Raw genomic sequence first — 288,358 nt, forward strand, 5'->3', positions numbered from 1 at the left:
CACCCTGCCGGGAGGGGGGGCCTCCTCCCCACCTGAGCGCTCAGTTCCCCCCCGCTGCCATCCACTGCCTGCTAACATGAAAACTCTGGGCATCGAGACGCAGAATCCTTCCAGAAGGGCGAGGCGCCTTCCCCACTCTAGGAGATTCAAGCTACAAAGCCTCGGGGTGGCCTCAAATGAGACCTGTCTCCTCAAAGTGAGGAGTTTCCCGGCCAGTGCACCAAATGTTGTAGCCATGCGTTCCGGGAAACAAGCTCACTCAGAAGGACAATGCAGATAGTGGAGTGCCGTTTATTACACCGGCGGGCCCAGGCAGAGTCTCCTCTTAGCCAAGGACCCCGACCAGCATTTGTGAAAATCTTTTATACCCCATGTGTACGTGTCTGAACCCACCACCCCAAATTCCTTGAGACTCACATAAACAAAGGAAGGGTAAATACAATCACAATTACCCCATCATTTATGTGTTAGGTGTTCAAACAGTTAATAATCAATAAGCCTGCGGTTACACTCCGATAGATACAGAAAGAATTTATGATCTGTCCGGAGGTTGGGGTGATTAGAGTATGTTTTCTCTTAGGTGCTGAGTGACCTGGATGTGATCTTCAAGATTCCCCTGTCCAGAAGGGGTCTTATCCTTCTATTGTAGTTTCCATAGGCACTAAGCACAGAGTTCAGAGTCTATTGGAGAGGTGGCCGAGCATGATCAGCATGAACAGGCCTAAGATGGAGTCCAGGCCCTATGAATTCCTTCTTCAAGAAGACATGGCTGCAGGCACAGAGCTGGTCCCAGAGCACAGCTGTGGGTCACAGGTGGCATCTACTCTGAGATGCTTAGCATTTAGGAGGCCCAGAAACTTCGATGGGAAAAAAATAACAGGTATATTTACCCCTAAGTGAATGGAGCCAATTAACTGGGCACTTTGTCACACATACACACACAAATCAGATATCTTCGCATCACATTAATTGTAGATTTTTCACACTACTGTTTATGCTCATCATGACTTTGAATTTACAGCAATTATCAGACATGAGGGTGCACTATTTAACACATTAAGAAACACGTACTATAAAAATATTTTGATAACCGTCTTAGTATCATTAGTTGCTTTGGTGATCTCAAGACATGAGTCTCACTCACTTGAAAACAAAAGGGCCCCGCGTTGCCAGCAGACAGCAGAGGACCAGGGTGAAGCCTCCTCTCATGAAGGATGCAGGAACCTGTGACTGTGTGGCCACCCTGCCCATCCAGCTGCTTCCAGAATTCTTTTAGGAATGCAAAGTGTGGTGGGCGCTGTGCTTGCCTGAGCGACTGCCCCTCCCTGTTCTGGCCAGCATATCTGCCCAGGAGTTAGGATGTTGGTGCTGGGAGGTGACCGCTGCCCACGGCCCAGGCACCTGACCACCCAGTTCTGGGCAATGGGGCCTGAGAGGTCTGTGAAGGGAGTGGGGCAGTCACTGGGAAAGGTGTGTCTGCCCTAGGAGGAGGAAGAAAGGAGAAAGATGCACGGTGGCAGCAGTAAACATTTCCTTTTCATGAGTGTCTTTCTGCATCCAGGTGGGAACAGGCAGGGGGTGGTCAGGCAGAAAGCAGTTTCTTCACAATGAAGTCAAGTCCCAGGATCAAGTTGGAACTCTGTCACCCTGGGCCTTCCTGTTTTACGAGATAATAAATGTTTCTTAATTTACATTGCATTTAGTTGGGATTTCTGACATTCTTAATGGAAAGTGCTTCAACAGAGAATTCTGTCCAATTCAAGAGCACCATGGACAGTTAATTTCTGGAAGTTCTTCAGCAACCCTGCACCACTCTGAGTCCCCATGTCTTGGCCCTCGATGGAGGACCCTCCCCCTAACCACCCCAAAGATGCTCTTCGTTACCTTCAGGAGGCCAGGGCCTCCTAAGACTGAATCTATTTCCCTAACTGTGTTCAGCGTGGTTCAAAATCTGACTCCCCTGGATGTAACCTGGGGCGGGGACCAGTGATGGTCTTTTCCGCGGCCTCTGCCCAGCATCCAGGCTGGGCCCACAGGCGCTCTTTTCTGACTACTTCTTTGGGTCCCCACAGATGCAATGACATTTGTAAATAGGATGTTTATCATATTCAGGTACACATCATACATAAATACATATATACTGTATCATCAGTAAGTTGCTCAGGAATATATAAGAACATCTATGAAGAGAATTTTCTTTTCTTCTTTTAGGAGAGTCCATGGAAAGAAAAGGGTATGTGAACATTTTATCTTTCTGGCTGAATGTTTTTCAGAATGTGAAATATACTGCAGAATCTAATTGCTGAGTTGGCATAAGTATTTTACTCTATTTTTGCAAATCTGATCCTCCCTGCTCCAGTCCATGGCTCATATAGCTCCCCTCTCCCCAGAAATGGCCTCCACCACTGACCAGACCTACCCAATCTTGTCTCTAAATACCCTACGTGGAGCCTGCTGGTCACTCTGCTCATTTTCTTTTTCTGGCATTTAACATTTCCTCCCCTCCTAGGTTTTCAGGATATTAGTGCAACATAGTTTCTCAGAAAATATTTACTGGGTGAATGAACTTTTCCCTACAGCCAAAGCAGGAAACACGCATACACACACAGACACACACACACACACAGGAAACACGCATACACACACACACACACACACAGGAAACACGCATACACACACACACACACAGGAAACACGCATACACACACACACACACACACAGGAAACACGCATACACACACACACACACACACATGATTCCTGCTGCTGCTGCGTCACTTCAGTCGTGTCCGACTGTGTGTGACCCCATAGACAGAAGCCCACCATGGTCCCCCGTCCCCGGGATTCTCCAGGCAAGAACATGGAGTGGATTCCTAAAGGCCCCTAATGTATACTGCATAATTATGCTAAGAGCTCTTTTTGTTTCTCAGATGGCAGGGGAGCAAATTTTGGTTGCCTCAATTAATGGAGAAAGACGATGCAGAACGGGGCCTTCAGAAAGTTCAAAACACTCACTGGTGAATCTTTTCAGCCTCCCCAATCTCACTGAAAATTGCTAAAGAACTGGCAATGTTGTGTTTCCCTGACACACCTGTGGGGCTGTGCAAAGGTTGAGGATGACAGGGAAGAACTCAGCCCGCCTGGGATGGAAGTGGAGAGCCTGGATAACTGGGGAATAGCATGAGGATTTAAAATACTCTAGAAGCTGTGATGACATCAGCCCCTTACCCTCCGCTGCCCCCAGGGAGAGGGCAGGCTCTGGGTCTCAGTGCCTGAGGCGGACCGGTGAGGACTTAGTGCTGTGACCATGAGCAGCCTAACAGCTTCAAGAATCAGCTTCCCAAACCAACTGTAAAATGCAGCCCATAATGCTATCCCCCCAGGTGACTGAAGAGACAATGAGGATGGATTTAAGTGCTCCGCAAGGGGCCTGGCACACAAATGGTAATGCTTATTATTACAAATAAGAATAAATGTCAAAAGGTGCATCAGTAAAAGGTGAATGCATTTTAAGAGTGTGATAAGAAATGGTAATTGAGCAGCCCCCCACCCCACCCAAGACAGACCATAATCACAGTCCCCAAGCATCAGTCACATCCATCCGATAAAGACCAAGAGTGACTGCAGCCGCCAGCAGGGCGTATCTATAAAGTATCTTCTCTTTATTTAAGTTAAACAATTTTCAAGGATGGTTTCCATCTATAAAATGGACAAAGTACAAGCTCTGTACAGCAGTTCTTTTTAAAAATCAACTGGAAAAAAAATTACCAAACTATATTTTGAATCTGCAAAACATACTCACAGATACCATCATTTTAGCTTTTATGAAGACATAACAAAGACCAGCACAGAGAAGACAACTAATTTTGCCACGCTTTGCTCAAAGGGCTCCGAGGAAAGAGACTTTACTTGTAAAAACAGGAGTGGGAGGGTGGGGCAGTCCCAATGACTGAGAAGCAATGCAGCCACAGTAAGTCACTTTGGCACACTGTGTCATGTAAACATAGCTCGCCTTAGAGAGCCCTCCCAGCCCACCTCTGCTTACAACGCCCACACCAGCCAATGTTCCCATCCCCACCAGCTCAGGGACGGCGAGTTGCCCCCACAGGGCCCAGGGGGACCCATCTTGATGTTACCAAGGTTGGTAAGACTTCTGGGTGGGGTGAAGGTGTGTGTGTGGGCGAAAGATTTGTCAAGAATCTGATGACAATTTGCTTCACTTGAAAGCCAAATTTAATTTTCACCCATGGGATTTTTTTTTTCCTAACAGTAGTAGTAGCCTGACCATGGATCCCAAGGGCTGGGTGACTGCTTCCTGGGCCACCTGCATTCAGCAGCCTTGCACAGGTATCCAGGACTCACCCCCAAGAGCTTACTGGTGGTCAGGATCAGCCTCTGAAGACAGAGGTGTGCAGAGTTAGTCCAACCATGGCCTCCCTGTCTGCTGAAAATACACCTGGTTGGCAGGGGGCAAACACGCACAGGACAAAGTCACCCAGCCAGGCCTCCAGGCCTGAGCACACTGTCATGAAGCAAACCCATGTGGGGCTTTTGCAATGGAGGAAGAAAGACCAACATCTCCTTTCCTAGAAGAAACAGGCAGGAAAAAGCTGCGCCTGGCAGACTGTCTACCTGGCAGAACCCTTCGGGGCCACTTCTCTGTGACCACCTAGTCCCTCCAGAGGGGCCAGGACATGAGTCCATGTGACGCCTCAACAGGTCCGGGCGTCTGTGCGCTGAAGCATTGGGCTCGGCGGCACAGGAGGACAGGAGGGCAGTAATCCTGGGAGTGACTGGGGCGCCCTCCTGTGGGTGCTGCAGCTGGGCCACCACTGTGTGTGAGCCCCTCAGAGGCCAGGAGGGCTCTGCGGGGCCAGGCCAGTGCTCAGGCCTCTTCCTGCTAGACTTTTAGTTTATAATGACACAAGCCTCCTTCCTAAGCCACAAAGCTCCTGTTTGTACCTGAATCCTCAGTGTCAACGAACAGGTGTTCACCTTCCCTAATTCTTGACCCAAAGCCCCTGAGGCAGCCGGGACAGGGCCCAGCGCGCCCGGGCCCTCACGCAGCGCCCCATGCTGCCCATGACAGCTGCCCACCACCACTGGGATCTGGGAGATTGTTTTTTACCCACTTTATCCTAGAGAAAAGAAATTTAATTTACAAACACCCAAAGCAATATCTGTCAAAATAAGTAACCCATCCAGGGTTCACAGACACCAAGGGGCACAAAAAGTGGGTTTCAACACACAGCATGACACCCAGCTGAAGCCAAACCGAGATGCCGGGGTCGGGGCCTCGGAGCGGCGCTAGCCTCCGGGGGCGGGGAGGGGCCGCGCAGCGGGCACAGCGGCACCAGCTCACCTATAAGGCTCCGGGGGCAGCGGGAGCCCCTTCCTCCCGCCGGGCCCTCCTCCTCACGGCTCTGATGGGCTCTGTGGAGAATTTACAAGATGAGGATGACTTACAGAAACCATAGGAACTGGCCGTACATTCTCTCCTCATATATATCTGGGTTTAGTGTCCCACCGTAGAAAAGTTCATATCCAAAGAGCAGGTACACCACGTGGAAGGGGTCTGCGCTGGTAAGACAGCTGGGAGGCAGGGCGGGGAAACGCCGTGGCCGTGACCGGGGTGGACCCCGCACAGGATGTCTGGACCCGGGGGGAGAGGCCCCCTCGCCGTGCGCAGGGCGCCCCTTCTCTCCGGGTCCGCCCTCCGGGGCGCGGGGCCGGGGAGGGCGCGGCAGCTCCTTCTCGCGGCTCGGTGCCGCCCGCACCGCGCTGAGGTCTCCCGACCTGCAGACCATGATGGAATACTGAGGTATATAGTTTCTCGTAAAGTTTAAGAAACAGACTGGATGACGTGCTCGTCGCTGGGTGGCCGGGCGCGGGCAGACGCGGGAGGCTCCACTACGGCTGCAGGTTGAGCGAGAACTTCCACTGCTGCGACAGCGCCGGGCCGCACACCTCCACGCTCAGGCCGCCTGTCTTGGCTGCGCGGCTGTCCAGGCACAGGTTGCTGCCCACATGCCGCAGCTTGGAATTGCCCTCGATCTGCTCCCATTTCTGCAAAAGACGGGAGGACACCTTACAACAGGGGTGCCGACAGGGGAGGAGGCAGGGGCTCCGCTCAAGACAAGGTCCCTGACTACAAGGGACAGGGGGTCACAGGCGCACTGGGACAAAACATGTCTCTGAGGGCCAAGAAGAGGCCAGCACGCTCGAATGGGTTTGCAGCTCCAAACCTCTTCTCTGGAGACCACTCTCCTGCCCCACCCTTCCCTCTCTTCCGGCGTCTCCTCATCCAAGCCCCGGGCTTGGGCTCGGGCTCCTTGTTCCTCCTCAGCCTTAACAAGGACCTGACACACAGGAGGGTTTCTGGGAGGGGCTTTGTGCTCATTCACAAGAAGGGCCTCATCTGAGGGTATTTCCCCCGAGGAAGGAGCCATAGGAACCGGGCTGGCTCCAGGAGGGCCCAGGCTGCCTCAGCTGTTGAAGGCAGCTCTGCCCAGCCTGGGGTCGCTCACCTCTGAGTGCCCACTTACACGCAGGGCCCTGTCCTGTACCAGAGAGATGGGGAGCGGCCATACGTGAGGGAAGGGGATGCCGGTACGGGCGGAGTGCTGTGCTGGGGAGCCCACTTCTCCACCACCTGTGGACTCACCCTTTCCACCTTGGTGGGCATGAGAAGCCCATCTCAGCCACCCTGAGTCCCCAGGTACAGCCTGCCAAGTTCCACATGTACTGTCCAGGTGTAACAGCATGCTCCTGTGTGTACACACCGTGCCCCACTAAACCCAGACCAGCCCACCAGGTAAACCAGAAAACAAGCCCACAGCCCAGCTGTGGGAAACCTGAGGGCCTGTCACCCTTGTTCATCCCCATGTAAAAATCTCTAATGTTTGTTCTTAAAAAAAATGTAACATGCTTTTTTCTTTCAAAACCTCTCCCTGCATTAATGCAGGTCGTGATTCTAATTAATTCTCTACACTGTGTGCACGGAGGCTCCTTTCTGTCGGTAGTGTTGCAAATCCTTTGGATACCATGGAATTCAGTTTTCTTATTCTTGCTCTCCTTTCTCCTTGCAGAGTCATAACACAGACACACAGATGTGCCTGGAAGCCAAATGTCTCAACTGGCCAGACAGTGCGGCTTCCAGACAGAACTCTCAGGAGCCTCCTCTCAAAGGGCAAGTGACTGCGGTGGGAAAGAGGTGAAGCACGGTGGGGAGGAGCTCTCCACTGGGACTGGCTACACAGGGCCCTGCACGGATGCGCTTGTGGGGACCTGGGATGCCTGCTGACCCAGCCTGCTGGTCGGGAGTTTTGCCAACAATGAGATGCAGTGCAATCTGATGAGCAGGGGGAGGCGACCGCTACCTGCCCACCACCTCCCTCTTCACTCCTCTCCCCTCCGCTGTCACTCCTCCTGCTATTTTCCTGCTGTCTTGTGAAGTGTGTTTGTACTGCCAACCTCCGTGTGTCACTCTGAGTGGCCAGGACCCGTTTGACAAAGAGTGTGGGATGGATGGACCATGACTATTCTCTCAGTGAGCTCTGCCTGTGTCACAGCGTCAGCCAGATGGAGGGCTTAAAAAATGCTGAAACCCCAGCTCCATCAGCAGAAGGCGGCCTCAAGCCCTGGACCCAGAGGGCTGTGGTGGGCGGGCAGACTTCTCAGATGCTGAGGGTCCATCGAAGGGCCACACCTTCTCTAACAGGCAAGCTCTCACTGAAGGAGACTCCTCCAGAGATGGAGCATCTGTGTGTCTGTAGCAAAGGCTTGGAGTTCAGATAAGGTCATCACTTCATCCCTCCTCGATGCACAGACGCCCCTGCCCTGACACCCAGGCAGCACATCTGGCCTGATTTGTGTTCTCTTGATGCTGACTGGCAGGTCCCAGGAGGTCGGGGCAGGAACAGGGACTCCTTTGTTTAACAGTCCCTCCTTCTCACTTGAGTGCCACAGACATCAAAACAGACAGGCATTTAAGGACCTGCTGGGGTTCCGCAGAGCAGGGTGGAGGGTACCCAGAACCAGGCGGGAGGGACAGAGGAGAGACTTTGCAAGTGTTTCCGGACACCTGGGATCCAAGCAAGGGGCCTGGTCTGGGCTGCGGTGTCCCGGGGACCCTTCAATGAAGTGAGTGGTGGGTAGGAAACCCGCATGGGGTCCTGGCTCCAGCAGGCCCCAGGCCTCAGTTTCCCTAGACCTGCCTGTCTCATGAGGAGGGATAGAAGAGAATAAGCCCAAGCTCCCTGTGGGCACATGGGAGAGTCATTTAGGGGCTGCACTAGCCACTTCCCCTGGGCTCAAAAAAGGCTTTGTCCCCAAGGCAGCACCAGGGCGCAGATCAGAGAACACCAGCTAAAAAACGTAAATGTACATTCTGAACACTTTGAAAAAGGTAACTTGAGTGTGTGTGTGTAACATATCTATTTGCACCTTAATAATTCACAATTTATAAATTTAAAAAGGAAAAATATTTAATGCATAAACAAAAACGTGGCATTTCTCTTCAAAATGTCCAGTGATGGGGGCCTTCCCTGTTGGTCCAGTGGTTAGGACTCTGTGCTTCCGCTGCAGGGGGCACGAGTCCATCCCTGGTCGGGGAGCTACGATCCCACGTGCAGAACAGTCAGTGCACCCCACCAGCAATGAGGCCGACTGAACCAGTGGAAGTTCAGCTTTGCTTTAAAAATGAGATTATGACTTTATTCACGAGTAGTTAGTGAAATACTCACCTATAAACCAGCCTAGAAAAGACAGCAAGGTTCACGATAATGTCTCCAAAGGAGTTGTGTGTGTGTTTAAATTGAATTTTTATTCCAAAGACTGTAATGGGTAGAAAGAAAATAGCCAAAACTAAAAACAACTGCCTTAACTGGAAATTAGAAGTAGTTGATTTGCAGGTAAGCAAACAGGAGGTGACAGTCTTGGCACTCTGATAACAGCTATAACCAAGAAGGCATAAAAATAAGCAATGTCCTGATACATAATATGGATGTGCGGCATTTACAGTAAATAACAAGAAGAAAGGAAGAAAGAACAGAAAATGAAAGGAAAAAAAAAGTCCATAAAACCCCCACACTCAGAAATTAACAGTAATTTAAGAACATACCATAGTGAAGACTTTTGGTAGCAAAATTTTCACAGTTCTTAAAATGGGAGTTTTCAAAAGTACTTAAGTTCAAAAGCTAAAAAAACTGAAGAGGGAATAGTTATACTGGCTTAGAAGAGTTGCCACCTGTCACAAGGATGACAGTCAGCCCTAGTTCCAAACACAATGCTAACCGGTGCAGCCAAAAACAAACAATGTCCAGGGGTGTGGGGTGGAGAGTAAGGGACATTAGGCCTCTGGCTTCAGAAATAAAGGGCTCTTTATAGACACTGTTTTATAAAATACAGGTCTCTCCTTTCAGGGTTAGGGGTTCATCAGCAAGCAAGAGAAGAGCCTCCTCTGAGGCGATGTTATCGTGAGCTTCACTGTCTTTTCTAGGCTGGTTTGTAGCTTACTGTCTCACTGACCTCTCATGAGTAAAGTCATGAGCTCTCATCTTTAAAGCAAAACTGAACTCCATTGGTTTGGCCACCCTGGTTTCTGGCAGGCTGCCCTGGGCCACTCCAGTGCTGCAGAGAAGCCAGCGCCCGGGACTCTGCCAGGTCACTCCCGGCTCTGAGGCCAGGGGTCTGTGCCTCCAGGCCGGGTCGGCAGCAGGGAGCTGCAATCCACGAACCCCGGCCACCAGCAACCCCGTGCCTCGGGTGCTCCCAGGCCCCGCCAGTCAGTCTTCCCTGACACAGGAGGCCTGTCTCAGGGAGGGCCCGGCCTGGCTCAACTGGCCCCCAGGGGAAGGGGGAACCACCTCTGGTGCTAGGACTCCCAACCCAGTGCCCAACCCTTGTTGACCTGCCCAGGAGTTGAACACGTAGCTGCCAAGCACAGCCCTGCCTCTGCAGCCTGTTAAAGGGGAGGCTCAGCATAAAGAGATGAATCCAGAGGTGATGGGAGAAATGCCTAGGATGGTGAACTCTGGCAGAAGCGGCCCCACAGATGGACTAGCCTGTGTGACACCCATCCCACGCGCCCCACAGTGACCTCAGTGCAGGGTTTGCTGGGTGTTCACAGCTTGTCAGGGGTTCCACATGGGGACACAAGACAGCACGAGTCACAGGTGCCCCCAGTGAACACCCAGCCCCTGGGGCCCCGACCCCAGGCAGGGGGATGCTGGCTCAGGCTCGTCCCTACTGGCACCTACCTGCCTGCTGTCATTCTCCCGGCAGCCCTGCAGCTTGATGAGGGAGCCAGGCGCCCGGTCCACCACGGTCAGGCACAAGTCCATGTGCTTCACCGACTTTTCCTTGGTAAGGGCCCATTCCTGCAACACAAACCCAAGGTCAGGGCTCGGCCCACGGGGCTGCGGGGTGAGGATGCAGCGAGGAAGGGCCCCAGAAGGGAGGCATGCAGGGAACAGGCTCCAGGAGCCCCAAGCAGCTCAGGGCCAGCAAGGGACTTTGTGCCCAAGAGCAAGTCTCCAGCAGGAGCGTCAGGAGCTTCACCTCTGAGCACGAGGCCAACGCCAGTAAGTACTTCAGCCCAAACACAGGCTAGCGCTCCACACCCCATCTTCCATCATTAACTGTGAGCTGTGAACACTGCAGCCCCAGTTTGTCACCCACGGTTGGATAGTTAGGGCCAACGTTTCCTTGGAATGACTCTGACCTGACACAGGTACAGTTTGGAAACAGCATCTGTGACTGTGGCTGTCCTCTGTGAAATTATAGACCGCATGTAGCACATTTAGCCTCACCACCAACCACTAAGCCAGGCTACTGATGCTTGTGAAGCTCTGTGAGCTCCCTACGAATGGATCTAAGTCTTTGCCCTCATATGGCACAGCCAGTCCTAGGTACCTAGAATGTGCCTGGCACCGTTCTAAGACCTTTATACAATAGTCCCACGAGAGGCTATTATTAACTCCATTTTACAGATGAGAAAACTGAGCCAGAAAGTGCTGAAATAACTTGCCTATGATCTTAAAGATCAGACATACACGTGTGCGCGCGCACACACACACACACCCCCTTAAGAGCTGAGAGCAGAACCCTTTATTCTGAACACTAATGTGATGGGTGAGTGTGACCAGGCAGGAGAGGAGGTGTGAAGCGTGCTCTGGGCAGGGCCACAGTGCAGGCAGGAGGACAGGCCTCTGGCCCTCACTCCAGGACTTGATGCTGGCGAGAGGGTAAAACCCACATGAGCCCCCAGGATGTAGAGCCTCTCCTAAGTCAGAATCCCTCAGGAGGTGCCCTCTCTGCTTCTTCTGTACCCCCAGGAAAGCTGCTGTAAGTCAGTCTGTCTATTCATCTGCCCACTCATCCACCCAGTGACTGTCCACTGAGTGCCCGCACACTTAAGGGCATTCTCTGAGGTCTGGACCCATGGCAGGGAACACGCAGGCCAGGTCCTGCTCCCCGAGGCTCTGTCCCTTGTGGGGAGAGTGGGTTTCACCCTAGTGCTTGTGTTGCGTAACATGAGGCACGATTAAGGACTGTGCGGAGATTGTTTTCCTGTTCTCTGCTCTCAGGGGACAGAGCTAAGGGAAGGATGCAGAATCTTTCAAAGAAGCCTCATTGCTCCTCACCCAAATCACCTCAGAGCAGATAGTCTGTTATCAGGACAGTGTTAACATCTGGGGCCACACATGTACCCCCAACCGACTCAGCAGGGAGATATGAGTCCAGCTCAGGGGGTGGGATTGGGGCAGAGGCTTGGGCCACATCCAGGAAAGGGAGGGAGAGTCCCTGGGCCATGGCGGGGCTTCCTTGTCCCCCGACAGGGGTTCAGACTAGGCAGCCCCGTCAGATCCCTCAGCTTCAAATTTCCCACCTTCTGATGAGTGTTTCTCAAAGCGAACTCCAGTAGGAATTCTATGAAAAGTTGCTTCCAGGTCAAGTAAATTTGGGAAACACTGAATTTGGACCATTTGTCACTCTTGCAAATTTACCAGTAGCCTATTTACCAGAGAGGCTCTGAAAAGTCCTAGAGAAGAACAACCTGCATGGCCTGTCTTCCATGGAAGCCCAGAGCCCCATGCCCACCTGTCCCCTGGGCTCTGAGCATGCAGCGCGTTCTCAGAAGGGCTGCGTGCTGGGCCATGAGAGTGGTTCCAGTCTTCCAGGAGGCTGTCCTTCCCAGGGAGGTGGGGGGAGTAGGGTGCCTCAAAGCAGCACCCAGCGCCACGGAGGTGCCAGGGGCAGGCAGAACCTGCACCTTCCGTTCTTCTGGGAGTCCGTGTGCAACAGGGACACGGAGCTCTGCCTCTCTGTTCAGTAAGAGGAGTGAGGGGGGAGCCCTCTGTATGGGGAGGGGTTTTCAATTGTTCTTGGAAGCTGTTGGGGGATTTGCTGATCTCCATGGAAAGCTCACATCCGAATGTTTCTACAATCGTCCCGCCACCATGTGCTTCATTATTTTAAAACAGACTTTACACTGAATCCCAGAAAAACTAATTCAGCTAGGCAAACAACAGAGATAGTTGCCATTTCCTTCTTCTGTTGCATGCTAGTGATCTGAATTTGCAAATAAAGTTCATGAATATTTAAGAAGTACTTTTCCAAGCTACCACTCTTAAATTTTCCCATTTCTTGTGTGTCTCTGCTGAGGTCCAGTCAAAAACCAGATGACACATCTTACCCTTTCAGAGCTGGGTCCAATTTTCCATAAGGACATGCTATTTAATTCACACATGGCTAGGTGAATTACAGAGAAATAAGGTGAGAACTTTACATCCTGTTGCCCTCACTGCGTTTCCAGTGCTGGGCATCCACATGTGGCCAGTGGCCGCTGTGCTTAGAGGTGCAGATCTAGTACCTTCTCTTTAGCACACAGAGGACTACAGGGCAGTCTGATCTGGAAAGGGGCTCACTGGGTCCAGGTTGGCCCACGGAGGATGGTGCTCCCTGACTGGGGGTGGAAGTGCCGTACCGCCTTGCTGTTACCTGCCCCTTTGCGTCCTTCCTGCTGGGAAACCCTCCCTGCCCAGCACTCATGGAGGGTCACCCAGCCTGGAGGGCTTCCAAATACCCTGATGCTCTAACCCCAGATTCATGAAATCAGGCTTTCTGTGTGTGGGACCCGGGATCCATGCTTCCCCCGAAGTTTCTGTGCTCTTCTGCTGACAGCCAGGGAGGTAGCCCGCCTTGGGATATGAGCTGGAGCCGGCTGGGGGCTGTCTGCTCCCCACGTCCTGCCTGTCACAGGTCTGGACAACCCCAGAGACGATACCAGCTGGAGCAGACAGGAGGCCAGGAACCGGAGGCTGCCATCTGTCTAGACGTTTCTCAAGAGGATGGGGCACAGCCAACTTCACAAAAAGGCAGGCACCCTCTTTTGAAAATAGTTCCATTGAAAGAAGACTCTGGGATACGCTGAGCTCAAGTGACTTTTTTTTCCCAATGGCAGTCCCCCTAAGAGAGATGACGGCACCCAGCACTGCCCAGCCATGTTTGTTCCAAAGCCCTAATTTTACCACATGCATGCTAAGTCGCTTCAGTTGTGTCCGACTCTGTGAGACCCCATGGACAGCGGCCCACCAGGCTCCTCCGTCCACAGGATTCTCTAGGCAAGAATGCTGGAGTGGGGCGCCATTTCCTTCTCCTTTTATCACATACCTGTTATCAACCCACAGGAAAACCACTTTCCAGAACACTGTCCTCTGGGAGACAGGCCACAGCTGGGCCTGTCACGTCACCTCCCTCCTTTCCCACGAGGACAGAACTGTGAGTGTTCGCATCTAAGCTGTTATCGAACGGGCAGCCCTAGCAGCCGTGGGTGAGCGCCTGTGTGCAGAGACCTGGGCAGGCGTAGATGCAGACAGGTGCCCTGGGATGAGCACATGGTCCGGGGGATCAGTGCGGAGAGGAGGACGGGGCAGCGGAGACCCAGGTCGCCTGCCCTGTGCACCAGAGCCCGCCTAAGGCTGACCACTGCTCCAGGAGGACATCCCCTCTGACCCCGAGGCCAGCTGTGAGCGGGTGGCCATCTCAGGAGGAGGGCGGTGGAAGGAAGTGTGGCCTCAGGCCCCTCACCTTCCCCGGTGCCCCCACGCACGTACCTGGTTGCCCCCAGCATTGTGACACTCGTAAACGCCAACAACACCATCAGCGAAGTGGCCCAAAGTGTCCAGGCAGTTGGTTCCCTGCTGCAAGGCCCCAAAAGCTATATCCTGATGGTCAGGAACCCTGGAATCAAGGGGACAGTCACTCGCTGCACTCATGGCTGCTGGCTCCCTGTCAGCCCCGCCCCCAACCTGTGCTCAGAGACCTCAGAAGGGAGCCAGGCAGTGAGACAGCAAGGGCACCCTCAGGTCAGGTGCCCCCAACACAGGCCCAGCTGTGCCCTGAGACGGCATGGCTTCAAGATTCTCAATCCCTGACCCTACAGGGAGACTTTTAGGTTGAAGCAGTCTGTTTGTTTTGTACTAGAGAGATTTTTCTGGAAAGAAAATGCTCCTTTTCTCTTTAGTGTTACTCACTGAAAGTCACTTAGAAAAGCAATTAATGTGGTCAGATCCTGCTGCTTGGAACTTTCCAGCAGACTGGAAAGGGAACACAGGTGGGTCAGCCACGTGTCTTGGTGCGAACAGAGCAGGAGAGCACAGTGGCGGGGCGGCCAGCTGCAGAGTCAGAGCTGCCCTGGGCCTGCCTTGGCTGCGTTCCAGCCTTGCGCGCTCCTGTGTGCCCTGCTCTCAGTGGGGTTGCTGCAGGCCACAGAGCAGCCCTCAGCATGGCTGCGCCCACAGGCTCACGCAGGGAAGGCACAGTGTCGCTGATGCAGCACAGATAACAGGCTGGCGTCCCCCTTGCTGGGCACGGTCGGGGTAGCCGATCTACCCACGGCTATGGTGTGAATGCTTTACACACGTGATCCCACGTGGCACAGGGCCCATTGTCGGCCCAAGTCACCGGGGATTTTGGGTCAAAACTGCTGTATGTCACTGCATCTGGTCACCAGGCACAGGCCACAGTGACACAAAAGCGCCAGGAGGGGCTATGAGCCACTGCTGTGAGCCCCTGGTGTGCTGAGGGAGAGGCAATGACTGGGACATTAAACTGCCAATGGCCTTCCCAGAGCGGGCAGGGAGAGGACTTCTGTTCTTCCCCTTCCCATGGAGTGTGGGAAACATGGCAGAAGGACCCCAAGAGTGAGGTAAGTGAACAGCAGCAGAGAGGCCGTGTGGCCTCAGATGAAGCTCTGTGGCCAGGGCTCTGAGAGCCCCTCAGCACGGAAGGGGATGGTGGTAACTCCTCAGTCACAGCCTCTGTGTGCAGACACATGACCTGCTGTGAAATGCACCGGGAAAAGTCAGAAAAAGGAATGTGCCCCACGGAGGCAAGATCTGTTTGCTGACTCCTTTAAGAAGATGAAGTCCAGAAGCAGCCTGAAGCCCACAGACCCACAGGTCTCCTGCTGTGCCTCAGGATGCGAGTGGGCAGGCATTAAAACAACAGGCCAGTGTGGTTATTTGAGCCTCTGCTGGGCATGCTCCCCTGCTGGCCAAGCTTTGGGTCTCAGTCCCTACACAACTGCAGGGGGCAAAGGAGCCTAGAGGGGGAGTCCCAGGCAGGGGGAGCCTGCAGGCTGGGGGGCAAGAGCGCCCCCTAGGGGAGCCTGAGGACAGCAGCGGGGCACAGCTCCTGGCCTCTCAGGGGAACACCTTCCTTCCACCTCCAGGCCCTGCACCCGATGGGCGCTGGCTGCCTCCGAGTCCCTCTGAAGCAGAACACGGCCCCGGGGCCTCACCTTAGCTCTGGGTAGACATTTTCCAGGTACCATTTGAAAGGCTTGCAGTTAAGTTTCTTCCTGAGCTCCAGTCGGCTCTGAATACTGGAGAAGGAGACAAGATTCTTTAAGATAAATTTAAAAAACAGGTGGGCTCTACATCAAACCTGGAAATCTGCCGATGAGAAAAGTGTTGGGGCAGACAGTGGGGACTGGATCATCCACACTGCTGTTTGGACTCCTGTCCCCCCACGCCTCCCGAGACGGCCCTCACTACCCTTGAGCAGAGTCCCCTCTTTGACACCTGATCTGCTTACAGTGTGGGCTGCCCCTGCCCTTGTTGCACACGCACGCGCGCACACACAGACACACACACACACACACGATCCCAAGAAGCAAAACAGCAAGAGGCCATGGGTCACACTTACTTCCCGTAAGGGACGTTCCTAGCAGAAGGCACTGCTGCGTAGTAAAAGTTCTTGTACTCGTCCATCCAGACCTCCGCTGCCCGGCGGGTGTTACTAGAAACAAAACAAGTCTCCTTGAGCTGTGAGCTGCCTTCTGTCCGTTGGTGGAGCTCTGTCTGCACTGAGCAAGTGCTGCGGAGGCTTCAGGGTCAGGCTTCTGGGGGGCTGGTGGCCTGACAGGTGCCCACATGGAGCAGAGAGCAGGCTGTCCCCCACCCCTAGGTGTCTGCAGGTGGCTGGCATTCAGCAGGTATCACTGAACAACAGAAAAAACCTCCTCATCTTTCTTTGAACACAAATTGTCAAAGAGCAAAAGTCAAAGTTAGAATGGCAGCACAGGGAGGTATTTTAAAACAGGGACTGTGGCTGTACCACCGAGAAGGACTAAAGAGAAACACTCTCTGGAACTCTTACTGTGTAGCCCAGAAGGCTGGTGTCAGGGAGCAAAGCCAATAATCCTTGACCTCTTCTCGCTGGCCTTTCTCATCATGCCTGTGATGGAGAGCTATGACTAAAACGGCTCTGGGAGAAGTTGAGAGCAAATCACAGTTACTATTAAATTACTTTGGGCAAACAATTTTGGAACAATTTTGTTCCCCTATTAGAAAGGTCTTTTTAAAATGGAAAGTGAAAGAAAAAGTGAAAGTTGCTCAGTCATGTCTGACTCTTAGGGACCCCATGGACTATACAGTCCATGGAATTCTCCAGGCAAGAATACTGGAGTGGGTAGCCTTTCCCTTCTCCAGGGGATATTCCCAACCCAGGGATTCAACTGAGGACTCCCGCATGACAGGCAGATTCTTTACCAGCTGAGCCACAAGGGAAGGCCATGAATACTGGAGTGGATAGCCTATCCCTTCTCCAGGGGATCTTCCAGACCCAGGAATCGAACTGGGGTCTCCTGCATGGCAGGTGCATTCTTTACCAACTGAGCTATAAGTGGGGAGCCTTTCAAATCATCTGAGTTACAATTACTAAAATACTTTGGGGCCTATATACTTCTTGGCACCTCTTCTTAATATCTTCTGCTTCTGTCAGGTCCACACCATTTCTGTCCTTTATTGTATGCATCTTTACATGAAATGTTCCCTTGTTATTTCTAATTGTCTTGAAGAGATCTCTAGTCTTTCCCATTCTATTGTTTTCCTCTATTTCTTTGCACTGATTTCGGAGGAAGGCTTTCTTCTCTCTCCATGCTATTCTTTGGAACTCTGCATTCAAATGGGTATATCTTTCCTTTTCTCCTTTGCTTTTCGTTTCTCTTCTTTTCACAGCTATTTGTAAGACCTCCTCAGGCAGCCATTTCGCCTTTTTGCATTTCTTTTTCTTGGGGATGGTCTTGATCCTTATCTCCTGAACAATGTCACAAACCTCTGTCCATAGTTCATCAGGCACTCTGTCTATCAGATCCAGTCCCTTAAATCTATTTCTCACTTCCACTGTATAATCATAAGGGATTTGATTTAGGTCATATCTGAATGGTCTAGTGGTTTTCCCCACTTTCTTTAAGTCTGAATTTGGCAATAAGGAGTTCATGATCACAGTCAGCTCCTGGTCGTGTTTTGCTGACTGTATAGCTTCTCCATCTTTGGCTGCAAAGAATATAATCAATCTGACTTTGGTGTTGACTGTCTGGAGATGTCCATGTGTAGAGTCTTCTCTTGTGTTGTTGGAAGAGGGTGTTTGCTATGACCAGTGCGTTCTCTTGACAAAACTCTATTAGCCTTTGCTTGCTTCATTCCGCACTCCAAGGCCAAATTTGCCTGTTACTCCAGGTGTTTCTTGACTTCCTATTTTTGCATTCCAGTCCCCTATAATGAAAAGGACATCTTTTTTGGGTATTAGATCTAGAAGGTCATGTAGGTCTTCATAGAACCGTTCAACCACGGCTTCTTCAACGTTACTGGTTGGGGCATAGGCTTGGATTATCGTGATATTGAATGGTTTCCCCTGGAAATGAACAGAGATCATTCTGTCGTTTTTGAGATTGTATCCAAGTACTGGATTTCGGACTCTTTTGTTGACTATAATGGCTACTCCATTTCTTCTAAGGGATTCCTGCCCACAGTAGTAGATATAATGGTCATCTGAGTTAAATTCACCCATTCCAGTCCATTTTAGTTCTCTGATTCCCAGAATGTTGATGATCACTCTTGCCATCTCCTGTTTGCAAAGAATACACAGAAGAACTGTACGAAAAAGTTCTTCATGACCCAGTGAATCACGATGGTGTGATTACTCACCTGGAACCAGACATCTTGGAATGTGAAGTCAAGTGGGCCTTAGAGAGCATCACTACGAACAAAGCTAGTGGAGGTGATGGAATCCCAGTTGAGCTATTTCAAATCCTGAAAGATGATGCTGTGAAAGTGCTGCACTCAACATGATGGCAAATTTGGAAAACTCAGCTGTGGCTACAGGACTAGAAAAGGTCATTTTTCATTCCAATCCCAAAGAAAGGGAATGCCAAAAAATGTTGAAACTACCACACAATTGCACTCATCTCACACACTAGTAAAGTAATACTCAAAATTCTCCAAGCCAGGCTTCAACAATATGTGAACTGTGAACTTCCAGATGTTCAAGCTGGTTTTAGAAAAGGCAGAGGAACCAGAGATCAAATAGTCAACATCTGCTGGATCATGGAAAAAGCAAGAGAGTTCCAGAAAAACATCTATTCCTGCTTTATTGACTACGCCAAAGCTTTTGACTGTGTGAATCACAATAAACAGTGGAAAATTCTGAAAGAGATGGGAATACCAGACCACCTGACCTGCCTCTTGAGAAACCCATATGCAGATCAGAAAGTAACAGTTAGAACTGGACATAGAACAACAGACTGGTCCCAAATAGGAAAAGGAGTACATCAAGGCTGTATATTGTCACCCTGCTTGTTTAACTTATATGCAGAGTACATCATGAGAAACGCTGGCTGGATGAAGCATAAGCTGGAATCAAGATGGCTGGGAGAAATATCAATAACCTCAGATATGCAGATGACACCACCCTAATGGCAGAAAGTGAAGAAGAACTAAAGAGCCCCTTGATGCAAGTTAAAGAGGAGAGTGAAAAAGTTGGCTTAAAGCTCAACATTCAGAAAACTAAGATCATGGCATCCAGTCCTATCACTTCATGGCAAATAGATGGGAAGACAATGGAAACAGTGACAGACTTTATTTTCTAGGGCTCCAAAACCACAGAAGATGGTGACTGCAGCCATGAAATTAAAAGACACTTACTCCTTCAGTTCAGTTCAGTCACTCAGTTGTGTCTGACTCTTTGCGACCCCATGAATCACAGCACGCCAGGCCTCCCTGTCCATCACCAACTCCCGGAGTTCACTCAAACTCATGTCCATCGAGTTGGTGATGCCATCCAGCCATGTCATTCTCTGTCATCCCCTTCTCCTCCCGCCCCCAATCCCTCCCAACATCAGAGTCTTTTCCAGTGAGTCAACTTGTCGCATGAGGTGGCCAAAGTATTGCAGTTTCAGCTTTAGCATCAGTCCTTCCAATGAACACCCAGGATTGATCTCTTTTAGAATGGACTGGTTGGATCTCCTTGCAGTCCAAGGGACTCTCAAGAGTCTTCTCCAGCACCACAGTTCAAAAGCATCAATTCTTCAGCCATCAGCTTTCTTCACAGTCCAACTCTCACATCCATACATGACCACGGGAAAAACCATAGCCTTGACTAGACGGACCTTGGTTGGCAAAGTAATGTCTCTGCTTTTCAATATGTCATCCAGGTTGGTCATAACTTTCCTTCCAAGGAGCAAGCGTCTTTTAATTTCATGGCTGCAATCATCATCTGCAGTGATTTTGGAGCCCAAAAAAATAAAGTCTGACACTGTTTCCACTGTTTCCCCATCTATTTCCCATGAAATGATGGGACCAGATGCCATGATCTTCGTTTTCTGAACGTTGAGCTTCAAGCCAAACTTTTCACTCTCCTCTTTCACTTTCATCAAGAGGCCTTTGAGTTCCTCTTCTCTTTCTGCCATAAGGGTGGTGTCATCTGCATATCTGAGGTTATTGATATTTCTCCCAGCAATCTTGATTCCAGCTTGTGCTTCTTCCAGCCCAGTGTTCCTCATGATGTACTCTGCATATAAGTTAAATAAGCAGGGTAACAATATACAACCTTGACGTACTCCTTTTCCTATTTGGAACCAGTCTGTTGTTCCATGTCCAGTTCTGACTGTTGCTTCCTGACCTGCATACAGGTTTCTCAAGAGGCAGGTCAGGTGGTCTGGGATTCCCATCTCTTTCAGAATGTTCCACAGTTTATTGTGATCCACACAGTCAAATGCTTTGGCATAGTCAATGAAGCAGAAATAGATGTTTTTCTGGAACTCTCTTGCTTTCTCCATGATCCAGCGGATGTTGGCAATTTGATCTCTGGTGCCTCTAGAAGGAAAGTTATGACCAACCTAGACAGCATATTCAAAAGCAGAGGCATTACTTTGCCAACAAAGGTCTGTCTAGTCAAGGCTATGGTTTTTCCAGTAGTCATGTATGGATGTGAGAGTTGGACTATGAAGAGAGCTGAGCACCAGAGAATTGATGCTTTTGAAATATGGTGTTGGAAAAGACTCTTGAGAGTCCCTTGGACTGCAAGGAGATCCAACCAGTCCATCCTAAAGGAGATCAGTCCTGGGTGTTCATTGGAGGGACTGATACTGAAGCTGAAACTCCAATACTTTGGCCAACTGATGTGAACAGCTGACTCATTTGAAAAGACCCTGATGCTGGGAAAGACTGAGGGCAGGAGGAGAAGGGGACGACAGAGGATGAGAGTGTGGGATGGCATCACCGACTCAATGGACATGAGTTTGGGTGGGCTGTGGGATTTGGGGATCGATAGAGAGGCCTGGCGTGTTGCAGTTCATGGAGTCACAAAGAGTTGGACACGACTGAGTGACTGAACTGAACTGATCCTTCTTATCAAGTGACATATATGTTTAGATAGATCATTGTTTAGAAGACCCTGTAAGAGGCAGACAAGATAATTCGAATGTACCTGTCTTCTGATCTAGCAGTTCCCACATCTAGAAATTTACCTGAGGAAAATAATCAACCAGGAATGAAAACATGCTCAATTTAGCACTGCTTATGATGGCAGAAGAAACAGAAACTATACAACCGTCAGCAGTAATGTGGTCAAACACATGGGCTCCTCTGAGGCCATCAAAGATACAGGTGTACGTTTCACATGTTGCCATGGGAAGATGTCCCTGACTTGATGGATGAAAATACAGTAGAAGCAGAACAGCACATGGCAGATACATGTGTGGTGGGAGAAGAGGAGTGGCGAGGAGGGGAATGGGGGAGAGGGAGATTGAAGGATGTTTCCACCATACTAAAAGGTCTCAGGAAGTGCAATCACACAGCAGTTTTAAATCACCTAAAAATCATTAAGTGATTAAGTCATTTCTCAACTCCTAAATGCAAAGCCCCCTTTTCTGCCGACTTAATAAAAAAAGATACATAGGTAGCCTCAAAGAATGAGCTTCACGTGCTGCTCAGCACTAGTTTAAATTTACTGATGCAAATATTTCTCAGGCGCCTGTTCGGCGAGCAGTCTTCTAGGAGCGGTAGGCACAGGGCACCGTGGCGTTGCTCCCCTCCCCGCCCGGCCTTGGTGCAGGGAAAGTTCTTCTGCCAGGAAGCAGGCGGGAGAGAGAGGGTGGGACTGGCCAGTCACACACACTAAACAGGAAAAAGTCTGGTAAGAGAGTAAGTTTAAACTGCTGCTTTCTGTATTTAACTTAATCGTAGTTACCCTCACCATGAATAAGTCTCACCATTAACTACTAAATGTAAACCCAACTATCTTCTGATGCGCCTGCCCCGCTGTCCCACGGCTGTTCTGGCTGGGAGCTCCCTGGGCTGTTTGGTAAACTCTAATCCACATCCACAGGCAAGCACATCAGCAACACTCTCCACTCTCTTAAGAGGCTTGTAAGAGGCTAACTGGAAACAAAGCTGTAAGAAAAAGAGAAGGAACTGCCCAAGGGATCTCACTCAACGGGTATCCAGGGATGTGATACGATGTAAGAGCTTGCAGCTGTGTCATCACCTTGCTCTCTCTAAAGCAACAGGGCACGCACGTGGCAGAATAAGGCAGGAACCCAGGAGCCGCTTCTCCCTTCATTCCTGCGATCATCCCTGCCTGTGCCTCCTTCCCCACCTCACACAGTGACCCGCACAAATGAGGTGGTCCTCGACCTGCCACCCTAGAGCCCACTTTAGAGTCTGTATCTCCGTGCTGAAATCTAGCAGCCTCAAGCACTAACTGTACTTAGAGATTTGGATTAAAAGTAACAAGGACTTCAGAGCCAAGTGGCCAAGATTGAATCCCACTTTCCAGTTGCATGAACTCAGACAAAGGAGCTGAACCTTTCTGTACATCAGCTTCTCTGACCCCTGAAGTGGAAACGGTGCTGATGGTTCAGGTCGCCAAGTGGTGTCTGACTTATGACCCCATAGACTGCAGCCCACCAGGCTACCCTGTCCACAGGGTTTTCCCATGCAAGAATATTAGAGTGGGTTGCCATTTCCTTTTTCAGGGGATCTTCCCAACCCAGGGATCGAACCTGTTTCTCCTGCATAGCAGGCAGTCTCCAACATGATAAGCAGATTCTTTACCACTGGGCCACCAGGGAAGCCCAGGAATAATAATACTTAATTTATAAGGCTTTATGAGGAGTATGAGATTGGAATGAAATAGTAAAGTAATGCTTAAAATTCTCCAAGCCAGACTTCAACAATACATGAACCGTGAACTTCCAGATGTTCAAGCTGGTTTTAGAAAAGGCAGAGAAACCAGAGATCCAATTGCCAACATCCGCTGGATCATCAAAAATGCAAGAAAGTTCCAGAAAAACATCTATTTCTACTTTATTGACTACGCCAAAGTCTTTGACTGTGTGGATCCCAATAAACAGTGGAAAATTCTGAAAGAGATGGGAATACCAGACCACCTGACCTGCCTCTTGAGAAACCTGTAGGCAGGTCAAGAAGCAACAGTTAGAACTGGTCATGGAACAACAGACTGGCTCCAAACAGGAAAAGGAGTACATCAAGGCTATCTATTGTCACCCTACTTATTTAACTTATATGCAGAGTACATCACGAGAAACGCTGGGCTGGAGGAAGCACAAGCTGGAATCAAGATTGCCGGGAGAAATATCAATAACCTCAGATATGCAGATGACACCACCCTTATGGCAGAAAGTGAAGAAGAACTAAAGCGCCTGTTGATGAAAGTGAAAGAAGAGAGTGAAAAAGTTGGCTTAAAGCTCAACATTCAGAAAACTAAGATCATGGCATCCGGTCCCATCACTTCATGGCAGATAGATGGGGAAACAATGGAAACAGTGGCTGACTTTATTTTTGGGGGGCTCCAAATCACTGCAGATGGCGATTGCAGTCATGAAATGAAAAGACGCTTACTCCTTGGAAGGGAAGTTATGACCAACCTAGACAGCATATTAAAAAGCAGAGACATTACTTTGCCAACAAAGGTCTGTCTAGTCAAGGTTACAGTTTTCCCAGTGGTCATGTATGGATGTGAGAGTTGGAATATGAAGAAAGCTGAGCTTTCAAAGAATTGATGCTTTTGAACTGTGGTGCTGGAGAAGACTCTTGAGAGTCCCTTGGACTGCAAGGAGATCCAACCAGTCCATCCTAAAAGAGATCAGTCCTGGGTGTTCATTGGAGGGACTGATGTTGAAGCTGAAACTCCAATACTTTGGCCACTGATGCGGAGAGCTGACTCATTTGAAAAGACCCTGATTCTGGGAGGGATTGAGGGCAGGAGGAGAAGGGGACGACAGAGAATGAGATGGCTGGATGGCATCACCGACTCAATAGAGATGGGTCTGGGTGAACTCCGGGAGTTGGTGATGGACAGGGAGGCCTGGTGTACTGCGGTTCATGGGGTCGCAAAGAGTCGGACACGACTGAGCAGCTGGACTGAACTTAGAAGGCGTATGTACTCCTCATACTCATACATGTGGAGAGTATGTGAATATTTATAAAGCATCCAACAGCCTAGCACATATCAAACACTTTATAAATATTAGCTATTTTTGTCAAGTTCCCACTCTTAGATGATGAAATACTTATACTCTGAATGTGACATACGGAAGAAAAAAAAGAGAAGAAATTAAAGAGAACTGGACTTCAAAACTAACACATGCCACCTCCTTATCTTTTAGGTGAGTCAGCCAAGAGAGGGCAGCAAGGGCCTTGCTGAGGGCCTGACGATCCATGCTGCCCCTAGTTCTGAACCACATTCCGTTTCCTCCTCATATCTACAGCGTTAAGGACTCCCGGGCTGTAAAATACACTGGAAAACCTTCCCTTCTGAAAAACAGTGGGGTTTTTCCCTTTAAAAAAGCATATAAAGCAATGTCTTGTGTATTTTAAAAGACTGTTTTCTGAAACCCCAAGTTTTGCTGGTAGCTATCAGGCTTTGATTTGAAGTGTTTGATCTGTCTCTACAAGAGGTTTCTGAGAAGAGTCTCACAGTGCCCTAGAGGAAAATGTACATATCACTGTTTGATTTTGTAGAGGTTGTCATGTAAGAACATATTTTTGTTTCTAACAAAGAGAAATGAAGTTTAGACAACATCCAGGAAATGATATACTTTTTGGGAGAAGGCAATTTGGTCAGAAGCCTTATATAATATTTAGCTTCTGTTAAAGTTTCCCTGAACGTAGATTCTCTATGCTAAGAAATTCAGTTTCTGCACGATACAGGAATACTGTGCAATCTGAACTTAATACATGTTTCAAAATGCCACATGAAACATAAACTTGTCATCCCCCACCTTACGCATGCCCACCCTGCTCTTAGACTTCCTGTGTCTGCAGGGGCACCGCATCAGCCAAGTGTGTGATCGCCAGCGTGGGTATCACTAAGGAGTCCCTGCTCGCTCCTGTTCGTCAGTGAACAGGCCTGCCTGGCCCCCGCCCTCTGCCACACACACCATCATTTCCTCTTGGTGTCATCCTTGCCATCCTCTGGTCAGTGGCCAGAAGAACCCTTCTAAAGTCCCAAACAAAGGAGTCTAGTAGCTGCTTAAAACCCACAGGAGCTCCCTGCTCCCTAACCCTAACCCAAATCAGCGCATCCTGCTGTCCTCAGTCCCTACAGCTCCCCTGTCATTGCTGAGGGGCGGTCTCTTGCAGGACATGTTTCCACAGAGCCCACAGTCAGGCCTGTGCGGGGCCGGTCAGCAGTGCTTGGGGCGCTGCTGGGCCTCTCAGCCACTTACCGGGCGAAGACAGTGCCGCTGCCTCCCGGGAATGTGTAGGGGTGCTGCTTCCTGAATACGTGTCCCACGCGGCTGCAGGGGATGATCTCCAGGCTGCCACCACACTGCCACACGCGGAACGAGATCTCTGATGTGGGGAAGACACAGGTCACTGAGGGCCTGGGCTGCCCACGGGTGCAGATACCCACCCCACCTCCAGGGCCTGAGGCAATGCCAACAGGGAGGACACTTTTCCCAGTGGGTCCTTGAATGTCCCCCAGGGGGACATCTGACACTGGTCTCTAGACTCCAGGGCACAATCAAGGAAGTGTGTGTATGGCGGGAATGCAAGTGCATAGCAAATCATCCTGCTGTATACCTTAAATATATACAATTTTAAATTGTCAGTGAAACCTCAATAAAGATGGAGAAAAAAAAGATTGAATGAAATATCATAAAGATTGAATGAGGGTGTCTGCACAGCAGTGTTATTATACAGACAATATAAAGTACTGTAGATAAAGTGAACAATTTGTGCCCAACAAACTACCCAACTGGGATATTACTATCTTAGATTTTACCACTGAGCAGAGTTACAGATGCCAGCTCTATGTGTGTCACCAAGTTCCTTGTTTTCATGAAAGAAGTCTATTCCAAAGTTTAAAGAAAGGAAGAGCACACTTGAAATATCTTTCAGATTCAGACGAGAAGCCCCAGGACGAGAGCAAGTGCCTGACCCGCTGTGAACAGAAGACTCCTGGCAGCAGACCAGGCACCCCTGTAGCATCAGCAACACTGTGCATGAGACTTGGCCCAGAGCTCCTCTCTGACTGCTTCTCCACAGTGGAGTATTCCTATGCCTCCTAAGGATCCAAGTTAGAAAAGGCAACCAACAGTGCACGAATGTCCATGATCAAAAGGCATGAAATCAGCCCTAATGGAGATGTAAGAGGCAAGTGTGTGCAGCACCTTCCTCTAAAACTTAAGTGCCCAGAGCATCCGCATGCACCTGAGCTTCCTCCATCCGGGACAAAACAATGTCTCCCCTTAAATCGCAAAACTTATCTCATCCCTGTGCCAGCAGGTGTCCAGTCAGACGGCCAAGTCCAGTGACCAATGACGCCCGAAGAACAACCAGACCTGGCAGCCACCCCGGCTTTCAGCAGCCAGTAGCCACCAGGCCAGCAAAGGCCGCTCTTCACCCGAGTCAACACAGCGTCTACCCGAGGACTCAGCACCTGGGCAAGGAGGCATGGGTCATGACACGTGCACACACATGCAGCCCAGAGCACCACGCTTGGAAGCAGCCTGGACACAGGGAGCCGGCCGGGCTCCCATCCCGATCGCCACCCACTCTGAGCAGGGGCATGACTGAACTCGAGAAATAGGTTACACAGGAAAATCAAGATATGATGGAGTTTTTCTGAAAGACTTCCTGAGGTTGGAATAAAAGGGTCTTTCCTCAGCATCACTCTGCACATGGGGACATCACTCTGCACACTGACAACACGCGGGGGAGTGAGGAACGGCACACGCGCAGTCACCGCTGCCAGCGCGGATGGTTCAGAGCCAGGTGGGCTCCCGCGGAACACAAGGCCTCGTGTGGCAGCAGGTGCCCAGGCTGTGGCCAAAGGCATGTGACACCCATGCGAGAGCAGGGCAGCAGGAATCTCTACTGGGACCAGTGAGCAGAAGCCCCAGACACCTCCCTATGTAGCAGTTTGGGGATCTTAATGACCACCCTCATCATATTAGAAATGTGTGGTCATAACCACCAAGCCTACACAGAGTGTTGCACAAAACTTGACTAGGAGGCTCTCTGTATCTAAGGAAATAAAATTCAAAGATACAGTTGCCTGTCTGGAAAATTCAAAACTGGGGGCCACGAAGACTGCCTGGCTCCTTACTGTTAAACCAGTAAGGGAGCCACTCAGAGACCTGGTGGAAGAGTTTTAAGGCCACGAACAACTACAGTTATGTTCAACTGATTTCACTGGGCTCCAACGAGGGATGATTGATTACTCAAGAAAACATGGTGGTTTTTTAAATTAGGCAGTTTGTGTCTGTATCTTGGCTCTAGTAACAATAAACTCGAAACCTCAAGCAAGACCTCAGTCCCTTCCAGAAAGCATGAAATGAGATGATGCACTGGGGGTGGTCAGCATCCTTCCTAAGGCTGCGGGGATGGGCTGAAAAGGACAAATAACATTCCTAAGGAGTCTAAGCCCCATATCTCACAGGGGCCAGAGGTAGCGTTCTCTGTCCTTTTTATTTTTTCCCTTTTTGGCCACAATGCAAGGGTTGTGGGATCTTAGTTCCCCAACCAGGGATTGAACCTGGTGCCACAGCAATGAAAGTGCTGAGTCCTAACCACTGGACCACCAGGGAATTCCCTCTGTCTTTTTTAAGTGCTTTAATTAGATTTACACTGTAGGTCAGGAAATCTGGGAGCACTAGTAGATTTGGTGGGGCATCCCAAGAGGGGGTGTTTGGATTTGACTCAGACATCCCCACTCCCTGACTCCACACCAGCCCTCAGGCTGGCCAACCACTGTGGGTGTGCATGCAGCACCCAGAAAATCAAGTCTGAGCAGTGCCAAGATGAGAGAGACTCATTGCAAGCTCTTCCTGCTGAAGCCCTGTGCCTGTCTACTCCTGATGGGAGCAGGCCCTCCAGAGTGGCCACGTCAGAGCCCATCACGGGAGGGGGCGCCACAGTGCCAGCAGCACCCAGGCCACAGGACCCGAGACCCTCTTCCCCGCCCACCATGGCCACCCCACCTGAACCCCTCACAGGCACTGAAACATACAAACCAAACCAACAATAAACCAGGCAGTGGGAAAGATTATCTCCCCTCCCGCTGGTCTCCGGATGCAAAGTCTCCTGCGACATTTAAATCAGTATTCTTTCTACACTCTGATGCTTTAAAAGGCTGGCTGCCTCCATCCACCTTAACCCAATGGCACACAGCAAACCCCACTCCATTTTACTACCGAGTGGTGATCCTGGCTGGCTGGGCTGCCCCAGGGGTGCCAGCAGGGCAAGGGTGACTCAGAATTCCCTTCAGGAGATTAATAATCCTTCTGAAGCCTTCTGTGCTCAGAAGATTTCAATCAAGCCCTGCCTCCCCGTCAGTGTATCGTTAAAAAAATCCAAAAGGCATCTGACTCAGGTCCTTCCTCCAGGTATAGCTACTGAATCTAAAGAAGCTTTCAAAATCTACCAAGGTGATAACCTCTCTCCACAAATGAGACATTATCACTAACATTAATATCATAAAATGAGAGAAAAAATAACAGGCTTGTCTAACCTAGTCTTTTCTTTTAAACAAAAAAAAAAAAATCAAAGTCTCTGCTATAAGTAAACACTACTACAAGTGATAGCAGCATCCTGCTTCTCTCCTTCTACCCAGGGGAGAAAGTAATTTGAAGTAACTGAAGCAGCACTCAAAGGCGAGGAGACTCAGCTCAAAAACTTCAAGTGAAACAAACAAAACCCCCCAAACAAAAAAACGACATAAAACAAGAGTCCTTCTATATTTATGCAGTAAATACGATGCAACTACCAATAAAGGTCAAACTCTGTACAATTTAATTGTCCCTAATCATTGGTAAAAATGATCTGTATGCACCACAAACAAAAACAAAATAGAACCATCCCTGCCCCATGATTATAATTCAGCCAGTCTAACAGACTTCGCTGGGACTCATTTTCCATCCTATGTGTCTAAAAATGAGTCTTAGAGCCTGAAGTGTTCCCCCACTTTTTGTCAGTCTGTTTTCCAAACTCCTGAATTCAGATGACATTAAAAAGTATCCAGCTTCCTTCAAAGACTCTGTATCTAGCATCCTACATTCTTAAGGAAACACATCCTAATGCCCAACCCAAGACACTTTTAAGAGTAAAAAGGGTGCTATTTATACTTTATAAGGGGACTAATTATTAATTATGTCTGTTACATGGTTACTTTAATGTCTCTACAAACCTTTTCCAACTGGCACATGCATACTACAAACTCTCACTTAATAATTTCTCCAAAACCTCCACTTTTCATTTCTACCCCTTGGTTGGCAGGAAAAGACCACAGTTTCAGCAGAACTGGAAACAGTGTGGTGTCCAAAGACACAAGGCTCATACGTACCTAGGTTTTCTCCTCCCCACACATCCATCATCATGTCGTACTTCCCCAGCTCTTCAAAATAGAACTTATCCATCACGAACAACCCTCCAGCAATCATAGGGGTTCTACAGAGGCAGAGAGGGTAGAAGAGAAAAGAGGTTGAAGGTTAAGGTTAGATCACCAGCATTCTAATGCCAAGGTCAAGCCTGAAAACCAGACTTAAAAACAACAGCACCGCTTGGTCCTTAGCTCAGAGCTCTAGGGGCCCCTCTCAGCTTGACTCCTGCTGGCTTCAGTGCCCTGCTCAGATGCTCCCAAGTGCGAGGGGCTGCAGGGAGCCTCCCTAGGTGAGAGGAGCTGCTGGGCTGGGACGCTTGCTGGTGTGCCCCAAGCCAGCACTCAGCTTTTCTGTGCCAGGTTCCTTGGAGGATTACAAACAATAACAGGCTTAAAGCACCCAGCACACGCAGGAAAAGCTCGATGATACTAGCTACCCTTATTCTTATCCTCATCAAAGGACAGCTTCTTCCTGTGTTGGAGGAACCATCATCTTCTCGTTTCCCCTCAGTCTGGGGACAGGCCAACAGCAGAGCCCCAGCCCTGTCTCCATGGCGTCACCATGAGAAATCCAGGCCCCGTGCTGCTGGAGCTCCCTGCTGACGGAGACAAACGCTACAATGCAGACGGTCACAGTGTCCGCAGGGACCCCCCTGAATGAGGTGTTCCCGGACAGGCATTCCCACCACACCTGGCAGTGATACAGCAGCCTCCTCTGTCTGCACAGAGGAGGGCAGGATCCGGTGAATACGGGGGGCTGATGGGGGCAGCGGCGGGGCTCACCCTGGCTGCCCCCCTCTCTGCCCAGACCCTGAGGGCAGCCTGAGACCCCATCCTGTGCGGAAAATGCTCTATACTATCAGCGCAAAGGACGTGGAACTGGCAGATTCAATACATTTAAGTACAAGAAAATAAATCTCAAGCACTTTATTCCACAAGCTGTTGGCAGAGCCTCTCCTTTGAGTGAAGATGAAGGCACGTGAGGGTGTGGCTGGAGACAAGAGCGAGACTAGGTCCCGAGGGAACATGAGGCTGGGGCCTGACCTCTCACCTGTGACCTCAGAGAAGGGAGCCCGGAGGACACCTGGCACTTACTTTATGGGAGCGACGGGGTTCCCCTGCCGGGACCGTCTCTGCTCAGGGGTCATGTAATCCCATTTGAACACCAAGTTCCAGTCAAAACCTGCAGGTCACAGAAGAGAAAAGAAACACAGGATGCTGTAAGCACAGGCTGCCTGCTGCTGTACTTCCATCCCTGGTAGCTCAAAGACATCTGGTATTCCGATGACTCACTGAAAACCAAAGGGAAAACAAACAGAGAAGATGCAGAGGGAAGAGAGAGAGACTGCGGGGTGGAGTGGGGCAGGGCGGCCAGTGCGGTGGGCGCACTGAAATCCTCCCCAAGCAGCTTATCCAGCACAGAGACTGTGGGGCAGTTTTTCCTAAAACCATAAAGTCTACGTGTGAAATAAGGAGTCTGTGAGGTAACATCCAAGGGCTGTAAGGGGGTGAGAAAGAAGTGTGATGGACTAAAAAATCTGCCAGGCGCCCCCAACAAGGTCCGGGGTGGAGAGAGACAGCAGAGAGGGAGGAGAGTGCGGGTTCCTGGGCTGCAAACTCGGTCCCTTCAGTGTCTCCTGATTGCAGCTGATGCACCAAACCCTCTCGGAATGGACCCGGCCCAGCCCTGGGGCTGCACCCATGCAGGCCACCTCACCATCCGCACCTGCTCTACCATAAACAGCTGCTGCAGGAGAGCCTGTCACAGCTCAGCGCCTGCAAATTCTTGAGGGGTAAGACAAACTGGGCAGTCACACCAAGGGTGACAGTGACAGCCAAGGGCTTGAACTGGAAAGCCCCAAACATGCTCACCATTTACTAAGAATCTCCGCAATCTTGTCTCCCAACCTGAGTGCCTCCTCCCAGCATGACTGCCCCCAGTTGAGGCATTGGGTGGGAGCCACCCAATCACGGCCCTGGCCTCCTCCAGCCACCCCATGCGGCTGCACTATCGTCACCCCTTTTCTCAGGCAGGGATGCTGAGGGCAGAGGGGACATGGCCTGCCCATGACAACACGGCCTGAAAGCGGCACCAGAGCCCAGGGCTCCCTGGCGGGGCCCAGTATTCTGCTTTCTAAGGTTCCGTCCAATGTCTCAGTTTTACTGTCTTCTTTTTTTACTGTCAGTTGACCCTCAGTTGTGTGTCTGGAATAGTCCATCTTCTAATCAGTTCAAAAAGTTAGAGATGGAAAAGAAGCCCCTCAGCTTTCATAAAGAAACTGGGGTGCTGGGCCGTTGGAAGAAGAGTTCACTCATCTGAGCTGTAAAGAATCAAGAGTGAATACCGCACACACGGAAGGCAAAGGTTCTGACGTCTCTCTTGTTTCTCTCTTTATAGTAGGCTTTGCTGAGTTTTTGGCTCTTAGCTGAGTTCTGAGACGACAGGCTGCCAACCAGCTGAGTTTCAGAACTTGAAGCGTTTACCACGGGACTGTGCAGGACCCTGCATGCCCCAGGTCACCCCACAGACAGTCTTGGGGTCACAGGAGGGCCTGCAGGCATCAGCTCACCCCCACAGACACAGAGTCCTGGGTCACAGGAGAGCCTGCGAGCCCCAGCTCATCCCCACAGACACACAGTCCTGGGGTCACAGGAGAGCCTGCGGGCCCTAGGTCACCCCACAGACAGTCCTGGGTCATAGGAGAGCCTGCGGGCCCCAGGTCACCCCACAGACACACAGTCCTGGGTCACAGGAGAGCCTGCGGGCCCCAGCTCATCCCCACAGACACACAGTCCTGGGGTCACAGGAGAGCCTGCAGGCCCCAGGTCACCCCACAGACACACAGTCCTGGGGTCACAGGAGAGCCTGTGGGCCCCAGGTCACTGGACAGACCTGGGTCACAGGAGAGCCTGTGGGCCCCAGGTCACCCCCACAGACACACAGTTCTGGGGTCACAGGAGAGCCTGCGGGCCCCAGGTCACCCCACAGACAGTTTTGGTTCACAGGAGAGCCTGCGGGCCCCAGGTCACCCCCACAGACAGTCCTGGGGTCACAGGAGAGCCTGCGGGCCCCAGGTCACCCCACAGAGAGTTCTGGGTCACAGGAGAGCCTGTGGGCCCCAGGTCACCCCCACAGAGAGTCCTGGGGTCACAGGAGAGCCTGCGGGCCCCAGGTCACCCCCCCAGACAGTCCTGGGTCACAGGAGAGCCTGTGGGCCCCAGGTCACCCCACAGACAGTCCTGGGGTCACAGGAGAGCCTGCGGGCCCCAGGTCACCCCTATAGACAGTTCTGGGTCACAGGACAGCCTACGGGCCCTAGGTCACCTCCACAGACAGTCCTGGGTCACAGGAGAGCCTGCGGGCCCCAGGTCACCCCACAGACAGTCCTGGGTCACAGGAGAGCCTGTAGGCCCCAGGTCACCCATAGACACACAATCCTGGGGTCACAGGAGAGCCTGCGGGCCCCAGGTCACCCCACAGACACACAATCCTGAGGTCACAGGAGAGCCTGTGGGCCAGAGGTCACCCCCACAGACAGTCCTGGGGTCACAGGAGAGCCTGCGGGCCCCAGGTCACCCCACAGACAGTCCTGGGTCACAGGAGAGCCTGCGGGCCCCAGGTTACCCCACAGACAGTCCTGGGTCACAGGAGAGCCTGTAGGCCCCAGCTCACCCCATAGACACACAGTGCGGTCACAGGAGAGCCTGCGGGCCCCAGCTCACCCCCACTGACAGTCCTGGGGTCACAGGAGAGCCTGCATGCCCCAGGTAACCCCCACAGACACACAGTCCTGGGTCACGGGAGAGCCTGCGGGCCCCAGGTTACTCCAGACAGTCTTGAGGTCACAGGAGAGCCTGTGGGCCAGAGGTCACCCCCAAAGACAGTCCTGGGGTCACAGGAGAGCCTGCGGGCCAGAGGTCACCCCCACAGACACACAGTCCTAGGTCACAGGGACAACAGGGTCGGCTCCTCAGGGCCAGCTAGTATGAGTCCTGTGTAGCCATCAGCTTTGTGAAGCTCCTCATGAAAACAGCAGCTCTCCAGGCAGTCCAGGAGCCCCTGTGGTCCTCAGGTCCTTTTTGGAGGTGTGTGATACTGAAACTCCTTTTATATTTATATTAAGGCCTTACAGGCCCCTTTCGATCTCATTTTTCCAAAGTGCAGGAAGGAGTTTTCTGGAAGCTTCAGGACAGGAGGCATCAGTGCACACAGGCAGCACAAGTGTGCCTGCATCACTCCCTGTTTTAATCGTCAGCCTTACTTTCTAACACAGCAAATGCTCATCAGTACAGCCCACGTGAACAAAGCTCTTTGGGGCCTTCGATAATTTTCAAGATGGTAAGGACTGCCAATGCAGGAGCCACAGGAGACACGGGTTCGAGCCTTGGGTTGGGAATATCCTTTGGAGGAGGAAATGGCAACCCACTCCAGTATTCTTGCGAGGGTAATCCCACTGACAGAGGAGCCGAGAAGGTGGCAGTCCATGGGGTCTTGAAGAGATAGACACGACTGAGCACAAAAAAGACAAGATTAGACACCTCACTGTGGTGCTCTGTGGCGGGTGGGTTTTGCGGATCACACCCAAGACGCAAGGGCCTCTGGGAAACTAGCGGCATCATTCAGACAAAAGGGCCCCAGAAGCAGGCGGGACGGGGGTGGCTAGTGAGGAGGGGGTCTGACAGCCACAGAGGCGTGGACCATGTAGGCCTGGGGGCCCAGAAACCGTGGCAGCGCCAGGCGGACAGGTTTCCAGCAGGAGATGGCGGCTATGGCGGTGGGGTGGGGTGCAGAGGACAGACCCCGTCAGCCTGGCGCCTCTCCACTGGCTCCCATGGGGATGGCTCTGTACACCAAGCCACTCATCCCTGCGGCCATGTAAGTCCAGCAGATAAGGATGGGAACCGTGCAGGCAGTCTCAGGGAGGCCAGCCTGCTTCTGTCCCCTTATGAGCCCTGTGGCTTGAGCACAGGCGCGTTCTTGGTGGGGACCTGCAGGGCCGCATGCAGGCACTATCACTGCCCCTGACCCGAGACGGAGCAGTGCTGAACTGCACACAGGCTGGGCCCCAAGCAGCACCTACCGCCTTTTAAGTCCGCAGACGCGCCCACGTACTGAAAGTTGTCCATGTTGATGACATCAATGATGGGGGACACGACGCGCGTCCTGTCCTGAAATGCAGGGGAGGCAAGAGCAGGTGTCAGGACCAACCAGGACCTGCATGGGGGAGGCCCGAGTGTCAGTGCCCAGAGGGAAACCCGCCCCCAACGCCTGCCGCCCCATGCCTGGGGTTTGCCCACCCACAGCCCTGTGCTGTGTCAGGGGCACAGAGCACGCGGCCCCAGAGGAGGTTCCAGGGGGCGTGGGGCAGCCCCTCACATGCTCACTGGTGGAGAGCAACGACCTCCTGGGACTGTTCCTGGTTTGGTTTAGCTTTATTTCCATAACAGCCAAGAACAAATGTCAATTTCTATTAATCCCAAAGAAGAAATTAAGAGTGGCTGATAGCAACTCAGCAAGCATTAGCATGAAACTATGTAGTGAGTATTACAACACATCATTTGAGTAACTTCATGTTTCATGATTTGCTGCTATCCGCATTCCTGGCTATGGTACAAAAAGAATGACTTGTTCCTTTAATATTTCTCTAGCACTTTCATTATATTTGCTTTATTGTCCCAAGGAAGCTCTTTCTTAGAAGGAAGAAAAGAAAGTCAATAAAACAAGCAGATGGCAACAGAGATATCACAAGAGGCCGAACGTAACACTAGAGATAGCGTTTCTAGGAGACAAAGGTGCACAGCCCCCACCTGACGGCCACATGCGTCCCTGTGTGGCTAGGGCTGCCCCTGCCCACCAGCTGCAGCCCGGGTCTCAGGGTGGCAAGGCCAGGCTGGGGGCCCTGTGGTCTATGTCCTCAGTGCTCTACCTGCTCTAAGCTCAGAATCGGTGCAAAGCTTCAGGCAGGAAAGGAAGACCCTCCGAGGGGGAGGGCTGTCTTAGACGACCCAGGCTCTCAGCAGCCTCTGCTCACCCTCCCTGTACCTGCCAAGCGGTTTTCCCTACTGACAGAATCCCACAGTGGACAAAATCGCCCCAGAGGCCCGTCCCAGCCCGCACCCTCACCTCAGCCACCCTCTCCAGGAGGGGCTCCAGCCAGCGCTCATTGCACTCGCAGTGGCTGTCCAGGAAGGTCAGGACCTTGGCCTGCGCCGCATCAGCTCCCCGCACCCGCGACCTCATCAGGCCTGTGGAGTGACAGCAAAAGCACGTCAGGGGAGAAATCGATGGTACCCAGCACCTGCATCTCCTCAAGCAGCCCTCTCTCTGGCACAGACTTTATCACCAGCATTTGTGAGGGATCAATACTGCCCTGAGGTTACCCAGATAAAGACATTTTTTTTTTTTTAAAGCTCACTGGATGACTGAGAAAACAACTTGAAAACTGCCTTCGGAGGAAGGCTTTTACATAATTGAAGTCTTTACCAAGCAACTGAAATGTGTAACTTCTGAAACTACTTTCATGGCAACAGAGTTTTCTAATTAACTAGGGTAAGGAATGTGTCACCCAGACACTTCAAGTGCTAATGGGGCCAATTTTAATGGCAATAATTTAATGATAATGGTGTTGTGAATGTCTTTGTCTTTGAAGACTTATCACAAGCCAAATTAACATAAATGATAAAGCCCAGTTGTTTGACTTTTACACAAAATTAGCTATACTATTTGGTCACATTAAAAAATTTATATACTTGTGATCGGCTAATAATATACACCTTTCATTATCACACAAAATCTTCTCATACACAGTATATTCATCACCAGATGGTGTGGTCATAACTGGCTTATGCTGGGCTTTACAGATGGAGACGATGACAATATTCACAACCAGTGAGGACAGTACAGTGTTGTATGTTCTTTATACAGTACAGTAGTCAAAAAGGGTTTTCAATGACTCTTAAAAGAGCTGCATGCTAGAGCAGGAAGAACAGGCAAACAATTTTTGGGTCTGGTATTACGAAATAGCTTATAATAGGCAAACCATGTTCCAGAGAACAAGTATAAACTCTGAGCAAAATGGAAAATCCAATTTGGGAAAGGGCTCGAGTAGCCAAGGGCAGGCAGAAACTAGAGGGCATTCAACCCCTAAATGAAGAAAATTAGGGATTTCCCTGGTGGTCTAATGGTTAAGAATCCACCTTCCAGTGCAGGGGATCTGGGTTTGATCCCTGACTGGGGAAGTAGGGACAACCAAGTCCATGTACACAGCAGAAGTGCATGTGCTGAGACTAGAGAGAAGCCCCTGCGAGCTGTAACTAGAGAAAGCCTGAGGACCACAGTGAAGACCAGTACAGCCAAACAATAATAATAAAATCACCCAGAGTGAAAGCTCTCTTTACATGGGATTTCCCCCAATGTTCCTCTCCAATCCACTGCAATACAGATGTTTGTGGCTGCAGTATCAGAGGGTAGAGTCTGGGGTTTCTAGAGCAGCTGAAACAGAAGGAGGAGATCCTGGGAGGGATCTGGTGTATCCCAAATCTGGTGATAACTGCCCTGAAATCCTTGGCTGACTCCTGACCTGCAGGCACAGAGGAGACCCTGAAAAGCCCATGAAGATAAACAATTAGAAGACAGAAAGAACGAAGATTTCTGCTGGAATCAAGTTTTGGCACTCAAGTTCTGCCAAGTTAGAAGGGTTTGGTAAACACCTCAGTTCTACAGAAACTCCAGCGGGGACACATAAGGAATATAGACTAAGTCTCAGGTATAAGGGTTTCACCTGATATACTCATCCTAGTGAAGTATAATGACAAACCACACAAGTTCAAGGTCATAAGCTAGTCATTTAATTAACCATATATAACAAAGATCAACACTTTATAGAAAGATAACAGAATCTAGTGTCTCTACAACATACCATTCACCATTTGCAACATAAAATAAAAAAATTAGCAGACATGAGAAGAGAAAAATGTATTCCATATCCAAGAGAAAAAAAGTCAATAGAAACTCATCCTGAGATGATTCAGATGTTGAAATCAACAGATGAGGATTTTAAAGATGCTATTATAATAACTATATCCAAGAACTCCAAGGAAATGATGATTGGAATGAGCAAACATGGGGAATCTCAGCAGAGAAATGAAAACTACAAGAATTAAATGGATATTCCTGAACTGAAAACTGCAATTATCTGAAATAAAAAATTGACTGACTGGGCTGAATAGTAGATTAACGATATCTGTGAATTTGAAAATGGACCAGTAAAAACTGATCTATCTGGTGAATACAGAAAATACTAAAAGAGAAAAGAAGCTGAAGCAACCTATGGACAATATCACGTGGTGTAACACATATGTGTACCCAGAGGCCAAGAGTGAGGCATGAAGCAACATGTGAAGAAACATAAGGCCAGAGATCTCCCAAATTCAGTGAAAACTTCAACGTACAAATTCATAGGGATCAGCAAAGCTGGAGCAGGATAAATGAAAGGCAAATCAAACATAACCAGGTCACAGTCAAACTGCTACAAACCAAAGATAAAGAGACAGTCTGGAAATCAGCAAGAAGAGATAGCCTGCAGCAGACAAGGAGTCAGCAACACGGATGCCTGCACGGGAGCAGAGGCCAGAGGCAGTGGGCAGCGTGTTCACAGTGCCAGAAGACAGACGAGCGGCCAGCTCAGAATTCTACTCAGAGAACACACTCTCCACTTACAAAGGAAAAAGAAAGACTTTTCAGACAAAGAGAAAGTGAGAGAGTTTATGGCCTACAAGAGAAATGACGTTTTAAAGGTTCTCTAGGCTGAAGGGAAATGACATTAGACAGAAAGCTGAATCTATGGAAAAAAATGAAGATACTAGAAACAAAAAATATAAGGATAAATTTCACAGTCCATTTATATATTCTAATCTCTTTATAAGATAACATTATTTAAAGCAAGTGTTTTAACACTGTATTTTGGGGTTCAAACCATATCATAACAACAAATGAAGGAAAATAGACGACAACAACAATATACAGGACAAGGGGTAGAAATGGAATTAATTGCTGCAAGGCTTTACATAAAGCTGTAATTGACTCCAAACAGACTGTTACAAGTTAAAAATGTATGTTGCAACACTCAGAGCAACCAGTATAAGAAGTGTATAGCTAAAAAGCTCCAAAAAAAATGAAAATGGAACACTAAAATAAACAAAAATTACTTCAAACTACATTACCAAGCTACAGTAATCAAAACAGTATGGCCTTGGCATAAAAATAGGTATATAGGTCAATGAGACAGAATGGAGAGCCCAGAAATAAACATACACACACAGATAGCTATTAATTTACAACAAAGCAACTAAGAATACATATGGGGAAAGGATAATCTCTTTAATAAATGATGTTGGGAAACTGGACAGCCACGTGCAAAAGAAAGAAACTGGACCCCTATCTTACATCATACACAAAAGTCAACTCAAAATGGATTAAAGGTCTGAAAATTAAGACTTGAAACCATAAAACTTCTAGAAGAAAATATAGGTAAGTTTCTTAACATTCAGTTCAGTTCAGTCGCTCAGTCGTGTCCGACTCTTTGTGACCCCATGAATCACAGCACACCAGGCCTCCCTGTCCGTCACCAACTCCCGGAGTTCACTCAAACTCATGTCCATCGAGTCGGTGATGCCATCCAGCCATGTCATTCTCTGTCGTCCCCTTTTCCTCCCGCCCCCAATCTTTCCTAGCATCAGAGTCTTTTCCAGTGAGTCAACTTGTCGCATGAGGTGGCCAAAGTATTGCAGTTTCAGCTTTAGCATCAGTCCTTCCAATGAACACCCAGGATTGATCTCCTTTAGAATGGACTGGTTGGATCTCCTTGCAGTGCAAGGGACTCTCAAGAGTCTTCTCCAGCACCACAGTTCAAAAGCATCAATTCTTCGGTGATCAGCTTTCTTCACAGTCCAACTCTCACATCCATACATGACCATGGGAAAAACCATAGCCTTGACTAGACAGACCTTTGTTGACAAAGTAATGTCTCTGCTTTTTAATATACTATCTAGGTTGGTCATAACTTTCCTTAGTGGTGGCAATAATCTTTTTTTAAATTTGACACCAAAGCAAAGGCAGCAAAAGCAAAAATAAACAATGGGATTACATCAAACTAAAAAGCTTCTGCAGAGCGCGCGCGCACACATACACACACACACACACACACACACAATTCATAAAATGAGAAGGCAACCTATAGAACAAGAAAAACTACTTGGAAATCACATAACTGATAAGAGATTAGTGTCCAAAATATATAAAGAATTCATACAACTCAATAGCAAAAACAAAGTAATCTGATTAAAAATGGGCAGAGAAATTGAAAAGACATTTTTCCAATGAAGACATATAAATGGACAACAGGTACAGGAAAAGGTGCTCAACATAAAGGGGATTATAATCATAATTGTGATTATATAATTATCACATTTTTATCCTATAATTATATAATCATATAACTCATATCATATAATTATATGATATGTATTATGATATTCATATCATATAATCATATAATTTTATATATAATCATAATTATAATCATAATCATCAGGGGATTCAAACCAAAACACCTCACACTTCACAGAATGTCTGTCATCAAAAAGATAAGAGATATCAAGTGTTGGTAAGGACATGGAGAAAAGGGAACCCTTGTGCACTGTTTGCAGGAATGTAAATATGTGTACTCATTGTGGAAAACAGTATGGACAGTCTTCAAAAATTAAAAGTAGAACTACTGTATGATCTAGCAATTCCAAGGAAATAAAAATCACTATATGCATCCCCATGTTTACTGCAGCATTATTTACAATAGCCAAGACACTGAAGCAAAGTAAATGTCCACTGATAGATGAATGGTTAAAGAAAATGTCACATACACACACACAGCCATTTGCAGCAACAACATGGATGGATCTTGAGGGCATAATCCTACATGACATAAGTCAAACAGAGAAAAAGACAAATACTCTGTGAGCTCACTAATATGGGAATCTAAAAAATTAACTCAAAGAGAACAGATTGATGGTTGCTAGAGAGAGGGGTATGGATGAATGTGGTCAAAAAGTACAAATTCCCAGTTAATGAGATAAAAGTTCTGGGCGTGTGATGTACAGTGTGGTGACTAAAGTTAATAATACTGCACTGTATATTTGAAAGTTGCTTTGAGAGTAGATCCTGAAAGTTCTCATCATAAGAAAAAGAACTTGTAGCTGTGTGGGGTGATAGGTGTTAACTAAGCTTACTGTGGTGATCACCTCACAATATATACATGTATCAAATCACTACATTGTATACCTCAAATGAATACAATACTTTATGTCAATTATATATATCAATAACCTGGAAAAAAATCAATTAATCAGGCAGGACAGCAGGAACAAAGGAATAAAAAGCACATGGGACAAATTGAGAACTTGGCTTATGAACATGGTTTTGGCCCCACTACTGTCATTAAATCGGAGAAGGCAATGGCACCCCACTCCAGTACTCTTGCCTGGAAAATCCCATGGATAGAGGAGCCTGGTGGGCTGCCATCTATAGGGTCACACAGAGTCGGACATGACTGAAGCGACTTAGAAGCAGCAGCAGCTGTCATTAAATAGCTGGATGATCTTGAAAAAGCCACTTAACTTCTTTCAACTTAAATGTTTCCACCTGTACAACAACAACTAGGTTTTCAAACTTTCAAAGTACATCAGTATTATCAAAATGCAGATGTCTAGGCTCCACCCCTAGACATCTAAAAATTCTAATTCAATTGTGGGTAGCATCAAGCAATGGTCTTCGTTTAGGTTCCCTGCTGCTGCTGCTGCTGCTGAGTCGCTTCAGTCGTGTCCGACTCTGTGCGACCCCATAGACGGCAGCCCACCAGGCTCCCCTGTCCCTGGGATTCTCCAGGCAAGAACGCTGGAGTGGGCTGCCATTTCCTGCTCCATTAGGTTCCCTAGGTGATCATAATCAATAGCCAGGTAAGGAACCCTGGCACAATTAACTCCCAGCACTAAATGACCCCAAGGCTGCTCCTCCACTATCAGATTTCAAGCACTCGGCTTGCTCTGTCATCTAGCAGCATTGCCATGAGCACGTTTGTATCTGTTTTACTGTACGGGATACACACACACATTTGTGTGTGTATTTTTTAACTCAAGTATCTCATTCCTCATGTGTTCCACATAGGTCCATCACAATGTGGCTTCCCACAGCTGCTCCTCTTCATTCCTTCCCAAAACAATGTGGGTTCTCCTCCACATGAACAGCCTAACTTGAACAAATGGCAAGTTTCTTTTAGAAACACTGCTTTTGATTTCTAAGCAGGTTAAAGGCACTCTCTGATAAGGCTAGCATGCGGTTTGCCAGTTACAACGGCCAACACGAAAGATAATTTCTTTTCTCTTTTTTCACTCCTCATCTTTTTTCCCCCATACCAGAGGACACTTTCGTTTTGAATTCAACAAGTTATTATGTAACTTCTTTGGGGGCAAGTACAGTGCAAGATTTTGGTTTAATCTAAGCTTGGGGGACAGATGTAAGTCCAGCAAACAGTTTGCTAAGGGGCAAGGCTGACCCCATTGTTTATGCATCTTGAACATCTGGGTTGGTGATCTTTGTTGGTTAAAATATGATGTTGATGACATCGCCCTAACAGACTCACCCACTTTATTGGCTGATTAGGTTCTTGCTAAGCAAAACTGACTCCAGCCGGAGCACACAGGGGACCAGATGAAAGGCAACGCTCACTGATCAGAGGGCACAGCCACCACTCCAGGATCAAGTCATCCTCAAACAGCAAAAACGGCACACAGTTTACAGCTCTGCCGTTTTCCCTACAGAAAGATTCTCAGGACCCTGGAAGAGCCAAGAATCCAGCCACCAGCTCTCTGATGCACTGGATGTTAATTACACTGTGATTTCAGTTTCCTTTCCAGACACTTCAAAGTAATGCTTTCCCCTCTGGAGTCTCTCTTACAACTGCCAATAAAGTGGACTCGATGAGCCCAGCTCCAGCAAAGACAAGACTGACAGCAGGTTTCAAGGCTGGCATTTGCAAATCTAATAAGCATGTAATTACAGTGCTCTTTCCCCTTTTCAGATGGTTCACCTTGGGCAAGCTGTCAAACTTGAATCCCAGTTATTTTATCAGATGCCTGAAGCATGGAGTCATTAAAGTTCTCATTACTAAATCTCTGTTTTTCTTCTTAATTCTAGTACTCAAGGGACTTGATAAGCTTTCCTAGGCTGTGAAAGAGAGAAGCCAGTTTTCTAAATATATAAATAACAATGTAATTTGAACTCTAGCCCTAGTGCACAATTTCAATTAGGTAAGCTTTTAATGTCCTTCTTATGTTTGCTGGGAGAGGTTCCCAAGAGGCTGTGCTGGAGGGAGGCAGACAAAAGACGAGACAGTTAATTGTTCCTGTAGCTGAAACGTTTCTTCACATTATTACTGGGTTCAGGAAAAATCAGAATTCAACTGTTTTGGTATTGAATTAAGAGAAGTCTTACCTTCTCGCCGATCATTTCGGAGTACACGTACTTTCTCAATTTTCCCCAAGAGAGCCCCGTCTTCAGCTGGGAAAAGAAAAGAAGCAAAGCTTTTGAACCTCAAGTTTACAAAGGTCTTGAGGGGCAGGGATGGTGATTCTCTATCACCTACAGGCTGATGAGCCACTTGGGGCATCAGAGAGGCCCTCTTTTTGCTGCTCCCACTTCTTGAGGCCTTTTCTTGAAACTTGTCCTTAGCACCCACAGCCCAGAAAGGCTGAGGCCCAGGAGAAGGGCCAGAAGGAGGGAGTGGGGGTTGGGGGTTGGTCTCTACTTACGGTCATTGCTGTAGTCATCCACCAAGATGATTTCTTTTATCAGGTGGGGCGGGCTTTTCTTAAGGACACTGAGGAAAGGCAGAAAGATAAAGTTGCAGGCCTTTCAGGGGTGTGATGGGGGTGGGAAACTCTCATCCCCTGGCCCCAGCCCCTCCTGTGCTGCACAGTCAGGGGACCTGTCTGCTCCCCCAGACAACCCTTGCCTGGCTGTGCCGGGCACTTGGCCCTTGTTCTGCATCCCTGCCGGGGATGCCCCTCTAAGTTGCAGTGGGTGGGAATGGGTGGCAGCTGTGGGCCTCACCTGACCACTGTCCTCAGCAAAGCTGACCTGGCTTCATTGTGAAATGTGATGACCACGCTGGTGGCTGGCAGATCTACCCGCCACTGCTTCCGCTGACACCTGCAGGGAAAGAAAGAGTGGCCTGAACCATGAGCTGGGACCAACCCCAGCGAGTCCCCTGACAGCGCAGGCAGCTGGCCCTGCAGGACAGCACTTGGGGCGAGCCTGCCGTTTGTAGGAGGCACTGGCCTATTCGGAGATTCAGTGACAATGGTACATCAGGAAACAGAAAAACACAGTCAGAGCAACAACTTAAAAGATGAAAGATTTCGGCAAAAAGTAACATACTGAGAACATCTTTCTAATGTGTTAAAAAAAAGTGTTTCGAAACAGTGAATTCCCGTTGAGTCGCACATGCTGATACACCTATATAGATGTGCTTTTCACAGTTCACAGTGGTTACTGCTGAGGGGTGGAATCAACTGTGTGATGCTGCTCTTTTCTCCTCTCCTACGTTGCCTGCAGCAAGCATGTGGATTGCTGGGATTCTTAGCCGAGATGTATTTGGTATCTGGCTCTACCCTGGTCCTGGATCAGAGGACACATGCCCCTCACCTTGCCAGACTGTGTCATCCTAGCTGCCAGTGCTGCAGGCGGCTGTGGGCGAGGGAAGGATGGCTGGGCCTTTGAGTCCATCAGCTCGCCGTCTACTTCCAGCAGCACTGAAAGAACCTGGGACCAAGCTGAATAAAGTCCCTGCAAATTGTGGGCAGATTGCAATAGGCACTTTTCAAGTCTGCTCCCTGCAGACAGACACAAGGCTGTGAGGGCCCAGAACAGCTGTTTCAGAACACAGGACTCTAGAGCCCTGGGCTGAAGATGCTGAGCCATCACCCACTAGGCAACAGAAAGAACCAACAAAAGGAGATCGGTACAGCAGGTACAACATAAGGGTCACTGCAAGTCCCTCGAAAGCTCTATGACCTTGAAGAACATGCCAGCAGAGAGGTGATGCTCCAGAGAATCCTGAGAGAACAAGACTCCTGGGCAGGCTTATAGCTCTTGAGGACTGCTGCGAACAAACTGTGGCATGAGGGCATTCAGGGAGTTATCAGGCTGGTGGTACCACTGATGCTAGCCGGGAGAAGGGGTGAGGACAGACAGCTAAAGCCTCTTGGGCCTCTGGAAGCAGCTCTTGGCCCAACGTGGAGACAGCGATGATCTTGCCTGCAGCAGGGTGGGGACCAGCAGTCAGCCACCAGGGACGTGGTCCCTCCACACTGTGCTCACCATCTGGGATCCCTGCACTGGTATCAAAGAAGGAGGAACACTTTCCATTGGGCCAATATATTTTCAAGAGTTTGTTTTACTCTCGGAACTTTCCTGGTGGTGCAGTGGCTAAGTGGTTAAGTTCTCTCAATGCAGGGAGTCTGGATTCAACCCTGGGTCAGGGCACTAGATCCTGCACGCCGCAACTAAGAGTTCTCTTGCCACAATAAAGACCCCAGCGCAGCCAAACAAGTCTTTTTTGAAGAACTTGTTTTACTCTTTAGCTCTTAATGTAACTGACCACAGCTGCAAGTGATCTGCTCCCAGAATTAAAACTACTCATCTTAATGATGAGAAATGAGTAGGAAAAGGAGAAAGATTAATATATTTGGAGCTCAGCAGCACCTTAAAGGAAAATGGTTGACACAGATTTTCCCTCAGGACTGGGAAAACTATTTCAGACAGCAAATTCTGAAAATGAGCAAAAAAAGCAGTACAATTAAAAAGCAATTAGGTCAGATCACAAAATGGGCTTCTTCTGTTTATTTAAGTTATATGGATAGCTAGATTTTAATTAAGTATGACAAAATGACATAATATAGCAGTCGCTGGTGGGGAAAAGAATGCATTCTGGAATTAATGTCAAGCATTTAATGACAAGTAGATTGATAGGCTAGGGTGCTTTCCCTTTTTTTTCAGTTTTAAGAATTTGTCGTTTGTTATATTAAGGAAGCAAGAATCTGCAAGGTTCAACTGTAAACAAATGACCAACAAATGTCATCCCCAAGAACCCAATCTGCAACACTCATGAAACAAGAACCCCAGGACAGGAGCCAATACTCTCTGCAATCAGACCCCGCTCCACAGTTGAGGGGGTTGCTTTGCTGAATTGAGCAGATTTGCTGAACTTTGTCGGGTGCAGCCACGTGAAAAATCAGAAGGAGAGACGGGAGCATTCTTCAGGCTCAAATCATAGTAAACTCAGCCGATGCAATCACGTCCTATTCCCTTGTTTTCTGTCTCTCTGCAGGAAGCCTCGTCTTCCACGAGCATTTGGAATTCTCAAGGGACTTTGGACACATTTTTCAGAACGCAGCATTCACACCATTTTATTAAAATTCTTCTCCAGTCATAAGGCACCAAGTTTTGCTAGGAATTGGCAATTAGGAAATTTAAGAGGTATATCCTATTTCTAAGATAAAGAGGGATAAAAGTAAAAACTGAGAAATAACTCTTATCTTGTGAGTTTAAGAGTGTTATATGTATGTATATGAATTCAGATCCTAAGTCTTCACACTGAGCCAAGAAAAAGGAGGGGTTGTTTGAAGAATTTATTTAAAAAGAAACAGAATAAATCTTGCACGTAAAGAGCTCAGTTGCTGCGAAGCAGTCTTCTCTGCTTCAGAGCTGGTGAAAGAACACCTGCCTGATATAGAAACCCACTAGGGGGGCTAGCTGTTGGGGGCACCTTCATCTTGGAGCTTCTCTGAAAACTGAGCAGAAGCCAGGGCTTATTTGGCATCAGCAGCATGGAGAGTCTGCAGTCAATTCTGTTCTCCCTCCCAGACGACGCAGCTGAGGCAGTGTGATGTGGAGGATAGCTTTGGGTCAAGTTCACTTGAGTTTCCATGGGTCATTCTGGTAATTTCCTGTCCTGCTAAATGGGGACTTTAAAAAACTGGACACACAATGATTTCTAAAAATATCTTCAGTTCAGTCGCTCAGTCGTGTCCGACTCTTTGCGACCCCATGAATCACAGTACGCCAAGCCTCCCTGTCCATCACCAACTCCCGGAGTTCACTCAAACTCATGTCCATCGAGTTGGCAATGCCATCCAGCCATCTCACTCTCTGTCGTCCCCGTCTCCTCCCGCCCCCAATCCCTCCCAGCATCAGAGTCTTTTCCAGTGAGTCAACTTGTCGCATGAGGTGGCCAAAGTATTGCAGTTTCAGCTTTAGCATCAGTCCTTCCAATGAACACCCAGGACTGATCTCCTTTAGAATGGACTGGTTGGATCTCCTTGCAGTCCAAGGGACTCTCAAGAGTCTTCTCCAACACCATCATCAATTATTCGACGCTCAGCGTTCTTCATATTCTAATTCTCACATCCATAGCTGACTACTGGAAAAAACCATAGCCTTGACTAGATGGACCTTTGTTTGCAAAGTAATGTCTCTGTTTTTTAATATGCTGTCTAGGTAGGTCATAGCTTTTCTTCCAAGGAGCAAGTATTTTTAATTCCATGGCTGCAGTCACTATCTGCAGTGATTTTGGAGCCCCCCAAAATAAAACCAGCCACTATTTCCGCTGTTTCCCCATTTATTTGCTATGAAGTGATGGAACCGGATGCCATGATCTTAGTTTTCTGAATGTTGAGCTAAAGCTTAAAAGCCAACTTTTCCACTCTCCTCTTTCACTTTCATCAGAGGCTCTTTAGTTCTTCTTCACTTTCTTCCATAAGGGTGGTGTCACCTGCATATCTAAAGTTATTGATATTTCTCCCAGCAATCTTGATTCCAGCTTGTGCTTCTTCCAGCCCAGCGTTCCTCGTGATGTACTCTGCATATAAGTTAAATAAGCAGGGTGACAATATACAGCCTTGACGTACTCCTTTTCCTATTTGGAACCAGTCTGCTGTTCCATGTCCAGTTCTAACTGTTGCTTCCTGACTTGCATACAGATTTCTCAGGAGGCACATCAGGTGGTCTGGTATTCCCATCTCTTTAAGAATTTTCTTTAAGAATTTTCCACAGTTTGTTGTGGAAAACAAATTAGCAAAGCTAAGGATCAAGTCTTGGACCATGATCAACTCAGGCGTGGTAATGAGTATCCTGTGGCCTATTGGGGAGAGAGGCCGCAGGCCTGCTTTTTCCAAGGTCGTCACCACCACCACCATCATAGTTATGTCTGCAAGATATCGCAAACATAAAATCTAGAAGATGTTATACAAGCACCTAAGCACCCTCCACTCCACTTTTTCAAATCTTAATACTTTGCAACACTGGTACCTGATTAAGACTTTTTTAATGAAATAAAACTCGACATATAATAAAGTCCTGGTACATCTTTCCTACCTCAAATCCCATCTTCACCAATGGTAACACTACCCTAAGTTTGGTTCATCAGTATTCCTCAGTACATCTTCAACAAACCACATGTGTGTGTGTGCGTGTGTGTGTTAGTGGCTAAGTTGTGTCCAAATCTTTGTGACTCCATGGACTGTAGCCCACCAGGCTCCCCTGTGCATGGGATTCTCCAGGCAGGAATACCGGAGTATGTTGCCATTTCCTTCTCCAGCGGATCTTTCCGACCCAGGGATCAAACCCAGCTCTCCCACACTGCAGGCAGACTCTTTACAGTCTGAGCCCCTTCATAACTAGAATGGGGTATTGTTTTGTGTATGGCTGACGCTGCACTGTGGCTTGCTTTCTCCACTTTTGGGAATGCATCTGCTTTGACACACATGGCTCTGTTTTATTCATACCCACAGATGCACAGCTGTCCCTTGTAGGAACACACCATACCCAATCCCTTTCTGCTGACAGTCAATCTCTCTGTTAGGAACAATGCAGTTGTGGATACTGTCTTTTTGCATATGTGAGAAAGTTTCTCTGCATCATTTGCCTGCAGAGGACTCCTAGTCACAGATTTATGCTATTCAGCAAGCTGATCTTCGAAGGCTGTTCCCAGCTTCACCCCACCCACAAGGGCAGCATTCACAGTGCTCCAAATTCTCACCATCCCCTGATAGCATGAAATTTTGACATTTGCCCACCAGACAGATATGAAATAGCCTCTTAGTATTCTAATTTTCTTTTCCCTGTTTACTAGAGAGGGCACACATCTTTTCATATGTTTATGAGCTGATTATTAAAGACCCCTTTCTGAAATATTATCCCAGGGCCACAGTTCGAAAAATCAAAATTAAAAAATATGTTTGATGGAATACATCTTAAACAAAATAACAGGATCTGCCACAGACTTGGAGAAGATTTTTGCAGTACTTATGGCTGACAGCGGATACTATCCAGAATACACATATTCCTATCATCGAATAACAATGAGGTAAAAACAAAACAAATAGTGGACAAAGAATATGAGTAGCCATTTAACAGAGGAAACAATCTAATCAGCTCACAGGCCACTGCTGGCCATGGCTGGAGTCCATGGACTGTGCACTCCACAACCTCACTGAGCTCTCTTAGTCCTGAGAACCTTGGTATGTTCTCCTGGAGTTTCCACCCATTGATTCATCCACACTGTGTCCTTTTCTTTACACCACTTCTACATTTACAGTGCTTGTCTCAATAAGGCACTGTTTATGGCCTGCAATGCAATATGCAATAAAGAAGGTAGTAGAGAACATCTCATCTTCAAAGTGAATGCAATTCAATTCTCATAAAGCATCATGTTTGCCATAGATGTTTTACAGATACCTTTAATCTAGTAAAGTAATGCTCAAAATTCTCCAAGCCAGGCTTCAGCAATATGTGAACCGTGAACTTCCAGATGTTCAAGCTGGTTTCAGAAAAAGCAGAGGAATCAGAGATCAAATTGCTAACATCCCCTGGATCATGGATAAAGCAAGAGAGTTCCAGAAAAACATCTATTTCTGCTTTATTGACTATGCCAAAGCCTTTGACTGTGTGGATCAGAATAAACCGCGGAAAATTCTAAAGAGATGGGAATACCAGACCACCTGACCTGCCTCTTGAGAAATCTGTATGCAGGTCAGGAAGCAACAGTTAGAACAGACTTTCCAAATAGGGAAAGGAGTACGTCAAGGCTGTCTATTGTCACCCTGCTTACTTAACTTATATGCAGAGTACATCACGAGAAATGCTGGGCTGGATGAAGCACAAGCTGGAATCAAGATTGCTGGGAGAAACATCAACAACTTCACATATGCAGATGACACCACCCTTACGACAAAAAGTGAAAAAGAACTAAAGAGCCTCTTGATGAAAGTGAAAGAGGAGAGTGGAAAAGTTGACTTAAAGCTCAACATTCAGAAAACTAAGATCATGGCATCCGGTCCTATCACTTCATGGCAAATAGATGGGGAAACAGTGGCTAACTTTATTTTCTTGGGCTCCAAAATCACTGCAGACAGTGACTGCAGCTATGAAATTAAAAGATGCTTACTTCTTGGAAGAAAAGTTATAACCAACCTAGATAGCATATTAAAAAGCAGACATTACTTTGCCAACAAAGGTCCATCTAGTCAAGGCTATGGTTTTTCCAGTAGTCAGGTATGGATGTGAGAGTTGGACTGTGAAGAAAGCCGAACACTGAAGAATTAAAGCTTTTGAACTGGAGTGCTGGAAAAGACTCCTGAGAGTCCCTTGGAGTGCAAGGAGATCCAATCAGTCCATTCTAAAGGAGATCAGTCCTGAGTGTTCATTTGAAGGACTGATGCTGAAGCTGAAACTCCAATACTTTGGGCACCTGATGCAAAGAACTGACTCATTGGAAAAGGTCCTGATTCTGGGAAAGATTGAAGGCAGGAGAAGAAGGGGATGACAGAGGATGAGATGATTAGATGGCATCACCGACTCAATGGACATGAGTTTTGGTAAACTCTGGGAGTTGGTGATGCACAGGGAGACCTGGAGTGCTTGCAGTCCATGGGGTCGCAAAGAGTTGGACACGACTGAGCAACTGAACTAAATTTAATCAGATTAAGGAAATTCCAAGTGCCAAATACAATTTATGATTTTTTTCCCTTGCATCTATTGAGAAGATCATATAGCTTTCCTCCTTTACTCCTTTGAGAAGGAATATTATATTAATATAGCTCATGTTGTTCTATCATTTTTGTATTCCTAAATGAAACTCCACTTGGCTATGAGTCTTTTTAAATAGAGCAATATTAGACACACTAGTACTTGGTTTCCAGTTTTTTGACTCTAAAATCATAATAGTAGCTGGTCTACAATGTTCTGTTCTTCTACTTTCTTTTTCTAGTTTCACAGGAAGGGATTTGTACCCTCAAGAAACAAACAAGGCAGCTTTCTCTCTTTTTCTAGAAATTCTCTAAAATTTCTATGCAAACCCACTAGAGCCCTGTGGTTCTAGTGGGAAGAATTTAGGGAAGATAAACTTCTTACTATTGAAAAGATCTTTCATGGCTTGTATTCATATTTTTCTATTTATTGAATGACAATGGTAATTTCCACGTTCCTAGAAAACTAATTATTCCATTAAATTTTCAAATTTGCATAAAAGTGTACCCACAGTTTTCTTATAATCTTTACAAACTCTATTCTGTCTATAGTTATATCTGCTCTGTTCTTTTATTCCTAACATTATTTAATCATGGTTTTAACATTTATCAGTATTCTTAGAGATTTCTAGTTTTTGAAAATCAAATTTTATATAATCCTGTTTCTTATTTTTCCAGTTTATTAAATTTTTCTTTCTCCTTCATTATTTCCTTTCTCCTATTTTGAGGTTTACCGCTTTGGTGTGTGTGTGTTTGCCTTTTTGAGTCACAGATCTGTCTTACAGTTTAAAAGTCCAACCAGACTGTCACTGGAGAAACAAAGGCGGTTCTGTCCATGACGGAGAGGAGGGTGGGGTGAAAGAGGAAGAGATGCCTGTAGGTGTAATGACTAGCTTTAACGCTGCAATAGTGATGTGGCACCTGCCTTGGTCCTGTGCCAAGGTATACACACGTAGGGTGGTGCCTGGGGAGACGGCCAGCAAACAGAGCACTGGGCTGCTCTGGGTGTGGTCTCTCCAGCAGACAGAGCTCCTGAGAAGGTGCCAGTCTCCACGGGCACCCTTGGTCCAGGTGAGACGAGCCAGGAGAGGCTGTGTCGGGGTCAAACTCAGGGGGCAGGGCCAGGGGTTGTCAGCTCCCAGGCCCTCTGCCTCTGCTTGTATGTGGATGTGTGTGTGTATAGGGTCCTGCCACACAGAGCCTGGGATGCGGGCTCTGAACAGCAGGTGACCCACCTGAGGCCCGAATGTATCTTTTGTCTTTTGCCCTAGCCCACAGGAAACCCATTTTCTGTTCAAAGGAAGAAAGAGGCAGGTCTGCTGTTTGAGTTGATGGTGTGCTGGTAGTGGACACAGCTGTCCCCACAGAAGCTGGAACTTTCAGTGCAAGCTGTGCAGCTGAAGCCACTTGCCCACCCCATCTGGAGCCAGCCATGGGCTGGGCATGCTCCTCATCAGGGACCCACTGTGCTCTGGGGCTGGGGAGCTGTCCTGGCATGGTCTCACGGGCATCACTCACAGAAAGTAAGTGCCAGACTCTCCCAGAAGCAGGTCATCAACACGCAGACGCCTTCGCTCTGCCCATAAGTAGGTCTGGGTGATGCCTAGGAATCTGAGCTTTAGAAGCTCCCTCCTGGCCGTGAAGCAGCGCACCAAGAGAGCCAGGCCTAAGCCCTCATGGCCCTTGGCCCTTGGAAGACACAGCTGGAACCTGGATTCACAGCAGGGCACCCTGAACTCAGACCGGCCCTCCCTCCAGCCCCAGGGCAGGGAGAGGCCTTAGAGCCTCAATCCAAGGGATTTTGACTTCAACACAACCTGAACATGGGGTCAGCCTCACACTGCCATTTCGGCGATGCATTTGTTCTGAGGGGCTAGGGAGGCCAGCGAGTAAAATGGGAATTGGAAATGGGATTTACAAAAGCAGGAAGGTAAAAAAGAGGTCTAACAGCTGTTGCATAATGTTCATTTAATTAAAATACACTCTTAATAATTCTTCAAGCAGTGATAATGATATGATATTCCACCCAATCAACTAATTTCTGATCAGTCCTAATAGCTAGAGAGCTTATTCTATAGAGGTTTTTTAAAATGGAAAAGGATCAAATCCAAAGATATTTTAAAACCTCTGCAGGACCCATCTGAAATTAAGCTTCTTAAAAATCCAGTTGGCAGGGGATCTGAATTAGTCCCGGATTGTGGCAGGTCTGTGTCAATCTGAAGTTTTCAGTCCGAAGCACCCCAGCGCTTCACCTGAGTGTTTTTGTACCTCGCGCTGCGTCTGACCACAGGCGTGTGTTCTTATACCAAGAATGAGAAGGTGTCTGCAACCCTTCTCAGGATACCAGAAACTGGAGTCTGTTGTGTTTACCACTCTCCCTTTGAAGTCCTCTGATCCCCTGGAAAAGCCAAGCACTCCAGAGGTGAAAGGGTAGCAGACGGTCCACGAGTACAGGCTCCTCACTCTGAAGACGCTGCAGCAGAGCCACGGAGAATACACGCTGCCCAGAACACACCGGGTCCTCTCCCGGCCCCGAGGGAGTGGATGTCAGGTTTCGACTTGCTGCTTTCAGCCAGTGCCTTTTGGTGAAAGCAAACTACTTTCTCATTCAAAGAGTATCACCTGCCCTTTACTGCCTCCAGTTTTACAGATACTAAATTTTAACTGAGAACTTTTTCAAGAGTGAAGAGCTACTGAATGTTGAGAAAAAAGTAGCCCTGGATGAAGCCCTTTGAGGTTCTTATACTTCCAAGTGCACTTCAGGCAGGACCTCCTGTTCATGGCTGGGGAAGTCAGAGCAGAGAGAAAGCAGAGCTTGAACTTCTTACCCCTTCCGATGCAGGGAGCCACCCTCTCGGGATGAGGGTGCACACTGTTTATCAGAGAGTGACAGCCACCGACACCTTCCTCCCGGACTCCAGTTTCCAAGTTTCTCTTTGCACTGCTCTGTGAAGAGACCTGCTCCCTGCGGCCTTGGGGCTGATCATGCAAGCCCCTCTTGGCTTTAGTCAGACAACCGGCTTTCTTCTCTGTCCTGCATCCTTCTCTTTCAATCCTCCCCCCAAATTCGGGTCAAATAATTCCTGGGACTGGAGGGATGGCAGGTTCAAGTGCACAGACCTTGCTGTGGTTCTGACTTTTAAGGACACTGACATTGCCAAGGAAGATGCTTCTGGGTACTTTTCAAAGACAGTTAACTATGTTTTTGCTTGTTGTACAAAGATAAAATTTTTACCCACTTCCTCACAAGGATGAAAGGCAAACAGAAGAGTTTTGTCACTGGTTAAGGACAAGGATGTAAACTGGAAGCAGAACCCTCCTTGGCCCCAGCCCATTAGGGTTTCACACAAATAACCAAATGAATACCCAGCACTTGGCTTGAGATGACCTGTTCCCACCCTCTCCAACCAAAGCTAGGGTGATATCTTGTTCCCCTAGACCTTGCTCATGTCAAGTGTAACAGCACCTTGGAATCTTGGTGGGGGGGAAATTAACTTATAATTAGCGGCAGGATGATGGTATGTTGTGGTAAAGGATGATGGAGTTATCTGATTCATGCTTCCTGACACTGGCAGGTGCTGCGTTTATGCTCAGTCCTTCTGACCGCAATGTTGCGGAGTCTCTCTTGGGCACACCTGAAAAAGGGCACAGCCATCTTGGTAACACAAAAGTCACACCCCTCTTGCTCCCTTCTTACAGAGCTTGTTTTGGGCAAACTGCCAAGCCCGAGAGATGAGTTTGCCAAGGACAAACTCCTTTCCCTAGCCTTCACCAAAGTCACCAATAACCATGACTTAGTTCTGGCTAACGAATAGTAATAGAAAGTCTGCTGGGGGGATTCCAGAAAAGGTGTACTTTGCTGATAAAAGCAGACAGTCCCTACAGAAAAGACTATTTCAGACCCCTCTGCTTCCTGCTTTGAAAGTAATTATGATGCATGGAGCTATGGCAGCTTTCCTAAAACCATACAAGGCAAAAAAGATGAGGCAGAAAAACCAAAAAAAAAAAAAAAAAGCAGAGAGACAAATCACTGGTGTTTCTAAACAAGAAAGAGGATTTAAGTGCATATGAATATGATAATACCAATATACTTGAAAACCAAGTGGCATTTATAATAAGCTATAAATTATCAAAATTAATTCAAGTGAAGCACAGGAAAATTTACCGTGTGTCAATATCCATATAGGAATTTTAAGTTATCCAAGGATTTCACTGATTCAAACAAAAACAGCTCTAGGTTTAGATAACTTTTACAGTGAATTTCAAGAAACTGTTCCTTTATAAATAAGTTTTTCTCAAGCATCTTTTTTTTTTACACACTTGTTCTAAATTCATTTTATGAAGTTAGCATTAGTGTACAGCCAAAGCCAGACGAACGGAGGAAGAGGGAAGGGAAGGGAGGAGATCGCGGGTAATTTCAGTTAGGGTCTTAAGTCAAGACCCCAAATAAAAGACTGACCAAACTCAGCAATTCACTGAAAAATGCTGGGAGACTCTCAGAACTAAACAATGTACTGACTTTTAAAAATATCCTTCCTTTCAAATGAATGGGCAAAGAGGTTATAAAAAACTACTCACCCCAATACTGTTAGCATTAAAGAAGTAAAGAAACAAACTCCACTCCCATCACCAGAGAACTAGATAAACAGAAAATGAAATATATAAAGCCATTTAAAATGAACGCTAGATTTAAAATGTTTTCTATGTATCACTGAGTGAAAGGGTAGACTGGCCAATAGCAACTGCAGTGTGCATAGTTTACACAAGATGGTATGCATCTAAGTAGTGGGAGATACAGGAGACATGTCAGGAAGGATCTCTTAGCAGCTTTCAAATACACCACCTGGCAGTGTTAACTATGGTCACCATGCTGTACATCGCATCCCCAGAACTTATTTATCCTGTAACTGGAAGTCTGCAACTTACCTTTACCCAGTTCCTCCACCTTCTACCTCTGCCTCTGGTAGCCAAATCTGAAGAGTTTTTTTAGTTCACATGTAAGTGAGATCATATAGTATTTATTTCTCTTCGTCTGAATTATCTCATTTAGCAAAATGCCTTCAAGATCCATTCATGTAGTCACAAATGGCAGGATTTCCTTCTTTTTTATGGCTAGATAACTTTCCATTGTACATGTATGTGTGTGCAAGTATGTAACATCCATTCATCCCTCAGGTTGCTTACATGTCTTAGAAAGAGTTAGTCACTCAGTCGTGTCCAATTCTTTGAGACCCCATGGACTGTAGTCTGCCAGGCTCCTCTGTCCATGGAATCCTCTAGGTAAGAATACTGAAAGTGAAGTGAAGTGAAAAATACTGGAGTGGTCGCCATTTCCTTCTCCAGGGGATCCTCCCAATCCAGGGATCAAACCCAAGTCTCTTGCATTGCAGGCAGATTATTTACTATCTGAGCCAGCCGGGGGCTTTCCATGTCTTGGCTATTATAAATAACACTGCAGTGAACATGGAAGTGCAGATTATCTCTGAGACAGTGATTTCATTTCCTTTGGAGATACGCCCAGGAGTGAAATCGCTGGGTGGCGTGGTATCAGTAGTTTCATTTTTCCTTTTCTGAGGAACCTCCACAGATTTTCCACAGTGGCTACACCAGTTTACTTTCCCACCAACAGAGCACAAGGGTTCCCTCTTCTCCACATGCTCACCAACACTTGTTATCTGTTATCTTTTTCATGACAGCCAGTCTAACAGGTGTGAAGTGATTATCTCACTGGGGTTTGACCAGCATTTCCCTGATGATTAATGATGCTGAGCACATTTTCATGTACCCGTTGGCCATTTTACCAACAGGAACATGAAACAGGTACATTTACCTTCTTTGGAAAAATGTCTATTCCTACTCTGGTCCTTTGCTCGCCTTTGACAGGATTATCATTATTATTTTTGCTATTTGTATGAGTTCTTTGTATCTGCTGGGTATTAGTTCCTTATCAAATATGATTTGCTAATACGACCTCCCTTCCATTCTGTAGGCCGTCCTTTCACTTTACTGGTTGTTCCTTCTGCTGTGTTAACCACCCATTCATTACTGAACCCTCAACCTTGACCCCTATACATCTGATCCCCATACTTATTTTCTCACTATTGCATTTAACATTGTCTTATTCCACATTATCTGATCATTTATTTTACTCTCTTCTATTTTCACTCCCTTGACATAAGCTCTAAGAAGGCAAAATTTTTTTTATCAGTTTTGTTCATTGCTCTTTCCCTGGTGGCCTGTCACACGGCAAGCACTCAAATCCTTACTGAATGAATGCAGAAACACAAGAGTCAAAATAAATCACCAATGAATAGCATAAAAATTTGAATCTAACTACAATATTCCTACTGGAATATTTTCTTCTTTTAAAAGGCTTGAATTTTCACAGACATGAATTTTTCTCCTTTTATCTCATCATTGTCAGATGGGGGAAATCATGGTTGATCCAATATACTTAAGATGAATATTATTCTAAGTCTGTCCTTTTAATTTTACAGATTGAAAGGGGATCTGGGTTCTCGCAGATTCCATCACTAGCGCTTAACAGCCAGAGTATGTGTGGATGGGTCAATTCCAAGAGCAAGCAGGCAGATGTTTGGGGGTAAGTGTGTGGGTACATCCACTGACAACACTGCTGCTTTCAAGCTCATCACAAAAGTTAAAAGAATCCCTGAAATCTGCAGCCTAAATGACTGACAAAGTTATAACACATTTTATAATATTTGGGCTATTTCCTAAAATATTCAGAAGAATTCCACTGAAAAGGAGTTTTCTTTTCAATTGTTTCACGGTTCCACGGTGATGGTGAAGCAACTCATTTAAAACTGTGGCTGAAACAGGATGGTTTGTTCAGACCCACCGATTCATCTTGTTTACAAAGCAACACTCTGCTGACTCCATTTTAATTGCCCTGATTTCTTCTGAAACAGGTGGGATTGCTGTTTCAAAGTGGCTTCTCCAACTGCTTTTGGTCAATAATGAGACACTCACGTCTTGCTGCAGTGAGGTGACCCAGGCGCCCCTCAGTGCCACACGGGGGAAGCTGAACATCTGCCCTCCATGCCACACTCACGCCGGGAGCACTCGAAGCCAGCTTCACACACTCACACGCCACTAGGCACAAACAACAACATAATACCCTGTATTTGTACTGCTGTTTGCAGTTTATGAAGTCCTTTCATAAACATCTGAGCCTAAGAAAAATGTGCACGATGGGCAGGGCAGGTGTTATGGTTTTGTAGCTAAGAAATCCAGGGTTTAAAGAGATTATTCCAACCTTCGTCTGAGAGCAAGTGGTACAGCCATTAACAGAAGCTACACCTCCCAACTTCAAGTCCGCTCTATTTTTATGTACTCTCTTTTGGGACAGACATTGCGGCTTAAAACAAAATTTATGAACTGTGAAGTTCCCACTGAATTTAGTTCCAAATACAACACTCAGCTTTTTCTTGCTCTCAGCGATAGTAAAATGCTGCTTGTTGCAGATCAACCTACCCACTGAAAGCAACTAGAAATTCTGGATGAAACACATCAAAAACATTTGAAGGTACTGGAGATCGAAAAGGCATCTGGGTTCTTGATCTAGCCAGGTGCTGTAGGGCCAGGTTCTCAGAAGGAAGAGGAGTCCTGGGAGTAAGTCCAACACCCTCTGATCCTCCTCCCCCAGGCAGTGTGGAGCCAAGAGGCTGCACGAGCCAGGAGGAGCGGTGGTGCTGCAGGTGGCATGGGGCTGGGGGGCCAGACTGGGAGTCAAGTCAACAAGGAGGAGGGCCTCTGATACACAGCCCGGACTCCCAGGGAGAATCCCAGTGAGCTGCTGCCCAGGAGCACAGGGATCTGGATGCTCACCAGCTCTCTCACAAAAGACCAAACCCCAGCTCTGTTTCTGCTCAATTCCAGACTCAAGGCAATCTGCCCTATTCTAAGTGCCTGCCAGAGAGCAAAGCTAGATCCTCTTCAGAGGAAGAAGACATCAGCTACAGACTGTAAATATCTCCATATCTGTTCATACACAGCAAAATATAATAACTGAAATTAAAATTAAATAGGTGGGTTTGAAAGCAGAATAGATTTCCAAAGCAGGGGAAAAAATTAGGGGGCTGGAAGGGAGGCCAATAGAATTATGTCCACACTGAAGCTCAAGGAATGAAAAAGAATAAAAAATATGGAAAATAGCATAAGAGGGACACAGGACATGCGGAAACACCTAACCAAGATGTAATCAGGGCCCAGAGGGAGTGGGGAGAGACGTGGCACAAGAAAAACTGACGCAGTACAAAGCTGTAAGATTCAGGGATGAGCGAAACTCCAGCCGTGTTCAACGCGACGACAGCGTCAGGCGCAATCTAACGAGACCGCTGAAGTCAAAGATAAATATCCTCAAGGCAGCTAGAGAACACAGTCAAGATGCCTCAGAAAGCAACAATACGACTAACAGCTGATACTCCACCAGGAAGAATGGAGGCCAGAAGACAAGTAAATGGTGATGTAAAAGTTCAGAAAGTAACTGTCAACCTGGGCATCTCTATTCAGTGAAAACACTCTTCAAAAATGAAAATGAAATAAAGATTTTTTCAGATAAAATGAAAGGATATATTTCATTGCCAGCAAATTGGCACAGAAAGAAATATTCATAGAAGCTATGAGAACTGAGGAAACCGTACCAGGTGGGAAAATGAAAAGATACGAAAGGAGGGAAAATGGAAATATCAATATGCAGATAAATCTAAAGGATACTTACTGTAGAAAACCAATATAAGATATCCAGTGGGGTTTGCACGTAAACAAGGAATTAAACCAAAAGACAATAATGCATAAAAGGGAGTGGAGGGGAAGTGGTCTGTGCCCTATCCAGGAGGAAATGAGAGTATTCATTTATATTAGATTCTAATTGCCAGGTTAACGGTGCAGGAGATACTTAGTCCAAAGGTAGCATGAAAGGAGAGAAGAAACACGAAACGGGTGGGAAGAACAGAACCCACCAGAAGAATAGAACCAGACGGTGAGATGACAGTGTCTTTTTCCCTTTCTTTAAGTTATAGTTTTGTCCAGATATATGCCCATGAGTGGGACTGCTGGATCATATGGCAACTGTATTCTAGTTTTTTGAGAAAATTCTGTACTATTTTCCATAGGGGCCACACAAACTTACACTCCCACCAACAGTGTAGGAGGGTTCCCTTTTCTCCACACCCTCTGCAGCATTTGTTATTTGTAGACTTTTTATGATGGCCAATTTGACCATTGTGAGGTGGTACTTCAATGCAGTTTTGATTTGCATTTCTCTAATAATTAGTGATACTGAGTTTATTTTCATGTATCTGTTGGCCATCTGTATGTCTTTTCTGAAGAAATGGTCTATTCAGGTTTTCTGCCCATTTTTTGATTGGGTCCTTTGTTTTTTTGTTGTTGAGTTGTATGAGCTGTCTGTCTATACAAAAATGCCTTAAAACCCTTCATTTTAAATTTAATGATAAAAGGGAAAGGTGTCGACACAGAAGGAAGTCTCTAATGATTTAAACTTTTGAAACCTGAAGGAATCTATTCCTCGACTAAGCAGTTCTCCCTTTTAAGAGACTTACTACATAAATAAATAAAAGGCACGGTACTGGCTGATGCGGGAGAGAAGAAAACAAAATAATGTTTCTCCCCAAAGGGTTTATTTGATTTCACTTAGATAAACAATTTTAAAGTGAGCCATCTAGAGCTCTCCCCAGCAGACAGAACGATGTTCCAGACGTGTCCCAGGCTCCAGTCCACATCTATACCTCACTTCCCCACCACATGCAGCTCTGGACAAACACCAGAAAACAGAACACAACACAAAGCCTTTCTGAGCCAGATTCTGGAAAGGCTTTCGCAGGGACAACCCTCTCCTCACAGTAGCTCTGTTCTGAAGAAAGTAGCAGAGCATCTCCGCTGGGGTCTTGGCACTGTGTGAGGACTGAGCCCCTACAGCGCTTGGACTGGACTCCTGTTAGCCTGGGTTTTTAAAATTTGCTCTCAGTGTTAGATCATCCGGAGAGGGTCCTGGGCCTCTCTCTTCCTTGTGCATGTTCCTTGTCTGGGGCACGACGCCCCAGCTCATGGTTTAAAACATCATCTGTGCACTCAACATTCCCAAACTGACATTCCCGCTAAGACCTTTCTCCTACACATTTCCAAACACCGACAGAACAAGTCTGTGTACCTTAGATGCTCAATGCATCTTGGACTTAACCTGTCTGAATCTGACCCTCTGACGTGTCCCCGAGACCTGTGCCACTAACAGTTCCTCCGTCTCATGAGGGGCTTCAGCCTGCGCCACCTTGCCCGTCCATCCACGAGCCCGTCCTGTTGACTGTACCTTCAGAATGTGCCCAGATCTGACCGACTCTCACCACCTTCAATGCTGCTTCCCATGATCTTTTGTCAGGAGAGGGAAAACCGCTTCCAAAGGTGAGGGGGGGGAGGGGAGAAACAAGTCATATGAAAAGGCTCTAAAAAATTCCCACTGGTTTAATTTGCTAAGTCTTCATAATTTATTTGAAATTTTAAATAACATTAATTGAGGTAGAAAATCTTTTTTTTTTTTTAACTGAGCAACTGTACTTTCAAGACTGAGATGGGCTACCACTTTTCTAATTTCTAAGTGAGTCTAAGAGTTCCAGTATGTTATATCCAGTATTTCACTCAGAGCAGGCTTTTCTACACGTCCTCCTTCATATAAATATTTTTTCTTGGCACAGTATTTGTTACACACTTAAAAAGGTAAATAAAACATAACCCCAAAATATAGGTTTTTTGTTTGTTTGCAAGGTTCTGAACTTGATTTCTTGGCTCTACCCCAGAACACAGTGAATAAGGGGTAGGTTGTAAGTGCATTCCTTTCCAGTCCTGTGAGAACCTAACACACAAGAGTCATCAGCAGTTCACCAGCTCTTCCTTACTGCTTAAAAAGCTCCCTGCCATCTACCTTTGTTCTTTCATGACTCTTCATGTCAAATTTACTGGGTACTCACCATATGCCTGCCACTGAGCCAGGGAATTCACTCACTCTACAAATACTAAGTTTAACGAGTGCCGTGAGATGTATGAATAATAACCCCAGACATAGTCAAGTGGGCCTTAGGAAGCACCACTATGAACAAAGCTAGTGGAGGTGATGGAACTCCAGTTGAGCTATTTCAAATCCTGAAAGATGATGCTGTGAAAGTGCTGCACTCAATATGCCAGCAAATTTGGAAAACTCAGCAGTGGCCACAGGACTGGAAAAGGTCAGTTTTCATTCCAATCCCAACGAAGATCAATGCCAAAGATTGTTCAGACTACTGCACAATTGCACTCATTTCGTACGCTAGCAAAGTAATGCTCAAAATTCTCCAAGCCAGGCTTTAACAGTACGTGAACTGTGAACTTCCAGATGTTCAAGCTGGTTTTAGAAAAGGCAGGGGAACCAGAGATCAAATTGCCAACATCTGTTGGATCATATAAAAAGCAAGAAAGTTCCAGAAAAACAGCTCCTTCTTCTTAAAGAGATGGGAATACCACACCACCTGATCTGCCTCCTGAGAAATCTGTGTACAGGTCAAGAAGCAACAGTTAGAACAGGACATGAAATAATGGACTGGTTCCAAATAGGGAAAGGAGTATGTCAAAGTTTTATATTGTCATCCTGCTTATTTAACTTATATGCCAGAGTACATCATGTGAAACGCCAGGCTGGATGAAGCGCAAGCTGGAATCAAGGTTGCTGGGAGAAATACCAATAACCTCAGATATGCAGATGACACCACCCTAATGGCAGAAAGCGAAGAAGACTAAAGAGCCTCTTGATGAAAGTGAAAGAGGAGAGTGAAAAAGTTGACTTAAAGCTCAACATTCAGAAAACTAAGATCATGGCATCCAGTCCCATCACTTCATGGGAAATAGATGGGGAAACAATGGAAACTTTATTTTCTTGGGTTCCCAAATCACTGCAGGTGGTGACTGCAGCCATGAAATTAAGATGCTTACTCCTTGGAAGAAAAGCTATGACCAACCTAGACAGCATATTAAAAAGCAGAGACATTACTTTGCCAGCAAAGATCCATCTAGTCAAAGCTATGGTTTTTCCAGTAGTGACGTATGGATGTGAGAGTAGGACTATAAACAAAGCTGAGCGATGAAGAACTGATGCTTTTGAACTGTGGTGTTGGAAAAGACTCTTGAGAGTCCCTTGGATTGCAAGGAGACCCAACCAGTCAAACCTAAAGGAAATCAGTACTGAATATTCACTGGAAGGACTGATGGTGAAGCTGAAACTCCAATACTTTGGCCACTTGATGTGAAGAACTGACTCATTTGAAAAGACCCTGATGCTGGGAAAGGTTGGGGGCGGAAGGAGAAGGGGACGACAGAGAATGAGATGGCTGGATGGCATCACCGACTCAAAGGACATGAGTCTGAGTGAACTCCGGGAGTTGGTGATGGACAGGGAGGCCTGGCGTGCTGCAGTCCATGGGGTCGCAAAGAGTCGGACACGACTGAGCAACTGAACTGAACTGAACTGCGTAGCCCACTGCCTTAACGAGCACATTCAGATCAACACAGAAATAGGTGAGACACATGGCGTGCAGGTGGTGATGAAGACCATGGAGAAGAATCAACCAGAGAAGTGAGTGGGGACGCTGCAGGGAGAGGCTGGGCCCTCACTCCCAGGGCAGGAGGTCAAAGGAGACAGGTCTGGAACAAAATCTTAGGGGAGGAAGAGCCAGCCTTTGGGAACATTTCCTTTAACCCTCACAGTAACCAGATCATAACGTCATAATGTCACAGTATTTCATAAATGACAGAGGCCACAGGATTAGGAACTGGAGAAATGGGATTTCAAACAAGGTCTCTGTGACTCCCAAACCTTTGTTCTTAACCTCTACTTGCACTGCTTTCAGATTTATCATAAGCAAAGACTGAATTCCACAGGGCAACCATTTCCATCAGTCTACACAAAGGGAGACAATGCAGAGTCAAAAATATGGTATTTATACAGGAAAGTCAAATGCTTTAACAGCCCTCTATTAGATATGGGTTAGGGGTGGGATTCAAATCAGTAACTTAATCTCCTTAGCCTGACATTCAATAATACTGGCTGTTCTAAAGCTGAGTCTTTGCAGACAGGACGTTGGCTCAATTCCAGGTATCAAATTGACTTTGGGGAGATTTTAATTTAGCCCAAATCCAACAAACGTGGCAGGCATCCCAGCTGCTCCTTTTGCACATACAGATGAACAAGACACAGTAGCTGGAACTAAAGTTAAAGCCACCTAAAACACAGCCCACTGCAGGATGAATATTCAAACATCTGTTTGGACAAACTCATATTTCAAAAACTGAAAAAAAAAATATATATATATAGTTTTGGGAATATTTAAGGGACTTGAGGTGGAGACAGAACTCCAGTCTGCGCACTGTTGAGCATCAGAAAGAACACCATTTTCTCTCAGCTGTGAGGAAAGGTCACACAAGAAAACAGCTCTTAAACCAAAAAATAAAGGAAAACTCATACCACCTCATGGAGATGTCATTCTAAGTGATGGATTCCAGTCACCAAGAACAATTTTTGAGCTAGATTCTGCTAGAACTTGAACCTCTCTCCTGAGTTTAGGCCAAATTCCAGACTGTCTCCTAAGTAAAAGCCATGCTAACTCCTTCTGGCCTCAGCCAATGCTCCCAGCATAGGGCATGTTATCAACACTGCTCTCTGTACAATGAGGACAACCTTCATGTCCCGAGCCATGAGCTATGGGAGCGACTGGCACAGGACGGGTCCAGAGGGCTCAGTGAGCCGAGGGGTGAGAGTGCTGGGGACGCAGGCCCCTGCAACCCTCCCCAGACATGCAGGCAGCACCACATATGGCTGCGCACCAGCTTCGGGGCCTTGCACCCAGAGACCATGGGTCTTTGAATCCCAGACAGGGTGCTTACCAGCTACCCATGCTGACTCCAACCAGCAGCCCATCACAGGGCTTAGTAAAGCTGCTGTAAACATAAATTAATAGGTTACAACAAATACTAAGCAAAGACAATCTTCTAGGCTAAATTTAGAAAAATGATGAGATTCTTAGCATCATGTACAATATGTATGTTTATACACTGATCATATGTTTCATATATTATCTCTCTCTCACACACACACACAACTTCCTGAGTCTGAAAGAACTGTAATTGTACACACTTGTGAGCTGTTCTGGGCATACAGAGTTGACTACAACCCCGCCCCGCACACGAGGCCAGCTCATAAGAGCAGGGAGAGTGCACCTGCGAGACTGACTGGGGTGCACACGGTTACAAAGCTCCCCTGAAACCAGGAGAGAAGAGGAAGAGCGTTAACATGTGTTCACGTGGAGCCTGGCGGCTCTTGCTTCTCTCCAGCTCACTGGCCCTTCAGCCCCCAGAACTGGCAGCCAGAGGCACGGAACCCCAGCCGGCACTCTGCAGGCCCAGAGCTGACTGTCAGAGCTGGCCACTGGCCTCCTGCCTGGATGCCCACAGTTCAAGACTCTCCTAGATAGTCATTGCCTGAGTGTCCTAAACGCACCGGTCTGGAGCAGATTGTCCAAGGGCACACCACCACGCACCTCCTCCTGCCCCCCACCTCCTGTCCTCTCCACGGGGCAGAGCAGAAGAGGTTTCTCTGCTGGAACCCCAGGATCCAAGCACAGCGTCTGCATCACAGTGGATGTGGCAACCACGTACCTTTACATAATGGATGGACGACTCTAAAAGAAGCCTGGTGAGCAGGAAGGCCTAGCAGCATCCAGGGAAACAGCTACCCTCCGAAAGCAGCTCCTTATTTCATAATAAAACCAGATTAACCATCTAAGGCCCCCAATGTGAACAGCGTTCCAATGAGAGACGGTTGCCAGCAAGGCTCAAAGGCACAGAGTAGCAGTGAGGGTCATGTTATCACCTCCGTGGTCAGTGTGACAATCGCACATTCAGAGATCGGAGGCCTCCCATGCTGTGCCTGAGAATCCCTCAGTCCTTGAGAACCAAGGGATGGATGCAGAGCACAACCTGTGCCCCGAGCACTCGGAGTGGGGAGACAGCCCCAGGGCGCTGCTCCAGGTTTACTCTCAATTTAACTTCAAACCTCAGCTGCTGTTTCGTTCTCTTCACTGGTCTCTAGAACATTCCCAACTTTAAGCTTCCCAGTAAGCAAGGCTGTTTTTTCCCAGTAAGGTTGTGAACAACAGAAAATTGTTTTGTGAATGGATTTTAAAAATGAGTGATCAGTGCACACGAGTGACACATTTCGCCTGGTGACTCTCATGCTCTGACCAGCAGCCTGGACACGCCAGGGGGGTCAGAAGGACTGGAACTTGACCTCAAGCAGTGCTTTCACTTCTTGCAGGTGAAGTGTCATTGCAACATGCCTCAAACTTTCCTAGTTTTCCAACCCTATGAAGACACGGCACACACTGTTTTGAAGAGTTAACAGAAGAAATATGCATCCCAGCGGAAGTTACTCACTGTCAGACAGGAAGTGGTCAAGGTGGTGCCCAGCCGTGGACTGACACTTACTGGTCATGCCTAGTGTCGGGAACTGCTCTGTCCATCCGCAGCTTATCGCTCTCCACTTGGTTGAACTTGTTGCGTGCATAGGGGTCCTGCCCGGAGCGGACCATTGTCCCACCAACGTAAGCCTCCTGGTTAAAGTCCCGCCATCGCACTTTCCCTGCAAGGAGCAGAGCAGAGAGTGTGGGATGCGGGCATGAGGGGCCAGAGAGCTTGGCACGTGGGCCGCACATCAGCGTGACTTCAAGGAGCAGTGCCAGGGCTGTAGCTGATGGCAATTTGAACCAATAGGCTACCCGGGAATGGCCCAAACAAGCAGCAGTAACTGAACTGTTACAGTTTGCAATGTGAAAGTTAAAACCCAGATTTCAAGCATTTGTCCAGTGAACAGAATTCTATGCCCAAATATCCAGGAGAATGGCACCACTTACACTTCATACAAAAAGAAATACCATGCTTGTCCCACCTTCCCAGGGATTACGGTAACACCAAAAGCACCTCAGACATGGAGACAGTTCCTGAACAAATGAAAGTAAGGTACCCCATCATGGGACATCAGGTGTCCTCCAAACACCATCAAAAGAATGCCGTGTTCCTTTCTCTATTGCAAAGATGAGCAAACTGAGATGCAGTTATATGTGATTTGTTCTAGGTCATAGAGTAAATATTCTATATAAAAGCCCATCCACTTCCTGTTACTATTGTTCTGCAAGGTCAAAAGCCCCATCTCATCTCAGCTGGTTGCCATGGAAATGATGCTGGGGGGTCACAGAGGTCTGGCCTCTCAAATGGGAAAGCAATTCCAAAACCCATGAGATCCCAGACCGTGAGCAATTCTCAGTCTCTGATAAACATCGGTTATGGGAGCCAGCCCACCTGCCCACATTCTCTTCAGCCTAAGATAAAATGTTTCTAGCACATGTTTTCCATGCTGACAGCCCTAGAAGTACCTATGGATCCTCCACTCTCCCCACTTCTGCCTTCACCCTGGGCTCCAGCACTCCAGCCCCTCCTCCTCACCAAGTGAGCTCACCCCTCCCCGGCTACATGAATCAGAAGCCCTGCCAAAATCTACCCCAGCAGCACTGACCCAGAATGCAAATAGGCTGGTTCCCATTAAACTAACTTGTTTAATGGCCTGAAAACTCTTCACTGCAACAAGGAACTTGGAAGTACAGTGCCCCATCCCAAGCCAGAGAAAGGACCATCACCCACGAGACGTTGTCTCTAGTTCTGCTTCTTGCCTGGAGAACTAGGCTCAGCAGGAAGTGGCCTGGTTGGTGGCGGGGTGGGAGGGTATCCTGTGTATAGGGGTTAGGATCAAGGCCCCTGCTGAGTTCCTGGTCCTTCAATCCCCCTGTGCCATGAGACCCCCGAACCCCTTCTGCAATAAGGCAGCAGAGGGCTTTATGGATGACTCACGTGGATCAGCTCTGGGGCTGGGGGTGTCCCTGTCTTGGCCGCACGCTATCGCTGTGAACCAGATGTTGACTATGTGCTGGGGATCTCATTGGCTCCTGCAGGTACATCAACAAAAACAGAGCTGATGCCTGCCTGTGAAAGTCATGCTCTGGGAGACTGGTGGCAGGGTGGTGGGTACAGACAAGAAGACCATGCTAGCAACTGCAGCATTGAAACCTGAGCGAAGCACTCAGATAGTGAGGACTGTAGTTCTGTGGAGGCATGTAACAGAGGAGCCTGGTCTAGATGTGAAGAGGGGCCAGGGGAGGCCCCCTGGGGAAGGAGCATCTGAGCTGAGATCTGAGGGACCACAGAGCAGTGGAAGAGAAGCTGTCACAAAATCATTAGCCTCCAAAGATAGTATGACCCGCTCAGACACTCTCCTCAGTGACCCCTGCCCTCTGACACAAAAGCCTTTACAGCACTCCTGGGGCCCTGCCTGGCCTGGTGACAGCTAATTTCCCAAGGCACACACCATTTTACTGGAGACAGATGATAAATGACCTTTCTTTCATAAAAGCTTGGCAATATATTAGAGTACTGCAGGGACTTTCAAACGTATTTGACTATGACACACAGCTCACACCACGGCCTAGACATCATGCTGTAAACACACAGAGGTGAAATGAAGGTTCCTTCCTTGCTACCTGTGAACACATACATTCTATTGTTTCATGTGGGTGTGACTCACAAAACTGGCTCCATACTCTTGCTATTGTTCAGTTGCTAAGTTATGTCTGACTCTTCACAACCACATAGATTGCAGCATGCCAGGCTTCCCTGTCCTTACTATCTTCCAGAATTTGCTGAGATTCATGTCCATTGAGTCGGTGATGCTATCTAATCATCTTATCCTCTGTCACCCCTTCTCCTTTTGCCTTCAATCTTTCCCAGCATCAGAGTTTGGGTAAAGAATCCACCTGCAACACAGGAGACACAGAAGATGTGGGTTTGATCCCAGAGCTGGGAAGATCCCCTGGAGAAGAGAATGGCAACCCATTCCAGTATCCTTGCCTGGAGAACCCCACAGTAGAGGAGCCTGGTGGGCACAGTCCAATGGGTCGCAAAGCAACTAAGCACACATGGTTCCACCCTCTAAGAACGTGGGATACAGGACCAGTGATTTCTGCATTACACAGAGTTGCCAGGGCTGGAGCAGGAAAAGGCAGAGAAAGCAGTGTTCTCAGAGGGAACATGTGGCCAGGTGCAACCCCAGGCAGTAAGGCAAGAAGCAGATGTGGAGGCAACCTGGGACGGGGCAGCTAAGGCAGAGGCTGGAGAGATTCAATACTACAGACACCGTGTCTGAATATACTGACATAAAAAACCACACTTATAAATCACCTTGTATTTTTATCACATTTTAAAATCTTAGAGCTTTAGAATAAGAGTTTCAAAAAATGACATGAAAATTTAGTGAAATGGACCTGGCTAAGCAGAAGCAGTGGATGAAAAATACCCGACAGATAGGAAACTTTTCATGAGAAAGCAGAAGACGCCAGCTTCATAACTGAGACAACAGGAAAACAGAACAGGCGCTGAAACAGCAGGAGGGGAGAGAAGGACCCTCGCCCTGGGAAGGGCTGTGCAAACTGCCCGCTTGTCACAGGGGTTCTCAAGATCTCAACGAGGAGATTCATTTCTAGCAGACAGACCTTCAGAGCTAACGGAGGAACGGTGTGGCCCTGAGAGTTGACCCCTCCGGTTCCACACAAGGTGAGGCTTCCTGACGGTCCCGCCAGGCTTCCCCACTCCCAGCCCTTGAGCAGCCCCCAGCCCCCTTTTGTGGACACACGCAGCCACTCAAGTCTTCCCCACCCTTCAAGGCCAAGCTCGTCTCCTGGGTCCCTGCTACACCATTTCTCCCTGGGTGAGGAACGGGCTCCTGGGGGCACAGACCAGCCCTCTACCTTGACCCCAGCCCAGGATGGCAGTGGGGAAGCGCCAAGCAAGGCCTGGGTCACTCAGAAGGCCTGGCCCCACAGGCGGTCTCCCGCTGACCCTGGGCCTGAGGACTGTTCTCACACACGCTGGACTGGACGCTGGCTTGAGACCTCCTTCCACTGGCTTGCAGGCATTTTCTAAATGGCGCCCTCTCAAGCCATCCTTCCATCCCCTCAACAAGGAGTCACAGAAGCCAGGCCTCAGGGGCAGCATCTCTGCCTCTGCCAACATTAATGACCAGATCCCCATTCTGGTCAGCCTTGTTCCGAGGCCCTCCATGGTGACCTGTAAACTCTCACTGAACCACAGACCACCCCCCACTGGCCACACAGAGCCCAAGCCGAGTATGCTCACACATGAGAAACTGTGATACTAGAAGGCAGGGCTGTTCTGTTCTAATTCATTTACTCCCGCCTGCCGGCTGCCTCGCGCCTCCCAGGGTAACCACCTCCTCTAGGAAGCCTCTCTGGTATCCTCAGCTGCAGCTCCTCCCCAGGGCCCTCCTCACTCACAGCTCCATCCGGAAAAGGGGTTTCTCACACACCTATTGTCAGAGGGTCTCACAGTTTTTACCACTCCATCTAATAACTAACTCAAAATTGTGCCAAGGCACAGCTCAAGTCTGCCCACCTCTAACTGCTGCTTGCCCTGCTCTGCTGGCACCTTGCTGGCTCAGAAATCCCCGGGAACCCTGTGCTCTGCCTCTATATGGTCTGGACTCAGAGACACACTCATTTAAAGCATTCAGTATCCTCCTAACAGCATCTTTGTACCTCTTTCCAGTCTGGACATCAAGGTCCAGATGGAGCAGACGGGAATAAGCGGTCCTAAGGTGAGGACCTTCTGCCGCTCCTACCATTGGGCCGCTCTGCAAGACACGCCATCCACTGGCCGCCCTGTCGCTACCACACACTGCTCCCTGGCCCAGCAATTCCTTCTCTTCTTCCTTTCGCATCTCTTACTTACTAGGCAAACCTGCCACTAACATTCTTCCTGTCACATCCACTGTCCCTCACAAGCCTTTGCAGTTGATACATCCTGGAATCGAGAGTTTCTTCTCTCTTCCCCTTATCCACCCATCAGGCCTTAAGTTACATTGTCTTTCCAGAAGCTTGTCTTCCTAGTTGAGTTTTGGGATTTGCCCTCCTACCCATCTTATCTAGAGTGGAGAACAGCACAGCATCTTTGGAGCAGAGGCTAGCTGGGGATCATAACATTTATGGTCCACAGTGCCTGCATGGGATGCGGAGGTCAGGGGGGTCCCAGGTCTGTGCCCTGTGGGGTCTGGGCAAGGCTGGCTCACACACGGTCCCAAGTGCCTCTCAGGACATCACTGTCATGGGAATGCACTTTCTAGGCTCCAAATAACCAATCCTCAAATTATCGTTTAGAAAAGACGCTTTTATATTCAGGAAATTGCTTGCCTTTGGATGATGTGTTTGATTAACTTTAAAATATTACTACACTTCCAAACACTGTCATTTTTTTCTCAAAATTTTTATTTTTACTAAACCTCATATTTAAAGAAACAATGATGTAAATCTATGAAAATGAGCGCTCAAAGGATTAACACCACAAAACATCTGGCAACACCAAAACATACATGGTGGTCAGATGAGGGCCCTCTCAGGTGTGACAGTCCTGCGGCAGATCAGGGCCCTCTGACACGCGCCCCACGGCAGCCCCATCATCTGCATCAGCAGATGTGAGGGGAGGCGACGGGCCCTGCCGGCCAGGGCGCGGGGGTGGCAGGAGACGTGTGGACTCTGCTCTGGGAACAGCCACAGAGCAAACCCTCAGTCAGTTCTCCCCAGGAAGGACAGCGTAAACAGACTGAAAGCCAGCCCGTGTGAAACAGCGAGCCTCTTCTGGGAAAGCAGCCAAGAAGTGAAACAGAATGAATTTTAAATCAAAGGACAAAGCTCTCCAATTCATTTTAACCTCTCAGTTGATCTCAGATTGAATGTAATTTTACTATGCTTAAAAGGAAAAAATTCCTCATATTCTTCCTCTAGAAGGTCATAATGTTGCGCCAGAAAAGAGAAGACCAGGGCAAGCCCAGAATTACAAACAAATGTGTCCATTTAAATGACAAAGATACGTAAATAATACTACTATTTATCTTTATTATTTGTGTGACAGGCTTTTCCACCTATGAGACACTGTCTCCTGAAATAAGGGATCCTACATAATTCATTTTAAGGACGAAAAAAGAGAAAATTCAAAGAGTGATTAAAAGCTAGTTAGAAGACAATATGAGAAAAAAAATCAGATGCTATAGGGTAAATACTCTAAATTTATTTACAAATCTTTGTACTGCCAAAATAACTAAAACCCACTGTGAAACACTGTGATTTTCATTATGAGGTCTATACCTGGCTTGAAATCAAGGAATCTTCATATACATATTTCTTTTCGAAACTGTAAATAGAAATTCCTCCTTCTCCCTCTATGAGTAATAGTGTCTAAACACAATAAATTTAGTTCGTTGTATGGTTTTTTACCCCGAATATTAGTAAAAGTATCAAAGCGAACCTCCTACTCACAATTGGGGCTGATACTTGAAAGACAGGAGGAGAGAAAGAAGGGCTCCCCACCCAGCAGCCAGGAGAGCAGCTCTACACAGACCCTGCCAGCATACGATAACCCTGCAGAGCATGTGCTGTCACTACAGTTTACAGTTTGTTTGTTGTTTAGTCGCTCAGTCGTGTCCAGCTCTTTGCAATCCCATGAACTGTAGACCACCAGGCTCCTCTGTCCACGGGGATTTCCAGGCAAGATTATTGGAGCAGGTTGCCATTTCCTCCTCCAGGGGATATTCTTAATCCAGGCATTGAACTCTGTCTCCTGCAAGTCTCCTGCATTGCAGGCATATTTTTTACCCCTGAGCCACGAGGGACACCACTACAGTTTCCATTGTGCTAACTGGGCAACTGAGATGCAGAAGTTAAACTATAAAATGGAACCACAACTCAAACCTGGGTCTCTCTCTTCTCAAACTTGTGTTCCTTCCACTGTGGCTGACAATTCACTTTGAAGTGGGTGGAATTGTAACCAAGCACGAAAAAGCATCCCTGCAACACAGGTCCCATTCCTTCCTTCCAGAGGGCGCCAGCCTCCCCTGCCTCATCCTGGCACACTGGAGTCTGAGTAGAGGAGGTGGAGCCTCTCCTGAAGGATGGCGTCATGTGTTGAAGTCAGAAAGCACCAGGGATGTGGATGTGAAGAGCTCTTCATTAAACCCCCAACATGCAGCCAGCCGGAGCTGCCAGCCTGCACTTCCTTCTACAACACTGCTTCCCTCCAACTTCCACTCTCTGGAGTTGCAAATAAAAAAAAAAAAAAAAAGCCTCAGCCTCTTCTCTGTGGCACCTTTTCAAATATTTGGCATCATGATCCCATTTTGCCCTTCTCACCCCTTTGTAAAAACATCCTTTTAAGGGCTCTTCATCAGATGTTGTTTCCAGCCTCCTCCCCATCTGAGTCATCATCATCTGGACCCACGTGAATTTATAAGCATCTCTGAACACCCTGTGCCCAGGACAGAATGAAATATTTGAGGGATGGGCAACAGCACGGAGGGCACTGGACACTATTGGAATTGTTTAGGGCGTTATGTTTCTACTAACGCAGCTCAGAGTCATGTTGCTTTAAGAGCACCACCCCTATTCTAGCTACTGACCTGACCCAAGTCCTTGGTTTTGCTTTCTTATTCATTGGAAGGGGGGACAATAGAAGAGTTGTTTTTAATGTTGGCTAGGGGGCAAGGTATAGGCACCCTCTAGAAGACAACTTGGCCATTAATGTTAAAAAAAAAAAAAATCCTTAAACGCATGTGTTGCTACTGATCCTACAATTTCACTTTAGGGAATTCATTTTAAGAAAATAATTAGGGACACACAGATTTATAAGACTTACATATAAAGATACTGGCTGGAAACCTTGTGTGTCCTATAATATAGGAAAAACTCAATAAGCTTATAGCAATGGATGCACGGTGTCATTTAAAATGCAGGTATTATTTAAGGACATGAGAAGGTATTTGTGATATAGTGATGCTAAAGCTGAAACTCCAATACTTTGGCCACCTCATGTGACGAGTTGACTCACTGGAAAAGAGTCTGATGCTAGGAGGGATTGGGGGTGGGAGGAGACGGGGACGACAGAGAATGAGATGACTGGATGGCATCACCGACTCGATGGACATGAGTTTGAGTGAACTCCGGGAGTTGGTGATGGACAGGGAGGCCTGGCGTGCTGTGATTCATGGGGTCGCAAAGAGTAGGACACGACTGTACTGAACTGAACCTTAGTAAGAAATAGGCAAGAACAGTGTAGTACCATATCTGTAAGAATCTGGATGTAAGCAGATAGTAGGGGCTGCCGATCACCCATCCTGAGCTATTTCAGGGGGAAGGTGGGGGAGGGGGCCCCTCTCGGAGACTTGGCGAGAACCTCAAGGTGCTGTTGCTGGGAGAGAGGGGTATGTGTGGGTAGACTGCCCAGTTAATCCCCAAGATCTCGGGCAGTGTTATCCATCTAGTAGATGACTTGGAACGTGGCACAATGGGGATGTGTGGACAGAGGGGCCCAAAGGCCCAGGAGACAGTGTCAGACTCAGAGACCGAGGCGTCTGGGCTCAGGCCTCTGTGCTGGGCTTGGCGCCTGAGAGGCCGCAGGGTGCTCACGGCAGCCACGGGGCCGAGCGCGCCCAGGTGTCTGCCCAGTGCGAGACTGCGCAACATGAGTGGGCGAGCCGCAGTCTAGGAGGTGGCAGAATCAGATGGAATACAGTGCTCTTGTTTTTGCTTCTCTGAGTTTCTTAAAAATTTCTAAAAGCAACAACATCATTGTTGTTTAGTTGCTAAGTCATGTCCAACTAATTCTGTGACCCCATGCTCCTGGCAGCCTGTCAGGCTCCTCTGCCCATGGAATTTTCCAGGCAAGAATATTGGAATGGGGTGGCATTTCCATCTCCACGGAATCTTCCTGACCCAGAGATCGAACTCTCATCTTCTGCGTTACAGGCAGATTCTTTACCGTTGAGCCACTGAGGTTATTTGCTTTTAAAATGTTTCTCTAGGGATTCTCAGAGCTGCTTCCTTTCCCGACGAGTACACTGGGCAGACCCTGGGGCCTCAGGCCTGGGTCGCAGGAGCCGCGGGGTGTTAGCTGTCCCCTGGCTGCTGCACATGCTACCAGAGGACGTGGCTCCCGGCGTCCAGGGGCAGAGAGGCAGAGGTGCAGAGGGGCAGAGGGGCAGAGGGTGGGTGGTGTCCAACCTTGAGAAGGAGGGAGACGCTGACACACACTATCTGCCACAGGGGTGCTGCAGCAAGGGAAACGAGCCTGTCACAGGAGAAAAGAATGCCACGTGACTCCACGTATGAGGCACCTGGGAGAGAGGGGTGGGTGCCAGGGGCTGGAGAGGGGATAGGGAGTCAGTGTTTAACAGGGGACAGAACCTCCGTTGGAGAAGATGAGAAAGCTCTGGAGGTGGATGGAGGTGACCGTGGCAGACAAGGTGAATGTAATTAATTGCCACTGACCTCTGTACTTCAAAATGGTTAAAATGGTAAATTTAATGTTATATATATTTTAACATGATTTTTTAAAAAAAGCACAATGTTGGAACCCATGAAATCCCTCAGGAGGGGAAGAGGTCAGGGGAGCAGTCCTCCTGACCCTGAAACACAGCGTTGTAAAAGCTGTTTGAGAAAATGTGCACAGGACATTCTGGCCAATTCTATTCAAGGTCATCTAACCAATGTGAAAAATCCCAGTTCAAGTTGAGTTTATTGCATGTGCCAAATACACACACAGTTGGTTCACCTCACTGCTCTTCCCTGAGAGGCAGACCTGCTAAACATTGTGAGCATCAGCGGCAACTCATGCCCAGGATTTAAGACCTGCTGCACACTTCGCCATTCCCATTTCATTCATCTTTACATGAACATAATTTCTGCTTTTTGACATCAAGTGTCTCCGGTGATGAACCAGCAGGGGGTGAGAGGGGTGGGGTGAAGACCCAGCCAAGGAAGGGAAGGACCTCCTAGATACCCCAAAACCTAACCAGGACTCCCCTTTCCTCACTCTCTCCATACCCACTCTCCACGGTTCACCCCTCACATGAGTAGCACTGAGGTCTTGTAAAAGCAGGAAGAAAACCTGCTCTCAGAGGGCACATCTTCTAAGGATGGGAGCTCCTGGGAAAGAACCTCCACCAACAGCCATCCTCAAAGCCAGATGTCGGCCCTTCAAACGCAACTGGCCTGTTCCTTCTGTGTCACCTGCTACCCTGCCAGCCTCACCAATCAGATCAGAGATGCTGAGGAGACAAGAGAAGGAGATACAGGAGGTAGAATTACAAAGAGAAACTGATTTTTCAAACCCAAAAGTTTTTTCTGCACCCAGGGAAAAGAGATAAAACTTATCTCCATTAGATTTTCAAAAAACAAAAAACTGATGAATACTCTATTTGAAACACTGAAAATCAGTATTTGAAAAAAAGAAATTCAGTGCTTCCAGCTGGAAAACACGGTGATGAAGTAGAAACAATGGTCACAGAATCTAAGGGCAAAAGTCCCCCATCCTGGACCTGAAACGCTGCTGCTTACGGGCTGTGTGGTTAAAGAACACTGGAGGCTGCTGCCTGAGGGCATCACTGCTGTCTTACATCTGGCTCCTGCATCTATCAGTGGGGTTTGTGGCCAGGCTGAGTCACCAGGTTGCGTGCCACCTCCTTTCTCCCAATCTGCCAGACATCCAACACCTAGAACACAGGAAGCCATGGCATTCCCAAACAACCTACTCACAGAGTGGACAGTGCTGTGACCAGTGGTTCCTTGCAGACCACAGAATTCTGTACATGCCCATCATTCTTGAACAAAATACACTTCTTAACCATAACAAAATAGTTTCTAAAGGAAAAAATCACGCATATAATGGATGAGTAAGAAAAAACGTTTTAAACAAGAAAAGAAGATAAAGTCCTTTAAAGGCAAAATAAAAGGATTTGGTGCATTCATCAAAAGTTATTAGTAATATTTCAAAAAAGAGGAAAATCGGAATATTCCTATCTCTTTAAAGATAAAGAAATCAACTGTATAACAGTTAAGAACATGAAAGCCCGGGTCACTGCCAAATTGATTTTAACTACTGGGTCTGACTGTAGCAAGCAGTTACATGTAGGACATGTCCTGAAGACAGCTTCTCCCTCTCTCTCCAATATGCGTTAAAGTCCAAGAGAACACTTGGTTTTATTAATATAAGACCACCCACAGGAAATCTCTCATTAATCCACACAGCAGAAGTACATCCTATTATTATAATAAAGAAACACTTACTAGCTAACTGTTCCATTCAGATGCTCCATACTACACTGGTAACGCCTGTTTCACATAAGAAGGAGCTGTGGTATGGGGCTTCCGAGTCAGTGGGGAGAGAGGAGGCAGGTCTAATGCAGATGTCTAACGCACACACACGCTCCCAAGTCGAGTGCGGCTGCACCCTGTGCTGGGTGTTACACAGGCCTGGACTCCCTGGACTGACCGTGTCCCAGAAAGAAACACTAATAATCAAACTCTCTGTCACCATTAAAGCAAAATTTCATAAACTAACATCCTGTTTTCAGGAGTTTGTAAGTTATTACTCCAACCCAACAGATAAACAAGCTGAAAAGCCAACAAGTCCTCTCAGATTGCTCAGAGAAGTAAGGTTACAGGGCAAACTGCTGCTCCCAAAGCTGGGGAGTCCAGGTGGTGAATACAGAGAATCATAAGTTCCCAGAACAGCAACCTGTGGGAGGCAGAGCCTGAGGAGGAAACCTGAGCTGAAGGACGAGCGACCAGAGGCTCGCTGTGGATGAGCCTGAGTGCTAAGCTCAGGGGCCCCCACACTTCCGTGAGTTTTACCTCCAGGAGCTTAACCAGGTTTCCCAGAGTGACTACTGGAGACAGAACCCCTCATGCCTCCAGTGGAGGAGGGGAAGGAGCTGTTCTGAAAGAGAAGGCACACTCTGGTGGCTCAGCAGTAAAGAATCCACTTGCAATGCAGGAGATGTGGGTTCATTCCCTGAGTCAGGAAGATCCCCTGGAGTGGGAAATGGCAACCCACTCCAGTATTCTTGCCAGGAAAATCCATGGACAGAGGAGCCAGATGGGCTTCAATCCATTTGGGCTGGAAGAGTTGGACATGACTTAACTAAACCACCATCTGTTGTTAGTAAGGCTTGCCCTCGAGACCCCGACCAACTGGTCTGTTATCAGAGCCTAATCAATCTGAAGGAAGCTGCTGCTGCTGCTGCTGCTAAGTCACTTCAGTCGTGTCCGACTCTGTGCGACCCCATAGACGGCAGCCCACCAGGCTCCCCCGTCCCTGGGATTCTCCAGGCAAGAACACTGGAGTGGGTTGCCATTTCCTTCTCCAATGTGTGAAAGTGAAAAGTGAAAGTGAAGTCGCTCAGTCATGTCTAACCCTTAGCGACCCCACGGACTGTGGCCTACCAGGCTCCTCCATCCATGGGATTTTCTAGGCAAGAGTACTGGAGTGGCTTGCCATTGCCTTCTCCGATCTGAAGGAAGGGAAATACCCAACTCCAGGGATTCTGACTATCCTGTCCCACCTGAGTGGGAGGAAAGCTGAGATGCGTTTGTAAAGTAGACGCCAGGGCCGCAGGCTCACTAGGAGACAGACCTGTCCAACATGGCACAAAAGGCTGGGTTATGGGAGTTCCTCTTACCCAGGACATCGTATCTGGCTTTTAGGAAAAAAATTATAAGACACACTGAAAAGGAAAAGGAATGCTTGAAGAGACAAAGCAAGGACCAAACTCAGACTCACATACGGCAGGATGTTGGAATCATCAGGCCAGTAGACTCCTGAGAGTCCCTTGGACTGCAAGGAGATCCAACCAGTCCATTCTAGAGGAGATCAGTACTGGGTGTTCATTGGAAGGACTGATGCTAAAGCTGAAACTCCAATACTTTGGCCACCTCATGCGACGAGTTGACTCACTGGAAAAGACTCTGATGCTGGGAAAGGTTGGGGGCGGGAGAAGAAGGGGACGACAGAGAATGAGATGGCTGGATGGCATCACAGACTCTGTGGACATGAGTTTGAGTGAACTCCGGGAGTTGGTGAGGGACAGGGAGGCCTGGCGTGCTGTGATTCATGGGGTCGCGGAGAGTCGGACACGACTGAGCGACTGAACTGAACTGAATAATCAATATGCTAAGAGCTCTAACAAAAAAAGTAGACAAAATGAAAGAAAAAATGAATACCACAGGAAAAGAGATAAAAATTCTAAGAAAGAATTGAAAATAATGGTAGAGACCAAAAATACTAACAGAAATGAAGAATGACTTTGAGGGGGCTGGACATGGCTGATAAGACAACCTCAGGGCTTGAGGATATGACAACAGAAACTTCCAAAATAAAAATCGAAGATAAAAAACAAGACTAGGAAAAAAAAACAAACTGAAAGCAAAACAGAATATCTAAGAACGGTTGGATAACTACAAAAAGTATAAGAGGTGTAAGTGGTTCCACTTACAGAAAAAAGAGAGAAAGGAATATAAGAAATATTTGAAGCAATAATGACTGAAAATTTCCTCATGTTAACTACAACAGCAAACCGCAGATTCAGCAAGCTCAGAGAACACCATGCAGGATAAATACAAAAACTACACCCAAGCACACTCAAACTGTAGAAAATTAATCATAAAGAAAAAACCTTGCAAGAAGAAAGAGGGGGAAAAATAGCTTTACAGAAACAAAGATATGAATTACATCCAACTTCTCCTCAGAAACCATGCAAGCAAGAAGAGAGTGCAACTATTTAAAGGGTTGAGAGAAAAAAAATCAACCTAGAATTGTGGACCCTGTGAAATTTCCAAAAGTGAAGGGGAAATAAAGACTTTCTCAACTCACAAAAAACAAGGGATTCTGTCGCCAGTAGACCTCCCTTGCATGAAGTGTTACAGGAAGCTCTTCAGAGGGAAGGAAAATGATTTATGTCAGAAATGCAGATCTCCATAAAGAAAGGAAGATCGTCAGAGAAGGAACAATTGAAGGTAAAATTACAACTTCAATTTTTCTTCTCTTCTTCTTAATTGATCTAACAGATACGTTTGCTCAAAAACAATAATAGCTACCATGTATTTGATTCTGTATGCTTATATATGCAGTGATGGATACGACTGACATGCGTGGAATGAATGACAGTAATGATACACAGAGCAGGGAGAGATTCATAGCACTGTGCTGTTGGATGCCTGTGCTGTGAAGCAGGGTACTATCGTCTGAAATTAAACTGGGATTACCTGTAATGAAACGTAAAAAAGGGAGAAAGTGGAATCATATAAAATGCTTAATTAAAACTACAAAAGGCAGACAAAGAGTGGAAGACAAAAGGACACGCGACAAAGAACAAGAGCAAGGAAGAGACAAGAATAACAAACATGGCAGACACTGATACAACCCTACAATGATTACACTGTCATGATCCAAATACACCAAGTAAAAGACAGACTGTCGGAATCGATAAAAAAACAAGCCCCAACTACCTACATGTTGTGTACAAGAAATCTACTTTAAATATAAAGACCCATATAGATGAAAAGCAAAGGGATGGAGAAAAAGATACCGTTCCAGTACTAATCAAAAGAGGGGAGGAGGAGCTCTATTAGCTCAAAAAGAACAAACTTCACACCAAGAAAAGTCACCAGGAATAAAGAAGGGCAATACATAATGATAAAGGCGTCAACCTGCCAAGATGACATAATAATCCTTAATGTGTATGTGCCCAACAAGAGCATTAAAACACATGATACAAAAACTAAGAAACCTGCAAGGAGGAACGGAATACATAGGTCAAAGAATAAATCTTAGTGAAATTAAAAAATATTCCAAACCAAATAAGAATGAAAATACAAGTTAGCAAAATTTGTGTAATGCAGTGAAATCAGTGCATGACAAGAAAATGACAGCATTGAATACAAAATGGAAAATAAGAAAGATCTGAAATTAATCATCTAAGCTTCTACCTCAGAAAACTAGAAAAGTAGAATAAATCCTAAGTAAACAAAAGAAAACAAATAATACAAATTACAAAGCTAAGAAATGGGAAAGAATTCTAAAAACTGGTTCTTTGAAAAGAGCAATAAAATCAATAATCCTCTAGTCAGGCTACCTATGAACAAATGAGAGAAGACACAAATTAGAATGTCAGAAATGAAAGAGGGTTCATCAGTATACAGATCCTGTGGACATTAAAAGGAGAATAAAGGAATACTATGAACACCTCTATGCCTGCAAATTTGATAACCTAGATGAATGCACCAGTTGCTTGAAAGACAAAAGACAAGAAAAAATAGGCAATTTCAACAGGCCTATATCTATTTTAAAAATTGAATCAATAGTTACTAACCTCCTATAACAAATGGCACTGGACCCAGTTGCATTCATTGGTGAATTCTGCCAAACATTTAAGGAAGAAATTATACTAATTCTCTATAATCTCTTCCAGAAGATAGAAACACGGTGAATACTTCCTACTTTATTTTATGAGGCCAGTGTTAATCCTAATAACAAATCCAGACAAAGACATTACAAGAAAAAAAAAAATTTAAACCAATACCTCTTGTAAATATAAATGCCAAAATCCTCAACAAAATACTGGCAAGTTGAAACCAACAATGTGTGAAAAAGAACTGTACACAATGACCAAATATGATTTATCCCAGGTATGCAAGTCTGGTTCAATATATGAAAATCAGTTAATGTAATCTACCACACTAGGAAGTTAAAGAAGGAAAATCCCATGATCATAGTTACAAATGCAGAAAAAGCATGTGATCAAATTCAACACTTGTTCATGATAAAAATTCTCAGCAAACTAGGAACAGAGGGGAAATTTACTCACCTTGATAAAGAACATCTAAAAAAACCTGAGAAGACTCTTGAGAGTCCCTTATACTGCAAGGAGATCCAACCAGTCCATTCTAAACGAGATCAATCCTGGATGTTCACTGGAGGGACTGATGCTAAAGCTGAAATTGCAATACTTTGGCCACCTCATGCGACGAGTTGACTCACTGGAAAAGACTCTGATGCTGGGAAAGGTTGGGGGCGGGAGGAGAAGGGGACGACGGAGAATGAGATGGCTGGATGGCATCACCGACTCTGTGGACATGAGTTTGAGTGAACTCCGGGAGTTGGTGATGGACAGGGAGGCCTGGCGTGCTGTGATTCATGGGGTCGCGGAGAGTCGTACATGACTGAGCGACTGAACTGAACTGAACTGAACAGTATATTTAATGGTGAGAAACTAAAAGCTTTCCTTCTAAGATCAGGAACAGGGCAAGAATGTCTTCTCTCATCACTCCCTTTTAATATCATACTAGAAGTCCCCGCTAATGCAGTAAGACAAGAAAATAGAACAAAAGGTATAATACAGCTTGAGAAGGAAGAAATAAAACTGTCTTTGTTTGCAGGTGACATGACTGTCTATGTAGAAAAACCAAAAGAATCAACAACAAAAAAATTCCTGGAACTGTTAAGTAATTGTAACAATCCTTGCTATAATTGCAGGATATATAATAAATACACAAAAGTCAATTGCTTTCCTATAGTAAATGAACAAGCAGAATTTAAAATTAAAAACACAATACCATTTACATTAGCACCCTCAAAATAGAGATACTTTGGTACAAGTTTAACAAAATAGACACAAAAATTGATATGACCCAAACCAAAAACTCTAAGGAAAAAAATTTAAAATAACTAAATAAATGGATAAATACTCCATGTTCATGGATTGGAAGACTCAATATTGTCAAAATGTCAATCCTTACTAATTTGATCTGTAGACTCAACACAAACCAAATCAAACTCCCAGCAAGTTATTTTGTGAGTACCAACACACTAATTCTAAACTTTATATGAAAAGGCAAAACAAAAAACCAGAAAGGCCAACACAAGATTAAAGGGAAAGAACAAAACTGGAAGACTAACATTACCCATCTTCAAAATTAAACCTAAAGAGAAAGTAGTATTGGAAAGAATAAATAGATAGATTTTTGGAACAGAGAAGACAGCCCAGAAACAGACCCACATAAATACAGTCAACTGACTTTTGACAAAGGAATAAAGGCAACAACAAAACAATGAAGGCCTATTCAATAACTAATGCTGGAACAACTGGATCTCCATATGAAAGGAATAAAAATCTAGGCACAGACCCTACAACCTTAAACTCTTCTCAAAAATTAACTCAAAATGGATCACAGGCCTAAATATGGAACACAAAATAATAAAAATCCTAGAATATAACATGGGGAAAAAAATCTAGGTAACCTTGAATATGGCAATGACTCTTTAGCTATATTGAAGATATACTCTATGAAGGAACTGATAAAGCTAAACTTCATTAACTCAAAACTTCCTGCTCTGAGAAAGACTGTCAAGAGAGTAAGAAGACAAGCCACAGACAGAGAAAGGGTTTGCATATTACATATCCAATAAAGGACAGTTATCCAAAATACACAGAGGACTCTTAGTTAAAAGTTGACAGTAAGAAAATGAACAACCCATCACAGTGTGGGCAGAAGACCTGAGCAGACATTTCCGCAATGAAGCTGTATGTGTGACGAACATACGGTGGCTCCAGTGGTAAAGAACCCACCTGCCAATAAGCTGTCACTTCCAACCTATTAGAAGGGCCAGACTGAAAACCGGGGCAATACCAATTGCTGGTGAGGATGTGAAGTAACAGGAACTCTCATTCACTGCTGGTGGGAGTGCAGAACGGCACCGACACTTTGGAAGATAGTTTGGCAGTTTCTTATAAGTGTATTCCTGCCATATGATCCTTGTATTTACCCAAAGGAATCGAAACTTATGTCCACACACAAAAAATTGAACACAGATGTTTACAGCAGCTTTATTCATAACTGCCAAACTTGGAAGCAACCACGATATCCTTCTGAATGTCCTTCCGAGCTGAATGGATAAATAAATGGATATATCCAGACAACAGAATACTATCCACAATAAAAACAAAAGGGTTATCAAGCCATGAAAAGACACAGATAAATGCTCAATGCATGTTACTAAGTGAAAGAAGTCAGTGTGAAAAGGCTACATACTATGTGATTCCAACTATGACATTCTGGAAAAGGCAAAAATCATGGAGACAGTAAAAGGATCAGCGGTTGCCATGGGCTGGGGGAAGGAAGGATGGCTAGGCAGAGCAGAGAGGATTGTTGGGGCAGTGAAACTACTCTATATGACCCTGTAGTGGTGCCTGCATGTCACTGGATAGGATACCATGAGCGAGTACCAACATAAACTATGGACTTTGGGTGATTCTGATGTATCAGTGTTGGTTCATTGACTGTAACACGTCCCATCTGGGGGGGATGTTGACAGTGGGAGTGCCTGTGTATGGGGGCGGGGAGCATATGGAAACCTCTGCACACTCTGCTCAGTTTTGCTGAGAACCTAAAACTGCTCTAAAAAAATAAAGTTTGTTAAAAAGAAAATCAGTGAACTGGTACATACCATCGTGTACTTTTTTTAATTCTATTTTCTCTTTCAAGAAATTTTGGTCACCTTCCAGTAAAGTCATTTCACAAGGCACTTAGGGCTTGAAGGAAGGCAGGAGGATGCTGCTCTAGGGCAGTGTCTCCACTGCCTTGTGAAATCCATTCTCTACCCTACAGGAGACTTGCTCCAGATGCCATATCCAGCTCATTCACAAGGGCAAGGCAGCCCCCCCCACCCTAACCAGCAGCCCAAGGCTGGCCTGGCCCCGGAGGCAGCTGCAGTACCTGGCGGGAGGGTCTCCATGCTGCGTGCTTTCTCGTCCCCGTTGCTGTGATGAAGGTCTTTCTTTTTAAGTGGGTCAATGTCATTCCAGTCCTCCTGGGGGAGAAAAGATACCAAATGAGTTGACAGGTTCCTGGAGCACCCTTCCATGCATCAGGTCAATAAACAGTGAGTCTGAGCAAGTGGATGCTGGGGGACACAGCATGGTGACACCTCCTATCTATAGGATCGCATCCCAGACCTGCTCAGTGGTGGAGACCCAAGGCCAGAAGTGTGGGACCTGCTTTTCTTTCTCCATTTTCTATGTATAACACTTATGTATGGAAAGAAATACTCTGGAGACTTGGGGAGGGTGGAGAAGGGAGACAGGGAAACTAGATTAAATAAGAGAATTCAATAGTGGCTAAATCAAAGCCATTAAAATCAGGGTAGCTCTTGGGATGCCTTCTACAGCTTAAGGGTACCATAGGACCACAGTCTCCCTTGGGGAACTGAACCAGGCTCAGATGTTGTTAAATGATTTCTGTAATTCTACTGAATAATAGTGGAGGGAGGGAAATGATGGCCGAGCTTTCCTTCCGGCTAATAGGGCAACAAATTAAGGGCTTAATGTAAAACCAGATGATAGAAGCTCTGGCAGAATTTATTCAACTCATCTGTGCAAACAATTTAATCTATCAACATTAATCAAACTAAATAACAACCTCATGACCACAGAGCTAAATATATTTTTCAACCACTTGGGACCTGATTTCTGTGAATACCATAAGAAAGGTTTCTGTATATACCCCCAAATCAGCAATACCCCATGCATGGCTTGTAATCCTCCCATACAGACAGACGTCTATGGGCCAAGCATCATCAACTGGCCATTTCCCCAGCAGACGTTATGAGGATGCCATCTCCCTCAGGGGAGACCCAGTCAGTCTTGCTTGGATTTGTTTAGCCAGTATTCCTCCAACCAGCAAGGGCTGTGTGACCGCTTTTAGACACATTTTGGCTCTAAACAACGTAAAGTGAGATCTGCAGAAAGAGTAATTCTCAGGGGCTGGGCCAAATCAGACATGGTTCCCTAAATGCAACTGGCTCTGCCAGTAAGCTACATTTTTACTCAAAAGGTAGAATAGTTACAGAGTAATTGGGCCTAAGCCGCCTCCTAGGAGGCCAGCTTGTCCTTCAGTTGCTTTTGAGGTGAAATGAAGCTGGTTTACCTCAGCAAGGGAGGGATTGTGGGAGGAACGTCCCACCCACTTATCACAAGGCCTTCTCAGGCCTCCAAGTGCTATGACTTTTGAAGATCCTAGCTTCCCTTGTGGCTCAGCTGGTAAAGAACCTGCCCGCAATGTGGGAAACCTGGGTTCGATCCCCGAGTTGGGAAGATCCCCTGGAGAAGGGAAAGGCTACCCACTCCAGTATTCTGGCCTGGAGAATTCCAAGGACTGTACAGTCCATGGGGTCACAAAGAGTCGGACACGACTGAGCGACTTTCACTTCACTTCACTTCAGCCCACACTGTAACGAATGAATTAAAATGCATCTGGACCCCTTCTGGGCTTCCCAGGTGGCGCTAGTGGTAAAGAACGCGCCTGCCAACGCAGGAGGCGTGAGAGACTAAGAGACTGGGGGACTGATCCCTAGGTCAGGAAGACCCCCTGGAGGAATCCCATGTGACAGAGGAGCCTGGCAGGCTACAGTCCATAGGGCTGCAAAGAGTTAGACACGACTGAAACAATTTAGCAAGCACAGCACGTACTCCATTTAAATACTTTTTGCCGCAGAAAATTTTTTGAAGTATATTTATAATTTGACTTTTGAGATTACTTGGTTATAAATAAACTTTCAATTTACTATTGGCAAAGATTTCAAGACAATCTTGGCAACTGCCAGGGAGAGAGAGAATCTGACCTCTCTCTGCCTTCACAATATAAGGAGACATGTGAATACTAAATCCAGCAAGTAATGAAGCTACCAGAATCATGCTGTGTAGACTTTTAATTAATTAAGCTTTATTAATTTTTGTTTTGTAGCATGCTGGTAACATTTTGTGGCTAATAACTTTTTCCCACAGGCATCTGGCCTACTACACACACTGGCTAACCAATCACACCATTTAACTTTGTACTTGAATAAAAGCAAAAGTAAACAACAACAAAAAGTGAATTGCTGCTGGTGGGGCCACCACACTGTAATGTTCACCAAATCAACATTTGTAAGTCAACCATCAATGTTTTCTTAGAAATTAAACGTCATCTCCTTCGCACAAACGAGAGTGACCGGTCTGTATGTAAAACTCCCTGACCTGTCTCTACACTTCCCCGCCTCACCCCAGCCATGTGGCAACGAACCGAGCCCACCGTAGAACTGAGGCCAAAGATGAGGGCGGACTCCATAAGGAGGGCACCGCAAAGCCCCAGCAGGTGACGGGATGCTAAGCACCACTGGAGGACACCTACGCACCAGGCACTGCACGAGGGTACTTCTTCATCCTGGCAACAAGCCTGTCATTTTATTAGCTCCTAGAGGGGGGTGAGGAGGGGGAGGAGGGGACCGAGAGGAGGGAGGGGGAAAGGAGGAGAAGCACTGAGGCCGCTAACACTCACAGGGCACTTGCTAGACCGCGCTCACGCGTCCATCCTCCTTACACTGTCCCAGTCTACTGACGAGGAAGAAGGCTGGGGCACCAATCAGAGTCAGAGCACACTGCAAGGCTGGAGTCCAGCCCAGAGCTCAGAGTCTCAAACCTCCCTGTGCCCTACCCTTAGAGAAGACAGCTCCCCTCCACCACCGCAGCAGTCAAAACTGGAGACGAACAGTGCATTTCCCATTCCCCTCAGGACAGACAGGGCGCTGTAAACTCCTCTGGGCCAGGCCGGCCCATCAGAGCCAGTGGCTGAGATGGTGCCCACACAACCGTCTACCGCAGGGCTGCCCACTCACGGCTTGCCACCACCCCATGTTGTTGCTGGACATTTGGGAAGGGCTGAGAGCAGCCCACTCCAGTGTTTTTGCCTGGGGAATCCCATGGACAGAGGAGCCTGGTGGGCTAAAGTCTACAGGCTCGCAAAGAGTCGGACACGACTGAAGCAACTCGGCACACACAGCACGAGGGTGCAGATGACACCCACCCTGGGGCATCAGGACCTGTGCCTGGGGCCGCTGCCCCTCAACGGAGTCCAGACCAGACCCCACGGGAAAAACAAGGGTGCAGGTGACACCCACCCTGGGCATCAGGACCTGTGCCTGGGGCTGCTGCCCCTCAGCGGAGTCCAGACCAGACCCCACAGGAAAAACGAGGAAACAGAATGACGGGGAGGAGATTGAGACCTGTGCTGTGGAAATGTCACTCTGGCTGTGGTGAGGGAGGAACTGGAGGGGGCAGGAGATGGGCCAGGAGGCCGGAAGGTGAGGCGGTGGGGTGGGGGCACTGCTGGGGGCCACAGGTGGGAGGGAAGTGGCACGGGGGACAGTCATCCACAAGACACGCGGGGAAGTCATGAGGGTAGGGCCGGGGTGGTGCTAGGAAGGAAGAGGAGTGTGTCCTGGAGATGCTGGGCTATCCGAGACACCACAAGCAGGAACAAAGGCGGGAGGAAGGCGGCCAGGGTGAGGACGCGGTCCAGGGCGGCAGGGAAGGCTGGCGTGCCAGGGACAGGCAAGACACACGGCGTGCTGACAGGAGGCCTGGCCTGGGAGCCAGAGCCCCGCATTCTGGCCACGGTTTTGCTTTGCTGGTGGTGGGGTCTGAGTAGGAGGCCTGCCTTCTTGAAGAAGGGGATGTGGGGCCAAGGCACTGGAGGGCCCCTGGGAGTCCCAGGGAACAGACCCTGGTGTGAGCACTTGATCACATGTCCTGCCTATAATCCACTAATGGTCAGCATCTAAAAGCAACACAGGTCCTTTCAAGGCAGAGGATGGGGGTGGTCTCCGGTACATTTCTTTTGTACCCATAGCACCCAGCATGGTGGTGGTCTTTGGGTAACTGCTCAATAATAAATGCAATCAAAAAAAATCCTCACTCTATTTACTCAGATTAATTTTACTGGCTTTGCTCAAAAGTTTGCAGAGAAAACTTTTCATTACAACCATCCCCCTCATAGATTTACACATTATCCTAAGACATACACACATCAGTGGAGGCTCCACTTAAAATGGAAACGCACTGACTATAATCATACAGAGTGACTCCTTCACCCAGTATCTGCTGGTATCCACGATGCGCCACCAGTGATCTGTTTTCTCTGTGCACGGACAGACAGATCCTCTTTTCAGTGACAAGCATAAACTGCTTAGCTTAGTGGAGTAATGATGTGGTTTGATGCTGGCTGGGTCAAAAGTTGCAGAGAATCCAAAGCCTGTGATCCGACCCATAAGTCTGCTTTTATTTCCGAGGATGCAGCTCCATCTTGGCTGTGCTCCTCCTGCCCAAAGCGGGATGCTGACGCTGACCACGCAATGATGCACCCACACACGGAATTTGCTGCAGATACCTGCACACCAGGCGGGCTTGGTGGCTCCAAAGGAAAGCTACATTCTGTCAGGAAATGTGGCCCAAGGACTAGGATTCTCTGCTGACCAGACTGAGGGGATGTCACTGGCCTCGCATGACTCATCGTTTGGATGAAGCCTTGGATACAGTCAAATGTAGCCCCAGAAAGATGCAGAAAGCATTGAGCAGGGCACTGAGATTCTCTCCCTTTTCAGATGGCATTTGGCCAGATACTGCATACACGAACTCCTCCCTCCTACTCACTGACTTACCTGGCAGGTAGTTATTACTATTAGATACTTGAATTTGGTTAGTTTTCAGTCCAAAAGCTCAAGGTACGCATTACTCTTACAAATGTATACAGCAGAAGCAGTCTATTGCCTGAAGCACAAGTGGAATTAAATCAGGCCATGTGTGAGATCAAATGAAAATAAACAACGGAAAAATGTCTATTTATCTACCATAATTAAAGAGTATGGCAGCCAACATCCATCCTATTTCTAAGTAGATAAAGGAGCAATGACTTTTAACAAAATGACATCAGTTTCAGAAACAGTAAATCCAATAGGTTGGTTTGTTGAATAGTTATGAAAATTAAGGGTAAATAGGCTTAGTTATTAAAATAACTTTCTGCACTATATTTCCAATGTGATCTGTCTCTGTTTCAAAATAAGAGGAAATATATAAAACGTGGGCTTGGTGTTTGCTTGAGACAAAGCGTCAGTCTTGGTGGTGGGGGGCTGGGCCAAGAGGGAGCGGGGAGGGGGGCTTGGACAGATGTGGGAAGCAACCGTCGGGGACGGGGCACAGCCAGTGTCAGGTGAGCCCTGAGGCTCAGCAGACAGCCAGCACCTTGCTGAGGGCACTAGGTTAGCCCTCATGTTCCAGGGGAGGGGACAGCCAGAAGGGTTGGGTGACTTCTTGTAGTTACCAGCCACTGCCAAACAGATCCTCTCAAAATTTAGTAACTTAGAAAAAAACCACCTAAGACCTCACACACCATCAGAAGGCGAAGAATCTGTCTGCTTCTGGTCCACGTCTCTCACGAACCAACACGGAAACCGGGGCTGTGGCCATCTGAAGGTCAGGAGGGGCCCAGGGCTGCTTCCTGTGAGTGAGCTGGGCGGGGAGGGGATCGGGCAGAGGGGGACCCCAGGCCCAGCCCGGGAACCGCATGCGGCCACAGCTCCTGGCCATCCAGGAGAGGTGAGTCAGCAGTTTAGTCCACACTCAAGACAGAGGCCCAGACCCCTTCTGCGTGGAGGCAGGCACAGACGAGGCCACATCCCACAGACTGACAGAACACTGCAGCGCCCCAGCGGCTACTCGCATGTGCAAGGCTATGCAGCGAACTGCCACTCCACCACATGCTGACCTCTTCACCACCACCCAACACAGAGACTACTCCCCCACGGCAACGTGTGAATTATGAACCACCACCAAAACAAGCATGCCTACACATATAAGACCAGGTAACACAGAATAAACGCATATGGCTAAACCATCAAATCTGCCTTCATACAGTTTAAATGCCTAATGCAGTATTTGTTAGCAAAGGTAAAAATATCACTGGGGAGGAAAAAAAGGGAATAAACAGGTTGTTTTCACTCCCTGCTTACTGAAATACATTTTGCCACCATTAAATTCCTTCAGCTGACTAGACCGTATGCTCAGAGCCAGACCAAGTTACAAGAAATACCATCTGAACGACTTCTTGAATCTTTTCTGATCAAATGTCTACTTTTCTCTGTTATTTAATGACTGTTCAGTAATTGCCACCACCAGGAACAACACTCTAGTTTGGGGGGGAAAAAAGCCAGGTTGCCAGATGTGTTAAAAAGATGTGATAATTTCTATTTCCGCAGCCCATTTCTTAAGAGCACATTGCCAAGCTAAGAACAGAAAAATGCTAAGCAGCTTGCTTGAAAGCAAATTTTAAAGGGTGGATGTAGTTTTCTGTTGAAGACCTAGAACCCTACCCCCAGAACTCTCCCTCCAATGTGATCACAGCCTAACTGCAGAGTCCTCTAACTGTTCAGGTGGCAGTCCACCAGGTGGTGCAGGGAACAGTGAGGCCTTCTCACCAGAGGATGAGGAAGCCGCCGATACAAGGAAATGCATCTATACTTTCTACCTAGGGCGTGTAACCCACTGACAAGGTGACAAAGGGAGTTTTAACTCATTGAGAAAGGGTCCTGAGCAAAGAAGGCAGGAACACTTGGGCAGGGCCCCTCAGCTGGGCTAGGCTGTGTTAAAACTAGAAACCTGTATTCAGACTGACACTGACATGTCTGCATTTATAAAAGAGAGTGGCTTCTGCTTCTAAATCAGAGTCCCCACTGGAATGGTTTAAGAGGAAGCATGTTCGCTTCCCTCCCAGTCATCACTGGAGGAGGAAGGGGGATACCAAGTCGTGTACAAACCAGAGCAGCGCTGGGCCCAGGCACCTGCCCCATCTGAACACGCATCCTGAGTGTAGCAGCGATGGGCCCTGCCCCAGGTCAGCCAGCTTCATCACTCAGGGACCTGCTAGTAGAACAAGCTGCTCCGCTGGAGGGAGAGCGCAGGTGAGCTTCCAACGGCAACCACCCAACCTTCACCCATCAGGGAGGGGTGAGAGGAAAAGAATCAGGACTTGCACGGCGAAAGAGATGGGGAGTGAGACAGCAAGGCCAGCCTCCCAGATGCCAGGCCTGCCCTTGCCTGCTTCATCGCAACCTCCAGGTGTGGGGTCTAGTCTTGGGTGTTTTCCAGGAGGTTCCCAGGCAGCTCTAGTGCACAGAGTGGAGAACCCCTGGCTTAACTGATGCACTTGAAGTTTCACACCCCTTATTCCAACCTGGCCTGTGAAACTCAATGGGAGAGGGGCAAGTTTCTGCCGTGGGTGCAGTCGCACGCTGCTTCATACAGAATCACTTGCTCATAAGTAAGCCATCTGTTACGATAAAGGTCACCCCTTCATTTTTTTTACTGTGTGTCCCTCAGAGAAACGTAGGCTGTGGCAGCTGGAACAACGGCTTGTACTAAAGTCATGAGCTGAGGTAACACGACGACTCATCCCCTGCTATCTAACCTCTCTAACAAGCAAAGCGCCTATTGCATCGCCCTGCACACTCACTCCACACAGAGTCCGTCAGTTGCCTTAATTTGGTGAAAATTTTCCTGTTTGAATCCCTGAGGTGAAACAGATGAACGTCTATCAGCGCTGCAGCCTGCTCAGCCTGGAAGCTTGGCACCTGAAGCACAAGAGGCAAGGTCTGGACATGTGCTAGCCTGGCGAGTCAGCCCCAGCCCAGTCCCATCACCTGATTCTGCCCAGGGTGCCTCTCTGGGACACAGACCCAGTACGCAACATGGAAACACCTCTATCCCAGCCCCTGAAATGACATAACTGGCAGGGCCCCCGTGAACTGTTACATCATTTAAACTCTGAGTCCATGTTCACTGACAATATTTAACCTCCTTCTTCCACTATGAAGACCCAGTCTTCACTCCTCTTTTAATTATCCTACTCCAACCACTAAACTTCCTCCTTTCTGCCCGTAACTAGCTCATTCTCGGACTTGTCAAAGTACATTCGTATATCATTCATATGTTATCTCGTATGTTATACTCCCAAACCTGTGGCTGATGTTGTTTAGTCACTAAGGCATGTCCGACTCTTTGCGACCCCACAAACTATATAGCCCACCAGGCTCCTCTATCTCATGGATTTCCCAGGCAAGAACACTGGAGTGTGTTGCCATTTCCTCCTCCAGGGGATCTTCCTGACCCAGGGAATGAACCCTGTTTCCTGCATTGGCAGGTGGATTCTTTACCACTGAGCCACCAGGGAACCCCCCTTAAACATCTAACTTCAGCTTAATCATGAGTAAAACATCAGACAAACCCCAAATGAGGGATATTCTACAAAATCTCTGGCCAGGCCTCCTCAGAACTATCAAAGTCATCAAAACAAGGAAGGCAGGAAACCATTACAGCCCAGAGGAGCCTAAGGAGATAATGAAATTAGTACCTGGACAGGCTGTTGAAACAGAAAAAGGACATTAAGGAGAAACTCAGGAAATCTGAATAAAGTGGTTAATAATAACATTATCAATATTGGTTTTTTAATAATAAGGGAAACTGGTTATAGCTGTCATGGGAAGTTTGTACTATGTTCCCATTTTTTCTGTAAATCTAAAATTGCTCTAAAAATAAAGTGTGTACATAAATCTTACACCTACATAAAAGCAAAATAATCACATTAAACACTCCTGTATTTATCAATGATGTATTTCTAGGGCATCTGTCCATTTTTAATGGCAATGTTAAGCCCTCCCCACATCCTTCAGGGAACTAAGGTGTGAATCAGCATTTCCTAATTTTAAAGCCAATTTTGTAATGAGACACACACCTAGGAGCAATCTATTTCACACCACAATCCTCTTCCAAGAGCAATCCACCCCCCCACCACACCCCCTGCCCAAAGCAGCGGGTGGCCCAGGGCAGAGGGGCACAAGTAGAACTGTTAACATTCCTCATTCCTGGAGGAGTTTATGATGCAAGACAGCTCCTGGGCCAGGTCCTAAACACCCATGGAGTGGATGATGGAGCACAGCCTACAGGTGAGCTGAGTGCCTGCTATTTACGGCCTCCTCTATCACGTGGGCTGATTCCACCTCTTTCTTCCTGTAAGCAGAGAAACAAACGGATTCTCCTGTTAGGAGTCTGCACACAGCCCCTTAACTGCTGCTTCTCTTCCTGTTCTGGGATTCTTAACATTAGCTGAAGCAGCAAACTTGACTCAAAAATGTCTTTCTACAAAAAAAAAAAAAAAAAACCAATGGGTTTTAGAAAGATTTTCCCCCATGACTTACGTAAAAGTCAGTTTTTTTAAAAATGTTAAAAAATAATTCCCAACAGATGAGGAAAAAAGTGGCAGGAGAGAAGTTACACAAGCAACTGCCCCGCCAGCACCGAGTGGCACTGCAGTGAGAAGCGGGGACATCCTCAGCGGCTTCCGATCCCTGCGCACTCCCCTCCACCTCCGGGAGCCGCACCAAGCCACCACCGCCGGTACGCTTACCGCCTCCAGGACACCGCCCCGCTGCGGCAGCCAACCTCAGGGTCAAGGCTCGGAGGCAAAGCTGCCTCCCCGCTCGCCTGGGCTCCCGGGTGGACGACAGCACGCAGAACTGGCTGCAACACCACCTTGTGACCAGTAGGCGTCGCCGGCGCGCACTTCATCCCCACCACCGGTCCTCACCCCAGGGGTCCCGGTCCGCGCAGTTCCAGGAAGCCACCTGAGTCAGAACTGGCTCCCGGGACGGATGGGTGAGACGCTCCACGGACTCCAAATCTTGGGTCTGTTTTGAAGAGTCTGCATGGGAAAGTGTTATGTGAAGGGCTCCAAAGGAACCCAGGGTTAGAAACGTAAATGGAAAATTTGTAATTAATTTTCCCTCTTCTATAATCACAAATCATCACGGAGTCAGAAATCCCTGGCAGTGAGCAGGCGGGCACCGACTCTCTGGGTATCATTCATGGACGACAACCCCACAGGAACACACAAATGCCCGCCGAGGTGGATTCAGGGACTTGGGGGAGAGTTCTAGTTCAAGGACAGTGTGGATGTTGATCCACTTCTCTTATGTGACAATGAGAATCAGAGACCTAGATGTGGGGAGAAGGGCAAGTGTGGGACAGTCAGGGGAGGGGAGGGAGCCTTCCCAGGCCTGCCTGGGAGAGGAAGGGAGGGAGGGACGCATGCCCATGGCCAGGCCAGGTCAAGCAGCCTGAAGGCGGGAGGAGCAGCTGTTTGAAGATTATTTGATAATTCATATCAAGGTCGGCAGGTAAAATGAAGGTGACCACATAGAGTTTTTAAAAAATAAAACTAGTGAATGTGGCTAGAGGACCAGAAGTACCATGTAGGAGGCACATCTCAAAAGATGTATGTCATATGCAACCAAGAAATAAACTCGTGAGCATCTCAGTGAGATGTGGGGAGACATTTGCAGAAGTTTCTTGCAAATGAGCAACAGTAAATGGGAACTGTACAGCATTATTATTCATTTAAAATTTACATGTTCTCATTAACCTTCTCTTGATTTATAGTTCAATGGCTAATTGCCATGTGAGTATTACCCAAAGAGTTGGACACAACTGAGCAACTGAACTGATTACCCAAAAACTCCAGAAAGGTTGTCCTAAATCTATTTTTCTCAAAAGGTTTTTATTCACTTCAAATTCCTCTGTTAGAATGAATCTGTTTATTTATGGCTGCACCATGTCTTAGCTGCCGCACACAGAATCTTTTTATTTATGGCATGTGGGATCTAGTTCCCTGATCAGGAGTTGAACCTGGGCCCCCTGCATTGGGAGCTCGGAGTCTTAGCCACCGGACTACCAGGGAAGTCTTGTTAGAATGAATCTGTACCAACAGCACACTCATGCCTCGTCAGCCCACTGCACAGACAAGTGACCCCTGGGAAATGGGGTTCATGCGGTACTCTAGAGTCTGGATTCCATTTGAACCCGTTGTAAAATGTTGGTTTTGCCACAGCCCCAAGTTCTTTTTCTACAAGATGATTTAGACCATGTTACAGAATCCAGATGGAGCACCCCTAATGTGAATAAGCTGTAGCAGGACTCTGCACAGAGAGACCCACCCCCAAGAGGAGCAGGGAAGCCAGCCTACTGGGCAAGTGCCAGGGGTGCTTGCTGTGTGCCTCTCCTGCTTATGTGCTGCATGGGGCAAGGTGCACAGCCTCTTCCAGGGACAGGGAGCTGGATTCTTTATCTCTGGCACACTTATTTACACATTCATTTTCTGCCTGGGATGTCTTCCGCACAATTCCAGTATGTGTTATTACAACATGGGCTACAAATGTCTCACTATCTTATTTAAAAGGAAAAGGACTGGGTGTAAATTAGTTGAACTTGACTGGAAAGTAATTTGGCGCCATATATTAAGAACTGGAAAGACAGAACCGTTAAGCTAAGAAATCTCGTTTCTGTGAATTTATCCTCATGAACTAACCCAAAATAAGGAACAAATTTTATGCATGGAGGTTGCAGCATTGTTCATAAAAGAAAAAAAGAAGAAACTTAAAATATTCACTGACAGGTTGGTTAAATTATGTCACAGCCCCTGAAAATAATATTAGGCAACCATTAAGAATTATAAAGACCACCCAGTTATATGCAAAATGCATATAATACATTAAATGCAGGAGACAAAATTTTATGTATACAATGAAACAAACTATAAAAAAAAGTATCCATATAGATAAGCCTGGAATGAAATGCACTAAAATAAACACGGTTGTGTTGAGAGTGGAGAATGATGAGTGTTGTCTCTATGTCTTAAACTTTCTGTCATATTTTTAAATTACTTTCATGAATAATAAATTTTAACGCAGGCATGTTTAGGTTGGAACTTGAAACCTACCCAATATTTCCTATCAATAACGCATCAGGGCCACACCTGGCCTGAGGCTACGAAAGCCGCCCAAGACGGCACAGGAGCCGCTTCCAGAAACAGGTGTGCGCCTGGCCCCGCGTTCCCAGTGCGCGGTTGAGCACTAATCCAGCCCACGCAGGCTGCCCCGGCCCTGGAGTCAGGCAGGGCTGAGAGGGCGCGCTGGCCCGGGCAGGGCTCGGCGCTGCCAGACTCTGCTCCTGCAGGCCTGCTGAGGGCCCAGCTCCCCTGGGTCCAGCCCTTTCCCTCTTGAGTGTTTTTTCCCAAGAAACTGGTCAACAAAAGATTGAACTGATCCGGTGTGCTTGCGGCCACAGCTGGCACTGATCTGTCAAACAAAGGGGTAGCTGGACCTTCTCATGAGTTCCCTGGCAACGACATGCAGGGACCACAGCCCATTGTTCTTCCAGGCCCGTCACTGACTGTCCTGACTCTGTCAGGACACGGGGGTGGGAATCACGATGACAGGGACGCCGCCCCACAGAGCTGATGCTCACTGAGATCCCAGTTCACGCGTCCCAGGGCGGCTGTGAGGATGTGTCCCGGCCACCCTTCACACGCCCTTGAGGAGCAGGGTTAGCGTCCACAGCGAAAAGCAAGAAACCTGAGAACCGAAGAGACTGGATCGAGAGCATGTAGCCAACGGGCAGTGAGGGCACCGGAATTCACACTCTGTCCACGAGGCCAGGCCGGCCCTGGGCGCTCTGACCGCCCCCTGCCCTTCTGGGAGGTCATAATGACCAAGCCTGGTTCAGCGGCCTGACTGACTGGTCTGGCCTGAGACGGGACCCACAATAACTCAGGGCAAGCCACCCTTGTCTTCCCTTATTCAACTTCAAAAAAATTATCATTTTACACTAATATTTTTTTTTCCAAGGCTGCTTTTCTTGCCCACACTTTTTATCTTGCTTAATTATAAGGAGAAAGATGGTGTGAAGGTGATTTGCTGCACGGAACTCAGGCTTCACAGGCAAATGCAGACTCCCGCTCTGGAGTTCACTCAGTAGGCATCATGCCTGCTACCCATGGGGACGCTGCAGGAATGCAGTGAGACAGCTGCGGTGGACGCTGAGCTCCCAACACGCGAGACCCCATCCCACAGCGCAGCCCTGGACGCTCACGGCACTTCACTTTACAGCAGAGAAAAGTGAGGTGCACACACACAAAAATTATCCAAGATCCTACAGTTAAAAAAGTCATGAGACTTCTATCCAGTGCAGACCCATAGAACCTACAGAATTCAAGAATCACCACCAGGATATGCCAACCGCATGGAATTTGTTTAAGCAGTGCTTGCCTCTCATCACTAATGCATGTTAAAGTCTGAGAATTTAACCACCTCTTTTGATATAGTTATTTCTAATTAAGATTTTAATTTAATGTTGAGTTTCAAAGAGCCAGTTTATCTATTAATTTACTCTCTACAGCCCAAAGATTCATGTATCCATTGGCTTTAAAACTAGATTCAAATCCATGTTCCAGAACTTTACAAATTATCAATCTTTCTAATTCTCAGTAGCCTATACCCAGAATGCTGGATGTTGAGAGGTTTAAAGAAAGTAAATGTGAAATACTTTGAATACAGTAGAGTTAACACCTTGAGGATGTGTTGCTGCTGCTGCTGCTGCTGCTGCCAAGTCGCTTCAGTCCTGTCCGACTCTGTGCGACCCCATAGACAGCAGCCCACCAGGCTCCCCCGTCCCTGGGATTCTCCAGGCAAGAACACTGGAGTCGGTTGCCATTTCCTTCTCCAATGCATGAAAGTGAAAAGTGAAAGTGAAGTTGCTCAGTCGTGTCCGACTCTTAGCGACCCCATGGACTGCAGCCCACCAGGCTCCTCCGTCTATGGGATTTTCCAGGCAAGAGTACTGGAGTGGGGTGCCATTGCCCTCTCCAATGAGGATGTGTTGGACCAGATTAATTAAGCGCCAGAAAGAACTCATCAGAAGTCAGTGGGCCTGACATGGGTGTGAAACACAAGAGTTTACTTGGAGCAAACCCAGCAGAACATGCAAACGCACTCTGACTCAGGAGCACAGAGGCAACAGCCCTATAATCCCGATCCTGCCAGCAAAACCTCGACTGGGGAGCGCCAGCGTGTGTTTTTAAAGAAATTCTGCTGGTGAGCATCTCCAAAAGTTTATACCCCCTATCTTACAAAAGGGAGTGGGTGGCTTAAAATAAAAAATCTAAATAGAAACACCAAGGAAATGGAACATCAAGACCCAGGAAATGAGGAAGCACATTTGAATTCTCACCTTGAGCTTTCCAAAGACAAAAGTAAACAAAGGAACAGAAAGAAGAGTTAAGCTGTGGTGAGACGCAGACAAAGGCAGGAATTGCCCGAGGTGGACAGGAAACCGTCGGCTGAGGGCCCACTCAGACCAGAGACGCCAATCCCTCATGAAGCCCCGGGCGCCTCAGATTGCATTTCTGGGGGCAGATCCTAAAATCTGTCATCAAAGGGATGGATCTGGAGTCACGGGTGGTGGATTAAAGTGTCCGCATTTCTTTGCTGCTCCTCTCCAGGGTGCTGGAGTGCATGGCCCCTGGCCCTGGGACTTACTGTAGTTCACTGGGCGGCACCAACCCAGAGTCAAAGATAGGCTCGAAGTCCTGTTCTCTGGCCGCCCCCGCCGATCTCGGCCCTAAGGCCCGCATGAGGAAGGAAGCAGGCCCGGGTCCTGGAAAGCCAAGGCACCCCAGAAAGCAGCCAGCCGGGCCTGGGGCGGGCAGGTGGGGCCAGTTTGGCCAGCTGGCAACCCAGCTGTCACTTGACCAAATGAATAAACACAACCTGCAGGGAGCCCAGTCGACCCGAAGGCTGCAGGAAGTGAGAAACCACCTGTTTCAGGATGGTGGGCTCGGCAGCAACAGATAAGGGAAACACGGATGTACAACGGACCCCCACAAGAAATTTCCAGAAACAGCTCCACGGCATCAGGAAGCTGCTGTTGTACAGCGGCTGCCCACAACAGCTTGGGGTAAGATATGCAAGGACAACGCAGGCAAAGGGTTCCAAAGGAAGCAAAACCAGTGTCAGCCACACAGCGGGAGCATTAGCCTGCAATGTGAACATTATATTCCCCTCAGAAAGTATAAAAGGATTGAGGGAGGCTGTACAAAAAAAAAAAAAGAGATAAGAGTGAGAGACCTTTTGAGTAGTAGAAGCCATTCCTGATAAAACCGATTTATTCATTTAACAGGTATGTGTTTGAATGCTTACTTTTAGGCCAGGTCCTTTCCCAGGAGGCAGAGGTGAAGAGGTACGTGTACACCATCAAGTCCTGCCCTCAAGAGTGCTGGACACATGCTGTGTGATCGCTGGCCCGTCTGTGCCCTCCCTGGGTCAGTGCTTAATGGGCACTGCACAGAATCTCTGTGGGCTCCCGGTACAGTGTCTGACTGTGCTACATGATCATCAACACTAGCACCGATCCTAAAGTAGGTACCACCATTAGTATCAAGTACAATCTCGACACGAGAGGTGTTATCACCGCGCTATGGCTCAAAGATGTGCTGGAGAAGTCGCAGGAGGGAGGAGATGGGGAGAGGGAGTGGGCGGCGGGGCTGTTAGGGAGGACTACGGTCCTCCTGGGGAGACAGAGGGAGGCCTGATGAGGGCGTAGAGACTAGAACCCTGGCCCGTGAACTAGACAGGGAGCAACTGGGTGGGGCCGCTCCTGGATTGAGAACACAGCCTCCTTGCCCCCTGTCCCTCAAAACTCCCAGCTTCATTTCAGGGCAAAAGGCAAGGATGGTGAGCCACCCACCAAGTCCTCCAGGCTGGGAGCACACTCTGGCAAGCAGGACCAGGGCCCTGGGAAAGCTGGTGGGGCCCCAGGACTGCAGGTCCCCCGTGAGAGAGGGACTGAGAACCAGCAGGGCCACTGTGGCTAGAGGAGGAGGCGGGGGGCTGTGTCCCTCTGCGCTGACCAGGGCTCAGCTGGCCCATCTGTGACAGGCAGCCTTCCCCACAGGTCAGGGCGGCCGCCCACCCAGTCACAACGAAGAGCGTCTGGGCGACCTGGCGCCCAGAGGCCAGATACACCCAAGGGTCCCTGCAGACTCCATGTGGGGTTCTGGGTGGTGTGCAGCCCTGGGGCCAAACATGAGCGAAGAACCCTTCCCTCCCGAGAAAAATCGAGCACACCTGCTCCCCAACGAGACTAGTTTTCAGTGTCTTCTTCAGACCAGGGCGAAATGCAAAGCAGGGATCCAAATAAAGACTGGGAATTAGCTGAAATTCTCTGGTTGACCTCACGTTGAGGGTTTTGAGACCCTGCTTAAAGTGCAGGGAACACTGAACATTTTGAGAGAAAAGCAATCAAGGGACTTAGCATCATGGGCACATTTAAGGAAACTTATGTGACATCACAGGCTTCCCTGGTAGCTCAGTTGGTAAAGAATCTGCCTGCAATGCTGGAGACCCGGGTTCGATCCCTGGGTTAGGAAGACCCCCTGGAGAAAGGAAAGGCTACCCACCCCAGTATTCTGACCTAGAGAATCCCGTGAACTACAGCTCGTGGGACTGCAAAGAGTCGGACACGACTAAGCAACTTTCACTCTGTGACACACGTTCCTGCGGAGGAAGGAAGAGAAAAGAAGGTTCCTGTGGTAAATAACAGAGCACATCCACAGCGGCCAAGTGCAGGGTGGGCGGTGCGCTGCCAGGGCTGGGCCACTGCAAACCAGAGGTGACCGACCGTGGGTCAGAAAGGGTGCTTCACGCGGAGCTCTATTTCAACTGCTCCTCCTCGGCTCCGCTAAAAGCAGTGTTGGAGCCTCACCAGATACAAAGGCTGCCCCTTCACCCACTTCAAACATCTGACGTCAGAGCAAACAAACCCCCTTCCGGCTGTGCAGTCGCGAACAGCTGGGCCTGGGATGCTGCTGAGAAACACTCTGTCACCAGAGGCTCCCAGCATTGAGCAGACATATGGACAAGCCCTCCAGACAGCATTTGTCCAACTAACTTGGAGGCTAATAGTCCAAGACCTTCACCTGCGAAGATGACAGAAAACAAAGAGCTCCTGAGGAAGAGAGGCAAATGGGCAGCACAAGTCTGTCCACCTGCAAAGGGAGGAGTGACAGGGGCCTCTGCAGGAGGCCAGGCTGCCCGCCCATAGGAGTTAAGGCTCTGCGGCCCCAGCTGACCACTTCTGCTCTTTGGTGTCTTTAAGGAGGGGAGGTTACATCAGCGACAGGGTCAAGCCTCCCTCTGGCTCCCTCCTATATACACTGGGTTCAGGCCTCGTCCACGTGCTGGCCCCAGGCTGGGCCTTATCTCACCCCTCTCACAACACAGAATGCCGCCCTATCCTGCCCGCACTGCCCAGGCGGTCCCGAGAGCTCACCATTCCCCAGTCCATCAGGCAGGCAACGACACTCCTTCAATGCCGCTGCAGCTAGACCCCAGCCCATACACTCAAGCTGACCTCTTCCTGAACCCTCAGCACTCATTCAGGTCTGCTCCCCCAGGTTCCCATACACACCATGATCATTCTCACCTCCTTGGCGGGGCTGAACTTTTTTTTTTTTTTTTTTTTCATTTTTAAAGTAAGGTATAAAATAGATAACAATAAAATTCACTCTAGTGCACAGCTCTGAGTCCTAACAATTGTTCACAGCCATGCAACCATCAACACAAGCAAGACACAGCAGCTCACCACCCAGAAGACTCCCCCATGCACCTTCACCCCCACCCCCAGGGAACCCTGATCTGTGTTCTGTCTGCAACGCTGCCTTTTCTAGAAGGTCACGTAGACTGAATCAGGCAGTATGTGACCTCTGACTCTGGCTTCCTCCTCTCACATGACAGCCTGGGATCCAGTGTCCACTGCTCCCTCATGACGGCGGGCTGTCTCCACTGCCAGCTGCCGCATCCCACATACAGGCGCCCACGGCTAGGTCATCCACTCCCCAGAGGAGGGCCAGTGAAGGAGGTTCCAGTTTGGGGCAAATACAAATAAAAGGTTCTGAATTCTGTGAGCACATAGATTTCCATTTCCCTCAGATGAATATCTACGGGGTTGCTGGGTGGCCTGGGAGCATGTCTAACTCTAAGAGCTGCCAGCTGTCCTCCCGACCCTGTGCTGGTCTGCGCTCCCGCAGCAGGCGTGAGCTCTGGTCACTCTGCGGCCTCACTGCAGTGCTGGTACCATGTGGGTTTTATTAAGTCACCCCAACAGGTGTGTGCGCCATAACACCGTTTCCTTATCTGCTGTGAATATGCTCAGTGCATACCAGGCATCATGCTTGACGGCTCACACACTCCTCAATTAAGGCTAACTTCAGCTCTGTACCATCAGTGCTTTCAAATGAGGACACCGAAGTGACCCTGATCCAGGGTCAAAAGACTACAAAATCCATGGCCTCCAATCAGATCTCTCCTACGAAGACTTTACTTACGCCTTCATGGAGTCTCCATGTTCCTTCAGGCCCTGGCTCATACTTGACCTCCTGTGTAATAGTTTCTTCAAATCATAACATAATACAGCCCAGCCTGGCCTTTCGTGCACTTCCTCAGTTCCTTAACTGTTTCACCGATCTCTATATAGAGAATCAAAGTATTCTCAAAACCGCTCGTGCTTCTTATCTCCCAAGCACGATGCTCCTTCTCGGGGCCAGAGCCTCTCTCTCCACCACTGCCTTTCCACCTTGTGCATTCCAGGCATGGACAGAAATACATCAGAATATGTCAGTGTGTGGAAACCACGGGCGGAGGTGTGCTCGAGAGAACACCACCAACTTGTGCCCCAGGGCCCCACAACCTACAGCTCATCCGCCCTGCCAGGGGCATCAGGCAGCTAGAGCAGTTGAGCTGCAGAAAAGGTGGTAGGATGGTAGGTAGTCAAGGTAAAGCCCTGCCCCACCCATTAGAAACCTCATAAACTGATCCATGACAAATGGTAATAAAACATCCAGTGTCTAGGAAGCAGGGTAAAACAGCTGTTGGCAACACATGGAAAGAATCAAGAGTTTTAGAAACTAATATTAAACTCAAAAGACACATAAGCCTCTTAGAGTTAATGAACCAATCACCATCTTCCCGGGGATGAGGAGACGTCCCAAGCTGACAGTGGAAAGCAAGGCTAAAGCCAGGACCAGTGCTGACCACACAGCTGACCTCGGCCTCGTCCCTGGAGATCTGGAACGCAGCCCCACTGGGAGCCCTGTCGTGCATGCAGTGACTCTGCACGTGCCGTCCCCACAGGTCACTCCTCCCCCAGGAGGCAGGACACAGGGCTGCGCTCCACATCCGCTTCTCTGGACTCTGCCCCTCACCTTCTCCAAGCCCAGCCCCATGCTGCCACCTCTCCTAAGCAAAGCCTACTCTTCCCATCGGCATTTGAGAGCAGGGACCCCAAACACATGCCCCCACCCCACAACTGAAAGAAACAAAAGCCTCATCCTTTCTGTCCATCATCTCCCATGGAAGCCCCTGTCTCCCTTACCTCCATCCTCCCCTCTTGTGTCACAGGGGCCACCATGGGTTCCCCCATGGCCCTCTGGCCACCCCCATAGGCCAATGCACCGCAGTCCTGACCGGTTCCCTCCTCTCTCTAGTGAGAAACTAGGGAACCCGACCCTTTGAAGGAACACTCTCTCCCCTGCTCGGACCCCACAACCAAACTTCCTCACACTGAGGCATCATTTCTCTGTAACCTTCGGGGCCTTCTCCTGACCAGGCCCCTTCTCTCATCTCTCTCCTCTGGTAAGGCTGGGGGATTCCTCATCTTTGAGTTCCTTTATCTGACTGCTCACTTGGGAAGCCCAGTTTGGGTTTATAACCATGCTCTCTCAGGAAGTCTTTAGATGCCGTGTGCTGTGGCCCCCACAGCCTGGCTCTGTGTGTGTGTGTGTGTTGGGGTGCTGTGTCCAGAGTCCTACGCTGCGCCCCCAGCCCCAGGGTTGAGATCCTATTTGGTCATCAGCCCCTTCACCCATCCTAAGGCTTGGAGGGAAGGGACTAAATGACCTCTCCCAACACATCCCAACTCCCGATCTGTTTTTGAAGGTCCCAGAATACATTAAATTTTATTTTAGATTTCTGAGTTAGTGGCCGCTCTAAACAAAGCTCCTGGTGGAGTTGTATCCAATTACTGGTCCATGAACAGCCTGGCCGCAGCACTGTTTGGGAGCCAGAGGTGAGCTGTGATGGGCACGGTGGCAGTGGCCGCTCTCCTGGAGGTCAGAGGCGGCAGGAGAGCCTGACTTCTCACCACAGCTCCCCCGAGCCTCAGGCTGAGCTCTAGGGGCACTGCCCTCTGCTTCCTGCTCTGTACATGTGGTGACACTCTTAGGCAGGAACTCAGGGAGAAGGGGAAATGTTTCTGCAGAAAACCAAATGGAGGACAGCAGAGGCTGCACACCTAAGCTGCAGTAGGTACTCAGAACAGAGAAGAGGGCCAGCCCTATCTGGGGGGCCCTGATGTGTGGGAAGCAAAGCCCCAAATCAAGGCCCTTCCTGGCAAAGACCCTGCGAGGTCACAGAAAGTCTTTTAAGTACTAGTGTTGAAATACTATAACTGCAGGAGGTCTTGGACTGGCAGCCCAATGGGAAAACCTTCTGTAAAGCTGACTTACATTTAATAAATGGGCAAACGCTACCTGAATGAGTTTGCTGGGGCTGCCGTAACAACGTACCACAGACTGGGGGGACTTAAACACAGACATTTACTATCTCAATTCTGGAAGTGACAAGTGCAAAGTCAAGGTGTGGGCAGTGCCCTGCTCCGTCTGAAGGCCACGGAGAGGGCTGCTGCAGGCCTCACCCCCTGGCGCGCCGATGGCCGTCCTCTCCCTGAGTCTTCACATGGTCCCCCCTCTGTGCTTCTGTATCTCAGTCTGAACGTCCCCTTTATGCCCCCCCCAGCCCTAATGGAGCAGGGTCCTCCCTAATGACCTCACTGTAGCTTGATTGTCTCTGTGAAGACCTCCCTACAAAGAAGTCACATTCTGAGGTCCTGGGGCTAGGACCCCATATCTTTGCTTTCGTTGGGGGACACATAATACTGTCTCCCAGACAGTTCACAGGAGCAGAGCATGTGAAAGGGCTATTCCCCTTGCACTCAAGCTTGGCTTCAGCACTGACCTGGGCTATTTGTTCAAGGATCATCTGACTCAAGACTGTTCCTTAAAAAGACAGGTGTCATGGGCTCTGAACCTCCCGGGGAACTGCGAGTGGCCAGTGTGTGCATGGGCTTGTGGTCCCTCTCTAGTAAGGAAGCATCCCATCTGGAGGAAAACTTCATTGCCTGCCTCTGTGACTTGGGCTGCAGCTTAGTACCCAGCACGGGATGTGCAGCTGCGTGATTTCTGATGGGAAGGAGAGTCAAAAACTTAAAACATGCAAAACATACATTCTCACTACACAACAGGGAGAGGCTCTGGGCAGCAGCTCAGCAGACACTGATTATGCAGGCTCTTTTCAGAAAGCTTCCAGCCTCCAAGAAGCTAATCTGACAGAGACTTATTATTCTCTCCAAATAATGGGTGAAAAAAGAAGCCATTGCTGAGTCTTTATGAGACCAACCCCCAGGCAGACAGGCCTGCACAATCAATCTGCATAAAAGTTGGTGAGAGGGCTGGGCACCAGTAGTTTTTATGACGGTATCAATTCCACCAGCCCCTGATGAAGGGAGGTGAGTGAGTGATAGGAAGCCCCATCCCCGCGGCCCCCCTCGCCGCTGGCCTGACAGGAGGGCTGGGCCCAGGACAAAGGCTGCAATCCATCTCACAGAGTGTGGAGACGGCCAAGCTCACTGTGTCTGACAAAAGACACTTCACAACCGAGACCTTTGGGCTACAATTATGAAAAGACAGCGGGGGTGGGAGCCGGGAGGGTGTGGGAGGGGCTGATGACTGGTGAATTAGAAGGCTTAGAGGTGTCCCCAGACAAAACTGGATATTCTCTACAAATTATTTTTTGAAAGGACTGGGTACATTACACCAAGGTCATTGTAATGCTTGTTTCAATGTAGAAAGTATTATGGGTATTTTTTCCCCCAACAGAGAATTAAAGTGTACTGGCAGTGACTTAAAAAAACACAGAAAAATGTCTAAGTTGTTCAAGGATTAGCCTCATAAATCACGGTCTCGGGATACTTGTCAAATCTGAATACAGAAATACTCTTTACAGAAAGACTGTAAGAAAACAGTCTAGACCATCAGTGAGCATCTGCAGTTTGAGGCATGGCACCAGGCATATGTGGTTCAATCAGTTCGTCTAAATTTATCTCATTTAAATATATTTAAAAGGACTGAATGCATTTAGTCAAGTATTAAGTTTCACTGATAGCAGCAGACAAAAACCCTTAAGGCACGGGAAGACAGGAGTGACTTTCCAGAAGCCAGAACACGGCAATAGAACAGGTAACAGGAAGGAAGGGAGCCTGAGACCTTAAGGCAGATGGGGAGGTGTCCTCCTCCAAGTGCACTTGGGAGCCAGGGACCAAGAGGCAGACCCTGCCCCATGAAGACAGGCAGGTTTTGGGGTCATCTGTGTGTGGACAGAGGCTGGAAGGAGCATGACACTCGTCACATGCAGCTAACAACAGGACGAGCTGGTTCCTTCACATGCCAGCAACCCAGCAGCTGTCAAACTTTTTTGCCAAAACCCACAGTAAAAGATAAACTTGATGCAGAGAGGCAGCACACAATTCATATAATACATACACATAATACATATATGTTGGAGAAGGCAATGACACCCCACTGCAGTACTCTTGCCTGGAAAATCCCATGGATGGAGGAGCCTGGTAGGCTGCAGTCCATGGGATCGCGGAGAGTCGGACACGACTGAACGACTTCACTTTTTCACCTTCATGAATTGGAGAAGGAAATGGCAACCCACTCCCTTGTTCTTGCCTGGAGAATCCCAGGGACGGGGGAGCCTGGCGGGCTGCCGTCTATGGGGTCGCACAGAGTCGGACACGACTGAAGCGACTTAGCAGCAGCAGCAGCAATACATATATGTACACATAAAGTTTCATAAAATACTATCTACATTCACTGTGTGTTATGTGCTAGTATTTTCTATTTTTTAAAAAAAATACTTTTAAGTTAGTTTCATTATCTACTTAGTGGTTCAGATTTAAATCTGGAGACTTGCACTCATCTTTGGAAAAGTCAGGTTCAAGGTTCCAGCCAGCCCACTTACACACCAGGAGTCCACACCCGAGGCAAAGAGGCAGAAGCCGTCACTGGTCTGAGCTGTGGTGAGTCGTCTTTGTGCTCCCTGGAGCTGAGGCCTTCGATGAGCTCTAGGAGTCATGCAGCCCGTCCTTGGGTCTGCCCACGAGGACCCTGGCTGAGCAGAGAGGATGTGCCAGGGGAGGAAGTCTGAGCTAATCAGAGGACAGGAAGTCCTCCTCCGGGGTTGTTGCGAACAGGGATCAGGGTCTTAGGACTTTCATTAAGGAAACATGGACCTCGAATTACCTCCGCTAAGGCATCCTGTGCTCTGAAGGCAGTTTACATTTCTGGCAGGGCCATCATTCCTGGCTTCATGGAGGTACCTGGATGGACGATTATCACCTTTATTCTCTTTGACCTGGATCTGGGCTCCCCGGTGGCTCAGGTGGTAAAGAATTCACCTGCCAACTCAGGAGACACACAAGACGCTGGTTCAATCCCTGGGTCAGGAAGATCCCCTGGAGAAGGAAATGGCAACCCACTCCAGTGGTCTTGCCTGGAGAATCCATGGACAGAGACACCTGGCGGGCTACAGTCCATGGGGCTGCAAAGAGTCAGACATGAGTGACTGCACACATGCGCACACATGTGCCACCTGGACCTAAGCGTGCGTGTGTGAATGAAAACAGCTGTCAGGACAGGAGATGCAGGAGTGAGGTTCCACTGACACAGCCCTCAGTGCCTGTTCCCGTGGGGGACATCCTGGAGCCCCGCGAGCTCCAGCGATGGGAGGAGCAGAGAGACCAGGCAGGGGTGGTCGCCAACCGCCCTGGAATCTATGCTGACAGAAAGCAAAGTCCAGGCCAGGAGGCCACACGAAATCCCGAACGTATTTGTGCAAGAGAAACAATATACTGTTTCCAGAAGCAACTCGGATAGTGTAACTTAACCAGAAGAAAGCTGAGGAGCAGCACACAGGGGCAAACAGCACTGCCATGGCATCAGCCTGTCCCCAGAGTTGCAAGCAGCAGCCCCACCTGGGGGTTCTGCGAGTCCCTTTGAGGCCACAAGGACAGATTCCCCAGGGAAGGAAACGCAAAGATGGTTTCCTCTGTGCTCAGAGGACAGGGGGCTTCCATCCCAAGTGGCACAGTCAGAGGCAAGCTGCAGAGCCCCAGTTCAGGAGGCTGACCGCCTGGATGGGAGAGAGGCTGCTCTGTGTCTCCTGCCACCTAGAAAGGGCAAGCGGAGGGCTGGATGTCCCAGAACCTCGTCTCTTGGATGGCCAGACACCACAGCAGCTCTACAGAGGCACCCTGGACAAGACGGTTAGTAGAGTTTAAAGTCTCAAAACAAGAGAAAACCCCAGAAGAACTTTGAAACGACTATAAAGGGAAAAGAGAATCTATAAGAAGATTCAACCACAGAGGAGAGGAGACTTTACCTCCAAAATAAAATAAGACGCACATCCCCTCCCAACCCCAAATTCAAACTCCAGTGGAGACATTCACCTCTGAGAAGGCTGCTGACAAAAACAAAGCTTCGGGACAGAGAAAACTGAGGCTGTTTTTGTGTATCTTCTTAAAGCAGCTTTCAGAAATATGTTCAAAATTAAAAAAAAAAAAAAAGGATCTCTGATTGTTTTATCCAAAAGCAAATTTCTGGAAGCAAACCCGCCCTCTGGGAGATGTGTGAAATATGCCTGCAAGGTCACTTCTGGGTGTCCTCTCGTGGGCCTCTGTGTGACATCAAGAGGAAAGAAAAATGGAGGCACAGAGAGGTGGGCAGCTATCCATGTGGCAAATCACCACATGCGCGGCCGGCTCCCCAACTCCAGAGCCCAGGACAGAGCAGCCTGCAGGGCTCTGGGGGGGCCGCCACCCTCTCCTGGGGCTGTCACATAAGCACTGTCACTCCACGTGGGGACACGGTCAGGGAGGACACTGGTGGGATACGAACTGTCTCTACAGGTTAAATCAAGGGTGGGAGGCCCGAACAGGCCCCAGCACGCCAGGATCAACGGCCCTGAAGGCCCCAGAGAAGCTCTGCTGAGCTTGTGCCAGCGGCCGCTGATCCAGAGGGAAGTCCTCACGAGCGCCCACGGCTGAAGGCGGAGTCCCGGAGGCTCCATCCCACTGCGCTATTCTGAGTGAAGGGTGGGCAGCTGCAACTTCCTGTCCGGGACACAGAGTTATTCAATATCTGTCTATATTTACATGGCTGAGACATCAAACAACCAAACAATAATGAAGCCCACTGCCTGCCTCATTAAGCTGACGCAGGCACCACACTGGGCAGGACACACACGGGCACAAGAGCGGTCTCCTCATCCTCTTAAAGCAGGTTCCTCAACCTTCCACAGAGTCCCGAGCACCACAGGAGCCCGTGCCCATCCAGGACCACGGGAAGCAGGGGGCGCCTCCCTCCCCCAGACCCACACTGCACACGCCGCAGGCAGCTGATCAAAGAGCACCTTGAAGCTGGTGACGTGGTGGCCACCGTGACTGATGCTCCTATACCCAGGAGGTCCTGCATTGTTCCCCCCGGGAGAGATGAGGTCTAGTAAAAGAGCAGCAGCGTTTGCATTCAGGTGGCCGGGAATCAGACAGGAGCCCCTGTAAGAGGCTGAGCTCTGAACGCTGGCTTGGAGGGAGGGGGCATCTTCAGGATGAGGCCTCTGCAGCGAGGGGGTGGTGGGCAGCAAAGCCTGCTAGACAAGGGCCTGGCCAGTCCTGTGGGGCCTCAGGACCCGCTACCCTGCTCACAGACTTAGAAGAGGATTCCACAGTTACAGAGACTGTGCTGAAATGTCCAGGGCTGAAGAACACCCCTGCAGCATCCAGAAGAAAGACCCCCAACAGCATCTGGCTCCCCGAGAGCATGCAAGGCACCCAGCTTCCCCGTGATCTCTCTCCTGGTGGGTGGCCTTCATGCCGTCCAAAGACCCATCTCTGTTGGGCAGCATCTCTGTCTTTGAAGCTTGAAGCCACGGACTTCCTTGGGGGTCCAGTGGTTACGCATAAACCTTGCAATGCAGGGTACGCAGTTTCAATCCTTGTTCAGGGAGCTCAGATCCTGCAGGCCTTGGGGCAACTAAACCTCTGTATTCCAACTACTGAGCCTGTGCTCTGCAATGAGAAGCCCCTGTGCCACAGTGAAGACCCAGAGCAGCCAAATAAGAGAACTGAAGTCAAAAATGGAAAGAGAGGGAGGACTGTGTCTGCTGAGCTGGGCACATCACCCAGGTGTCTAAGAGGTCGTACCCGTATTTATTACTGTCAGCCTTACCCTGGGGTCGGTGAGTGCGGACACTCAGGAGCAGCGGGGCAGGGTGGGGCGGGGATGGTGCTTGCCACTCAGACTCCTGAGCACCTCTTCAGGGGCCACGGTGAGGCGCAGTGGAACCTCAGCGCATGGCTCTCTGTCAGCTCTGCAATGGTACACACCCAGCAGGCGAGGCTGAGACATCTGCCAGGAGACAGAAGCCCACCAAGGACGGGGGGAAGGCAGCAGAGCAGGGAGAGGGCGGCAGACGCAACCCCCTAACAGGAGCCAGGCCAGCAACCCTCAAGATCCGCCTGAGACTCTAAAAGGGAATGGAAGTGGGGAGGGGAGAGAGGGGATGTGGTCTGGCAGGGCCAAGGAAGGAGACACACGCTGCCGAAGCAGCCCGTGCTCTCTCCCTCCCTTGGGGGAGAAGCACTCACCAGCCTCAGACCACAGCTGTCCCAACTTGACCAGCTCTCCAGTCATTTCCACCAGGAGTCAAGGACCCACAAAGTGAGCACACAGGCAGAACCGCACCTTCACCTTGAAGTGGGTGGTGCCCTGGGAAATGTTTTCACCATAATGAATGTTTAATAAAATGAGATCATTATAACTCATGGTCAGTTAAACTAGGAAGCAAAATGCCAGAGGAAAGGTTTTGGGGGTGTTCGGTTTAATTGTGGTATTAATCATCCAGGAGTGACATCCTGCAAGGAGCACAAAAGCAATTCCTCCAAACTGAGGATGGTGTCAAATCTTAGAACATCAAGTGGGATCACCTCTACCACACCCCTCCTCCGTGACACCCCCACCCACCACCAGGCCCAGACCCCAGGCCTCACCACCCGTCCAGCTGTACGGACTCTGCTTCCTATTTCTGCCCCAGGCTGGCTTCCCTAATGCCCACTCCAGAGCATCAGGGGGAACACTGCACAGCACCACCCACTCTCAGGGCCCCCACCATTCTCACCTCCACCTTCCCACCGGTTCTGTTTCCAAGCACCCCCCCACACACACCTCCAGTATCTGCCGCTTATAAGTGACCTACCAACATACATGCATGACCCTCCCCTCCTGCCCCTCCCCAGGAACGGACCACCCCCCTGGCTTAGCCCTGGACCCACTGCTCTGTAATCACTTGTTTTCTTGCCTTTCCTTCTGGAAAGATCAGCCCCGACAGCAGCGTGGGCTGCCTGCACCTGAGTGCAGGGCAAGCATGGCAGAGAGGTAACAGGAAAGGTGCGCACAGGTGCTCCCACAGAGGCCTTCCTCTCCCAGGATCAGACCGCTTCTCTCCAACCTGGCAGGAAAGCAGGGGCTGCAACCCACAGGTCAAAGAAAAAGCTTTCTCAGAAAACGTAAAGAATCAGAAACATGATTTAGGTATTCACACAGTACTGGAGAAGGAGGGGTGGTGGCTCAGGGCCCCGGCCTGGCGGGGTGGAGAGGGGACTCAGGACGCCCAGCCCTGCCCAGGGAGTGGGGGCCCCACAGAGTGCACGGAAGGGGAGCTGCTGGCCAGCCTTCAGTTTCCAGGCTTCTCCTATCCCGTCCCAGACAGTGGAGTGGCTGTTTCATTCCAAGCCCAGAAGGAGGAAGGAAGAGAGAACTTAGTTTAGCTCGGTGAGGGCCGAGGAGGAGAAAGGACCCACCAGAGGTCAGGGCCACAGCAAACTACAGCAGCCGGCACTGGGAATGTGGCCTGAGGCAGCGAACAGGCAGGGCGCCGGCTCTCAGCTCAGCTCGTCCCGGAACCGCGCGAGCCACGGGAGCCTCTGGGAAACACACCCTGCTCAGAGGGGTGGGTGGTGCAGGCGGCTTTCCCTGTGATTAAGTTTCTCACACACCCCACTCTTGTTTCAAATGCTGCTTTTCCATGTCCAGATGGACTCACCGCCACCAGGATGACAGCTAATGCTCTTGTGGGGCTTCTTGCCTGGGCCTGGAGACATCACCCAGTCCACCAGGGCCGTGCAGCAAAGCCCCACCAGCTGTGGATCAGAATTCACTTGCCAACGCCCCAGCCCCAGCCCTGCCATGGAACAGCTGGGTCCAAGGGCCCCCAGTGGGTTCTGCTTGGCTGGTGTTTCTCACCCAGCATCAAAGTGTTCCAAACACAAGACAAAGCAGGAGATGGAGACTGGCTTCAAATACCAGACACACAAGGGACCACAAGGTACAGAAGAAAAGGCTAGATTCCCAGAACAAACCACCTTGCAAGGCCTGGGCCTGAGCCAGACTCTAAGCTCTGGGTGCACAGCAAGGGCTCCAAACGCAGGCGTCTGCGCCCATCTCCAGGATTCTGATCCCCGGAGCCTAGACTGGGATCTGCCTGTTCTCAGGCAACACGGGGCACACTCTGGAAACAGTGGGCCCAGGACAATCTCGACCCCGAGAGGGACGGAGGAGGATGACCAGCGAGTCTGTGGGCATCACCGAGCAGCCGCCTGGTGCTGGGGGGCTGCAGGAGTTGCTGGTGAGGCAGGAGATAGATGGGCCCCAGGCTGAACAGCTGGAGTCCGTTCCCTGCGGGCAGATTCTCCAAGATGAAGAGGCAGCGGAGCTGAGCCCTGCTGGTTAGACAGTATCACTGACTCAACGGACATGAATGTGAGCAAAGTCCAGGAGACAGTGAAGGACACAGAAGCCCGGCGTGCTTGGACACAACTTAGCGACCGGACAACAGCAACAGACAGGAGACCGATACTCCTCGTTCTCGAGATCAAGGAGGCCTTTTCAACTACACGTGTGCAGAAAAGCCCCGCAGCGGTCAGAAGGGAGGGCACGCCAGGCCACAGTGAGTGATGTCAACCTACCCACAGGCCTCCGTGCTGCTAACAGATGGGCATGCACGCGTGGGAGGACCCTGAGACAAACCCATACAGGCTCAGAATCTGACAAAGCAGGTGAATGGCCAAAGGAAAGCCAGAAGAAATCCCTATAAAAGTGTTCAAACTGCCGTGAGCCCACTGTGTATCTCTCCACACATTCCCTTTTCCTCCTAATAAACACCTCACCTGTTTCACTACCTTCTACCTCTACGTGGAAATTTACTTCTACACAGCTGAGGGGCCAGGGCCTTGTCACTAACCACTGGTCCAGCAGCTAAGACGCCACGTTCTCACTGCTACGGCCCGACCTCGGGAACCAAAAATCTGCTTCCAGTCACTGCAGGCCAAGGCCCCCGAGCCCTGGGCCTCAGCCCCTTGTCTCCTTGATTTCACAGGTCACCAAACAAGAGGAGCCTGACTTAACTCCAAGGTCTTTCCCAAAGGCCTGCCAGCAGGTATGTGAAAACTGTCAAAGATGAACTCAGAGCCACACTGTCTCCACAATCGGTTTGGAAGCCCCCATTTCAGAAGCGCTCGCCGGACCCTTTGCAGCGCACCAGCCGCCTCTCCTCACAGGTTCCTTGCGCCCCACAAGCAGAGCTCGGTCCTCACTAACCCCTCCGCTCTTCTGGCCGCACACAAGACTCAGACACAGGTTCATGATGCAGGAGCGCCACAGAAGAACAACGCCTGGGGTCTGCTTGAGAATACCCAGCCAAAGACAGGTAAAAGCATACACAAGAAAAGGCAAACCAAGCACAGAAAAGTCCTGATGGCCACTGAAGTGGGGGTGGCAGGAACACAGCAGTTTATAGCATCTGCTCCTATGGGTTTTCCAAAATAAAAAAATTTTAAGATAAAATGCAAGGAGTCTGTGTATTTCTTACAGTCATAATTATAACACTAGGCAGGGAATGGAGGCCACTGGGTCTGTGGTCATTTGGTCACAGGCCAGTGACCCCCACTGTCCCAGCCTCCAGCTGCTTTCCTCATGTAATTATCAGCCTCAGCCCTCGGCCTCCACATTGAGAAGCACTTGGCTGGACACTGAATCACGGTCACTCAGACAGGGAACAGCCAGGGTCATTTTTGAAATGTGGCCCCAAAGCAGCACAGTGACTGCCCCACCTCTGACCTGCTCCACATCATGAGCCAGGTTAAAATGCCAGCCCAGGTCTGCGCTCACACGTGGCTCCCCACAGGCGTCAGGGTGCAAAGCACCGTCAAGTTATGCTTTTGTAAACCAAATATATTCCGACAGCTTTCGGAGCACTTAGATTTCTGAAGGTTTTAAAAAGCGCCACCTCTGTTCAGAAGGATGCTGCTTTTAATATGATGAAGACGTAATGGTTAGCAATTAAAGCCACTAAAAAGAAAACTTTCGGTAACTGACAAATGCCTCGATGACAGGAAGACCACCCCCTGGGAAAAAGAAGGTGAGCTGGTCCCGCCGGACTCGGCGCCAGGCCAGCGGCGCCTGAACAGACTCGGACAGCCGGCACAGCGCGCAGGTCTGGGTGTCCCATGCACGCCCTCCATGTGGTGTCACAGGTGAAGGCAGCGCGGCACCCTCTGAAGGTGAGCACCGAGGCTGAGGACCAGAGCTGCAGCCAGGCAAAGGGCGGGGGGAGGCGACAGCGCGCGCGGCCACCACTGATGTTTCCTCCCGGGTCCCGCCCGCATCCGTCGCACCCTGGACAAAGCAACAGTGGCATGGGCCCCACACACGGCTTCTGGGGCAGGGGCGTCACCTGAAGGGTGGGAACCACTCTCCTCGCGTACCCACACATCCTGAACTCCATTCTGTGCGTTTCAGCCTCACTCCCCACCCCCACTGCCACCCCCAGGCAGGGGTCCCCTCAAATCCATCACCAACCAGGAGGTAACTACAGAGTCTGTGGGTGGTCTCTCCCCTGGAGCTTCCAGCCGCAGAAACCTAGTGCTGGAGTGGGGACCATGATCACAAGGCTCCCTGGCAACACGGCAGAGTGGCCTAGCCACCCCTCTCCCAGTCCCCGACCACCAGCACCCACTGCTCTGAGAGCCTCCGGACCCGGCTCCAGGAGCCCTGGAGCCACGTGGCCACCACACACAGGCAGCCATGAGCCGGCGCCACCGGTGAGGGTTGCCCTCTGCCACAGCACAGCACCTCCTCGCTGCATGCGCAGGCGGCCCCGCTGCGGACACTGGAAGGACAAGTGGTCAGTGAGTACTCTGGAAACCCATGAAAACCAGTGTACACAGGCCCCCAGGTAAGGCAGAGAGGACAGAAACCACTGAGTGGTAAGTACCCGGAGAGCACTCAACAAATGGGCGAATGTATTTTATTCAGGAAGTGAACAGACTAGGCCATGCTCTGCTTAAGAAGTTAAATTTCAGACTCCCAGACACACCAGAAGTCAGGCCATCTTCACCCACAGCATGGTCCCTGCTCACATGGTGCTCCCTGTGCTCAACCCACTCAGGTGGGCCTCGACACCCCCACGGGCAGGACGTGCCAGTGCTTTCACTCAGCACGACAGAGGCACAGGGCAGTGACGCTCCTGCCAGGGGGTGGGGTGTAAACACCTCTGGCTCCAGACCCTGGCCGCGACCCCAGCCACGGGGCTCCCCTGCAGGACTGCTGGGGTGCTCAGTGCTGCCTTTGGAAACACCTGGTGCTCCCACAGGCGCGGGAAAGAGACGGACCGGCCCCACATTGCCTGGTGGAGAGTGGGGAAGGCTCCCGGCCACAACCCGGCCTGTCTGCAGTCTCCCCTCACCCCACAGGCCTCTGCCTCCCTGGCTGTGGTCTCTGCTAGGCTTCCTGGTCCTGAAACACAGTCCCATCTCTCGCTAAGCAGTGCATGGCTTTTCTGGGTGGACCAATTGACACCAACACCCTGTACAATCATTCTCCAAGTTCTAAACAAGTAACTCACAGAAAAGTGAAAAGCCTTTACAGACCCTGTGAAATCACTTGCCAAAATCAGGGAGAGAGAGCCCATCACCCCATGGGGAAACGTGAGACAGAGAAGATATATTCTACCCACCATCAGGACATGGCCCTGGAGTGATGGCAGTGCAGTCATGGGCCCTCAGCGGGCAGCCTTGAGGGAGGTACATCAGATGTGGCCAGGGTCTCTGCTCAGCATCCCTGGCCACAAGCTGAAACTTGGCACAAACTGTTCAGCAAGGCTTTGGAGTGTTGACCAGGCTTTGAGCCCTTTACATGTGTTGACATTTAATTCCTTCCACAACGCAAGGTCAAAAAGCAAAATAAGCCTACCAAAACCCCCAGAAAATAGCAAGCGCTGGTGATGATGTGGAAAAATCGGGATCCCTGCATACCGTTGGCAGGAATATAAATGGTGCAGCTGCTGTGAAAAACAGTGTGGATGTTCCTCAAAAAGTTAAAAGCAGAATTGCCAAAGGACCCAGCAACCCTCCTCCTTGGAATATATTCAACTGAAAGCAGAGATCTGCATACTCAAGTTCACAGCAGTATTATTCACAACACCCTAAAGACAGAAGCAATACGTGTCCTCTGATGGAGGAATGAAAAAACAAAATGTGATACTGCCACACAATGGAATGTTATTCAGCGTTTAAAACGGGAGGAAATTCTGACACCTGCTATAACACGCATAAACTTGTGGACGTGACGGTTAGTGAAACAAGCCAGTCACGAAAGGGCCGATATTGTAAGGGTCCCTTAATATGCGGCACCAATACTGTACGATTCCATTAATATGAGGTACCGAATTGGGCAAATTCATAGAGACAGAAAGCAGAAGGTGGTCGTCAGGGCTGGAGCGGGCGGAATGCTTAATGGAGACTGAATTATAATTGAGAAAGATGACAACGTTCTGGAGGTGGATGGTGGTGCTGGTTGGACAAAAATGTGAATGTTTTCAATGTCAATGGTACACTTAGAAAAGGTTAAGACGGTAAATTTTGTTATAAATATTTTACCAAAATAAAAAAATGTTTTAAAGGAAAGTGAAGGGCACAACCAGGGTCTGCTGGACCCGGTATGTGGCCCGGAACGGAGGCCACTGTAAGTGACGGGCAGGCCTCTGCTGCAGCCGTAACAGCAAGACTCCATGACACGCTGCTGTCAAAATCAACCGGCTCCCACTATTTTCCTGTCAGACCTAACTCACACCACTAACAAGCCCTGTAAAACACAGATTACCTAGAAAGTTGGTAAGACATTCTACCAACATATGTTGATGTCCACAGAGCTATACACTCCTGCTTAGTTTGTGGTTTGTTCCAAAACACACACATTTGCAAGGAATGAATGCTGAGATATTTCCATGATGACACAAAACCAGAGAAATAAGGATACAGCTCATTTACACCCCAGGAAAGCAGAAATCTTCATTTTCCTCCCTTTTAACACCAACATTTGGTAAACAGATAGGAGATCCTCTGGGTAAATTTAAATAATGTGTAAGTGGCTTGTATAAAGACACATATCTCTGAGAGCCACCTCGTTCACTGTACGTTACACTAAATGACTTACACAATTCACTCACCACAAGGCGTACACAAAACTCTCCTGCAAGAACAAACAGGGCAGGGGGGCACTGAGGGGAGGTTCCTAAACAAGAGGGTATCTAAACACCTCAGACAGGATTAGGTGTAGGAGGGGGAAGAATGAATCCGTAATACATTTGCAAAAAAAGCCTCCTGCAGCAGGACCAGGAGCGAGCCAGCCCAGGAAATGCAGCCTGCAGAAATGACAAGCTTCCTGGCACCACCGCACACTCCTAGCTAGGATTCTGAATTTCTGTAGCCACAGGCAGTAGGCTTCAAAGGGACCTTACAAGCCACAGTGTCCCCCTACCCCTGCCCCTCCGTGGGTGCCCAGAGACCATGGTATGCCCACCCAGGCACTGCAGGGCACAAACTACGGCAGAGGGAGGGAAACTGGGCCTGGGTGCCAAGACCGGGAGCTGCAGGGGCAGAAACTGAACACAAGTTCTCTGCCAAACATCCCTGGCAGGGACCATGGTGCGGTTAACTCTTCAGCTGTTCCCAAATATGAGGCACAAGCAAGGCAAGGACAAACTGTTTCATGTGCCCAAACCCACAGCTCGAGCGACGGGAGGAAGGCCTGGACAGCAGAGCAAGGCCCTGCGCGGGGGGCACCCCGGCACAGGCTGCAGTCTGGCTGGGGAGGGACACAGACATCTGGGCAAGCACAGCCTCTCTGAGAAGGCTGGGCCAGTTCTCCTTTGCTCTCCCTCCAATGCTGTGTGACCCTGAGTCTGTGAACACAGCCTGAATGATCAGCCCACAGCACAGTGAAAAGCATCCTGCCGCTTAAGGAGCTCCACTCCCAGTTATAACCCCAAAGTAAATGATTCTCCAGGAAGCTGGGCAACCTTCACAGGCAGTAACAAGACCAGATTTCCCTCAACAGCAAACGGAATCCCATCTTTACCCCCTAGTCCATGCACTAGCAAATTACTGAGCTCAATACTTTGCTTTCTCTTCCCTAGAATTGTATTTAAAAAACAAAAAAACCAGAACTCCTGTTATACTGTTCTTTTTGTCAGTGGCCATTTTCTCATGACCCTACCAGCTCTGGGCTGACTGGCAGGTTAGAGAGGCCCCAGCGTATCAGAAAGAGAAGGACAGCGTGCAGGGAAAGTCAGCCACTCAGGGCAGCACAAGCACGGCCTAGAGGTCGGCATTCACACACCTGCCCCAGGACAGGGACAGTGGTCTGCAGGCGTGCCGCACGCCTGCCCCACAGCCGCAGCCACCAGTGTGCAGCACGGTCGCACAGCAGCGGCGATGTGCAGCTGGGAAGCACACCTGCTCCAAGCACCAACGACTGCTTTCCTCTGCAGAAGGGGAGGCGCCTCCGCAGCCAGTCCACCAAGAGCAGGGCTTCTACCCTCCTTCCTGTAGACACTGCAGAGGAGGGGGCGAGATCCCTCCATGCAACCCGGCAGAACACGCACCAGCAACTCAGGGGTGGAGGATCAGCCATCCACACCCTCCACACCACCTCACAGCCCAGAGTGCACGTTGCAAATCCTCCTCATTGGGTGAAAAAGGAAGCCCACCGCACACATGGTCCTTCGGTTTGTCCAGTTCTCTCTGATGCTAATGAATCTTCACACCTGCTTCCAGGCCACCCAGGGAGTGGGGCTAGGGCATGAGTCTCCTCCGTGTACAGAACCCACCATCCTCCCCTCACAGGGCAGGAGTGTGAGCACTGCTGGGGCGGGGCAGGATCTCTGTAGACCAGGTGTCTCTCTGTAGGGCCGTACAGCTCAGAGGCCAGGACAGTGGACACAGACGGACGCACCTCGCATCACAAGTAAGATGCACAGGAGACAGTGCTCGGGTTCCAATGCTAACTCACAACTCTTCAGGAGCAGCAGAGACCTCAGTGTTCTCACCTAAATTTCCTTCTTTCAGTATATGGAGATGGGGGTGAATCCCCGGCTCACACAGTGAGGAAAGGAACCAGGGAAGGGGGATAACTGTCAGCAGTCCACGGTGAGACAAAACTCGAAGCTGGAGGCTCCAAGCTGGTCTCGTTAGACCACAGTCCCTGGAGACAGGGTGCTGGGAGACATCCCTCAGGATCCCCACCGCTGACATCTGATGGAACCATGGGGCGGGGCGGGGGGCTGTAGCCAGAGGACTTCGGAAAGGTGTCAGTAGTGACAAGCAAGAGATTTCAATCAAGCCATCACTGAACAAAGACCAAGGAAAAAAAGTAAAAGGGATGAGTGAAGGACTAGAATCAGGTACAACCACCAGTAAAACAAATCACAATTAAAATACCAGGGTACAAAGATGGTGGTGTGTTGAAAGACTTGGAGGAAATCTTCATCTCCATAAAATCAACAGAAATCAAAGGAGAAAGTGTTCCATTTTCATTCACAAAACAAAATAAAAGTTGAACCCTGTAGAACATCAATCCTGAGTCAATCCTATTTTTTTCCTCTCTCCTTTCAGTGTGTTTAGTTAAATGCGCTGCAATCCAAGCTGCACACCTCGAGGAGGGCTGGCAAATCCCCTTGGCTGTGTCAGGACACCGGGTCTGAAGTGGTGGGATCCTGACACTCTGGCCAGGGAGCGCCCCAGAGTCAGAAGAACTTAATTAGAAAACAATGGCCTTTCTTCAAAAAATTAAGTAATTCACATACCCCTCAGCCTTGGGAGAGGCAGTGATTCGTTGGAACGGTGGCGGGGGGCTGCCCAGCTGAGGGTCAGCAGGAAGCACCCCCTTCAGCAGCAGGTGAGGAGGTGTAAGGCCCGTATCCCAGCCTCAGCACCTAAGTGTACCTTCTGGGTGACAGTGTGCGGTGACACCCGCCTGACCATAGCATGAGTCAGAACCGGACTCCAGGGAAATCCTTCTATTCTGGCCACCCCTGCACAGCAGGGACCCAGCTACACCACCTTCCAGCCGGCCCGGAGCAGTGAGGCAGACAGCAGCTCCTCTGCACAAGTGTCTGGCCTCACTGCTCCCAGGAGGAGCACTGGAGCGGCCCGCATCCCAGGGAGCCCCACCCTAGGAGGGAGGTGGGGAAGCAGAAGCCCTGGTGGCAGCACAGACTTCCACCTGGAGAAAAGAATCTCAACTCAAAAAGGCCCCACAGCCCCGCAGCTGCTGCTCCTGCCAGCCTGGGGCCCAGTGAGAAGCCAGGGAAGGCGGTGGGGGGCCGACTGAGTTGGGGAGAGGGTGGTCTCCACACGTTCTTGCGGGATGACCTTGGGCCAGACACTGACATTCTCACTTCCTGTAAAGGGCAAGAACAGGAACCTCCTCCCCCTCCTCCACTCCAAGCCCTGGGAGGATCCACACCAGCAGTGCCTGGAAGAGTCTAAGAACAGCACCAGTGCAGAACACTGGCCCATCATCTGCAAGGGACTCTCATGCCCAGGCCTCCAGTAGAAGGGCCCCAAGTCTGTGATGTGAAGCCCCCTCTTTGGGGTGGACATACTCCCCCAGGGAGGAGAGGCTGTGCTCTGGGCCAGGGGGCGGTTGGGAAGCCACACCGTATGCTGGAAATCACGCCAGGCAGGCACCTGGGACACACGGGCCATAGGGACACAGCACGTCTGAGAGGCTGGGCTAAACGGGAAGAGTGTGACGTGACGCCTCCCCAACAAGGTGTGGGCCCCGCCTCCCTCAGAGCTCAATGGCAGGGCCACCTGCAGACAGCGGATGGCCAGACACAGCTGGACAGTGAGACAAGCAGCGAACGTATCAGGCATGTTCTGATCCGGGGTCACCAGCAGTTACCTGACACCCCATCAAAGGAGCGGGACTTACACCTCCTGCTCTCCCGTGTCGCCCCAAACTCTTGAGACAAGCGAGAAGGAAAGTGATGTGTATTTAGTGTCCGCAGCACACCCAGGGCCTCACACACACCAGCTCACTTCACTATCCTGACAAGGCTCCTGAGGAAATCTGTTATCCGCATTTTGCAGTGAACCGAGGGTCAGAAACATGGCACTCGTCTCAGACCTCTTGAGCAACAAACAGCAGAGACAGATCTCACATCCACACCAAGCTCACCAGGCTCAAGAGGCTCCTCACAGCCCCACCCTGTTCTCTGCAGCGGGCAGGATGAAGGCTGGGTCACCAAGAGACACCACCTCCCGACACCACCTCCCAGGGTGAGGCAGTCTGGTGTGGCTGACCGTGCCTGACAATTCCAAGAAAGAAGGTGGAAGGCACCTGGGCTGAATTCACAGGTTCTATCAGCGCAATGAAAGGGAGCTGAAGAAAAGCGGAGAATGGACCCTCTCTCAAACAAGCGTCACCAAGCAGAATCACCAAGAGAAAGCAGCCTCAGTAATCTGCATGAACATCAAGATTCTGTGTTGGAGGCTGCAGCCTGGGTCTACCAGGGACCGTCCTTGTCAGCAGTCCTCCATGAGCACGCACGCCACGCCCGCAGCCGGGACAGCATCCCCTCGGCGCTCTCTCGGCAGAGGCCGGTCCACACAGCGAACCTGCTCCTGCACACAGGACTGTCCCCATGTCGGCCTCTGAGATGGACGCGAGCCTGGAGAGTGACAGTGGGACAGCCGATCCTGGCCTTTCTCCTAGAGATAACAAAACGACAGTGCGTCTCACACACCTCACACCTCAGACCGGTATTTATATTTCATAATGCTTTGAAATTATGTAACATTTCTAGATGGTTCAAAATACTGTCAAATATTCTGTCTCATAGGAACTTCACCTGTCTCAGACGCAAGCCAAATCGGGTTTTAAATTCCCACTGTTCTTAAATAAAAGCAGAGAAATGGAGGCACGCTGCTCGGGGATTTTTAAATAAGCGGCAACACTAACTCTGGACTGGAACTTCTCGAGCTGGGCCCACGGGGAGGAGCCTCAGTTCAGGGAGAAGCAGCAGGTAAATGCAGATGACCTGGCCTCACCTGCATGCTGGGCTCCACGACTTGGCGCCGTCTGAAGATCACAGCCTCAAGATGAGCTGACTCGGGGGAAGACCTCTGTAAATACAGAGCATCACTGGCCTTAAAAGAGGCTGAGTCAGGGAAACCAGTCCGCCCCACTGAGCCCGGGACGCCCTCCACCTGGCCCCAGACCAGCAGCGGAGGATCGGGGAGGAAGGTTTAGAAAGAGGCCCTGAAATAGAGCGACTGGCGGCTGTGTGTCGACAATGGGGCAGCTACTGGAGGGGGCTCGACTTAGAGCTCCCCTTCCTGTAGTATCAAACAAATTCAGGTGGATGAAGAGTTAAATGTGGAAACCAAGCAAGCGAACCAGACATCAGAACACCGTGTAAGCAAATGTTAGTTATATCCAATTTCTAGGTGAGAAAGGCATTTCTGAGCTTAAGAGCAACAGAAGACACCACAAAGGAACAGAATGAGAACTTAACTACACAAACCCAAGTCTCCTTAACTCAAAAAGAAAAAACAAAACTCTGCCAGACTATTAACCTCCAAAACAGACAAACAATTGTCATCTGTAATATTTAGTAAACAGCAAATACAAAGTCATGAGAAAAACAGTTAATGTAAGTGGGAAGCTGTTCCATTCCGCAGAATTAAAGAACTGAAAATGGCAATGCCAACTACCACCTACACGATGAACAAAGATTTTATTTGCAAATATTAATGTTTATTGTGGCAAAGGCACAAGAGTCTTCTGGTCCAAGTATGAACTGATACAACCTTTCTGCAAAGAAGGTAACAACATCTATCTCAGAAATGTTCAAACTCTCTGACCCTGTAATTCTGCTCTTAGGAATTTATTCTTAAAGAAACAGTAAAAAATTCAGCCAAGGTTTGTGTACAACGGTGTTCATTGTAAATTAAATGACCGACAGAGAATTATTAAGAGCTAGGTACACAGGGTCACAACTTCACGTTGTTACTAAAAGCTTTCAGATCATGAAAATTTACTTATGATGCAGTGTTAATATTTTCAAAGCACAGAAAAAACTGTACATGTATTTATGTGAAGGATATTAAAAAAAACAAAGAGAATAAAGCTTAAGAGGAACCACAGCAGTGCTGCTTTTGAAGTATGGATTATATGTTAGTTTTTTCTGCTTCCTATGATGTTCTTCTATATTTTTATATTTAATATGCATTCATTCTACAAGGCAGGAGGGTAACAGGTGACCACCCTTACCCTCTCATCCAAGGCAAAAGGAGGCCCTCACAACAGACACTAGAATATTTTAGTGGCATTCAGAACGAAAAGAAAATCTAACAGTAGTTCTTTATTCTGCAGCAAACTACTCAAAACATTTTTTAATCACTACTTTAATTCTTTCAACCACTGGCTCCACCTGCGTCAAGAAATGCAGAGATCGCCCCTTTTCATCGAAGTACTGCCATCCATTCCTTCTTCCCCCAAGTAAGCACCAAAACAACTTGCAAGTCACCAGGCTTGCCCAGTCCCTTCTTTAAGTCTCCTATTTTCACATTTATCAGCAAGACCCAGCCTTGCAGAAAAACCAGAGGCAGGGCCAGCTGGCAGACAACTTTCCAGTCCACCAGGGGTGAGCTGGAGAGTCTTCCCCTGGGTTCCAGGAGCTTCAGTGCACACCAGGGAGCCCGCCCCAGTATCAGCCAGAGAGATGGCCACAGGGCCCCTTGAGGGAGAGGAGTCAGCATGTTCTTTCCCCAGAAGCCCCTGGTTCTTGGGTTGGAAGACCTGGCCTCCCCCATTTCTGTCCCCTTTGGTGCTATCTGCACCTGGCCCAGCCAAGCCCCTCCTTATGTCTCTGGGACTCACCCTCTAGCTTTCTGCTCCCCTGAGAAACCGACAGCAGTCAGGTGGCAGGGGCCGGGGAGCGTGGGGCGAGGGACCAGCCCCTCCGTTGCTTTAGCCTCCTTCCTGCCAGCTTCCATCCTGGCCCAGGGTGCTGCTCCACTGGTGGCCCACAAACTTGTCAAAGTGGATCGGCCACTGTCAGCCAAGCTCGGCTAAACACAGAGCGCTCAGCGCTCCAAACCCAGCTAAGTGGAAATTCCAGACAGTCCGTCTGCAGAGGTCCCCCAGGGACAGGCAGACAGGAGTACCCGCAGGAGGAAGGAGCCAGGGCCATGGAGGCCCGTCGTGCTCCAGAACCTGGAGCTGGCTGCCTCCCCAGCAGACCCCAAGCTTTCTGGCCCGTGTCCCATGGGTGCTCCTCGAGGCACCGCAGCCAGTCACGGGGGTCCACACAAAGTGTCCACACCCCTTCCAGTCGGGCTTGTAGCACAGTGCATCCTTCGCTCAGTTCACGAACAGAAGCGGCAGAAACAAGCATTTAATGAGTGCTTTCTGGCTGCCAGACCCTGTGGTGAGTGCTTCTCTGAGGCCACTTAATTTACTCCACAAGCAAGGCAGTTGTGTCCGAGCTGTGCGTGGACGCTCAGATCACATACAAAAGGCTACGGCTCCAGCTCAGAAGCTGCAAGGAGTGCATGCACAGGGGGCTGTGGAGCAGGTGCTGAAGCGCTCCTCAAAACCCTAAGATGTGAGGGATTAGAGGCTCAGCGTAGAGCGGCAAGACTGCGTGGCAGTAGAAGGTGGAGTGAGAGGGCTTTTCAGATATTCAGGAGACTTTCACACGCAGAAGGCATTGAGAAAGTCGCACAGTGGTGGATGTCAGCCAACCAGGAGCTTCAGAGACATCAAGCGCTTCAGGGCTGTCGAACTCTGCACGTTTCCAGCGAGGAGACGGAGGCCACACAGAGCGTCCACACAACCTGGATGACGCCGGCTGTGTCCTGCCCACGCAGAATGTTCCAGCAGGAGTGTCCTCGAGGGCCGAGGGGGAAATACCTGCACTGGGGCCCAGCTGTGGAAGCTTCCAGAGCTAATGCTCTGACACTGACTGAACATGTACCGAGGCAGGAGCCAGGTGCGTGGTAACTCCTGAAAGGCGCTTGGGAGATACCGTCCCTTCTGAAAGATTTAGATTTGTGGGTTTTCTCCCCAAATAGCACATAGGCTACAGGAGAGAAAAGAAGAATTAAGAAACAGAAAAATTCACAGCATATCTGCAGTCAGAATTTGGCTTTAAACCCTAGCAACATAATCTATTTTGAGCACGAGACAAGTTAGCTAATTCCCGATGAGCCAGATCAGAAACAGACTACAAACGAATAGCAAACTCATCACAGATTACCAGAGTGCCCAGAATACGCCCGTCACGTGTGAGCTGCTAACAATCCCACACGGCCACCGAGGGGCCGGTGTCCAGGGGCCCAGGAGAAAGGGGGCACAAGTAGTGCTGTCCTCTGAAGAGTTCCTCCCGAATCACTGAGCCTCGCAGGCCCCAGACGACAGGGCTGACACCTCAGGAAGAGGGGCGAGCACAGGTGTCCTTCACCATGTCCAGAAGGCTGTCCTGAGCGGGGCCCGTGGGGGAGCACTCTGGTGAGGGAAAAGGGGGTCCCGAGGAGGGGAGACTGGGACTTGAGCACAGAGGAGTCTGGAAGGAAGGGGCTTCCTGGCCAAAGCTCAGGTACTCTGACCAGTCAGGGAGACACACCCAGAAACATTCCTGGCAAACCTCCCTTCTCTGCTCCCAGACAGTTTCTGCTTTTCTCTTCATCCTCCCACCCAAGAAATGGTGACTTTCTGGAGACAAACTGGAACCCAGTGGTTCCAACCCCAGGACTAAGAACCAACTGGGCACCTTTTTTCCAGTCGGTGGCGTTGGGCTCCATGCCCTCAGTGGAGGGACCCTCTGGGCAGTGAGGCACTGACCTCCAGTGTCCGGGCCAGTGAGAAGCCCGGAGCCCCACTGCCACTGGAACGATGGAAGACTCTGTGGAGACCCCACGTGGGCACCAGGGCACAGGGGACCCTGTCTGTGGTAAGTGCGGGTGACAGCCCCACCCCGCAGCCCTGGAGGACTCAGGGACCATCCCTGCAAAGAAGAGACACTCTGGGGAAGGTGCAAAAAATCTCATCTGAGGCGGATGCTGGGTCCCATTTGTTCTCCCGCTCCCAGCACAGCCGCAGAAGCTGTCGGGGTCAGGGACCCCACAGGGGCACCGAGGTCATGGCGACGCTTTCGGAGCAGCACCCCGGGGACATCCTGTCTCAAAGGTGCGCCCGGCCGCACACCTCGGGAGCAGCGCCCACGGCGGCCGCGAGGACCCCCTCCGGCCAGGTGGGGGCGCTGACGGGCAGATGGTGCGGTGGCTGCGGCGGGGATCGCACACAGCAAAGGCGACCGTGACCCACTCTCTTCACAGGCGACTTTCAAGATGAAGTGCAAATCAAGCACTAAGACAGGCCTCCAAAGCAGGTGACTGGGCGGGCCACAAAGAGGGCTCTGGGCAGCCTCCGCCTGGCCCTCTTCCCAAACGAGGTGCCGCCGGCCCACAGGGAGGGACGCACGGTTTCCGGGTCTGCGCTGCACGATCATCAGCATCCGTCCTGAGAGCCGGACACACTCTGGGCACAGCCACAGCCAGACCCCAGGGCAGGGGAGCCCCAGGAGCGGGAGCTGCGCGCCCCCAGGAAGGAAGGGCTGAGGGCTGCAGTCTCCCTCCCAACGCCGAGGGAGGGTTGTCCTGGGCGCTGCTCACCCCCTGCTGGGTGTCGTCACCCCTGAGCTCCTCTTCCGGCCTCAGCAGAGGGCACCAAGAGGCTACTTGTGGCCGTGAGCTGACGGGGTAGCCCACCTGAGGGTGCTCGCTCAGGGGGAGCAGCAGATTTCTCCCTATTGTGGGGCAGGATGAGGGGTCTCATCCTCACCCCGATCTTCTCAAAGCATCAGCTCCATTCATCCTCCACTGCAGCCCCCTTTGCATCCAATAGTCACGCAGTTCCATGTACTGCAGGCTCCACACCTCACTCACATCCTCTCCCTCACAGTGCCCCAGGGGGCCCCAAAGCCACTGGACAGCTGACCCCCACTGGACCTCACTCTTCACCAGGTCCATCCATGCACCACGCACAGCACGGGGAACCTGCCTCCCCCATCTGGCTCCCACCGTGACTCCGGTACCCTCTCCGCCCCAGGCACCTTGCCCAGGGAGATTCTCCATCTCAGGGTCTGACCTGGCTATCCATGGACCAGGACCATCTTGTCTCCACTCACCATCTGGGTGACGCACCTCATCAGGGGAGTCTCCTCTCCAAGAGGCCTCTCCATCAGTCCCTTTATGTGCAGCCTCCACCAGGCTCTGGGCACTTGGGGAAGCCCACCCTCCCCACTGTCTGACAAGTTCTGGTCATGGAAACATGGAATTGAGGAGGCAGGAGGGGAAATCAGAACTCTGACGAAAATCCTTTCTGGAAGGGCTGGGCACATGTACTTCAGTTCTAAAGAAAAGATGATATGAAGTCTGACAAGAAGGGTTAAAATGAGCTTAGTGTTTCACTGAAAATGAAACGGGAGTATCAGTGTTGAAAACCCTCAGAACTTGCTCACCTAACACAAACTGGCCTGTTAAACTCTGCACCCCAGTATTATTTCTCAGTGCCCAACCCCTCAGGCACAGCTCTTCTGCCACCAAAATCTGTGACCCCCACTCTCCGCTACACAACTTGGGATAGTTTCAGTCCTACTGATATTTCCATATGTGCAATAGACACAAAATTTAAGACATAATCTTGGCTGAAAGATTTATAATCCAAACACAGTAAGTCACCCTTTCATCTCCCATTATTCAATCTGCCTTTAAATTAAAACTCATGATGCTCTCAAACTCCAGCCCAGTCTGGAGTGACACTCTTCAGGGTGGGGTTTGGGGGCATCCAGCAAACTGCAGGATCTGAAAAACACAGGGACCTTCCCACAGCTGCTCTCTCTCCCTGCACGCCCCCTCCCCACCGTGTACAGCTTCCTTAGTCCCATCTCGGTTAATCTGACTTGGGGAAGGGAGCCTACACTGTGATTCTGCAATGGGGCATCGCACCTTCAGAAGCTTGGTTATCTTCTCTTGACATCTATTGACTTTAAGCTAGGCTCAAGAAGACTTCACATTGGACAAGAAAAGAAAGGAAGGACTTGGTAGAGATCAGATTACATGATGACTCAAGTTTTTTTCATATTCTTCAACATATAAAGCCAAATCTGAAGGGGGAAGGTGGTCTGCCTGGTAAAGAAGGAAACAGAGGTGGTACAGACAAGCCGTGATCTTCCAGCAATCAGACCACTGAGTGCGGTAACCTGGACTTCACAGCCACACAGGTGGGTTCTGGAGGGAAAGACCATATTCCCAGACCGAACGGACCCTTACCCGCCATGAGGGGACCTGGGCAGGGCTATAAGCGTAGGTCTCGCCTGTCCCTGCGGCCCCCATTTTTGTTGCTGGATTCATGGGAAGGGTTCCAACCAAAGGCAAGTAGAAGTTCCAAGGCCCTGGGTTTTATTTCTCTGAGAACCTAAAGGAATCCAGTGTGTTCAGGAATACTACAAGCACCTTCCAGTCTCTAATGAGAACTGCCACCAGCCCCCACGAAGCACCCAGAGACCTGAAATTAAACCCCTGTATGTGACACCTCAGCGACTTCCGGACACAGTGCAAGCAGGGAGACTTTTCATCCTGCGAGCAAATTTGAGGAGAATTCCTAACTATAGTTTCTTTGTTCTTTAATGACACTTAGTAACACTGGCAGTAAGGGGACACACCAGCTTGGCTCAGAAGGGCTCTTCCAGGGGCGGAACAGCCCTTTCAGCAATGACCACCAGCACAGCATCACACTGTGTCCTTCAGAGCTGGCATCATTCCCTCTCCCACCCTCCAAGTTTGCAGCAAAATTAAAGAGAAGAAAATAATCAAATCAATTCCAAGAAAGTACCTGTCAATACTATGGCTTAATTTAATTCCATCTAAATCTATGCTGGCTGATGCTGTTCACCCTGAAAAGATATCGTGACAACATCTTCCTTTCTTTTCAGATTTGAGCTGGGCACGTGGTTAGTTTAAGTGCTGCTGAAGTCCAGAAGGCAGGGACCAGCATCTCAGATCAACCATAAGCCACCGTCTGCACGTTTTAATTGGCAGGAGTTGTGCTTTGGGGTCTCCAAAGTTCACCAAGTTTGGAAGAACAGAAGTCTAAGAAACCAACACTGTGGTGTTCTCACACACTCAGAGTGCTTGCACAGTGTGGTTTTGGTTTCTATATCACATTTGCTAAGGTCATTTTAAAACTGCAGATGGTGAGAAACACACAAAGGTTATGACCATGGGGTTAAAGGAGACAAAAGAAGAAAATTAGAACATCCTATTTCCCACAACATAGGAGAAGGGCACTTCTTCCTTCTAAGGACACTTGCTGCCTTCTAGATGGTATACATCCCCCCACCTTCCATGTCATCAGAAAGCGAGGAAGCAAAAAAGACCTCCAAAACACGAGCTAAAGATCCGTCCCAATATGGTCTCAGAGAGGACGCTCCCAGATGGGCACAGAGTGTAAGACTGGACGGGGGAGCCTGCAGGGGCCGGGGAGGTGCCGAGGCTTGACTTTAAGTGTGGGGGCCGCACACACACGCCTCCGAGTCAGTACATCTGGGCTGTGTTCAGATCCTGGTACTCTTATGCCTGTGGCGTGAGCTGCCCCCCACACAGCCCCGAGGCAGAGCCCGGGCACATCCACGATGCTGCCACGGTGCAAAACATTTCTGGAACTCCTCCCATGGATGGCGCCCTCAGAGCCCACAGCATAATTTTCATCCTTTAAGGCTTATTTGTTTTTTGGAAATAGCTAACAACCACTCAGAGCCAAGAGTCATGAATAGGGTGGGTGACTAAGCTTGGTAATTTCATTCATGGTCAGAAACTCACAGTGGGCTGAAAATAACCAGTGCGTATTCTCAGATGGCTTGTAACCCAGCTGCAGTGGTGATGCTGAGGGCAGTCCTCCAACCGTGCTCTGTGCAGGGATATGAAGGAGGCCCCCTCCCCAAACAGGATCTGGGAAGATTGCCCCTTCTCTGCACACACAATTCCGATGAGTCTGTGAAATCCAGCCCTCTGGTTTACAGTCATTCATGATAATCACTCTTGTGCATCCCAAACTCTATGCAGCCCCTAACAAGTTGTTATTACTGAGAGGACACTGAACACTTTATCGGTAATGCAAACCAGGAAGCACAGCCCTGCAGAGATGCGAGCACCACAGGGCACAGCTGACCCCCAGCAGCCTGTGTAAACACAGTGTGCATTCCACTCAGGGGGCAGACAGACATACACACACTGCACAGACTTACAAGTCATCCCAATCATCTTTAGTGGGTTTATCCTAAAGATAGATAATAAATTCAGTGTTAATAATAGCTGAGACCTTTAAAATCCTCTGAAGGAAAACACACACCACTCCACCTTTCAATGACTGACTGGCTGTGGTTTTCTGGTTTCTCCACAGTTGGAAGAAAAAATTTGCATTAAAAAGGTACTACTGAAAAACATGAGATAAAATACAAACACAAACACTAAGGCAGGACCTCCCTGGAACACATGCTTCTCAACATGAAAACCTGTGGATTTCACTGGGTGGCGAGGAGTTGCTGATCTGGGAGCCTCGAGGCTTGGGACTCAGATTCGCTAAACCTGGATCTAACGGACAGTGGATTTTCTCAAGGGAAGGTTACGCCACTTTCTTTTCCAAGAAAAGAAACAGCTGGGATACGGCCAGCTAATCTTTCTTATAATCATGTTGCAAGTCTCTCAAGCGTGGCTCACCTCCCAGGAGACACACAGCACTAGTGATTCCAAAGGTCAGATCACCCATCTCTGAGAGGATCAACAAGAGGATCAACAAGAGGATCTCCACCCAGAACTCAAGACAGACGCTGGTACTCCCCTGCAACACACACACATACGCCTCACAAACTGCCTAACCGCACATCTGTCTGGGCCTCTCTTCTTCAACCCCCACCTCAGGATTCAGGAACAGCACCAAAACTCTCCTTGTCAGCGATGCAGCCAACCGGAAAACTGATGAATAAAAGAAGGAGAGATCTAGAGAGTGCAGTTTGGCTTGCAGCAGAAGCAGAACAGGAGGGAGATCAGGAAAATGAAGAGGAGAGGACAGAAAGCAAAACAGAGTTGCCCAGATGTGAAAGCCCTGCTGTTCTTCTTCCAGCACTGGGTGCCTCCCCAGCTGGGGCAGAGACAGCGCTCCTCCAGGGTATCTGGTTCCCCTCACATCCTCACACAGAGGACCACGGCCCCAGCAGACAAAAGGGATGAGCCACAGCAGATGCTCAGATACTGGGGTGGACAGGGAAGCAGCTCCATCTCATGGGACACCAGTTGCAGCTGCTGTAAGGTCACCCCTAGGTGGGGACTGAGTGGCCGGCACAACGCAGTGTCGTGAAGAGGCACCTGCTCTGCACCCATCCCAGGGAGCTTCTGACAAATGTGGAGAAAGGAGAGACACCATAAACCCAGGCTAATCAACCTCTAGCCTGACGCCTACATCGAGGTTTGCTGATGGGGCACTCAGCCTGTCAAAAAGTAAGGAAATAACTGGAAATTTTATTTCAGCCATAGAGAAGCTGTGCCGCTGCAGCCTCACCACGTCTGATCACATGTGATGATCGCGGGCACGGCCACTGGGAAGAAACACACCGGAGGGCGCGTGAGTGTGTGCCAGAGAAAAAGGAAGGGAGGAAGGCTGAGTACAGAGTCCTGTGGAGGGAAGGGCTGAAGGAGCAGCTCTGGGTCTGGCTCTGAGCCACAAGGGCCTAATCGGTGTGTCCAGCTGGCCTGGTGATGCCAGAGAGGAGAGGTGCACAGGCTCATTTAACACAGAACCTAGTGCACCACACAGCAAAGATGTGGTGGGGGGGTCACACAGATGGGCCTGACATTCCGAAGAACAAAGACTCAGGGAGACACACGGGTGGGGCTCAGGCACCAGGAGGATCTGCAGCCTGGCAGCTCCAGAGACACACCCTCGGCAGGAACCACATCCTTCTCAGGAAGAGTCCTGGCAGACCTGATGTGGGCGCAGGCGTCCACAAGGAGAGCTGAGACCCAACAACCTCACAGGCTGCTCATGAGCAGCTCCCAGGACAGTGGATGGGACTGTGGGAAGAGATGGGGAGACCCCAATAGAGCACAGGCTAGGGGGCAGACCTGGAGAAGCTCCGACATTCTGTGTGATGGCACCAAAATGGCCAAGAACCCAAAGGTGGACCAACCTGATGCTGAGTCCGGACACGTACGTCTCAGGAAAGGACACGAGGGTAAGAGGTTGTCACGGTTATACCAACAGTACCCAGAAGTTTCAGCCAGGGCAGAGAGCACGGTGAGAAAACCCAGACACACCACTTGCTAACAGAAGGAACTAGGCTCTCTGGGAAAAAGGCCAATTCTAGGTCTGGGCAAGACATACACAATGTGACCCTGGAAATCTTATCATGTGAGCTAGCAAGCCAGGAGGATCACACCAAAAGGACCCAGGAGCCACTAAAGACTCTCCCACTGACCAAAGCTGGGACAAGTGTAACATTAATAAGAATAGTAACAGCAATACACTACAACACAAACGTTTGAATCCCTGAGTTCATAATGATCTAAATCCAAAGCAAATACAACTCCTGCTTGGTCACCACTGGCGGAAAACTGAGAAACAGAAGAGAAAGAACCCGGAAGTGTGTCCCCACACAGGCAGAGCCCCAAAGTGAGCAGACAGTCGGGTAGGGCAGAGCTGTCCTTTCCAAAAATCTTCAAAGCAGGAAGTAAAAGCGGCTGATGAATGGGGTGTTGTAACCCAGGTATCGGGGGATGCAGGCACAGATGCCAACAGCTGTTCAACTGGAGATTCCAGCCTGAAGAACAAAACCCCTCCCATAAGGGCGGCTAGCCCACCTCTCCAAAACTCAAAATAAAACCCAAACCTCAATCTCACTGTACTTCATATCCAACCTCCAATTTGCAGATATAAAGGAGCACCAAGGAACTGGCTAAACTCCACCCTGGGGATGCACCTGCCTAATTCAGACTGTGGAAAACTGTAGGCAAAGCCCAGTCCCCTGAACAAACGCATTACGAAAACAAACCAAGACATAAGATCAAAACACAGGAGAGATAAAAAAGGAAACTGTGACTTAAAAAGCAGACAATTAAATCATAAACAGTGACTCTATCTGAATTTTGAATTAGGGAAAAACTATAAAATAAATTTATGACATTTATGAACTAACTGGAAATGTGAATAATAATTAAATATTTGATGTTATTAAGCAATTTGTTCATTTGGGCGTATGATCCACACCTTATTAGGTTTGTTTAAAAGTCCTTATATTTGAGAGAGATGTAGTAAAATATTTACAGATGAAAAAAGAAACATTTCTGGCCTCTGCTTGGAGGGGACCAGGGCAGGGCCAGGATGGACCACAGGCTGCTGGTGGCTGCAGTAGGGCAATGGGTGTGTGGGGTTCATAATACCATTCTGTCTACTTATTTGTGTTTGAACTCCTCCATAATACCTTTTTAAAAAAAAGAAAAAAATAAATAAATAAAAGGCAGGCTGGGCTAAGAGCTAGGTCCTCCCAGAGAAGGTGAGATCTGGCCCAAGCCCTGCAGGCTGGGGTGACGTCCTTACAGAGGCAGAGGGAGCACAGGGCAGGAGGCAAAGCCACAAGGGGAGAGCCGCCAGCCTGCCCGCCGCGGTCTGCACACTGCGTGCCCGGATGCACAGGTGGAAGGCCTAACGCTGAGTATGTTAGGAGGCGGGCCTTTGGGCAGTGATCAGCTGCCATGAGGGGGCAGCCAGTGTGAGTGGAACCTTATAAAGGAGGGACCCCTGTCCCCTCTGCCCTGCGAGGACACAGAAGTCTGCATCCTGCAAGAGGACCTCCCAGAAACCATCCCCTGCCCCTGGGCCTGGGCGCAGCCCTCCAGCCCCCGGAGCCCAAAGAAATCACTGTGTGCCGCTCACCTGGTCTGCAGTGCTGTGTCACAGCAAGCTGAGCAGACTGAGGCACGCTCCTCACAGGACGGAGGGGGCCAACGCCGAGGCTGGGGCGGGTGGAAGAAAACATGGCCCCGGGGGGCCCTTCCTTTCACGCCGTCAGGCTGGGACTCCACGATGGGGAGACTGGCCATATTTATGATTCAAAGGTCGTAGGTCGGCAGACGGAGGCCTGGTCACTTACGTGCCACTAACGCCCCTCGTCAACTGCTGGCCTGCACACGGGAGACGGTGACCGTCCTTACTGCTGTGATGACCTCCGCGCCACACGTACGCAGAGACTGAGAGCACAATCCTGGGTTCTGGACCAGACAGGAAAGTGAGCTGAGGACATGTATCCGGATTAGGGGCACACTCCACCTCAGCAGGCCAGCTCACGGCCCGATCCAGGACCACCAGCTCGGGAGATCCCTGCCCATGGGGGTGGCCCAAGCCCACCACCAGTGTCCAGGCCGTCACGCTGCCTCATGAACCGACTTCCCATCCTCTGGCTAAATGAGAGGAGGGGGAGTGGCTTACCTCCACCTCACTACCACTCAAAAATAATTGTTTTGCAGAGGTGATAACATGGAAAATGTCCATCAATTTACTAACCTCACATGCCTTCCTGAATTTCTCCAACAAACTATTCACCTGGAAAATTTCTTCACAAGTAAGAGTTTGAGGCTACCAGGTAAAGGCAGAGAAAGAGCAAGAAGGAGGAAATCTCTCACTGGAATGAGATGTGAAAACAACAGGAAACCCAACTGAAAACCCAATATTCAATATGGTAAAGAAGGAATCACTGTGGCCCATTTCAAGCTCCTCGGATTACCAGGGATGCAGCTCAGTGTGTGGGGACCTCCAACTCCAGCTGAAGCCAGCTCTGAACTTAAAGGAGACAGAGGACAAAACTGGCTTCCCTCAGAAGGACACTGACGCCGTCGCCTTGTGCACAATGGCCTCTGCACCGTCACATCAAGTGCTGCACAGTCAGTCCTCCACCGATTGCTCCCCTGGGTGTCAGATATACAGCACACGTCAACATTACTCTGCAAAAAAGAAACTCAGTGACCAGCCCTGTACCACGGTGAAGAGTCCCAGCGGCATGCGGAAGAGAGGCCCCAGCTCCCAAATCAGCCCCCATCTGCAGCTCAGCATACCACCCCTCCCCCAGAAGCTCCTCAGAGAAGGCGGACGCCTGCCTCATCAGGCATGAAGACTCGGATGGCACTTACCACTTCTGAAGGGAGCTGGAGGGGCACCTGAAACCCACCACTGTCTGTGTTGGGCAAAGTCCCACGGGCACCTCAGCTCCCAAACCGCGCGGCGATGACCCCCCTCAGCACTTCTGCACTTAACAAGGGATGCTGCCCATCTTCAAGAGTGCTCAGCTCTTACCCGGAGATGGTCTCCAGCTGCTCTGATAGGCTTCTGTCTTGGAGGGAGGGGATCCACACCGGCTCCCAGCACTCCCGGTCAAAGGGGCTGCGCCCTTTGCCTTCAGGTATGGACTGGACACAGAGGAAGGCAGACTGGGTATTGGATGAGGGGGGAGAAGAGAAAGAGGAAGAAGCTGCACAGAGATGGCAGGGACCCCCAGCTGGACCATGGAAGCCCCAGGCAGAGGCCCCGGTGTCCACTGAGGGGCCTGGGTCAGGCCGTCCTGCAGCTCGCAGGCTGCCTCCCACCAGAGGCCAGGTCCCAGGCATTGACCTCCTCAGTTCAGTTCAGTTCAGTCACGCAGTCACGTCCGACTCTTTGCAATTCCATGGACTGCAGCACGCCAGGCTCCCCTGTCCATCACCAACTCCCAAAGCCTGCTCAAACTCATGTCCATTGAGTCAGTGGCCTCCTCACACTCAGCTTTCAAACCCAGCTGGGAAAGGGCTGTGTGGGCATCTGTCCAGCCTGAACCATGTGGGTGCAGCATTGGAGGGAAGCCCCTCACTCGGGAACACACAAACACACACTCACACAGTCTCCTGAGGCCGTGTCTCACTTCGAGTCATCGGGGGGGCCTCAAGGGCAGAAGCCCCTGGGTGGACCTCAATGACTGTGGCCCTCGTGAGTGCGTGAAGGCACCGTCACCTGGGAGAGAGAAGTGTCTGATGGAAGCTCCTGCCCTAGCAGCAGGCCAGCCCGGTGCTGCCCGGCATGCTCCTCAAGCGTGGCCTGCGGCTCAGAGTCGGACTGAGCCTCCTCCCAGCCCACCCACCCCGCCTCTCATCCCTGAATCGCCCTCACACCCACGGACAGAAGCAAAGGACTTCAGACGTTGCAGACGCTGCTTCAGGCACGGAGAGAGCAGAGCTAGCGAGGCTGCAACAGTGGAGCTGGGACCTGACCAGGTCACCAAGGTCCATGTGGTAGCCCAGTCCGTGGTCTGTCTGCACTGTTCCCACGCCCTAGTGCTCACACGGCTTTCTGAGGCCAGACAGCCTTCCTACTCTCAGTACCATGAGATATCACCATATCCCCAGAGCAAACTCCCTGCTCTGCTTAAAGTAGCCTTCAATCATCTGCTTTAAAAAAAAAATTATTTATTTGGCTGCACCAGGTCTGCAGGATCTTTAGTCAAGGCGTGTGAGATCGAGTTCCCTAACCAGGGGTCAAACCTGGGCCCCTGCAATGGGAGAGTGGAGTCTTAGCCACTGGACCACCAGGGAAGTCCTTCAATAGGTTGCTTTGACTTGTAACCAATAAGATCTTTTAAAAGAAAATACATTAAAAATCAAAACAAAAAAGAGGCTATGGTGTGTGAATCTGGTGACCACCACTCAGGTGATATAGGGCAATCAACATTTTGCTCCCAGATTTCAAGTCCTAAACTCTAGACACACACATTGGTACATATACACACATACATCCCCTCCCCCCCTGCATATTCTCACAAGTCAGGGATGACCAACACCTTCAACTCATCCTTCTCAGCTTCTGCGGGCTAGTGTGCTTCCAGCACTTGGGAGAGGAAAGCGCCAATTTCCCCGAGGTCGCAGGGTCTCTCTGCTCTGTGCAGAGCTCGCCTGGAGGGGCAGGTCCTGTGTGTGTGGTCCTGTTCTGCATCTCTGCTCCCTGATCCACTGCAGCTCCCCAGCCCCGTTCTCCAGAAAGGTGGGCTAACGCCCAAACCCTCTCAGCTCAGGCTCACACACCCGCATTCCCAGTTTCAGCTCAACCAGGAAAGTCCCTGGAGAAATCGGTTGGAGAAAAAATAAAAAAAAACAGGAAAGCACAGCTGAGATGGACCCTCGGAGCTCAGGCAAAGAAGCCAGAAACCAGCAGATACTGTAGAAGCACAGCGAGGAGCCTGTACGGTGTCACTAGGCGCCGCGCCTCTCCCTCCCCCAGCCTCTATGCGCGGAAGCTCCCTCCTCAGGAGTGGGAGCCTGAGCCGAGGTGACAGCGTCACGCCCTCTTGGCCGGGCTGGGCCCTCCCAAGGAGCCACACTCCAGTCACTTCAACTCCTGGCCTGTAAAATTTGGGGGTACCCGGCCCCAGAATTTGTGACTCAGACAAGGACAGCCGAGAACATTATCTGTCCCTTCTTCCCCGAAACGTGCCTCCCACACAGGAAGATGCACAAGACAGTTGAAGGAGGCCGCCACAAAACTGAAGGCCCACAGTTGGGACCACGAACTGCAAGCCGGGCGGGTGGGGCCCCTCCGCCGAGACCCCCGTTTGCCCTAACTCCGGGTGTAACGGCTGCCAGCATGAGGGTGCTGGTGGGAGGACACGGGTCCCCCGGCGCTTGGCCCACAAGACGACCACCCAGCACCACACGCGACACACGGTTCTGCCCCACACCAGCGACCCCACCGCAGGAGCCAGAAGCAAGCCTGGCACACAGACACCGACCACGTCCAAAGACCCAGAGGCTGCAAACTTGTGAGATGAACGTGCTGGGCCTCCGGACTCTCAGGGCTCGCGGCCTGGCCCCCGGGGACTGCCCCTCGCCCACCCCTCCTCACCGCGGTGGGCCACGCCTTCCTGTTGCACAGACTGGCCCCTCTCAGGGACTCCTCCCCACTTGCCACTCTGAGCCCTGGGAGGTGCTCCTCATTGCTCTTCCGAGAGATGATTTCACTGGTCATCAAATCCTTTCTACCAGGGCCAGACTGGGCCTGGGAGCCAAGAAGCAAAGTTTCACAGTGTACTCCTCACTGGATTCCCAAAGACATCAAATGTCATCGGTGGACAATAGCATGAACAACCTGTGGAGGCATCTGGGACAGAATTTTCAACACCCACACCCCAGGACACTTGGGCCAGAGCTTGTGGATGGCAGAACTCTCTGCCACCCCTTCCAAAACTAGCTCCTGGTCTCCAGTCAAAACCGCCTTCCCTTTCCTGCTGCTCCAGCAGCCCCTCTTCAACCCCTGCTCTGGCCACACCCAGTGGGGGCACTCACAGGCCTCTCATCACCTTCACACATGAAGCAGTAAGATTGTCCAGCAGTGAGAGCACTCACTGGGCCACCACCCCATGCCAGATGGAGGTGCTGGCCATGGGCGCTCCACGGAGAACAGGAGAGCCCCCATGCCCGTCACTGCACCTCTGTTGGGGGTGGGGTCATCCGGGGAGAAATGAGTCATCAGGAAAACAGGACAGGACAGGGATGTGGGGAGCCAGCATCCTTCTGCCTCTCCTCAGGCTCTGCAGGGTCTAGGACTCAGGGGTCTTGGAGGCCTTCGGGGGGCATCAAGAGAAACGAGAGCCACACCCTGCACTGGGTCAGTGTCCACACGAGGGACGCCTCCGTGAGCAGCACAAGCGGCAGGGGTGTATTTCCCTCCCTTCACAAGGAGCAGAATGAAGGCTCAGAGAGATGAACAGCCACTGTGAGCAGGACGGCTGCACAGCGTGCAGGAGGCTCGGTGGAGGCAGGTGTCCGTGTGAGAAGCGGGAAGATCGAGACAGGCTGCCGCAGCTCATCTCGCCGCACAGCTCTCCATCCAAATGCCCAGGTGGGCCTGCTTATGCTGCAAGACTTCAGAGCGCAAGGTGCGTGCTGATGCCTGTGCAGAATTCAAGGCGAGCCGCCCGGCCCGCAGGTCGGGGGCGGGGCCACAAGGCGGCGTGAACCTGGGTCACCTGGGGCCTCCCGCCCTGCTGTCCCTGCCCAAGTGAACGCTGCCCCTTGCCACCATCCTTCAAGGCCGGGGTCTAATTTTGCTGACAGACAGTGTGTCCTCAACTTACAAACTCCTGGGGTGGAAGATAAATGGGCCAATGACTATGGCAGGGAAAAGTAACCAAGCATTATAAGAGATGCAGGAAGCAGGCCTGGCTGCAGCAAAGGGGTGATCTATTTAGGACAATGGTTCTTAACCTTGGCTGCTGATGCCTGCCCCCTGCCTCCAAGAAACTGAGCCTGAGTGGGGGCTGCCCATGCCCAGGAATCAGCCATGTGCAGAACAAGCCCCCAGGTCAGTCCCGGCTCCTCACGGTGGCCATGGGCTCGGCGTGGCTTACAGTTCTGCTGCACCTCCCTGAGAGCACAGCACAGACTCTGAATAAACACTAGTTGTTTTCTGATGATTCCAGATGAACAATCTCCTCATCAAATGCACATCCCTAAAAGGAAGAGCAGCCTTCATAAGCAGGATCCATTTATATTTCTATCATTAACCATTTAGTGTCAGAGCTGGGTGGCTTCCACCTGCCCCATTTCACCAGGGTCTCCAATTATCTGCAGATCTAACCTTGATAGATGTTGCGACTTCATAATGTTGCAGCCAGAGTCTTGCCTAAATAGTAACCATGCCATAATACACATAGGGGAGCCAGCCCTGGCTGGGCCAGAGAATCCAAGAGCTGCTGGTGATCCCAGACGCAGACAGATGTCAGAGCATCTAACCATACAAACCCGTGCATGTGGCAGGGCTGCCGTCCATGGGTCTGGTGGTCCTACAGGACGCTCAGGGCCCGGGCCCACTCCCCAAGGGAGCGCAGCACCCACCTGCTCCTCCTTCCCAGCCCTGCTTATCAGTTCACAGCAGTGAGACACCAGAGTATACTCAGCTTGCCCGCTGCTCTCCTCAAACATCTCATGAAACATCTCACAAAATTCACCCTCCTTAAACACCGAGGTCCTCTTATAGGTCTTCTGTCCTCACCTCTCTTAGGGAGACAGGCATCTCAGAGAAGGCCCATCCGCAGGGTGAGAGAATCCGCACATTTTCCATGAGATAGGGTAAAAGAAACAAAGGACATTCACATATCCAGAAGGGGTAAGGATGGGTGGCTGGATGGATAGATTTCACCTTCAAAACCATTAGAAAACCTCTTCCTAGATCATCCTATTTTGAGCTCACTTACACGGATGAGCAGAACTGCTCTTCCAGGATCACCCGCGTTGTTCCACGGGTGGGCGGCCTCTCGTGGCCGTGAGTGGGAGCTGGTGGGTGCAGGCAGCCCACGTCTTCCTGCTGCTGCCACCCGAACCCAGCGCCCTGCCCCCTGCTGGGCCCTCTGAGTGAGCCTGTCCAAACCTCAGCACCTCTCACCGCACTCTACAGTTTATACAGAGGACATCTGTCCACACCTGCGTGAGGAATGGGAGGACGCACACGGGGAGCCGAGTCCAGGGCCCCAGGTTCCCACGCAGCTGCCTCCAAGAGGCAGCCTCAGCGCCAGAACTACTGGGTGCCACTTCCCTCTTCCTCAAGCTCTGACTCTGATTTCTAATGTCTCAAGTCTAATGAACATCTTCTAGGAAGATTTTTTTTGTTTTAATTACTCACGTAAACCACCCTCCTCCAAAACTCCTGCTCCCGCAGAGATACATAAACCACTTTTAGTCATCAAAAACCTACTTGGAAGTTTAAAGAGCCCCATTACTCGCTTTTCTTTAATCACCAGCTTAAACCACACACACACTCAGTCTGTGAGAAGAAACTGCGACTCGCATTTCCTTGATCTCTCTCCGCCTGTCAAGAGCATCCGGCCCCCCAACAAGGAGAAGGCAACTCACTGCATCCGTCAGTCAGCCTCTGAGCCACAGCCATTTCTCACCATCGCCTGTGAGTAACCTCCCTGTGCGTTTGAGATCTTACATCCTGCTGACAGGATGCCAGCTTCTGGAGGAACGCTGGGCAGCCTGCCTTCCGGGTTCTACAGTTGAGTTTCTGGAAGCAGCTCCTTTGGTTCAGCTTTGAGCATGGGGCCCAGGGCTCAGATCACCTACCCATCAGGATGACACCTGCACTGCTGCAGCGTGCCCACCATGTGCCTCAAGACCACCTCTGCTTCATCACTGAAAACACTGCCTCTTCACGGCGTTATGGAACACCTGTGAGGGTGAGAGGGCGCGTGTGGCCCCCCAGAGTTGTCCCGGGACGCCAGTGTGTGCGGCCCACCTGCTGACCGCGGGTTTGGCACAGTGCTTGGCAAGAGCATCTGTTCAGTGAGGACGGAGGAGTATGAGCGGATGCGCAGGAAACGCCCGCCAGTCACTCATTCCGATCACAGCATCCTGGCCCACCGCAACCCTCATGAAGCTCTGATGTCAAGTGAAATGAACAGGCACTGAAGCCAAACAGAAACCAAAAAAATGAAGCATCTCCAGGAGTGGGTGGGTTTAAAAGCAGGGGCCAAATGACCTGTGGTTTCAGCAAACTGCAGGGGCAGAGAACCTCAGGTGTCCAGGGTCCCGCCCCCAGGCCCCAAGGGTGCTCCAGCTCCCAGAGGCAGCCTCCCTGCTGTCATCTCCTGCTGGCGCCCCTTCTCATACTCAACTCTGCGCGATAAAATGTCCCTCCCTGCAAGGCACGGCCAGGCTCACAGAGGAATACACTCACTGCCCAGAGATCCATGGCTTATTCATGTGGAGAACACAGAACTGTGCTATCATTAAGTGTCCAGGAGACAGAGGACAATGCCTGCTCACTGTGCAGTGGGCAGACTTGAGCAAAAAGAGCTGACACAGACTTGTCACGTGGTTAATATGCAACTATTGCACAAGACCAGCCTCTGAGACGTCAGAGCCTAAAGAAATGAATCATCTTGACTGCATCCATTATGACGGCCTCTGAAACACCAACAAGGCTGAGAATAAAGGTTAGTGGGAGAGGCTCGAAAGATAAAGGGTGTGCTGACAGGTGGCAGGGCCTGGACCCTGGAGCCTGGCCTCTGTCACTTACTAGCTGTGTCACAAACAAGCCTGGTGCCTTACAGCCCAATGTGTAAAAGGGAGCTGATCATCCTCCTGAGCCCACAGGTCACAAACAGCAAAGCAGATGTCAGTGTCCTAAGGAGCCAGGCTGCAAAGATACCCACAGGAGTCCTTGCTTTTGTACGCTGCTCTCTGTATACCTGCCACCCTTCATCCACAATCGACCACCATGTGGATGAGGTGGGTCAGAGAGAACACGTCCGCTGAGCATAGGCAAGAGCCACAGAGGTCATCGAATCCAAGACCCAGCAACTGCAAGGCCATTAACTCCACCTAACACTCAAGAGGAAAAGTGTTGTCAATGAAACCATGGAACACCATCCATTACAAGATGCAACCTCATTTTAGAGATGTTAAAATGTGAAGAGGAAAATGTGCATTTTAGAATCAATGAGACACAGTGTGAGAAGAACCCCAGGGGCCCTGCAGCTCAGGGTCTGGTCCTGACCGGTCAGTGTCCAAGGCCAGTCTGATCCCACAGAGCAGTGGTGTCCAGCGAGGGCTGCTCTTCAATAACCCTTGGGACCTTGTTTGAATTCCAGCCTCCCTGTTCTGATTCAGTAGATCTAGGAAGGAAACACGACACACTCTGGAAGGGCAGATGGTAGAGGATTCCTGCCGCCCACCAGTCAGCCCTTGCACGCCCTGCCCACTGCCATGCCCTGGGCTGAGAAAGTGTAAAGATGTGTGTGTCAGTCAAAGAATGGAGACTGGTGAGGCCAACAGAAAGGATCTGCCCTACCCGAAATGCCCCTTCCCCATGGCCTCTGGCATCAGGACGCCCCTGCGGGGAAGATAGGCCCGGGAGCACAGAGGCGTGGGCCTGGCCCAGCCCTGCTTGTGACTGTCCCACACCGCGCTCCTGGCGCGTCTCCCGCACACTCTCCCCGACCCTGATTCATCTGGAGTGTGCGGCTGCAGACTGCCAACTAGAACGGGGGCCGGAGGCGTCCTGGGCGGCATCTCCCCAAGTCAGCTGTGACTCAGCCTGGCAAAGCCCCAAGGGCCTTTACAGTGGCCTCCTTCTGCCCTTTGATTGGTTTAGTAAGTAGCAAGAACCAGTCATCACAGGCGATCACTGCTCACTGCACATTCGCCAGCGCCTCCTGGGACTCAGAGGAAGAACAGGCACGCAGTTCTTCCTCCCAGTGTGGGGACACAGGTGGAGCTCTGTGGCTGGTGAATTACACATCCCAGGATTTCTAAAGCCTATTAAGAAAGGACAGCCTATAGGAGGATGTCGCTCCAGCCACCTCTCTCCCTCCTCCCGCCCCCACTCAGCGTGTCACATCTACTTGATGACTCAAGGCATCCAACAAGGCAGGGGTTTTAAAGCTTCCCATTTCTGATGCTAGAGAGCTGGGAGCTGAATGCCAGACAAGCAGGGCACATTGACAGCCCCTGCTCTCTGAAGCCCACCAGCTGCTTCTGATGACTGATTTTACCATGATAGGAAAGGATTCCCTGGCCATCTATGCCCAAATCCCTGGAACAGAGGATTTCAGCCTTTTTTAGATAGTGGTTCCATTAAGTTTTAGACAAGGGAGTAGGGGAGACCCTGGGAGAGAGAGCCCCCCTCCCCCACCGACTCCGGCAGCACCTCCCAGGCCCAGAGCCACCAGCCCATGCAGGTCCAACATCCTACATCTTGAAAGAACTTAAGGAGCTCATAAGGATGCCTAGGAGTCAGAGGGAAAGGCTGCTGCTTAGTGAGCAGGGGCGGGGTGCGTGTCCAGCACGGTGACTGCACAGCGAGCAGTGAGTGAAGCAATTAGTTAACAACACCAAATCCATGACTTCGGGGAAAAGCACCTCTGCCCTGAGCAGGGAATTCTGCTGGAGGAAGCAATCATCACTGGGGGACATCAGGTGGAAGCAACTCCCTCCAAGTAAACGACTAGGGGAGGGGAGGGAATAAATAAATAGCCATTACCTAATCAGGGGTTTTTCTACATCGGCTGACTCATTCCAGAATTGAGGCCCAAATCAGGGCCAACTGAACAGGGCCGACAAGGCAATTATGGTTTTTTTTTTTTTCCATTTTTGGTGTTTTCAAAGCCACAACTCCTTTCCTTAGAGCCACACACAGGATTCTGCAGGAAGCACTTGCCTGGAAGCAGAAATGCATCATCAGACAGTCCCGCTGATGCAGGCAGCCTGCAGCCCACCGACACCTAACCCAAACCGAACAGGAGCTCTGACTAGCACTTCTTCCCAGCCCTGAGGCTGAGGGTGGAAACGTGTCCGTGGCCATGGATGTTTGTCTAGATGAAAAGACAGCAGCTGCGGGAAAGCATCTCCACGCTCATCCCTGCATCAATCCTTGCTGAGTAAAAACAGTCACCTTCACACAGAAGCAGTGGTCGCTCATGGATGCAAAGTGAACCACAGGAAAGAATGAAAGCCACACTCAGTCTCTGCAGCACGAACCGAGATCCACGAACGCCACCGAAACTGCCAAAGGGGCTTTGGCCTCTGAAATCCAAGGAGAGAGCAGTAAAGGCCCGCAGCTTGCTCTCTCCCTCTGTAAACAGCTCTTTCTAGCGACTGTTTCTGGATAGCTTCACTTAGGAGGAAGCTGAGGCTGTTATAAATTCTGCCAAGCAGATGACTAGCATTATAAGAATCCCTAACGTCAAGACTTCCCTGGTGGTCCAGTAGTTGAGAAACCACCTGCCAATGCAGGGGACATGGGTTTGATCCCTGGTCAGGGAAGATTCCGGGAGAAGGCAATGGTGCCCCACTCCAGTGTTCTTGCCTAGAAAATCCCATGGATGGGGGAGCCTGGTGGGCTTCCGTCTATGGGGTCACACAGAGTTGGACACGACTGAAGTGACTTAGCAGCAGCAGCAGGGAAGAGTCCACATGCTGCAGGGCAATTAAGCCCGCAAACCATAACAACTGAAGACCCATGGGCCTGTGCTCCGCAACGAGAGGCCACTGCAATAAGTCCACACGCAGCAACTAGAGAAAGCCCTGGTGCAGCAACGAAGACAGTGCAGCTAAAAACTAACTAATTTTTAAAAATTACATTAAAAATGTTTTTTAAAAAATAAGATTCCTTAATATAAAGTGGTGTGTTCTAAACATTGTCTCAGAAAGACCAACATACATGGTCTCAGCCTCAATAAGATGCATCCAAGCAAAATGTCACTTCTCCCAGCTCCAGGGGGAGTCCTCGATGACACCTTGTCCACACTCCTCCTGTGGCCACCCGGCCCCAGGCCGCCAGTCACAGTACCTGGAAGGTTTACAGCCTCTCCACTACTCAAGACCCTCTGTGTAGTTTCCCCTATGGAGTTTTTCCATCAACACCTACGAAAAAACCAGGGAGTGACTCAGTTTGCTCTCTCGATGGGAAGGTAAGCCACAAGGTGCCCTGAGTCATTACACTTGGTGAACGTCATTCCAACCAGACGCAGAGGCAGTTGTCACAAAGACAGCCTTATGTCAGATCAATAAGCAACCTCCACCTGGCTTTTGCAAATACTAATACTTCAAAGACCCCAAACTGGGAACCCATGAGGTAAAAACTTTCCCCACAGAACCACATCTGCTGCAAACTCTTCCAGAAAATAAACTGGGGTTTCTAAAACAGAAAATCATCCGTTTGGGCTTATAATTTCTGAGAGACACAACTTCACTTTAAGACCAAAACTGCAGCATGTATTGTGAAGCTGGAGTTCCCCTCCTGCATTTACAGCATGGAAAATCTGACCTCCAGCCAATGGTCGGGGTGCCCAGTGTTGCCAAGGACCTGTTGGGCTCCAGAGACTCAACACAAAACAGGACATACCTGTCCCCAAGGGGTTTCAGTTTGTCTCCCCTTTCCATACTTTAAAAGAGGAGTGCTTGTTTTTTCAGGAGAAAGAGATTCTTCTAAGAGAATAAAAAATTGTGAGCCCTGTAAGTCCTTAAAGTGTACTAGCACCTAAAATCAGCTCCTCAGAGAGATGATTTGTCTTTGCGCTTTACACAATGCAGACGGCTTGCAGGAAGGGGGAACTGTGCCTGCCAACCAAGCACGCAGGCGGGGAGCAACAAGGAAGGTGCATCTGAGGAGCAGGGTCTCACTCCGTCCACTGTGCACTTCTGTCTGGCAAAGGGGCAGAACAGGAGACGAGGAAGCTGCCCCTGAATCTCTTCTACAGACTTCGATCCTTGGTTCCAGCACACTCCACTCCAAAGGATCAGGAAAGGGGTCCACATTACAGAGTTACATGAGGGAGGAATGAAAATTCCCAGGAGGAACTGGAATCATCACACACAAAACAGCAGGAATGATAACCCATCACAGATTTACAGAACCCACAGCTCCACTTGACGACACATTTTTCTCCTATTGCCCGTATGTTGTCTATTAAACCTTTATTCCTGGTCCTGAGCTTTGCTGACCAGGACCTGAACACTTGTTAAAACACCATCAGGATGTCAAGGATCCTTTAAGTAGTCTAAAAAAGGCATCTTGTATCTGTCTTGACAAACTGAGAGTATATTCTGCAGGCTTAAAATTTTCAGCTCAACAAACACATTGGCACCTGACGTATCAAGAGTGGGGAGGTGCGTGTGAGAGCGGCCAGCCTCCAGGGAGCTCTGATGGAACTGACCAAGCATCCCAGCACCCCCAAGGAAGCAAAAGACAGGGAGGATGCTCATTTAACATTTACTGCCAAAGCCAGAATTCCAATGAGGCACCCCTGGTGTGTGACACATTTAGGAAGTGGGAGGAGGGTTATATATACACACATATACACATATGTGGGCTTCCCTTGTGGCTCAGCTGGTAAAGAATCCGCCTGCAATGCAGGAGACCTGGATTCGATCTGTGGGTCGAGAAGATCCCCTGGAGAAGGGAAAGGCTACTCACTCCAGTATTCTGGCCTGGAGAATTCCATGGACTGAACAGTCTAGGGGATTGCAAAGAGTCGGACACAACTGAGCAACTTTCACAACATACACACATGTACATACGTACTCGCACATATATATACATACACACATACATATTTATGGATCGCACATTTAAGAAGTGTCGGGGAAACACACATACGTACACACTGTATATGCGTACACACGTGCACACACTATACATGTATACTGCTCCACCTACACTTCCTAAACGTGTCACACACCAGGTGGGGTGTGTGTAGGTTTGTGTATACATGCATACTTCCCCAGACACTTTCTGAATGTGTAGATATACGTGCCTATTCATAGGTATATACACACAGGTTGTGAAATGAGGCAGCCTTGCATTTTAATCACACTTCTCTGATTAGGAACGTCTGACCCTGAGAAAGTTATTCAGCATTTGTACCTGCTCATTTGCAGAATCAGGTCAGTAATACCTACACCCCACAGGATGGTTAACGGTGAAAAGAAATGCTGGGTGGCCCCAGCATTTGTAGGAATAGCTAGAGGAGGTGTGTTAGTAGGAGGCAAACAACAGGTGCAGAACAAGGAAGCTTCTTGGGTGTCCTGTGGAACCATTTGAGATATATTAGCTAAACCTTAGAATTTAGCATAGAGTGATGGAGTATCTGGAATCTTAGCAACTTAAAAGTACTTCCAGGACTTGAGCCTTCATTTTTTAAATCATTCACTGAACAAACAAGATGTGGAACCCCTGCTCTTCTCCAAAGACCATGTGGGCAGCTGGGATGTGTCAACAGACAGATCACAGGCACTGCCCTTGAGGCGCTGTGGGCCTGGTCGGGTAGGGACAATGCTAAGTACTCACTCCAGCTTCAGCGATGCTAGGGGTGAAGCAGCTCCTTGGAATCCAATGCCTCAAACCCGAGAAGGGACAGAAGTTAAGCACACCAGGAACCAGACTGCCCTCCTGTAGGCACCAGGCCTGAGAGAAAGGCCAGGGTGTGCACAGCCATCTGCAGGGCCTGACAGGGGGATTCTGGGACATGACCTTGGGGAAGCTTGCCTGCTGCTGCTGCTGCTGAGTCACTTCAGTCGTATCCGACTCTGTGTGACCCCATAGACGAAAGCCCACCCGGCTCCCCCGTCCCTGGGATTCTCCAGGCAAGAACACTGGAGTGGGTTGCCATTTCCTTCTCCAATGTGTGAAAGTGAAAGTGAAGTCGCTCAGTCGTGTCCGACCCTTAGCGACCCCATGGACTGCAGCCTACCAGGCTCCTCCATCCATGGGATTTTCTAGGCAAGAGTACTGGAGTGGCTTGCCATTGCCTTCTCCAGAAGCTTGCCTAACAGCCATCAAAACGCAGAAAGGAAAAAATCTCCTTCCAGGAACAAAGGCCAGAATATTCAGCCTCGCACCCTCTGCTGAGCCCCAGGCAATCTCCCAGCCTGCTTCCAGCTGGCACCTCCTGGGCATCAGAGCTCGAAGAGCAGAAAAAAGTCCTCCTGATCTTTTAATCACACTTCTCTGACTTAGGAACATGTGACCCTGAGGAAGTTATTCAGCATTTGTACCTGCTCATTTGCACAATCAGGTCAGTAATACCTATACCTCACAGGATGGTTAATGGTGAAAAGAAATGCTGGGTGGCCCCAGCAACAGAGCTGTGTGGACTTGCTGGACACTCCAGAAACACAGTGGAGTGTTACTGATCTCGAGAAACTCACAACAATGAACTTACTAGGCTCCTGACTGCCTGAGACAACCAGGGACAGTGGCCCCCACCTGCTGGGCCCCGGACACACATCCCACCCACCCCGGCTCCGCTCTGGGTGGCCAGGGCTGGCTTCTGGGGATCGCGGCCAGCCTGGGCACCTGCCCGTTCACAGGGATGAGAATCTGGCAAGCAGGTCAGGGGCGCGAGACTGCAATAGTCCACCACAGCCCCTCCTCCCCAGCACACGGTGGCAGCCTGTGCTCTGTGGAAGAGCCAGCATCAACACACACCAGTGGATCTGGGGCACCAGGAGTGCAGCTCTCCCAAGAAAGAAAGCAAGCATGCCGTCAGAGGAAATTGCAGACTCCTCTCCTCCCGGGGGAGGCGATTCTACAGTCTGGGAGCATCTAAGCCAGGGTATGGCAAGCAGATTCACTGAAAGACTGTGTAGACACCACCTCAGTCAGCATTCCAGTCACCCCCTCAAGACCCATCTCTGGGGTGAATGTCCCCCTGCACCATGCCTCCCGCCACATCTCAGGCCACCCCTGGCACACAGTCAATGCTCAGTAAGTGTATTCTGAAAATGGGTACAGCAAATCCACAAGCTACACAATTCACGTGCACACAGTCTAAAGAGATGCTGTCCCACAGTGGGGACCCCACACCGGAAGGAGCAGACAGACCAAGAGACAGAGAAGAGAGAAGGCCATTCCCAGTGGGACACAGATTCTGTGGGAGCACACGGACTCCAGAGAAGCTTGACATGCCTGCAAATCCCCAGTCCCATGAATTACCCCATATAGTTCAAGTTTGTGCCAAAAAGAGTGTAAGGTTTCCGGAAGAATGAAGTTATGCCAAATTTCTACTAAAAACATCTACTTACCAGAATGCAAACAAGAAAATTCAGAAGTTATTCTGGTATTAACTACTAAGAATTACATACTCTTTTTTTTTATAATATACACTCGTACCTATTAACTCATTTTTGATCCCTGAAACCTAAGACGAATTAGTATTATTATCTGTTTTATTGATGCCAAACCTAAAGACTCAGAAATGAAAAAGTTGCCCTAAACTGCCAACCAGTTAAGTATTAATGGTTCAATGTATATTTGGTACATGTCACTCTCTATTAAAAGATGTTTTATATTTTGCTGATATCAAGGATAGATTATGTTTCATCTTCATGTTAAGTATAAGAAACAGTAACATTCACGATAGCCAGAAGGTGGAGTTAATACAATCATCCATCAATAGATGATCAATGGATGCACACAATGAAATATTATTCAGTCTTACAAAGGAAATTCTAACACACACTACATCACAGACAAACCTTGAAGATGTTGTGCTATATGAAGTAAATCGATCACAAAAGGACAAATATTCTATGACTCCATTCATATGAGGTCCCTTTAATAGTCAAATTCATAGACAGAAGGTAGAGTGGTGGTTGCCAGGGACGGGGTTGGGGCGGGGCTAGTATTTAAAGGGGGCGGAGTTTCAGTTTTACAAAATGAGGAAGTCCTGGAGATGGCTGGTGGTGATGGTTGCAAGACAATGTGAACGTACTTAATGCCACTGAACTGGACAGTTAAAGATAGTTAAGATGGAAACTTTTATGTTACATATATTTTACCACAATTTTTAAAATTTTAAATAATTTTTAAAAGAAAATATAAAAAGGAAGGAAATCTACTTGGTTCACTGAAAACTGTTAATGTTAATATGATAAAAAATTATATCTAGTGAGTGAAATACACAGTGTTTTAACAATTTGGATTAATGGTTCATTAAATTAAGAGTTTGGTGTACACAGTCCCGTGACCCTGGGTCTGAGTTGTGAAATGCCAGACAAGCCCTTTCATTTTTGGTTCCTTTCCTTCCCTGTTTCCAGCCACAGCTTTGGACAGTAACTTAGTATGATTCTGATGTTCTCACAAGTTTAATAGGAAGAGGGAATCATTTTGTTTGCTTCTAAACAAACCATTCAGACAGAAATGAAGGAATTACTCATTCTGTGGAATCTGTTTACCATCTGTTGCTAAAGGAACGTCTTTACTGAATTGGAGGACCTCTGCGTGAATTAAACCCCAAAAGAAAGGACGCCTTCGAGGCTTCAAGTCTCTGAGATTCTGTGACTGCACATGCTTCAGACCACATCGATTCTATCTTTGAGAATAAATAAAGGGACGGGTATTAAGGAGACTCAGCATGGACAGCAGTTCTCAACCAGGCACCCCCGGGGCTAGAAAAACGGAGTTAATTGGGAATTAATAAGGACTAATTTGCCTAATGGAAAAAAAATTCAAGTAAGCTGAGGGTCAAATGCAGAAACATTAAGGAGGTCCTGGCAAGTGGAGGGAGGGAGGGAGAGGACTGGACGCCTGGGTGCTGCCTTCTGCCCTGGGCAGGAGCAGCCGCTACCTGCTCCGCAGAAGCCTCCAGTGACAAGAGTCGCACATTAACAAACACCACACGGAAAGCACTGGAGCAAATGACTCATCTGCAATCAACAGGAGTTCTTTAGTCATAATTATCACACAGAGTACATCTTTAACACGTCTGGCTCAGTAAGTAAAATCCCCTTAAAAGGGAAAGTTTTCTGTCATGGATCAACCTAACTTGGCACATCCTAAGGGCTTCCCTGGTGGCTGAGTGGTAAAGAATCTGCCTGCAATGCAGGAGACACAGGTTCGATCCCTGGTCGGGGGAGACCCCCCCCCCCCCAGAGAAGGAAATGGCAACCCACTCAGTATTCCTGCTGGGAAAATCCATGAACAGAGGAGCCTGGTGGGCTACAGTCCATGGGGACACAAAAGAATCAGACACGACTTAGGGAGAGCACTATTTTCGAGAATGAGAAGACACCACACATGCAGACTGGCATACAGTCTTCTTAAGATGGACAGCAAGCTGGGCAGGAGCTGGCTCGGCTCAGTGACATGAGGCACTACGGCAAGTACTCTCCGACACGTGGCCATGCCAGCTACCTTCCTGCAAGAAGCCCGTGTCTAACACAGCAGCGTTTCAGCGCCTCTCAGGCCTCCGGGGTGGGCGCCTGCCGAGTGCAGGGTCCTTCTCGCCCAGTCTCCCCCACCACAGCCTGCCTGCCCCCGGGAGCTCCAAGGCTCCCTTGTCTAGCACAGTGACCTGGACATCTCACAGCCCAGCAGCTCGGCTCCAAGGAGAATGAAGGGCAGCTGCCAGGCCTCTCAGAGCAGGGCCGCGCCAGCCTGGGGTCACACCCCCAAGGCCGCTGGGCAAGGACACCTCCAGAAGGCTGGCGGATGCGAGCACACCTGACGCAGGGCAGGCTGTGTGTGTCTCAGCCTGTTTCCTATCTATAAAAGGGGAAGCAGCGCCCCGTGCAGACCCGTGGGAACAAGAGCCAGACACCTACCCACATTCAGGGTCAGCCTCACCGCCCCTCTCATCTCCCCTCCCTAAGCTGTCTGGCTCTGACCGCTCCTCTCCTGATGGCTTTAGTTCACCATATAAACTCCTTTGAGCCAAACTCTCCACTGTTCTGAGGGAAGTACGCGTATTCCATCCTAAGCACAGTAAGGCTGAGACTGCTCCCATTTGATAAGTGGAGAAACTAAGGTTAGAGAGCTTAAGTACCTCACATGGCCAGAAAATGCTGCAGGGCAGATTCAAATCCACTTCTCAAAAGCCTGACCTCTTAGCAACACATCACGCTGTCCCTGCTGAGTAAGGTGATCTGGAGGCTGAGGGACACAGCCCACGCGCCCTTGACCAGGTCAGAGCTGTGGGTCTGGCCACGGACAGGGCACCGCGCCCTCTGCTCAGACAGGCCGTTACACGGCGACAACCTGGGGCTCCCACCTCCGCTTCAGGAACTGATCTAAATAAAAGGCCACATCTGCATCCCAGTATCTAGTATTCGATAATTTTTCCCACAACGGACACTATCCGTTACGATACTCAACGATGTTTGAAGTCTCAGTTCAGTCGCTCAGTCGTGTCCGACTCCCTGTAACCCCACGGACCGCAGCACGCCAGGCCTCCCTGTCCATCACCACCTCCCAGAGCTCACTCAAACTCATGTCCATCGAGTCGGTGATGCCATCCAGCCATCTCATCCTCTGTCGTCCCTGTCTCCTCCTGCCTTCAATCTTTCCCAGCATCAGGGTCTCTTGCAGTGAGTCAGTTCTCATTGGAAAGTCTTTGAGATTTGAAGTCTTTGAGTCTTTTGAAGTCTATGGGAATCTTATCAAGTCTGTGTGCTAAGAACATGTCAATTTTTCACAAGAAATGCTTCATTTTATTAGAAAATGAGAGCTATGCAACCCACCACAGTTTCCATTTGCTTCGGCTACCAAGATTCAGACCTGCTGAGAAGCACGCACACTGGAGCTCTGCTTGGCAGTTCTTTGGGGCTGGGGCTCTGCTGTCAATGGGGACGACAATCCCCACTGGGATTATATAGGGTTACACTGAAGAGCGGAGTCACACAGATGGGAACACCCCCAGGACTTGCTGGGGATGAACCTCGGAGCTGGCACCCTTCACACTTCCTTCTTCATCCTCTCTCCTGCTTCTCCCTGCCCTCCCCCTCCCCCCATCATATGGCCCCAAATTTTTAAACTCTTTAACACATCTGTTTACACAGAATATGCTTTTTCACATAAGGTGCCTCGAATCTTTTCAAAAGTATACACAGCTTAAGTACACAACAGCCATCATCTAAAAGTAGAAGGAAATTTCAGAGCTGTTGTGTAATGGACACAGAATTTGGAGGTAAGGTTGTAAAATGTCACCCTCCCAAAATAAAGCCAAAAAGAACCAACAGAATGAATGACACGAGCCATCTGTGGCAATCTTTCTAGGAAATCGCTTACTCTAGCTGACGACGATTTACAAATGTAGCTGATGAGAAGACAGTGTCACAGATTCACTGAGAAACTGAAGCAAGAAATCCAAGGAATGTAAAATAGGTTATGATATAATTCAGCAAAATACATTTTTGGGGGAAACAGTTCTGTTGACTGATTACTGAAGAATGTTGAGAAGAAAGTCAGGTGCAACAGTCAGGATCCAATTTCTAGAATTCAGACAACGGACAAGCTTCTAAATAGAGGCTTTATCAGGTTGTTGGCCAGGTAACTGACAGGACACAAAGAAAACTCTAAGGTATCAGTCAGCTGGCAAGTGCAGAAAGCAGCTGCCGCCCCGGGGTGGAGGGAACCAGGGAAGAAGCGGAATTAGTGAGCCTCACAAACTCACGAGGAAGGGGCCTGAGGCCAACCCTGAGCAAGGGGGCTGATCAGCTGGTGATGGGTATTTAGGATGGGTGGGGAACAGTGAGGCTGTTTCTGTCCATGCTGGGAAAGGACACACCACAGTCTTCATGGCAGCAGAAACAGAGACAGGTTTGTGGGGCTGCTCCGGAGCAGGGAGCCACAAGAAGGACCAAGCCCCTTCTCTGCCTCCCATTCTGCTGCCCCCTGGACCACGCCTCCCCCAGGGCACAAGTGTGCTCTGCAGAGTCCTAGCTCTGGTGGCACAGAGCAGAGTCTACAAGGACTTGGAGCTGAGACAATAGTTTAAAACATTGCACACTGAGTTTTTTGAAAAATGCATCTCTTCAGTACCCTAGGGAAAGGGTATTGATTCCATGCACAGAAATATCCCCAGAAGGGTGAAGGCTGATTCCTCAAACTTCCACAGAGGGAGGGAAGCTCACCTACGAGAACACAGTTGTCACCCAACATGTGTGCCTTCTCACCCAGGCTCAGCTCCATTAGTAATTCATGAATTGCTATCCTTATTTTTCAACAGTTTACAGCTCTGGTTTATGGAAACCCCAGACTTTCATGGATAACCTCCTAGGTGAACTAATAACACTGAGTTTCCAAACGCATGAAACCCTGAGACCCAGGGTGATTCTCTGTCAAAGTTCTACCTGAAATAGCCCACTGGCCTCTCTTTACACATTGAAAAACTGACCAGGGCTTTTGAAGAAAATAATCATATAAGCCTCAAAGGTTTCTACAAATGTGTTAGATACACATAATTGTACATAAGTAAAGAAAACAGACACAAAACATCAACTTCCCCCCTGGAGAACCCCCTTCCAGCATCTGTAAACTCTATGCAGTTATTATTCTCCAACAGAGGAATCGGCCTAAGTTCAGGAACCTCAGAAGCATGGGCACCACCCAACTCCTGTGTCCCAGCCTGCACCACCTGATGCTCCCCGAGGGTCTCAGCTCCTGGCCAAGGGTCCCTGCTGGATAGCTTCTGCCCTCACTCAAATGGGCACATGCAGGGCTCTGAGGGAACAGACAGGGTGTTGTGCAGGGTGCTGACCATCACCCACCAATTTCACAGCAGACTGGAAGGGACAGCTTTGTTCATTTTTCCCGAGTGGCTGACAGTCTGTGTCCTCTAATCATGAAAAAGTTCCTGATGCTTTCGATCAGCTGGTACTTGATCAGAGTTTTTCTTGAGAATTACATCCACATGGTCACTGACCCTCACACATAGGATCACACCTCCTCCCTCAAAACAACAGTGAAGACAAACCAACCCCACCCAGAGTAAACTAAGACAGGAAAATAAAATCCAAGACTGCTCAACTACTGAAAACCTAGGCCACTCCTGATATTTATTCAGTCTGGGAAGTAGGCTGCATTTCCTTTAAGCTCCAAACAAGTCATTGCCATATATGCTGATCATTACTTTTATTGTAAACAGCAATCCTTGAGATTTCCCTTTAATGCAGCAAGTCGAGTGCAATCTATAAGCAAACCCCTTCACCCTGCGGACACTTCATTTGTGAGATTCAGTATTAGGATTGGTCATGAGATGCTGCTGCTGCTAAGTCACTTCAGTCGTGTCCGACTCTGTGTGACCCCATAGATGGAAGCCCACCAGGCTCCCCCGTCCCTGGGATTCTCCAGGCAAGAACACTGGAGTGGGTTGTCATTTCCTTCTCCAATGCGTGAAAGTGAAAAGTGAAAGTGAGGTCGCTCAGTCGTGTCCGACTGAGTGACCCCATGGACTGCAGCCCACCAGGCTCCTCCATCCATGGGATTATCTAGGCAAGAGTGGCTTGCCATTGAGATGAGACAGTTCTTAAAATATGAACACTAAGCATGCTCCAACCGGCGGGTCCCTGCTCCCCAGGGCAGGGTGTGCTGGGTTCAAAGCGGCCTGCTCAGGGCCCAGCACGTGAAAGAAGAGCACGCAAGCTGGGCCCAGCTGCAATCCCACCTCCACCTCCGCCAGCACCTTCACAGGTGAAACACCTTGCTCCCTGAGATGGAAGCAAATGTGCTGAGCTCCACAAAACAACTTCACATTTCTAATGAAGTGTGCCAGGTACACCTTTTTTGGCCAGGAAGAAGGAAAGATGCACGCACATGTCTGCATGTGTGTGTGCATGCATGTGTGTGCACAAGTGTATGTGTGTGTAGCTGCAGACATAAAATGACTTTCCAGCAGCTGAGTTAAGGGGCAAGCAGACACACACACACACCCCCACACAATGTACAGAACACTTTCTACTGATGGGCACAGGGTTAATAAGTGCCTGAGAGGCAACACCTCATCTAACCCTTATAACAGCCCCTAAAGTCTTCTGTCTCCACCTCACAGATGAGGTGACAGAGCCTTGAAAAGACAGCTGTGTGCAGACACAGCAGGAAGGAGGGCTGAGACAGGATCCAGGGAACCAGGCTCCAGCTCCACCAGGCACTGCAGGGGCAGACACTTAGCTGGGAAGACGGCTGTGTGCCGAATAGCCTTTACTAAATGACAAGTTATGAACTACTCCTACAGCTCCTGCCCAGTGAGTCAGGCTGCAACTGAGTCTTCATTTCTGCAAAAGTCTGTTCTGTGCACCAGTGAAATGAAGGAGGAGGAACAAGGGTGAAAGGAAAATAAATCTCTTAGCACACAAAGAAACCTGCTCATTTCACAACTCTTTTTCCTCCCTGACCAATCAGAAAACCCCCAAAAAATGTAAGAGACCGAAAGCCCAATGTCCATCGGGTGAGTCGTCTTCCCCCTCCTGTGCCCCCTCTGCTGCCCTCCCTGCCTTCCCCTTGACCTGTGCCTTCCGCCACCCCCTCCCCACCACCACCAGGAGACTAACCACTGCTGAACGCAGGGCAGGGATGCGCGTCCACTCACTGACTTCTTGTTCCAGCGACTCCAGATGCCATCAGTGCCTCCAAACTCCCCAAATAACAGAGGACATAATTTCTTCTTCTATCGCTTCCTCAGAACCCCAAGCCCTGGAATAAATCCTATCACTGTTTCTCTACAACCCACAAAGGTGGACAAACCTCCCCAATCACTCAGCATATATCTGGGGCACCCAAGCTCCCCCCTCAACTTAGGAGGTCAACTTCAAACCCTTCACAGGTCGCATCATGCGTTTCAACAGATGCTACCAAAGAGTAAGCTTTCACTTGCGTGAAAGTGGCACAGTGACTTGCTAACCCCAGGCTGGGTCATACAGAAGAAGCAAAGTCCAGGGAGGGGGAAGCAGGGGCCGGGCCGTCTCACACAGACCCTTCCCTGAGCCCGGGCGCAAGGCCCTTGTCGTCACCAGGACCCCACCAGTCTCCGTCTCAACTTAAAGCTGACAAAACACCAACCACAGCATCTACAGTGTGCTGGGTGCCAGGCCACATGCAGGGAATACGGTGACTGGAATGCAACCAAGCCCTGAGCACTCTCTGACCTTGTGGGGCCCTTGTCCACCATACCTCCATTTGCTGACCCTTTTGCTTTACACTGTACAAGCACATCAAGTTCATCTGGCCCCAGGACCTTTGCACATGATGTTCTCCATGCCTGGACAGTCTGCCAGAATACCCTTCAAGACATTAGTTCTCCTTCAAATATGCCCTCTTCAGTCCTTTCTGATGAGCTTCTGTGGAGCTCCCCGTAGAGCTATCTGATACTGCCTTGGTGGCCCCCAACCCTAGTCCCACCCAGAATGCATGTTCCCAGACCCTCATTTGCCTCACTCCCTGTGGCCTCCCTTGGGCTGGGTACACCCTGGCTACTGATGAATCTCTGTAAGGAAGGAGGGCTGGAAGCGGAGGAGCTGAGCAGGTGCTGGCCATCAAGATGCTCAGTCTACGACAGGCGTCCTCAAACCCCAGGACACAGACCAGCACTGGTCCCTGGTCTGTGAGGAACTGAGCCACAGAGCAAAGGGCAAATGAGAGAAGCTTCCCCTATAGTTACAGCTGCTCCCCACTGCTAGCATACCCTGGTCTGGGGAAAAGCTCTCTTCCACGAAACGGGTCCCTGGTGTCAAGAAGTTTGGTGACCGCTGGTCTACTGGATGCAGGTGTGCAGCTGGCTGGGGGTTCTGGTGTCAACAGTGGCACCTGGTGAGGGACGTGGGGTGGTGGGGAGCTGTAAGCCCCATTCTCTGCTGGGTCAGCAGGACCCTGCAGATACAGACCCTCCACTCCACATGCATGTGGCCCGATATTCAAGGGCTGGTCGAGCAGACATCAGGCCCACCCACGGCCCCGGCTCCTCTCCCTGCTTGTCTCAGGCACTGCCTCCCTCTGTCACAGACAGATCAGAGGAAGGGACAGTGGGGCCCCGCACAGGGAAGGGCTGAGAGAGGCCTGGGGATCTTCAAGCACATACAGTTACAGCTGCTCCCGATCACCCCAGAGACACCACGCACACACGCAGCATGCCCCCAGCCATCACTCAGAAGAAACCACATGCTGAATGCCGACCACCTTCGTCTATGTTCTCTGGGTATCATTTAGCAACTAAGACAGCTTTTTCAAGGAAAGACCAGTGTCTTAAAATGGGATTTTAAATCTCAAAACATTTTAATGTGCTGCAAGCATCAGAGGGTTGGAAGTGATCTTTAGTCACCTCTTAGCCTGGCTCCCGGCTCCCCCATCCTGGCTCCCTAATTAGTACTTTAAATGTGCATGATTTGTGTATGTGGTTTCCTAGCTGTCAGCTTAGGCAACAGCTAGGTTTCTGGGTTTCGTCCACTGTATCTATGTGTACAGACCTGAAACTACACCTTCCTTCTTACAGCTCCAACACTACTTTCCTGGAATAATTAAGTAACACAGGAAATACAGAAGGTATCAGAGCCAGACTGTCCCCAGCTCACACTGAGGGGGTGGGGCATGGAGCAAGGGGAGCATCAGCTCCGCGGCCTCAGGAGGAGCTGGCCGCCAGAACATCTGTGGACTGAAAAGGCAGGACTTGAAGCCAGACACCCATGAAATGACCATCTCATCAGCTCCTCCATCACTCCCATTAATCTATTAGGTCTGCTTTGCTCTTGGTGCCCCTGGGAATTTGGCCAATTACAATATCTATCTTAAAATGTAATCCAAATGTGACATATCTGGCCCCACTCAGCACCAGAACTTCAACTTGAGCAAAAATGAAGCATGCCAGGTCCACAGCGATTCCACAGGCCCAAGAGAGGGAGGCAGAACACGGAAGGCAGAGAGCGTCTTTCCGGGGGTTCCGCCCTGATCCATATCCTAGTCACCAATTCACACCATGAAGTTACCCTCCACCTGGGTGTCTGCTCCCAGCAGGGCCCCCGCCCCTCAGAGGAGCCCAGAGTGGCCCCCAAAGCACCTGTGAAAAAGAACAGTGAGCACACGTGCCAGTGAAATTAAAGGAACCCTCATTAATCTGCACCAGCATCGTCCCCACCAGCTCACTCACTTCCATCAGCTCCCACCCCACAGACAAACACAGCAAGGGTAATAGGCAGTATCAGCAGGATTCGAACCCAGGTCTGACATCACAGCCCACCTCCTTCCATCACCGTAACCGAAGTTCACGTTTCCAGGTGGATTATTCGTCTTGAAATCATCACACAGCATATCTATTAATCTGCAGTCTAGTTCTAAGTTGCCTTAATTAGAGGCGTCACAGAAACCACATGCACACTGTTCTAATCGACAGAACTAGTCCTGCCCTCACAGGGGTCTCTACTGCGATTATTGACTCGTAGCCACTTGTCACTCACCTACAGTTTCAAAAGCAAATCAGAAACTGAACTAATGAGACTACAGGAATGCTTACTAATTAAAACCTTGTGGGAAAGTTTTCAAATAACATGCTGTATTCAGATAATAACAGCTCAAGATATAGGAAAAAAATTGCCAATTAAGAGTTTTTAAAAATTAATTATACAGTCAGTTAAAAACCACATTCTTGTATAATTTTCAAAGACAGGAGACTAAGAGATAAAACTGGGAAACAATGTCCTGGTGGGGGCAGGGGGTGGGAAAGTTCTGGCCCACAGCTTCCTGCCTCTCCCTCTGCAGACTCGGGGCCCGCCAGACACTTAGCCACCCTCTCCGGGGCTGTTTCCTCACTAGAGGGGCAAAGGCTGCAGACCCCTGTCCTCGCCTCCCTTCCAGGGAGAAGGCCCTAGACAAGTGCCATGAAGGCGGAGGTGCTTCCTGGAAAGGAGGCTCTTGGCTTAAACACAGTGTGTGTGTTCGGGGGAGGGTAGCCTGGCTCAGTGGGCACAGATGCCAGGGGCTGATGAGGCCAACCAGATAGGATGGCTCAGCCAGGCAAGGGCACGAGCCCCTCCCGCCCTGACACCATGAGACTGTACCTCCATGGTTACAATGTGGCTACCAGGGCCCGCTCTAACTGAACAAGGAGAGGTGGTACATGCGGAAACCGAGGCACAGAAGGGCTGAGTATCTTGCCTGACTTTACAGAACCAACTAGAGAAGCCAGAATTCAAACCCAGGCCGTGGCCCCTGGGCAACACTTCCTGTGGGCCCTCTCAGCATTACAGCTCAGGTCAGCCACCCACCCAGCCAAGAGCTTGATGGCAGCATTGCCCTGGGCTCTTCCCTGCAGACTCCCCCCAAACCCCTGGCCTGAGCCAGGATGAGCTGGATGCTCTCCACCTGCCCAGTGTAGGTGTGTCGAGCTGCCCAGCTGCCCACAGAGACCTGGACACTGGCACAGGAACTCAGCCAGCCAAGTGGGCAGAGCCACCCCCTCCAACCCAGTACGCGGGGGCCTGGGGCACCAGATTCATCCCATAGGCAGTCCAGACCCCCATACACAGCAGCCCCCCTCCCCGCAGAAGCCTCAGCTAAACTCTCCCAGGACTAGGAAAGCTTGGCTTTCAAACACCCCTGGGATAGCAGGATGGAGTAACAGGCCAACAGGGATCAGAAAATCCCTCTGGGGCAATATACCACCATGCATTCCCTACCAGTGAGGCAGAAAAACTCTTTAAGCTGAAAATGCTATCTTAAGTATAAACACATGCCAAGTCGGAGTCATGCCCATGGAGGGGATACTTTACCTACATTCCGCTTCTTTGGAAAACAAGAGAGACCCAAGTAACAGCTTCTCGACGTGGACTGATTGGGGGCCTCGTAAGTCAGCAAGCGCAGAGAGAAGACAAGCCTCGACAGCCTCTGCACAGGGAGGCCTCATGGGGCCTCACCTGCCTCTGCAGGCTTGTGTGTGAGGTCTGGACAGCCAAGTTATGCCTTTTTCCTGATGCCCAGCCTTAGACCCAGAACTCAGACCACCCAAGAACAACCTGGGCTGACTCCTGACATCAGCACTTTGCGATGTAAAGGTTAAGGAGCGATCACCAGCCTAGGCAATCAGCACCTTCCAGGCTGAAGCAGCAGCTCTGCAGCAGCAAGACAGAAACCTGCCATTAACCTACTGGTGACTCGGGACTGTAGTTCTGAGACCAGCATGGCTGCAGCCAACCTTCTCAAAGGCCAAATCTTGGGCAGCTTTGGGAATATGAACAATCCAGCCCCAGCCATGCTACGTCATGACTGGTGGGGCAAGTTAATAACCTCGGGATCGACAGAACGCTGCCTGTGAGAGGGCAGGAGGCATGCAAGCAGGTGGGGAGGAAAGACTGATGACCCGCGGCTCAAAATGACTCAGGCCTCTTGGCCACAGCCCTGATACAAATGTGTAGCACCAGGAATTACACTTCACAGAAAATACGCAGCATCACATATTTATCAAAAATCTCTCATATACAAATACAATGAAAAACATGAGGCTTTCACAATAATATCCTGTGGGGGAAACAGAAAGGAATACTATATATTTATTAAAGGTCTCCCATCGTGGCTTCCCAAACCAACCACAGCTCAAGAGGATCATGTGTGACAGCAGGCAAACTGCCTGCGAGAAGTTAACGTATCTGTGTGTTCTGCCCTCCGCTGCCTGTCGCACAAGAAGGGGTTGGCAGCGTCACAAGACATCCATGCCAGACGCTGCTGAGCGACAGCATCTCTGGGCCACTGAGCAACCTGGCCAAACGTAAGCGATCTCCCAAACTACCTAAATTGCTACTTTCCCATCAAAAGGTTCACAAAAAGTAGCAATTTCCAGAGAATTTAGGTAATTCTTAGAGAAGAAACAATACCAAGCATAAGAATAGTTTCCTGGTGATACAGGTGACAATTCAGAATCTTAGGCGACCTCTGAAGCATCCTTTTAAAAAGAATCATCGCTGGATGTTCCTAAATTACATAGAGGCTTATGTATATTTTAACTGACTATGATATTGCAATTGATGAGAAATATATTTTGGTCATTCAGATGACCAAAATATATTTCTCATATATATTTTGTCTTTGGCCTTATTTCTGACTCACAGCTTCCCAAACCCTTGGGATTTCCTGCACAGTAAGAGCCACAGAAGCATCTTTTATTCCGCTTGGGCTCTTGTCCTCTGATCCACAAGGTGAAATGGGTGTCCTGTTACTCCCTACAAGCTCCTTTCCACCACTGCTGGGCTGATGTCAATGAGGAGGCCTTTGGAAGTGCCTGCAGATGGGGGCTGGTTGCAGGGGAACCAACCATGAATAGAGGGGTGCAACCTTCAGCCCCACCCCCTGACTTTCTGGAAGGAGAGGGACTGGACACTGACTCAGTCACCAGTGGCCCATGGCTTGATCAATAGTGTCTATGGAGTGAAGCCTCCAGAAACCCAAAAGGACGCAGTCTGCAGAGCTTCCGGGCTGGGGAACTGGAACATGTCCATGTGCCACCAGCCTGGGCCAAACACCAGGAGAAGAAGCACCTTTGTTTGGGGCTTCACAGCTCCTGCGACGTGTCTCTTCACCTGACTCAACTTGTATCCTTGAATATCATTTGTAACAATTCAGTAATCAGGTAAATAAACGAATTTTCTACTCTAGCTAATTAACTGAACCCAAGAAGGAGTTCATGGGAACCTCTGATTTACAGCATGTTGATCAGAAACACAGGTGACAATTTGGGCTTGCAATTGACATCTGAAGGTGGGGAGTGTGGGTGGCGGGGAGTCTGCAGGACTGAGGCCTTGCCTATAGGACCTGATGCATTTCCAGGTGGACAGTGTCAGAACTGTGCTGAATGGCAGGACATTCAGCTGTTGTCTGGGCACTGACTGGTTGCGGAGGGGAAGCTCACACCCCTCCACACACACAGCTACTGTAAACTGGGAGTAGAAACCTTTCACTGACTGTATTACAGTGTTACTTTGCTTTTTAAAAAATACTAGTTTTCTTCTGGTTTGCTAATTTAAGTTACATATACCTATAAAATTTTAAAACTTTTTAAATAAAATTTTCTAAGTAGGCAAAAATAAAGTAGTATTATGAACCCCGGGTGCCCGTCAGTCATTCAACAGCACACTCGGTCAATCTTGTTCCCTCACAATTTTCCAACAGTGGTGGTGTCACTGTGTGCATAAATACTTCAGTTTATATCTATAAAAGGTAAGGATTTTCTAAAAACATAACCACAAGGCCATTACTGCCACTAAATAAAATTAATAATGAAGCCTTAAATTTCATCTACTATCCAGTCCCTATTCAAGTTACCCCTAATTATTATTTTTTTTTCCTAATTATTATTTCTTAGGTCTTTCTCGAGTTATTTTGGTGAGCAATTGTGAACTTCTTACAGGGTGGCAGAACACCATGTTCACGTCTGCAGACCCCAGCACTTAACAGGGCACCTCGTAGCCAGAAACGCTCAAAAACGTTTTGAAGGTGCTCATCAACTGTGCATCTCTCAAAAAATAAAAAGCAGGAAGTCCTTCAGTTTACAAGGATTCTGGGGACTGTGAGTGAACAGGTGTAAATGCACATATTTTGAACGGTAACCCACTCCAGTATTCTTGCCTGGAGAATCCCATGGACGGAGAAGCCTGGTAGGCTACAGTCCACGGGGTCGCAAAGAGTCGGACACGACTGAGTGACAGAACGGAACGTAACGGAACCAATTCCCCCTCACTGAGGTCAAGGTCTGGAGCTGCGATCTCAGAGAAGGTAGCTGACACATGAGAAACAGAAAGGCTCTGAGCGAGAATCCGTAAATGCGCGTTATTGCCACAGTCTGGATGAGACTGAGCTGGCCCTCACAGTGGCCAACGCCTCACGGCTACCGCTACAGCACTCTATCTCTTTCTGTGTAACGACCTTTACTAACTTACCAAACCTCTCTGGCCCTCAGTTTCCTTGTCTTTAGAATAGGGACAGTTCTTGTAGCCAAAGAACTATCGTGGCCTGGGCCGTAACATACCATCATGACCAGCACTTGCTCGACACAAGACACACTACAGCAGAGTCTGCAGGATGCAGGTCAGTACCTTGGAAGAAAATTTCAGAAGCAATACTAAAGCAATGTAATCTCCAGACACAAAATCAAGTGGGACAGAAGGGGAGGGTGAACTGGGAAGTTAGATAAAATTCCCAGAAGAGTCAAAAGTTGGCCAACTCTACATGATGCCAAGAGATGGTGAGAGCCCAGGGCCCCAGGAAACACTGCGTCCACCAGAGCTTGGAGGTACAGAGGAAGAAGACTATTGTCTCAGATAAACAGACACAAACATCTCTGAGGCAAAAGGCAGACACTGGAAGATGTATTTCACATATATTTTCCTTTTTATCTACGCACAAGAATGATAAATGGAAAAATCGATGTCTAATTAAGTCTAAAAGAGCTCTTTAAATAAGTAGAAAATAAAAATGTTAACTGATAAGAAACCACAATACAATGGAAACTGTTTTTTTCTTTCCTAGTGGTACATAAGATAATGGTTTTACAAATAAGAGCATCTTAGATTTGACAAAAAATGGCATATTCCAGACACAGGGACACCAGAAGTGAGACAGGAAGGAAAACAGGTATATCACTCACTGTGCAGGGAAATGGGAGTGGGACAGTGGGAGGAGGGAATGGAGAAAGGGGACAAGCCTTGAAGGTCACAGAGCAAGCGCTCACAGTCTAGGTCAGTGGGGTAGCCCCTGAGGTAGGAAGGACCAGGGCAATGACTCCAAGGCCTCCCACGCCAGGCCAGCCAGCTCAGCCTCCAGGATGGTCACATATCTTCGCACACCTGAGTCAGCGTTCATTTACGGGTGTCGCTAAAACACAGGCCTTTACTCCTAAAGTTCCCACAGGGTGACTCATCTGAAGTGTGTCCCCCTTCTGGAACAGCACCCTTCAAGAGGAGACACGCTTTCTTTCTGGACAAGCCCCTGGATGAAGAAACCTTGAATGGTGGCTCCTGAGTCAGACGTCTTTAAAATGACCTTTCCTCTGAAGCAACGTCCACGTTCTGGTTTTTTATCCAGAAACTCGTTGGTGGCACAGCACGCACCACACCCCAACAAGGCATCTAAAGATCCCTCGTGAATGCCAGTAACTACTATGAAAAGCAGCTGATGCTCTTGCTTGAGAACTCCCTAAAGGAGCTGCAGGCAATGAAATCACATGTCCACTTTATTTCCTACAAATATCACAGATCACAGTGCTTCAACACAACCCCACTGCCAAGAAAAACCTCTCCAAAACCCGGGGACTAGGCAGGCCCCTAACCTCCTATTTCCTGCAGATGAGAAAACCACAAGCCTCCCCACCCATAGCAACTCACAGAGACAATATCCCAGTGGAAACTCTGTACAGGAGCAGGTGTGCAGGACCCAGCGGGACTTCTCATTAAATGGCGGTGTGTGTGGAAAGCACTCTACAAAGGAGCCGTGTGACTGAGTGGTGAGCCTGACAGTGGACAGGGATGTTCACCCAGTTCAGCCAGCCCTGCAGAGACCAGCTCAGAAATCACACCACGAAGGCTGTGGCATGAGCACAGGCCCCAAAGTCAAGCAACAAATTAACCTGCAGCACCTAGCATGGTCCCCAGCCCGAGGAAGGAGAGGGTGAACTGGGAGCATGCATTCTGCGTTAACCAGGAGAACACTCCTCACCCAGGACTCCTTGAGGAACAAGAATGAAAGACCCGAGAAAGAGAAAAACAGTCATCAAATACTAACACATATATATGGAACCTAGAAAGATGGTACTGATACTGGCAGAGCAGCAGTGGAGACACAGACGTCGAGAACAGCTTGTGGGCACAGCTCGGGGGAAGAAGGAGAGGCAGGGAGGTATGGAGAGAGTAACCTGGAAACAGACATTACCGTGTGTAAAACAGACAGCCAATGGGGATTTAGACATTACCGTGTGTAAAACAGACAGCCAATGGGGATTTAGACATTACCATATGTAAAACAGACAGCCAATGGGGATTTAGACATTACCGTATGTAAAACAGACAGCCAATGGGGATTTAGACATTCAGTTCAGTTCAGTTCAGTCACTCAGTCGTGTCCGACTCTCCGCGACCCCATGAATCACAGCACGCCAGGCCTCCCTGTCCATCACACACTCCCGGAGTTCACTCAAACTCATGTCCACAGAGTCGGTGATGCCATCCAGCCATCTCATTCTCCGTCGTCCCCTTCTCCTCCAGCCCCCAACCTTTCCCAGCATCACAGTCTTTTCCAGTGAGTCAACTCGTCGCATGAGGTGGCCAAAGTATTGCAGTTTCAGCTTTAGCATCAGTCCCTCCAATGAACATCCAGGACTGATCTCCTTTAGAATGGACTGGTTGGATCTCCTTGCAGTCCAAGGGACTCTCAAGAGTCTTCTCCAACACCACAGTTCAAAAGCATCGATTCTTCGGCGATCAGCTTTCTTCACAGTCCAACTCTCACATCCATACATGACCATGGGAAAAACCATAGCCTGGACTAGACGGACCTTGGTTGGCAAAGTAATGTCTCTGCTTTTTAAAATACTATCAAGGTTGGTCATAACTTTCCTTCCAAGGAGCAAGCGTCTTTTAATTTCATGGCTGCAATCAGCATCTACAGTGATTTTGGAGCCCAAAAAAATAAAGTCTGACACTGTTTCCACTGTTTTTCCATCTATCTCCCATGAAGTGATGGGACCAGATGCCATGATCTTTGTTTTCTGAATGTTGAGCTTCAAGCCAACCTTTTCACTGTCCTCTTTCACTTTCATCAAGAGGCTTTTGAGTTCCACCATACGTAAAACAGACAGCCAATGGGGATTCAGACATTACCGTATGTAAAACAGACAGCCAATGGGGATTTGCTGTGTGACTCAGGACACTCAAACCAGCTGCGAGCAACCTAGAGGGGTGTGATGGGGGGAGTTGGAGGGATGTTCAAGGAGGGGACATGGGTAAACAATCCTAAGGATGATTCGTGTTGATGTTCGGTAGAACCCAGTGCAATACTGTAAAGCAATTATCCTTCAATTAAAAATAAATAAATTTTTCAAAAAAGAACGAAAGTCCTGCCCTTGCCACAGGATAGAGGAAACTCCACCACTGACAGACCAGAGGCAACAGATTCCCAGAAAGAAAACAGGCTCAACATTTAGCAAAGGAAATTAAGGCACAGAGAGCGCACCCAACAGGTCAGACACTCTGAAGCTGGGGGTGCTGCTGCTCTGGGTCTTGGCTCAAACCTGCCCAACCTGCACCTCGCAGGCACCGGCCCCTCTGTGTACTGTAACTGGCCCTCCCTGACTCCTGCCCACTCCGGGGCACCCCTCTCTCCTCTGCACTCAGCCCCTTTCCACACTACATCTTTTCACTGCCTATCACCGTGTTTGGTCCCACTGCCCCCAAGGTGAAAGTTCCCCAGGGGTTGAGATGCTGTCTCCGCTCTATTCACTGCTGTAACCCAAACACCAAGGAGTGTCTGGCACACGGCAAGTGTCAAGCAATACTCATCAGAAGAATCCATGAAAGGGCCCGCAGCCTGTTTTCGTGTCTGCTCCTGCCAACAGGCAGTAGAGACTTCAGGACAGACAGAGGCCTGGGGACAAGAACACGGGAAACATTTCACAAAGCAAATAGTACGGATGGAGAAAGGAGCTAAACGGAAAGGCCTCCCGTGGAGTATTGTTGTGGGTGCATCCTCTCTAGAGCACCTTCCAAGAACCTCCCACCACCGTCAGAGGATCTGGGCACTGGCAGCACATGGAAGGAACCTGGGAAGCCTGGAAAGCGAGTGCCCCACCCCTCAGGGAGAAAAAAAAAATCAAGTTCATGCTGACCACAGCAGTGGTTCTTAAGTGAGGGCGAGCCTATCCCACAGGATGCCTGGCAAGGCCTGTAGACATGGTCACAGCTGAGAAGTGTGGTACCACTAGCATCCAGCACCGCTAAATATCAACAGTGCACAGGCCAGCCCCCTGCCCCCAACAAACGTTATCTGGTTCAAAATGCCAACTGTGTCAAGCCTGAGGGGGCCTGCGTTACAGTGACCGCCGCCCCCAGGCGCCCCCACCCCTGCCAAAATACTAGTCCTGGATTGGGCTCTGGGAACTCAGCAACACTCTCCCTGGTGCCCAGGCCATTCCTCCTTCCAGAGACTCACTAGGCAGGACCAGGTAGTAGGCGTGAAGCGCTGGGAGGCCAGGTGGGCAGACCAAGGGCAGGCTGAGTCACAAGTGACCAGGTAGCCCCCGTAAGAGTCGGGGCAGGGGCACAGGACTCCCAGAGCCAAGAAAAGCTATTTGAATGTAAGGCCAGGAGTAGGATTCCATGCTACGGTTTTGTTTCAAATCCAGCCACAACGAATCGGTGCCATCGTCGTCCCGGCATGCTAAGAAACCCAAACTGTACAAAATGACACTTGCTTCCTGGGCCTATAACACGGTCATGACTAAATGTAGAAACACCCAGTGGCTCAGTCTGCCCTGCAGGAGGCAGATGTGAGCAGAAGCCTGGGCTTGGGAGGTTGAGAGGGTGGTGCTCCTCAGGGAGCCACTTGTTCGCTCTTCAAGCCTGTGGAAGAGGCTCTCCTTCCTGACTGGACAGATAAATTGGACACGTTTTACTAGAACCTCCACACTGTGGTTCATCCTTCAGGTCAAGTGTGTGGCCAAGGTCAGCGCATCCTCACACAATTAGGAAAACAAGGTCAACTCTACTTGGAGTACAGGAGTGTCTGTAGGAGGCTGGCACCAACACGCTTGACGTAACTCTCCCCATGGAGGAGGGCTCCTCGCCACACTTGGCCTGTGCCGGGTCCCACCCAGGCAGCATCAGGGGAGGTGCTGGGAGGTCCTCCCAAAGGAACCACACCATAAGGCAGCGTGGTGGCAAGGGTCCAAGGCCACGGTGGTGGGACAGGCATCCCCAGCAGCAACCTGGAATCAAAGGCTTCCTCAAGGGGAGGCCACCCTTCAGGTCAGGGCAGTAAGGCCGCACCAACACCTGCTCTGATTGAAGCAGTGTCTCTCCAGGACGCTCAGCGTATCTAAGGACAACCGTGGCAAGGGCACAGAGGCCAGGTCCGGGAGGCCCTGCAGTGGGGGCAGATCAGGGAGCAGGGGTCCCGAGGGAAGAGTGGGGCAGGTGGAGGCAGAGGGACTCCAGAGAGAGGCGTTCATTTAACATCCATATGGAAGGCTCCCACCATCATGAGCTGTATGACATGGCCATGGGTGTGCTTCCACCTGGACATCCATCTGGCTCGTAGGACAGGGGTCATAGGGAGAAAAGAGGAAGAACAAACAGGGGGCGTGGGCTTGGCCAGTATGGGCTGTTTTCTCACCCCATGATTTCTTCTGGGCCACTAGGAGACTTCACAGATTTCTCCCAGGAACACCTTGCCTTCTCCTCAGGATCCTGGCCAGAACCTGGCAGTCAGCTCCTGTGTGTGCCTGGTCTCTGCCCCAGGTAGCTGACCACCTCCCTCCACTAAGCCAAATACCACTGGATTTCCCAGAGGTTCAGGCAGCAGGGCACTGCCTGTCTTGAAATCAGCATCTTCCCAAAGTGACTTCTCTCTCCCTAGATATGTCAGAAACATGAATGGCAGCAACAATAAATTGTGAGTGTGAGTATGCGTGTGTGTATATAAAATCACATAATTATAAACAATATATAGTTTCATATACATAATTATGTCTCCCCTTGCCCCACCCCAATTGTTTTTCTGATCGCCTCTCAAATATTTCTTCCCCCGATCCAAACAGGAGACCCACTCTCACCAGGAGCTGGGACGGGAGACTCAAAAGGGGCCTGAAGCCTCCACACAACACTAACAGCTCCCAAGGCACCCCGAGCCCACTCCGGGGGCCAGATGGAGCCCAAGCAAGCCAGCCTGCTCCATGCTGGGGACGGTGGGCTCTCTTACTCTCCACCAGGGGGCTGGGGAAAGAGCCCCTCAGCTCTCAACATCGGTCACAGCCTGCTCCTGTCATGTGTGAGCCCTAAGGTGCTCCAGAGGAGTGACACTTATATTTTCTTTAGAAAAAACTTTCCCTAGAGAAACTTCGTCAGATTTGCCATTTGACAGATTCTCTGGCTGTACAGTGGCTTTCCCCAACTCCTGCATGCCCGATCTCAACTCCAAACCCTCCTTTCCAGTGGAATTTAACTGACTAGCTGGCAGGGTGTGGCCTGGGTCCCCTTCTCAACCCCTCATGGACATGCTCACAGATCTGCTGATGTCCACAAAAGCACGCAGCAGTCACTGTGTTTCGCCTCACCTCCCACATGTGGGTGATGACAGCCACCTCCCCTCCTGCCAGGAGGAGCAAGCCTGCAGGCGGAGGGTGAAAGGGGCGCCTACAGCCTGGTTGTGGGGGAGGGGACCGGCCTCCTCACCACAGGAACCCCACTCAGGGACACGATCAGCGGCACTCCACTGGTTTTAAATAACCACCAAAGAAGGATATGTCCTGCACCCACTCTCCGGGTGGCGTCCCAGAGACAGGAGCCCCACTCTGACACCACAGCTGGAGACAAGAGAGCTGGCATGTTGCCCAGACCACTTCTCAAAAAGGCAGTCTTTGATGTCACTCAGGGTCATGATACTGGCCCAAATGAACCAACCAAATCAACCTGGAAGGAATGGATCAAGGACTAAAAAAACAAACCTCTAAAGAACAAGAAGATGACAGTCTGATATATTTTCAAGAAGATTCCAGACTTCTTCCCTCCCCGCACCCCACTCCAGACACCATCTGCTCAGCACCTACTGCTTGCCAACACCTACTAACAGCCTCTAGTCTTTAGCTAAAGAACTATCCCTATTCTAAAGACGAGGAAACTGAGGGTCAGGGAGGTTTGGTAAATTAGTAAAGGTCACTAGGCAGAAAGAGGTAGAAAGCTCTAGTCTAGTCTTAGTGCCAGTAAATGGATCCATGCCATTCTCCTTAAATGCCTACTGCCCAGCTCAAAATACACCAGTGGTTCCCTATGGACAATCAAACTATGAACCAACAAGTCAGCTCAGCTTGGCATTCAAGGCCCTTTATGATTTAGTCCCAAACTCTTTCAACTGTATATTCTCATATTCCTCCACAAACGTACCAACTCCAGCCAAATGAGGCCCCTTGGTACTCTTAAGAAGAGGTCAACCCTCTCCTAGAAACCCCCTCCATACCTGACCCAAAGGCACCCAGCTTGGACCCCAGGGCAGGGACTGCAGCACCCTCTATGGAGAAAAGGCAAAGGGAAGTGACCAGAAGGACAGGCCCTGGTCGGGCCCTACGAGAATGCCTCCCCTGCCTCCCAAGGGTGTGGGAGCACAGAGAATGGGACCTGGGCTACACACACTCTCTCCAGAGACCATCCTTCACATACCCTTCCCTCGCCAACCAAAAGAGCCACACTTCACCCAGAGGCACATTCATTCCAACAGAAATTCCTTCCTTTCTCTGCAGCTCCATCATGCCAAGATACCAAGGCCCAGAGGAGGCTTAACCTGATTAAAATTTTAAAGTATTTAAGATGCTCAAAGGCAAGGCATCCTCGAGTGCCAATCATCAATCTGGGGGAAAGAGAGAAACATGGGGCGGGGGGAGGCTCTACGCAAAAGTAAATAAAATATAATCCCAAGCAATATTATGCACAAAGGTCAGGTGTGTGCATATGGTCAGGTTGCATTGACCACACAACCTGAACTTCAGCTTTGAGTCCTGATTAGGGCAGTCTCTGCTCCTACTGAGTTGATTAAACCTGCATTGTGAGGTGAGTGGGTTCTCTGGGTTTCACCAGATGGAGAATAACCGTCCTCAGAGGAGTTATTCAACAGGCAGGGCACACAGTGACAAGCCTGGGCTGGGTGCTGAAGCAGCAGAAACTCTAGTCAGGCTCCCATCAGACAAACAGTCCCCCAAAGCCTAATACTGAAGCCTGGTACCCTGTGGAAAATGTCAAGGTGAAGAGAAATTGACTAAATGTGGAATTAGACTCTTGACTTGAATGGTATAAAATGAAAGAAGAAATATAAGTCCACTTAACACCTAAAAAACTATAGCTAGTATTTAAGTTCTGCCTATATACGCATTCTACCTTAGCATTTTTATGTCCATACTTTACAAGCCAGAAAATCTATACATTTCCTTTTATCATGAGGATGAACTAAATTTGAAGACTCTAGTCTCTGAATCCATGGAAACAACTCAGGAGGGAGAAAAGACCATGCAGTTTTATATTCTAGACTAAGAAATTCAGGACACAGGTTCTATTGACTCCTCCAGAAACAGTCTTAGGGTGTTCTCTTCAATATACAGGTCCAAGCCATATTAACTAGTCTTCTCCAACTTCAAAAGCTACTGCATGTACACAACTCTTCTTCAACTGATGAACTGCCAAACCATTCTAAGGGATAGGGTTAAATTTTATGGTTCACTGACAAAAAGAATAGAATCCCCAAATCACCAATCCTGTACAACCGGTCATTTCCCACACTTTTTTCTATGTGGTCTCTGAACCTTCCTACTGCCACCTGGCCACAGGGAGTTCTAGGACTATAACTTTTTTTTTCAAGGATCAACTGGAAGACCCTTCGAAAACCATCCACCAGCTGAAGCCCACCAGGGAGAAGTCAACCTCTCCAGATGCTAATGCCACCCCGTTGCTGTTTCCAACCGCATGTGCTAATGAAAGCTTCGGACCAAGGAAAGGGGATCACAAAACACGGCTTGTGTATTTGGTTTTCTTTCACATGAAAGGCAGGAAGCTTTGCCAGGTCTCACCAGCACACCAGGCTACATGGACCTGCGAAAGCACCGTTTGCTGGGAAGCGAAGCTTCTGAAATAGTTCCAGTTTAATATGACCAGTTTTCAAAGGGCTGCACTGCGTGCACTGGGAGCACCGCTCTTCATGCAAGGATGAGCAAACTCCAGGAACCTGAATAACAGTTCCTTGGATTAAAAGAGGGAAAAGACAGGGCTAAGAGAACCTGTCAGCTCAGAAACAAGCTAGGCCAATTCTGTACATGAGAAGCCTTTTCCTTTTTGCCCCTCTAGATATAGTCTAAGAAATTTACCACGAATCAGACACCTGTCTCCATCTAATACCTTCAGCTGAGAATGAAGGAAAGAAGGACAGACGGAAGGAAACCTCTGAAGTAGCCAGACCTCAGCGTTGACATTTATGGTCTCACTTTAGGGCTACAGGCTCTTCATCCAGTTACTAGCGTCTTGCTTGTTCCGGGATACCATTCTCTGGTTCCAGTTCAACCCATGGTCCACCTTCATTACTCAGAATTTCCTGGATTTGCGCTGACACTAAACGTCACAGTATAGAGGTTACACGGTGTGGGGTCACTTTCAAAGCCTGGTAGTTATCAAACACAACAAACCCGCTGGCGGCATGCGCACCGCCCAGAGCCCCCTCTCCCAGCAGGATCGCAAGGCCAGGCGCCCTAGGCGCTCCATTTCCTTCCTAGAGCGGCTGGCTGTGCAGAGCAGCTCACGCGGTCCCCACGGCCCAACCCCTCGGCCCTCGGAACCCATCTAGAACGCACTCAGCAGAGGGACCATCCCACTGACCAGGGGCGAGGGGCTGGGAAAGGCGGGGTTCGGGGGCCGCGCTGAAGGGCCGACCGAGCCGGTCAAGGCGAGCACCGGGGCAGGGAGCGGGCGGTCGGGGGTGTGGGCGGCTGGCCTCAGCCGGGGCGCGGGGGCCTTCCGCCCGCTCCGCCAGCGCGGTCTGTTCCGCCGGGCGCGGGGCTGGCTGCGCTCCCGCCCCCAGGGGAAGCGGGCGAGACCCAGAACTGCCCCCTCCCCGCGGCGCGGCGGCGCGGCGGCGAGGGGAGGCAGGGGGCGGCAGTGGCTGGTTTCAAAGGGCTGAAAAGAAACTTGGACTCCTCTCTCCCAAGGTACGTGACACGCTGGAAAGGCAGCCGCCTCTCTCCCTTCCCCCCACCCCCTTTTGTGCTTCCAAATACACCCCCAAACTTCTCACCGCAGGGGACTGGGCTCCCGGCGGCCGGACGACACTCACATTAAGAGGAGCAGAGAGCGGGGACAGGGGGCGACTAGAGGCGTCAGCGACCCCAACCCCGGGAGCTGCGCGGGGTCGCCCCCTCCCGAGCCCGGAGACCACCGAGCGGCCGGCGGCGCCCCCAGCCCCAGGGACTCGGTCGCGAGGCCCAAGGCGGGGGCGGATGGCCAGAGCCGAGATCCGGGCGGACAAGGGCAGGAGGGCCCAGGAAACCCCCCGGTCCCCGGCGCCGCGTCCGAGCGAGGGGCCTCGGCGGCGGGGCCCGGGCGCATGGGCGCCGGGGGTTCCGGGGGCCGGGCCGCGGGCAGGCACCCCACTCACCTTCCTGCCGGCGCCGCCGCCCGCGCCCGCGGCCAGCGCGGAGCCGCCCCCCGAGTACATGTAGTAGGCGATGCCCAGCACCCATAGGAAGGCGAAACAGAGCAGCATCCGCGAGCGCCGCCGCATCCTCCCGACTCGGCCGCCGGCCGCGGCCGCTGCTCGCGAGTCTGCCTGGGGCCGCGGCGGGCGCGGGCCGGGGAGGAGCGGAGGAAGGGGAAGGGCGCGGCGGCTCCTCCTCCGGCGCGGCTGGCGGCGAGGGCGGGGCGCGCCCGGCGCCCGAGCTCCGCCCCGGCCGGGAGCGCCGCGCGGCGCCCGAGCAGGAAGCGTCCGCCGCGGAGGCGGCCCGGGGGTCAGGGAGCAAAGGGCGACCAATCGGCGGCGGCTGCGGGGGCCCGGCGGGGGCGGAGGAGGGGATTACCGCGTCTCCGCGGCGGCGGCTCGGAGGCCACATGGGCAGTGCCTCCGCCGGCCGCCGCCCGGCCACCCCTGTGAGTGACAGGTGGTCGCCGGGGCCCCGGGGCAGGCGCGCACACGTGCGCACACGCACGGCCGCCCACACCGGTCACCGCTTCCTAGCGCTGCCGGGCCGAAAGCACTACCTCCTCGGCCCTCAGTCTTTGGGACCACCCCAGGCCCCTGGCAGGCTCCCTCTTATTGGCCGACCGACCTCAGTTTTTTGGTGCTAATCCCCTCTCCAGGACCCGACTTGGCTGCTGCTCACTGCAGTTTTCTTACCAATCTTGCAGCAAAAACACCCCTAATCCCCAGGTGTCTATTTTATTTATTTCTTTACGCGGAGGTGGGGGCCTAGCGGTAGAAACCGAGAGATGTTTCTTCAAGGGAATATGTTTCTGGGGACGAACAGAGCTCTTAATAGCAGGGTTTTCTTTTTCGTTTTTAAGTAAACACGAAATGAGGAAAAAAGAAGGCCACACTTATTTTTAAAATCGTTTCTTTGCGGCTGTTTCGATCTTAAGAGAAGACAGAAGAGGCAGCACACGTAACAGCTTTAAAGATGCAAAGAAGACAGATCTGTCTTGTAACAGAATCTGAGTAACCTTGACAATGCCCTTGTAACAGCAAAGTTTCCAGTGTTCCTAGGAAAGAAAGAATGTTACTTAGCGCTTAATATTCTAAAAGGGATTCCAGGAGCTGCCCAGTTCAGAGGATAAAGGCAGCTGTCTGCATCTGAATCTCTACTCACCTCCTCTGCTGCTAACCCTAACTCACATCCTCAATAAAACACAAACACAAACAAGCCTTCAGCTCTACTCTGACAGTGAATGCCATGAACTGACCTTCAAATTACTTCTTAAGTAGAATAAAGAAAAGACATCAAATTCCAACAGAGCTCCCTCCACTGTTGCCAAGGACTTAAGTGTAACCCAGGCTTAAATCCTTCTATGAAGAGCAAGTCCAACCCCAAGAACTAAACACTGAACACAGGTTGGGTACTTGACTAGACAAGGGAAGAGGTCTGAAAGAGAATGGGACAGGATGTGGCAGGCTTGAGGAAGCCTTGCTTCTGGGAAGTGTCAGATAAATAAATGGCAGTGCCCTTTGGAGATCTGGTAGTGAAGGAAAAGATGGAACTGAAAAAGGAAAATTAAGGATCCCACAGAAATAAATGACAACTAATCCCTCCCTCAGAGTGGTTATCTATTAAAAACTGCACTTCAGTATGCAGAGAAAAGAGGCTTCCCAAGTGACTCAGTGGTAAAGAAACCTCCTGCCAATGCAAGAGACACAGGTTCTATCCGTGGGTCCGGAAGATCCCCTGGAGAAGGCACTGGCAACCCACTCCAGTATTCTTGCCTGGGGAATCCCATGGACAGAGGAGCCAGTCCATGGAGTTGCAAAAGAATCGGGCATGACTTAGGACTAAACAGCAACAGTGCCGAGAAGAGGGCATTCTAGAACCATGAACCGTGTATCAGGACGCCTGGTAACACTAAAACATCAAAATAGCTGCATAAAAAGCTACTGAAAGAAGAAAATACATTTCTTATAAGATTTCAGCTGATGAAAACCCTCCATCAATAAAACCACAAAGCAGAGAAAAGATGTAACACCGTATGTCAAACTCTCAAGCTGAACAAAGTTTTGTATATTTGGATACACAGAGAGAGAGACACACACACACACATTTACATACCACTAGAATACAGAAATTAAAAACCTAAGAATATATAAAAATTAGGATGAGTTACAGTAGAAGTTGATCAGATTCAGGAAAGAAATTAAAAATAAAGACAAAACTATCCCAGAAACAAGTAATTATAAGACACACAAGAGAGAATATATCAAATACAATAAAGCTGAAACTCCAATACTTTGGCCACCTCATGCGACGAGTTGACTCACTGGAAAAGACTCTGATGCTGGGAAAGGTTGGAGGCGGGAGGAGAAGGGGACGACGGAGAATGAGATGGCTGGATGGCATCACCGACTCTGTGGACATGAGTTTGAGTGTACTCCGGGAGTTGGTGATGGACAGGGAGGCCTGGCGTGCTGTGATTCATGGGGTCGCGGAGAGTCGGACACGACTGAGCGACTGAACTGAACTGAACTGAAAAGAACACTGGATAATGGCAAGAAAATCATCAAGAAATTGAGAATAAGATAAAGAAGTAAAAAAACTTTCAGAGATAAGTGGTTGAGATGAAAGCCAGGAAAGAAGAACCAAATTACATGTCACTGGAGCCTCTAACGGAGAAGGCAATGGCAAGCCACTCCAGTACTCTTGCCTGGAAAATCCCATGGATGGAGGAGCCTGGTGGGCTGCAGTCCATGGGGTCGCTAGGGGTTGGACACGACTGAGCGACTTCACTTTCACTTTTCACTTTCACACACTGGAGAAGGAAATGGCAACCCACTGCAGTGTTCTTGCCTGGAGAATCCCAGGGACGGGGGAGCCTGGTGGGCTTCCGTCTATGGGGTCACACAGAGTCGGACACGACTGAAGTGACTTAGCAGCAGCAGCAGCAGGAGCCTCTAAAGTTGAAACACCAAACAGTGAAGCAGAATTAATATTAACACAATCATTTCAGATGTAATCTACAGCACGATGACTATCATTACCACTACTATGTGGTATTTTTAAAGGTTGTTAAGAGTGCCTCCTAAGAGTTCTTATCACAAGGAAAAAAACACTTTTTCTTTCTTTCCTTTTTTTGTATCTAAATGAGATGATGGATATTAACTAAACATTGTAGGACTCATACAATATATGTTAGTCAAACCATTATTCTGTGCACAATGCTATATGTCAATCATATCTCAATAAAACCTGGAGGAAAACTATAATCCCAGAAAACAATCCAGAAATAAGAGAAAAAAATTTATATCAACTTCCATATACTGTGGAAGGTGCTTCCTGATGGCTTCAGTTCAGTTCAATTCAGTCACTCAGTCGTGTCCAACTCTTTGCGACCCCATGAATCACAGCACACCAGGCCTCTCTGTCCATCACCAACTCCCGGAGTTCACTCAAACTCATGTCCACAGAGTCGGTGATGCCATCCAGCCAACTCATTTTCTGTCATCCCCTTCTCCTCCTGCCCCCAATCACTCCCAGCATCAGATTCTTTTCCAATGAGTCAACTCTTCGCATGAGGTGGCCGAAGTATTGGAGTTTCAGCTTTAGCATTAGTCCTTCCAATGAACACCCAGGACTGATCTCCTTTAGGATGGACTGGTTGGATCTCCTTGCAGTATAAGGGACTCTCAAGAGTCTTCCCCAACACCACAGTTCAAAAGCATCAATTCTTTGGCGATCAGCTTTCTTCACAGTCCAACTCTCACATCCATACATGACCACGGGAAAAACCATAGCCTTGACTAGATGGACCTTGGTTGGCAAAGTAATGTCTCTGCTTTTTAATATGCTATCTAGGTTGGTCATAACTTTCCTTCCAAGGAGTAAGCGTCTTTTAATTTTATGGCTGCAATCAGCATCCACAATGATTTTGCAGCCCCCCAAAATAAAGTCTGACACTGTTCCTGGTGGCTTAGGAGTAAAGAATCTGTCTGCAGTGCAGCAAACACAGGTTTAATCCCTGAGTTGGGAAGATCCCCTGGAGAAGGAAATGACAGCCCACTCTAGTATTCTTGCCTGGGAAATCCCATGGACAGAGGAGCTTGGTGACCTATAGTCCATGAGATCACAAAAGAGTCAGACACGAAACTGAACAACAACAATATACCTTGGAGAACTGAGTGGAATAATCAAGTCTAAAATATATTTTATTAAAGCTATTAGATTTTAAAGGCAAAAAGGTCAAGTTTCTTATAGAAATAAATATTTAGGCAAGGCAACATTAGAAGAGTATTTATAAGACACTCAAGAAAAGAAAATACCAGCCAAGGATTTCTGTGTCTGGCTTTCAAGCATCCAGGCTACAGGCAAATAGGTGAGAACTGAGTACAAAAAGCATGCCTTCCTTGGAGAATGAGCTTCCCCCAAACAAGAGATAACTGTTAGTTTCTCAGTCGTGTCCAACTCTTTTTATGGCTAAAGCTTCAACTCCATTGTGCATGGCAGCGGGTCTGAAGGCACTGTAGTTTGTAGATATGAAGTCAGAAGAAAGGCTGGATGTGATGTGGGGAAGTCTAAAGACAAAGAAACTGCAAAGATAAAATAGACCTTGTGACAACAACTAAAATCCATGAGGGCAAATTGGAATCTACCTCCAACACCAATACTTCACATCCTTTCTTTTTTAAACAACAACAAAAATCCCAAAACATAACAAACATTGAAAAGGATGTGGAGAAATTGGAACTCCTGTTCCTTAAAAACCGTAAACCTAGAATTACCATATGATTCAGCAATTCCACTTCTGGGTACATGCCTAAAAGAAATGAAAGCAAGGACTCGAACATGTGCTCCTGTGTTCATGGCACTATTGTTCACAATAGCCAGAACATGGAAGCAACCCAGGCTCCATCAGCGAACGCAGGAATGAAATGTGACATACAGTGGAATATTATTTGACTTTTAAAAGAAAGGAAATTTTGACATAAGTTACAACAGGATCAGTTCAGTTCACTCAGTCGTGTCTGACTCTTTGCGACCCCATGGACTGCAGCACACCAGGCTTCCCTGTCCATCACCAACCCCTGGAGCTTACTCAAGCTCATGTCCATCGAGTCAGTAATGCCATCCAACCATCTCATCCTCTGTCGACCCCTTCTCCTCCTGCCTTCAGTCTTTCCCAGCATCAGGTCTTTTCCAATGAGTCAGTTTTTGCATCAGGTGGCCAAAGTATGGAGCTTCAGTTTCAGCATCAGTCCTTCCAATGAATATTCAGGACTGATTTACTTTAGGATGAACTGGTTGGAACTCCTTGCAGTCCAAGGGACTCTCAAGAGTCTTCTCCAACACCATAGTTAAAAAGCATCAATTCTTCAGTGATCAGCTTTCTTTATAGTCCAACTCTCACATCTATACATGACTACTGGAAAAACCATAGCTTTGACTAGGCAGATATTTGTTGGCAGAATAATGTCTCTGCTTTTTAATATGCTGTCTAGGTTGGTCATAGCTTTTCTTCCAAGGAGCAAGTGTCTTTTAATTTCATGGCTGCAGTCACCATCTGCAGTGATTTGGGAGCCCCCCAAAATAAAGTCTGTCACTGTTTCCATTGTTTCCCCATATATTTGCCATTGAAGTGATGGGACCAGATGGGATTTTAGTTTTCTGAATGTTGAGTTTTAAGCCAACTTTTTCACTCTTTCACTTTCATTAAGAGGCTCTTTAGTTCCTCTTCGCTTTCTGCCATAAGGGTAGTGTCATCTGCGTATCTGAGGCTATTCCTATTTCTCCCAGCAGTCTTGATTCCAGCTTGTGCTTCATCCAGCCTGGCATTTTGCAAAATGTACTCTACATATAAGTGAAATAAGCAGGATGACAATATACAGCTTTGATATACTCCTTTCCGTTTGGAACCAGTCTGTTGTTCCATGTCCAGTTTTAACTGTTGCTTCTTGACCTGCATACAAATTTCTCAGGAGGCAGATAAGGTGGTCTGTATTCCCATCTCTTGAAGAATTTTCCACAGTTAGACTGGAGCCTAGATGGTACTCATGAGCCTAGAATATGTGGTAATAGAAAGTAAGGTACAGAGTTTCAGTTTTGGGAGATGGGGGTAAAAGGTCATAGGAGCCAGCTTGAAGGGCCCATTGTCTAAATCTAGGACACATATGTGTCAAAATAAATACTTAATAAAATGGAAATCTAAGAGTACATGCTGGTAATTAATAGATAATCACATGGAGGAGATGGGAGGGCTCTTTCTTTTCATAGAATGTCAGCTGATAAAAGTGAAGGGAAGGTGACATTAAAAGTCACTGCTTTGTAACCATCATAGTAATGGTTGGTTGGAGAAGACTCATTAGTAAATATTGAAGTGTGTGTGGTGGGGGCAGGAGGAACAGGGAAGTTGAATGAGAAGGAGGATATTTATAATGTCTTTCATCAGAATACTTATTATTTACAGAGGAAGACTAGTACAGTGGAGAGATTGGGCAACACCTTGGCCACGTGATCAGATGACTCACTCATGAGGGTCAGGTGGATATCCTGCATCTGCACAAATACCCCGAGAAAGACACAAAATGCCATTTTAGTATTCTGGCCAAAGATACACAACCTGAATCTCATAGTGAATAAATATTGAAAGAAACAAAATTGAAGAACAGTTTGTAAAATAGCTGACTTGTATTCCTCAGAAATGTCACTATTATGCAAGCCAAGGAAAGGGCGAGGAGCTGGTCCAGACTAGCGGACCTAAGGAGACAGGATGACTGCTCGAGCCCGCGATCCTCTGTGAGGGGCTGAGAGTGTGACAAGGACAATTAATGAAAGCGGATGAGGGAGGCAGGAGAGGCAGCAGCATAGCTCAACCATGCAGCACTGCCTTCATGTGTGGAGGGTGAGATTTTCTGGTTGTGAGAGCTATAGTATGACTACATAGGAACGTCTTGTTCTTAGGAAATAGCAACTGAAGTATCAAAGGTAATGGCCTGATAAACACAAACTACCCTCAAAAGTTCAGGAAAGGTATTCAGTTCAGTTCAGTTCAGTCGCTCAGTCGTGTCCGACTCTCCGCGACCCCATGAATCACAGCACGCCAGGCCTCCCTGTCCATCACCAACTCCCGGAGTACACTCAAACTCATGTCCACAGAGTCGGTGATGCCATCCAGCCATCTCATTCTCCGTCGTCCCCTTCTCCTCCCGCCCCCAACCTTTCCCAGCATCAGAGTCTTTTCCAGTGAGTCAACTCGTCGCATGAGGTGGCCAAAGTATTGGAGTTTCAGCTTTAGCATCAGTCCCTCCAATGAACATCCAGGATTGATCTCCTTTAGAATGGACTGGTTGGATCTCCTTGCAGTATAAGGGACTCTCAAGAGTCTTCTCCAACACCCCAGTTCAAAAGCATCGATTCTTCGGCGATCAGCCTTCTTCACAGTCCAACTCTCACAACCATACATGACCACGGGAAAAACCATTGCCTTGACTAGACGGACCTTGGTTGGCAAAGTAATGTCTCTGCTTTTTAATATACTATCAAGGTTGGTCATAACTCTCCTTCCAAGGAGTAAGCGTCTTTTAATTTCATGGCTGCAATCAGCATCTGCAGTGGAAAGGTATAGATGCAGGATAATAAAACAGCTGTAGCAAAATATTCAATATTTGGAGGTGATCAGTCTAGGTAAAGAGAACATGAGAATTATTTTGCCAACTTTCCTATGAGCTTGATTTATTTTCTTTAAAAACTGATGTAACAGACAGTGTGATACAGCCTGAAGATCTGCTGGATTTTGCGAATGAAGAAAGATGCAGAAACCTGAAACGATTTGAGTAAAGCTACCCAGCTCAGGCCTCTAAATTTCACTGTATCTTGCTTCCTGAGGCAGCTCGCACAGGCAGAGCTCTTCTTTCCCTTCCTTTCACCCATGTCTACCTTCCTGCCACACCTGCACCCACACCTGCTTGTACACACATCCTGTGTTTCTCTGGGTGATGAGCCAAGTGCAAACTCTCCTTAAGTGCTGACTTGTCCTTGGCTCAGCCTAGGCGGCTCTGCGGTAGTCATTCGTCCGGGTCATTTTCTCCTGCTGGAAGCCCTTAGGGCACTTTTCTTGAGTGTTCAGTACAGCAGGAACAGTGCCTACTTACAGCAACACATCAGTGAAACGGAGGTATTTCTGCAGCCGTTCACTGTCCCAGTTGCTGTTGGCAGAGGTGTCAGGAGCTCTGTTTGCTGAAATATGTATCTTTATGCAACAGAACCTTTTTTTTTTAATAATCTGATTGTTCAGTTTTCCTTTTCCTAAAGTATTTTAGTAGGGGGGAAACATCCAATTAGGAAAGAATAGAAAAACAAAATTCTAACTTCTTAGATGGTACCAGAATATTACATACTGAAATTGAATAACAAGAACTCTTTACCCCTAAAATTTGAAGTGAGTTTATACAGTATGTGCTAAGTCACTTCAATCATGTCCGGCTATTTGTGACTATATGGACTGCAGCCCGCCAGGTTCTCCATCCATGGATGTTGAGGTGCCTATAAAAATTCTTCCCTGTACCTCAAATGGTAAAGAATCTGCCTGCAATGCAGGAGACCAGGGTTCGATCCTTGGGTTGGGAAGATCCTCTGGAGAAGGGAATAGCAATCCACTCCAATATTCTTGCCTGGAGAATCCTGTATACAGAGGAGCCTCGCAGGCTACAGTCTGTGGGGTTACAAAAAGTTGGACACGACTGACTAACACACATTGTAGAAAGCAGACATTAGAGCCTGCTGCCCACGTCCTACCATGAGCTGGCTTTAATGGGAGGGGACACTTGGAAGTATAACGCGCCATCCATGGCAAGTTGAGGACTACTGCCCCTCCCACACCCGGTGGATACATACGTTGACCACCTCCTACGATCTTCCCAGAAATTTCCTGACTTGAATTGAGACTGAGAAATTATTCATCATTGTTATTTAGGTTAAAGAATTCAATTGCCCTGGAAATATAAACATTAATGATGTGCTTATTACACACCAGGCATTGTTCCAAGTGCTATTTGTATATTATTTTCCATGATTATTATTAATCTTCAGAACAGCCTGATGAAGTAAATGCTTTGATTATTCCAGTTTACGATGAGGCCCAGTGCTATTGTGTTACCTGCCCAAGACAGCTCAGCAAGCAGGAGAGTCTTTGGGGAAATTGAGGACCTTTTGGTTTTGGATCTGGGTGCTGGCTATGGGAGGTATTGAGTTTCTGAAAAAGTCCGATGGACTGAAAAGCTATGATAGATGCATTTTTTATATGCAAGTTATGCTTCAGTTAAACAATCAGAAAGGAGGAGGAATCACTGACTCTTTTTTGGTGCCTAAAGCCTCAGTGAAACTCAGCCTGGTTCATCAGCCTCTGTTCAGAACCCCCTCAGCACAGCTGTCTTCCCTTCCTTGCTGGCCCCAGCAATCCACCCAGCAGAGAACAGAGCAGCCCAGAAGTGTCTGCACAGCCTTCTTGCCCCACACTAGGGGAACAGCAGGCCATGGGGGATGAAGGGCCAGCTGCCCAGGGGCTCTCACACCTCCTTCCTGCTCTTCATTGTGCATCGTTGTGCCCGGTCCCACCCCCAGCCTCTCCTGCACAGGAGCCCCAGACTAGAGCCGGGAGCTGGCACAGTAGCCCCTTTCATTCTGGGTGGTTCTTTCCCCCATGAGTGCCTGGGACAAGGAGGACATCCCCATGACCATGCTGTTGTCAGCTAAGCCTGTGCTTGTGCCGCGCCTCCTGCCTGTGTGAACCCTTTCACCCAGGAGGCCCAGGAAACCCATTCCAGGGGAGGCGTGCCCCCAGGGCAGTCTCCGCTGTTGCCAGCATGGGGCAAGCTGCCCCAGAGCTTCTGAGGACCTTTGTCTTGTTCACATTCCTCAGAGATGATAATCGCTGTTGTCCACTCTTGTATTGCACATCCTGGGTGGGGAGCGGAACCTTCTGATGATCGGTAGCTGCTTCCCTAACCTCAGAAGTCCTCTTCCCGTCCTCTCCTCCAGCCCATGGTGGCTGCCCTGTTTTACAATGGGCTTCTCCTGGGAGACCTCTCAGTTCCCAAGATACATAAACCCCTGGTGCACTTGCCCCGGCGGCCCCTTATATAGACCTGGACTCTGGGTGAACAGACTTCCGACTCCTGCTGCATTATCTCACAGAGCGCTTACCTAGGCACAGCTCACTGAGTAGTCAGGAGTTATCACTCTGTTCATCTCAGAGGACTGCCTGAGGCTCAGAGAATTCAGGTAAGTTTTCTAAACCACCCACACAACTAGGATATAGCAGGGCCAAGTGAAGACCCAGGCCATTCACTCTAGGCTCACAGCAATAGCCCCTCTTCCCTTAGCTGCAGAGTCCCAAGATGGGAACATGTGCATGGGTGTGCTGGGGAAGTCGCTCATTTATTTATAGTTTATACAACACTCACATTTGAAGATAATTGGAATCATCTTACAAAACCCACAAACACATACACACAAGATAGAGAGAAGTGTTGTGTGGGCAGACAGTGCAATGGGGGATTTTCCATTCCCCCCCTCCCCCTGCCAGATTTCTAATCCTGGAGAACTCTGTGAAAATACAATTTCCTGAGATTCCCACCCCACACCTACTGAGTCAGAATTGGCAAGAGGGGAGCTGGCTCGTTTACTGTGTTTAAATTCGGTAAGGCAAGTATGTAAAGGACAGGAGAAGCAGACTGAAGTGAGAACAGGTTCTACACTGCACAGCTGTAGGGCTCAGAGTCTCTGATAGCCCCGTGGGCCTGAGCAGCCCTCAGGGGCCCAAAGCAACACTTCCCCAGATCCTGCTTAAGGACAGATGTGGCCTGTTCTGGACACAACTCACCTTTTAAGCCTGATCAGCACTTTATCCTCCCAGAACCAGAGACTTCAGTGGTTTTCTGTGAACTATAGGTCTTTCCTATCCCTATAAAATCTAGTGGACTTGTAGGGAAAAAGAATTGAAATTCAATTTATGAAAACAAAGTCATTGTGTAATCAAAAGGCAAGCATCTCCAATTTAAGAATAAATGAAGGAAATGAACTGAAGGAATATTAGATTATATTTTGACATGATTATTAATTTTTAGTTCTGATAATGCTGTTGTACTTATGTAGACAAATGTTCTCATTCTTAGCAGATGCAGCCTGAAATACTTAAGGGGTGAAGTGTCGTGATGTCTGCAACTTACTTTCAAATGGGCCAGCAAAGAAGTATTTATATTTATAGAGAGAGTTATTTTATAGAGAGAGGTATAAATATGTATCTTCCCCCGGTGGCTCAGCAGTAAAGAATCCGCCTGCCATGAAGAAGCCGCAGAAAAGTACGGGTTCGATCCCTCTGTCAGGAAGATCCTCTGGAGACAGGCGTGGCAACTCACTCCAGTATTCTTGCTGGAGAATTCCATGGACAGAGAGGAGTCAGACACAGCTGAAGTGACTGAGCAGGCCACAGGCATAAATATATATAGAGAAAACACATATGGAAAAATATTAATTATTGAATCCAGGTGGAGACCATATTGAGATTACTATCCTATTCTTTCAACTTGGTCTATATTTAACAATTTTCAAGCTGAAAAGTTGGGAGAAAAAAACAATAATGAAAAAATGAGGGAAATTTGCAGGATAATTGCAGTGAAAATAATCACAATTTTTCCTAAAAAAAAAAAAAAAACCCAGACCTTGTAGCCAGACAGAAACATCCGGCATTCTTGGCTGGCTGTCAGTCAATCAGTTATTCAACACGTGTTCATTACAGGTCTCTGTTGGGTTTAGAACTACTCTAAAAAGTGAAAGGGACACAAAAATGTGTACTATGCGGTGTCTGTCTTCAAAACTGCTAAGGATTAAGCTCAGCTTCACAGAATTTTTTTGCTCTGGATCTAATCTCTTGGGAAGTTCTAAAAAAGCACCTAAATTATCCATACCTCTGTTAGCAAAGATTCTTCATCCTCAGACAGAATGTCTTTTTAGAAACTTCTTAAGCAGGAAGAGACTCCAGGATTTTCTAGGATGTCAGAAAAGAGAGATTATACTAAGAAAAATTCCTGCATCCGATACCAAGGGGGCCAATGTTCTGGACACAAAATGCACTGTGTCTGGAGGTCATAGAAAGGAAATGAGTGCAGAGCTGGGGCAATGTTAAGCACGAAAGAACAGAAGAAAGGTTTGACCTCTTTAGGGATGAGGGATGGAGAGCCCTGGAGAGAAAAGGGCTTGAGAGGGAGGGCCTGGTGAGCCTGATGAAGTTGGTGATGAGAAGGGGACACAGTCACAGCTTGTCCTGTTTCGAGGATGGGGCAGTGAGCTGGGCAGATGACTGTGAAGAAGTATCTGGGAATCAGCTCCCTTAGGCCAGCTGCAGGATCAGGTGAACAGGCCTACGGGTCATTTCTGAGCTATTTTTGCATAAGGAGGTAATGGGAGGGAGAACATTTCTCCCCATGAAGATAACTGATCATTCCTGAGCATTTCATTGAGTAACTGGGGATTAAGGGTTCAAAGTATAAATCTCCAGTAAGCTGAGTCACCCATTTGGCAAAGAGTTTTTTGAGTATATACTTTTTTCAAGATCTATTATAAGTTACAGGAAACACTGATGAAGAACACAGAGAAAAACCTCTACTTTCAAGAAAAAAAAATCTCACACTTTCTAGTATAGTGTATACAAGGCTGAGGAAATGGGTTTCAGTTCATTTGGATCTTTGCTCCAGACTTGGTTGTGGGGTGGGGAGCTGGAGGAGGGTCCCAGAGGTTAGCCCGAGAGGCCTGCAGAGGGCGCTGCAGAGGCTGAGGCTAAGCACCAGGAGGCTCCAGGTGTCTACAGGAACCTCGCAGACTCCCACCGCTAAGGGAGCCGAGCTGAGTCCAGAATGGGTAGAGAGAAGCAGAAACCGCAATGACATATTTCTGACACGCAGCTGTAACCAGGAAGCTCTACTTAGAATGATTTATGAAGATGTTTTGTTTTTATTTTTGAACATAGTTGACTTTGAATAAATGAACCATGCTCCTAAGGAATTTCTAATCAAGGTGTTGCTCTATAAAACAGCCTTTACCCTCAAGAAACGTATTGCCTTGTTCGAAAGACAGAGCACACAGACAAAGAATAGACAGGAAGGCAATAAATAAAGTGTCAAAATGCTGGGGTGGACAATTAAGAGGTCAACAGAAAATTTAAAATGCAATGTATGTGGTAGAGAGCAAACCGGGATTCTAAGTCTCTTTTGGGTTTCCAAACAAAAAAGGTTTACTGTCCTTGATCTCCCACTGCATTGATCTGGCTTTAAATCAGAAGCGGCTCTCAATTGTAGCTGTGCTGAGCTGTGCTCAGTCGTGTCCAACTCTTTGTGACCCTGGGGACTGCAACCCACCAGGCTCCTCTGTCCATGGAGATTCTCCAGGCAAAAATACTGGAGTGGTTGCCATGCCCTCCTCCTGGGTTGGGATACAACCCAGGGATCAAACCCAAGTCTCCCGCATTGCAGGCGAATTCTTTACTGACAGAGCCCCGAGGGAAGCCCCCAGTTGTAATTATGACAGTTCAAAAAAAAAAAAAAAGGCAGGTACATGTGCATGTGGGCCAGAGTGCTGAAAGGGTTGTAGAGGAGGGCTTAAGTTAGGCTTTCAAGTTTGAAAGTTAACTTTTCAAGTTTAGTCCGAAGTGTGATCATTCTGGGAGGAGGGATGGATGAGGGGATGGAAGTGGGACAGGTGACAGGCAGAGAGATGGCAGCAATGGAGGTTTGCAGACAGCTGTGGTCCAGGTGGCCCCTGGCTGGAAGTGGGCTCACAGACCTGTACATCTGAACTTGATCCAACAGGCATGGGGATGGGGGGAATGAAATAAACTAAAAGCAGTGTTGTAGGGTTTTTCAAAAGATTAGTAGATGATTCAGGATGTACTGCAGTTACACACCTATTAGTGCCATCAGCGTGGGGCTGGGGTGGATCTGAACTTGGGTAGGCGCTCCCAGGCAGAGGTGTCAAGGCAGACTGTGTAAACAACACCTTGTCCCCTTGGGTGAGGAACTCCTCCCCTGAGGATCTCCACTGGGCAGGAGGCTCAGGCTCCAGGAAGCAGGGGACAGTGGCAGGTGGGCTCAGTGAGGAGCCCTGCTCACTTGTTCAACCAGTATTACTGGGCACATGCTTGGTGCAGGGCACTGCCCTGGGAACTTGGGTAGCATCAGGGAACAAAGGGTCCTTCTGGGGCTTACATTCCAGCACAGGGGTGAGAGAAGTGATGAGATTACACATAACAAGCAAGGAGAGTGAAGAGTGCGTTTGGAGGCCGAAGGCGTGCTGGACGGAAGGGGCGGGGCACAGTGGGGTGGTCAGGCTGCAGCGTTAAAGGGGAGACCTGGCAGGCCCTGTGGAGCCCAGACTGCTGGGGCTGAGAGGGTTTGCCAACAGGTCCCTGGGCAAGGGCTTCCAGGCAGGAGCCAGGGTAGCCAGGGCATGTTCTGAGGCAGGAGCTTGTCTGGCCTGCCGGGTCAACAGGGGAGGCCAGTGTTGGTGGATCAAAAGGAGAGTGAAGGGAAGGAGATTAGAGATGGGTCAAAGGTCGAAGTCAGCTGGGGACGTGGGGCCCCATGGGTGCCATAGGACTTGGCTTCTGCTCTGAGTGAGACGAACGCCTTGGGGGATTTGGGGGCAGAGGAGATGTGGTGGATGCCGGCTGCTGTGTTTGCAGTGCACATGGAGAGCATCAGCAGGAAGATCTTCAGAAAGGAAATGCGATCACTGAGACGGGGTGGTGGCTCAGACGGGGGTACAGCGGGGCAGGCGAGAAGGGTCTGTCTCTTCAGTCTTGAGGGTAGAACCAACAAGACTTCCTGCAGGTGATAAGTTGGGTCTGGGAGAGAGAAAGAAGTTAAGGTTGATGTAGCTTAAAGGGACTCTGCCCAGAGCCACCCTCAGCAGAGGCAGCAAGATAGGAGATAGGGCTGGTTCCTGGGGACGGGACAGGGGGCAGGGGTGGGAGTGTTGAGTGTGAGGTGTCCCACAGACTCTCTGAGACATCGCGAAGCTGTGGACAGGAGCGTCTGGAGTTTGGGAGGGAGGCAAGGGCTGAAATGGGTGTGGCAGCCCCGGCCATGGAGGGGCGACTGAAGACACCAAGGGTGCAGGGAGGCTGGGGACAGGTGCTGAGGACTGAGCTCTGGGCTCTAAAGTTCCTTGAAAGTTAAATACAGTAAAATAAAACAGAAAGTCTAATATCAATAAAAATAAGGAGAAGGAGGAGGGGAAGTGAGGGAAAGAATTCAATGAACTTTGGGATTTTGTTGCAAAGAAGAGCAAGGCAACGGGGTGATGGGCGAGTTAGGGATCCAAACAAACTGTTTGATGAGGGGTGTTTGTAAGGGGAGTGGCAGAATGTCAGTCAAGGGCAATGGTGTTGTGCCCCACTCAGGAGAGCGCTGTACCACTGAGGCCACGGGTGGGGCCTGTAGGGCAGGAGAAGGTGGAAGCCACACCCAGTAGCCACGCAGCTATTAGTTCATAGTTCCGGAGGTTGGAAGTCCACGGTTAAGGTGTCTGCAGGACCAGCTTCTCTGGAGGCCTCTCTCCTTGGTGTGTAGGTCTGTCTACACGCAGACGGACCTTGTGTCGGCCTCGCCTTGCCCCTGTGTCCTCACACGACCTTCCTGTGGTCCTCCCATGAGCCTTCCTCTGTGCTTGTCCTGATCTCTTCTTCTTAAAGGACACCAGTCACACTGCATTAGGGCCCAGCCTATGACCTCATTTTAACACATTTATGTCTTTAAAGGCCCTGTTTCCAAATATAGTTACGTTCTGAGGGACCAATTCAATATATGAATTTGGGGAACATAATTTAACCCATAACACTACAGATCAAATTAGGTCAGATTTTTTCCTGAGATGGCAAAACTGGAGTCAGAATAAAGCTGTGGTTAAGATGAGGATAGATGCTGTCTGCTAAACCCTCCCACCAGATTAAACGTGCAGTGGAGAGCAGCAAGGGTCAGGGTATGAGACACAGGAGTCCCCAGTGCACGCAGGCACGGGCAAAGCCAGGGCCTGGGGCCAGGCTGACCTCAGGAGGGGGCTCCCACGGGCCTGGCTGTCTGCCACCCCTCAGAGCCTCCCAGGTCTGCTCTGCATGCCACGCTTCTCTAAAGTACCTGTTTCCTCTACCTCTGGGCTCACGGGCCAGCTGTGGCCCTCCCAGGCCCCGTCCTACCGCCTAGCAGATTTGAGGGATGATCTGGTGGCTCTAGTGGTAAAGAACCTGCATGCCAATGCAGGAGATGCGAGAGATGCAAGTTTGATCCTTGGGTTGGGAAGGTTCCCTGGAGAAGCAAATGGCAATTCTCTCCGGTATTCTTGCCTGGAAAATTCCATGGACAGAGGAGCCGGGTGGGCTATGGTCTAGGAATGACTGAACACACACACACACACACACACACACACACACTTTGAGGCTCGATTTCAGATTCTTAGGAACTAAAAGTCCAGTTGGCTGGATTGAGTAAAATTCATCCTCTTTCCCAAACAGTGAGAAAAGGGAACCCTCTTACACTGTTGGTGGGAATACAAACTAGTACAACCACTATGGACAACAGTGTGGAGAGTCCTTAAAAAACTGGAAATAGAACTGCCATATGACCCACTGCTGGGCATACACACCGAGGAAACCAGAATTGAAAGAGACATGTGTACCCCAATGTTCATCGCAGCACTGTTTATAATAGCCAGGACATGGAAGCAAACTAGATGTCCATCAGCAGACAAATCGGTAAGAAAGCTGTGGTACATATACACAATGGAATATTACTCAGCAATTATAAAGAATACATTTGAATCAGTTCTAATGAGGTGGATGAAACTGGAGCCTATTATACAGAGTGAAGTCAGTCAGAAAGAAAAACACCAATACAGTATACTAACGCATAATATGGAATTTAGAAAGATGGTAACGATAACCCTGTATACGAGACAGCAAAAGAGACACAGGTGTATAGAACAGTCTTTTGGACTCTGTGGGAGAGGGCGAGGGTGGGATGATTTGGGAGAATGGCATTGAAACATGTAAATTATCATATGTGAAACGAATTGCCAGTCCAGGTTCGATGCATGAGATGGGATGTTCGGGGCTGATGTACTGGGATGAACCAGGGGGATAATATGGGGAGGGAGGTGGGAGGGGGGTCCAGGATGGGGAACACATGTACACCCGGGGCGGATTCATGTCAATGTATGGCAAAAACCACTACAATATTGTAAAGTAATTAGCCTCCAATTAAATAAATTTGTATTAAAAAAAAAAAGCACAGAATACAAGTATGGCTGAAGGGTCCACCCTGGGATGCCCTCAGTAAGGAGCCTGCCAGGGAGGGTAAGGGGTGGGTGAGGCGAGGTGAGAGGAGTCAGAACTGAGTGCTGGAAGGGAGCCAGGAAGAGCCCCTGTGCAGAGCAGACAGGAGTCAACCAGAGGTGAGGGAAGCAGACAGCTCTGAATGGCTTCGGGAGGGTGAGGTCCAGAGACAGGCACAGAAGACAGTGACAAGCCGGTTTAGGCCAGGTGGCGTTCCGGGGATGTGAGTGCACACCATGAGGCAGAATGACAGGGGATGAGGGGCCCCAGACACTTACAGGGACTGATTCAAGCACGTAGCTCAGGTGTTGTTCCTTTCCTGTGCTTAAAATACACGGGGCAACTTCAGGGCACTTTCTATATGGAATATAACACAAAAATGCCACAGAGTATGGGTTATCAAGTAGATTGCCGCTAAAGCAGAAATCAGTTCACTATGTGAACTGAATCTGCCAAACAAAAGGGAGTATTTGGAAATATTCAAACATTTAAGAATGATTAACTTTGCTTTTGGGCTTCCGTGGTGTCTCAGTGATAGAAGAGTCCGCCCGCAATGCAGGAGACCCGGGTTCGATCCCTGGGTTGGGAAGAGCCTCTGGAGAAGGTAATGGCAACACACTTCTATTCTTGCTGGAAAATCCCCATGGACAGAGGAGCCTGGCAGGCTATAGTCCACAGGGCCATCAAGAGTCGAACACGACTGAGCAACAAAGCACAACTTTGCTTTTGATGATTGAAATTCAACAAATAAATTTCGCCTCTTTTCTTTGCCTCTAACCTGTGAATGGGAGTCCCTTGTAGTTCAGTTCATAAATAATCTGGTTGCAATTCAGGAGACCTGGGTTCAATTCCTGGGTCAGGAAGATCCCCTGGAGAAGGAAATGGCAAGCCACTCCACTATTCTTGCCTGGGAAATCCCATGGACAGAGGAGCCTGGACGGATACAGTCCATAAGGTCGCAAAGAGTCGGCCCGACTTAGCGACTGAGACAGAGAGACGCCGTGATAAATCTTTTCTCACTGGGCTTGTCTTACTCGCTGTGGGATGATGCTGAGTGAGCCTCACTCTTATGTGAAGAAAGCTGATCGCCGAAGAATCGATGCTTTTGAACTGTGGTGTTGGAGAAGACTCTTGAGAGTCCCTTATACTGCAAGGAGATCCAACCAGTCCATCCTAAAGGAGATCAATCCTGGATGTTCATTGGAGGGACTGATGCTAAAGCTGAAACTGCAATACTTTGGCCACCTCATGCGACGAGTTGACTCACTGGAAAAGACTGATGCTGGGAAGGATTGGGGGCGGGAGGAGAAGGGGACGACAGAGAATGAGATGGCTGGATGGCATCACCGACTCTGTGGACATGAGTTTGAGTGAACTCTGGGAGTTGGTGATGGACAGGGAGGCCTGGCGTGCTGTGATTCATGGGGTCGTGGAGAGTCGGACACGACTGAGCGACTGAACTGAACTGAACTGAAAATGGGTATCATACTACTTATTCTGCTGCCTCCCCAGGCTACCAGAAACTCACCTGGGCTCGCTGGAGAGTGCGTGGAAGAATTTTGCAAGTAACAGAGTTCATCTGTGCCTCAGCCCGTCTGTTCCTGAGGGTGGGTGGGTGACTTTCCCCAGTGGCCTGTGCCGTAACCATGACTGTGGGAGGGAGGTGGTAGCAGGTGGTGGGGAGCAGGCCTGATGTTGTCCCCAAAGGGGGCTTCACATCAAGTGCCACTGCACTGCAGGCTGGCCAGCTGCCTGCCCAGACCTGCAGGGGACTTGTCCTGTCAAGTGTATTTCAGCAGCAACTGTGAGTGATGCCGACAGGCCTGCTGCACATGATCGGTGCACAGTGAGACCCCGCCTCCTGTGCCCTCCTCCACTCACCCGCTGGCTCGTGTAGATTTGTGTTCAGGGTCATCTAGTTTATTTCTTCTTTGTCTGGGCCTTGGTGCCAGAGTCAGAGCAGCATATTCACAGAAAACTGGCACAGCTCATTCTCATTGAGGGCCAAAACTTGAAGCCTTTTCTCATTTAATAAATAAATTGTGTCACTCTCCCTTTCCATTAGCTCAACTATTTTTCAATCTTTTGTCCCACCTCCCCAAGGTACAAGATGTTAGATGTGCAGTCTCATGAGAAAAGCCATGTGACCCACCCCCTGGTGAATATCACTGGGACGACCGCTCCCACATCAGCCCGAGCTGCTAGAAAGCCTCCTGGCTCAAGTGGGATGCTTGGGAGTCACCACCTGACTCTAGCTGTAAGCACGTTTAGAAGTGGCGAAGGATGCTGATATCTGCAATGGCAGTTTACTTTAGTCATTCTTAGCTGCCCAACATCATTCAAACATCCTCCCCACATTTTTAAAAAATAATTTATTTTTTATTGAAGGATAATTGCTTTACAGAATTTTGTTGTTTTCTGTCAAACCTCAACATGAATCAGCCATACGTATACATACACCCCTCCGTTTTGAAACTCCCTCCCATCTCCCGCGCTTTCCCACCCCTCTAGGTTGATACAGAGCCCCTGTTTGAGTTTCCTGAGCCATCCAGCAAATTCCCGTTGGCTGTCTCTTTTACGTATGGTAATGTAAGTTTCCATGTTACTCTTTCCTTACATCTCACCCTCTCCTCCCCCTCCCCATGTCCATAAGTCTATTCTCTCTGTTTCTACAGTTTTGCCCACTGAATAAATTCTTCAGTACCATTTTACTAGATTCCATATATATGTTTTAGAATGTAGTATTTATCTTTCTCTTTCTGACTCACTTCACTCTGTATAATAGGCTTTAAGTTCATCCACTTCATTAGAACTGACCCAAATGTGTTCCTTTTTATGGCTGAGTGATATTCCACTGTGTGTGTGTACCACAACTTCTTTATCCATTCATCTGTTGATGGACATCTACATTGCTTCCATGTTCTAGCTACTGTAAATAGTTCTGCAATGAACAATGGGATACACGTGTCATTTTCAATTTTGGTTTCCTCGGGGTATATAATGTGGAGTGGGATTGCTGGGTCATACGGTGGTTTTATTCCTAGTTTTTTAAGGAATCTCCATAACATCTTCCATAGTGGCTGTATCAATTTACATTCCCATCAACAGTGTAAGAGTGTTACGTTTTCTCCACACCCAATCCAGCATTTATTGTTTGTAGACTTTGTGATGATGGCCATCTTGACTGGTGTGGGATGATATCTTATTGTAATTTTGATTTGCATTTCTCTAATAATGAGCAATGTCAACCATCTTTTCATGTGTTTGTTAGCCATCTGTATGTCTTCTTTGGAGAAATGTCTGTTTAGGTCTTTTCCCCGCTTTTTGATGGGGTTGTTTGTTTTTCTGGTATTGAGTTGTATGAGCTGCTTGTATATTGTGGAAATTAAACCTTTGTCAGTTGTTTCATTTGCGATTATTTTCTCCCATTCTGAGGGTTTTCTTTTCACCTTGCTTATAGTTTCCTTTGCTGTACAAAAAGTTTTAGGTTTAATCAGGTTGCACTTGTTTACTTTTTAAAAAATTTCTGTTACTTTAGGAGGTGGGTCATAGAGGATCTTGCTTTGATTTATGTCATCGAGTGTTCTGCGTAATTTTCATCTAAGAGTTTTATAGTTTCTGGTCTTACACTTAGGTCTCTAATCCATTTTGAGTTTATCTTTGTGTATGGTGTTAGGAAGCGTTCTAATTTCATTCTTTTACATGTAGCTGTCCAGTTTTCCCAGCACCATTTATTGAAGAGGCTGTCTTTGCCCCATTGTATATTCTTGCCTCCTTTGTCAAAAATAAGGTACCCATAGGTGCATGGGTTTATTTCGGGGTTTCTAACTTGTTCCATTGATCTATAGTTCTGTTTTTGTGCCAGTACCATACTGTCTTGATGACCGTAGCTTTGTAGTATAAGCTGAAGTCAGGAAGCTTGATTCCTCCAGCTCCATTCTTCTTTTTCAAGACTGCTTTGGCTATTCCGGGTCTTTTGTGTTTCCATATGAATTGTGAAATGATTTTGTTCTAGTTCTGTGAAAAATGCCATTGGTAATTTGATAGGGATCACATTGAATCTGTAGATTACATTTGGTAGTATAGTCATTTTCACAATATTGATTCTTCCTACCCAGGAACATGGACTATCTCTCCATCTTTTTATGTCATCTTTGATTTCTTTCATTAGTTTATTATAATTTTCTGTGTACAGTTCTTTCATATCCTTAGATAAGTTTATTCCTGGATATTTAATTCTTTTTGTTGCAATAGTGAATGGGATTGATTTCTTAATTGCTCTGATTTTTCATTGTTAGTATATAGAAATGCAAATGATTTCTGTGTATTTATTTTGTATCCTGGAACTTTGCTAAATTCACTGATTAGCTCTAGTTATCTTCTGGTACTATCTTTAGGGTTTTCTATGTACAGTATCATGTCATCTGCAAACAGTGAGAGTTTTATTTCTTCTTTTCCAATCTGGATTTCTTTTATTTCTTTTCCTTCTCTGATTGTTATAGCTAGGACAGCCAGAACTATGTTGAATAATAGTGGTGAAAGTGGACACCCTTGTCTTGTTCCTGATCTTAGGGGGAATGCATTCCATTTTTCACCATTGAGAATAATGTTTGCTGTAGGCTTATCATATATGGCCTTTACTATGTTGAGGTAGTTTCCTTCTTTGCCCATTTTTTTGGAGTTTTAATCATAAATAGGTGCTGAATGTTGTCAAATGCTTTTCTGCATCTATTGAGATGATCATATGGTTTTTATCTTTAAGTTTATTAATATGCTGTGAAAGTGCTGCACTCAATATGCCAGCAGATTTGGAAAACTCAGCGCTGGCCACAGGACTGGAAGAGGTCAGTCTTCATTCCAATCCCAAAGAAAGGCAATGCCAAAGAATGCTCAAACTACCGCACAATTGCACTCATCTCACACGCTAGTAAAGTCATGCTCAAAATTCTCCAAGCCAGGCTTCAGCAATATGTAAACCGTGAACTCCCAGATGTTCAAGCAGGTTTTAGAAAAGGCAGAGGCACCAGAGATCAAATTGCCAACATCCGCTGGATCATGGAGAAAGCAAGAGAGTTCCAGAAAAACATCTATTTCTGCTTCATTGACTATGCCAAAGCCTTTGACTGTGTCGATCACAATAAACTGTGGAACATTCTGAAAGAGATGGGAATCCCAGACCACCTGACCTGCCTCTTGAGAAACCTGTATGCAGGTCAGGAAGCAACAGTTAGAACTGGACATGGAACAACAGACTGGTTCCAAATAGGAAAAGGTGTACGTCAAGGTTGTATATTGTCACCTTGCTTATTTAACTTATATGCAGAGTACATCATGAGGAACGCTGGGCTGGAAGAAGCACAAGCTGGAATCAAGATTGCCGGGAGAAATCTCAATAACCTCAGATATGCAGATGACACTACCCTTATGGCAGAAAGTGAAGAGGAACTCAAAAGCCTCTTGATGAAAGTGAAAGAGGAGAGTGAAAAGGTTGGCTTGAAGCTCAACATTCAGAAAACAAAGATCATGGCATCTGGTCCCATCACTTCATGGGAAATAGATGGAAAAACAGTGGAAACAGTGTCAGACTTTATTTTTTTGGGCTCCAGAATCACTGCAGATGATGATTGCAGCCATGAAATTAAAAGACGCTTGCTCCTTGGAAGGAAAGTTATGACCAACCTTGATAGTATATTAAAAAGCAGAGACATTACTTTGCCAACCAAGGTCCATCTAGTCAAGGCAATGGTTTTTCCCGTGGTCATGTATGGATGTGAGAGTTGGACTGTGAAGAAAGCTGATCGCCGAAGAATCGATGCTTTTGAACTGTGGTGTTGGAGAAGACTCTTGAGAGTCCCTTATACTGCAAGGAGATCCAACCAGTCCATTCTAAAGGAGATCAATCCTGGATGTTCATTGGAGGGACTGATGCTAAAGCTGAAACTCCAATACTTTGGCCACCTCATGAGACGAGTTGACTCACTGGAAAAGACTCTGATGCTGGGAAAGGTTGGGGGTGGGAGGAGAAGGGGACGACGGAGAATGAGATGGCTGGATGGCATCACCGACTCTGTGGACATGAGTTTGAGTGAACTCCGGGAGTTGGTGATGGACAGGGAGGCCTGGCGTGCTGTGATTCATGCGGTCGTGGAGAGTCGGACACGACTGAGCAACTGAACTGAACTGAACTGAATATGGTGTATCACACTGATTGATTTGTACATATTGAAGAATACTTGCATCCCTAGAATAAACTGAGCTTGATCATGGTTCATGAACTTTTTGATATGTTGCTGAATTCTGTTCGCCAAAATTTTCTTGAGGATTTTTGCATCTATGTTCATCAGTGATATTGGCCAGTAGTTTTCTTTTTTTTGTGCGTTTTCTTTGTCTGGTTTTGTTATCAGGGTGATGGTGGCTTCATAGAATGAATTTGGAAGTGTTTCTTTCTCTGCAATTTTTTTGGAAAGAGTTTTAGAAGGATAGACTTTAGGTCTTCTCTAAACGTTTGATAGAATTCTCCTGTGAAACCCTCTGGTCCTGGGCTTTTGTTTTTGGGAGATTTTTGATCACAGCTTCAATTTCAGTGCTTGTAACTGGGTTGTTCATGATTTCTATTTCTTCCTGGTTCAGTCTTGGAAGATTGCACTTTTCTAAGAATCTGTCCATTTCTTCCAGGTTATCTATTTTTTTGCCATATAATTGTTCATGATAGTCTCTTATAATCCTTTATATTTCTGTGTTGTCTGTTGTAACCTCTCCTTTATCATTTCTACTTTTGTTGATTTGATTCTTCTCTCTTTTTTTCTTGATGAGTCTGGCTAAGGGTTTGTCAATTTCGTTTTTCTTCTCAAAGAACCAGCTTTTAGTTTTATTATTCTTTACTACTGTTTCTTTCATTTCTTTTTCATTTATTTCTGCTCAGATCTTTATGATTTCTTTCCTTCTACTAATTTTGGTTTTTTTCCCCTTCTTTTTCCAGTTGCTTTAGGTGTAAAGTTAGGTTGTCTATTCGATGTTTTTCTTGTTTCTTGAGGTAGGATGGTATTGCTATAAACTTCCCTCTTAGAACTGCTTTTGCTGAATCCTATAAGTTTTGAGTTGTCGTGTTTTCATTGTCATTTGTTTCTAGAAATTTTTTGATTTCCCTTTTGATTTCTTCAGTAACCTGTCGGTTATTTAGAAACGTTCTGTTTAATCTCCATGGGTTTGTGTTTCTTACAGTTTTTGATATCTAGTCTCATAGCATGGTCAGAGAAGATGCTTGATATGATTTCAGTTTTCTGAAATTTACTGAGGTTTGACCTGTGACTCAAGATATGGTCTATTCTGGAGAGTGTTCCATGTACACTTGGAAAGATGGTGTATTCTTCTGCATTTGGATGGAATGTCCTGACGATATCGATGAGATCCATCTCATCTACTGTATCATTTAAGACTTGTGTTTCCTTATTAATTTTCTGTTTGATGATCTGTCCGTTGGTGTGAGTGGGGTGTTGAAGTCTCCTACTATTATTGTGTTACTGTCAGTTTCTGCTTTTATGTCTGTTAGTGCTGGTCTTTTGTATTGAGGTGCTCCTATGTTGGGTGCATAGATATTTACAATTGTTATGTCTTCCTCTTGGAATGATCCCTTGATCGTTATGTAGTGTCCTTCCTTATCTCTTGTAAATTCTTTAAGGTCTATTTTGTCTGATATGAAGATCGCTATTCTAGCTTTCTTTTGCTTCCCATTTTCATGGAATATATTTTTCCATTCTCTCACTTTCAATCTATATGTCTTTTTAGGTCTGAAGTGGGTTTCTTGTAGACAGCATATATATAGGCCTTGTTTTTTTTAATCCATTCAGCCAGCCTGTGTCGTTTGGTTGGAGCATTTAATCCATTTACATTTAAAGTAATTATTGATGTATATGTTCTTATTGCCATTTTCTGAATTGTTTGGGGTTGATTTTGTAGATCTTTTTTCTTCTGTTGTATTTCTCGACTTTTCAAGTCCATTTAACATTTGTTGTAAAGCTGGTTTGGTGGTACTGAATTCTCTTAATGTTTGCTTGTCTGAAAAGCTTTTGATTTCTCCATCAATTTTGAATGAGATCCTTAACAGGGACAGTAATCTTGGTTGTAGATTTTTCCCTTTCAGTACTTTAAATACATCCTGCCATTCCCTTCTGGCCTGCAGAGTTTCTGCTGAAAGATCAGCTGTTAAGTGTATGGGGTTTCCCTTGTATGTTACTTGTTGCTTTCCCTTGCCACTTTATTTATTTTTTCCCTTGCCACTTGTAATATTCTTTCTTTGTGGTTAGTTTTTGTTAGTTTGATTAGTATGTGTCTTGGCGTGTTTCTCCTTGGATTTATCATGTATGGGACTCTTTGTGCCTCTTGAACTTGATTGACTATTTCCTTTTCCCTGCTGGGGAAATTTTCAACTATAATCTCTTCAAAATTTTCTCATACCCTTCCTTTTGCTCTTCTTCTTCTGGGACCCCTATAATTTGTATGTTGATGCATTTGATAAGCCTGGTAGGCTGCAGTCCATGGGGTCGCTACGAGTCAGACATGACTGAGCGACTTTACTTTCCCTTTTCACTTTCACACATTGGAGAAGGAAACGGCAACCCACTCCAGTGTTCTTGCCTGGAGAATCCCAGGGACGGGGGAGCCTGGTGGGCTGCCATCTATGGGGTCACACAGAGTCGGACATGACTGAAGTGACTTAGCAGCAGCAGCAGCAGCATTTGATATGGCCCCAGAGGTCTCTGAGACTGTTCTCAACTCTTTTCATTCTTTTTACTTTATTCTTCTCTTTAGAGGTTATTTCCACCATTTCATCTTCCAGCTCACTGATTTGTTCTTCTGCTTCAGATATTCTGGTATTGATTCCTTCTAGAGTATTTTTAATTTCATTAATTGCGTTATTTGTCTCTGTATGCGTATTCTTTAATTCTTCTTTGTTAATTGATTCTTGCATTTTCTCCATTTTGTTTTCAAGGTTTTTGATCATATTTATTATCATTATTCTGAATTTTTTTTTCAGGTAATTTTCCCATTTCCTGTTCATTTATTTGCACTTGTGTTTCTAGTCTGTTCCTTCATTTGTGCAGTATTTCTCTGCCTTTTCTTTTTTTTTTTTTAAGTTATTGTGTTTGAGGTTTCCTTTTCCCAGGCTTCAAGGACAGTTGAATTCTTTCCTTGAAGAAGTTTGAATTTTTTCTTCCTTTTGGTTTCTCCCCTCCTAAGGTTGATCCAGGGGTTTATGTGAGCTTTGTGTAGGGTGAGATTTGTGCCGAGTTTTTGTTTGTTTGTTTGTTTTTCATCTGATGAGCAAGGCTGAGTGAGGTGGTACTCCTGTCTGCTGATGATTTGGTTTATATTTTTGTTTTGTTTGTTGTTTAGATGAGGCATCCTGCACAGGCTGCTACTGGTGGTTGGGTCATGCCAGGTCTTGTATTCAAGTGGTTTCCTTTGTGTGAGTTCTCACAATTTGATACTCTCTAGGGTTAGTTCTCTGGTAGTCTAGGATCTTGGAGTCAGTGCTCCCACTCCAAATGCTCAGGGTTTGATCTCAGGTCAGGAATGAAGATTCCACAAGTGGTTTGTTATGGCCTTAAGGGAGAGTGAAACAAATATCCAAAAATGAGAAAACAAAGATTAATCCTAGATCAATGGCAGTTACAAAATCAGGCAAATAATACTAAAATAATGGAATATACACATATACATATACAGCCATGAGCAAAGTGAAAACAGTCCAACAAAAATAAAGTACAGTAGATTGACCCAGCAAACAAAGGAAATAAAAAATTATATTTACCAGTTAAGAACAAAACTAATTAAAGCACAAACTGGAAAACAAAACTAAAGCAAGGTGCCAATTGGGGAATAAAACAATAAAAATACAACTAACAAATACGCTGAGAGGAAAGGAGAGGAAAAAAAAGAAAGAATAGATATGCAAAGTTAAATAGAGGTAGATGAAGAGGATTTATATATATTAAACATTAACTGCAAGTGGAAAATACAGTAGGAAAAGCAAACAAAGGAATAAATATAGGAAAATAATAATAGATTTTAAAAATTAAAAGAGAAATGAAAAAAAAGGAAAATGCCACAGAACTGCAAAAGCCCAACATAGAGGCAGAGGTTTATGACAACAATAAAAGATGTGACTGAGGAAAAAGAAAAAAAAAAATGCTCAAAAGCTTAATTGGATTTCTTAGTGCCAATAAAATCAATGACTACAACAGAGGGGGAGAAAAAGGAAAACAAGAAAAAAAGAAAAAAAATCCAAAAGAACCTACAGAACAAGTCAAAAAATAAGAATAATAAATGTTTTTCTTGAGACACTGCTGTTAGAGTCCTTTCCCTCACTGGAAATCACAGTCCACCTCACCTCCCTAGGATGCCCTCCAGCACTGTACTGATCTCTGGACCTGCTGTGGGGTTGCTCAGATTCTAATCTGGTCCTACTCCTGTGTGTTCTTGCCTTCAATGTCCACAGCTATCAGAGCTAGAGTGTTTTCTTTTGTGGGAGCTCTCAATGTCCTTTTATACATTCCATAGACACAGAGTCTGCCTAGTTGATCATGTGGATTTAATCTGCAGCTTGTGCAGCTGCAGAATATACACATATACATGTACACCCATGAGCAAAGTGAAAACAGTGGGAAGGTTTTGGGTCTTCTTCCTTAGCCACACTGCCCCTAGGTTTCAATTGTGGTTTTATTTTCGCCTCTGCATGTGGGTTGTCCACTGGGGTTTGCTCCTGAGGCTGGCCTGCTCCTGGAGGTTTGCCCCTGTGAGGGCCAGGTGTGGAGGTGGTGCAGCTGCTTAAGTCGCAGGGGTTCTGGCAGCACCAGGTACTCAGGGGAGTTGGCGGCTAGGGCAGTAGGAAATATAGTGCTCTAGAAGGGTATGGCAACCAATATTGGCCAATATGCTCCAGTATTCTTGCCTGGAGAATCCCCTCTCTGACAGAGAAGCCTGGCAGGGCACAGTCCACAGGGTCTCAAAGAGTTGGACACTACTAAAGCAACCCTGCGTGCATAGATGTATGGCTTTTTCTGCCTGTGGCAGCTCTGCCCCAGTGAGAATTGAGCATGAAGGTGGCACAGCTGCTTGGCTTGCGGGGACCCTGGTGGTGCCAAGTGTGCAGGGACACTGACTGCCTTTGCCACAGGAGCTATGGTCCTATCAGGGTCTTTTTTCGAGCCTCTTGTGGCTGGCGATTAGAAGGCCTCTTTGGCCAGTCTTTCTCCATAACTCCACCTCTTCAGGCACTTAGAGGGCTCCCTTGCCTGGGGTCCTTCTCTGTTGTATGGCGTGTCAGACACATAGAGGGGCCGCCCTGGCTGGGATCCTACACCATACATAGGCACATCAGTCAGGCACCCTGGGTGGGGTCCTACTCTGTAGTTCAGTGTGTCAGGCGTTTGATGGGCCAGCCTGTCTGTTGTTCAGCTTCCGATGCTGGTGTGTGGGGAGAGAGAGACTGTGGCGATGGCCCCACCCCCTACATGTGACTCAGCAGTATCGCCTGCTTCCATGGCTGCCCGGCTTTCCTCCACAGGCATTTCCCACTACGTTCTCCTCCCAAACATCCCCTCCATCCATCTCTCTGCAGTCAACAGCAGCCCTCACCCTGGGATTGCTCCACAGTCCCTAAACTCCAACTCCCAGGTGCTGCACCTCCCAGGAGACCTGTGTTCCTGCCTGGCGTATGTATGGGTGCTGCAAGGACTGTCTGATTCTCATTCCATTTAGGCTGCCACAAATCAGCTGTTTCACTCTCAGCCTTAAATGTTTCTCCTCTGACTCAGACAGTTGCCCCGCTGTGGGGATCGGACTCCTGCTTCAGTTCTCCCACCTGCTGAGGGCAGGTCCAATCCTACTAACACTCCTGTTTTTCCCCCTAGTTCCTTTGACCTACCAAGTTTTGCGTGGTTCTATATATTCTTTTCCACTGGTCAAGAACTCCTGTCCGCTCGCAGCTGGTGTTCTGAATGCAATTCTGTGTCTGAAGGTGTATTCCTGACGTATCCGTGGAAAGAGATGTACTCCACGTCCACCTAGTCCTCCGCCATCTTGTTCTCCCATCCTCCCCACATTTTGGTGGTTGGTCCCTCAGTGATTCCCACCTTTGCAACCCAAAGCACCCCCTTGCTGCTGGGTGGCTTGGGTTCTGCTAATCAGCTGGCTCTCCTGAAGATTCTATTGGATGGTAGATGACCAGCTGTTCTGTTTTCCCTGGCACTGATTGTATGTGAGGCTTTCAGTGCTGAAATCGGTGAAGTCCCCAGCAACCTAGCTGTTCTGGTCCCTATTTATAGCTTCCTGTGTGTGGAGCAGGTTGGGCTGGGCACCTACTTGCTGGCTTGGGTAGAGGCGACCTGGGTTGATGGTAGTAGTAGCCACCTTTGAACCCAGTGCTGCAGAGGAGTGAGTGCTAGAGTTGTGTCTGTAAATTTCCCAAGATTTTCTGGGCTTCTGAATATTGTCTAAGGTATCACTTCCTGTAAATTAGCTAGAGGGAGCTCTGACCAGAGAGAGGGGCTTCAAGTTCATCAGAAGCTCAGCAGTGGCCTTGGTGACTATTGCTGTTTCTCCAATTAGCCCTCCAGCTTAGGGGGCTCCCCTCTGGCTGCTGGATGGTTCACAGGTGCAGAAAGACTGCAGAATTTTCTCACTGGTATCCAGAGGGAGAAGCAGTGCTTCTGCCCCAGAAGCCCAAGCAATCTAGAAATTTAGCCTGATTGGACCTACGTAGACCATACTCTCCACCAGATGATGATATGGCCAGAGGAATGGAAGGTGCTCATTGGCTTAAGAAGAGTCAAACTTTTCCCAAAGCACATGGACTGTGTTGGCAAGAGGCAGATGTCAGAATTAAGTTGGTTTTCTGTTAGGGAGTGGAAATGTGAGGGAAATGGGGCAGGGGAGGCGACAAGAAGTATCTTGACATGTGGCCTTTGCCTTTGCTACTCATGAAACCTGAAATTCAGCTCAAACATGGCCTCCAGCATAAGCTGTGCTGCAGACCCAACCCAGGGGGCCCTCTCTTTCTTTCTTTCTTTTTGCTTTTTAATTGAAGTATAGTTATTTCACAATGTTGTGTTCATTTTTGCTGTACAGCTAAGTGACTCAGTTATACACGTATATACATTCTTTTTTCATATGCTTTTCCATTATGGTTTAATCACAGGATATTGAATATACTTCCTTATGCTGTACAGTAAGACCTTGCTGCTTATCTTTTCTCTATATAATAGCTTGTATCTGTTAATCCCAAACTCCCACTCCAGCCTTCTCCCAGTCCCCCTACCCCTTGGCAACTACCAGTCTATCCATCCTCTATGTCTCCATGGAGCCCTTTCTCCTCTGAGATCTATTCTGCCTACTGGGTATAGCATGCTCACATGCAGCCTGTATGTTGCTCTATGTACCTATGCCTGGACCTAGTCATCTCCCTGGTTGTACTGTTGGAAGAGGCCAGGGCACCACCTTACATGTTTCTGCAGCCCTGTCCTGCAGACCACAGGGCACTGACAGCAGAAGAGTCTACTAAAAACCCAGCCCCTCCAAGTTCCTGATTCCAGCCCCACCTGGGTGTTTGAAACCTGGTCTACTAGGAACTCTGTTTTGTGAGAACTTACACTATGAAAATACGCACATCTCAACTTTTTGTGTGTTTCTTTTTTAAGTCCATTGCATGGTGCTGAGGACTCAGGCCTCCAAATTTCTGCAAATACTCTTCTCCTGAGAGGTCAGTCACATGGAGCATCTTCATCCCAAGAGGCAAAGCCCTCACCTGCTTATTACATACAGAGTGACACAGGGCAGGGGGCATGTTCTACAATGAAAGCAGCCTCCACCGGATCAGCTGAGCACATGGTCTGGCGTGGAAGTGATGACTCAGTATTTAAAAGCTCCTCCCCAGCGTGTTCTTTCACTGGTGGTTGGGGATGAGAACTGAGAAGAGGACTTATTTTAAAGACACCTTTAATCAAAGTGCTCAATAAAAGGGCTGAAAGAGAAAACCCATCATTTTGAAATGAGTAGACTGGTTGTTTCAAAGGGAAGTATTAGCATATTTCAAGAACACTGTTACAATAGGTTTGAGAAGGCAGTATTTGACCAGATGGAGTCTTTTTTTAATCTGTAAAATGCCCTGTGGAACCAGTGTTTCATAGGACTAACAAAGTAAAATTCATATTTTATGACAGGACAAGAAAAATCTAAGTTGTAGAATTTTAATTTAAGCACTGAAGTTTTCTCTGCCTGTTTGGGCCTCCTCTCTCCCCTTTAGTGTATATTAACCAGACCTCCTTAGGATATGATCTTCCTTCTTAATTCTGTAGGGGCACACAATGTCCTGCTACTCATTTTATGTGCCGATATGGGTCATATAAACTGTCAATATGTCATTTGATGTATAACCCTTTGTCTCAAAAACTATAAATGTACTTTGACCTCTAGCAGGCAGAGTAGACCTCAGAAATTCTGAAAGACTGTCTCCTGGGTTATAATCCTCAGGTTGGCTCAAATACAATTAAAATTGTCTTATTTCTTTCTTAGATTGACTACTTATTAACTTTCTTATCAACAGGACACAGCTGAGAAATATTGCCTTGGCCCATTCCCAGGCCTCATTTTTGACCGTCAGCTTCAGGCTCTTCTCCTACCAACACTTTCTCAAAGAACCACACCAGGTTCGCAGGTGGCTCTGAGGAGCAGAGGAGGATCCCAAAGTACACAGTAGGGTCAGGAGATGCCCAGATTCTACCCGCCAAGAAGTCCTCCCACAGAGACCCTGCAGGGCAGGCTCAGGGTCAGGGGAGGTCTGAGCATCTGGAGAGGGGTCAGAACAAGGCCTGCTGACCAGTGTGTGTGTGAAGGGCATGGCTCAGGCCCTTTTGGAGATGGAAGTGACTAGTAGGCACACGGAAGGGTGGAAGGCTGGCTGGTTGTATGGACTGACAGCCTGTGGTGGGGTGAGTGGGGAAGCAGAAGCCCAGTTCCTGTAAGGGCTCCCAGGAACTCAGGTCACCTCAAACAACCTGGATGGCAGACGCCGGCAGACACTAGATTCACACTCCCAGCTGAGAGGACATTTCTCCTAAGGTAATGGCTGTCCTGACCATCACTGGGTCAAGGATTAGCAACACAAAACAGATAGACTGCAGGTATTACTTGTACACCTGGGTGGGGCTGAGGCCAACCTAGGGGGTCAGCTATACTGATTCACAACAACCAGCAAATTAAGAGGCCAGGGTCTGCCTCATAAGGCAAAGCCACTATTAATAGTTAACAGCAAGCAAGAAGTCAAGAAAACAAGGGAAGAAGAGCACAGGCACATAGCAGCCATGCACAGGTGTGTGGGCCATACACCGTGCCAGGATGGCCGGCCACGGAGGCAGGTAGGGACTGCAGCCTAGCCTAAGTTCCTAAGTGACGATAGAGGCCCTCATAGAGGGACTGTGCATACTTAGGAAAAGGGACGCCTTTTACTAACTCATGGAGAATCTGGAAGAGGCTCTGACGGGACACCAGACCTGAGCTTGTGAAGGGAGGAATGGGGACCTGGCTGGGGACATTCAGACACTTTTCATATGAAATTTGGGCAAATCTTGTGTAAAAGCTGAGAATATAGGCAAATCCAAAGAGAGAGCTGGTGGGGACCACCAGGCGAACAAGGCCCAGAGGGAAGGCCTCATGTCGTCCAGGTGAAGCCAGCCAGGCTCCCCACATGGTGTCTCTGAAAGCTCCACACCTCCGCCTCCCAGTGGGGGCTGTTTCCCATGAGTTAAAGGCATGGTTCTGACCTCAACGTCTGACCATGTATGAACCTTTTTCTATTTTTAATAGAGTAACAGGAGCCAAGAATCTTGGGAAAGATTTACAGCCAGACCCAGGAGTGGGGCTGGTAATGCAGCCCTCCCACAAATGGTGCACTGGCCTTGCCTGGATGTCTGCTGGCCGAGGCAGTCCTGACAAGCTTCTGCTGGTGCTCCCTGTGTACTACGTACCGCTTGCCTCCCCCAGCTGCTCTTTAAACCTTACATCTTATACCATTTTTACTGGATTACTGTACATCCCACATCACAGAGAAAATAAATGTCACCAGAAATGGGCATCTTGGAATTTTCTGCCAGTATTGCTGTGATACTGTGATATAATAAGAAATGTGTATTTTAGTCTTTGTCCCTGGCTCCTGGCCAGAGCTCCTAAAACCCTTATAATCTCCTAAGTGAAAAAATGCTTTCATATCTTTTGTTGTAATATTTGGAGTGGAGTGATAAAAGTGAAAGGAGCCCCTTTCAACCACCCCTGAGTTTATGCTAATGAGGTGACTGTTGGCTGATCTTTGAGGATGGGGGACTATTTGTAACCAGCATATGATTAGAGGGTTGGAAATTTCAGCCCCACCTGAAAGGGAGGGGAGAGGGGCTGGAGGTTGAATTGATTGATCACTGATAGTCAATGATTTAATCAGTTGTGTTACATCATGAAGCCTCCATAAAACCCTAACTGAAGGGGTTCAGGGAGTTGCTTCCAGGTTCCTGACCTGGAGAGTGGCGCACCTGGAGACGGTGCGCAAGCTCTGTGTCTCAATTCCCAGGCTTGCCTTATGCATCTCATCCGTTGACTGTTCCCAAGTTGCAGCCTTTATAATATGTATAATACATACATAAGTAAATGTCTCCCTGAGTTCTGTGAGCTTTTCCAGCAAAGTATTGAACCCAAGGAAAGAATTGTGGAAGCTCTGATTTATAGTTGCTTGGCCAGAAGTGCAGGTCACAACCTAGACCTTGCATTGGTGTCTAATGTAGGAGCAGCTTTGTGGGGTTGAGCCCTTAACCTGTGGTGTATGCTAACCCAGACAGGTAGTTAGTGTAAGAATTGTCTAATATAAGGAAATGTTGTTCCCCTCTCTCCCCACACACGTGGTGTCAGAAGTACTGTGGGAGTAGAGAAAAACAGTTTTATTTCTTTTCCTTGCAGACGTTTGCTCTAACAGTGTTTATCCTTTGTTCACTCTCTTGCCCGAAGAAGGAAATATGTTATTCAACAGAAAGAAAAATTTTCCCTTGCTTCAGTCAAAATTTTAAGCTCCCATTTCTCCTTCTCCCTCTCGCAGCACAAAATTTCTTAAAAGAATATCATAGACTTCTGCTTCATCCCATGATAGAATACAGGGACTGGATTTACCCTCAAGTCTTAAGCAAAATGTCATAGAAAATTGTACAAAATTATTTTTTAATGTTTTTTAGACTTTAGACAACAAAGCAATACATGATTGATATTGCTGAGAGAAGGGAATCAAACCAGATATTGCTCCAACGTAGTGCCTGGAGACAATTTCCAGGCTGTTTTACAGGGAAGGGGGCCCAAACGGTCTGATGATCTTGCTGAGTTCAGGATAAAGAGGTCAAACTTGGGGGAGAAGGGGCAAGATGACTAGAATTTGTCAGACAGAATACTGAAGGGAAAAAAAAGAGCTCAACGGAAAAAGAGTTCAGGATATCTGTAGAAGGAACCACTCAAGTGTCTAGATGAATCCTGATTTGCCTCTGTATGAAAAGGGAGTTACCTGAATCTGAGAAAAGAATCTTGCAAACAGAAGGCTAAACGTTCTTAGAATTCACATGTGGGTAAGAATAAATTATGTTTCCAACACTGAGACTGGAAAGAGTTTGTAATATGCAGAATATCAGGTACAATCCTTAGGAAGATACACCTTAGTAGTTGGGATAAATTAGGTATAGACTAAAGACTGCTTGAGACCAGCCCTAAGAAAACTTAGCAGCAAAGCATGAAATGAGCAAAGATATTCCAGGGAACTTAACAGCCTTTTATAACTAAATCCTACAATTTTAAAAGCAACACAAAAAAATCTAGCACTCTCAGAATGTAAAAATCACAATATCCACTATCTAATCAAAAATTACTAGGCATGCAAAAATGGGAAAAATGCGAACCACTATTAGAAGGAAAAATAATCAGTAGAAACACAGTTAGAAATGATAGATATGACAGGACTAGCAGACAAGGATATTAAGAATTATAATTGTGCTTCATTGTTTAATAAAATACAGGAAAAGACAAATGTGATGAGGAAATAAATAGAAGGTATAAGAATATATGGAACTCTCTTGCTTTCTCCATGATCCAGCGGATGTTGGCAATTTGATCTCTGGTTCCTCTGCTTTTTCTAAAACCAGCTTGAACATCTGAAAGTTCACAGTTCGCATATTGCTGAAGCCTGGCTTGGAGAATTTTGAGCATGACTTTACCAGCATGTGAGATGAGTACAATTGTGCGGTAGTTTGAGCATTCTTTGGCATTGCCTTTCTTTGGGATTGGAATGAAGGCTGACCTTTTCCAGTCCTGTTGCCACTGCTGAGTTTTCCAAATTTGCTGGCATATTGAGTGCAACACTTTCACAGCATCATCTTTCAGGATTTGAAATAGCTCAACTGGAATTCTATCACCTCCACTAACTTTGTTCATAGTGATGCTTTCTTTCTAAGGCCCACTTGACTTCACATTCCAGGATGTCTGGCTCTAGGTCTATGTTTGCTTCATTGACTATGCCAAAGCCTTTGACTGTGTGGATCACAATAAACTGTGGAACATTCTGAAAGAGATGGGAATACCTGACCACCTGACCTGCCTCTTGAGAAACCTGTATGCAGGTCAGGAAGCAACAGTTAGAACTGGACATGGAACAACAGACTGGTTCCAAATAGGAAAAGGAGTACGTCAAGGCTGTATACTGTCACCCCGCTTATTTAACTTCTATGCAGAGTACATCATGAGGAACGCTGGGCTGGAAGAAGCACAAGCTGGAATCAAGATTGCTGGGAGAAATATCAATAATCTCAGATATGCAGATATGGCAGAAAGTGAAGAGGAACTCAAAAGCCTCTTGATGAAAGTGAAAGAGGAGAGTGAAAAAGTTGGCTTGAAGCTCAACATTCAGAAAACTAAGATCATGACATCTGGTCCCATCACTCCATGGGAAATAGATGGGGAAACAGTGGAAACAGTGTCGGACTTTATTTTTTTGGGCTCCAAAATCACTGCAGATGCTGATTGCAGCCATGAAATTAAAAGACGCTTGCTCCTTGGAAGGAAAGTTATGACCAACTTAGATAGCATATTAAAAAGCAGAGACATTACTTTGCCAACCAAAGTCCGTCTAGTCAAGGCTATGGTTTTTCCAGGGGTCATGTATGGATGTGAGAGTTGGACTGTGAAGAAAACTGATCACCGAAGAATTGATGCTTTTGAACTGTGGTGCTGGAGAAGACTCTTGAGAGTCCCTAGGACTGCAAGGAGATCCAACCAGTCCATTCTAAAGGAGACCAGCCCTGGGTGTTCATTTGAAGGACTGATGCTGAAGCTGAAGCTCCAATACTTTGGCCACCTCATGCAAAGAGTTGACTCACTGGAAAGACTCTGATGCTGGGAGGGATTGGGGGCGGGAGGAGAAGGGGACGACAGAGAATGAGATGGGTGAATGGCATCACCGACTTGATGGACATGAATTTGAGTGAACTCCAGGAGTTGGTGATGGACAGGGAGGCCTGGCGTGCTGTGATTCATAGGGTCGCAAAGAGTCAGACACAACTTAGCAACTGAACTGAACTGAATAAGAATATCTGAATGGAACATCTAAATATGAGGAATACAATATCTAAAATTTAGAAACACAGTAGAATTAGCAGGAGATTAGCTATATCAGGAAGAAATGTTAATGAATGTTAATAAAGACATAGCAACAAAAACACTTCAAAATCAAGTACACAGAGGAAAAAAAAAGGTTTGGGGGAAAAGTCAGAATATCAATAATGTCTGAGAAAACATCTATCTGGGGTCCCAGAAGTTGTGGAAAAGAGAGGGAGAGAGAAAAATAAAGAAATAATGGTCAAAGTTTTTCCAAACTTGATGAAATCTATAAACCAGAGATTCAAGAATCTCAACAAAACTCAAATAGAAGAAACAAAATTACATAAAGGGTTATAACCAAATTGCCGAAATACAGAAATAAAAGGGGATTTTTTTCAAACAACTAAAAGAAAAAGACAGAGAAAGAATGTCAGAAGAATTTTGGTAGAAACTATGTCAGCCAGATGACATTGGAATGAGATTTAAAACACTAAAAAAAGAAAACTGTTAATCTAGAGATGAGTTAAGAAGAGTTGTTAGTCTGGAATATCATATGCAGGAAAAATAGCTTCAGAAGTGAAAGAGAAATAAATACTTTTTCAGATAAACAAACTCTGAACTATTTATCACCATCAAAACTGCACAATAAGAGATATTCAGTTCAGTTCAATTGCTCAGTTGTGTCCAACTCTTTGCAACCTCATGGACTGCAGCACGCCAGGCTTCCCTATCCAACTCCTGGAGCTTGGTTAAACTCATGTCCACTGAGTCAGTGATGCCATTCCACCATCTGATTCTTCTCCTGCCTTCAATCCTTCCCAGCAACAGGGTCTTTTCCAATGAGTCAGTTCTTCGCATTAGGTGCCCAAAGTATTGGAGTTTCAGTTTCAGCATCAGCCCTTCCAATGAATATTCAGGACTGATTTCCTTTGGGATGGACTGGTTGGATCTCCTTGCAGTCCAAGAGTCTTCTCCAACACCACAGTTCAAAAGCATCAATTTTTCAGCACTCAGCTTTCTTTATAGTCCAACTCTCACATCCATACATGACTACTGGAAAAACCATAACTTTGACTAGATGGACCTTTGTTAGCAAAGTAATGTCTCTGCTTTTTAATATGCTGTCTAGGTTGGTCATAGCTTTTCTTCCAAGGAGCAAGTGTCTTTTAATTTCATGGCTGCAGTCACCATCTGCAGTGATTTTGGAGCCCAAGAAAATAAAGTCAGTCACTGTTTCCATTGTTTCCTCACCTATTTGCTATGAAGTGATGGGACCAGATGCCATGATGTTAGTTTTTTGTAATAAAAGATATTATAGGAAGTTAATTCTTTAGGAAGAAAATGGTTCCAGATGAAAATTTGGAGCAATACAAACAAATGAAGAATGCAGAAACATTTAGATATTAAACAATATATTTCTAAATAGGTCAATGAAGAAATCACAAAGGAAATTAGAAGGTATCTGAGGAAATATAACACATAAAAATTTGTTGGTTTCAGCTAAAACAGTGTGCAGAGGGAAATATATAGCAGTATATGCTTATATGATATAAATAGCTCTCCAAAATCAATGAACCTTAGGCTTCCTTCTGAGAAGACCATAAAAGGAAGAGTCAGAGTAATCAGAAAAAAGAAAATAAATAGTAATGAAATGAAATGAATTAAGTGGAAAATATAACAATAGAGAATAACCAATGAGACCAAAAGCTAATTCTGTAAGAAGTATAAAATTTATACCCCCCCAGCCTGACTGATAAATAAGACATAAAAAGAAAAAGAAAAGACAGAGAAAAAATTAAAAAGAGAAAAGATACAAATTATTAATATTAGGAATGAAAAAGGAGCAATATTTCAGATTTTACAAACATGAAGAGAATATAAAGGAATAGTATAAACAATTTACATCTGTAAATCAACAAATTAAATAAAATGGGCAAAGTCCTTGAAAAACACAAACATAACTTATGAAGAAATAATTTATTGATAGCCCTGTAAATATTAATGAAATTAAATTTATAGTTTAAACTTTCCTGGGAATGAAAAGAGTAAATTTACAGTGAAGAAATCTGAAAAACATTATCTCAGGTAAGTAATCAAAATTAGTATCAATAGTGATAATTTAGGTTAATAGCATGTGCCTTTAGTATAATGAGATGAAAATAATATTTTTAATTCTGTGGTCTTCCTCCCCAAAACACATCATCCAGATCTAATCATGAAAAAAACATAAAACAAGCCCCAAGTTAGGGACATTCAATAAAATACCTTGACCAGTACTCCTCAAAACCTTCAAGATGATCAAAAGAAGGAAGATCTTAGAAACTGTCTTGGCCAACAAGAATTTTTTTAATTTATTCAAATAGAAGGGTAATTAGTTTACAGAATTTTGCTGTTTTCTGTCAAATCTCAACATGAATCAGCCATAGGTATACATATACCCCTCCCTTTTGAGACTCCCTCCCGTCGCCCTCCCCACCCCACCCCTCTAGGTTGATACAGAGCCCCTGTTTGAGTTTCCTGAGACATACAGCAAATCCAACAAGATTTTAAAGTGACAGGAAAACTAGCAGTATCATGGTGCCCTATGTGATCTTGGAACTAAAAAAGGACATTAAGAAAAAATTTAAATATGAATAGATTATGAACTTTAGTTAATAATAGTGTATCTGTATCAGCTAGTAATTATGATAAATGTACCATATTAATGCAAACTGTTAATAAGATAAATTTGATGTGGAGTATATGGAAACTCTCTGTACTATCTTCATAGCTTTTATGTAAATCTAAAACTATTCTAAAATAAAAAGGGTGTTTTAAAAAAACACACAAAGAAAACTCCAGGCCCAGAGGCCTTCACTGATGAATTCTAATAACCATGTAGAAAAGGAGTAACACCAATTTACAATCTCTTCAAGAAAACAAAAGAGGAAGGAACATTTTCCAAATCATTCTATGAGGCCAATGTTGTCCTGATAACAAAACAATACAAAGACATTACAAGAAAAGAAATTGCAGATTAATATCTCTCAGGAACAAAGGAAAAATTCTTAGCAAAAGTTTAGCAAAAGCATGGTCCAGAATGCATCATTACCAAGTAGGGTTTATGCCAGGAATGCAAAGCTTAGTTATCATGTAAAAATCAATGGAATTCACCATGTTAACAGATATAAAAAGAAAAATCATATGATCATCTCAATAGATGCTGAGAAAGCATTTGGCAAAAATTTAGTATTCATTTATGATTTTGAAGAGTCAGACATGACTTAGCGGCTGAACGACAACGTGGTTTAGAAAAACTCAGAAACAAATGAAGTGGAACGGAAAGCATGAAAGGAAGAGAATTTCCTCAACCTGATACATCTGACTATCATACTTGGTGATGAAAAACTCAATGCATCACCCCCAATTTCACCCCTAATATTTACAGCAAAACAGGATTATCTGCTCTTGCTTTCCCCAGTTTACTTTGCACTGGAAGTGCTCATTGGTTCAGTACAAGTGAACCAATGAGCACTTCTCTTCTCCAGAAAAAACAAGTCAAATGTGTAGACATCAAAAGCAAAAAAAAAAGAAAAGATTATATTCATGGATGATGTGACATGTTTGACCATGTATAAATACTACTGAATTTACAAAAGTGGTAGCTAACCTTTTAGGTGAATTTAGCAATATTGGTATTAAAAAGCAATTGTATTTACGTATACTAGCAATGAACAATTAAATTTAAATTTAAAATATAATGTCATTTACAATTACATCAATATTTAGTGACATATTTCAGAAAATACATGCAAGATCTGTACACTGAAGACTGCAAAACAGTGTTGAGAAAAATTAAAGATTTAAATAAATGGATAGAACATCATGCTCAAGAATTGGAGACTCAATATTTTTTAATGTCACTTTTGCCAAAATTTATTTATAGATTTAGAGAATCCTAATCAAATTTGTAGCTGGCTCATTGGGTAAACATTGGCAAGTCACATCTAATATTTATATGTAAATGTAAATGACCTAAAATAGCCAAAACAATTTTGAAAAGTGAGAACTGAACTGGAATACCCACACTGATTTTAAGATTCACTGTAAAGATACAGTATTCAAGAGATTGTGACATTTCTATTTAGATAAATGTATAGATCACAGAGACACAATGTAAGCAAGAATGGCAGAGTAAGAACCTCCAAAACTCTTCTTTAAGGGCAATGAGACCACTGGGAAAATTGTCAGATTCATCTTTTCCCTATTTCTGGAAATCATGCAAAGACTTGCAGCAAATTGAGCAGCATATTCAAGAAAAATAGCTGAATCTTTGTAAGAACACATTACCGAATTTCCATACCCATTTCCCCAATTCTGAAGTAGCTTTGAAAACAAACAGCCCACATTCACACAGTGAAAACCAGCAGCCTGGCAGTGATCAGAGGGGGCAGACTGGAGATGGAACTCATCTGAAACCTCATTCCCAGAGAATTTTCATTATTTGACCCATTTGGTGGTTCTCCAAGAGACCAGTCACAAAATTCTTCTTCATTTGACCTGACTAGGAGCTTGCCTAGTGCAAAAAACCTTTGCCCAGGAATGTTTGTTAGAGACAGTCAGAGGCAATTGTCTAATATTGCAACTATCTGAAGAACTGGTTTAGCATTTAGGGTAAAGAATGTGTTCTCCAAAAGCATTAAAGTAAAAGCTGGATAATGAGATGTGTACGGGAGGCTTTGAAAAGCTCTGGCATGTTTCTGGGAATCTACAAGGTCACATGTCCATGTAGGGCTGTATGCATGCTCAGAGCTATGTGCATCCTCAGGAAAAACTTGAGGAGGCTCCCTTCTGGTTGACCTTGAGACTGTGTGAAAATAGCAAGTGAAGGCCAAAGCAGAAATGTAGACTGCCTGGCTGAGTGTTGAATGTATTCCCTAATATACACATAGAGCCCCATAACGAAGACTGGGAGACATATTGGTTCCAGACATTTAAGGAAATTTCTGATGAGTTGACCTCAAGCTCACCCAGCAAAAACTTCAGAGGCACACAAGATCAAAAAATAACAGACTCAGCAGAATTAGTTCAGAAAACTAACAGTCATAAATCTTAGAGGGAGGGAGATTCTGACTTCTAGAATTGCCACATTGTATTATTTGAACAAAAAGTTTTGAGAGATGGAAAGAAAAAAGAAAGCACAGCCCATGCACAGGAAAGAAAAACCAGTTAATAGAATACTATCTCTGATGGAGCCCAGATTTTAGATTTACTAGACAAGATTCTAGCTCAGATATTTTGAATATGTTCAAAGAACTATTGGAAATGATGTACAAGGAACTAAAGGAAAGTATGAGAACAATGGTTCAATGAAGAGAATAGTAGTAAAGAGATACAACAATGTATGTATATATCTAATGTATTTATATATGTATATATACACAAATAGAAGTTAGAAATTCTAGGATCAAAGAGTACAATGCATAAAATGAAAGGCTGGATGGACTCAACAGCAAATATGAGCAGGAAAAGAATCAGCAAACTTGAAAATAGATCCACTGAGATTATTCATGTGAGGAAGATAAAGAAAAATGAGTGAAGAAAAATGAACAGAGCCTTAGAGATCTGTGGTTTACTGTCAAACATATGTCAATAATGGGAGTTCTGAAAAGAGAAACTGCACAAGAAGAGCAGCAAGACTATTTGAAAAAGTAGTGGCTGAAAATTTTCCAAATTTGATGCAAAACATCACATATCAATAAGCTCAATGAACTTCAAGTAGAATAAATTAAAGAGATCAACACCTAGGCACATCATAGTCACATTGCTGAAAGTCAAAGACATAGACAGAACCACAAAAGCAGCAAAAATTAAAAAAACAGCTCATCAGTATGGAGCGCCATGAAGATCGACAGTGTCTCATGAAAAACTATGGAGATCAGAGGCAGTGGGATTGAACAGTCAAAGTCCTGAAAGGAAAAGATTTTTAATCAAGAATTCTACAACTAGCAAAGCAATTCTTCAAAAATAAAGGAAAAATAAGACATAATCATACAACAAAACTTGAGGGAATTTGTTTCTATCCAACCTACCCTCCAAGAGCTACTGAAGGGAGCCTTTCAAGCTGAAATGAAGGACACTTAATGGTGATTCAAACCAATATGAAGAAACCAAGAACTCCAGTAATGGTAGATATAAAAGACTATATAAATGGATTTCTAATTATTTTTTCCTCAATTGATTTAAAGTAAACTGCAGAAATCAATAATTAGATCAAACGGAAAACATTAAGACCAGACATGTAACTATTGGAATATGCTGAATTGAGTTTTAGCAAAGATACCAATTCAACAGGGGAGTAGATTGTCTCTTTAACAAATACTAGAACATCATACAAAAATGACTCTTAGATCATAGTCAAAATTAATTCAAGTTGGATAATAAACCTAAACTTAAGATGGAAAATTATAGGGACTTCCCTGGTGGTCCATGGTTAAGAATCCACCTTCCAATGCAGGGGACATTGTTTTCATCCCTGGTCAGGGAACTAAGATCCCACATGCCATGGAGCAACTAAGTCCATGACTGCAAATACCGAGCCTGAGCACCACAACTAACGAGTCTATACACTGCAGTGAAAGTTCCCATGTGCCGAAACTGAGACTCGACCAGCCAAATAAATTAAAAAAATAAAATTATTGAGGAATCTCCTAGAAGGGAAAAAGCATGAACGACGAAAGAACAAATTGTTATGCTGAGCATCATAAAAATTAAAAATGCTTTTAAGAAAATGAAAAGGCAAATCACAGCCTGGGAAAGAATATTTGTAAGCATATATTTGATAAGGAGTTTGAATCGAGAATATACAAAGAACTTTTACAACTCAATGAAAAAGTGGGTGAAATTTTTATTGACACATTACCAAATTAGATATATAATAAACCTGTGGAAAAATGTTCAAATTATCCATCATTCCGTTCCGTTCCGTTCCGTCGCTGAGTCGTGTCCGACTCTATGCGACCCCGTGGACTGTAGCCTACCAGGCTTCTCCGTCCATGGGATTCTCCAGGCAAGAATACTGGAGTGGGTTGCCGTTTATCCATCATTAGGGGAATGTAAATTAACATCCCAGTGATAGTCTACTACATATCCCATTTGAAGAGCTAAATTAAAGAGACTGTCAATGTCAATTTTTAGAAAAGATGTGTGGCAGCTTTGTCAAAACTTGGTATATTTGGTGGAACTCTCGCCCAGTGCTGTTGAATATGTGAAATGGTGCAGTCACTTTGGTGAATACAGTTTGGCAATTTCTTATAAAGTTTTATGTAACCCTGCTTTATTTTTAGAAATCTTTTTACTAAGTGTTTAAAAGAAATGAAAAAAAAAGTCCACATGTTCTCATATATATCTAGCAGTTTTATTCATAATTGCCCCAAACTAGTAACAACGAAATGTCCATCAACTGTTGAAAGGGTTAATTCTTTCTAGTATATTCACGCTAAGGAATACTATTCTGCAAGAGAAAGGGGCAGACTGCTGAAACGCATCAACAGGGATGTATCTCTCCAGCGTTCTGCTACGTGGAGAAATCAGAAAAAGAAAAGAAAACATGATTCCATTTACATGAAATTCTAGAAAAGACCAAACTATAGTGACAGAAAGTAGATCAGTTGCTAGGGTCCTGGGATGGAAACAGAGGTTTGACTGAAAAGAGCACAAGGGAACTTTTTGGAAAAATAAAGTTGTTCTGTAACAGACTTATAGTGGCAGTTATACAACTACAGTCAACCCTTCATATCCACCGGTTCTGCATCCTTGGATTCCAATCAACTGTGAATCCGAAATATTTGGAAAGAAAAATTCCAGAAACTTCTAGAAAGTTAAGCTTTGCCTCATACTAATTACATATTGTTTACATTGTATTAGGTATTAAAAGTAATCTAGAAATGATTTAAAGTATGCAAAGATTGTGGAGGTTATGTGCCATTCTACATCATTTTATTTAAGGGATTTGAGAATCTGTGAAGGGAAGGATCAGGGTATGGGGTGGAGGAGGGGCTGGAATGAATCCTCCAAGGATCCTGAGGGATGATTGTATATATACATTTTTCAAAAGTCATCAACATGTACATGTAAAATTAGTGGGTTTAATTAGTTTTAAAATTATACCTCAACAAGGCAGACTTAAAAACATACACACAACAAGGCTGACTTAAAAACACACACAACAGAAGTCTCTTCTTGGGGCCTTTGAACGTGAAGTTCACTCTGGACCTTCTCACAGAAATCTGTGTGGCTCACTCCCTCACTGCAGTCAGCTCCCTGCACAAGCTTCACCTGTCCTGGGGGCCTTCTCTGTGCCCTCTCTTAAAAATAGAACCCCTAGGACTGCCCAGGTGGCCCAGTGGTGAGGACTCTGCACCTCCACTGCATCCGATGTGGGTTCCTCTTGGGGAACTAAGATCCCGCACGCTGCACAGAGTGGCCAAACACATACAGATGGACAGATGCACCCCTGCGTTATCAGCGTCTACCCTTTAGTGCTGTCTTGTTGAGTCGCTATGTCATGTCTGACTCTTTGCAACCCCAGGGACTGTAGCCTTCCAGGCTCCTCTGTCCATGGGATTTCTCAGGCAAGAGTACTAGGGTGGGTTGCCCTTCCCTTCTCCAGGGGATCTTCCTGATCCAGGATCCAGCCCAGGGATAGAACCCACGTCTCCTTCATTGCAGGTGTATTCTTCTACTGCTGAGCTACCAGTGAAGCCTAAGTTTTACCCTGTGTTCTTTTCTTTGTGGCAATTATCACTGCATAAATTAAACAAATGAAATAAACACACAGCAAGAAACACAACCCCTGTTTCTCCTTCCTCCCCCACAGCTCGGCACAAACAGCCGTTTGCTTTGCCCCACCTCTCTGAGCCTCGTCCAGGTTGCCTCTAGCTTCAGTCTCGGTCAGGTTCATCTTGCCCTAACAGTTCACATTTTCAGTCTCTTCCTTCTTCACGGTGTGTGCTCCTCTCTTCTGAACTGCTCTCACCTGTTTGACTTCTCCCTTTTGGTTCTCTTTCCAAGCCTCTCCTCCTTCACCCCTTAGAGGCTGGCCTCCACCGGGATGTTTCTTGCTTTGGTTCTGCCCTCAGTGAGTGCTGGGCATGTTATCCAACCCCTACGGAATCTCACTCATCACTTCCAAAAGGAACAATCCAGACCCAATCTAGTCTTAGCAGCCCAGGGGGTCTTACATTGTCAAGGGCTGTAAGAAAACCATAAGAGAAAGGAGTTTAAATTTGCTTTAATTTAAACCAATCTGTATCATACAACTAGAAGCGATATGTGAGAAATACGTGGTTAGAGTAAAAATCAAATGAACACTAGTGATGCAACGCCATCGGAAGTTTATAATCACCATGTCCCAATCTAATCCAGCCCAAGCTTTACAGCCACACAGAGGAGACCTCCCCACCTTCCATCAGATGCAGCATTAACGTTCCTGGCAACCACTGCTCTGTCCCCATGACGGCTCCACCCCTTCCTCAGCTCAGCCCTCGGCACATGTGCAGAGCTGATCATGAGGCAACCTGCCCACTGAGACATTTTCCCAGACAAGCAAGCCTCCCTTTACTCTTCACTCTCCTTGTGGATCCAGGATGCTTCGCAGACCCGGGAACTACCTCATAAAGCAATGTGCCTGCTACCCTATGTGAGTCAAAGGAGCATGTCACTGTGAATTTAAGAAAATAAAATCACTGTCCACAGTAAAATGGATTTAGTGGTCACAGCGGTATTCATAAAACACCTCTCCTCAGCTCCTAAAGCACAGGCTTTAATAATTTAATGTTTTTTTCTGCTGTGGCAGAAACAGAAAGTCCACAGTAAGATGAAGCCTGCATCTACCCCATTTTCATGGCAGCAAAACTATTGTCTCTTCTGCCACCTTTAAATACTTCTCTGCGTAAAGTCCCTTCATACCAGGACACTGATTTGGGATGCCCATCTCCTCCAGGCTGATCAGGATGAAAGGCCCAGTTCTTGAAAGGTTTAGCAAAGAAAAAAGATTTCAGTATTTGCATTTGATCTTACTAACTTATGTAGTTTTTTTTTTCTTCAAATTCTGAATCCTTAACCTAACTACAAAATTAAAAAGATAAAAGCAAAACTAAACACCTAGTATCCTGCCACACCAACCAGATAGATGCTCCAGAATTACTTTCCCTTTTGTGGGTTTATTATTGTTACTAAAATTTTCCCAATTAAAGCAATATATCCAAGGGTTTTGTTGTTGTTTAGGTGTGGGGGAGCTGTGCAGCACCAGGGATTGAAACTGTGACCCCTGCAGTGGAATCACAGAGTCTTAACCACTGAACTTTCTGCCATAAAGTGAAAAGGAACTAAAAAACCTCTTGATGAAAGTGAAAGAGGAGAGTGAAAAGGTTGGCTTGAAGCTCAACATTCAGAAAACAAAGATCATGGCATCTGGTCCCATCACTTCATGGGAAATAGAAGGAAAAACAGTGGAAACAGTGTCAGACTTTATGTTTTTGGGCTCCAAAATCACTGCAGATGCTGACTGCAGCCATGAAATTAGAATACGCTTACTCCTTGGGAGGAAAGTTATGACCAACCTAGATAGTATATTAAAAAGCAGAGACATTACTTCGCCAGCAAAGGTCCGTCTAGTCAAGGCTATGGTTTTTCCCGTGGTCATGTATGGATGTGAGAGTTGGACTGTGAAGAAAGCTGATCACCAAAGAACTGATGCTTTTGAACTGTGGTGTTGGAGAAGACTCTTGCGAGTCCCTTGTACTGCAAGGAGATCCAACCAGTCCATTCTAAAGGAGATCAATCCTGGGTGTTCATTGGAAGGACTGATGCTAAAGCTGAAACTCCAATACTTTGGCCACCTCATGTGACGAGTTGACTCACTGGAAAAGACTCTGATGCTGGGAGGGATTGGGGGCGGGAGGAGAAGGGGACGACTGAGAATGAGATGGCTGGATGGCATCACAGACACGATGGACATGAGTTTGAGTAAACTCCGGGCGTTGGTGATGGACAGGGAGGCCTGGTGTGCTGTGATTCATGGGGTCGCAAAGAGTCGGACACGACTGAGCGACTGAACTGAACCAAACCACTGAACTGCCAGCGAAGTCCCATATCCAAGGTTTTATAAACATTTTTTAAACATAAAAAGTAATAAATATTCCCTCTGAAAATTTGGAAAAGAGAAAATATACAAATAAAACTGCAATACCTATAATTACACTGGTGAAGAATCACTGCAAATATATTTTATAGTTACTTAGTTTTCTTAATGGACATGCACACAGATTTGCACATTTATAAGCTCATACAATATATACTGTTCTATAATCTATTTCATTTAATAATTCACTGTGAGCATTTAGTGATCATATAGTCTTTCTAATGTCTTTAGAGCATTCTATTATATGCCTTGTATCATTTATATAACACAGATCTTATTTTTTAAAATGTTTCAGTTGTTTCTATTCATTTGCTTATAAATAATACATGCTTGTATATTTATTTTAGTACGTCTCTATTTCCATAGGATGAATTCTTGGATGATATATTATAATTTTTGGTGAGATAAACCTGCTGCTGCCGCTGCTAAGTCGCTTCAGTCGTGTCCGACTCTGTGCGACCCCATAGACGGCAACCCACCAGGCTCCCCCGTCCCTGGGATTCTCTATGATTCTGAAATGCCCCTGAAGATCTAGGACTTGCCAGTTAAGACCCTGTGCATTTAATAAACTCTCCAGTGATTCTTCTTAGAGCCCAGTCGCAATCCCATTGTTTGCAAAAGTCTTAAGAACGTGTAATGAACCATGTGGTTATTCTCAAAGCTGGCATGCTAGGACCTGCCTTCTGGTTATGTATCGGGCTCGCTACCAGTCCTTACAGAGGACCGAGGCAGATGCTATTGTTTTCAAGTGATAAGTATGGAAATTCAGAGAGATTCAATCCTTTACCCAAGGTCATAAACACTAATAGACGGGATTTTGGACCCAGGCCAGTGACGCGCGTGCTCTGCTCATACATGACTCTCACTAAGGCCCCGCCCACCCTCCAAAAGAGGGCGTGCATTCTGCTGCAGGGGCCGGCCTGTCTAGGTTGGAGCCCATCTTTAAGTCTAACCCTGTGACTTAACACAAATACTGTCCTTGTTGGCGTTTGCTTCTTCATTTCCAAAATACGAACAAGAACAGTACCCATAGGGATGTACAGTGGGCTAGATTAGTTTAGACTTGTGCCTGGGGCATTGGAAATGTTAATTGCATATGTCATCATTGTCATTGTTTCTGCTATTACATTCCAGGCAAACCAGCATTTCTGGCCATTTTCCAAACACAGGTTGGTCATTGATTTGTTCTGCTCACACTATTTTCTACACCTGGCATGCTTGCCCCATCTTCATACAGTTGACTTCATGGCTAATATTTATTGATGATGCTGGTGAAATAAATCCTCCCTATCCTCTCAAAGCCATTCTCTTCCTTAATGTTCATGATCACTTCCTTTCTATTACACTACCTGTAACTCTTTTATATTTTTCATCCTGTCTGTCTTGTTTCAGAGTTTGTGTATATTTGCTACTTCTTTACTAAACCAGAAGCTTTCTGAGGGAAGAGACTGTCCTGGGAACTGTCACGAAGGACACTGCAAAGACAATGCCAGAGAGCCCATGTTTAATCTCAGGCCTGCCCCTTTGTTTAAGTTCTCTGTCAGCCAGTTTTTCATTGTAAATTGACCATGGTAATAAGACCTATTTGTAGATTTGTTGGAGGATCAAATGCATCAATATATGTAATTTGTTTGGAATTGTGTCTGGAGCAAAGCAAATGCTCAAAAAATGCTAGTTTTTCTAATTTTACATAGTAGCCACTGAGTGTTACTTAAGTGAATGCCAACACTTACGAATCACAATTAGTAACTAGACATTTGCCTTAACTGTCCGCTCTTTGATATCTGAGTGAAAAGCTGTGTGCACTCTCTCCGGATATTATTTGGTACAACCAGGAATAATTTCGTAAGATTAGTCTTCTCATTGGTGGTGCTAATGGGTGACAGTAGCAGTAGTAGTGATTATTGAGCTCTAAGCTCTGGGTCAAAAAGTACAGTTATAGGTAAATCTTTTAAAAATAAAGGAGAAAATAACTCCTGGAAAATGACCCTTTAAAATTTCTCCAGAATTGAAACAGTTTGTGAGAAACACTGAGGCCACCAGCAAGCACCTTGCTGAGGGCATCCTGGGGCCACAAGAATAGACCTGTTTGTCTGTTAGTGTTACATCCAGAGGGGTGGCCCAGTGTAAGTAGAGCCAGGGAAATTGCTGCTGTCCAGTTACACGTCTTGTTTCCCTAGAACTTCTGTTCCCATCATAAGAGCAATATGGCTGCCATCCATCCCATCAGTTCAGTTTAGTCCAGTTCAGTCACTCAGTCATGTATGACTCTTTGCAACCCCATGGACTGTAGCACGCCAGGCCTCCTTGTCCATCACCAATTCCTGGAGCTTACTCAGAGTCACGTCCATTGAGTCGGTGATGCCATCCAACCATCTCATCCTCTGTCGTCCCCTTCTCCTCCTGCCCTCAATCCTTCCCAGCATCAGGGTCTTTTCCAATGAGTGAGTTCTTTGCATGAGGTGGCCAAAGTATTGGAGTTTCAGCTTCAGCATCAGTCCTTCCAATGAACATTCAGGACTGATTTCCTTTAGGATGGACTGGCTGGTTCTCCTTGCAGTCCAGGAACTCTCAAGAGTCTTCTCCAACACCAGAGTTCAAAAGCATCAATTCTTCAGCCCTCAGCTTTCTTTATAGTCCAACTCTTACATCCATACATGACTACTGCAAAAACTATAGCTTTGGCTAGATGGACCTGAAAGCTGGACTGAACTCAAATTTAATAAGAGTTTAATAACATCAGCATTTTGTTCTGACCTTTGATTTCTGACCTCTTCTCAAATTTGAGCTCAGTTGCCAGCTCTCAGGCTTTCACAATTTTCTTCTTAGTCGGGTGTTATACAGTCTGCTTTTATTCTTTTAGTGGTTACCCTTGGAATCATAATGTATGTTCTCAATTTATCATAAGTTAACGTTACTCTTGGGGCTTCCCTGGCAGCTCAGCAGTAAAGAATCTATATGCAGTGCAGGAACCACAGGAGTTGTGAGTTTGATCCCTGGGTTGGGAAGATTCCCTGTAGGAGGGCATGGCAAACCACTCCAGTATTCTTGCCCGGAGAATCCTATGGCCAGAGGAGCCTGGCAGGGTACAGTCCATAGGGTCACATACAGTTGGATATGACTGAAGTGACTTAGCACACATACAGTGTTAATCTATACTTTTACCTTCCTTCTGGATAATATACTGCCTCTCTGCAAAAATTACTGTTATACTGCACGATACTAAAATACATTTCTCTGGCCATGATGACTGAGTCCTTCTCATCATTAAAGAGGTTATTTCAAAGAAGGAAAACAGGTTTCAGTACGTCCACATCAGTTAGTAATAGCCAGAGCTCTGAGGCAATGCTTACGTGCAGAGGGGAAAATGAGCCTGGAGGTCTTTCAGGAGCCAGAGACTAGATCCGAGAGTAATCAGAGATATCTGCTAGAAACATATAACCTACCAAGATTGAATGATGAAGAAATAGAAAATCTAAAAAGACTAATTTGTAAGCAGATTGAATCAGAAACAAAAAACCTTCCAACAAACAAAAGTCCAGGATGCGATGGCTCCACTGGTGAATTCTACCAAACATTTAAAGAAAACTTAATACCTTCTCAAACTCTTCCAAAAGATAGAATAGGACAGAACACTTCCAAACTCAATTCATGAAGTCAGCATTACCCTGATACCAAAACCAGACAAGAACATCACAAAGAAATGAAAGTTATATATACCTGATGAACATAGACGCAAAAATCTTCAATGAAATATTAGAAAATCAAATTCAACAATATATTAAGCAGATCATGTACCATGATCAGGTGGGGTTTATTGCAGGGATGCAAGGATGGTTCAATACCTGCAAAGCAATCAGTGTGATACACCACATTAACCAAATGAAGGATAAAAATCATATGATCATCTCAGCAGATACAGAAAAGTATTCAACAAAATTCATCATCCATTCAACATAAAACCTCTCAACAAAAAGGTGTGGTATTGGTAAAAAATAGACACATAAATGAATGGGTCAGAATAGAGAGCCCAGAAGTGAACCCACACATATATGGTCAATTAGTTTATACCAAAGGAGCCACAAATATGCTGGAGGAAGGGATAGTCTCTTCCATTAATGGTGCTGGGAAAACTGGACAGCCATGTGCAAAGGAGTGAGACTGGATCGCTATCTTACACCATGCACAAAAACAAACTCAAAATGGATTAAAAACCTGAACATAAAGACCTAAACTCATAACACTTCTAGAAGAAAACATAGGGGTAATTTCCTTGACATTGGTCTTGACAATGGTTTTTCTTTCTTTCTTTCTTTGGGTTTGACACCAAAAGCAAAAGGCCACAAAAGCAAAAAATAAACAAGTGAGACTACATCAAATTAAAATACTTCTGCATAGCAAAGGAAACCAGCAAGGAAATGAAAAGGTAACCTACTGAATGGAAGAAAATATTTGCAAATTGTGTATCTGATAAAGGGGTTATATCTAAAAAGTTGAAGAATCTATACAATTCGACAGCAAGAAAACAAATAATCCAAAAAAAATGAAAGCAGAGGAACTGAACAGACATTTTTCTGAAGAAAACAACCAAATGATCAATTGATATGTGAAAAGATGCTCAATACCACTAAACATCATGGAAATACAAATCAAGACCACAGTGAGGTATCACTTCACACCTGTTTGAATGACTTTATCAAAAAGATAAGAGATCATAAATGTTGGTGAGGAGGATGAGGAGAAAAGGGGACCCTTGTGCACTGTTGGGAATGTAAATTGGTTTCAGGCAGTACAGAAAACAGTGCAGAGGTTCCTCAAAAAAATAAATGTAGAACTGTCATATGATCCAGCAATTCCACATCTGGGTATTTATATGAAGAAAATGAAATCATTATCTCAAAAAGACATCTGAACACCTATATTCTTTGAAGCATTATTTGTAATAGCCAAAACAGGGAAACAGTGTTTCTATTGATGGAAGAATGAATAAAGAAAATGTTGCATACATACAATGGAATATTATTCAGTCATAAAAGAAGGAAACTTCATCTGCAGCAACATGGATGGATCTTGAGGGCATTATGCTAAACGAAATGCCATCAGAGAAAGACAAATACTAATAGGATCTCATTTACATGTGGAACCTTAAGAAGCTGAGCTCAGAGCCTCAGAGAACATACTGCTGATTTCCAGAGCAGCCTCAGAGAACATACTGCTGATTTCCAGAGCAGCCTCAGAGAACATACTGCTGATTTCCAGAGCAGGTGTTTGGGGCAGCAGGGGCTGGAATAGTGATCAAAAGGTACAAAATTTCAGTTTTAGGAGAAGTAAGTTCTGGGGATGTGACATACAGCTTGATAACTATAGTTAACAATACTGTATTATGTATCTGAAAGTTGTTAAGAGATCTTAAAAGTTCTCATCACACAAAAAATAAATTTTTAGCTCAGTGATATATGTTAACTAAACTTATTGTAGTAATTATTTCATGTTACATAAATATATCAAAACCTTACACTGTACCCCTTTGACGAATACAATGTTATATGTCAGTTGTATCTCAATAAAACTGGGAGTGGGGAGATCTGGCTAATAAAGGACTTAAGCAACACAAGTCTTTCCTGGGGATTGTTTGGGGGTTTCCCAGCTTACTGGTGACCCCTTGCATTCTAACTGTGCTCTCTAGGATGAGGTAACAACCGTTGGAGGGTGCCCTGCTCACATGGAGATTGTGAGCATGCAACACCTGTGCTTGTACCAGGCTGGTCGTCAGCACATCAGGGGAGCTGAGATCAGAACCAGGTATTAGCAAACAGAAAATACCAGAGCAAGAAACAAGGTAGTTCATTTTGCACAGTGCTTACTCCTAAGATAAAATGTGGAGCACAGAGTAAGCTGACAGGGTCAGAGTGGAGCTCAGCCTTGAGGTGATCTTAGGAGGACTGGGTTCTGCCGCTTCTGTTGGTTGATATGTCACAGTGCGATTTCCTTAAATCAATGTGGTATGAGGTTTACTGAGAACCAAGCTGTTGAGAGGCCAGGTGAGAAAGAGAGCTTGTCCCCAGTGCCGGGCACAGACCTGTGGACACTGAGACCCAGGTTTCCAGGCCCAGTACTCAAGAATGCCTGGGAACTCCCTGTCCACATGCTAACAGGGTGCTCAGAACAGGAAGAACCAGACTTTTCTCTCTGTTCCCCATCCCATTCTGGGGGAATTTGAAACTCCAGGGAGTAGACAGTTAATGGAATGCAATGAATAAACATGGAATCTTCTCCGAAGTGGGCTTTCTCCAGAGGCGTGGAGTACACACTGACACTTGACAACAAACCCCGGGGAGACACCAGCGAGGCCCAAGCCAGGAAACCCAGCGCTTTTTAAAACTGCTTTTGGAAGAGAAGTGATCACAATGCTGACATTGGCTTCAAAAAACGAGACCATTGGAGGGAAAATATTAAATTTAACCGGGGCCTAATTCTTTACCTTTGTAGGGTGCCGGTTAGCTACCTAACAATGGGTGGGAACCTAACTGGACTGGTGGCACAAAACTGGGGCCCTGTGCCCATCCCCAAATCCCACCCAAACCAGAGCATGACTGATAACAGCCTTAGGTGTTGCTACCCCTGACACTTTGCATTTTACCCTCTTAAAGCATCAAACCGAAGACTTATCTGGGAGAAGGAGATCTCCCTCAGCCTCCCAGACTCTTGGGGTTTACTAGGCTTCCTCAGCTGCTGATCCACTTCCTTATGGCCCAAGATGATTCCAAATAAAAATGACTGGGAGTCCCCTTTTTTGAGTGGCTCAACTAAAGCTGATATAAATAGGTACCATTTTTATGTCCTATTCCTCCTCCCCTCCAACCAGCAGTTAAGTTTGAACTCCCTCATTAGCCAGTCAATTTATTTCTGCCTTCCATCTGACTAGTGCAAAATTTAATCTAATTTAAAACTTAATCAGGTGAAGCAATCAACACAATATGGAAATCCAGGGTTTCCTCTGCATAGTGTACAAATAAGAAAGATGTTTTTACCAGCATAATTAGGGAACAACACTTTACAGCATAGGGAATAACTTGGGGGGAGACCATGTACCTGCTGCTGGGGGATGATGAGGCGTCCACTCGCTGACCAGAACCCCTGACACAGGCAGACATAAGAGCTGGTGACACCCTGGCAAGGACACTGAGAAGAGGTTTGGGCTCCTAAGAGGCTCATCTGACAGTCACTCCTGGTTCAGTGGAAAAGGCAGTGAATTTTGCCCTGGAGGGTCTGTCTCATCATCGAGGACTCCCTGTGGGAGCCTCAGTTCTCCTATCTGGTCAGTGGGGACCCATCCCTGCCCATCATGGTGGTTACGGGAACCATCTGGGTCACGAGCTGGTCATAAGCACAAAAGCACTCTGCAGGGGCTAGTTACTGTCTCAATCAAAGGAGACTGGTTAAGCAGTAAACAATCATGGAAAGCAAGCAGATGCATCAGTCAGTCAGCGGCTGGTGTGGGACACCTCACAGCATCAGTGCTCAGGGACACAGGCCACCCCAGGGCCCAGGCTGCAGTGTGCACAGCCCTTTCGGAAATGGGCCGCAGGGTCAGTTTGGGCAGTGGGTGTCTCTGCCTTTGACTCCAGCTTCCACGCACTCTGCAGTGTGGGATCCACCCTCTGGCCTCTGCCTCCTCCCTCCCCACACAGTCCCAGGGCTGAGCTCTCTTCTTGGCCTGTCCTTTCTGCCCTCCCCTGGCTCCCAAGACAGTGGGGTCCTGGCCAGGTCCCCAGGGCCCTGCTCACCTGGTCCAGTTCTTTCTCTCACCCCTTCCCGTCAAGCTTCCCAGTCGTCATCCCTTTCATCAAACCTCCCTATGTCTTCTGCACAGGGCAGCCTGGCCTCTTACTCCACAGAGAAGGCAGGGCTCATCTGGAAGCAACATTCTCTCGACCGCCCTGCTCCCCAGACCAACCAGGGCCCCACTGTGCCTGACCCTTCCAGCCTCGGGGCCTGCACTCTGGACTCCCTCCTTCAGCTGCCTCAGCCCTTTCAGCTCAGGAGTACACGGCCCCTGGAGGTTTAAAGAAAGAACTGTGTGCTAACAGGGAAAGCTCTATGCCTGGCGATCAGGAGACCCACACCACAAGGCGGGGCAGCCTCCTCCACCACCTCCAGTCCCCTTGAGCAGCGGAAGCCCACCTGGAGAGGACCCCTCTGGCCCCTCCATCCGGCCCCTCCTCTGACTGTGCTCCCTCCCTTCAGCCCTCAGCCCTCAGGTCCTGCAGGCCCTTGCTCTGGGCCCAAGGCCCTGGTCCTGGCTCCATGGGGCCACCTGCTCTCTCACACGGGCTGGAGGAGGCTCCATAGCTCTGTGATGGTGGAGGGAGGCAGGGAAGAAAATGCCCAGTGTGGTCCATCCGCCAGATGAAGCAGACATGAAGCAAACCATGCTGTCTTAATATTCTCAGTGTGATTCTGTTCAGTGAGACTGTTTTCATCACTCTTTGATCAAACTCTTTTCACTTTCCTTCTTTGGCAAGAGGGAGGGATGAATCTCCAGGGCAGAGTAAGGGGGAAGAAAACTCCCCATTACAGGGAAATGCTCTCGGTGCCCCAGAACAGTCCTCTGACCTTGTTCCTGCTGCCCTTGGCCTGCCCTCTGACCTCCTTCTCCCCATCATTCCCGCCTGGAAATCCCCTGCATCTCATCAGCATCCTTAGTCCCTTGCTCACTCTCCACTCCTGCTTGCCGCCCACAACCCCTTCCTCTGGAATGGCCCTCCACAAGTCCTTGCTGCCCTCCAGTTGCTACATCCAGTGCAGAGCTTAGGTTCTTTTTCATTTGCCACTTCAGGCTCCTGAGGCAGAAGCAATCCTTGCTTTTCTCTAAGCTATAGGCTATTCCTTCCCAAATTCTCTGCCTCTTAGATGACAGTGTTCCTTGTCTGCTCTCTGAATTCTAGCTGCCTTCCATTCTCTTACAGTTTTCAAACCTCAGTGGGAGACTCAGAACCTCCCCATGGAACTTAAGGTCCCCAAAGCTCAGTGCCTGTACATCTCCTACAAAGTGGCCACCAGGCGTTTCGAGCTCAGTCTGCCTCAGACTGAACTTGTTGCCCTCTTTTCTAAACCTCACAGCTTTTTCCTCTTTTAGTGAGTGCCGCTGCTGCTCATGGCCGCTCGTCACCTGCCCTCAGCTTCCATCTCTGCCTGGCCTCCTCCTCCTCACCTGCCACACAAGCCTCATCGCAGGCCTTATCTCTCTCCTCCAGGACACTCCGTGGTGATGCCGGCATGAACTTCCTGAAGCTGCTCCTGGGGTTTAGGCCCTTCCATGGCTTCCAGTTGACTCCTGTAGATGTGAAACCCGAACCTTAGGGGCACTAGGCTCTTCTCATTTGAACAGTGTGAGACTGCAAGGGACCCAGCGGTATCCAAGCTCGACAGCGCCCTCCGATGGATGTCGTCTGGGCCAACAGCCAGTGTAAAAAGTTTGGGTTTGCTTTTTATTGATTAATTTTTAATTAAAAAATTATTGGAGTATAGTTTATTTACAATATTGTGTTAGTTTCTGCTGTACAGCACAGTGAATCAGTTATACATATACATATATCCACTCTTTTAAAGATTATTTTCCTACATAGGCCATTACAGAATATTGAGTAGCTCCCTATCTTATACAACATATTCTTATCTGTAATATATTTTGTATATAGTAGTGTGTGTGTGTCAATCCCAATTTCCCAATTTATTCCTCCCCCTTTCTCCCTGGTAACCATAAGTTTGATTTCTACATCTGCAACTCTATCTCTGTTTTGTAAATAAATTTATCTGTACCCTTTTATTAAAATTCCACATGTAAGTGATATTATATAATATTTGTCATAGTCAGTCAGTCATTTCAGTCGCTTTGTCATATCCAACTCTTTGCGACCCCATGGACTGCAGCATGCCAGGCCTCCCTGGCCATTGCCAATTCCTGGAGCTTGCTCAAACTCTTGTCCATTGAGTTGGTGATGCCATACAACCATCTCATCCTCTGTCGTCCCCTTTTCCTCTTGCCTTTGACCTTTCCCAGCATCAGGGTCTTTTCCAATGAGTCAGTTCTTCATATCGGGTAGCCAAAGTATTGGAATTACAGCTTCAGCATCAGTCCTTCCAATGAATATTCAGGACTGATTTCCTTTAGGATGGACTGGTTGGATCTCCTTTCAGTCTAAGGGACTCTCAAGAGTCTTCTCCAACACCACAGTTCAAAAGCATCAATTCTTCAGTGTTCAGCATTCTTTATAGTTCAACTCTCACATCCATATATGACTACTGGAAAAAACTACAGCTTTGCTAGATGGACTTCGTTGGCGAAGTCATGTCTCTGCTTTTTAATATGGTGTCTAGGTTGGTCATAGTTATTCTTCCAAAGATCAAGGTGTCTTTTAATTTCATGGCTGCAGTCACTATCTGTAGTGATTTTGGAGCCCAAGAAAATAAAGTCTGTCACTGTTTCTATTGTTTCCCCATCTATTTCCCATGAAATGATGGGACCAGATGCGATGATGTTGGTTTTCTGAATGCTGAACTTTAAGCCAGGTTTTTCACTCTTCTCTTTCACTTCCATCAAGAGGCTCTTTAGTTCTTCTTCACTTTCAGCCATGAGGGTGGTGTCATCTGCATATCTGAGGTTATTGATATTTCTCCCGGCAATCTTGATTCCAGCTTGTGTTTCCTTCAGCCTGGCATTTCACATGATGTACTCTGCATATACGTTAAATAAGCAGGGTGACAACATACAGCCTTGATGTATTCCTTTCCCAGTTTGTAACCAGTCCATTGTTCCATGTTCAGTACAAACTGTTGCTTCTTGACCTGCATACAGGTTTCTCAAGAGGCAGGTCAGGTGTTCTGGTATACTCATCTCTTTCAGAATTTTCCACAGTTTGTTATGATCTACACAGTCAAAGGCTTTGGTATAGTCAATAAAGCAGAAAAGGATGTTTTTCTGGAATTCTCTTACTTTTTCCATGATCCAGCGGATGCTGGCAATTTGATCTCTGGTTCCTCTGCCTTTTCTAAAACCAGCTTGAACATCTGGAAGTTCACGGTTCACGTATTGTTGAAACCTGGATTGGAGAATTTTGAGCATTATTTTGCTAGTGTGTGAGATGAGTGCAATTGTGTGGTAGTTTGAACATTCTTTGGCATTGCCTTTCTTTGGGATTGGAATGAAAACTGACCTTTTCCAGTCCTGTGGCCAGGGCTGACTTTTCCAAATTTGCTGGCATATTGAGTGCAGCACTTTCACAGCATCATCTTTTAGGATTTGAAATAGCTCAGCTGGAATTCCATCACCTCCACTAACTTTGTTCCTAGTGATCCTTCTTAAGGCCCACTTGACTTCACATTCCAGGATGTCTGGCTCTAGGTGAGTGATCATGCCATCATGGTTATCTAGGTCATGATCTTTTTTGTACAGTTCTTCTGTGTATTCTTGCCACCTTTTCTTAATATCTTCTGCTTCTGTTAGGTCCATACAATTTCTGTCCTTTATTGTATCCATCTTTGCATGAAATGTTCCCTTGGTATCTCTAATTTTCTTGAAGAGATCTCTAGTCTTTCCCATTCTACTGTTTTCCCTCTATTTCTTTGCATTGATCACTGAGCAAGGCTTTCTTATCTCTCCTTGCTATTCTTTGAAACTCTGCATTCAGATGGGAATATCTTTGCTTTTCTCCTTTGATTTTTACTTCCCTTGTTTTCTCAGCTATTTGTAAGGCCTCCTCGGACAGCCATTTTGCCTTTTTGCATTTCTTTTTCATGGGGATGGTCTTGATCCCTGCCTTCTGTACAATGTCCCGAACCTCCATCCTAGTTCATCAGGCACTCTACCTATCAGATCTAGTCCCTTAAATCTATTTCTCACTTCTACTGTATAATCATAAGGGATTTGATTTAGGTCATACCTGAATGGTCTAGTGGTTTTCTCTACTTTCTTCAATTTAAGTCTGAATTTGGCAATAAGGAGTTCACGATCCGAGTTATAGTCAGCTCCCAGTCTTGTTTTTGCTGACTGTATAGAGCTTCTCCATCTTTGGCTGCAAAGAATATAGTCAGCCTGATTTCGGTATTGACCATCTGGTGATGTCCATGTGTAGAGTCTTCTCTTGTGTTGTTGGAAGAGGGTGTTTGCTATGACCAGTGTGTTCTCTTGGTAAAACTTTGTTAGCCTTTGCCCTGCTTCATTCTGTACTCCAAGGCCAAATTTGCCGGTTACTCAGGTATTTCTTGACTTTCTACTTTTGCATCCCAATCCCCTATGATGAAAAGGACATCTTTTTTGGGTGTTAGTTCTAGAAGGTCTTCATAGAACTGTTCAACTTCAGTTTCTTCAGCATTACTAGTCGGGGCATAGACTTGGACTGTGATACTGAATAGTTTGCATTGGAAATGAACAGAGATCATTCTGTCATTTTTGAGATTGCATCCAAGTACTGCATTTCAGACTCTTGTTGACTATGATGGCAACTCCTTTTCTTCTAAGGGATTCTTGCCTACAGTAGTAGATACAAGGCCATCTGAATTAAATTCACCCATTCCAGTCCATCTTCGTTTGCTGATTCCTAAAATGTCAACGTTCTCTCTTGCCATCTCCTGTTTGACCACTTCCAATTTGCCTTGATTCATGGACCTAACATTCCAGGTTCCTATGCAATATTGCTCTTTACAGCATCAGACTTCACTTCCATCACCAGTCACATCCACAGCTGAGCATTATTTTTGCTTTGACTCTGTCTCTTCATTCTTTCTGGAGTTATTTCTCAAGTCTTCTCCAGCAGCATATTATAGGGCACCTACTGACCTGTGGATTTCACCTTTTAGTGTCCTATCTTTTTGCCTTTTCATATGTTCATGGGGTTCTCAAGGCAAGAATAGTGAAGTGTTTTGCCATTCCCGTCTCCAGGGGACCATCTGTCTTGGGTGGCCCTACACGGCATGGCCCATATTTTCATTGAGTTAGACAAGACTGTGCTCTCTGTGGTCAGTTTGATTAGTTTTCTGTGATTGTGGTTTTCACTCTTTCTTTCTGGAGGTAATGCAGGTAAAGGCGACGTCCTTCGAAAGGTCCCGTGGCTGCGCTGCTGCACTCGGTGCCCCCGACCCTGCAGCAGGCTGCCAGTGACCCACACCTCCACCAGAGACTCCTGCCTCTCACAGGCAGGTCTGGGTCAGTCTCTTGTGGGGTCACTGCTCCTTTCTCCTGGGTCCCGGTGCACACAAGGTTTAGTCTGTGCCCTCCAAGAGTCTGTTTCCCCAGTCCTGTGAGTTCTGTGATTAAATTCCGTAGGCCTCCAAAGTCAAGTTCCCTGGGGGTTCTCAGTCCCTTTGCCAGATCCTCAGGTTGAGAAGTCTGTTATGGGTCCTAGAACTCTCTTAACAGTGGGAGAATTTCTTTGGTAAAATTGTTCTGCAGTTTGTGGTCATCTGCTCGGTGGCTCTGTGCTGGGGTTACTGACAACCTCCTCCATGAGGGCTTAGCCACAGGCTGTGTGACCCAGGTAGCTGCACCCAGAGGCCCTGCCCCTGCGACAGGCCACTGCTGACCCGTACCTCCACAGGAGACTCAAACACAGGTCTGGCTCAGTCTCTGTGGGGGTCTCTGGCACACAAGGCTTTGTTTGAATCCTCTGAGTGTCTCTGGCAGTATGGAGTTTGATTTAAATGTGATTTTGCCCCTCCTACTGTCTTGCTGGGGCTTCTCCTTTGCCTTCGGATATAGGATATCTTTTTTTGGTGGGATCCAGCATTCTCCTGTTGATGGTTGTTCAGCAGTGAGTTGTAATTTTGGAGTTCTTGCAGGAGATAAGCACACGTCCTTCTACTACACCATCTTAAGAGCTCATTCCTTTTAGTGACTGAATAATATTCCATTGCATATACACACCACATGTTCTTTATACATTGCTCTGTTGATGGACATTTAGGTTGCTTCCATGTTCTGGCCTTTGTAAATAGTGCTGCAAGGAACACTGGGATATGTGTATCTTTTCAAATTATCGTTTTCTCTGGATATATGCCCGGAAGTGGGGTTGCTGGGTCATAAGGTAGCTCTACTTTTACTTTTTTAAGGAACCTCCTACAGTATGTATTCTCCATAGTAGATGAACCAATTTACATTCCCATCAACAGTATAGGAGTGTTCCCTTTTCTCCAGACCCTCTCCAGAGTGTATTGTTTGAGATTTTTTGATGAGGGTGGGTTTATTTTTTAAATAAAGGAGACAAGCAGAGATACAGAGGATTCACAAGGACCAGAGGATGAATGAGCCTCCTGGGAACGTTGTGAGCAGCAGAGAGTGGCATGCAGGGCAGATCCTTTGTGTATTTAGGTGTCTGCTCCCAAAGCATCTGCTATTCTTCTCCGATTAGGGTCACTGTTTTGAATGCAGGTGTTTTTGTTTTTGTTTTCTTTCTGGAATGTCCTCTTGTAACTGTGTGATATGGCCCTCCTATAGTATGTGTTTAATTCAAATGTTAACATAGTCTTTGAAAGGATGGATAAATGTGTCTCCTGGACCAGCAATGTGCCAATAACCCAGTGGTACCAAACAATAAATTAGACTGGATGAAGTCACCCTAGAAATTTATGATAGATTTGTGGGGACAAAGATCACAGAGTTTTCTAGGGGGAGAAGAAGTGGGTTCAGGGGAAGAGGAAGACCTGTAACAGGGCATGATTCCAGGATCCAGCCCACAACAGGCCCAGTGAGGGCCCAGAACAAAGGGCCTCTGGAAACACAAAATCACTGGAGTCTGGGAAGTAGTGGAATTTGGTAGAGTTGATGCAGAAAGATAAGAAGAGGCGTCCCTGGTCTCATCTCAGCTGGAGCCTTCCTGGGGTTCCAGGGACTGGCCTCTCTCTGCTGCAGCTGCACTGGGCTTGACAGTTTCTGGACTACCCCAGGTTCTTTGACCTTAGTGCTCCAGGCATCAAGAGTGCTTTCCTCCCTTTATTTTAAGCTGTAGGTTTCATCAGTATTCATGTGTGGTGAGCCCCACAGATCAGGAGATGACTGTTGTTGGAAAGAGTCTATTATTGCTGTGGACTGAACATTTGTGTCTCTCCTTCAACTCCTAATGCCCAATTCGAAGGTATCAGGAGATGGGGCCACTAGGAGGTGATCAGGTCATGAGGGTGGAGCCCCCAAGAATGCGGTTCAGTTCAGTTCAGTTCAGTCGCTCAGTGGTGTCCGACTCTCTGCGACCCCATGAATCACAGCACGCCAGGCCTCCCTGTCCATCACCAGCTCCTGGAGTTCACTCTTAGATGACCTGAAAAAAGAGACCCTTGAGAGCTCCCTCCCGCTTCGCCACCTGAGGACACAGTGAGAAGAACCAAGAAGTGGGTTTCACTGTACACTGAGTCCACTGGCACCTGACCTTGGACTTCCAGTCCCCAGAACTGTGAGAAATAAATGTCTCTTGGACTTCCTTGGTGGTACAGTTGATAAGAATCCATCTGCCAATGCAGGGGACATGAGTTTGATCCCTGCTCTAGGAAGATTCCACACGCCACGGGGCAACTAAGCTCATGCACCACAACGACTGAGCTTGTGCCCTAGAGCCTGCAAACCACACCTGCTGAAGCCTGAGTGCCTAGAGCCTGTGCTCCACAGCAAGAGAAGCCACTGCCGTGAGAAGGCTGCTCAGTGCAACGAAGAGTAGCCCCTGCTCGTTACAACCAGAGAAAGCCCACACGCAGCCATGAAGACCCAGGGCAGCCAAAAATAAATAAATAAATAAAAATTATTTAAAAAGAAAGAAATGTCTCTTATTTATGAGCCACCTAGTCTGTGTGGTATTTTGTTATGACAGCCTCATGATAGATATGCTCAGATAACAGCGCTCACAGATCCCTAGAGGAGGGGGCACGCCCTGCCAGGGGCGGGTGGGAGACAGGCGGGGAAAGCTCCAGGGTGCGCAGCTGGCAAAGGGAAGGGGAAATGTGGGCAAGGAGCCTTTGCTGCGCTTTCCAGGGGAAGGAACAGGCAACGCAGGGTCAGCGGGCTCAGGACTGGCTGGTTTGGATCATTTCCGGGCTCTGGAGCATAGGGACTCCCCGGTTGCCTGGTACCTGCCCTGGGCAATGAGGTCAGATTGATAGTGGTTCTCGAGTGAGAACCACAGAGGTGGTGGGCTGTGGGCTCTGGGTGGTTGGTTTGCATTTGGAAGGTGCTCTCTAGGCGAGCTGTCCAGGGAAGCCGAAGGAGGGGCAGTGCCTCCAGGGTCAGAAGGCCCAGATGGCAACACATCAGAAAACAGAAAATGAAAATCATGATTAACACACCTTTGCTCCTCTTAGCTCCACCCTCTCCTTCTTCCAGGTTCAGCCTAAAAACCTACGTCCTTGAAGACAATGGGCAGGGAAGGCTTTTCCTTTTATTTCTTTCAAAGAACTCAGCATGAGTTAAGATTATTGCCTTAGCTGCAGTTCCTGGAAAACAGAGTGAGGCAAAGATTTAGTGCAATGTTCTACTTGGGAGGGAAGAGTTTGAGGCAGTGAGACAGGACGAAGCGAGGTGGGGAGGGAGTGTCATCCGCCCAGTGAGGTACTGCTCTGCTGGGGCAGCTTCCGGGGGCTTCAGAGGGCCCCTCAGCAGGAGCCCCTGTTCCACTGCCCGCTCAGCTGCCAGACAGGCTGCATGGAGACGAGGGAGGGCAGGCTCTCCCCTCTGGCTCTCCCTCCATGGGTCAGTGCTCCTCCACAATCTGGGCTGCCTGATCTGACCACTTGAACTGGACCTTCAGACCAGTGTGGTGGCATTTTTAACTCAAGTCTGGAAGTGGCAAGAGAAGACATCAACTCTGAGCCCAGGGAGAGAGCTGGCATTCCAAGGGCAGTTTACTGGTCTGTCCCTGGAAGGTCCAGGGAGTGTTGGAACTGAGAGGTCTGGAGCTACATCTGACCTAGGTCCCCAGCTAGATCAGAAACATCTTCGAAGCAGAGACTGCGTCTGCCTGATTTATACCTTGTCGCCAGACCCAGCATATTGCCTGGAGGGAAGTAGGTGCTGAACCCAGGTTTGCAATTCCAAGTTCAACTTCTACAGTGAGTTGCGCCGCTGTGTGTTCCCCAAGTGACTGCTTCACTCTTGTCTCCACAATGTGTTCATTGCTAAGACCCTTTTTTCCTAGTGATTAGCTCAGAGTCTGGCGTATTGTAGGTGCTCAGTGAACATGTGCTGTCACGTGCTGAGTGAATGCATGCAGCCTACAGAGGGGTGGCTAGACCATCTGGGTTATTTCACAAGTGGGCCCACTTGACTTGCAAGAGACTTTCCTGTGCTGCTTGTTCAAATACAGTGAAACCAAGGCGCTCCAACCTGGAAGACACCATTTCATTTGTGCATTACTCACTTGTAATAGCAAAGACTTTCTTTTCTGGTAATATGCCAGATTAGACAACCTGAAGATTTTCCTGCTTATAGAACACCTGGAAATAATGATCAAAATGTTACAACTGTAACTCAGTGGGACCCTATGGGTCTTCCTGAGACAGAGCTCCCCCATGTCCTCTGCCTATCTCTTGTTTGTACAAAAGCTTTAGTTTTCCAGGCCTCCCCTGAGTCACAAACCCTGACTCAAGAATTAATGACTAAAATAATGAGAACATGTAGCAACAACAACAACAAAAAATAGTGGTTGGACCACAAGAAACAATGACAATTTAAATGATAGATTGGCTGTATAGCAGTCATAGAATTTTTAGTTCCTCCCTGGAGGACATGGGTAGCAGTGTCTGATGCACATTTCTGAGTTACTTTACAGATGCTAAAACCCCCACCAGATGGAAGAAGGTAACTGTTGGAGCCTGAGATTGATGATGTTAACCCCTTGTCACCTCCAACCAAAGGATCATTCATGAGCTGATTACACACCCTGAAGCCCCTCCCTCACCTGGTCTGTAAAGACCCTTCCCTGAAACCCACTGGGGAGTCAGGATTTTTTAAGCATTAGCTGCCAACACTTCTTGTTTGGCACCTGCAATAAATGCATTTTCCTTCACCACAAACTGGTGTCAGTTGATGGGCTTTACTTTGTACAGGTGAGTGGACCCAAGTCTAGTTCAGTAACACTGTCTACTGAGATGCGTAATTGAGATTTCAAGAAAATAAGGAGTCTCCCCAGGGGGAAAACCAAATAGTTACAGTTGATCTTCATTATTTGTGAATTCGTATTTGGTAAATAGCTTAATTGCAGAATTTATTTGTAACTCCCAAATCAATACCTGGGGAGCCTTCACAGTCATTTGCAGATGTGTTCAGTTCAGTTCAGTTCCTCAGTCGTGTCCGACTCTGTGACCCCAAGGACTACAGCACGCCAGGTTTCCCTGTCCATCACCAACTCCTGGAGCTCACTCAAACACATGTCCATCGAGTCGGTGATGCCATCCAACCATCTCATCCTCTGTTGTCCCCTTCTCCTCCCACCTTCAATCTTTCCCAGCATCAGGGTCTTCTCCAATGAGTCAGTTCTTTGCATCAGGTGGCCAAAGTATTGAAGTTTCAGCCTCAGCATCAGTCCTTCCAATGAATATCCAAGGTTGATTTCCTTTAGGATTAACTGATTTGATTTCCTTGCAGTCCAAGGGACTCTCAAGAGTCTTCTCCAACACTACAGTTCAAAAGCATCAATTCTTCAGCGATCAGCTTTCTTCACAGTCCAACTCTCACATCCATACATGACGACTAGAAAAACCATAGCTTTGACTAGATGGACCTTTGTTGGCAAAGTAATGTCTCTGCTTTTTAATATGCTGTCTAGGTTGGTCATAGTTTTTCTTCCAAGGAACAAGTGTCTTTTAATTTCATGGCTGCACTCACCACCTGCAGTGATTTGGGAGCCCAAGAAAATAAAGTCTGTCACTATTTCCATTGTTTCCCCATCTGTTTGCCTTGAAGTGATGTGTACAGAGCCACAAAAAAATGCGAGCCACTGTGTGTGCACGTCCAGCTGAGGCTGGTCACAGTGGTGCTCTCGTCTCAGCTCTCACACCAGACAGGCGCCCTCTCCACAGGCTGCTTGGTGCTACATTTTCACACTTAAGTCCTTTGTGTTGTTGCTTTCACTGTTTAAAATGGCCCCCAAATGTAGTGCTGAAGTGCAGTCTGGTGTTGCTAAGTTTGACAAAGGTATGTTGTGCCTTACAGAGAAAATATATGTGTTAGATAAGCTTCATTCACTCAACCCTATGAGTTGCAGGGTTGTTGGTTGTGAATTCAATGTTAGTGAATCCACAATAGTATTTTAAAAAGTATCCTTAACCACACATACAGAGAACAAGGGAAGAGAACAATTATGTGTTGATCAGTTGATGAAAACATTGTGACCAGAGGCTTATAGGAATCCAACAGTTCCCCTGGGAACAGTATTTCAGTATTTAGTTATTCAGCGATTCTCGACTTTTCAGATGGTGACGACCACAAACAACAGGAATCAAGTGTACCTCATAGGAGTCTCAAGAGAGAATAGGGAAAATTGATGTCCAAAGTGGCTGAGAATTTTCCAGAATTCATTTAAGACATATGTTTTCAGATTCACTAAGTACAATGTGTCCTGAGCCAGATCAAGAGAAATTCACATGTCGACTCAGCATACAGAACCCACATAAAACCCACCATAAACATCTTAAAAACAGCCACAGAAAAAAAGGCAGTATAAAAAGTAAATACTATTAGATTCACAATACAATTCTTGATAGCAGCAACAGACGATAGAATACAGTGGAATTTCAAGTACTAAGAGAAAATAACTGATATCCTAGAAATCTATGTCAATATAAACATTATTCAAGAATCAGGGGAAAACAAAGATATTTCCAGACAAACAAGGATTAAAATGATTTTCTACTAGCAGAACCTCACTGAAAGAATGACCAAGTTTATGTTTCAGGAGTAGAGAAACTGAACCCACAAGGAAAGAGTGAGCTGCCACAGAGGAGGAAAAAAGAAATTTATCAACAAAGAAGTAAATTTACAGAAACACTCCATGTAAAACAAACACAGATAGAGCTTGAGCAGTATTCTCAACATTTGTTCATTCAATAAATATTTATTGAGCATGTAAAATGTGCCAGCAACTCTTTTCAGTATTAGCAAGATAATGGTGAATAAAAAAGATCAACAATGCCAATCCTCATGAGAATTATAAATAAATAGATAAAATATTTAGCATGCTGCAGGGGGATACATGCAATAGTGAAAAATTAAGTCGGGGAGGGGAAGGGGGACAGGGATAAACAAAGCTCCATCCTCACCTTGAAGTCCAGTCAACTCAAAGGATAATAAGCAAACTGAAGTCTGAGGGTGAGATACTTTGTTCTTGTCTCTGTGTTCATCTTCTCAGAGGCAAGATCACCTTTTTTTTTTCTCATCCAAAGTGACTTAGAAAAAAAAAGGACACTATGAGCTTCCACCCTTGTGCGTGCGTGCTAAGTCGCTTCTATCATGTCCGACTCTTTGAGACCATGGACTGTAGCCCACCAGGCTCCTCTATCCACGGGATTCTCCAGGCAAGAACACTGGAGTGGATTGCCATGCCCTTCTGCAACCTCCTTTTAAAGGGACGATCTATGAAGATCAGTGCAAGTGGCAAAGCCATGGGAGGTAAACACAGTGACCCTCGGGCAGTTTGGCAGTGGAGGTTGTCTACAGCCAATCTGGTTCTTCCCAATTTTAAGGAAAATGCAACAACCTAATCAGGCAGAAACCCACAGGACTGAGAGGGTCCTGGTAAGTTGGAGAGATATTAGAATTTAGCATTTGGAAGAGTTTGGGAAGAAGGGTGTTTAAATCAAACCCTTCTGAGGGAAAGCAACTAAGAGATTTTGTGGGTTGCGGTCAGTTGTAAATTTATTTTAATGCCAGGGTTTTTAAAAAGTGGATTTTACAATTTATGAATCAGTTTTATTTATGAACTTAAACTTGATCTATTTTCTTCCTGTTCCCTTGCATAAAATAGGCTGAGCTTGCCTGGTGTGACTCGAACTGTGAAGTGGAACAATTGTGCAATATCAGAGTTCTCCAACTTGTAAAATTCAAATTTGTCTAATTTATAAACAATATTTATGTATGGTTTTCTAGGATAGAAGCACCATTCCTCCGACACACTTCTGGGCACTTCCCTCCCTGTGCAGGTCCTACTGTGCTCAGCCAGGTGGGGAGCACTTCCCAGTCTCAGCTGATGCCCCAGAGCCAGGGACAGAGGGAGTAAGCACTGCCCTGCCCATGAGGCTCCTCAGAACTGACTTCCACCACCCTATGTGTGAAATGGTCCAAATAGCATCTCCAAGAGAAAACAAACTCTGAGTTACAAACAGCTGAATTCAATTAATTTTGTAATTCATACCCACATGTTCAGTTCAGTTCAGTTCAGTCGCTCACTCGTGTCCGACTCTCCGTGACCCCATGAATCACAGCACGCCAGGCCTCCCTGTCCATCACCAACTCCCGGAGTTCACTCAAACTCATGTCCATCGAGTCGGTGATGCCATCCAGCCATCTCATTCTCGGTCGTCCCCTTCTCTTCCCGCCCCCAATCCTTCCCAGCATCAGAGTCTTTTCCAGTGAGTCACCTCATCGCATGAGGTGGCCAAAGTATTGCAGTTTCAGCTTTAGCATCAGTCCTTCCAATAAACACCCAGGATCGATCTCCCTTAGAATGGACTGGTTGGATCTCCTTGCGGTACAAGGGACTCTCAAGAGTCTTCTCCAACACCATAGTTCAAAAGCATCAATTCTTCTGCGATCAGCTTTCTTCACAGTCCAACTCTCACATCCATACATGACCACGGGAAAAACCATAGCCTTGACTAGACGGACCTTTGTTGGCAAAGTAATGTCTCTGCTTTTTAATATATTATCAAGGTTGATCATAACTTTCCTTCCAAGGAGTAAGTGTCTTTTAATTTCATGGCTGCAATCAGCATCTGCAGTGATTTTGGAGCCCAAAAAAATAAAGTCTGACACTGTTTCCACTGTTTTTCCATGTATTTCCCATGAAGTGATGGGACCAGATGCCATGATCTTTGTTTTCTGAATGTTGAGCTTCAAGCCAACCTTTTCACTCTCCTCTTACTTTCATCAAGAGGCTTTTGAGTTCCTCTTCACTTTCTGCCGTAAGGGTAGTGTCATCTGCATATCTGAGATTATTGATATTTGTCCCAGCGATCTTGATTCCAGCTTGCGCTTCTTCCAGCCTAGCATTCCTCATGATGTACTCTGCATATAAATTAAATAAGCAAGGTGACAATATACAGCCTTGACGCACTCCTTTTCCTATTTGGAACCAGTCTGTTGTTCCATGTACAGTTCTGACTGTTGCTTCCTGACATGCATACAGGTTTCTCAAGAGGCAGGTCATGAGAGGGATATAAAATCAGAGGACAATGACAGACGATCAAGATGGACGAGTCATAGCTTCGTTGAGGAAAGTGCTATGCTCTCAACCCCCAGATTCCTCAGCATTTTCTTGGAGAGCTGGAACCCTCCAGGTTGGGGAGGGGAAGAAGTTCATTCTAGTCACGCCAAGGAGAATGAATCACTCTTACCACCTAGGGAGTAAGCCAAACAGAAGAGGTCAGTCACATCCTAATTTTACCCTGGAAGCAACTTCAATGGTTTCTGCTCCCTGTAGGAGGGAGTGGGGTGCACCCAACAGCCTGGAGGAGAAGGAGTCCTGGGAGGCAGGCACCCCTGCATCAGAGGGGCAAGCTCTCCTCTGGGAGTTTGGGTGATGGGTGGAGTGTGAGTCGGGGTGGGGACTGTGCTCAGGCTCAGTTCTCTGTATCTTCTAAGCTTTCGTGAGAACACACCTGGGAAGGGCCACCATAGATGGAGCTGGGGACTTGGAACTTGAAATCGAAGGCTTATATCTGACTCAAGGAGACAGGAGCTTGTGTGACAAAAAAGGAAACTGGAATGAGTAATTTCCACTGTCCTGGAGCCAGATCCTGAGGAATCTGATCACCAGCACCACCTGGGGAGCCTGAAGAAAGCAGGCAGATATTGGACCCACCCCAGAATCACCAGATCAGAGATTCTGGCACAGAGTCCAGGATTGTGTGCTTTCTCAAACTTCCCTGGTGATTCACATGATAAACCTGGTCAAGGAAAGCATGATATATGGATTCCAATAGGAAGTCTCACACTGGAGATCATTCATCAGAATTATATTGGCACAGAAAGCACCCTTCCAAATCAATATGGAAAATATGGCAATCACATGGATATATGGACAAGGGAGTTTTATTTTAAAAAACGCAAATGGTCAATACTTATTTGGAAAGATGTTCATCCTTACTACTAAAGAAGCAACCAGATGCAACTGTTTCTACACAACAAATTGGCAAAGATGGAAACATTGGATTGTTCTTAGTATGGGAGGGTATGGCAAGACCCGCACTCTTGCACTCTGTTGGTGGAACCGTAAATGATGCCACCTATTTAGGGAGCTTTTAAATGAAAGTCAAATTTTAAAATAAATGTAGCTTTCATGAAGACTTGGGGTTTCCCAGGTGGCACTCGTGGTGAAGAAGTTGCCTGCCACTGCAGGAGACATAAGAGATGCAGCTTTGATCCCTGGGTTGGGAAGGTCCCCTGGAGGGGGAAATGGCAACCCCCTCCAGTGTTCTTGCCTGAAGAATCCCATGGACAGAGAAGCCTTGTAGGTCTCAGTCCATAGGGCTGCACAGAGTTGGACATGACTGAAGTGACTTAACAGGCACAGGCAGCTTTTGTGAAACAGTTCCAAGGGTTTTACTCAAATACACAGATATTTGAGGAAGCAAGTCAAACATATATGCATAAAAATGGTCCTTGTAGCATTGTTTATCATAGCAAGATCTGGAAATGACCTGAATGTCCTTTAATAGGTGGCAAAACCACAGAAGAGACTAATAATAATTCAACTGTTAAGAAGAATCACTCCAAAAAAAAAGAATGACCCAGATCTAAATGTGCTGACATGGAACAGGGTCTGGAGATGCTATTTCATAAAATAAGTAAATAAATAAAAGCAATATATATATGGCTGGAATTCATTTTGGGTAAAACAAAAGTGGGTGGAAATACGTATTTGTGTTTCTATGTGCACAGAACACTGAGAAAGGAACGTAAGAAACTGTAAAGTGAAGAAAATTTGGATAATGGGAGTAGGATTTCAATAAGAGAGGCCTTTTTTATTTAGTTTTCATTTGACAATCTTATAAATGATTTGAATTTTACCATAAGCATGTATTACTTTTATAAAACAAAATAAGGCAATTAAGCCAAAGTAAGGGAAGTAGCTGTAAGCATATGCGGCGGCTGTGAGAATGGTGGCCTCATTCTGGGGTCCCTGCCCCTGCAGCCTCTGCCTCTGGAGCTGATAGCAGCCCACCCTACGTATTTCCACAGTGAAGTCAGACTCACCTCCAGCAGGGAGCACTCGCCACAGGCCTGTGTCCTTCCGCTTTCCACCCCAGATCCTGACGGATGTCCTGAGTCTGAGGTCTGAGGGATTCAAAGCCCCAGGAGCGGTGTTGATGGGAACTGGGTGGGCAGAGCCTCGGCTCAGGGAAGCACTCTGTGCTCTTCTCAGAGGGCCCCCCCGCAACCATCTCTCTCCCCTCCCGCACCCATGCTCTAGGTAGACACCTAAATAAATCACTGCACTCAGGAACTTGGCTCAGGGTCTGTCTTGCAGGGAACCCTGTCAGAACTGCACACCCTTGGAGGCCATTTTCCTAGGATTCTGGCGAGGTCGTGTTGAGAGCATGTTGCCAAGAAACAGTTTACCAGTGAAAAATATAAACATGGAAACAGAGTTTGAAGGAGTAGGAGGGAGTATCTTCATTACTTTGCCAGGCAAAGGGGGATCATAACAAGCTAACACTTTCAAGACTGTTCCCACCTTCCTGTAAAGTTGGAAGAAGTCTTATAGTTTTAGGATGGAAAATGGGGCTGAAGATAAGGATCAGGGCTGATGTGGTCTTGCACTCTTCTCCTCCTCCTGGGAGCATTGAGATCATCACGTGATTCCAGGACAGGTTCTGGTGGCCCTTGAGGTCACTGTCTGGTGACATTCTTTCTGGAATGAAGAGCACTCCCAGAGGAAAGGAGTGTTAGGCAGTGTTGTCTTGCAGGGGTAAACATCAGGCATATCTGGAGGGCAGTCATTTTCAGAGTGCAATTAAGCAAGAAAGAGAGGAGAGCAAACATCTATAGGCTAAATGGGTGGATAGAACAAGGGCTGGATAAGAGCTAACAAAACTGGATGCCTCAGTTTCTGCTATAGCACCACTGACAACAGTGTGACATTCAATAACCAAGAGTCAGCCTTGTGGCAGGCCTCCAGCAGGGCTCTCCAGGACCACCTCATTTCATCATTCCATCCACCTGTGCATGCATGCATGAGTGCCTGTGTGTGTGTGTGTGTGTGTGTGTGTGTGTGTGTGTGCTCAGTCGCTTCAGTCGTGTCTGACTCTTTGCAACGCTATGGACTGTAGCCTGCCAGGGTCCTCTGTCCATGGGGATTCTCCAGGCAGGAATACTTGAGTGAGTTGCCATGCCCTCCTCCAGGGGATGTTTCTGACTCAGGGATCAAACCCATGTCTCTTAGGTCTCCTGCATAGGCAGCCGGGTCCTTTACCTCTAGTGATACCTGGGAAACCACCATTGACCTGTGAGGTGTATGCTAGTCTGATCTCCATTTAACACTTGAGAAAGCTGGGGTGACTGAGTTTACTGAGTCTCAGAAAGCTGGGGTGGATGAGGAGCAGCCCCCCTTGCTTTAGATGGGCCAGCTCATGCTCCTTGGGCTCTTGCTTGTGGAGTAAGGGGCTCACAGGTCATGTCCTGTGGGGCTCCCACTCAGCAGAGATAAGAGGCTGATTAGCAAATGTAAACTGGGAAAAACCAGTTTAAGATGGTAGAGTCAAGCAGTTGGGAACTGAAGGGTGAAGGTAGAGAAAGCATTTCATCTCAGGAAGGAGAAAGGCGACCTCTGGAGGAATGCTTCGGGGCTGGGGGGGTGTCCAGGGAATCACCACTCTACCTTGTGTACACATCATTAGACCTGGACCTGGGTATGGTCTGCAAAAAGAGTGGAACGTGGCATGGGAGCAGTTAGTCAGCCTGACCACCAGCAGCTGTTACTGTGGGTACTGGGCTTTCAGAGAAAAATTGGAGCCTGAGAAAAAGACCACAGTTTGAGGAGGGGTTCACATCTCCGCTGGGCTTTACTGGTGGGTTAGTGGTAAAGAATCTGCCAGACAATGCAGGAGATGTAAGAGACGTGGGTTTGATCCATGGGTTGGGAATATCCCCTGGAGAAGGAAATGGCTGGGGAAATCCCATGGACAGAGGAGCCTAGTGGGTTAGAGTCCTGCTGCTGCTGAGTCACTTCAGTCGTGTCCGACTCTGTGTGACCCCCCAGACGGAAGCCCACCAGGCTCCCCTGTCCCTGGGATTCTCCAGGCAAGAACACTGGAGTGGGTTGCCATTTCCTTCTCCAATGTGTGAAAGTGAAAAGTGAAAGTGAAGTCGCTCAGTCGTGTCCGACCCTTAGCGATCCCACGGACTGCAGCCTACCAGGCTCCTCCATCCATGGGATTTTCTAGGCAAGAGTACTGGAGTGGCTTGCCATTGCCTTCTCCGGGTTAGAGTCCTAGGGGTCCCAAAAGATTCGGACACGACTGAGCAACTAAACAACGATAACGACCACCACAGCTCTGCCAAAGCTCTTGTGGACCTGAACTCCCTCCTTAATCACCTGCCAGATTAAGAAGAATATTCTGCAAGTAAAACCACTGTGTTTGCAAATGTCGCTTCAAGATAAATCCTTTAGTCTGCCTCCAGCCCTGATGGAGGGTTCCCTCTTATCCCCCCTCCCAATGATAATTTGGAGCTTCCTTTAGAGATGGGGTGGGGGTGGGGTGCTCAGCAAACTGGTCTTGCTCTGTTTAGAAATTCTAACAAGGCTGAGGGGGCAAGCCCTCTGGTCTGAGGCCAATAGGGTGGAGGTGGTCCTGTGGGGGTGGCTCCCTGCCTGCCAACATTGCACACACCTGGCCTGATTTTCCTTGGGGCTGGGCTCTCTGCAGGCATCACAGAAGCCATGTCTCCGCAGATGGTCCCCTGAATCTAAGATGACAGCTGCTGCTCCATGCAAGTTCCTTGCCCTAAACCACAGGGGATCCTTCCAAAATCTCATGGATGAGGGGTCTGAGAAAGGTACAAGTAGGAAGGGAGTTTAGAAAAACAAGGGGAAAGAATTTTATTAGCAGAAAATGCCAGGAACAGATTATTTTTCACTGATCAAGGCTCCAAGTATTCTTTGAATAATATTTGTTCAAAGGGATGTTTTAAGTGGATAGACAAGCAAACATCTGAACCCAGGATTGTCTAAGATTCTCTCAGGGGAAATAATCCTGGATGTGGGTCCTGCCTCTGCAGTGTCCAGAGAAGGGAAACACAGCTGGCCTGGCAACAGCCTGGTGCATTAAATTTTCAGGTGCTTCCCAAAGGTTAAAGCTCAGATAAACCCTGACAGGTGTCTAGGTTTCCAACCTGGAGCTTTCTCCGGTAGCTGGAAGGTTCTGATCCTCCTCTAGAGTGCAGATCCTGGGAGGGCATGGGGTACGGCAGCTGTTAGCAACCCTTTCTTCCTGCTGGGAATGAGGGCTTTGAGAAAAGGTTTTGAAAGAGAGGAAGGAGAGATGTTATAGGTTGAATTGTGCTACCCAGACCCACATGTTGAAGTCCCCCAGTGCCTCAGAATGCGACCTTAATCAGAAATAAGGCTGTTGCAGATGTACCTCATTAAGACGAGACTAGGCCCTTAATCCAGTACAACTGGCATTCTTATAAAACAGGGAAATTTGGACAAAGGCACACAAACGGAGAAAACACCACAAGACGATAGAGGCAGATGTCAGGGTGATGCCGCTATAGGCAAGGAGCACCCAAGATCGCCAGCAGACCCTCAGGGACAAGACGAGAGTCCTGGCACAGATGCCCCTCAACCCTCGAGAGAAACCAACGCCAACATCTCAGTCTCTGACTTCTACGTGCCAGTCAATTTCTGCCGTCACCCAATCTGTGGTTCCCTTTTACCATAGCCCTAGTCTTACAGAGTCCAGGCTTGTACTGCCTACCACACAACAGGCCAAGAATCAGGAGACAATTTGCCGGGGGCAAGGAATAGTGACTTTATTTGGAAAGACAGCAGTCAGAGAACATGGTGGACTAGTGTCCCAAAGAATCATCTTTCCTGAGCCAGAATCCAGCCTTCTTTTATACTGAAAGGGGAGGGGGTGTGGCTGGTTGGTGCAAACTTTGGTGCAAGAATCCTTTGTTCTTGCATCTGTCCATGTAGGTCAGGTCATAATGTTCCTGTAAAGCTCCAACAAGGCAAATGTTGTTCTCTGTCTGCCGATTTTTATCTCTATACGAATGGGAAAACATTATACCCTTAAAGGTCAGAGAGCTGACAATGGGCTCTCTGTCTATTTCAGACTACAGCCAACATTCTTACCTGGTAGCAAAAGCAACAGAATAGAAAGGTTAAAGTAAAAGAGACATCCAATATGGAGTCAGATGTGTTCTTCCCTGTTGCCTGAGCTCACTAATAATACAATGGGTGTGTACCGTGGTGGAGTACACAGGACGGAGGCCACACCTGGGAGGCTGGGACCACGAGCCAGACTGCTTGGGGCTGGTAACCATCGACACGAGCAGGCCTGGGGCACAGTCAGGAACAGGCTGTTTCCAGCCAGGTCATGGGTGGGGAGAAAGTTTGCCTCCTCTGTCTCCTTGACTGAACACCCACCCATCTGCAGGCCTTCAGGATGGAGAGGAAAGCTAAGCTCCTCCCACCTCCCTCAGGCAATCTGCTCCTGCTGAGAGCAGGAAGTTCAGGTGACTCAGGGCTCTCTGAGGCTAACACACATGCTGTTGTGGGTGACAACCAGCCGTGAGAAGAAGTAGGAGCTCTAGTCACATCCAGCCCACTTTTGGCAAAACTTGTTTTTTCTGCCTCCAACCTGCCTTCTTTTTGGATGTGCTGATGAATTTTGGTTCTCATGCCATGTGGAAAAACCCTTATGATGATTCACTACTTTTCCAACGAGTCTCCCTGAAGATGTTTCATTTTCTAGAATTATAGTTTCACACTGGAGTTCATAGGAAAATCCTGGAGTGCTGAAGGTGGTTCTGCAGGACAGACATCCATGATGGGCAGAAGTTACAGAGCACTGCCTCCTCTGATGCCAGACTTTGCCGGGAGGCCCCTCTGAGGGGCAGGCAGAGGGCGGGGACCTTGGACCTTGGACCTGCAGCGCTGAAGCCTGCGAGCTCGGCCGCCCCCATCGTCCCTCCCCAGCCTGCGGCTGGACCTTGTGTAGACTGTGGAGCACCTGTGGCCCCCGGTGGCCATCCAACTTGTCAGCCTCTTTCAGAGCATGGCTGAGACCTGCTCCACCTCAGCTGGGCCCAGCCCACCTGCCTGCCTTCTTGGCCCCCTCCCTGCAGCACACACACTCAGATTGCCCTCCTGCCCTTTCTTTCCTTACTCAGCAGCACAAGCATCCTCCAGCCTCAGAAACCTCAGTGTAATCTGTGAGTCTTGCACCCTCTGAATCTGCCAACTGCAGGCTGTCTCTCTCGTGTCTTCATTTCTTTCCATTACATTTAGCTGTTCCAGAGCCCAGGTCTTCACCTTGTCTCCCTTTAACAGTGCAGTGGCCTCCAGACTTCCTTGCTTCTGACCCCCAATCCTTTGGCCCTGGACTCTTGAGTCTCCTTCAGAAAGGGCAACTGCCAGCCCAGATCCCTCAGTGCCCCCGAGTGCTGTATATGAGACGCTCTCAACCTGGGCTGGAATCAGCATGACATATGTTCTGAGCTGGATTTTATTCCTCCACCTGCCCCTTGTGGGGGGTTCTGGCAAAAAGGAAGGAAAGAAATTGGTCCCCTGTTAGTATAATGCTGCCCTAGGACAGTGCTCCAAGGAGGGGCACCGTGGGTTCACACCCGTTCCACTCTGAGATGCCTGAAGGAGGGGAGAGAGAGAAGCAAAGCGGACCCAGACAGGCCCAGGGCGGGGACATCCCAAGAGCTGGGATAGGCCAGGGAGACAAGGAGCACCCACGTGGCCCCTCAGTTTCCTGGGAGGCAGTGATGCAACGTTGGGTGGGGGCCTATGAAGACGCCCAGCAGGAAAGTCTGTCCCAGGTCCTTAAAGGAAGCAGAGGTGATGGGTGGAGGGCAGTGGTAGCGGGGTTAAAGATTCCCTTCTTTATTGCTTGCCTGTGGCTGGAATCGGGGGAAAGAGAGAAGGGGGGTCCAGGGTGGAGCTGGAGGATGAGGAACTGAGGCTAACTGAAAACTCTGAGCTCTTGTCTCAGCTCCTGCTACTCCATGACAGGCACTGGGGGCCCCCTTGACTCACTGCTTGTATTCATATTTCCCTCTGTCCACACAGCTCTTCTCCAGCTTTAAGTGCTAAATAAAAGACCAGGATCACTTCAGACCAGCTCAAGTGTTGCCTCCTCCAGGAAGTTCTCTCTGATTTCCTAAGTCAGGATTAACCCCCTTCTGCACACGTCGCTTGGTACTTTTCTGTTCTATCAAACCATTTATCATGTTCTTGTATGTTTGTTTGATAGAGCACGAACCCCCAGAACTTGGCATAAGTACTAAATAGATGCTTATGGACTGAATAAAGGAAGGATAGACAAATGGGTATAGCAGAAGCCACCTCTAATTCAGACTCTTCTGCACTAACCAGCATGGTCTTACATCTTGTTGCTTCTCAGTAAATGTTGGTAACGTGTTAACTTGATGGAGCTTGTGATGATAATAATCTCATTTTGTGTCATTATTTTTACCCACTTCCTATGGGGGAGAATAAAGGAGAATGCCCTGCCCTGAGCTCATGGCAATTGTATTTTCTGACTATTTCAGGCAACATAAACCATTTAGGGCCCTGTAGCTTGCACTGGGTGTGTGGGGAGGCCCAGATGGCTGGGCAACTTTGTTGGAGGATGCGCAAACACCAGATGACAGGATCATCTTGGAGTCTGTGGAGCACCTTTTTGTTCTTTTCGTAAGTCTTTGCACTCACTTGATCTTATTTAGAGCTCCCAGAGTCAGGAGGTGTCAGCCTGGCTTCCTGGACCAGGATGGGTACCTCTGGGGAAGGAGATAAAGGGCCTCCCCTGGGTCACAGGGCAATTGACTGGAGAACCTGCTGCACCCAGAACCCTGGCAGAGAGCCTTCTGTTCTGCCTGGGGCACAGGGAAGTCCCATCACAACTAACAGCCCTGGCGGACAGGTTTCCTGGGGCTCCTCTTTCTCTCCCTTGGACCGACATCTTGTTCTAGCCCCCTGAGATCCTGAGGCAGGAAACCAGGGTAAGCTGGGCTCCGGGCCAAGGCCACCTTGATGTCCCCACAGCAGCAGTAAGAGCAGGACACCTCCTGTGCCACCCTGGTCTTTGTTGGGAAACTTCCATCCACGCCCTCACACCTCCCCATCTCATGGACCACTGCCCCCTCTCACTCTCAGAGCTTGAGTTTATTTCTTTTTGAACTCACAACTTTTGCAAACCACTGGGGAGAAGAAAGCCATCTGGAATTTCAAGCTTCTCAGCAGATTTGGCCCTGCCTGCAGCCCCTGGAAGCAGGAGAATCATCCTCCCAGCTCCTTGCACCCAGGGGGACTGTGATTCAGATCAAGGCTCGAGGCTGCAGCCTGAAGTCACTTCCTCACAGACTGGGCGCCCCCGCCCTCCCAGAACCTCCTTGCTGTACAGGAGGAGGGCCTGGGAGATGGGCTCGCAGAGCTCGCTGCAGCCGAGAGGCTGCGGCATGTGGGCATCATCATCTCAGGTCACGCTCGTCAGCAGCCTCATGCATCTTCCTCACTAAGTGCTCAGGCAGCTTGTGGGGAGCCCTGGAAACACTCCGTCAGAGTCTGGCCTGAGCTCTTAATAGAACCAGGTTTTAGCGTCTGGATACCTGGGCTACTTGAAGGAAGCTGACCCAAAGGGCTTGCTTTCTAGAACCCTCTTTTCTATCTGTAGACTTCATTGTAAGAACTTAGATTAAAAAATCTACTTTCCTGAGACATCTTTTTCTTTTTGCTTTGAGTATAGAGTACCAATACCCAACCCTCTTAATCCCGGCATCCCCTTCTTCTAACAGCCAGTGTCACGGCATCACAGACGGAAAGGAATGGCCTGGCCCAGCACAAGAGGTTGGTGTGGAGGTAACAGTGGGACCCTGGAACTGCTCTGCCTGCATCCAAATACTGGTCTTACCACTGCTCTCCATGTGATCTAATTGATCTGAGCCTTGGTTTTCTCATCTGAGAAATGGGGGTGTTTTGTTATGTCTTTCCAAAGTTCATGTTGAAGCCCTAACCCCCAGTGTCTCAGGAGGGGACTGTATTTGGAGACAGTGTTTTAAAGAGTTGATTAAGTTAAAATGAGGTCAATTAGGGTGGGTCCTAATCCAATCTGACTGGTGTCCTTAAGCCATCAGGGAAGTGTGCCCGCAGAGGGAAGTTTGTGTGAAGACACAGCCAGGTGGCAGCCGTGTGCATATCCAGGATTGAGACCTCGGGAGAACTGTCCTGCTGACACCCTGACCTTGGACTTGCAGTCTCCAGAGCAATAAATTTCTATTGTTTAAGCCCCCAGTTGTGGCATTTGGTTATGGCAGCCTGGGGGACTGAGACAGGGGTGTCTGTAACTGTGACTATTCCAGGACCCATTCTGGTTACATTCTTTTTAGAATCAGATTGCCTGAGGTCCAGTCCGTCACTAAGTTTGTGATCCTGAGCAAGTCATCTACCTTTCCTAAGCTTTCATTGTTCAGTCTGTACAATGGGGATACTTTTAGCACCTGCTACGATGTCTGAAGAGTTTGTGTACATTAAGTGCTAAAGCCCACAGAGTTAGCAAACATGCCAGCAGGTATTCAAACAGAGGTAGTCTGATTCTGAATAAATGCAACCAGAAAAACTCTATGCAAGTCTATATTCTTCATCATAAACCTCATCTCACTGGCCGTGAGACAGAAACAATAGTATTGCCCTCTGGGCGAAACTCTCAGCCAGGACTTCTATTTGGCCACTGAGCAGAAGAGCAGGGTTCTCTGGGGGTGTCTGCCTCACTCTTCAGCTCTCTGCATCCCCTGAGGCGCTCCCCAGACCCATCCACTAGCACCTTCCATCCAGCACACAGCACAGGGCTCCCAGAGAAAATAACTCAAAATCTCAGCAGAGGGACTTCCCAGGAGGCACAGTGGATAAGAATCTGACTGCCAGTACAGAGGATACAGGTTCGATTCCTCATCCGGGAAGATCCCACATGCCATGAAGCAATTAAGCCCATGAGCTGCAACTATTAAAGCCCACTTGCCTAGAGTGCATGCTCTGCAACAAGAGAAACCACCGCACGGCTCACCCACAATGAAGAGTAGTCCTTGTTCTCCACAACTAGAGAAAGCCCTTGCAAAGCAGTGAAGACTAGTGCAGCCAAAAATTAAATAAATAAAAATAAATAAAAATTTTTTAAAGCGTCAGCAGAAAAGCTGTGACTTACCTCATATTTGGCAAACCTTGGAAATGGGACAAAAATTAGCATTGGCCTCTGCTCATCATTCAAATGGAAGCAGTGACTCTCACTGCTGGGGAGGTCTGTGAGTTTGGGGAGGTTGTGTTCACCCATTTGGGATGGAGTTTTTCTGGGGCACTTGACCCCCCAGTGGTGGGCATCTGGTGGAGCCCTTGACCCGGGCAGGTGCTGGGATAGGTCCTGTTCCGTAACTGCAAAACGACGGGAAACGGGCAAAATCCAGGTCCATTCTTTGCTCTATCAAGCTGGTTCCGCCCAAGAGGAGCTCATGCCCAGATGAAGAGACTGAGCCTCCCTTCTGCTGGGATGCGGTATGTCACCAGGGCTTGGGCGCCTCCTGCTGGATTGTTGCCACACGTCGGCAGTGTGACCAAAGCCCCACTTTCACAAATACCCATGACTGACGACCGAGAATGAGATGGCTGGATGGCATCACATCACCGACTCTGTGGACATGAGTTTGAATGAACTCCGGGAGTTGGTGATGGACAGGGAGGCCTGGCGTGCTGTGATTCATGGGGTCGCGGAGAGCCGGACACGACTGAGCGACTGAACTGCACCTGTGCTTCAGTGAGAGTTTAAACAGAGACTCGTGTCTTCTGTCTCTCAGCTGGAAACTGCGCTCTGGGGCATGTCCTCTCACCTTCTCAGGGCCCTGCAAGGTGCCCAGTCCACCTCACTTCTCTACATCCACTCCAGATAAATAACCTGCCATAGGTTGAAGTAAAACGTGTTGTCAAAAGAGAGGAAACTACGGAGAAGGGTCTTGCATACTTGGTGACAGGGTCTGCTTCTGTGCGGTCTGTCCCAGGGCTTCAGAGTGTGGATGTTCCTGATGGGCTGGTCACCAGGATGCTCGCCAGCTGAAGTCTTCCCACTTTCACCAGGTTGCCTCATTTTCGGCAAAGCCATGTTTCTGAGAAGAAGGGTGGTATTAATATTTCTTTCTTTTTTTAAAATTTTTATTGGAGGCTAATTATTTTACAATATTATATTAGTTGGTTTTGCCATACATTGACATGAATCCTCCCTGGGTGTACATGAGTTCCCCCTCCTGAACCCCCCTCCCACTTCCCTCCTCCCCTTATGCTCCCTCTGGGTCATCCCCGCATACCAGCCCCGAGCATCCTGTAACATGCATCGACCCTGAACTGGAGATTCGTTTCAAATATGATAATATACATGTTTCAATGCCATTCTCCCAAACCATCCCACCCTCACCCTCTCCCACAGAGTCCCAAAGACTGTTTTATACCTCTGTGTCTCTTTTGCTGTCTTGTATAGAGGGTTATCATTTGCACCTTTCGGGGAAGGGGGGCTTCCCTGGTGGCTCAGAAGTTAAAGCGTCTGTCTACAATGCGGGAGACCCGGGTTTGATCCCTGGGTCGGGAAGATCCCCTGGAGAAGGAAACGGTAACCCACTCCAGTATTCTTGCCTGGAGAATCCCATGGACGGAGAAGCCTGGTAGGCTATAGTCCACGGGGTCGCAAAGAGTCGGACACAACTGAGCGATGGAACGGAACGGAAATTCCATATATATGCGTTAGTATATTGTATTGGTGTTTTTCTTTCTGGCTTACTTCACTCTGTATAATAGGCTCCAGTTTCATCCACCTCATTAGAACTGGTTCAAATGCATTCTTTTTAATGGCTGAGTAATACTCCATTGTGTATATGTACCAAAGCTTTCTTATCCATTTGTCTGCTGATGGACATCTAGGTTGCTTCCATGTCCTGGCGATTATAAACAGTGCTGCGATGAACATTGGAGTACATGTGTTTCTTTCAATTCTGGTTTCCTCGGTGTGTATGCCCAGGAGTGTGATTGCTGGATCATATGGCAGTTCTATTTCCAGTTTTTTGAGGCATCTCCACACCGTTCTCCATAGTGGCTGTACTAGTTTGCATTCCCACCAACAGTGTAAGAGTGTTCCCTTCTCTCCACACCCTCTCCAGCATTTATTGCATGTAGACTTTTGGATAGCAGCCATTCTGACTGGTGTGAAATGGTATCTCATTGTGGTTTTGATTTGCATCTCTCTGATTATGAGGGATATTGAGCATTTTTTCATGTGTTTGTTAGCCATCTGCATGTCTTCTTTGGAGAAATGTCTGTTTAGTTCTTTGGCCCATTTTTTGATTGGGTCATTTATTTTTCTGGAATTGAGCTGCAGGAGCTGCTTGTATATTTTGGAGATTAATCCTTTATCAGTTGCTTCATTTGCTATTATTTTCTCCCATTCTGAAGGCTGTCTTTTCACCTTGCTTATAGTTTCCTTTGCTGTGCAGAAGCTTTTGATTTTAATTAGGTCCCATTTGTTTATTTTTGCTTTTGTTTCCAATATTCTGGGAGGTGGGTCTTGAAGGATCCTGCTGTGATTTATGTCGGAGAGTGTTTTGCCTACATTCTCCTCTAGGAGTTTTATAGTTTCTGGTCTTACATTTAGCTCTCTAATCCATTTTGAGTTTATTTTGGTGTATGGTGTTAGGAAGTATTCTAATTTCATTCTTTTACAAGTGGCTGACCAGTTTTCCCAGCACCACTTGTTAAAGAGACTGTCTTTTCTCCATTTTATATTCTTGCCTCCTTTGGTATTAATATTTCTTGAGGCGAATTAAGATGATACGTTTGACCTTTAGAAGAAAAAATAAGAAATCAAGAGAGGAAAGGAGAAGAAAATTTTTAGCATGTGTCTGACTCTTTGTGATCCTATGGACTGTCGCCCACCAGGTTCCTCTGTCCATGGGATTCTCCAGGCAAGAATACTAGAGTGAGGTCCCTTTCTCTCCTCCAGGGGATCTCCCTGACCTAGGACTCTCTTATGTTTCCTGCATTGGTAGACGAGGTGTTTTTTTTTTTTTTTTTTATGACTAGTGCCACCTGGGAAGCCCTGTGTTTGATCTTTAGAAAATAAAAATGAGAAATCAGGAGAAAGAGAGTAAAGGGGAAGAAAAATTTCAGCATGTTATTTCTTTTTTTTTCCCCTTCCGTAGAACTAGGGCTGAAGAGTTGCCAAGATTAAAGAGTCTGCTCCAAGTATAGAGACGGTACAAATTCTTTATTTCCGTTCCCCTTCCTTCTCTTTTGATTCATCACGAGAATGTCTGGATTTCCCCCTTAAAGGATCATGGCCCAGACCTTTCCTTGGCAGTCAGTTATAACTCCTTCTAAAAAGGGTTTTGTATTTCCTTGAGGCCATTTCTCAGAGCTTCAGAAAATTGCGCAGAACCTGAGAGACTCAGGCTCAGGCTGTGTGGGATCCTCCTGAGGATCCACAACCACTTTGTGTGGCTGAAAGGTGAGATGGAGTGAGGTGAAAGGCCCCTGAAGTAGGTCTGGCCCGCACATCCTGAGGCCGGGAGCCGTTCGGAGGGGCGCGTGAGGAGGAGAGGAGCGGGGCCTTAGGGTGCCATGTCCCCCCTAACAGTTGTGGCTACAGTTACTGAAACCCCAGGTACGCCATGGCTGATGAGACGTGACAGAGCAGAGGCTCACTGCTTCTTGGCTGCCTGGTCCTGCTACTGACAGAGGGGTGGGGGGTGAGCCACGAGATCTAAAACCAGGAGACCCTACTGGTCCAGCCCACCGCAAGCCACACTCCTCTGTCCCCTGGTAAGTTCAGTGAGTCTCCTCTGTCTCGGAGCCTTGCCCTGAGATGGCCCGTCAGCAGGGGGACCCAAAATTCCACAGGGAAGCTGCTGGGTGCAGCCCTGTCTCCCCCTACCCTCTACGCTTCGTTTATACAAACAGGTCAGGGTACAAACACGCACATGGCATCTTCTACTCTGTGCCAGGCCCTTTGCACACATTCATTCATCTAAGCCTTCCAACAGCCCTGGAGGGCCCTCTTACAGAGAAGGACGTGAGGCCAGAGAGATGAAGATTAGAAGTGAACAGGTTAAGAGATTAAGACGCAGAAAGATGACCTTTCCAAACTCAGGGAGCAAGGGTAGAGCAGGTCGAAATGCAGGCTGCTTCCCACTGCTTGCCCTTCACCTTGAGGTCCTGACAGCTTCCTTGCACCAAATACAAAAATGTGATCTTTCCATGTTAATCCATTTTCCTTTTAGCAACTGCATAATAAACCTTAATAGATAAGCTACCGCCTGCTGATTCACACTTAGGTTGTTACTCTTGCTTTGTTGTTACAAGGGATGTTCTGGTTGATGCACCATTTTGCACAAGCGAGGCTGTGGCAGGCAAACTGTCCATGCCCACCCCCCAAATGTTCATGCGCAAATCTCTTGCATTTATGAGGATATTGCTTTACTTGATATAGGGCCTTTCAGATGGAATTACAGTCTGGACTTTAAGAAAGGGAGATTGTTCTGGATTCCCTGAGTGCACAGTTGAATCATATCAGCCCTTAAAAGCACACAAGTTTTTCCAGCTGGAGGTGGAAGAGATGAGGAGACGCCAGAGAGATGTGAATCATGAGAAGGACTCAGCCCACTATTGCTGGCTTGGAAGGTGGTGGGGACTATGAGCCAAGGAATGTGGGCAGCCTCTAGAGGCTGAGAATGCACCCTGGCCCACAGCCAGCAAAGATGCAGGGATTTCAGCACCACAGTTTCATGGAACTGAACTCTGCCGGCAACCTGAGTGAGCCTGGTGCTGTTCTCCCCGAGAACCTCTGTGTAAGAGGCCAGGCTGCCACCCCCTGGATTTCAGCCTTGTGGGACCTGGAGCGGAGAAATCAGTGGCGCCTTCAGACTTTCTGAGCTACAGAACTGTGAGATGATACATCTGTGTTATTCTCAACACCATGGTTCTGGTCATCTGTTACAGAAGCTATCGGAAAGGAAGGCACTGTTAAATATCTACAAGTAGAATCCCCGGCTCAAAGGGTGTTTGCAGCTGAGATTTTGATAGACCCTGTCCAATTTCTCCCCTTGGAAGGATGGCCAATCTGCAATCTCACTGCTGTGTACGAGGGGCTGTTCCCACATATTCACTCACTCGGTGGGCCATCAAACTCGGACCTTTCCCAGTTAGGTACAGGGGGTTGCACTGAACTTACAGTTCTGCAGCAAGACTGCTGCTTCCACTTAGATTCTAGGTCTACCTGGAGTAGATCTGGGTGGGAAGAGTCTCCCTGTGGAAAGTGCCAGAGCTCTCCTGGGGACTGCTGCTATCAAACAGGCTAGAGGAACAGCTCAACTTCTCCTCCTGTGCAGTGAGAGATGGGTATGGAAGGTCAGGCAGGGGACCTGGAGCCAGGAAGTGTCCAGCCAAGGGAGACTAAAGTCAGCAACCCGAGACCAAGTGGGCACAAGGGAGGGGTCCTGTGCCGTCTCCTTGAGGGCCCCGGGAGGACAGACCAATCCTAAACCAGCTGTGAGAGACTGGGTGATGGGGTGCAGAGTGTGTGTCTGTGAGGCTGAGCCCGGGAGCTCCTGAGACAGTGAGGTGCAGATGATGGGGCTTTGTAAGAAGCCCCAAGGTTGCATCCAGCTGTGAAAGGATGATTGTGCAAGGGGGCCTGGAAGGAAGGGAAGTTACCAAGCAGGTGACTCTAAACAAACCAGGAGCTCAGCCCCAGAGAGGATGGGGGTCCATTCAAGATGGGAAACAGGAGCCTCATGTTCTCCTTGTCTTGCCAAGCCAGGAGTAGAGAGTGGATGAGAGGATGGGAACCGAGGGCCCGAAGGGAGAGGGTGAAGCTGACAGGAGGAAGCGCAGGGGAGGGGCAGCTGACAGTCCAACCAGCCAGCAGCCTCTGGGGAGCTTCCATACTGGCTCTCCTGCCCTGCCGGGGCAGGTTAGGGGATTGCTGACTCCAGGCTGTGCTCCAATCTCAGGCCATCGGAGCAGCCAATGCAGGGCTCAGGGGCAGTGGAGAAAGAGCCTGGACTGTGAACTCACTTTGGACTCAGTTGTTCACCAGCTGTGAGACTTGCCTCATGAGTGCTGCAGGCTTGGAGCTTCACTTCCTGAGCCAGAAAACAGGAATGATGACAACTTTGGGCCTACTGTAAGGATGAGAAATAAATAGACATATATATATACATGCATAGGTGTGTGTCAATTGATCTAAGAAAGAAATGGAAAACTTTATTTGAGCCATATTTGAGCCTTAAAAATGGGGAAAAGCATCTCAGAAAGCCCCAAGAATTGTCTCATCTGTTAGCAGTCCAGGCACAGTTATGTCAGTTTTTTGAGACAGAAGGCTGGACATCAAATGACATATTATTGACAGTTTACACAATCCAGATCTAAGAGTCATAGTGGCCCCTTATGAGATCAAGAAGAAATGCTATCTTTAAGGGGTTGTCTTGTTGATGCTGGGAGAATGTTGCTCCCAATGGGTGAGCAGGTATTTCTGTCCACAGGGGAGGTTTGGTGGATGTCTGATGCAGACACACATACACAGTGTAGGGAGAGAGGAGACCAAAGTGTAGAAAAGATTTTTTATGTTTAAATTTTTCTTGTCTTGTCATAAAATATGAATTTTATTTCACAAGTATATTTCATAAGTATAGGCATGTATACTTATATATATATATAATATTTATGATGCTGGGAAGGGTTTAAAGAAAAAGGAGAAGGGGGCGGCGGAGGATGAAATGGTTGGATGGCAGTACAGACTCAATGGACGTGAGTCTGAACAAATTCCAGGAGACTGTGAAGGACAGAGGAGCCTGGTGTGCTGCAGTCCATGGAGTCACAAAAGAGTCAGACTCAACTTAGTGACTGAAAACAACTTACAGACATAGGTGTGTGTATCTACATGCATGTATACACCCCAGTATGGCAGGTATATACACAGCACATATGTGTCTGCATGCATGGATGTGCATACACATTGTGTAACTCACCTACGTATAAATATATTCACACAGAGAGAGAGATCCCTCATGTGCCTTGTACATGGTAGGTACTTGAAAAATGATAGTCACTATAGTTTCAGACAAGCTGGGAAAGATTTATGCTGGGAAAGATTGAAGATGGGAGAAGAATGGGGTGACAGAGGATGAGATGGTTGGATGGCATCACCGACTCGATGGACATGAGCTTGAGTGAGCTCCAGGAGTTGGTCATGGACAGGGAAGCCTGGAGTGCTACAGTCCATGGGGTTACAGAGTCGGACATGACTAAGTGACTGAACTAATAGTTTCAGAGGACTTCCTGGTATCTCAGCTGGTAAAGAATCCAGCTGCAGTGCCGGAGACCCTGGTTCGATTCCTGGGTTGGGAAGGTCCCCTGGAGGAGGGCATGGCAACCCACTCAGTATTCTTGCCTGGAGAATCCCATGGGCAGAAGAGCCTAGTGGGCTACAGTCCATGGGGTCGCAAAGAGCGACTAAGCGCAGCACCAGCATACAGTTTCAGAATTAACTGAAATCTATCTAAAAACTTATCTCCTACAACGACTGGAAAACAGGGCTCAGGAAAACATGGCTCTGCGCCCGGAGCTGGGTCACAAAAGACCCAGGCCCCAGTCTCCTGGTCGTGGAAGCTCGTCTAGATGCCAGAGGCAGCGACAAGCTCCTTGGAGGAGGACAGGTCCTTTCCAGTAAGGGCACAGATGTACTGGGGCCACCTGCACTGGGGCCACCTGCACCGTATCTGAGCCTGCCGCGGGTGACCGCAGGGCTCACCTGCAGAGTGCTCGGGGGCTCTGTGTCCTCTTGTAGGGCGGGGATGAAACACAGAACCCAATGAGAAAGGGCACCCAGACAAGCAAAGGTGGCAGGACCCAGTCCTTTTCTTTCTTGAAAGAAATAGAAAGGATTATTATAATCGATCTCTCCATCGAGCAGGGCAAATTCTAGAGAAAACGAAACCTTGAAAGGAACCATTTTTAGATGATTTATCTGAGTCTCTTCCGAACGCCAGCTCCCACCTTGCTGCACCAGAGCCTCCAGGGTGCTTATTGAGAACACACATTCTGGGCCCCCTGAGGCCTGCTGGGGATGTCTCTTGTACCCCCAGGGACGAGGCTTGGGAAGCTGATGTGTGATGTGCTCCTTGGGTGGCTCCGACTGGCATCCAGGGGTGGACATGGCTGCCAGTTACCTGTGACTGAAGGCAGGCATCCAGGGTGCTTGTGACAGGAAGCCCCCTGGCCACGAACCAGCCTGTCTGATGTCACAGGCCTGGTAGAAAACTCTTTCCCCTGCACCTCCTCCTTCTGATTCCCATAAGCTCAATGTGCCTTCTGGAAAACAAAACTCAGACATCCAAGTATTAAATGTCAATTGGGCAGACTTTCGCCACCCTCCCAGCTCCTCCTGGAGCACTGGGGCCTTCTTCCTGTCTCTCAGCTGCCCTCTCGGGTTGCCCCCGGGCCTCCCCTTCACCTGTTTCCCCTTCCCACTCAGGTCCCTGCTTCCTTCCATGTCTGTGCTAAGGGCTCTGCTATCATGGTGCCGATGAACTTAAACAACCACTGTATTGTAAAGTAGTTAGCCTCCAATTAAAATTAATTAATTTAAAGAAAGAGTGCCAGGAGCCTTCTGGTAGCTCATCCTGGATTCTGTAGGTGCTGCTGTGCAGAGGGGTGTGGGGAATGCAGGGGATGTGCAGGAAGGGGAAGCACTGGCTTCAGGGAAGGTCTTGGAGGGTCTCTGCAGCTTTGGCACCCTCTTGGGGTCTACAGTCAACCCTGAATCTGAGACGTCTCCACCTTGTCACTCTAATACCCCGGATGTCCTGGTTCCCGTCCTGTTCTAGCCACCTCCTGCTGTGGTGAAGCTGTGTTTCCTCCCATTTATGTTTTACTGGTTTTATCTGCGGGACCAGGTGGGCTCTTGCTTTTAGTCACCAAGGCCCCTGCGCCCCACAGTCACATGCTAAGTTTGTTCTGTGGATCGAGTGGTTTGGGCTTCCTTGTTTCTTAGACCAGACCTATGATCCAGGTGACAGGTGGAGTGTGGTTGGAGGGACACTCAAGCGAAGATTTTGCCAGGTGTATGTAGGAAAGAAACACTTGGGAGTGGCAACCCAGACATCAAAGACCAGTGAATCCACTTTACAGAAGAAAAAACTATAAATTATAGAAAAACTATAGAAAAAACTATAAATTTTTCTAATTTTTCTAAATTTTTCTAATTTTGAAAATTAGAAAAGCACAATGGTATTTCTAAATCTGTAGAGCTAGTATCTGAGTCAGAAATAGAACTTGCAGGAATTTCATGGTATTTCATTGTTTTATTGTGTTTCTCATTAGGTCATACCTACACTTGGTTCAAAGTCAGAATGACATAACAAGTATATTATATGTCAAGAGGCCTTGCTATAGCCCATCCCTCTCTGTCTGTGTACCATCTGCCCCGACTTCATTTTGTATCTGACAAATCCTTACAACATTTCCTCATCCAGGTGTAAATGAGTATGAATACACATTGTTATTTTCTGCCTTTTTGCATCAAAGGCAGTGTAGTGAACATGCCACTCTCTGTTTTGTCTCTCACTTACGAGCTTTCAGAGAGCGTCTTCATCATCCTCAATAACTTTTTTAGAGCTGCAGTGTGTATAGTTCTGTCGATTCACCAGTTTTTTAACAGTGTTATGGAGCTACGATTCATATACCATAAAATACCACCGTCTAGCATCAGCAAGATCTGCGGTGTATTTAGGCATGAACACTCCACGCAGTACCATAGCAGTCACCTGTGAAGAAATGACTTACTTCTAATCTGTCACTATTACAAAGACAAAAAGTGGCAGGAACACTCTTGTTTACACCTCTCTGTGCACAGGCCTGAGTCCTTCTCTAGGACAAACACCTGGACATGGACGAGCAGCGGGACTGAAAGGACACACACAGAGATTTTGGGTCTGCCTTGTTCTCCAAGTGGACTGCACTAATTTATCACCTTGAGCGAGAAGGCGCTCTCTCCCCAGTCTCTTCCCTTCCCCATCAGGCCATTTATTTTTAATTTTTACATATCTGAAGTATTAAAACTGGAATCTCATTAAACTTTCGAGTTGTCACCAATGATGCTTTTATTTTAAAAGTACATTTTCCGTTGCAGCAGTGTTGCGGTTCCACAGTGGTTTTCACCCTGCTGTCTGCTCTCCTCCTGTGAGTCAGGGCTGCCTGCGTACCTGATGGAACATAGCAAGTGCAGCATGGATGACTTCAAGACAAGGTCATAAAGCATGTTGCCTCATCCTCTTGCTTTAAGAAGAAATTATAGCGTACCTGCCTGTGCTCCCCAAGTGGCACAGGGAGTGACGTCTCATTCCTGGCTCCCAAGCTGGCAAACTTTGCCATCTCAGGAGGCGGGAGTCAGGACTGCCACCTCGATTTCTGCTGACCTGACAGCAGGCGTCAGTTTGCCTCTTTGGTTGTGATGATGTTGCTGGAAGGGGATGTTGCCCAACCGTCGTGTCTGCTTTCCTGGGGGCTCCCGACCTCTGCCCCATCATGGAATTGCATTTCTGGTACAAGTAGTTCTGCATTCTGGAGGTGGCCCAAATTGCTTGTGATTGTTTCCTTTCCAAGAGGCACAAAGATTGTGTTTTGTTTTGTTTCTGTCCAATCAATCTCTCCAGGGCAAGACCTGCCGTCTTGGCTTTTCTTCACTGAGCCATCCTCTGTATTTCATACTCACAAGTACAGTTTAACAACAAATTGATAATGAATGGAAAATCAGTAGTTGGCTCTGGCAGGCTCTTTTGTCAGGAAAGCTATTAATTTACAGCCACAGTTTAGAGTTTAAAAAAGCAAGCCAGTTATGGAAGAGCCTGAAAAAAGGGAATGTTCTCTGAAGGTTCCTAGCCAGCCTATGAGAATACTTGTCAGTAAATACACTCCCTGCATGTGGAGGTGTCACTTTGAACAGAGCATGGACTCCTCTTCAGGGGTCCAGCCAGGAGTTTTCAAGCCTGACTTTTCCAGGGACTTTTCAGGGTGGCCAGAGATGTTTCGGCGGAGAAGGCAATGACAAGCCACTCCAGTACTCTTGCCTAGAAAATCCCATGGATGGAGGAACCTGGTAGGCTGCAGTCCATGGGGTCGCTAAGGGTCGGACACGACTGAGCGACTTCACTTTCACTTTTCACTTTCACACACTGGAGAAGGAAATGGCAACCCACTCCAGTGTTCTTGCCTGGAGAATCTCAGGGACGGGGGAGACTGGTGGGCTTCCGTCTATGGGGTCACACAGAGTCGGACACGACTGAAGTGACTTAGCAGTAGCAGAGATGTATATTTTAAAGATGTAGAGCTCATTTTACACATGATCTTAGCCAAAAGGCCAAGGAGTGATAGGATTCATTTTAAACATTAAGTTGAAAACAGGGAGAGACAAATCCTTTGCTTGTGGCGACAACCCCTTCGTATGTATAGAGGACTTCCTTTTTTAAATTGATATATAGTTGATTTACAATGTTGTGTTAGTTTCTGCTGTACAGAAAAGTGATTCAGTTTATACATGCATATACATGTATATTCTTTTTTAACATTCTTTTCATTGAGGTTTATCACAGGACATTGAATATAGTTTCCTGTGGTATGTAGGAGGACCTTGTAGTTTATCCATTTTGAATATAATAGTTTGCATCTGCTAATACCAAATTCCCAATCCATCCTCCTCAGTTTCCACCCTCTTGGCAACTATAACTCTGTTCTTCATGTCTGTGAGTCTCTATTTCATAGATAAGTGCATTTGTGTCTTATTTTAACTCCACCTAAAAGGGATACGTGGTATTTACTGTTTGTCTGACTTACTTAGTATGCTAATCTCTAGGTCTAACTATGTTGCTACAAGTGGCTTTATTTTATTATTTTTATGGGTAATTTCCATTTTGCATACATCAGTTCAGTTCAGTTCTGTCACTCAGTTATGTCCGACTCTTTGCGACCTCACGAACTGCAGCACGCCAGGCCTCCCAATCCATCAGACTCCCGGAGTCTACTCAAACTCATGCCCATCAAGTCGTGATGCCATCCATCCATCTCACCCTCTGTCGTCCCCTTCTCATCCCGCCTTCAGTTTTTCCCAGCATCAGGGTCTTTTCTAATGAGTCAACTCTTCACATAGGGTGCCCAAAGTATTGGAATCTCAGCTTCAGCATCAGTTCTTCCAATGAAATTCAGGTCTGATTTCCTTTAGGATGGACTGGTTGGATCTCCTTGCAGTCTAAAAAGTCTTTTCCAACACCACAGTTCAAAAGCATCAATTCTTTGGCACTCAGCTTTCTTCATTGTCCAATTCTCACATCCATACATGAATACTGGAAAAACCATAGCTTTGACTAGATGGACCTTTGTTGGCAAAGTAATGTCTCTGCTTTTTAATATGCTGTCTAGGTTAATCATAAATTTTCTTCCAAGGAGCAAGTGTCTTTTAATTTTATGGCTGCAGTCACCATCTGATGTGATTTTGGAGCCCAAGAAAATAAAGTCTCTCACTGTTTCCATTGTTTCCCCATCTATTTGCCATGAAGGGATGGGACCAGATGTCATGATCTTAGTTTTCTTAATGTTGAGCTTTAAGCCAGCTTTTTCACTCTCCCTTTTCACTTTCATCAAAAGACTCTTTAGTTCTTCGCTTTCTGCCATAAGGTGGTGTCATCTTCATATCTGAGGTTATTGATATTTCTCCCGGCAATCTTGATGCCAGCTTGAGCTTCATCCAGCCCAGCATTTCTCATGATGTACTCTGCATATAAGTTAAATAAGCAGGGTGACAATATACAGCCTTGACATACTCATTTCCCAATTTGGAACCAGTCCATTGTTCCATGTCAAGTTCTAACTGTTGCTTCCTGACCTGCATACAGATTTCTCAAGGGGTAGGTCAGGTGGTCTGGTATTCCCATCTCTTTCAGAATTTTCCACAGTTTGTTGTGATCCACACAGTCAAAGGCTTTGGCATAGTCAATAAGGCAGAAATAGGCATTTTTCTGGAACTCTCTTGCTTTTTCTGTGATCCAGCAGATGTTGGCAATTAGACCTCTGGTTCCTCTGCCTTTTCTAAATCCAGTTTGAACATCTGGAAGTTCATGGTTCACATATTGTAGAAGCCTGGCTTGGAGAGTTTTGAGCATTGCTTTACTAGTGTGTGAGATGAGTGCTGTGTGGTAGTTTGAACATTCTTTGGCATTGCCTTTCTTTGGGATTGGAATGAAAACTGACCTTTTCCAGTCCTGTGGCCACTGCTGACTTTTCCAAATTTGCTGGCATATTGAGTGCAGCACTTTCACAGCATCATCTTTTAGGATTTGAAATAGCTCAACTGGATTCCATCACCTCCACTAGCTTTGTTCCTAGTGATCCTTCTTAAGGCCCACTTGACTTCACATTCCAGGATGTCTGGCTCATACCATAATGATTATCTGGGTTGTGAAGATCTTTTCTGTATAGTTCTTCCGAGTATTCTTGCCACCTCTTCTTAATCTCTTCTGCTTCTGTTAAGTCCATACAATTTCTGTCCTTTATTGTATCCATCTTTGCATGAAATGTTCCCTTGGTATCTCTAATTTTCTTGAAGAGATCTCCAATCTTTCCCATTCTATTGTTTCTCTCTATTTCTTTGCACTGATCACTAAGGAAGGCATTCTTATCTCTCCTCGCTATTCTTTGGAACTCTGCATTCAAATGGTATATCTTTCCTTTTCTCCTTGCCTTTCACTTCTTTTCTCAGCTATTTGTAAGGCCTCCTTAGACAACCATTTTGTCTTTTTTCATTTCTTGGGGATGGTCTTGATCCCTGCCTCCTGTTCAATGTCATGAATCCATAGTTCTTCAGGTACTCTGTCTATCAGATCTAATTCCTTGAGTCTGTTTGTCACTTCCACTCTATAATCATAAGAGAGTTGATTTAGGTCATCCATGAAAGGTCTCATGGTTTTCCCTACTTTCTTCAATCTAAGTCTGAATTTGGCAATAAGGAGTTCATGATCTGAGCCACAGTCAACTCCCAGTCTTGTTTTTGCTGACTGTATAGAGCTTCTCCATCTTTGGCTGCAAAGAATATAATCAATCTGATTTTGGTGTTGACCATCTGATGATGTTCATGTGTAGAGCCTTCTCTTGTGTTGTTGGAAGAGGGTGTTTGCTATGACCAGTGTGTTCTCTTGGCAAAACTCTATTAGCCGTTGCCCTGCTTCATTCTGTACTCCAAAGCCAAATTTGCCTGTTACTCCAGGTGTTTCTTGACTTCCTACATTTGCATTCCAGTCCTCTATAATGAAAAGGACAACTTTTTGAGGTGTCAGTTCTAAAAGGTCTTGTAGGTCTTCATAGAACCATTCAACTTCGGCTTCTTCAGTGTTACTGGTAGGGGCATAGGCCTGGATTACTGTAGTATTGAATGGTTTGCCTTGGAAATGAACAGAAATCATTCTGTCAGTTTTAAGATTTCATACAAGTACTGCATTTTGGATTCTTTTGTTGACCATGATGGCTACTCCATTTCTTCTAAGGGATTCTTGCCCACAGTAGTAGATATAATGGTCATCTGAGTTAAATTCACCCATTCCAGTCCATTTTAGTTCACTGATTCCTAAAATGTCAACATTCACTCTTGCCATCTCCTGTTTGATCACCTTCAATTTGCCTTGGTTCATGGAACCTAACATTCCGGGTTCCCATGCAATATTGCCCTTTATAGCATCAGACTTTACTTCCATCACCAGTCACATCCACAACTGGGTATTGTTTTTGCTTTGGCTTCATCCCTTCATTCTTTCTGGAGTTGTTTCTCCACTGATCTCCAGGGGCATATTGGGCACCACCATCCTGGGGAGTTCATCTTTCAGTGTCCTACCTTTTTGCCTTTTCATACTGTTCATGGGGTTCTCAAGGCAAGAATACTGAAGTGGTTTGCCATTCCCTTCTCCAGTGGACCACCTTTTGTCAGAAATCTCCACCATAACCCATTCGTCTTGGGTGGCCCTACACAGCATGGCTCATAGTTTCATTGAGTTAGACAAGGCTGTGGTCCATGTGATCAGACTGGTTAGTTTTCTGTGATGTTGGTTTTCAGTCTGTCTGTCTTCTGATGAAGAAGGATAAGAGGCTTATGGAAGCTTCCTGATGGGAGAGACTGACATACCATACATACCACATTTTCTTTACACACTTACGTGTTTCTGAATATTGAGGTTGTTTCCATGGTGTTAGAGCCATGCTGTTTGATGTGGTAGCCACGTGTGGCTATTTAAATCTAAGTTCAAGGTAATTCATATGAAACTAATTTAAAAATTCAGTCCTTCAATGACACATCAGCCACATTTTAAGTGCTCAGAAGCCATGTGTGGCTGTGGCTGCTGTAATCAAGACTACAGATTATGGAGTGGTTCCCCGACTTGGAAAGTTCTATTGGTCACTTCTGGTTCAGTTTTTCTTGGTGCTTTTTGTGTGAAAACAAATAGAACATAACATCCCCTGCTTCCCCCGCCCCCCCACATACAAAGGAGCAAGACACTAGAGCCAGAATTTTCTGACTCACCCTTTGGCTGATATTTCTTTAGTAGGGTTACTCAATAGTTACAAATAATCAAAATTTGAGTTTTTAATATATGCAAAGCCAGAAGTAACTTTCTCTCTTTCTTCCCTGTTACAAATGAACAAAAAGAACAACAGCAAAGCATGAGGTTCACTTAGTGGGTGTTTCTGCTATTTTGACTATTGAAGTAGAGACCATGCTTACCCTATTTTATGGAAACAATGCTTGGAAGAACTGGTTAATACTTGCAAATCCTTTTGAAGATGGGAAGCACAGTTGCATAAGTGCCAAGTGCTATTTCCTTTATTAACATCTGTATTAAAAATAAGAAAATGAATGCTTTGTTATGATGGGATTTCTTCAGATATGTGAATTCCAAAATATAGTTTGTACATCCACCTCTTTTAGAATTTAAAAGAGGAAATTAAAAAATTCAGTAAAACACTGTATGAAGATCTACCAGGAAACTAGACAATGTCTATTTAAAAGGCACATGTAGCTCTGTGTTCCATTTATGTCTTGCACTATCTAAGTTAGACTCAAAAATATTTTTCAGGGAACACCAAGTACCTTGAGAGCCTTTGTTGGCTTCTCCTTGCTTCACAGAAACAAATCGATATGGGTGGCATGTCCCCAAGTCAACCCCGCTCATGAGCAAGTAGCAGCAATAAAAGTGAACAGTGAATGTTCTTTGAGAACTTATGTCAGAACTTATGCTTTGGCCAAGAGCTTCACATGAATCATCTCATTTAATTCCCACCACAGCCACAAGTTAGAAATTACAGTATTGTCTCCCTTATATAGACACACCAACTGATGCAGCACAGGGTTTTCCTGAAGGCAATGGGAAAGTGGCAGATGGCCAGAGACAGCAGTCTTTATGGCTGGAGTTCTATATTCTGTGAAGGGACTCAGCTCTAGAAATTTCTGGAGGAAGCTTGAAAATAAGAAGGATCCTATAAGCTTTCCTGGGTACAAAAGTCCCTCTATGTCCCCTATTTCCTATTTATAGGAAAAGGCTTCAGTCTCTTCAGCTTTCCCTGAGTTCCAGTAAGCAGACTTAAGCAGCTACTAAATAGAGAAGAGAAAGTACAGAAACTAAGAAAAAATAGTCAAAAAACAGTAGTTCAGGGACAAAACAGAGACCTAGTTCCTCCTCCAGGAATATATATAACAATCTGACACATATCTTTGAGTTGTTTTGCAGAAACTAAGACCCTCACCCAGGTGGAGGATGGTGACCACAAGCTTGTAAACCCTAGACTGGTTGGAACCAGAAGATTAATGATTAAAATTCTTGGAACACCATCCCATCCCCTCACCACCAGTCAATCAGAAGAAATTCATGCCCCCTACAACCCTCACCCCAAATGTTGCCTTAAAAAGCCCCTCAAAATCCAGAAGGGAGTTTGGGTCTTTCAAGCATGAGCTGTCCATTCTCCTTGCTTGGGACCCTGTAATAAATGCTGTCTGTGCTTTCCTTCCCCACAATCCAGTATCAGTAAGTTGTCTTTAGTGCTCAGCAGGCAAGCAGACACAAGTTCTCTCCAGAACAAGCCCCGAGCAGGTAAGAGTCCACATTTTATGCTGTCTAAAAGAAAAAATAGTCCATCTGAGGCCTCAAACTCATTGCCAGTTGAGCCTGGGATCCAGGCAAGGGTGAGAAAAAATAATTGTAAATGTAATAATATACCACAATGTCTTGGACCTCAGAGGTTTCAGTCAACTAGAAAGGAGGACATTTAGAAAACTGGATCCTAAGATCTTCAGCAACAGATGCTAGAGTTTACAGGAAATAGAAGACAGTATTCAGAAAGTCAGAGGATTAAACAGCCCTTGATTGCCAGTCCCTTAGTGATCTCCAGGTGAAAAACTTATGACACCCTTTTCTGTGATAGAACACTTCCACATACTTAGCAGCTCAAGGATACCAAAATTAACATTCAAATTTCACAAAACAAGAAGAACCCCCTCCAGGAATTGGTGAGTATTTGAGAAGTGAGGCTGTGATGAGCTCACCACCCTAAGAGTGGTGCATACACAAGATCTCCTCTGAGAACTTTTTGAACAGTGTCTGCCTGGACAGTGAAAGGGCTTTGGTGATGGCAGATTCATGATGATTTTTACAGGTAGGAAGGGCTGGCAGAATCCCAAAGAAAATGCACCCAGCCCTGATGGCTCAGATGGTAAAGAATTTGCCTGCAATGCAGGAGACCCCAGTTCAATCCCTGGGTCAGGAAGATCCCCTGGAAAAGGGAATGGCAACCCATTTCAGCATCCTTGCCTGGAGAATTCCAAGGACAGAGGAGCCTGATGAGCTACAGTCCATGGGGTCGCAAAGAACTGGGTACACTTGAGTGACTAACGTATACACTCTAGGAAGAGGAGAGTCATGGATTTGGAAGTTCCGCGTGGGCTGAGTGTTGTGTTGGACAATCACCCCCAACCCATCTGCTTCTTCCCTTCCCTGGGGATCAGGGGCTCAGGGATGAAAGGACCCCCAACAAAGCATAAGGGGATATTTAGGAAGCAAAGCCCAACCCTGCCCTCCTGTTTCACTCCCCATCTTTGTCACAGGGCTGTGAGTTGCCATCCATCTTGAGGTCAGAAGAGGGGGATTTGACAAAAGTAGGGTGGGTAAAGGAAGGCCCCTCTTATTCCTGATGCCTACAGAGGGGGTGAAGACCATTTTAATGACTTTCAAGCTTTTTAATATTCACCCCAAACCTTAATTATTTTCATGTAAATCACAGGAAGATTTTAGATAAGAACAGGTCAATGAACCAGCTTATGTTCATATTCCCAAGCTCCTTTCCTCTGACCTGTTAGTCCTGCCTTCTGTTCCCTCTTAGAGCAAGGAAGCAGCCTACATTCCAGGGAGGTTGTGGGCTGCCTGGTGCCTCTGAAACTCAAGTCCTGGGGCCTGGGGTTCTGGGGGAGCATTGCAGCTGTGGGCCCAGGCCTCCTCAGCTGCTGAACTGCAAATTCCAGGAACACAGCCCATGGAGTAGAAGCTCAACATTCCAAAGTTTTTCTATTATTTTGTTCCTTCTTTGGTTTCTTTAGGGTGTGGTTTGTGCCTTCAAGATGCTGGTAGCATCCTGGGGCAGAGGAGACAGCCTCTCGGATCTGTCTCTGGTGTGCCTCCTTCACTGGGGTGTGAGTTCCTGGAGGGCAGAGATCTCTGACTTGCTGGCTGATATGTGGCCAGCACCTGGGACAGTGGTGAGCAGTAACAGATAATCACTTTGTGTTTGTTGAATGAATCTAAGGTGAAGGACAAGGAGACACAGGAAAGATCTCTAGTGTCACAGAAATTAGCAGGATGACAAGGAAAAGGTTTACAAAGAAGATGGTACTTTGTATTCTGTTTTCCCAAAAAAGCTTTTCTTAATTTATACCAAGTTAATTGAATTTACCACTTGCTAGCTAATACTTTCTAGTATTATTTAGAACTGAACATGGAACAACAGATTGGTTCCAAATTGGGAAAGGAGTACGTCAAGGTTGTATATTGTCACCCTGCTTATTTAACTTATATGCAGAGTACATCATGAGAAATGCTGGGCTGGATGAAGCACAAGCTGGAATCAAGATTGCCTGGAGAACTATCAATAACCTCAGATATGCAGATGACACCACTCTTATGGCAGAAAGCAAAGAACTAAAGAGTCTTTTGATGAAAGTGAAAGAGGAGAGTGAAAAAGCTGGCTTAAAACTCAGCATTCAGAAAAAGAAGATCATGGCACTTGGTCTCATCACTTCATGGCAAATAGATGGGGAAACAATGGAAACAGTGAGAGACTTTATTTTCTTGGGCTCCAAAATCACTGCAGATGGTGATTGCAGCCATGAAATTAAAAGACACTTGCTCCTTGGAAGAAAATTTATGACTAACCTAGACAGCATATTTAAAAGCAGAGATGTTACTTTGCCAGCAAAGCTCTGTCTAGTCAAGGCTATGGTTTTTCCAGTGGTCATGTATGGCTGTGTGAGTTGGGCTATAAATAAAGCTGAGTGCTGAAAAATTGATGTTTTTGAATTGTGTTGGAGAAGACTCTTGAGAGTCCCTTGGACAGCAAGGAGATCCAACCAGTCCATCTTAAAGGAAATCAGTCCTGAGTGTTCATTGGAAGAACTGAGGCTGAAACTGAAACTCCAAACTTTGGCCACCTGATGCAAAGAGCTGACTCATTGGAAAAGACCCTGATGCTGGGAAAGATTGAAGATGGGAGGAGAAGGGGACAACAGAGGATGAGATGGTTCTGTGGCATCACTGACTCAGCGCTGGGAGTTGGTGATGGACAGGGAAGCCTGGCGTGCTGCAGTCTGTGGGGTTGCAAAGAGTCGGACATGACTGAGCGACTGAACTGAACTGAACTGAAGTTAATACGTATGGAAAGAAAGAGCAGGGATTTTCCCTGATGGTCCAGTGGTTAAGAATCTGCCTTGAATGCAGGGGATGTGGGTTCGATCTCTGGTTGGGGAACTAGGATCCCACATGCCTCAGAGCAACTAAGCCTGCTTACCACAATTGGAGAGTAGCTGCAACTAGAGAAGTCCACATGCTGCAACTAAGATCTGATGCAGCCAAATAAATAAATATTATAAAAAAGAAAGAAAAGAAAAAGCAGTTCATAACCTTGCCAAATGTGAAGTTTCCAATTAGCAATGGAATCTGTACTGAAACTCACCCTGAATTTCTTTATTAAAGTGTAATCTCTCTGAAGGCACATTTTACAAAGTGCATGTACATTTTCTTTAATGTTGAAATCCAAGTGCTTCCCATCTGTGCTTGCAGTATGCATTGAAGGAAATTGTGGAGTGGTATATGTTTATAACAATCAAGCATTACTTACGCCATATTTTTTAGTAAGTTAAAGCAGGAGGCTGCACGCTTGATTTTGAAATAGAAGGTTGCACATACTGGGCTACACTAATCGCTCAGGAAGGTCTGTGGGTCTCCTTTCAGGCGGAGATGGAGTGCTGAGGAAGGATGGAGCGTCTTCCTTGATGGTCGAAGTGAATCATCTTTGTGTAGCTGCCTGAAGGGGAGAAGACGGGCAAGGTGAATTTTCAATGTGTGATTCTGTAATGCTGCCTGCTTTTGAATCATAACAGCCAAGCACGCCACAGATATTATTTACCAACCACTGTGTGTGCGGTCCATGCTGTTTATTACAAATGCATACAATGACTTGTGAGACATGGCCATTACACTTGCTGTGAGGAGCTGGTGCCCTGCAGGAGCAGGCAGAAGGTCAGGTCATGTGAAGTAGCAAATGGGAAGGGCCAAGAGCATGTGAGGCCCTTCTCCCACCATCTCTGCCTTGCCCAGCTCTCCTCTCAGTGCAGCCTTGGTCTGGCCTGGTCTCACAAGCAGGAATCTACAAGGAGCCCGAGCCAAGTTCAGTCCCAGCACATGCAGGGTGCTAGGCAGAGCCCTAGAAGTCTCTGACACAGTAAATGCTCAACTAGGACTTCTGGATGGGTGCCTGCGTGTGTCCAGCTATGTGAGAAGAGGTGGGAGTGGAAGGGGATGCGACAGGAGCAGTGCAGCACCGGAGGGCGACGTGAGCACGCGCAGCACGCCGTGGTGGTGATGGGAGCTACTGGGGTCAGTCAGGGAAACTTCCTGCAAGAAGGTGGGCTTGACCCCAGTCTTGAAAGAGTTTGCCAGGTGGGTGGGAGATGTGTTCCAGGCAGGGTGTCAGCAGCCTGTGTGAACTAGGAGCGGCTGAGCGGCCACTGAGCTCCAACGCGGTTGGGGTTGAGTGGGGGCCCAGTGGAGCTGCTGCCATGAAGACTCCCATGAGGCCGTTCCCGGCTGGTGCTGTGTCGGCAGGGAGCCAGTAGGGCATGTCTGTGGCCTGGCTGTGTGGGGCTCAAGTCATGAATGAATGAGTGAGTCAACGATGCTGTTGCGGTGATGATGCGGACTCCGCCTCCCCGCTGTGAGATGCTCTCAGTTTGGGGTGGTCTCAGCCTGGGCACCCTGGTGACCTGGCTCCACAGCGCCCCCGCCGGCGGGTTTGAGAGTAGAGTCTCCTGCTCCTTCCCCAAGTCCAGCTGCTGGAGATCCAGCTCCAGGTGGCCAGATCGGACTGTGCTCTGAATTGCTTTTCCATCTCCGAGCTGGGTCAGGTGAGGTGGAGGGAACGGGACGAGAATGAAGGCTGGGACATGAGGAGACCAGAAGAATGAGCTTCAGGAGGCAGAGAGCAGGGAGAGGGCTGGGGTGGGGGCGGGGGCTCAGTGGCCAAGCTTCGGGGTTTGGGGAGTGTGCCCAGCACGGCGGACCTCTGCTAAGCATTAGTTATGCGAATCGATTTGAAGAAATGGGAGCAAAGCACCCTCAAGGACAACAGACTCAGAATAAACATAGTTGAGTCCACAGGGAGAGGCAGTGCTCACTGTGCAGCTGATAGAGCCTCTTGGTGATGTGCATTCAGCTGAGATTAGAAACGCTGGTGCATGGCCAGCACCTGACGGGTTTGCCCTGGGGCAGAGGTCTTGGCAAAGGGCGGCCTTGGCCTGGTGAAGCTGATGGAGTCCCAGGGGTGAGGCTTGAGCTGCCATAGAGATCTTGGAGGGCAGACAGCCCTGCTGAGGAGGCGCCAGTGGTTCAGGCTGGAGAGTGGGTTTGGTGACTTCATATTGGCATGTTCTGCTACTGACAAATCCTTCTGCTTAGAAAATAAGCTTGCTGGTCTTCTTGTTGACCTTGTGCCCTCATTTCACCAGAGGGAGTCCCAGCCTTTGCGGCCTCTGGAGTTCACTGCCAAGTTCTCTCTGAGCAGCCAGTAATTTGTAGTGTGCCAGACAACTGGGGCATGCCCCTGGGTCCTCTCAGCTGTCTGGTATGTGTGTGCCATGTGCCTCCAGTATAAATGTTCTCAGCATGGCACTCAAAATTCTACTTCCATAAATGCACCCCACTCCACACATGCTCTGAGCCAGCAGAACTGCTGACGTTTCCAACCTGCCCCATATCTGCTGTCCTCCCAGTTTAGCTCAAGCTCGTCCTGTGCTTGTAAAGTCCCCCCTGACCCTCATTACTGGGTCTACAAATCCCGCTACCCCTTCAAAATCCACCTCAGTTAAGGCAAACATTCAGAAACTTCCAGAGAGTTCTCCCTATCTCCTAAAGCCTTTAACCAGGAGCATAGTGGAGGGGAGGGGCCTTGGGATCAACAGTTTCCAACTACAACTTTGCTTCCATCTCTTTGGGAATCCCCAGAGGACCCAGGGAGGGGACTGACAATAGGGTTGACTTGGAGGTCAAACAGATAAGGCCCAGAGACCAACTAAATGTTGCCAGTTGATCACTGGTGGTCAGTTTTTTTTTTTTCTAAATGAGTCAGAAGCAGAGTTACTATGTGGCTTTAGGGGCAGGTTGTGTCACAGCTCCAGTAGCATACTGGGCACCTACCGACCTAGGGAATTCCTCATTCAGTATCCTATAATTTTACCCTTTGATACTGTTCATGGGGTTCTCAAGGCAAGTATACTGAAGTGGTTTGCCATTCCCTTCTCCAGTGGACCACATTCGAAGGAATGAAGGGATGGAGCAAAAGCAAAACCAATACCCAGTTGTGGATGTGACCAGTGATAGAAGCAAGGTCAGGTGCTGTAAGAGCAATATTGCATAGGAACCTGGAATGTTAGGTCCATGAATGAAGGCAAATTGGAAGTGGTCAAACAGGAGATGGCAAGAGTGAACATAGACATTCTAGGAATCAGTGAATTAAAACGGACTGGAATGGGTGAATTTAACTCAGATGACCATTATATCTACTACTGTGGGCAGGAATCCCTTAGAAGAAATGGAGTAGCCATCATGGTCAACAAAAGAGTCCAAAATGCAGCACTTGTATGCAATCTTAAAAACGACAGAATGATTTCTGTTCATTTCCAAGGCAAACCATTTAATATTACAGTAATCCAGGCCTATGCCCCAACCAGTAACACTGAAGAAGCCGAAGTTGAACGGTTCTATGAAGACATACAAGACCTTTTAGAACTAACACCCAAAAAAGATGTCCTTTTCATTATAGAGGACTGGAATGCAAAAGTAGGAAGTCAAGAAACACCTGGAGTAACAGGCAAATTTGGCCTTGGAGCAAGGAATGAAGCAGGGCAAAGGCTAATAGAGTTTTGTCAAGAGAACGCACTGGTCATAGCAAACACCCTCTTCCAACAACACAAGAGAAGGCTCTACACATGGACATCACCAGATGGTCAACACCGAAATCAGATTGATTATATTCTTTGCAGCCAAAGATGGAGAAGCTCTATACAGTTAGCAAAAACAAGACCAGGAGCTGACTGTGGCTCAGATCATGAACTCCTTATTGCCAAATTCAGACTTAAATTGAAGAAAGTAGGGAAAACCACTAGACCATTCAGATATGACCTAAATCAAATCCCTTATGATTATACAGTGGAAGTGAGAAATAGATTTCAGGGACTAGATCTGATAGATAGAGTGCCTGATGAACTCTGGACGGAGGTTTGTGACATTGTACAGAAGACAGGGACCCACACCATCCACATGGAAAAGAAATGCAAAAAAGCAAAATGGCTGTCTGAGGAGGCCTTACAAATAGCTGTGAAAAGAAGAGAGGAGAAAAGCAAAGGAGAAAAGGAAAAATGTAAGCATCTGAATGCAGAGTTCCAAAGAATAGCAAGGAGAGATAAGAAAGCCTTCCTCCATGATCAATGCAAAGAAATAGAGGAAAACAACAGAATAGGAAAAACAAGAGATCTCTTCAAGCAAATTAGAGATTCCAAGGGAAAATTTCATGCAAAGATGGGCTCGATAAAGGACAGAAATGGTATGGACCTAACAGAAGCAGAAGATATTAAGAAGAGGTGGCAAGAATACACAGAAGAACTGTACAAAAAAGATCTTCACGACCAAGATAGTCACGATAACGTGATCACTGACCTAGAGCCAGACATCTTGGAATGTGAAGTCAAGTGGGCCTTAGAAAGCATCACTACGAACAAAGCTAGTGGAGGTGATGGAATTCCAGTTGAGCTATTTCAAATCCTAAAAGATGATGCTGTGAAAGTGCTGCACTCAACATGCCAGCAAATTTGGAAAAATCAGCAGTGGCCACAGGACTGGAAAAGTCAGTCTTCATTCCAATCCCAAAGAAAGTCAATGCCAAAGAATGCTCAAACTACCGCACAATTGCACTCATCTCACACGCTAGTAAAGTCATGCTCAAAATTCTCCAAGACAGGCTTCAGCAATATATGAACCGTGAACTCCCAGATGTTCAAGCAGGTTTTAGAAAAGGCAGAGGCACCAGAGATCAAATTGCCAACATCCGCTGGATCATGGAGAAAGCAAGAGAGTTCCAGAAAAACATCTATTTCTGCTTCATTGACTATGCCAAAGCCTTTGACTGTGTGGATCACAATAAACTGTGGAACATTCTGAAAGAGATGAGCATACCAGACCACCTGACCTGCCTCTTGAGAAACCTGTATGCAGGTCAGGAAGCAACAGTCAGAACTGTACATGGAACAACAGATTGGTTCCAAATAGGAAAAGGAGTAGGTCAAGGCTGCAGATATTGTCACCTTGCTTATTTAACTTCTATGCAGAGTACATCATGAGGAACGCTGGTCTGGAAGAAGCACAAGCTGGAATCAAGATTGCCGGGAGAAATATCAATAACCTCAGATATGCAGATGACACTACCCTTATGGCAGAAAGTGAAGAGGAACTCAAAAGCCTCTTGATGAAAGTGAAAGAGGAGAGTGAAAAAGTTGGCTTGAAGCTCAACATTCAGAAAACTAAGATCATGGCATCTGGTTCCATCACTTCATGGGAAATAGATGGAAAAACAGTGGAAGCAGTGCCAGACTTTATTTTTTTGCGCTCCAAAATCACTGCAGATGCTGATTGCAGCCATGAAATTAAAAGACGCTTACTCCTTGGAAGGAAAGTTATGACCAACCTTAACCTTGATAATATATTAAAAAGCAGAGACATTACTTTGCCAACAAAGGTCCGTCTAGTCAAGGCTATGGTTTTTCCCGTGGTCATGTATGGATGTGAGAGTTGGACTGTGAAGAAAGCTGATCGCTGAAGAATTGATGCTTTTGAACTGTGGTGTTGGAGAAGACTCTTGAGAGTCCCTTGTACTGCAAGGAGATCCAATCAGTCCATTCTAGAAGAGATCAATCCTGGATGTTCATTGGAAGGACTGATGCTAAAGCTGAAACTGCTATACTTTGGCCACCTCATGCGACGAGTTGACTCACTAGAAAAGACTCTGATGCTGGGAAAGGTTGGGGGCGGGAGGAGAAGGGGACGACAGAGAATGATATGGCTGGATGGCATCACCGACTCTGTGGACATGAGTTTGAGTGAACTCCGGGAGTTGGTGATGGACAGGGAGGCCTGGTGTGCTGTGATTCATGGGGTCGCGGAGAGTCGGACACGACTGAGCGACTGAACTGAACTGAACTGAACTGTGTGACGGCTGATGTAGAGGGTTGGTGCATTGTCCTCTATGCAGATAGCACACAAAGCGAGAACTGTGTATCTAGTTTTCATGACATCCCTGCTAAGGACGGATGGAGACATCTTCGGGGTTAAGAAAGTGTTTCTGTTCCAGACAGTAGATGGCAAGCATTCAGTTCACTTCAGTTTAGATCAGTCGCTCAGTCGTGTCCAACTCTTTGTGACCCCATGAGCTGCAGCACGCCAGGCCTCCCTGTCCAACATCAACTCCCGGAACCTATGAAACTCATGTCCACTGAGTCGATGATGCCATCCAACAATCTCCTCCTCTGTTGTCCCCTTTTCGTCCTGCCCTCAATCTTTCCCAGCATCAGGGTCTTTTAAAATGAGTCAGCTCTTCTCATCAGGTGGCCAAAGTATTGGAGTTTCAGCTTCAACATCAGTCCTTCCAATGAACACCCAGGACTGATTTCCTTTAGGATGGATTGATTGGATCTCCTTGCAGTCCAAGGGACTCTCAAGACTCTTCTCCAACACCACAGTTCAAAAGCACAGTTCGAAGCTGAGTATATTTGTATATGAACCACATACATATATATGATTCAACAAAGAATAACAACAAGGGAATGATTAAGGAAACTTCAGGATGATGTTTCACTAACTCGAGCACAGGGTACAGACTCTTAGGGTTTGCCCTATGACTGGGAGTTGACAAGGAGATCAAGCACCTCCTGGGAGCCCAGGACATCCAGGCAGGAAGCATCTCTAATCCTTATAGACATTCAGAGCCTCAGAAGCTCCACAAACATTTGTTGTTGAAGAGTGGGGTGTAGGAGAGCCATGATTACTTTGAAGTGCCACTGATAAGAGAAGAAGATGATATTATCCTGGATTCCCTTGAGTAGGAGGATGGTAAAAGTATTTATAGCTGAAGGCTCATTCTGAAGAGCTGGGACCAGGACTGGGGTTTATAGTGTGAATTTTTCATCTCTGATTTTTAAATATACATAGACAAACCACAGAGTTGGATAACATGTTTTAAAATTCCATGCCTGATAAAGTCATAGGACATAGAATATATAGAGAACACTCAAAATTCAATAATAAGAAAGAAAGGAATAAGGAAGAGACAGTGCACCCCAGAAGATATGCAGATGACAAGATGAAAAGATACTCAACATCATTAGTTATTAAGGAAATGCAAATTAAAACTGAATGAGATGCCACCCCCAGTTTTTAAACCAACAATGACAACAAAAACAAGAATGCAGTGGTAAGTGTCGGTGATGCTGTGGAGCAACTGAAACTCTCATCAGGTGCTGGTGAGAATGCAAAACGGTGCAGCCACTCTGAAAAATCGTTTGGCAGTTTCTTCAAAGTTAAACATACACTCATCAAATACAAAGTTCAGTTAAGTTCAGTCGCTCAGTCGTGTCCGACTCTTTGCGACCCCATGAATCACAGCACACCAGGCCTCCCTGTCCATCACCAACTCCCGGAGTTCACTCAAACTCATGTCCACAGAGTCGGTGATGCCATCCAGCCATCTCATTCTCTGTTGTCCCTGTCTCCTCCCGCCCCCAATCCCTCCCAGCATCAGAGTCTTTTCCAGTGAGTCAACTCGTCACATGAGGTGGCCACAGTATTGGAGTTTCAGCTTTAGCATCAGTCTGTCCAATGAACACCAGGATTGATCTCCTTTAGGATGGACTGGTTGGATCTCCTTGCAGTCCAAGGGACTCTCAAGAGTCTTCTCCAGCACCACAGTTCAAAAGCATCAATTCTTCGGCGCTCAGCTTTCTTCACAGTCCAACTCTCACATCCATACATGACCACGGGAAAAACCATAGCCTTGACTAGATGGACCTTTGTTGGCAAAGTAATGTCTCTGCTTTTTAATATGCTATCTCGGTTGGTCATAACTTCCCTTCCAAGGAGTAAGTGTCTTTTAATTTCATGGCTGCAATCAGCATCCGCAGTGATTTTGGAGCCCCCCAAAATAAAGTCTGACACTGTTTCCACTGTTTCTCCATCTATTTGCCATGAAGTAATGGGACCAGATGCCATGATCTTAGTTTTCTGAATGTTGAGCTTCAAGCCAACTTTTTCACTCTCCTCTTTCACTTTCATCAAGAGGCTTTTTAGTTCCTCTTCACTTTCTGCCATATGGTGGTGTCATCTGCATATCTGAGGTTATTGATATTTCAATCTGTACACAAATGTTTATTCCTTATTTGCTGCCCAAACTGGAAACAGTGCAAATATCTTAACTGATAAATAGATGAATAAACTGTAGTCTATCCATCCAGTGAACACAGAAATAAAAGGAACAAACATATGATAACATGAGTGAGTCTTATGCTAAGTGAGAAAACCAGATTCAAAAGTCTATATACTTTATGAGTCCATTTGTATGAAGTTCTGGACAAAGCAAAGTTACAGAGACAGAAAACAGGTCAGTCTTTGTGGGGTTGGGGAAAAGAATTGACTACAATAGTGTGTGAAAGAAATCTTCAGAGTGAGGGAACAGTGCCATATTTTGATTGTGGTAATGGGCACATGACTGTATGCATTTGTCACAAAACTCAGAGCTGTTCACTAAACATGTGAGCTTTTCTTTGTGTAGAATATAACTTAATAGAAAGCATTATAGTATCTCCAAAGGTTAAAAATCACATATCTCTGCATAGTTATAATCAGAATGAATATTTTACACCAAGACTTGCCTTTTACAGTCACAGTTTCACCCCACACAGTCCTTAGCAGTGGCTTTTGCAGCATTTAAAAGCACCCAGTTCCAAGGAAGATATTCATTTCCCGATATCCCCACACCACATGGCTCTCTGTATCATTTTCATGCTGGAAACTAAAATTAGAACTGCTTATTCACTTTCCCCTGAAAGACCAGCAGGACTAATTGTATTACTTATTACATGCTATTTTCCTATTTTCCCATGTTACCACACTCTGACATCCAGATTAGCCCAAATCTGCCAGACTCCCCAGCCTGGGATTCAAGTAGGAACTATGTCCAGCTGCTAGTGATAGTGACCAGACCACAATGGTTAAACAATTAATGCTTTATTTTCCCACAGTGTCTGTCATCAGGGACCCAGGCTATTTTAATGTTTGAACAGATGCTTTTGAGAATATTTGGAATTATTTTCTTAGAATAGAAACTCAGAAATGGTTTAAAATATTCATATTTTGGTGGACTCTTGATTCATCGATATACTGCTTTCCCAGTTGGATTCATAATGTCACTGGCATGTGTCAGAGTCCTCGTTTTACTGCAGAAACTTCTGAGAAATACTTCACTCTGGTAACGGAGATTCAGGTTGACCAGATGACTGCCTGTGGCTGGTATGTGCATTCCAGCCTCCTGATTCCTGGTCCTATGTTTTTTTGCTTAGAAAATCTTTGAAAATTACTCGATTACCTGGATTCTCTCCCCCCAACCCCTGCCCTGCCCCACCTCTCTTTCTTCTTTCTATACTTCCCTAGCTGTTCACTGAGGTCCCATGGTGTGCCAGTCACTGGATATACTCTGTCAGGGTCTTGTCTCTGGGGAGCATTGGATAATCTTCTTGGACTCTTTTCTTCCCTTGTCTTCCCTTGCCTCCTATGCCATGGCAGCTCTGCCTGGGCAAGCAACAGGTGAGAAAAGGGTGGGGATGGGGATGTGCAGAGTCCTGCTGGGGATGGAGGCATTCTCCCCCTCTGCCTTCCTGATTCTTCAGAGTAGCAACGGGCTCAGTTGAGTATGACCCCAGATGAGAGTAAACTGTAAGTTGTTGAATGGCACTTTCAGCAGATTTTTAAAGGGAGCTGACGACTTGCTGGGTTTGCATGCTCTTTTATTTCCTGTACACATCGGGGCATGTCTGAGGGTCGGTCCTTACACTTCTTCTCATCTCTAATATGTTTAGTTCCCAGATAGTCTTGTCCAATCACAGGACTTTAAATGTCATCTATAAATTGGACACTTCAGTTTCTCTCTCTAGAGCTTCGTCTTTGTAGACACAGCAGCCACCTCAGCACCTTCCTGTGGATGACTAAGAAGCAGCAAAGCCAAGACATCCAAAGCAGACCTCTTCACTTCACGCTTGAAATGAACCCTCCCTCTCGGCTTCCTTTTCAGTAAATGGCACCATCATTATTCACTGAAATGCTGGGGCCCAGACCTAGGAGTCATGCTGAACTCTGTCCCTCTCGTACCCCACGTTCACACCAACAGCAAATGCTGGAGACTCTGTTACCTTGCCTCTGACCACGTGATGCCCACCCTGCGACTGCCTTGTCTGGTCCCCACTACCACACACAGACAGCTAACTCTCACCTGGACACCAGGGCAGCTTCCAAACTCTTCTCCATCTTTCTGTGCTTGTATTTGACAATCGAATCTCCCAACAGTATCTAGAAGAATCTTTTAGTAACTTAAGAATGCATCATATTCTTGCTTGAAACCTTCCAAAGTTCCTCATGAGATTCAGTTCAGTTCAGTTCAGTCGCTCAGTCGTGTCCACCTCTTTGTGACCCCATGAACCGCAGCATGCCAGGCCTCCCTGTCCATCACCAACTCCCAGAGCTTACTCAAACCCATGCCCATTGAGTCGGTGATGCCATCCAACCATCTCTCCTCTGTCATCCCCTTCTCCTCCTGCTTTCAATCTTTCCCAGCATCAGGGTCTTTTCC

The 288,358-nt window shown here is 47.6% G+C and overlaps 1 protein-coding gene and 1 non-coding gene across 2 annotated transcripts; both read right to left on the reverse strand.

Moving 5' to 3' along the window:
* Nucleotides 1-3,641: 3,641 nt before the first annotated feature.
* On the reverse strand, nucleotides 3,642-176,089 carry GALNT2 (polypeptide N-acetylgalactosaminyltransferase 2). Its single transcript, XM_055425862.2, has 16 exons — nucleotides 175,857-176,089; nucleotides 84,600-84,693; nucleotides 66,370-66,523; nucleotides 43,856-43,954; nucleotides 43,555-43,622; nucleotides 43,238-43,303; nucleotides 35,819-35,940; nucleotides 34,776-34,863; nucleotides 30,790-30,877; nucleotides 29,659-29,762; nucleotides 25,538-25,664; nucleotides 16,213-16,305; nucleotides 15,806-15,889; nucleotides 14,118-14,244; nucleotides 10,260-10,379; nucleotides 3,642-6,066 (listed from the first exon to the last, which is right to left on the reverse strand). Exons 1-16 carry the CDS (start codon nucleotides 175,980-175,982, stop codon nucleotides 5,911-5,913), a joined length of 1,716 nt encoding a protein of 571 aa, XP_055281837.1. The 5' UTR covers nucleotides 175,983-176,089; the 3' UTR covers nucleotides 3,642-5,910.
* TRNAE-UUC (transfer RNA glutamic acid (anticodon UUC)) lies at nucleotides 27,832-27,904 on the reverse strand. Its single transcript has one exon. It is a non-coding gene; the product is annotated as a tRNA-Glu (tRNA).
* Nucleotides 176,090-288,358: the final 112,269 nt, after the last annotated feature.

This window comes from Moschus berezovskii, chromosome 12, assembly GCF_049115385.1.
Source record: "Moschus berezovskii isolate FMDL1 chromosome 12, NW_MosBer_1.0, whole genome shotgun sequence".
Classification (NCBI taxonomy): domain Eukaryota; kingdom Metazoa; phylum Chordata; class Mammalia; order Artiodactyla; family Moschidae; genus Moschus; species Moschus berezovskii.

Coding starts and splice junctions, on each gene's coding strand:
- GALNT2 (XM_055425862.2), bottom strand. CDS start 175,982: ATGCGGCGGCGCTCGCGGATGCTGCTCTGTTTCGCCTTCCTATGGGTG. Junction 30,878..34,775: donor GTCTGCGGACTTAAAAGGCG/GTAGGTGCTGCT, acceptor TGTGACCTGCAG/GTTTTGACTGGAACTTGGTG. Junction 6,067..10,259: donor GGGAGAATGACAGCAGGCAG/GTAGGTGCCAGT, acceptor CGTCTTTTGCAG/AAATGGGAGCAGATCGAGGG.